We start from the raw sequence: 288358 nt of genomic DNA, 5'->3' as shown, positions 1-288358 counted from the left end.
TCAGTGGCCAGTCATGGCTGTGAAGACAAAAGATATGTGATAACAAGCCCAGCAAGCCAGAAGCAAGCTGCTCTATTCCTCCTAAGCTCCATGCTCACTGCTGAGCTGAAGAAACAATCAGTGGATTGCTTTAGCTTGAAGAGGCTGAAACAGAGCATCATTGGGATTAGAAGGGCTTAGGGATATTAGGATAATTGGTGGTGCTAATATCCTATGTTGTAGATTTCCAGCTGAGCAAAGATATTACCAGTTGCTGCTCACTGCAGAGAGAGATGCACTTCAGAAAAAAAGGAGAGGTAGCAGGTTGATACTCAGGAGAAATAAAGAGTTGCAGGAGAAAGAGAGGCAGCATAAAAGGATCCTGGTGCAATAAGATCTGTAGCTTTGGTGTTTTGTAAAAAAAATAACCTAGAAAATGCCACATACAAAGTTTGGTGGAAAGTGACAGTCCATGGTGGAGGGCAGAGAGGAGTAAGGGACAGAAGACATCATTGATAATTTGGAGTTGGGCAGGAAAAGAGCAGATACCATAAAGTTTTCTTGATGATCAGGAAAGAGAAATAAAAAAAGAAATAAAACTTGGCGCTGTTCTGTCTGTGAGGATGCTCTGTAACCCACCTAGACTGATATCCCATTTGCTCCTTGATCTCAGCCATAGCCTGAGAACAGGATACACAGGTACCTGCCCATCTGTACTGGGGCCATTAATCATCAGACCTAGCACAAAGCCAGGATTGTGATGGGAAGGCATGTTTGGGGGCTGGGAAGAAAGAGTAAGGATGAAATGGTTGAGGGAAAGGGATTCTGCTGTCCAAGGACAGGATGCATCTGTAAGCTTCACTATAAGATTGAAGGAGTAAGCTGTTAGCTGTGAAAAACAAAGGAGGATGCAAAGGTCTTTTTAGGGATGGCTAGTTACCTGAATTGTTGAGACAGGACAAATATGTGGGACTGGGACAACATATTAATTGGGACCTACAAGTTCTTTCCCACTTCTGGTGGGCTACTGATTCTCTAAGTGGTATCAGAGACTTTCTCGGATGCCTGCTTGGTCAATCTTGCCCATGTACTGAGGAGAATGCTCAGAATCTGGTCAGGTTGGTAGTGGTAGTGCTTGTTTTCTTTTGTAGTATGAAGCATGGTCCATCTAGGACCATCATGGCATTTTCAACTCAACAAAAATCACTGCTATGGCCTACCTTAGGATTTTTAACCATCCCATCATTCCTCTTGCTCTCTTCGTGTGGTGCACTGTGGTTTGTGGTCTTTTTCAGAAAAAGCCTTACATTGGCTTATCAACAGTGTCCTGTGGTGGGTGGAGCAGATTCTTATAGGACCCTCCCGGGCCAGCTGCACAAAGCCTGCTATTGAGTGGCCAGAAATTTCTTAGCTTTCTGGTCCTTCCAGCCCTTCGAGTGTGGTTTTCCTTTCAGTACTAAGGAGACTGGAAGCTTCTTTTGTCACTTAGTCTCCAGTAACATTCCTATGAGCTCCTCATATTTATTGCCTGAAGGGCTGAGCAAGTAGCTGGTTAAACCCTGTGGAGGCAGGGAAGATCGTCTGTAATAAGAATCATGAACTCCAAGCTGAAACTTTTGTGAGCAAGACATTTCCTGTTCCATCTTCAGGGAAGAGAGAAGTGATAGCATATGATTAACTTATGAAGTGCTCGCTGAGGCAACGTCATTTGTTCAAACAGGCCTTTGTGAAAATGGGAACTGCCAGAAGATGAATTTTTAATGTCTGGGCTGCATTAGGATCTAAACGTGATGGAGACTAAACTTAGAGCCTGAACTCAGAGAGTGGTGCTGCTATTTGCGGCAGTAGCCAGAGATGGGTTTAGGGGGAAGGTACTGGAGTATTTGCAGGAGGTCCTTCTGTCGATGGAGCCCCACCAGATTCGGACAAGTGGCAGCACAAATTAGATCAGCGTTTAGGGAATGGGCACACCTCTGTCTCTGCTCGGGGTCTCCACAGAGTTAATTCTGTCTCTGCCTTTAAATGACTCCTTTCCAACCCTGCTTGCATTCACCTTCACCCTTGATGGCCTGTCCTTGCCCACTCTCACGCAATCTTTCCTCCTCCTAGCCCACCTCTTTCCATCCTATGCTGACTGCTGTTCCCTCTGCTTCATTGCTTTGCATATAGCACTCCCTCCTGGTCATCTCCAGTAGGAAAGCTCCTCTGCTTTAAAGCCAGGAACTGACAGTGGAGGGAAACAGCACTGTGCAACTCCAGTGATGTGGGAGATGGCCAGCCAAGAGGCTGCCATGGCACCAGCTGGATTCCCCCCCCCCCCCCCGAGAATATAGAAAAAAGACAGAGAAAGGATAACAGCAAGGGGGATCAAATGAACTCCCTTCCCCAACAAAACTGCCTAGGCTTTTCATGTGTTTTCCCAGTAAAATTCCCTGGCATCCTTATTGCTTGTACATGGTATCAAAGAGGGGTTTGGTTTGGTTTCTCCTTGCTGGGGAAGACCTTGCTCTGCACTTCTTATCCGATGATCTCTGAGCTGAGTGAGAGAACTGTGGTTGAAGAAGGGGTCAGGAGATGGTTAGGTGGGTTTGGACCTGGTGTTGTTGTTCCATGCAAAAAAGGGGCACTTGGGAAGATCTGGCTTTTATGATTTTGTGTGTGTGTGTGTGTGTGTGTGTGTGTGTGTGTGTGTGTGTAGCGATGTCTCCAAGAGGCAGCTCAGTGGTGCTACCTCTTCTGTGACAAACCCAGAGGAATGGCAAGCCCATCTCTTGGTCACAAGGTCTTTTACAGCAGTCGTCGGCATCCTGCATGTGCATGCAGACACATGCACATCTACTTGGCATCAGGTGATGCAGAGAGCTGTCTACTCACTGAGGCACACAGTCTGCTGCATGGGGACTCCAGTAACTCATTATCCCAAGCTCCAGCACATAACTTTTAGATGTTTGGGTGGATTCAGTTATCACCTCTCTGCCCATAGGTTCTTTCACCTTTCCCTGAAGAGACTGATTATGGTCGCTGTCAGAGATGGGATACCAGCCCAAAAGGACCTTCACATGGGTCAGTCTGGGCTTTGAGAGCTGGAGGACCACAGTGCCAGCCCCACAGCCCTGCTGCGTAGCACCAGCAAGGTGTGGAAGTCTGGGATGGACACAGATTTGCTCCGCTCCTTGCTGCTGATCATGACTAGGAGATGTTTTCATTTTTCCACAAGAGATGCTAATGGGGCTGAGTCCTTTCGTTGAGAGAGAGGGATTTGGCAGTTGGTAGTGTCCAGTCTGAGAAGCAAAAAGTAATAGACACACATGTACACAGGGTGATGCAGTTACTGTGGAGCAAGGAAGCCAAATTTCGGCTATATCTTTAGGATGTCAGGGCGCTGAGCTCCAAAAGCTTTGCTTTGTTTCCCGCTGTTTTTCTCCCCTCCCTCCTTCCACCGCCAACAATTAACTTTGCAATTAGACTTAATTATATTCAGTAGCTATTGAATGTGTCCTCTGCCCTGGTTGCTGCTGATGGAGAAATGCAGCAGTTGGGGCGAAAGATGTGCAGTCAGCTCAACAGACCATTCAGCAGTGATTCACACCTCCTCTGCAAGGGTGAGAACAGGGAGCTCTCCTAAATACTCAGTCTTCTGATTTACTCCTCTCTCTCTCCCCCAGAATTTCACCTTTCCATCCCATTTTAGTAATCAAACAAATGCTGTAATGTCAGGACGACTTGGAAGGATCCCTTTGAGGGATGTTTTTCTTTTTTTTCATCAGAGCTGGCAAGACTCAGGACAGTATTGTGCAACCAGAAAGCTGGTGTTCGAATGACTCATACAACCAAGGTACAGGCTTCATTAGTATAACATCTGCTTCCAGGGACAGGAGCACACAAGAGACCTCCTACAAAGCTAGTAGACCTCAGGGCCAGGTTTGTAAAGGTCTGTGAGTACTTAGCATCTTTTGGTGTTACTTGACACCAAAATGGCCAGTAATTCAATACCCAATATTTCTCTCTGTGTATGTCAGCACCACTGCCCTTCCTTTGCTCTGGATTAAGGGCAACATGTAATGAGTGCGTGTATGCGTGCGTGTGCGTGCTGGCTTTTGTACAAAGTACAGTTTTATGTAATGTATTGGTAGTTGAGATATCAGGTACTTCAGCAGTCTCTGAACAACTTATGCATTAATACAACATGTGAATGTCACGTTAGTCTCATTGCCATGTCAGGAATCATGTGGCAGATTTTATTTAGGGGGGATGGAGTGAGAAGTAAATTTCAAACCTGTTGTGCAAGCTGGGAATTGCTTCACCTCTTGCGACCCAAGCATTTCGGTCCAACACAACCTGTGTGAAGGGAAGATGGTTTGTGAAATCTGGGTACAGAAAACCTTAAAGAAAGGGTTTCAAGGTCTCACATGGAAACTGTCTCTGGTTGATAAGGAAAAAAAAGCATTTTTTTCTTGTTGGAGAGCTACAGGGAGAAACACATTCGGGTGGTTCTTGACCTTAGACTCTCCAAAATGGTGTTGATGATTGGACAGGAGGAAGTAGGTTTCGCTGTGGGCACCAGTCTGCTTCAGACCAGGTGTGCAAGCTGTTTTGGTTTGAATATAAGTGTGACCTACTGATTTTTAAGGGGAGTAATGTTGGGTATATATTTATGTTTTACTGGATCAGAGACTTTGCTACTTGGTGGACTGATACTTTTACACCCAGAAGGCAGGAATCGGTATCCCTTTTTGGTACTCCTTGCAGGAAGTCAAAGACCACGTTTTCTCCCAGTAAATAGCTAAAGGCAAGAGTGGAAGGTGGAGCAACAGTGAACTGCAGCAGCAGCTCTCTCTCAGTGCCTAGCTGAACTTTTTCTGTGAATAAACAGAGGAATTCATTATTCCGGACTGCCAATCTAAATTAATTTTAAATGCACAGAAAATTCCCCCACTTTTGCTAGATGGATCTTAACTAAACAATGCATCCCTCGAGATAAACAGGCTTAAATCCCAGCCGTTGGGTCAATTTACCGAGAGCAGAGACATCAGTCAGATGTAGAACATTGGCCAAGCACTTCCTTGGGCGCCTCATTCGGGGAACCTTCGGGGGGGAAGTTGAAATCCTCCATCTGTTTGTGAGAAATCATGCCCAGAAAGCTGAGGAACCTGGTTCTTCTCACAAAAGCAATCCCTCCTCTCTCCTAGTTAAGCCATGCATATACTGCATTGTCAGACATGTCATTGATGGAGAATGTGGAGATTCACATCCCATTACTCCCTCTCTCCACTGTGAGGGACAACCTGATTCTTGCTGAAAACTTCTGTTTTTTTCTTTTCCTGAAGCTTATTCAGGTTTTGGATTTTTTTTTTTCCTGTGCACTGTAGTTAAAACGTTGTGACTGGCCAAAAAAAAAGAAAAAAAAAACCCAAACCTAAACACCCCACATTACCAGGGGAAAAGAAAAGCTGGATGATGCAGAAATAACACAGTGGCTCATGAATAATTCAAATCAGAATATACTTGTTATTGTAAGGAGTTATCGCAGCTAATTATAGTCTATTACTATCGTTCTCGCTGAAGCTCTGGCATTGATCACTACAGGACATGCCAAATGTTTCATTAAAACAAAATATTGCACTCGATACTTCCCTGTTGATAAGCAGGTCTTTCTCTAAGATGGAGCCCTGTTCTCTGGAGCTTTTTGTCCCTTAGACCATGGCTGGTTAGAAATGGCAAAGACTTTTCTCTTAATTGACTTGTTCATCCCTAGTAGCCCGATTGTTCCCTGCAGAATATTATCCCCTGCCCAACCTTGATCTAACTGCCTTGGCACAGAAAGGGCTCCGACTTCCACAATTCCAAGATAATAGGGGATATCCTTTTTTTTTTTTTTTTTTTTTAATGCTCTGAATTATTTTTTTGTCCCGCCTGTTTCCTTTTAGAAAAGGATTGCATCCTGGGATGGGAGAAAGATTTACACACATTATGGATTACAACACAGCGGGACATGTGGCTTCCCTGTTGGGTCTCCTCTCAGATTTTCCAGTGAGTTGCAAGATTGCTGGGTGTGTATAAGACTTTATGTGTTGTACACTATTGGCAAGTGGCAGATGTTGAGGAGACATGAGCTTAGAACCAGAGAAGATTAAGGAAAAAGCTCCAGAAAAAACAGACTACTCCAAAGAACTGTCTGAAAAGGGATTTTAATGAGAATATTAATCATGAAATACAGCAAAGAAAGTAAAATAGTGTGATAGAAACATTCCATGAGAAAAATACAAAGGCAGGATTATTTCTATAAAATTGACAGACTGGAAGGAAAATTACTGAGATCTTTAGAAATCTGAAGAAGCTGAGGAAAGCTAACAGATGGTCAGCCTGGTAGGGACAAATCTTGCCCAAGCTTCAAATATTAAGTTGCAAGGCAGTGAGGGTGTTATTTTACCTGCAAGTGGGAACCTTAGCATGAATGTGAGTCCAGTGCCAGCAAAACATTGCTGGAGGGCAGAAACCTCCTATTGTCCAGTCTCTGTTATAAGAATTACAGTATGTTTTATCATTACAAATAGTTATTATTTGACCTTGGTTAGACTAAATCGAACTTTCAGTCTATTTTTAAATATGAAATCAATCTGATATTGGTGCATGACAGAGGTGATAGGTTTTTTTTCCTTCTATATTCACTTACATCTTTGATTCCTTTTCCCTTGACATCTCTTTTTTTCAGCCCGTCTTTGGCTAAAAGCCTGAATCTATAAGGCATAACATTCATATTCTTAAAGCCTGCTGAAAAGTATGCAAAAAATCTATTATTATTACTGTCTCCCATCTAACATTCTCCTACACATTTCCTACAGGATCTTTCGATTAGGTGCAGACTTCTTGCATGATTGTACAGCACATAATAGTAGTTCACTCCTTGACTTGGATAGATAACCCTAGATAACCCTAAAAGGCCTACTAATCAGCAGAGAGTCTGTACATCTGCTCCAGACTCCTCCAAGTGAACGCAGAACTCTGGCCCTGCCTACGCTGCTCTGCTGCCCTTTGGACCAGGGCTAATCATGGTGTGCTCCACATCTCACCTCTTCCACCCATCCGACTGCCCCCTGGGCACTCTCTGGACACCTGATGTGAGACTCCCAGGTCTTGCTGCTCTTCTTGATGCACCCAGCATTACTTAAAAGATGTTTTTGGCTGCACTTGTGAGCTTCCAAGACAGCAGGTAGGCAGGTGTAGTCCTGAGGGCTAGTAGGGGCTATCCTTATGTGAGAGTGCAGAAATGTCCTGCTTGGCTTCCCTGCTTAATTCATCAAGCCCTAAATTGCATTAGGGGTGTGTGTGCGTGGGAGGGGAAGGATATATGAGATAAATGCAGCACATTAGATTCCTTCCAGACTTTAAGTCAAATTATTTCAGAATAAGAACGCCAAATTCTTTAGATCTATAGCTAGTCTTGTTGCTGGGAAGGGAAAGGAAATATCCTCCAAAAGGTGATGAATGTTTCCCAGCCTATTACAAACAGGATATTCTGAACAGCGACCAGCTTTTTTGGGTAGATAGAAATCACTTTATTGCAAAGAGAGGAAGAAAACTGTGCATGCATTTTACATGAAGAGGTTATTTGAGAACAAGACAGCTATAATGAGAGAGAGATCATCTTGCTTATGGCTGTACAGAGTGGAGGTCAGACAGCTCTGAATTAGCAGAATCATTAATATTCTACTACAACATAAGGCTGGAAGGAACCTTCTAGGTCATCAAGCCAACCATGTCGTATAATCCCATTTGAGAAGAGCTGGTGACATTGGAGGCTAAGCAGTGGAGAAAATGCTTGTGGAGATATAAAGCATCAGTCACTGACTGAGTGGTTAGCAGAGACTAAGGCTGGGGGTTTTGTTAAGGGACTTGAGGGAATTAGGCAACTAATTCAGATATCATGGAAGTTTCCAGTATTTCTAAAGCAACTTCTTCTGTGGTTCTTGCTGTGCTTGAGGAGCAGAGGCTTGATTCTCCATTAAGCACCTTGTATTACTATGCTTTCCCTGTGCAGCGTGGCAGGAAATGCTACGTCCCTGCATTGCACCAGTGCAAACTGCTAGATGCAGAGCAGAGAAGGACTGATCCTGCCTGCTCTTCAGTGCCCTCTGCTCATCCTGAAGCTGACAGTGCTGAGCAATGCAGAGATCACTCCCTTTGGGGATGTCCCGGAGCTGTGAAGGACACAACTCAGAGACAGGCAGGAGACAGTGTTACGGAGCAGTGAGAGCAGGGAATCGAGGTGCCAGGTTTTCTTCCTGGGAATCCCACTTGATTCATGTCTTAGCTTTGCCTGAGTGGAATGTTAATTTCTCTCTCCCTTTGTTCTCACGCATGTAACGTGCTAAGATAATTACATTTTTATGTCTCACAGGGATGTTGTGAGGTTTCTTTAACATTTATCAAGTGTTTGAAGAAGATCTTATGAAGGTAGAGTGTAAGTACCAGAAATTGCTAACAGTCCAGATGAAGCTCCTTCCTTCGAACAACCTAGACAAATTCAGGCTGGAACTATGGCAAACATTTCTTAACAGCAAAATTAATTAACTGCTACGGCAGCTTCCCAAGGGAAGTGGTAGGTTTTCCATTGCTCAAAATCTTTAAGTCAAAGCTGCCAGTCTTTCTGAAAGGAAGGCTTTAGCTTAACTACAGGTTATTTAGTTTGATGCAGAAATCACTGAATGATGCAGGCAGCAGATGTGATGATCCTGTAGAGCTGCAAATGCACATCCCATCTCCGAATGTTTTCGTCTGGGAATTGGGGAAACCCCAGCAGACTTTTCTGCCAGTGACTTCTTCACCAGGCCTCCCCTGCCAGTGCATGGTCCTTGTTTCTTCAACTAAGTTTCTATTGAGCTTGTGACACCAGCTCCTAAGCACTGACATCTTATTTGGGGGTCACGATCGTTATTCTGGGCGCCATGGTGCTGCCAGTTTCTCAGATGGCAGTCAACATTCACCACCAGGTTTTCACCTCTACCTCTGTTTTAGACAGGGACTGTGTTTTGACCCGAAAGTTGTGTTATATCAGAGACCAGCCACGTGACCCCATGGAGAACATGTCAGTGCCAGAAATAAAAGCAGAGCCCAAGCATCTGAAGTACCAGTGAAGGGTTTTTGTCACTATATTTGCCTTCAACCTCCTTTTCCCTCCTTCCAGCTATTATGCTAACAATACACAATTTTATTTTCTAGTTATGCAGAGATCCAAGACAACAGCTAAAAGAGCATTTGGGGAAATGGGGTTCTCCGATTCCCTCTCATCTCTGCCTGGGTGCATTGTCATTCGCATGTTTATAAATCTGGAAATGATACAGTCAAAATTGTTTTGCTTTCGCTTTCCATTTTCTTTCAGCCTAGCTGCAATGCTTTTGTGGGATTTTGGATAGATTTCTAACTCAGGGTTGTGACTTTGTGGCCAGTAGGCTGGATCTAGCTTTGGGGGAAGATTGTATTTGGCAATGGATGGTAGTCAGCAGCCAAATGTGCCTGAACGTGGCCAGGTGCTTTAGTTGTGTTTAGCTGCAATATCCGTCTGGAGGACGACAGTGGACCTGGTGACAAGAGTTGCTTGGTCCCATAAATCACACTTGCCACATCCCCTGGATTCACAAGAAGGGTGCTAAAACCCACATCCACTCTGTCTTCTTCTCTGTTAAAGAGGTTAGACCATCTTCACGTGTCCCCAAAGCAAAAAATGTCCTTTTTTTCTAAAGCACCCAACAATGGTCCTCAAAGACCCAACATGATTTGCTGCTTATGCCAAGTTTACAAAGATGAGCGACTCCTACAAAACTCTGTACTCAAGAGCAGCAATAAACTAACGATGATTGTTTACTAACACGATGGACGAAGTTAACTTTTAGAAGGGGAAAGAGGACATTGTGTAAGCAACAACTAGGTTACTATTACTACTATTTTAAAGAAAATTATAACGTGGAATATAATGAAACAGACGTGAAAGATGACCTTTGTGCTAGAGAGTGGGTGAAGAAAAGCTTTTCATTGAAAAGACCACATTTCAAAAATTCATTTGATAGTGATGATACAGTAACTGCTACTGTAAACACAGTTTTCTCTACTTTAAAAGAGCCATTTGGTTTCCAGACACACAATTCAGCACCGCACTAACTGGCAGCTTTGGTGTCTAAAAATGGTTTGTGTTGATACAAGGTAATACCAAGAGGTAAATGTGCTGTTAGGAAAGAGCTGTACAGGTTTATATTAAAGTCATAAAAGGGCTTTGTGTCTGTCAGGAAGCAGAATAAGGGCAATCTTAGATCTTGCCAACATGTTCATTTGGAGTTTGCAAGTCATCTCCTGTCATACAACTACATGGATGAACTTTCAAAAATTTTGGAGCTTGAAGGATAGACTTTAATATCCACATTTCTGTTATGTTCAGGGAGGTCTTGGGTCACCTAGCATTCAAGCGGTTGGGCTAGTTTTAGACTGGGATAATTTTTACCTGGAGGTTGCCTTACATAGACCAAGTAAAGGTCCATCAACACAAAATGATTCCTCATTTTAGGAACTCACTTTTTCTTATGTTGGGCCAGATCTATACATGACTTTAAATGTTCAGGTGCTCCTTAGGCACCCAAATAGGAGGTAGATACTTCTGTGATGTATCGAACTCCGCTGTTTCAAAAAACTGAAGCCAAATTCCCTCCTTTTAAGTATTGTTTAATTTTCCAAACACATCTAAGTGAAGGGAAATCCTTGCTGCCAGGCTATACAGAGAATAGAAGACCCCCTAGGCTTCACTGCACAAATGCATTTTAAAGCCAGAAGGGAACATTATTATCTGCCATCTGCATGGAGCAGGCCAGAGAACTTCATGCAGCAGTTTCTGAAACAGTCCCATAATCCAGGCTGAGCAAGAGATTTAGATCCAGTCCCAATTTAATGTTTTCCAGAGAGGGAGATGCTGCTGCCCCTCCTGTGATTAGATATCATACTTTTAAAACAAAACATCATAAAACGAAACACACATGTACACACACACACACACACACACAAAGACACTGATTTGGAACTGCAAAATCCTGTTTATGCTCCACGTTCTGCACTGAAGTCCGGTTTTATCCACGCAAGCACTGATGGAAGGGGCAGGTGAATGTTGAAGCTGGTAGATGCTGAGAGTGTGCCATCCTTCATGAATGATGATTAACAGGGAGGACACATAGGCAGGTCTTATGTCCACCTGCAAGACGGTTCAGTGCATGACTGCCTTCATATCATCACAGGATCCACAGATCACAACTGCCTGGTATGTCTCACCTCCAGGGATGCAATCCTCTGGTTGAATTGGTGAAAGCCTGTTTTTTGGGTTTTTTTTTTAGCTTCTGGGTTCAAACCCTACTGTGGACCAGAGCATCCATACAGCAGCCCATGCAGTGTTATAATTGGACCCAAGAAGAAAAGGCACCCTGGCATCCTGTACTAGCTCAGCTCACGTAACACATTTCTAATGAAGATTCAATCTTCCCACCCATATGGAGGGATGGAGCAATCGTCAGCCCCTGATTTGATGGGATTAAATGCTGTGCTACTATTTGTGCCAGGAAATCATCTGCCCTCAGTGCAGGGAGCTCGGGAAGCCAGCGATCAGTAGTTTCCTTCTGGTCAGTTTGATAAGGACAGTTGAAAGTAATCTGTTCCCTTGTATCACCTAAACAAATCCCACATATACCTTTCCTGAGCTACCAGCAGGGATGCTGGCAATATCCATGCTCTCTCTTCTTTGTCTATAGGCTCTTCTATTAGAGACAAAGGTGGCTTGATCCTTTCTCTCCTTGGGCTTCTTCCAACCACCTCCAGTTCCTCCCTGCACCACAGACCCCACTATTCCTCCTCTTGGGCAGTAAAAACTGTGAGTTTCATTCATTTTTGGTGTCATTTGCTGACTCCACAAACGAATGTCAGGGGAGGTACCACTTGCCTCGCCTTTGTAATAGCCAGGACGTGAGTGCTTGTGAACCTCTGTTGTGGCCTGTGAGGCTGTGGAGAAAAGATTCCAGGGATCTCTCTGGAGTAAAGGTGCGTTGCATAGTTGTCTGCAGTCCCTGCAGAATGGATACAGTGGTTTACGTGGTCTTCACCAGACCTTTGTCCCAGGCTCTGCCTCCATTTTCCCCTCTTTAAAGCAGCCTATCCACGCACTTAGTTCTAGGTTTGTTCATCTTGATCATCTCCTCAAAGTTTTTGTGACCAGTTTTTGTGACGTGACTAGCATGGACATACACCCGAAGCCTGTTTTCTTCCACCAGCTTCATCTTTTTCCCTTGGCCCCTAAAGAGGGAATGACCATCAGCTGCTAGATGTGCCTCCCTCTGTTCATTTTGCTTTGAGACCAGTCCCCAGTGCAATATGTCGTGACATATCTCTACCTGGCTTTGCTGTCAGGCAGGACAAAGGACATCTGATCTCCCTCCATTACAGCAAGGAGAAAAGTTTGTGCAGAACACAGGCTTGATGCTGGGAGACGGGAATCTTTTTAATTAAAATGTCGGTGACTCAAATCCCCTTAAGGTGAGAGAGCTGCCTTTTTTATTACCGTTGCTGATGATACAGTCAGTTTGTACTTTGTAGAGGCATAATGCATTTCATTTAGCCTGACAAGGCCTCCCCACTTTGCATGCTTTCTCTGTGCCTTATATCATGACTTCTCAAAAGAATAATGAAACATAGCTAGAGAGGGTGAGGAAAGGAAAAAAAAAAACAGTGTTTTTATTTTTCCATAAATTTTTCTTTATCACTCTCAAGATCTTGAACATGATGTTGGAAGGTGACATCAAGCACCTGAGTGGGGAGAAAGAGCCTAGAAAGAAATGGAGGTGGAGCCGAGCAGAAAGAGAGGTGAAGCTAGGAAAATGCTAAGATAATTCATCCAAAATGGGCTTTAAAAGGCTGACTTACATCTTTAGATATGACTTGGATGAACTGCTAAAAAAGCCCTCACTCTTTAATCATCTCTTGTATTATTGGAAGAATCTCCTTCTGAGCCCTGCTTCTACTCTATTAACTGTGATGATTGTAAACCTGCCCTTCTTCTTTTTATGGAGGATGGAGAAACCTTGAGCTGTAAGAGGAATTACTTAAAAAAATGTCATGGGAGGGCTTAAAAGCTGTAGGACTGCAACTCATTTCATCAGGCACTTTACAGGTACATAGGGCCTTTTCCATCATGTGTTTAGAGCACCAAGCTCTCACTGAAATCATAATGCTAATGAGAGATGAACCCTGACAACTTTATGTTGTTGTATTTTGCCTCTGCTTTGCAGAAGACAAGCAATGAACAACAAGACCACAGCTTCTGCAGTGTAGGAAGGACTCAGAGCTTTCTAATTACATCTTGGTGGCATAACCCGTAAGCATCATTTCTTTCGTAGTTAACCTAAGCGCCTCCAAGATCCCTCTGTAGGGGTAAGCACAAAAGTTGCAGTGGATACAGACTTTGCTTCAGGGTAAACAGGAGATACAAAGGCCTGAGATACAAAATGTTTCTCTCATGACAGAGTCTATGAGTCAGGCTTGAGCAATTCTGATTCCACCTAGGAATCCCAGGTTCCCACAAAGGCCAGCCAAATCATTAACAACGTATGACTAATTGCCTGCCGTAAGATGGGCAGAAAGCAACTTCCCTCTGAGACGGAGCTCATCTTCGACCCTGCAGCTAGTTCCTCGTCTTGATGCGCTTGACCGTAACGCTAGTCTTGGTCCAGCATGTAGCTGCTCTCATGAGGCTGTCATTCATGGCCATTCCGGTTGCAGAACGGACAAGAAGCTCCGCTTCAAAGTCTCATCTTTGCGCAACCTCTGCCCCTGGTGAGCAAGGTATGGCATGAGACCCGGGCACAGCAGACAGCGTGACAGGAGTGGAAACTGCCAGGGCAACCTTTGCACGTGCCTGCCGCTGCAAGTCTCCACGTGCAAGAATCCCATTAGCATCGATTCCCTGTTGCTAGGAGATCACATTGTCTTCAGCTGCGCCAAACCGTGACTCAGCGGGCCGTAGTAGCAGATTTTGTTGTTGTTATGAGAGAGAGAAGACATCGACTCCAAGCTACAGCGATGAGCCTGAGGAGAAGAGCAAACACTGCCCCGGGAAGGAAAGGTTGGGTGGCAGGAGGGTCCCTGGCGTTGTGCAGAGGTGCAAGAAGGAATTTTTGGGAGTCAAGGCTCTAAATTTCAAAAACACCTAAGAGTGTTTGTGCATTGGCAAAGCACAAAGCCATAAAAATACCCCATTGAGTTCTGTACAGATCAGCCCACACTTTGGGAGCATCTTGAATGGGTTATCAGAGATGACCCATGCTGACTATATGGCTAAGCTGTTTCTAGGATTAGCCAGCTTCCTGCTATGTGCTGTGCGCATGGACACCTCAGCGTGTACCAAACCACCAAAACTTGGTGGTTTTTTTTTTCTTCTTAAATAACTCTTTTTTTTTTTTTCCCAGGGTTTGGGGGAAGGAATCCTCCACTATTTAGTATATTTCCTACTGAATAGTTCTGTAACACTGTGACTTTGTCCCCCAAAGAATGAGAGAGAAGGTAATATTGTCAAAGCCCTCAAAATCCAAGACCTTGTGTGAAACGCAGATTTTTGAAAAACGCCAGAGATCTGATTATCCTCGTGTCTGCTGAGTTATTAACCCCTTGTGTGCTAGACATGCACAGTGCATAGTTGATTCACAGTTTCTGTTGACTGACCTAGGCGTCTAGAAACTACTGCAGTACAGATAAATAGTAATAAACACAGTGATTATTTCACTGGCAGGAAGAAGAGGCTCTGGAAGGGAGGAGAATTAACATGAACTGAATTTTGCTCTCCTACAAGAGTGTTTGTGACAGCAGGGCTCTCATACACTGCCCGACAAGGAGCAGAGGCAGCAATCTGTAACTGCTCTGACCGATATTCCTAACCAGCATGGCATCCCAAATAGCTCTTCTTCCTATTTGTAATGAATGTGGCATTAGAAAAAAAAAAAAAAAATCATTCACTAAGGAACAAATAATTGAATAAGTGAAAATAACTAATAAACGTCCTGAAATCCTAACCTCTCAGTAGGGAAAAATACAAATTGTATCGGGTCATTACCTGAAGTTGACTGTTCACTAACTCCCACCTTGGGACACACTTTTCGGTGTGGACAGGCAAAATACTGGAAAATGAACACTTGGGCAGTCTTCCCTGGCCTGGAATGGATAGCTAGAACAAGCTGTTGCTACAAAACTTGTCTTCTCAGTGTCCTCTGATTCTTACGCCTGCCTTGGCCTTACACGTAGGGCATCAACAGGAGACTCTTCAAAAAGGTTTGTCCAAAAACGCCTGGACTTGAGCTCTTTTTACTGATAGCAGAGAAAGCCTTGCTGTATTGGATGCAATACTACCAGGCATCCACTATTTGTGATAGAATGAGAGAACCTGTTTTCCTGGCTCTGCATCACAGCTTGCTATAGCACAGATGCATATTCACCTGCAGTAGCAGAAAAATCTCTGTAGAAAACCGCTGCCGTTTTTGGACTGGTGCCCCATCTCCCTGCTGGAGAGTTTCTCTCCTGCCCTTTTCAACTCTTCTTGTCTTCTCTCTTTCCCTCGCTTTGGATTAGTTTCTACTGGATATCACTGACATGTATATGGGATCTGGTTGTCCTGCAGAGCTGATGGAAGATATTTTTTAGGGTTTGAGTTACACGCAAAGTACTTTGCTCAGGAGGTTGTCAAATTAGGTATTAGCTATCGGGCAACTGACAGAATTACTTGCCATAATGATCCTGACAGCATTTCTCTGGGTTCACCACCTAGATGACTCCAGGACACATAGAGCAATCAGATCCCTTCTCTCCATGACAGCTATGAACGTGCTCAGCTGCGTCCCCTGCACCAGCAGGAGCAGATCAGAGCTTTCCAGGGCCTGGACTCTCTGAGCTGAACAGACATGAAGATGAGCTGGCTCCAAGATCTATCACCCCTAAGGAGGAATAACCGGTCAGAGCATCACAACAGCTCTGACTGACGAATAGCTAGTTTATACCTGATACTTTCCTTTTCTGCCCAAGACCTCCTTAAAGGGTGAAATGTCTTATTTGTCTATCGCCGGGCTTTGTTTAAGAAGAATCCTCCTCCCTCCCCAGCCTCGCCGAATGACTCAATAATTACTTTAACTGATTCAACACTCCCCCTCAACCTCCAACCACCCCCCTCTCCACCATTCAACTTTAACACAAGACCACACTGTTTCTCGGTTTCCAGTGCGCCCGAAGCTATTCAAGCCACTTGTTCCTCTCTGAATGGAACTGACAGAGCTTCTTTTGTACGGAGGCAATTTTGGATTTAATTGGAGGCCTACTGGGGGCAGGGCTGGGGTGGAGGGGGGAGGGATTGGGGTCACTGGGTCAGGGTTTTGGAAAGATCACCTCGGAGGAGAGACCAAGGAGAAAATGAACATGGGTCAGACATTTGGGAAGAGGCTGTATGTGCGTGTAAGGGCAATGCTCCCCATTTTCCAGAAACGATCGTGATACCTATTTGCCATCAGAAAATGAACCAGGCCAGGCCCAGGGCTGATCGCTTTAATTTTGAATTTATGATGATAGATCCCAGGGTTCTTTCTGCAAGGATGACAGGATAATTCAAGCTGTGGTAAAGGAGGTCTGATGTCGGAAAGGTCATTTGCTGCAGTCCATCCCCTCAGGTCAGTCATTCATCATGCACACTAGAGGAGCTTTGCTAAATTCCCTTCTCCAGTTCTGCATCCCTCCCTGGAGATAAGTTCAGCTTGAGCTCTGTCTGTACCACTTATGGCACACAGTTTTATAAGTGCTGTGAATGTACCACAAGAAGGGAAGATTTTTTTTTTCTAGTTAGACACGTGGTAAGTCACAGCAGGACATGCCACAAATTGACCTAGTGCAGTGTATCTGTGCAAGGGGAATACAGGTTATAATCTACATGAAAAATGGACATCAGTGTGCTAGCATAAAGGCAGTATGACTCTCCTACTTCACCGTTAAGCTTCTTTTTAAGCCTCTCCACTCTCTTTCCTGAGCAAAAAATATAAATTACACTGGGAAAGAATGCACTGATTGTGTTGCAGAAAAATAATATAATCCTGGTAGAGCTAGACTGCAGCCTAACAGAGACTCGAGGAAGCTATTTACACAAAGAGAAACTCTTTTTTTTTTGCCTCAAAAGCCAAATGCATATGGCTGAGGATACAGCAATTAAGACTGATTTGAATGTTGTAGAAAATTCCCTCTCCCCACCCCTGCCAACCCTCCTCTATCTATATCACCTGGAGGTTACCTCCCCTCAGCTGAGGGGTAACCAGTCGTGATCCCCACCTCTCCTTTGCCTGAAAGCCAAAGGAGGGTGGTGAATCTCAGGAGCAATTTGCACTCACCTAGTTGACTTCACTTTTAAGGTGACTAGAAGCGCCCAGAGAGCTGGTTACCCTCTCTCAGCAGTGGGGCCATCTCCTCTGAAGCTGCTCCTGGTGGACGACAAGTGTGGAGCTGGCAACGACCTTGTACAGCTCCGAGACAGACACATGCTGCATGGGTGTGCTGGCAGGGGGTGGGGGGTGTGTGTGCATAATTTAAAAGCAAAGCAGCTATTGTGCTGTTATCCTGACGATGCATTTTTTAAATCTGACCTGTCCTGCCAGTTGCTCCGGGGAGGAGCAGCCTGAGACTGATCAGGTGGGATTCCTGTTTTTTGGGCGAGTGGGCTCAGCTGAGTGAGCAAAACCAGGGAGAAAAGCTCTTTAAACAAGGTCACAACACCCCTGAGAGTGACAGTGACAGCCAACATCACGTCCTTCTTCTGCTTCTTTCACTCCAGCCTGCCCCTCCCTCCGTGATTCCTCCCTGCAGGCACCAGATCCCAGGAGGCTTTGACTCTGGCTCGGTTTCCTCTGGGGAAGCAGGGCGACGTGTTTAAGGATGTTGGAGACCTGTTCAATTACACTTTGATCCGCAGTCCGCCAGAGCCAGCTCTGGCAGCGTTAGTCAAATTGAAGTAACGTGGAGCACAAGCAGCCTTTGCTCTTTTCCCCCTACCTGTTTGAAAGCAGACAAGGCTGACATTTATAAGGCATTATCAAAGCCTGGATTTAGCATTAAATCTGCTGTCAGACCTGTATAGGCTGTTGTGTTCCTCTTCCCACAGGCTACTCAAAACTCAGTGCTCAAACTGCTTGTTTCTGGGATGGGAGCAGGCAGGGATCAGTGACCTTCCCATGTAAGTAGCAAAGTCTGTTGGGAACAGGCAGAAAACATCTTCTGACCCCCATCATCTTGAGGGAAAATGCTTGGGGTGGTCTCTTCTTGGTACATTTCTGTTCCCAGGGAATTTAAAGTTATTTTCCATGCTGAGGACGCTGCAGGGTTTTAAGAATCACTCTGTGATGTGAGTTGCCAGAAAACAGGGGTGACTTGTGCCAGGCAATGTTATCACGTTGTGGTTACTGAAGTGCCCCATGGAGCAAGCTGTTCTGGGCTCTGATTGCATACAGAGCTGGGAGGAGGAAGGACTTGCTAGACCAGGGGTGTGAGTATGGCTGGAAACTCCTGTTAACCCATCATCTGGCAAGGACAGCATGACCTCCACATGCTACTTCGGGCTGTTGGCGGCAATAGTTAAAAGCCAGATACCAGCCACATCGCAGGTAATGAGCTGAAGAATTAAACATGCCTGTTCAAGGCTAGATGCACCAGGGGAGACCACAGAGGTCTGCTCATCTCCATCCCTCATATTCCCATTGGCTTTGGATGGGGAGCAAGGGAAGAAAGACAGGTTGTCATTTTCCTCCAGACACCTCACCCAGGACTGTCTCCTTAAACAGATAAGAGTTTTCTAGGTATCTACAGGGCAGCTGAGAGAAACAGTGCTGATCCAAAGCCTTGTTAGATAGTGAACATCCTGAAATGGTTATGTTTAAAGAGAAACCATTCTGCCATTAATAAATCCCTGTAACACACGGATTTTCAAAGCTAGGATATATCATCAGTGTGTATATCTCCAAGACAATAGAATGTCACAGAAAGTCTAATTAATGTTCATCTAGTGCTTTGAAGGTGTTTGATGCTCTATATATACCTTTTAAATATGATCCCTAGTATACCAAAGCATGACCCCAGAGTCTCAGCTAATATTCTCTTACTCAGATGCCAAGATCTAATGTCCAGGCATAAGTGTGAACAATCACCGCAGCCACAATTGCTGTTTCTCAGCACTGCTCCATCAGTATTTAATTTGCTGCTTTATAGATCACCGTAGGGGATCCCCAGAAAGGAAAGCAGCTGCAGCCAAGTTCTGCTCCAGAAAGTATTTTCAATGGAGATGCCTATTAATCCAAGCAATAGGCATTAAATGACGTAACAGTGAAGCTGGAGGGCTGATATGCCCTTCTACCCAGGGCAGGTAAAATCTCTTTTTTTATGCCTGGGATAGTTCCTGTAAATGAGGTCCCTACAGGAATCTGAGTAATGTGTTTTAGATAATTTTTTCCTATTGAAGTGGCAGCTGTTGGCCTTTTTTTTTTTTTCTTAAGCAAGATAATGTATTTAATTTATTTGGTTGTTGCAGTAATTGGTTAGGTAACCACAAATGACAGCTGGCTGAGTGTATTTTCAGTGTAAAAAGAGCCTGGAGATGGGTGCCTGTGTTCCAAAACATTTTCCTTCAGGCAGTTTCTTTCTCTAAGCTTGCAAAGAGAGATGCATCTCCAAGGTGGGGTTGAAGGCATCTACTAAGAAAAGGGTTAGCTTAGACTCCAGGAAACAACAATTCACTTTTAGGATCCCTGAGTGACCTTGGAAAACTTGCTCCATATATCTATGCCTGAAGCCCTCGTCCATAACATGGAAGAAATAGTCCCCTCTTGCTTCATGGAGTGGTGGCAAATACTCATTTTGACTTGCAAGAGCTCAGTCAGAGCTGAGATTGACAGGTAAGAGGTATTCAGTCTTCCCCTGAGGAACAGTAGTAGCCAGCGAATCTTGGCTTTCCCTTCAAAGATCAGAGAGAGGAAAGTCTGCTTGGTCACCTTGATTCCGTCTCATAGGGCTGATCTCTTCATGAGTATAGTCCAATGCAATGGAGATTAGACAAGGTTAGTGTGACTCCAGCCAGAAGAGAAGGAGAAAACAAGACCTAATTCTCCTCTGAGCAATTCCCCATCATTTTCTAAGCTACATCACCAAGCCTCAGAATATCCCTGCATGTTGGATTTTTCTTCCAGCACCTCAGCAAAATCTGAGATGAAACATTTGGTATCTCCCATAATGACATCTAGAACCCCAACAGCTGTGTAATGCCCTGTTTTTTTCATGCTCTCCTCTCCTCCTGCGCTCAAAGATGAAGTGAAGAGGCTGAGTAGGTGGATTGGGATGATATCAGCATTTAGGGGGTAACATCAGGATACTATTCCCACCTTCCCATGTTGGCACGGTGTATACTGTGATAACATAACCTGCTCACCCATCTTGATAAGAGGCAGCACTGAGCCATGCTATTAGACCTTAATCTTTGGAAAGACTGGGTTTCTGACCCCCTTCCCTTCTAGCATCCCACCCACTGAATGCTCTGACGCTGTTCCGGCCAGATTAACACATTCAAATGATTACTTTTGGGCAACAGCAGCACCAGATGAGAAATATTTGCTCCTGCTACAATCCAGATCATATCTGACTTGGAAAGTTATATTCGACTCTGTATAACAGATGCTTTGCACAGGGGATGGTTTCTGTACTTTTGTAAAATAAGGAGAAAAATAGACAGCAATAAATTGCCAGAAAGCTGAAGTAATAAAGAATCTTATTGGACTATCTGGTTCGCAACTTCATCTTTTGTTTTTTTTGTTTTTCTTTTGTGTGATTTTTTCACTCTCAGAAAGGAAATATGCAGTCTTTTCTCCACTACTTCAACTCTACACTCCCTTTACTTTTCTCTTGGACATGTTGATTCTTCTGTCTTCAGAAAGAAATTGTTGTTCCTGGAATTTGTTTGTATTTTGTGGTGGCATCACCTGACAATCTCCTTTCATTATCTGCCACCTTCTCTTATAAACTTATTCTTTAATCACTGCTCCAACTTCCAATCAGCTTTTGCATAAAGACTGCTTGGCTCCCAGTGCATCTGAAACCCACTGGCTTTAGTAACAACAAACAAAGCATGATGGGAATATTATTTATAATGGTGTTTCTGATCCCATGTTATAAATGAGTGTAACACAAAGAGGCATGTTCATTCCCTGCTCTGTTGTGGGAATTAAAATTACAACTGTTCCGGAGAGACATTGTGTTCATGTTCACATCTCTCAGCACACATCTCTGGACCATGAACTAGCAGACCTCACTGGTATAAAGGATGTAAGTCTTACAGATTTATTCCTCTTAACAGGCATCCATCTGTGGGCGTCTATTCCTTCCACTTTTGGCTGTATTAGAATAACCTCTCTTTAATCTAAGTCAGGTCTTCCACCTCCGCACTTATTTTGTCTCTTTGAGTTTTTGCTGACTGAGGAATAAACTCTGATTAACAGAGCTCTAGGTGAAGCTTCACAAACTTTGTCCAACCTACTGATATTTCAGAAATGCATGTTGCTTACATTCCCTCTCTAACATGCCAGCCAGTAACCTTCTGCACTGCTCAGATATCCAGCGTAAATGCAGATCTTAGGAGATGTTTGAGATAATGGGAGTGGGTTTCTTGTCTGGCTAGCTTCCAGCAAAATCCCATTTGAAATCCCATTATTGTTTCCTTTTAAACTTATTTTACATCTCAAATGTTCAGAAATCTGCTGTTTTTTCAAGGCAGTTATGACTGCGACCCATCTAATACCTGTAGAGTCAATGGAGAGGTGTCTGTATTTGGTCAGATGAATCATGTCCTACTCTTCATTGACTTTGTTGTCTAGATTACCACTGACTGTAAGGGGAGACTTACTTTTATGGAGGCACTTACCCTGAAAACAGATAAAGTTAGGGAATAGGGTGACTACTATATGTATCTGTTAATCTCAGACCCTGATATTGGGAATTGGGGGCTGAGGAATTTCTGTAGCTCACATAAATTCCCAGCCTCCCGTACAATCAAACTCTTAAAATGATCAGTTTTCTAAGATATTAGGGTACATACCATTGTGCAGTATCACTGGTTGTGAGATGAAGAGCAGAAATAAAATTTCTGGTTGTTAGCCCAGCGTTAGTCACAGCTTTAGTATACACGTACTTAGAAGGAATTGAGCTGGTGACTATCTGGTCATCTTGGTCCATCCAGGTCCAATGTACCTAGACAACCAAGAGATTGGGTCTGAAACTCCTCCTCAAAACACCCCAGGGGTGGTCTGAGGTAGCTCCTCGGAGTAGGGTGGTGGGATAACTGTCAATGGAGAAATTGAAAACAGGGCTGGATGCATAGTTCACTTACGGTGTTGGCTCATCATGTGCCAACACTGGATGCCAGCATTGCACTGTGCCTTACTGGTGTAAGAATATTTTGGTGTTTTGGGAGTCATACAGCTCATGTGATACCATGAAAACAACAGATTTATGAAGAAGCACTTCGGCATTTATTAATCAACTCTTCCCAGGGCCAGTCTTGCTTCAGTTTTGTGCCATGCATGCCAATTAGGTTCTTGGCATGTTTTCCAACTCTTTCCTCCTATAGCCGGTATTCTCTCCTCCAGGGCCATGCAGATTGCTGCAGATCACAGCTGCTGTGTTGAATGAAATCTTAATGGTAGTAACCCTTGACCTGGGAGATGAGGCAAGATAACTGCATTTCAAGTGCCTCATTGCTTTCTTTGAGCATTTTTTCTACCCAGGCTCTCCTGTCAGGGCACTGCTTTCAGCTGTGTGGCATGCAAAAGAGTACCTGTCCTGACTTCTGTGTTCTGGACCAAAATTTAACATGCAGCTTTTTAATCTATTTTTCTATTTTCGGGATCTGAATTATCTTTCTGAGTCTTGACCTTTGCTGTCCTGGGATAAACTGTGTGCTTATGACTGGTTAGTTAGTTGAAGTCAAGATAGAGTTAAACTACTGCACCTTTTATTGGCAAGAGATGCAGAGGTACTGTTGCAGATTTAATGGTCATCTCTAGCACTTTTTTGCTGTTTTGAAAGGATCCTCTGATTTTATAAGAGTAGTTAGGTATCCATCTCTATATATGGGGATGTTTTAGACTAGGAAAGAGCCCAAGAAGTTATCCAGTCTAGTCCCATCACAGAGGGAACCTCAGTAACACTGCAAATAAACTGTAATGCAGGGATGTGGTCTGATGCTTGAATCATAAAACTGGTCATCAAGGCTCCATGATTTTCCTTCTACCTCTGCTACTGACTAAGCAGTACAAGCCATAAGCAAATCTCTTTGTTCCCTATGTATTGTTTAATGTAAGATAGGGTTAATAGTACTCTCTCCTGGGCGTGTTGTGAGAATCAATGAGGGAACAAGCTTAACTGTATGTAATGACTATTAGTTAAACGAGGCAGATTCAATCAGGAAATGTGGTGCCAATTTTTTAGACAAATAATAACTGTCCACTGGGACAGCTTCACAAGAAATGAACAAACAGTGTGTCCTATGAAGGCTTTCATACTGTGGTAATACTACACACACAGTGTGTAAGGCACATCTTTAGAAAAAAAACGCTTCTGGAAAGAAATCCCTAATTTATGGGTGAGGAAGCTGAGGCACAGAACAAAGCGAGATTTGAACTCAAACACCATGCAAAAAACTTTCTGAGCCATGAGAAAAAGCCATTCCTGGGGCTTGGGCAGTGCTCTAACAAGCTCTCCAACTCTTCGTTTAATTTGTGTTATTGCTAAAACATGCACTGTAACATAGCCAAACGTTTTGGGACTCAGTGAGTGTAACCTCCAGAGGCCATCACCATGCAGGAGGTAAGAGAGAGAAGGGTTCACCTAGCCTTAAAATCCAGTACTCTGCAAGTGGCTGATGCTTGTGAGTTACTTAAGAATAATGTGACCTGCAGGAATAGCTCAGATAGATAGAGACACACCAGCAAGCCATAGAGCACCTTACGGACGATAAAGTAAAATAATTCAAGGCTCATTATGAAAGGAACCTGTACGAAAATAATCTTCAGTTAAAAGCAGAATAAAAGAACAAAGGAATCAGCCAGTACCCAGAAGGGTCATGTAGGGCACCCTCCATTGATATGATTAAACAGATGAATAAGTGAATAAGTAATAATCTAATCATAGAGGGGGGCAGGCAAACTCGTCATTAAACTACTAGAGTAGGCAAGTTTTTCATTTGTGACCAAATGACCTCATATTTTTTCCATCTGCTTCTATTAAGCAGAGTCTTTTCTTCCATCAGTGTGGTGGTGAAAAATTTCTTTAACTGTTCCAGAGAAAAAGGAGTAAATGGTTTCTTCTGCAGGGGGATAGCAAGAAATTAATGCTCTGGCATGTTCTTTCCTAAAAGCAGGAAGAATTTTGCCATTAATTTCAGGGAGCTGTTGGGGGGAGACTGGGTCCTGAACTGAACAGGCCTGATCTTGTATTACTGAAAGCAATAGTCACTTTGCTAGTGAGTCACAAGGAACAGTATCAGAAACTGAGATTTTGGAATAGCTCCCATCTCTGAAGAACAGGTAGATCCTTGACCATATTCTCAAGAAGACGATCTGTGTCCCAGTGAACCTTGATTCCTCTGGAGTCTGGGTCAGTAGCAAATTCACGTTGGCTTCCCTCTACTTCCACGCTCTCATCTACACAATGCTTTGCATGACTACCTGCCTGTGTGGAGTGTTACGGTATGCAGTAATTAGCATTGGAGACCTTCAGGTACGTTAGTTATGTGGTAGAGCAGGAGAGCAATGAACCTTTGTTATTGAGAGGACAGATAACAGAAAAAGGGAAAGTCAGACTTAGACTGGTCCAGCACTTACTCATATCTGCATGAAGCTAGCATGATTCTCCCACTAACAGCTGCTCCCTCCTGCAGAGCTTTTCATGTGAGACTTTAAAGCATTGCATGAAACACTGTAAAAAAGACTCAGTGTCCCACAGTCTATTTTGCAATAGACAGAGCAGCCAAGAATCCAACCTAGGCGGTTTACCTGAGAGCACCCAGGATGTCACACAGCTGGGAGTGAAGAATATACTCTGATCTCCTGCCTTTCAACTCAGTTTCCAATCTGTCAGCTTGTTTTGAGGGGAAGTGTCCATCCCAATCATGTATCTTTGGCCAAACTATGTTTCTGTTGGTGCGGATGAGGCCAGATTTTGGCCCACTCAGTCCACGTGGGTTGAGAATATGAAGTCTGATCACCACCCATCCCAACTGTGATGGCACAGCACTTCTGCAGGCCTACTCCAAAAGCTATGGTGTTTGAAGGGCGCATATGAAAGTAGGAAGCTCTGTTGTGTTTTATTGAACTTCATGAAGCTCAGGAGACTAGAGACAGTCCCGATCCTGCTCCCTTCTACTCAAAGCATCCAAAATGGGTTGTTCTTAAGCAACAACAACAAAATTCCTCCCAGGGCACAAGTTTCTTTCTTGCAGAGTATCTGTTGCAAAGACTGAATTGGTAGTTTAGTACTGTGCTGCTTGGCAGGAGGAAAGCAGTACACAGGGACAACTTAGCTATTCATTTATTTACAGAATAATGAAGATTATTAACAAGTTAATTCATAAAGATTAGATGGAGTGGTGGGGGAGGGGAACCTGACTTAAAAAAAAAGTTTGGCAGCAATAGTAGCTACTGTATTATAAAGATTTGTAAATCAATGGAAAAAGAACAGGAAATTATGTCAAATTGATTATCACAGAACAAAGAAGTAAGACAAGCAGGGACAGTCTTAGCAGGACAGCTCTGTGTTTAATAGAGGAAACAAGACAATATTGGCTTCATTCAGCTGGTGAACAGGACTGCCATCTCACCTTGCAAGTTGGAGGTGGAATGTAAATTGGGCTTCCTACCTCCAGGACTAATTCTGGACAAGCAGATGCTCAACTGAGTTGAGAAATTAAGTCAGCATGAACTGATCGACAGTATCTGAAGGACAGACTATTCAGGATATTCGTAATAGCTTGACTTTCCTCTGTTAGAGTCCTTTCTGCCACAGGATCACAAAGCATTACATAAATCACAGTTCACTAAGTTTTTTGATGAAGGTTTTCCTTTCGTATTTTAAAGAGTGAGTAAAGGTTATTGGCATGTTCCAATGATGAGTAAACCAAGGCACAGAGAAGTCATTACCTCGACCCATTGAAAGCATTCCCTGACTGCTGAGAGCCATGCAACGAATTCTGGGAGACCTGCCAAGACAGTCAAGAGCCAGGATCAGTGACTCACATTGTCATGAGGGGATGAGAGGTGATTTACACCAGTGCAGTTCAAGCAGTCAGAGTCAGGTTGGGCCAGTGCTGTCAATGCAGAATGCACCAATGGACTGTCAACTGCTGCCCCAAAAGATGGATGCTGGTGGCAAAACCAGGCATGAAATCAAACCCAGACCTTGAAACTACTGTCTCCTATCTCCTGTTGGCATTGCTGAAAATAGTATTTGGCTGGAAGGACCTTTTCTGGTAGGGCATTTCTCGTGACTTCTTATGAGTTGGTGAATTCAAAGATTAGACCGCGACACCACTGATGATGAAGACAGGGTAAAAGAATAGGAATTTTCCATCTACAGAAAAGCAGAATAAAGGGAGACATGAGAATGGCTTGCCAGGTGAGAGGCAGGAGGGAACTGGCAAAGGCAAGGGGAGTAAATTAGTTCTCTAAATTTACAGGACAAGTCATTGGTTTGCATTGCAGTGGAGGAGATCTAAGTTAGATTTGGAGAGTTTTTACTAATGGGATGGATAATGGCACACTGGGCTGTCAAGGGGGGGGAGGTCTCTAGAAACAAATTGGACAGTCATTGCTCTGGATGCTTTCTCTAGCATGAAACCTCTGTAGAGGTAGGAGGATGGTGTAGGTCTCTCCCTATGCTGTTGTCTGTGATTTGGTGGTGTTCTTCAAACCGTGGGTTGTTTAAGGGGCTGGGATGTTTGGTGTGAACTCTCTAGTTCCTAAATTGGACTCTCCTTTGTTATATGCATCTTTCATAACAGCCTTTTTGCTGTCTCAGCAAAGACACTCGCTTTGATCGCTAAGCCAGTATCATATCTCAGTAAACAGGCTGCCATTTACATGTGCTTTTCTCCAGCACTGTAGTTTTTTTGGCAAGAGTTCTAAACAGAAAGAAAATGAAAATATCCATTGAATAAGGCACTGAACAGCTGAATCTAAGCAAAATCACATTATCGCTTGGTTTCATTTATTTTCTAGGTAAAATGTTTCTTACAGGGCTTGTTTTCTGGCATATGCATTTTACAGAGTAAATTCCAGGTGTTGATTGGTTATTGATTTCCAGGGAATGACTGATTTGTTGAAATAGTCCCTTGCTTGCCCTGGACCCTAAAGAGAGAAGAAAAGGTTAATAAAAGTTATACTTTGGTGAGAACTGTTGATTACGGATTGTAATGGGTTTTCATCACCAGTTTATCGACTGGTTTGTTAGATTGTTAATTGCCCTTAGCTTTGATCTGGGCCATTAACTAACGCACTTGTCATTAGCTGTTGGTAAAAGACCAGCTCTTGCAATGAGCAATCAGCTCTGCTAAAACCCAGAAGGTGTGAGGCAGGACTCTCCAGACTACCACTTGTTTGGTTTATTGGTGTGGTATGAGTGTCATACCAAGCTGTTTCCTTTGCAGGGGTCAGCAACTATCTAGGGTACCAGGGCATGGTTTTTGTTCCTTCCTTGACCTGCTGAAGAGAGGTACCTTTGCACTTTTAGGAGGCAAAATCTCCTCTCTCTCTCTCTCTCTCTCTCTCTGGTTCTTTGTTAAAAAAGAATGGGCTAGTTTAAAATGATGTTTCTTGGTCGATATGTTAGAGCTCCCCTGGTTTACATCAGCAGAAGATCTTTGCTTGGAAGTTTATTTTCATGCTTTCAAAAGATGTGGGACTGAAAGCTGTGGAGATTAAAATCCACAGTACAAGCAGAAGGAGACTGGACTCCACCCATCCTTCGTCACTAGTGTCTCTCAGGCCAGATCTCAGATGGCAGAGGAGAAGTCTCTCAGTTTCATTAATGAGTATCAGCAGTAGGGTCAGTAGTACTTTTTGCCTGTGAGTTTCTGAGGTGCAAGCACCAACCTGATCAGAAATTGAGAAAGGACCACAAAATCCAGGAGGGAGCCAGAGAATGGAAACTTCCTTTTTTATTTTTTCCCATCACTAATTCAAACGGAAAACAAGCCAATCCTCTAGAAGTGAAACTCCCCATTTTTCATTCCAAATTCCCCTGAGCCAACTTCCCACCATGGCATTTCTCCAGGACACAGAACTTGAGCTGTTCTATCTCTGCTTTCCCAGGAAAGCAGATCTTTCTGTAAATAGGTTCCCCCAGAGGAAAAACCTTCATCTTTCCAGCACTGCAAAAGCAATTCCTGTCATTTTTGGTGAAGCTGGGTTCTCAGAAAGAAACTAATCAAGAGACAAAAATAAACAGAATTCATGCAAGCTCCAAATATTAAACAAAAGTGCCAGCACTGTTTTATTTTACAAATGCTATTGATGGCAAATTCTGTTCCAGCTCAAAACCCGGGGAATTCAATTCCACATTCGCATTGGATCTGCTGCCCACTTCCCCTCCCTTCTTTCCTCCCCTGGAATTCAATCATGTCAAAGTCCTACTGCTGGCAAGGGAGACACGGAAAGGAAGAATGCATCATTTTTAGAGTTTGTGTCTCCCAGACAAATTGTGACCCTCCAAGTCATATTATTATGAAAAGCATAATAGCAATAATAACACAGCTAAGAAGAGAGGGAGGGCTTATGTCTGCATGCAGCAGATTCTGCAGCACAATTCCTTTCTGCGGAGCATCATTTGCGCTAATGTATCCCAGAGAAGCTTCGTATCTTATTATGGGCCATGCAGAGAAATGCAAGGAAGCTCCCTTGAAGATAACTGCTTGGAGCTGCAATCTTTCAGAGTTCATCAGCTAGGCAATGAGTCGGGACTGATCTGTAGTTCAATGGGGAGTCCTCTGAGGGAAGAAGAAGGTGGGGCTGATGTCTGGGCAGGTGGTGTTCTTTTCCTCCAAGTTAATATTCACCCTTACCCTCCCTTTCCCTCATTTCCTAGCCTATCTTGATAGGACATTGCAGATATAACATTAAAATGCATGGGTCCTGACAGCTGTGGTTGCTAAAGACATACTGGGCTCTTCAGAAACCTTAGGATGGGGTGAGCAATGAGTAAACTGCACGATGGATGTTGTTGCCAATTGCAGCATCCTCGAGATCTCAGGGGGAGTTTTTCTCTTATTTCTTGCCCCAGTTCCAGGGTGACATTTGGATCCCTTTAAATGTGGAAGAGGTTATCTGACAAATCCCTCAGCGGAGCACTTTTAACACCACCAGGGATCCAGGGCTGTGTCAATACCAGAAGGCTCAGCTCAGGCTGTTGGCTGCTGGGGCCTGGCTGTCAGGAGGAGCTGAGTCCTCTTTCCTGGGACCAGCTCTGCTCTAGCTCCTGGACCTGGCTACCCACACGGAAAACCTCACTCCTGCAGAGCACCACGTGGCAGAGTTTCCAGGGCCTTCAGGAAGACACATGGCTTCGGGTCCTTAGTGTTAACTGTGTGCAGAGAGGGAAGAAGAGAGTTTCTTAGTGGGCCTGTTCTCCATCTACCGTATTCTTCAAGTCCTTCTCCAAATGGATTAACCTTATGACCTTTCCCTCCCACAGATGAAAGTTGCCTCCTGATTTTTTTTCTAGTTTCTATCTGCATTCCTGCCAAATCTCCTTCCTCCCACCAGCTGAACTATCTTTGAATTCCTCTTTTCAAGGTTGTTGCCGGCATATACAATGACCTAACAGCATGAATGAATCCCAGGCAGCCACAGCAAGGATCTTCCCATAGACGGACTTAGTGTTAGGGGTGTTGACAAGTAGGATCTGCAAGACACACGACCAAGGATTTGGTTCTCCTTCTACCCCTTCTTTATGTACCATGTCCCTAAAAGGTGGTTTTCTTCATCTCTGAAGGGGGGTCAATAAGGACCAGTTTTAACCTTAAAGTGTGGTCATTCCTTATTACCCAGAGAATCCTCTGACAGTAGCATGCCATATATCTGTTTAACTGCGTTTAGCTGTATACACACAGGTTTGTGCAAACACAAGTCCCCAGAGTATTAAAAGATCCAGACTCTTTTTAGCTGATAATTTATTGAAGCAGCATCTTAGCATAACACCATGCCTCGCAGAGTTATTGGTTCTGGCAGGGTTCTTTTTGTAATAGCTTGATCTGCTTTCTATTGAACAAGAGTGGAATTGACTGTAGGACAGTAGCGTATTTTCTGAGAGCACAGGCTCATACTCTGAGTATCCCAGAGCACTCTATAAAGTAATGAGTTAGACTGGCAGCACAGTGACTACGGGAAGAAAACAAAACAGCCAGCTCAGCTAGGCTTACGCTTTATACGTTTTGGATTTATTTTTGCATTCGCCAGCACAAGGCTTCTCTCTGTGCCTTTTTGCGGTGAGGTGCCGTGAGAGTGCAGTCCTCTCTGACCAGGATGCCCATCAGAGATAGGCAGAAGGCTCCTGCCTGTGCTATTTGCTCTGCAGGGTGCATTTCGGCTTTCCTCCCTCCCCACTTTCCCTAGTGCTGCAATGCAGTGTCAGCATTGGTTGCAAGCCCAAGCCCTAGCACAGAATCCGACTCTGCCACAGTCTCCTGGCTCTGGGGAGGAGCAGGAAAACACTTGGCCCCTCTCGCAGACCTGCTGCAGTCCACCTGCGTGCTTTGGGAGAGAAGGCAGAACGGGGGCTGCAGGGCAGCGTAAGGAGTCGTTCACTTACACTTCTGCTGGGCCAGGAGAGAAAGAGCAAAAATCAGCAGAGCCGGTGTTACACGGGGCTCCCTGTTGATGCCTCTGTGCAGTTTGCTGGCTAAGAGGCAGCTCCTTCTGTTTCTGGGCTTACTCCTTGCAGATGAGTGGGATGCTGTGGTTTCCTGGGGGATCTGGGTTAAGCTGGTTCCCGAGGAGCATGGCTTTGCGAACCTTGAACTTTCGCTTTGAATCTCAGCCTGAAATACGCTCGTTTTTGAAAAAGAAAATCAAGGAAAAACCCCAGGCTTGAATACCTCTGCAGTGCCAGGCATTGGGCCATCGCTCTGAGCACAGTGTTTGTCTGTACTACCGTGCTTGCCTCGGGTTTCCCCAAAATTCAATGAAAATCCACAAACCGCTCCAGGCTCTGGAGACGCAGATCAGGTTGGCAGTGAGACTGGCAACCAGGAGGCTCTCTGGAGTGGGCAGCTGTACTGAATTAAGTGGGATTTTGGGAAGGGAATGCAGCATTAGATAGAATAATATTCCTTTCCACTCCAAATGCTCACAGCATTTTCAAATAGAGAGGAAGGAGTGCTCCTTAAAACCTGGCAGAAGGTGCTAAACTGAGGGTAAGGACCCATCTTCCAGTATCACATCTTTCCATTCAGTATTCATTTCAGACTTTTTTGAGTGTCAGCAAGCTGGACATGACAGAGACATGAAGGGTTCAGGAGGTCTACTCAGCAAGGTTGTTTTCTGTAGCGAATTTTCCAACACTTATCCAAGTTTTTGTTGAAATGAATTGATCAGTGGCAAATCCTCCTAGTCTCTTGGGAGACTGTGCAATATTACATACCGATATAATCTTTTAAAACTGAGAACTGTGTCTCACTAATCTGATTGTTATTGGACAAGCTAAATAATAGAAGAAAATGTAATTACAGTGGAATTACATTGCAATTAAAATGTAGTTACACTGTGGTTTTGCTGCTCAATCAATAATTATTTTTGTTGTTATAATAAGAACATTAGCTGCATGAGTGAATGGTTTATGTTAGCTCTCTGGTATCCCTATGCTACCTAAATGGAATATACACCACTGCAATGACTTTTTACAGTGTTTATTCTCAGCCACACCGTGAGCCCTCCAGTCATACATTATTTTGTGGGACGTGAGGGTGTGTGTGCATGCATATCTGTAGACATATATAAAATACTAATATATTTAATATGTTTTATAATTACCAAGTGTTTTATTACATTATCATAAAATTATATTGAAATAATAATATATATTGCAATGCAATATAATTATATTACATTTATATTTGTGGTTCTAAAGTGTGTTAGAAAGCATGCTTATCATAATTACCCTGCAATTGCTCTTTAACAATAGTGGAATTACAGTCACCATATTATAAAATATGACAGTGTTATCCTTATACATTATTTGTATTCAAGTACAGCTTAGAGGGCCTTCTAATTGGTCTCTGCTTAGAAGATAGAAATCTTCCATTGGTACCAGGCTTCGAGTGAGCTCTAGTAAGGGACTCCGGCTCAACAACAATTTTTTTGGCACGCAGCCCTGATGTGGGGGTCTGGATCCCTGTCTTGGGGTTCAGTTACTGTCTTCCCATGAACAGTGTATTCATTAAGCAGTGCTGTCAATTAATCTGTCTCCGGAAACTTAGACCTCCTCCTGGGACACTGGGATAGCATCTGTTCACAAATGTGTCCATGGAAGCTTGACTGTTGGTGCAGAACAAACCAAGACATTTAAGATGTTCAGATCACCGTGGCTTCTCTGAAATCCTTCCCTGCTGCAGATGCTTATTTCTCTCTGTGGACAGCTCAAGGAACCTAGATAGTCCATCTCAGATTTGCACCTCTGTCTTTCAGTCATCAAATGTTAGTTCAAGGTAATCCCTTCTCCGTGTCTTTCAGGTTGTCCTGCCTACATCTTAGACATCAACACATAGTGGTTAGAGCATTACGTTACTTCAATTTCCTTTTCAGCCAGGGTTAAAATCCACATTTTTTCATGTCTTGGGGCAACTTGTGCACTTTTCCTTAAATAGGCTTCAGATAAAATGCAGAGATTTTAGAGCATCTCTTTCTGTACTCAGGTTCAACCCACAGGTTACAGTAGTATAATTTGCCTTATCTTCTCTTTCTGGCCTCTGGGGTCTTTCTGCATCCTTCCCTGGGTCATTTCTCAGCCTGATAAAGCTGGCGTGTGGGAGAGGTGATGGTGCAGAGTGGGGAAGTGGGGATGCAAGCACACCTCTGCTCCACCACCCCAGCCACAGGGATGGTGATCCCTGCCAGGACAAGGTCATGCTGTGCTGTGGGTGCATCTCCCAGTGTGCGAGCCAAACTCCTCTGCCTTTTATCCAATCTGGCCACCAGTTTTTCATCTCAGGCAGTGGAGGCAAAGCTGGAGATCCTGCTGTCCCAACAAGGTTAGATGTCCAAGCTCTGGTGGCTGCCCAACGGAGCTGATACTCTGTGGTCTGCATAACTCATCAGCTGCCTCACCAAACCAATGTCAAAGAGGCTGAGATTGAAGCAGTCTGCCCTAACTATGTTAACAGACAAGTTTGCAGATGTGTGGGCTTTGCTTAGACCCCCATGTAGGGGTCTTCTAGTGAACAGCCATTGCCATTGTAATTTATTCTCTGAATTAAAATCTAAGTTTATTGAGGAATATACGTATTCTTAAGGTTTGATCTGCCAAAGGCAAGAACAAACATCCTGAACGAACATTTACTTTCTTATTTATGATTCACCAAAACAATTGCTCTTGGCAATTTGTGAAGCAGGAACTTCATTTAAGTAAAAATTAGTTGGACAAATACACTGTGATGTAAGTTTGGACAAGAATGTGGCTGAGCGTGTGGGCTCCTTACAGGATATTCAAGGAGCTCCAAGCAGAGGAGGATGAATCAGGATGAATGAGCGAGAGAAAAATCAAGAAAATGCATAAAGGAGATTTCTACAGCTGCATGAAAACAATATATAGGCATTGAAGTCAGGAATAAAGAGATGGATTCCTGGCCCCACTGACGTCAGTGAGGCTTCTTGGATTCAGTGAATAACTTTGGATCTTTAATCAAAGACTGCTGGTAGTTATTTCTTAAGGAAATAACTAAAAACTATGCAAGCAGCTTCCTGCACTGCTTGAGTTCAAGCTCTAACTCCATCACTTACCAGAGGCCTCCTGAGAAATAAGTCAATGGACTCATGACATTAACTCTGCAGTAGCTGGCATCTTTATATCCTCTTTCCTCTTTTTGGTCCCAGCATATATAGTTTTCCTAGTTACAAATCTTTATAAGTTGTTAAGCCTTTTTTTTTTCATCTCCTATTTTCTTTTTCCTTTTTTTTTTTAAGAAGCTTTTTGAGATTTTAGATTCATACAGAAAATCATCATTACTTGAATCGCTTGGACAATATATAAAATGTTGCAAATCCTTTTGAAGTAGATCAGCAGTTCCCATGGTCATGGAAAGATGGAGAAGATACCCAAAGGAGCCTTCTTCCAGGGGTAGGCTGAGTGTCTGAGGTGGGATCTCAATCCTGTCCTAAATATTCCGAGCAGTTCAGAGGTGCAGAGCATGTTCAGGGTGATGCATAGCTAGACTCAGACTGTGAAAGCAGAGTAGAGATAGGAGTTTCCTATGATGAGTAGGACATCTAAAGTTGTGTTTCAAGAACAGCTGATCTTTGCCTTCTAAAAGTCCCGCTTTCTGTTCATCCTTCTCCCCTGTCATCATGTTATCCACCTTTACTTAGCACTTACTGAGGAACTTTTCCCATTTCTTTCTCTGGCCTCTCATTTCCAGCTCCTTACTGAGCCTGCGAAGTGAGGCAGTGTTTGTACTTGGTAGGTTTTTAATTGGTATTAGTTTCTAATCAGCCAAGACTTCTCAATTCAATCTCAAGAGATGCTGATGCTATTTATATTTTCCCAGTAACTCAGTAAGGAAGATAAAGGTTTGACTTACAGAGTGGTCATGAGTAGAGTTGACCAGTCATTCCAGTTTCCACTAGGCAGCAAATGATTTTGTGTCATTTTGGTGAGAATGAAACTAACACTCACTATTATTTAAAAAAAAAAAAGAAAAAGAAAAATCCAGACCCTGTGATGACAGTGTCAATCATATTCCTGCCTTTCATTTCTGGTTAGCTGTAGAAATTGCTATTGCTCAACATTTTCAGCAGGTTTCCAGGGTCTATGGTTGGACCTCCAAGGTCTGCGGTCTTTCTTTTGAGCTGGGTGTTGTAGGAAAGGTTCTCATAAAGTTGGTTTCAAAGTTTGCTAGACCAGAGACACTTCCAATAAGGTGCACAGGGTTCACATAACCATATTTTCTAGCTGTAACTTTGTTCTCCTGTAAAATTTCCTGCTGACTTGTACCTTTATTACCTGAGTTATATAATATGCTTTGAGATTCCCCTGAATGGCAAGGAGCATAGAAGTGCAATGTAGCAATATTAGCTGTTTGCCACAGCTTGCATCCAGGATTGCTCTGCTTTCCTTGCAGCAGGCAAAATGGCAAGAAAACGAATAAGAATTTACCTAGTGCCATTAGAAGTAAGTGGGTGGACAGAACCACTTTCACCAGGGTCCTTCTGACTAGCATGGACCTGAAACAGCACCGTTTCTGCTCAAAATAGCACGCCACAGGCAGAGACATTTTGTTTTTGCTAAAAGCAAACAGAGTTGCTAAGAAACGAATATTGCAGATACGGAAATCCACAAAAGGTTTGACGGTTGCTGAACGGTGCATGCTGGAATGAGTGGTTTGGCAAACATGACCACACAGATAGCGGAGAGGAGCCAGCTGATTCCCTAGCTAAGCATGGTCCTTCCAGGAAGAAGCCCATCAGTTGTTCATTACATCCTTTTCTCCAGCATGCATATAGCTGATGGGGAATAACAACCCTGGGGGTGTAAGAGGGGCAAGGCACATAGAGAACAGAGGATTTGGCAAACTGGGAAGACTCAGTAGATAGAAGGCTTTAAAGGACATAACGCTCCAGCATTCCTGTGTCTCAGAGCTGGGAGCAGCAAAGGTTAGTGAGTGCTTACAATCCTTCTAGTATTTGCTCCTGAAGGTCCAGTCTTGGCAGCCTTTGTTTAGTATGTGGTTTCTTGGACACCCAAGGACAAGTCATGAGGTTGGGTTTGTGTCTCAGTCTATCCTTCAGACTGGATTAAGCCAATGCCCCACCATGATGAGGGTCAGTGACCCTGTTGGTAGCAGTTCTCCCTCGGTTTGTGAACACCACCCTATGTTTAGGTCCCTTTGGGGCTTCTGGGGATGGTGGGTCATTTGTGGCTACACAGGAGTCAGGTTATTACCCCCAGTATATCCCACAGCAGTCAGATTTTAGCTACTGCAATTCCCTGTGCTGGGAAAAGAAATCTTATGTAACTTTCTTACCAACTGATAAATGCACTGTGCCCAAAAAGTGGCTGCATTTCAGCATGTATGTGTGTGCATGGGGATTCTCCTTAAATTATGCTTGGAGAGCAGTATGGATGAAAAAGGCTACTGAAATGTGAGACATTGAAGGGACGGCTGTCCACTACAGTGGCACAATACTTGGTTTAAAGCTTGAGAATCTTGTCCAGGAATGACCACCACCTGGAACAGCTCAGGAGCCATCTCTTCTCCGGTGCATTGCTGTTATTGTTAGGTACATTCTCCAGGAGGGTGGGCTGGGGAAAAAATGACATATTAAAATAGAAGATAAAAGCAAAGCAAACTAAAACCGAGCCAATCTGATTAATAAAGAATGCCAGGAGTTGGTGTTAATTTGTGTCTGATTTAAAGTGCCTGGTGGGTGGAGAGAGAACAGCCCACAAGAAGCAGCTGGGCTCCTTTTCCATCCCCCAGCCCTGCTGTTGGTGCGGCGTGATGGAGGAAAGAGGAGCACACAATCAGGCGATTCATCCCCACGCTGTTGCACTTTGCAAAGGCAAAGGAGAAGAAGGGAAGAGGGGAGCAGGAGGGAGAAAAAGGCAGCAATCCACATCTCGTGAAAAAGCATTAGCAGCAAACATTATGCTTCTGCTAGCCTAACCAGGGTCAACCCATCCTATCAGCCTTTCGTGTGATGTTGGTAGGCAGCCCTGACAAAAAGAAGGAGCTGAATTGATGCTTTTTCTTGCCTGGTTGCTGGGGTCAGGGATGCTGGGTGATGAGGGGAGTGCTCGAATCAGCCACAGTGGGGCTGGAAGGGTTCACAGCCACCTGTCGAGGCCAGAGGTCCTGGTTAATTTGCAGAGCAGGGTAGGACAGAGATAAGCTTCCCCATTCACTGCTGCTTGCTGATGAGGACCAAGGGAGAAAGGGTTGCTGAGGTCATTTGCATTGCAGTGTCTCCCCCTGCATCCCTTGGGCTAAGTAATCCCTGAGTGCCTAACGAAGGATTTCTCAAAACATCTACTGTGAGATGGGTATAAATCTCCAGGTGTGACCTTGTCCTGATTTACTGCCCTTTAACAACAACAAACAAAAATCCCATCTCCAGTAGAAGATAGCCCTGGACAACAATGTCTCGTGTTTTCTTTGGAAAAGACCTGATGAAGGGTGGGAATTGCCCTCTCATGGTTTCTGACATGAAGGGTAATCCAGGAAAGACCTGACTGACTTGCCTGGGAGCCAACTGGAGATGTAGGGACGCCATCCAAACCACAGGTCAAGGTGGGAACTTTAGCCAGCTGGCTTACCCTCAGGGCTGGTCTCTGTAACAGAGGTCCACCTGAACAGGCAAAGGCAGTACTTGGATTTGCTCTGGTTGTTCCAGAACAAGGCTTTCCCCATGAGAACTCTTCCAGGGAAACCCAAGAGGACAAGCCCCTTGCTGTTCATGTCCATTTAGTCTCTGGCCTCTGAGGCTATATCTATCCTAACAAATAAATGAGGGATTAAATGCAGGCATAAGTGTTGTCCCACAATCATCCAGACTGCTTAATTGCTTGCGTGCTCCCTGGTGCAGTTTTGGCCCAAGACAATGCCAGGACACAGTTTTGTAGATGGCTGAGCCAAGGGACTTTTTCCCGCAGGTCTGTGGGATGAGGCCAGACCATTTTGAAGGGGAAGAGAGCTGAGGTGTGTGGATTCATGCTGTGCCATGCTTGGCCCCAGAGCCAGAGAACAGCCCCTGCTCTGTTTTGTTCAGTAGTATAGACATAGCCTGTGGAGACAGACAGCAAAAGGGCAAATTAGCATTTAGTTGGCATGTGAATTTCTGTTCTTCAGGAACAAAAGGAGGGCCATCTGCTCATTGTGTCTCGCACGAGGCGGGGGCTTTCTCTCACAACCAACCTGCGCTGGATTACAGCCAGCCACCGAATGTGAAGATGCAGCAAGCCCTCTTAGCAGTGCCCTGGGAGATCAAGGCCATCCACCTTGCCCCTTTCTGTGATGGGTCAACCTACCCTCTGGGCAAAAAAGGCAACAGTCCTCATCTCCTGGTGTTTTCCTGGAAGGATTGCTCATCTATTCTGCATTTGCTGCCTTGCTGAGGCTGATTCTTGGTCCTCACACGTGGATTGCTGGATTACAGCCAGTCACCGGATGTGAAGATGCAGCAAGCCCTCTTAGCAGTGCCCTGGGAGATCAAGGCCATCCACCTTGCCCCTTTCTGTGATGGGTCAACCTACCCTCTGGGCAAAAAAGGCAACAGTCCTCATCTCCTGGTGCTTTCCTAGAAGGATTGCTCATCTATTCTGCATTTGCTGTCTGACTGAGGCTGATTCTTGGGCCTCACATATGGGTTTGTTATTGCAGGGCTGCTTGGGAACACCTGCATCTATGCATGTTGCTATGTTTTTGTGAGGTTTCTCTAAATTAGTGCTGAGGTAGAAGCAGGAAGAATAGCCTAAAAATCTTTCTTTGGAGGAAATGGGAAGCGTAAGAATTGCCTTCACATGGTTTTATAGCTGAAGTCCCTTTTAACAATGTCTTGGGCAGTAGCTTAAATCTAAGCCCTACCTGATGTCTACAAACACAATAAACCCCCAACTCCCCTCCTCACTCCAATCCTGTCTGCTCATCTCCACCACCAAAAGAGAAAGCCCATACAAATGAAGGAGCATCTGAAAATCACAGGCTCTGCTGTCATCCCCAAGATGAAGTATCACCCGAACCATTCTCAGAATAAATATAAACCATCCTCCTTCAATCCTTCATCTTCATCAAGGCTGCACGCAGGCAGCTAACTAACCCCAGCCCCAAACCAGCACACTCCTAATGCTACACAGATCACTCTGTAATGTCCTCTAGCATCTCCTGTGATTAAACAAAGCCCAGGGAAGAGAAAAGAGGAAGCCTTTGCCTCCTGTTAACCCCCATGCTTGCCCCTCAAATATTCTCTTCCCCCCCACCCCCATATGCATGCTAATCAAGGGTGCCTGGAGAGAAAGACTGAAAAGGAAAGAGGAAATGCATGCATCTGGCTCATTTATGCAAATCTTGAACTGCTTGTTGTGGAGCTGATCAATGAGACCCGAGGAATAATCCAGCTCGTTAGTGCCTCTGCTGCGATTGCGTCCCCCTGTCCAGCTGTCTGCATGTGAGGTTCTTAGGATTTGTTATGGGTGAGCCTAGAAGTCAATCTCTGCCCTGAGGAGTCTGCAGTGAAAAGAGGGGTCTCCAGGGAGTGGGGCAGCTGGGCACCTGTTGCTCTGCAATGTGGTTAGCTCAGACATGGCACTGCATGAACACGGGTAGAAGACTTCAGAAGGGTTTGGACTGAGACGGATCACCATCCCAACCACCTCTTTTCCAGGTAGCTCACTGGCACAGTGCAGGGCATAGCATGGGGTCAGGGACTGTGGAAGGCAACGTGTATGAAGCCACCTTGTTTTGGTGGGGGAGAGACGTTAGCCAAGTGGATGCAGATTGTACCACTCCATTTGGTTTCAGGATCAGAGAACGGGCCCTGGCCCTGGTTCTTTTAGTAGTATGGGTATGTTTTATGACTTTGGGGAGGCTACTAATATCCCTGCACATCTCTATAATAAGCACAAGAATGGTTGTTTGGGGAAGGGGCAAAGGTCCATCCACATCCGTTTGGATGCACAGGGAAATCAAGGAAGGCTCTTCCCCTGTCTGTACCTTCTCAGCTTCTAGGAAGGAGAGAAGTAGACACTTCTGGGACTGGCAGTTGCATCCAGACCATCATCTTTAATAGCAACTGATGGACTTGTCCTCCACAAATTCTCTAATCCATTTTGGCACTTGTTTATACCTTTAGCCTCCACAGCATCCTGTGGCAATGAGTTCCCCAATTGAATTATGAGCTTTGTGAAAAAGTACTTCCTTTTGTTTGTGTTCAGCCTATGGGGTCAATAAGGATGGCTTTTTGTGTCATGAGGCTTAATTCACTCCTGCTCCCCATGTCCCTTGAGGACCCTGGAGAGAAGGTGCTGTAGAAATACACATATTTATCATCCTTTTGTTTTGTAAGTACAGGTTGCAAACTCCTGCTGCTTCAAGGTCATGGCTGGATCCAAAACCATCTAGACTTGGGGCTTTGAAGGAGCAGCAGATACGTTTCTGATTCTTTCCACCTTCAGGGCCTGCATTCAGCTTGGCAAAAAGATCCCTCTGCTCCACACTCATTTGCTTGGACATTTCTATTCTTTCCATACCATGGAGAAAGTCCTGTTCACCCACCATGGCATGGTATCAGAAGACTCCAGAGCTCCTCATTTCAGACCATGTAGAAGAAGCTAGAGTCAGTCCTGTATCTAGGGTGTTCCTTTAGCTCAAGTCCTCTTGTGCTCCCCACTCTATGGTGGTGGAAAGTGAGGCAAGGGATGGTTAAGGTGCTGGTTTGCTAAAAGTACCTGTAGTTTAGATGCCTCTATTTCTAGGTGTGCCCTTTGGACTACAGCCTAGATCTCCACCTTCCTGGTGAGAGGTGCCATTTGCCCCCCAGTCAGGAGATATAAGTCTCAATCAAATCTAAGCAATATCATTTTATGGTCTCTCTGCGTGGAGCTTAAATAAACAGACATCCTCATTGGGCATTGGAAACTGGGTGCCTAAAATTACAAGCTGCTTTCAAAAATAAGTCCTTCTCAGGAAGCTGAAGTCCTGGTGTCAGGAGGGAAAATATTCTCAGACTGGCTTTAACTATGATGAGACCGTATCATTCAAAACCTGAGCGTGCTGCATCCTTGGGGCTGCTTTAGAAAATTGGATCCTAATGTAGTCTTTCCTTCTCCCCAGCTGCTGTCTGAGAAGTCTAGCCTCATCCTTGGGGTAGTGTCAACACTGCTTGTCAGATGGGGAAACTGAGGCACAGACACTGAGAGAGAGCACAAAGCCATGGAAGGAGTCAGTGGAAGAGCTCACATTAAATCTCCTGTACCACCAGGGCTGGCAGCTGACTGTGATTGTCCTCCATTGCCCAGCACTGTAAGGAGCTGGAAGACACCAAAGTAGAAATCCACCTGCCTGGTGCTGGGATAAGCACCAGAACTTGTGCCAATGCAGATCCTAGGTTGGAGCTGGTTGCCAAAGCAGCTGCTTGGGTTTTTGTCCTCCATTCTCTTTGTCCAGCCCAGCTTCAGGCCACCATGGGGGAGGTGAGAGGCAGCCTCCAGGAGGTGTTCTGTACCGTAGAGTCTGGACATACTGGGCAGAGCCGGAGGTGCCCCGGCCCTGGGAGCCATCTCTTCCTTTACACTCCGTGGACCCTTTGGCCACCTCACCCCCACTACAGAGGGCCAGGATATGGCCTGAGGAACCGGCCCATGACTGCACATCTCAAGACACTCCCTGGCATGGTTTTGGCCCCTGCCAACAAGCGCCATCCTAGACAGCGCCTGGGCACAGCTCATGAGATAGCATTAGACACTGAGATTAAGGCCGCTCTTCTTTGGGGGACGGACAGGCATACAGACATGAGCTTTGCAAAAGCTCTTGGCCCCAGGGGTGAGAAAACAGGCCCTGACCCATTTGCTTTACGTGGGATGTGTAAGTAAGCCAGTGCGTGCATTGAGCGCTGGCCTGCGCCCATCCGACTGGGTGAATTGCAAAGCCCAGTTTGGTGCTTTGTCAGCTAATGCCGGGCAGCTGGGAAGGGTGCAAGCCCGAGCCTCGGCATGCACCCAGACCTCCTCAAGTTGTCCCGCTCCCTGGGGACTACCACTCAGCTCCTGGGGCTTTTAACCTCACGCTGACTTTCCAATCAATCGCATCCCTGCCCCTAGCGCGAATGAGCAGTGAGGGAAGCGGTCTGACCCATGCCTGCTTTCTGCCATTTATGAGGGTGACCTTGTCATCAGAGGGCCTCTTTTGTAGCTATCATAACGAGAAGCGGGGTGGGAGCAGAGGGGAAGGATTTCCAGGGGCAAACACAGAGCCCCTCCTTGCCCTGGGAAACACACCCGAGGATTGCCCACAGAGCACTGACAGACAGAAATAAGCAGCAGGAGGTTTCTAGGGTTTGCTGGGGAGAATCCAGAGAGTTTCTGGCCATGTGCATTGCTCCTCGTGAGGACATCTACCTTTTAACTGGGGCTTATGTTTGCTTTGCTCATGGGAAACTGAGGCAGAGAAAGATGTTGATGTTAGGATAAGCTACATCAGGTGGCTTCTGCCAGGAATCCTGTAGGCTCCTCAGCTTTGCTTTGCATGGGCCTGTGACCCAGCCCTGTGCCATACACCATCCTTGAGAAACTCCTGGTGTGTTTGCAGCCGGCCACACCAATAAGATTGATTGCACTTGGGTGGAGCAAAGCTGCGGGCAAATATAGCTGCAGTTCTGGCTGAAGGGATATTTAAAAGACACAAAGTACATACAACATCTGTCTGAGGCTGTGTTAGACCAAGAATAGTATGCTGTGGAGCCCTGAGCTTGGTTCCCTTGCACAGCCACATATGCAGCCAGATGGAGCACATCTGGTCCTCCTTGTCTGCTGGGCTTTCTTCTGGTCCATCCTGCCGGCCAGTTCTGAGGGGGATCAGAGATGGGATAGTTTAATCATCAAGGGGTTAACCTTGATTAACCAGGGGTTAACTAGGGGTTTCTGCGTTTCCTCGTTGCTGTTAAAAGCCTCTTGGGGCCTCCCAATATGATCCATTTCTAGACTTCACCTCTCAGCTCTTCCTTTCCCCAAATCCTCTCCTTCTGCCATTGAAAGTTGAAATGAGGCTGTGCACCAGCAGCTGAAAGCCAGATCTGTCAACTCCAATCGACTCTGGGGGCTCAGATTAACTTGGAAGCATCTTTCTAGCCTTGGGGAAATGAAGCGTGAGGGACAGAGCCTAGGATTGTGCCTTGGGCTTGTTTATTCAGCTCCTGAGATAACGAAACCCAGCCTGCTCCCCGCGGACACTTGTGTGCTTGCTCTGGGAGGAATGTCCCACCACTCTCCCATGCTGCCACAAGCACTTCCCCATCCAAACGCTGGTTTTCCCCAGGGCTACTTCGCTGGATGCTCTCAGGTCCAACACATATCGCTCACGTTGCAAAACAACCCTCCTGCCATGATGCTCTGCAGCTCTCCATGTTCATCCTTGGGGGATGGGTAACCAGCCCACAGCCTTGCGTGCCATTGGTCCCATGGGACCAAATATTTTCCATCATTTTTGTGCTATTCCTGCAGGCCGTTACAGGACTGCTGGAAGCCACCCCCAAAGTGGGTACCTTTCCAGGTTGGATTTGAAAACCTTTTGACATGAAAGATGCTAGTGTGTATAGATATCATTTTTTAGTGTGGCAGACAGGTGAGAATCAGATTTTCTTGGCACTCAGGAAACTGAGATGGATAGATGCTGTAGGCAGTACATTAGTCTCTATAGTGGCAGAGCAAGCGTGCCAGGCCGTGAGGGTACATGCTGTTTCGCTGTGTTTGGACAGTGAAACAGCAGGATGGGAATGGACCTGGACGCTTGTGTCTCTGGCTGTTGTCTGCTTCCCTTTGCTTTCCAATGCGGCTTTGTTGGAGTCCAGCTCTCAGGATTTTCATCCAAAGGCTCGTGCAGTGCCTGCGTAGTTTGGGAATATGCACAGCTCTGACCATTGCTGGGCCAGATCCTGCTCCAGCGAGCTGGGACAGGGCTGCTGAAGTCAACTGGGTTGTGCTGGTTTAGCATCCTTCTCGTGGTGTGGTCCATGGTGCTGAGAAGCCTCTCTGGAGGGTGCATGTCCATGTAAGTCAGAGAGAGCCCTAAAGAGTTTCCCAGTCCTGTAATACCCATCAACCCGTCCTCTTGTCCTTTTGGGTCCTAATTTTCACTGGATTCTGATGTGCCAGAAAATAAGCACAAATCTTTATAGATAAACTGTTGCTGGGAAAGGCCAGAGTGAAGCCACCTTCCCCAGAAGGAAATCCTGATGGAAGACAGAAGAGAAGGAAAATTGGCAGGTCCTTAAAAAATAAAAATAAGTAAAAAAGTAGGTAAAAACCTAACCACTCTTTTGATGGAAGAGGCACTGCTCCAGGATGGGTCCAAGCCCCATCCCTGTCTAGGTGCCAGGCAGGCTAACTCCCAGCCTCACAACCTGGCGTAGACCACTGCAGCCAAATGCCAGCCTCGTCCGGTCCCTTCTCGGGGTGCCCGTGAGCTGTCGGGTGACAGATGCTGCGTTGTTTCTCCTGGCATTTCCAGAGCTCTTTGCTCGCTTGCCTCGGGAGCAAGAAGAAAATTTTCAGGCGGTTCCAGCTTTTGCTGCTAGCAGTTCCTTGTGAATAAGGGCAGAGCAAATTCCTTCCCACATTTTCTCAGAGTGACAAGAGACTGAGCTTTCCAGAGCTGTGCAGTTTTTGGCCTCTGTCAGAAGGGATATTTTGTTTGATATCCAGGGATTTCTTACAGGGAAATGGGAAACCCCAGGAAAGGAGGATTAGCTTGATCAGAGCTGTTTTCATTCTGCTAGGATGTCAGCCATGTGCCAACAGCAGGAGAAGGAAAACCAGAGGGAAATATATCCTGGAAAACAGCATGTCTGAGCCAGCAGGCAGGGAAAGGGGAGCTGGGCACATCTGAGCTAGTGAGGACAGATCAAGGCAAGAATGTTTTGAGAGGTCCTATGGAAAGCAGTGTGGAAGGATGCCTTTTTTGCAGTCTTTTTTTCTTTTTTTTTTTGGTCTGTGGGGGTGTGCGTTTGTGTGTGTGCATGCACGTGAAAGAGTGCCCTCCCTTGGCCAGATCCAGCCTGCTGCACCCAAAGTCCCATGTCACCAGCACGACCAAGTGGTCCCCCTGATCCGGGGCAGATGGATGGTCTGCAAGGCACCTGCCAAGCACAAAACACAGCGGGGATCCCCGGGATGGATGTGGGGCATGCTTGAGGCACACAGATACACTCCCGTGCAGAAAGCAAGCAGGGACATGAGGGTGGTGAAAATCTCCGGTCTCGTGCCAGTATGGCCTTGGTTCAGCGCTCAGCATTACTGCAGGGGAATTTAGGGCTCAAACTTGGCTCTCCAAGGCTTTGAGGCTCCAGAATTTGCTGGAACTAGTGCAGACTAGGTGCCTACACACCTTTGGCAGTCCAGGCTCCAGCTGCACCATGCGACTTGGTTCCTGCCTGGGTTTGTCTAGACTGGGAAGACCTGTCTTGTGCTGCGTTTCTGAACCGTGCCCGGCACAGTGGGTTTCTGAGCTCCCAGTGGGCTGGGAAATGCTGCAGCGTGACAAACGCTCAGCAAAAGGAGGTGAAAAACGACTGCCGTGGCTCTGGGCAGTCGTGAGAGGGTGTGCGGGTCATGCAGGCTGTTGGCGCATCTTCATAACCCTCTGCTTCATCATCTCTAACATCTGCACAATTAAACCAGGGCTGGGGAGGATATTTTGGGGCCAAACTTAGCCTCTTTCTCTGGGATGCTCGGAATGAAAACCTGCCTTCTGGCAGTGGCACACACCAAGAAGATAACCTTTTTGTCCTTCCTTTTGTCCTTGAGAAATGCAGACAAGGCACAGCCCAAGGTACTTCACCTGCTGTCCTCAGGCTTTTCCCCCGCAAAGACTTCTCTGCCAGAGCAGTCTCCCAGGTGTGGGGTTGGAAGAGAAAGGCAGGAGAGGTAACGTGTTCTCCAAGCTGGAGCCGAGGGATAGGATCAGGCAGGGATGTCTCCCAGGCACAGCAAGGCTACCAAGACTCTTGATGTGGCTGCTACCCTGGGGACTTGGGCAAATTAGCCCATGTGTACATAGGTACATGGCACCCAGCACTGGAGCATTCCTGTGCATTTAAACATCACCTCCCCATCTCCACGTTGCAATCTCTTGTGTACGTACCTGTCTTGGGATTTTGCTGGATTAAAGCATAGAGGAGCTGCTTCTTTGCTGAAACACAGCTGCCCCTTGCGTCTTCCCTCACCACTGGGTCTGACACGTGTTGAGCCAAAGATGCAGGTGTTGAGGGGTGCTTGTCTATTTACTTCTTCTGCTTAAAAAAAAAAAAAAAAAAAAAAAAAGATTCCCACTTCAGCAAGGATCAGTTGAAGGAGAAAAAATATGTTTATGTTCCTTATGGTAAAACCTTCCAGATGGGACTGCATTCAGGGGAAATCAATTCTGAGACCTAACAACCGTAACACAGCGTCCCATTAACAGGTCTGTTTAGTTAAAGTTTGCTGGCTTTTACGGTGCTTTTCCCGGAGAGGGGTTGGCGAGGGGAGGAGGGGGGGAGGAGGGATGCATTTTGTGCCTGCTGCATCCTTATTCAGTAGCAGGGTTGCGCCCAGCGTGAGAAAATCAGGTTCGCAGAGGGCAGGAGACTTGGGCTGAATCCCACGCGCTGAAGTCACCGTGAGGGACTGGATCTCAGCACAGCCCGTCGCAACCCCGTCTCCTAATCATCTCGTTGCTATGGAGCCGCGGCTGGCTCTTGCTTCCAAGGGGGAGAGGGATGTTACTTGGCAGACCGGACCAGAGGTTAAGATTATCCTGGCTGGCTCGTCACTGTGAAGGTCTGGTAGACATTGGCGTTGCAAACGCTGTGACCACTTCCAAACGGCGTGAGCTGCTTACCAGGGACTGACTGAAAGCGAAAGAGAGGCGAACTGGCTGTCCCCTCATCTCCATTCCCTTCCCGAGACCCAGCTAAGCAGGGATCCTTCACTCTCTGAGCTGATATTTAAAGCATTTACAGTCATTTTGAGGCAACCCCTACTGCTAATCAGGATGACCTCTCTGGAAATGTATGGGATGCCTGTGATTTTTCATTGCTACTAAGCATTGTTTTGCATCTGCTAAGCAGACGGCTTTCCTGAAATCCAGTCCTCGAGACATCCAGGAATCTGGCATGGTGCAATTTGCACTGCAGAGTTTTGCAGGCTGCAAACCAGTGTCAGGCCTGGGAATAGGGCTTCTGAAAAATTTGAGTTCAAATGCATTTGGACTCCATGCTGATTAGTGTCAGGTTTAACAGACACTTAGGAATCTGCTAGCAAAGACTGCAGTGATTTGAAGCTCCACTGAAATCCCATTTGCAAATAATGAATCTGACTTTTTAATTTCCTAACTCTTTCCTCCCCAGAAAAAGCTTTTTGCAGGAGAGGGGGGATGCAGAGACAATACTTTGAACTATAGAGAGGAGAGAAACCAAAGGAGCATGAGGAGCTGCTGTATGTGGATTCTTATCTCTTCTCATATGCGCAGGATGGTCAAGGGGCTTCATCTCTAGTTTTTAAGTCTCTCCTGGGAGGCAGGAGAGGGTTTATCTGCCTGAATTCTAGATTTGCTGAGAATTTGTCTGGCCACTGTAAAAGCTTCCTCTGTTTGAAATCTGGGAAGGGAGAACCCAGCAGCGGGGTGGGAGGGGGCAGGAGGGGAGGTGAGTAGCATGGATAGATTGTGGCCTGGGCACGGTTTTGACCCTAATTCCTTTCTGGCAGCATCAGCCTGGTCCCTGATCTTCAAGAAACATGTCCCAGTTGATCGGAGCTATTTCTGGGTTGCAGGGCAGGACAATATTAGCGGCTCAGAAGTTTGGCTGCTTGCACCTAGGTCTTCAATGCAGAGACCCTGAGCCCTGGCTGTAGACCATAGAGGTCCCTTGAAATCAATGCGGTAGTTTATACTTGGTAGGTGAAACCTTGGTAGGGCAGATCTGACCCAAAGGGTCAGATTTGTGCTTCTGAAATCAGGCAGCAGCCCTGATTTGGAGACAGCAGGCTAGGGCAACCCTCACCCAGGGGGAAACTCCTGAATTTCTCTCCCTTGGGAAGGCCAAAAGGGTAGCAAAGGAACAACCAGGAAACTGACTGGAAAGGTGAGAAGGAAAAGGAGCGGTGGCTGGATGGCCAGCAGTGAGAGAAGCCCTGCATCTAGCATCTGTCTCTCCTCCCTCTCAACCCCAATATCTAGTAACAGGCCACCTCCCCTAAAATGGACCTCTGAGGGAAGGGAATATAAACCACATGTGGGGTGTGAAGAGGGTGTTGAGGCTGCTTGTGCTTCTTCTTCTGTCTCCTCTCCTGGAAAGAGGGCAGAAGGAGGGGAGAGAGAGTGCAGGAGGGTCTCTGTCGTGGGTAAGAAAGAGACTTCAAAGAGTGCAGAGGGCACAAGGGTCTCCCAGGCATGGAGAGCGGGATGGGGGATCTGAGCACCGGGGCTGAAAGGGGATCTGGGCTATGAGGGACTGCAAAGATGGGCTCACGGAGGGCAGTACAGGAGGACCGTCACTTCTGTGGAAGAGGCTTGGGGGCCTGGGGGTGGCGGGGAACACTCTGACCCCGCAGAGCTGCTGCCTGGTACCTCTGCCAAAGAGCCCAGAGCAGCACTGCAGGCTTTGGGATGTCCTGCATGCAGAGGTGCAAGGCAGGGTGACACTCCTCATGTGGGAAGACACAGAGCAGCACCCTCCCCTCCCCATTTTGTTCCCTGTGCTGGTTGCAAGGCTCCCTCCAGCCCTGCCTTCCCTATTTGGGCTCAAGAGTTAGCCCGGGGTTAGGGGCTCTGTGCAACAACTCTGCTTCCCTGTGCTGGTTTGGTGGAAAAGAAGGAGGGAGGAGAGTGAAAGAGAGAGAGAGAGGAGGAAAAACAGGCTGGCAGGAGAAAGAGAGGAGGCAGAGCTCAGCTGCCCACGGCTGCCTCCAGCCCAGCCTTCCCCAAATGCAGCCTGGAGCAGCGTCACCTGTGTTGAACCAGCATCCCTGGTCAGTAAGGATGGTGGGGGGAGAGGAGGGATTCTCCCTAAAACAGAGATCGATGGGGTTGTCTTTGGGGAGAGGGCTGGAAATCACTGCAAATTCTCTGCCCAGCTAAGCAGAGGTACACTTTGTGGGCAGAGGGCACCACCGAGGGGGGGTCACACTTGTGCTGTCCCCCGTTCCTGGTCGCAGCTAGGACCCTCTCAGCATGTAGACACATGGGGCTGGGACAGCCCAGGGATGGGGATACCCCCACACCTAGCATGGGGATGGAAATGTGGGGCTGTATCCTCTCCTGGGCAGATGAGCTGGGAAAAGGGGTGCTGTGCTGATTCTCTGCCTTGCAAAGGGTTAATCTAAAAAAAAAGAAAAAAAATCCTCAAATCTCTTCTCTTTCTCTCCCCTCCTCACTCCCTTCCCTTTTTCCAGGTATTGTTTATGGCCACAGGAGGGAGCTCAAATCCAGACATGGGAGGATTGGCTTGATTTCGGATCCAGAACGTCTTAAACTCTCACTTTTCCGCTAAGCTGGTCCCTGTTATGTCCAGGATCTGGCACCTGCTTGACATTTACTTTGAGTTCCAGAGGACCAGAGACCTAGGATGAGGAGCATTGGATCTGCCCTGAACCTGCTTTTGGTATCGCCACTCTACTTTGTGTGGACCGTGGTCGCTCTGGACCTGGCACAAGCTCCCTGCACCACTTTGGTCCAGGGGAAATTCTTTGGGTATTTCTCCTCCTTCGCTGTCTTCCCGTTGAACTCCTCTCTCTGCTCTTGGATTATCCAGAACCCTGACCCTCGGAGGTACACCTTGTACATGAAGATCCTGAAACCTACCAGCGTATGTGACCACCAGCACATCCGCACCTACCAGTTCGACTCCTTCCTGGAGTCCACCCGCACCTACCTGGGCATGGAGAGCTTTGACGATGTGTTGAAGCTCTGTGATGGGTCCACCCGGTATGCCTTCCTCCAGTCCAACAAGCAGTTCCTCCAGATGAAACAGACCACGCCGCCAGGGGTGGAGAGCGGGCCTGTGCGATGGAAGCCCACGAAGGCTCAGGAGAGGGACTTCTCGGTGGAGTACCTCGTGGTGGGCAACAGGAACCCTAGCAAAGCTGCTTGCCAGATGCTCTGCAAGTGGCTGGACGCGTGCTTGGCCATCAGCAGCAGCTCCCACCCGTGTGGCATTATGCAGACTCCATGTTCTTGCTCAGGAGGTGAGGTCCTAGATCAGGCCAGCGAGATCCTGGGGCTCACGAAGAAGAAAGAAGATTGCTATAAGGATGGGATTTACTTGGAGAACTGCATGAGCAGCCCAAAGGACAGCAGCGGAGTGGAGTCCCTGGGTAAGTGGAGTGCGGCTACCTGCCTGGAGGCGTTTGGGAGGAAGGGCTAGTTGGTGTGTCTCTCCCGGGTCCCACAGTCCCGGTCGTCGTTGTATCTGAGTCTATGGATGCCTGTTATGAAAACCTTTTTTTCTAATTGATAAGCAGGTCTGGTAACCCCCGGTGGCTCTTTATTAGCGTGTAACTAGAATGCAGAGCACCTTCCCCTGAACGTGTCCCAGATTGTTTCATTAGTTCCCAGAGCTGGTGCCTCATTTGTTTTACTTATCCTGCAGCCTCAGAGCTGCTGAGAGTCTTAACCTGAAGGCGAGCAGCTTTCCTACATAAAGATGTCCTAGAAGAGCCAGGATCCAAGTTACCTCCCGAGGCAGGTTGCACTCGGTAGCCCTATCACCCATTTTAATTCATGGGAAACACTTAACTCCCAGGCCCAGTTTAAGCGAATGCCAACAGCAAGCGTGTTCATTTTGTCTTGGCCTTGTTTTCCTTCTGGACACTTTCAAAAAAACCCAGGAAGCAAACAACCACCCCCTCCGCACACACACACGCGAACCAAATGCTGCTTGCACGGGGTTACTAGGTGCCTTCTTTGTGGCTCATTCCTCAGGTGTTTCATCAGCTCCTGTGTTTCATTTTCCTTATGATCTTCAGTGACTGAGGCATAGGCTGTGCCTGCTGGGAGGCAATGGAAGGACCCAGGGAGGCAGAGGGGGCATGACAGAAAGGGCGAAGAATAAGGACGAGATGCTCCTAAGATCTGATCTCTGCGTGTGTCACAGCTGCTTAACCTTTCGGTGGCGTTCTGGGGAGCGAAACGTCTGGGGAGCAGGCTCCGTCGGCGGTACGGCGTCGTGCAAAGTAGAAGGGAACTGGAGGGTCAAAAGCGGAGCCTCTATTTTAGTGCCTGTGTCAGATCCGCTCTGATATATTTATTCTCGGTTCCCGTCCCACCTGCCAGCAGGCAGGTTATGTAAAACGGAGGTGTGATACTAAATAGGAATATGGGCAGGTGCGGGGGGGAGCCTCCGATTTTGCAAAGTTCAGACCCACTCCTGAATTGCACCCCAGGGTGCTGTCTCCTTGAAATGTCAGATTCAGATGTCCTCTGCCGTCAGAAGAAAGTTTGTATCTGGCGGGTTCTGGACTTGGTGTTTTCTGCCTGGCTTTACCAGACACCCCCACTCAGAAGAGAACTTCTGTACGTTTCTGTGGGTGGAAAGAGGCCAGATTCACTCGCAATAGGAAGGAGGTTATCAGGCACAGGTCCAGGCTGTGCAGTGTGATTTTCTTGCAGACCTCAGTTTGGAGTTAGCTGAGCGATTAGTATACGATCAGGTATTAGTGCTTCCGTCAGTGTATTTTGGGGGAGATTTTGTTTCTCACTGATCTGTGAATCAATATGTGAAGACACACAGCCGAGCCGTAAATCCTGCAAATTAGGACTTCAGCAGAGCCTCTTTCCCTGGTTATGAGCACACTGCAATATTTGCTCCTCAGATCTCAGATTTCTTTGCAGTGCCCTTTCCTCCTCCGTGAACAGTTTGTGCAGAGCACCGTGTGGCTGTCTCCTCGGAGTGATATGAGCTTCCTAAGTCATGTGCCATGCTTTGTATTTGCTGATTGGATGATTTATGCATTCAACCCAAGTAGCACGACCTTTTTCATTGCGACCAAAGGTGAAATTTTAAATAAGATTTTCAGCAAATCCTGGAGCATTCAAGCTTAATATTGGCTTTTGTAAAGATCTCTCCCAGTTCAGCTTGAGTGCTTGAATGTTCCCAGAAAATAAATATGAAAGAAGCTCAGAGGTGGCTGAACCAAAATTCTTTTTTGGGTGTCAAATATTTGTAGAGAGTGCAGATAATTTTTTTGCTGGCTGCTCACATCTGCCCGATATTGAAGATGTAGAATTAGCATCTTCACTGGTGGAACGCCATCTACATGGAAACAACGCTCGCAGCCCGGCCTCTCCATGTGCTGCTCTGTCTGTCACTCTGTCTATTTTGATTTTTGCAAAGGCTTGATCAGGAAGATGGAGGCGAGATCCAATTTGGACCCAGAACCAGTGATCTTTTAACAGTATTTTGTGGGTGGAACATTTTGATAGGGTTCCCAAATTCCTAGCGCTGCTAGTGGTGGTTATTGCTGTTATTGTTGTTCTGATTGTGTTTGTAACAGTTTTTGTTTTTTCCTACAAGCTTTTTTTTTTTTTTTTGCTGCTGCTTCCTGAGTCATTTGTTGCTTCTGAGCCTGTCTCCTGACACTTTCATCTTCAAACATGTGTATGTGTGTGTTGTACTAATCTAGTCTGATGAATTTTGAGGCAAGTAAAAAAACTGCCAGATACCCAGGTACCATCCCTAAATGTGGAGCCTGACTTTTCCTGATGTCTCTCTTCTACACCTGAGACGTTTCCAAAGCAAGTGGGTGGGTGTAAACTTACTAAAGCTACGACGAGGCACTGCTTTGGAAGGAGACGTGCTGTTTCTCTGGGAGCCGCTGTGGCTCATAAAATACGTGATATCCCTTTGAAAAGGTGCAGTCCCCATGTTGGGTCAGTGGTATCCCGAAGGATGGAGAATGAATCCAGGCTGCCGGCTGGATTAGATGGTTTCCTCTCCCTGCTCTCTGAAGTCACTCAAGAGCAGTCCAAGAGTAGATCTGGTAGGCTGGACGTTGGCTTTCGTGGCCAAAGAACAGACCAGAAGATGCAAGTTCTGCTACCGACCGAGCCGTCGCTCAGTCTCAAAGACAGATCTCCCCACCAGGGCTGAGAAGTGGGTGCACCGACCTTGTCACTCCAGAGCTGCTGGGACACTCACGTCAAGGAAATTCGTGGCAGAAGGGTTAACCACTGCTGCAGGCTGAGGCACCCCGCTGAAAGGACAGCTAGAGCAAACACAGCGGTGGGAAGGTGTCAGCACTGTCCTTCTCTGACCATGTCCTCTGCTCTGCCCTATGCCTTTTTTTTAAATTTATTTTTTTATTTTTAAACGGCAGGCCTCTCTGCAGAAGGAAAATTGCATGCCTGTGGGAGCACAGGGTTGGAGCCTGCTTGTATAATCCCTTTTACCAATGACCAAGCTCTGTCTCAACACATTGTTTTGTTGTTGTTGTTGTTGTTGTTTGTTTTTTCCACTGGATTTGCTCATTTGCTATCACTGCTGTGACACAAAGAAACCTAACCGCCAGTCTGATTTCACCCATGGCCAATGAATTTACACCTGGTGCAGGCACATAGGGACGTTTGTGGACATTCAGAGTGATACTTAACAAAGCGACTCTGCCTTCATCCCAAAAGAGACTCCCTGCCTGAGATCTGTCGGGACAAAATTATTTATTTAATTAATCCTAAAGTTTTTGGTTTTTTTTTTTTCCCCCTACATTTAGTGAGACACCCCCTTTGCACTCGCTCTCCCACGCAGACGTTGCAGAGGTTACAGCAGGCGGTGGTGGGGGCGGGAAGAATCTGTCAGGGTGCAGAGGCGGCAGAAGATATTTCGGTGTCTTGCTGCACACGGAGCTTGTCCTGATGATCTGCAGGATACACTTGGAAACGTACAGGCAGCTGCAACCCACCCGCCATTTTTCCTGTCCTTGTTGCAGTTATCTCAAGGTGCTGCACCACGAAGGCTTTGAACAGGGGGAATTTCTCTAGGGGAAGACTATTAAAGGGGAAAGATTTGGGGCAGCGTCAGCCCTCCCTCTGCTGGCGCAAGCAAGGTAGGAAGAAGGCAGAAACCAGCTGTAAGTTCTGATGTTTAGAGGTGAATCCTCCTTTGGGAATGCAAGTTGGCATTCCTGGGATAGGCTGTCTTGCAGGCAAGCGATAGGGGCCCTGAAAGGCTGCAGTTTGGAGAGCTTGCAGAAACAAGGGGCCCTGTGACATTCAGGAGGATTGAAGGTCTGAAAATCCTGGTGGACCTCCGAAACGAGAGCCAGCTTCCCTGTAAACAGAGCTGGGGCTTTAAAAAGGATTCTGATGTGACACTGTAATGGAAGAAGGTTAAGTGTGTGCTTAAGTGCTGTGCTGAGTTAGGCGCTTAATGAATGACTAATTTGTCCTGTCTCGACATAATCTGCTCCTGGAAGGCCATTATAGTACTCTTGCATTGGTGGCCCAAAAAGATAACCAGCATGCGCTAGTCCTTCCAGTCTTCACAACCCCTCCCCAGGGGATCCAAGATGCTGATTGCAAAACAAGGTTAATTGTGTGCCCCTGAAATTTATTGCTTGCTCACTGGTAAAGTAGATGAAGAGTCACTTGCTTCAGGGCTGGAGGGACTTTTACGATGAACAAGTCTGACCAGTTACATATCTCTGCCAGAGAACTTCACCTGTTCATTCAAGAAAATAACTAAAAATTGTGATGGAAATAGAGCTTTCTAGTTTTCAGAAAGCATTCGGTCAGGATATTGCTAGTCCTGAGTGCTGGGGAATTCCCTGTCTTTCTTGGTAAGCTTTCCCGTTGCCCAGTTAAGCCCATCGCTCTGAACAAACACAGTCCTTCCTCCCTGACTCGCAGTCCCTCACTTCACTTCTGCGTTTTAGTGGTGTTTCACCTTCCAACCCTGAGGTGTTTTTATGCCTTTGTCTGCTAGATTAAGAAGTCATCCAGCATCCATTCTCTACTATCTGGAGTGGTATTTATAGACCCATGAACAAGTTGCTTCTTAACCTTGGTTGCGTTAAGTAGACTGAACTCCATAAATCTCTCGCTGCAGGACACGTTCTCCAGATCTCAGGTTGCTCTTGGGAGCGTTGCTTCATGCCTGGCCTCTTCAGCTAGGCAGAACGTGATGTTTCCTCAGCAGGTCCAAGCTTCTGCCTGGACTAGAGTCTGAGTGACTTCTCAGGGGAGTCCCTGGTGTGGAAGAGGAGCCAGAGGCATAGGGTCAGATGAACCAACTAGATTCCTCCTTGATGCAGAAATCACATTTTGTGGCACGATTTTACTTCCCTTGAATCCCTACCACCACCAGAGCAGAAACCATTTGTTAAGTGATTCCCTGTGCTTGTGGTGAGCTTTAGTAACCACGAAAGTTCAGGGACTGACAAAGAGCTGTGAGTAATTGCCCAGGGGCAGGCTAGCAAGCCTCTCCGTTGACCTCTTCAGCTCCTCCTTAGGACACGTGGCTCTATCCCTCCCTCCAGGAATACCCCAGGCCCTTAAGGACAGCTGGGCTTGTGAAAAAGGGAGCCTAGCTTAAGCCTCATTTTTGGATTTGGCAACCAAAGGGCAAAGGGAGTTGAATGGATTCAGTTTCTTTGCCTCTCCTTCCTCCTGATATAGACTCACTGTGTGTACTTGGGGGAGGTGTGCTGTTTTCCAGCTCCTTGCTGTCCTGTCTGTATTTGCCCAGCTGTCTAGTCTGTACATCCATCAGAGCAGGGCTATGATACAATGAGAGATCACCAGCAAAATGTGGGGCAAGGAGGAGCTGATTTCTGCTCTCAGGATGAGATGTTCCCATGCTGCCCTGCTAAAAGCATTGGGGATTTTAGCTGGCATGGTCCCAGCTTGAGTCTAAGCCAGAGCAGCACTAAGCAAGAACTGACACCATTTCCAAGCTCCTGGAGGAGGGTGTGGACCAGAACCTGCCACCTGCACCTTGCAAAGGGGGCACCTTCCTCTCCTTGTCTCCTGCAGTGAATCCGCACTGGCTCCATATGGGCAACTCCTGAGGGGAAAGTCCCTTACGTGTGTGGTCACTGGGTGTTTTATGCGGTAGGGAAGTGTGGGTAACTGGGAGCTGAGGTGAGGGATCCTGAGGTGGTTTAAACACTCAGAGCTCTGAGCTGCACAAGCCCTGCCTCTCCCATTGCTTTGCTCTGGGATCATTAAAGACATTGCTCTTCGGCGTGGACAGAAGTTGTGCAGGGTCTGGGGTCTTTCCAGTGGCTAAGCAGAGATTTCATGTGCCCATGCTGTTGTTTCTGCACTAAATCCACTTGTACATGCATCTGTATGGAGATGTCCTGTTTGAGAGATAGATAGTGGGGGGAAAATGAGAAAAAATAAAACGATCAGTTCCATTGTGAACTCAACAGCTTGTGGACATGTTCACAATGCAGAAACATCAGCAATTACCGTCAAAATGCACTATTGTTATGGCAGGGAGACTAAAGGTGGCATTTACATCCAGTTGCTGAGGGAGTTTTACAGGCAACTACTCCCGTTATTGCTATGAGGGGACTTTTATGTGTAATGTAATGAGTGGCAGCCTGGTGAAAGGCTCAGCCTTTCGGTTACGCATTCTTTACTTTTATTTTTAGTTCGTCATTGTTTAGCCTCCTTTCATATTCGGGACCTATAGCAAATTCCCCGAAGTGTGTCGTGTGAGAACAGGAGGTCAAATTTAGATGCAGGGAGACCCAGAAACCAGATGCGAAATCATCACATCTGCAGCACAGCTTTGCAACTGTAACTCCTGTCATGTCAGAATGAAGATGTTACTCTCTCCAAAGGAAGGATGCACAGAGCCATTTCTAACCCTTTTCACCACCAACCGTAAACATCTGACGTATTGAGATGATCATAGCAGGCTGCAAAACAAAAAAACAATATCTTTCCAAGGGGAAAAGGGATCCATGGAGCTTTTCAGGTACCTGAATACCCTTTGAGGTGCCTGACCTCTATGGATCTCTTCGGCACTGAGCTGTCTGTCTTGGTGGACCATGTCTTTTTTGATGAATCTAGCTCTTATGTTTCCCCTAGTTTTCCTTGAAAAGGGGAGTTTCCCTTTTTACAGTGCTTGTTTTCTTTATGTTGATGCAGCTCCCAAAGACTTCAGATGAAGTCAGGACTATACAGAGCCCAGCTGCCTTAGAGATCCAGCAGACAGTAGGTTGAGGAGGGGAGAAGGGCTGTGATCTTTGCCCAGCAGGCTGGGAATGGAGGCTCAGCAAGGTTGAGAGCTTGTCTGTGACCACTCCAAGACACAGAACCAAAAGTGGATCTGCATGCTCCAGGTGACAGTGATCTTTTTCAATGCTGGACAGAGCAGTAGTTTTTCCTGCTTCTTCCAGAGCATCATTGTCATCTCTGCAACTTATCCTTTCTCCCTTATTTTCCTGTCTCTGCTGTGATAGTCAATGTAATCTTGCAACATCTACTGGTGCTGGTCCTGGCTCCTATGAGCCCGTCATCCCCCAAGTCAGCACTGAAGCAAGCCTGGGCTAAATAGGTTGGAAAACTGTTTTTGGATTCTCAGCAGGTATCACTTAGTGTGCCTCTGTGATACATTAACCCGGGGAGGAGTCAGCATCTGTGTGTCCCTGGGGTGGCTCTACCAAAGTCACCTCCAGTTGTTGCCTCTCTGCGTGGTACACTGTCTCCTCGCACTTGCTGCAACCAGCAATCTGATACCGTACGGCCGATATAAATATCCTGCTTGTCAGCCTTCTGGCGGGGCAAGACAGGCAGGCTAGGAAGGGACGTCCTTTAGCACATCATCAGAATTGCAGATCTGTTCGGTTTAAATAAATTTCTTTTTGTTCTCTGGCTCCAGTTTTGATAGCGCAATAATTGCCACACACCTCATTAAGCTGAATGCTCTCGGTGGGCCTTGAGTTGTCCGTGCAGTCAAATGAACAGCTACAGGCTTGGGATATTCCCAGTGCTAGGAAGCAATAAGGAAGAGAAGGGACCCGGAGTGGTGAGAGCTGCAGCTCCTGGCTCCTGACCCAACCGCACTGCCATGGTGGGGCAGCCGCTCTGTCCCGTCGTCGCTGGAGTACTTTGAGCTGTGCTCACTCCGCAATATGTGGGCTGTGATCCGTACAAACACCAGCAACAACGGGGGAGAGAGACACAGAGAGAGCCTGGTGCTGATTCCTCAAGCCAAAATGCTGTAACAGCTTGTGTGCATGGAGACGACAAGGCAGCGGACACGTGCGTGTAAAAAGCGTGGTAGTGTCCCAAAAATGCAGGGCTGAAATGATTGTCAAACGAAGGGCAGTCTCCCCCCCTCCCTGTGTCCTATGGCAGGACAATAATTACCAGTGTCAGTCCTTGGCTTTGTAATCTTTCCTGGGCTGAAGAAAAAGATGCCCTGGTCTCTGCTAGGTTGGGTGTTTATCTTTTTACTGGATGGAAGTTGGCACTTTCCTTCTTGTTAGTTTTTGTTTGTTTTTGACTATCGTTGTGTTGAAGATGCCCAGACCAGAAGATGGTGAGGTTCTGCAAATGGTACTGAAAGCAGGAGAAACAGCTAAGAGCATGAGAACTTTTCTCCATTTGATTTCACTGGTCCCACTCCTGAGTCCAAAGGCTGGTTCTTCTGAAGGGCAGGGATGCGGGTTACTGGTCCCTAGGCTCTTGTTGAGACCCTGGGACTGATGCAAAGAGGACCTACACAGAGTCTCTGCTTCGGGATTTGCTCAGCCCACTGGAGCCTGGGACAGGACATGGGATGCAATGATTCCCCCATGTCTCCCTGTGCCTCCTGCTGCCCCAGACTAAACCCAGTCCCATGAGGAGCGCGACTCAGTGATCTCTGCATGCTTAAACTTTGTATATAGGCCTGTAGACTGCCATACATGCCTGCTGGGTGAAGTCAAGGTTTAGTTTTGGTGTCTCCTTCCCACAACTTGAGTCTACTGGCCATTTTCAACCGGACTTGCTGGTGTGACCAAGATCATGAACAGAATCCCATTTCTGCTGGTTCAGTGGGGAAAGACAGTGGTGTCGAGGAGAGAAAACATCTTGCATGTGCTGTGGGAAAGGCTTCAGTACAAGTTCAGCTTGGCCATCAGAGACCTCCATGAGGGCTCATTCTAGAGCCATATGGGGAAGGAAGCTGCTTTATTAGCTCTGTTGTTGCTCATGCAGCTTCTTGGCTTTAAAGTTAGTGCCATGAGGGGCAGGCAGGTTAAAATATGTGGATGCTGTGCATGGGTACCTATCTACAGGAAAAATATGACATTAGCCCTAGTGTAGGGAGATGCCAGGAGAAAGAGAGTCCAATCCGCATGACCTATTCTTGTCTATGAGGACTTCACCAGCACTGGCAGCACTGGTACCATTTTTGTCCAAGGTGCCTATTAACCCAAGACTGGGACTAAGTTCCCTAAAGACACTGGGTTAGGTGATTTCTGCAGAACTGGACCAAGAAAATATCTGCACTAGATTTCCAGTTGTGGACATCTGCTTGATGAGACATCACTGCCATGCCCAGCCAGCAAAGCATTAGTGCCAGATATGCTGTTTACAGCTGGGCTCGCCTGGCGTTTGGCTTCTGTCTTGTTTGCATGGAGTCAGTCAAAGGAACTTCAGTAAAAGTGACCGAAGACAAACAGTTAATTTCTGATCATAAAAATCCTTTCTTCTTCATACCCCTTCCTCCTCCATTGTTTAGTTTGTTCTTTTTTTGTTGTTGTTTTCATGTCCTGAATTAGAAAGCTTCCTGTAATGTTGGGCATGAACACTTTTTGCTAAGCACTGCTCTTATCAGGGCCATGGCGGCTTCTGACAGGAACAGAACCTGTTTTGGGGAGCTCTGCTGGGTTTGGAGTAACTCTTTATCTTGGGAGCAGCCCCATGAGGCTCAGTGTACAGCCACATATTATATCTGTGGATGCTGAAACCAAATTGTGGAGAGTCAGATCCAGCAGCAGCATAACATAGGGGTGATTCAGCCTGGAGAGTAGGTGTTTGTAATGTTTTCATCATGACCAGCAGTACGGCATCTAAACCCTGCTGACCACCTTCCTCGGCAGAGATGAGCTGTTCAGCCTTGTTAATCTCCCCAGACTCTCCTCCCTCACGTTCAGATGTTAAATTCTGGGGACAGCTCCTTCTTTAATTGACCTGAAATTTCAGCCAGAAAGCTAGAGGGGTCACCCCCCAGCTACCCCGCGTTAAGGTCAGCCAAGATTAGCTGATGATGATGTGACTCAAGAGTTATGCAATGTTAGTAACAGGAATGAAGACAGCAAGCAGCAGAACAGTTGCTCAGAAAGACGTCTGGCTTGCTGTGGGGGATAACTCACTGAAGAAGAAAAGAAGCAGGGAAGGGGATGGTCCCTAGGTAACTGTAGAGGAGTATTTAAGGAGATTGCATTTCATGGTTCTGTGCTTCTGGGACATGGAGGAGTTTGGACGGCTCCTTCGGGGACCTCAACCACCTGCCCCCGCGGACGCACCGCAGCTGAAGAACCATCAAGGAGAACGAAGCTCCTCCAGGGAGAGCAGCAATGGATCCCCTCAAGCTGTCAGCACAGAGATGACTTCTTACTCCAGAAGCTCAGCAGCTCTTCCCTGCCTAGTTCTGCTCTGCGCACAGTCCCTTCCCTCCTGTCTGCCCCAGTGGCTCTGCCCCATGCAGTACCATGCTCTGAGCCTACTCCTGAACCTGATGTGTTGTCCCCAAACTTGCTATTAGGGAGACTAAGGTGGCATGCTGTCCCTTCTACTCTTAAAAATACCACACTGTGAATAGCGGGAATGATAAAGCCTGATTTCCTATCAGATGAAGTCCTGTATTCTCCCACTGTGACAATCCCAGATCCCCTCTGCAGCATTGCTACTCGTACAAAAATCCCTCGTGACCTCTGTTTTCCACCAGTTCCTCAAGGTTTGTCCTGCAGCTAGCACCCTCTTGGCTCCCCTAATCACTTGTTGAACAGGGGGCAACACATCTGGAGCACACACGTTGCTGGCCCAGCTGACGTGGCAGATAAGCTAGATAACTGCTGTACTTGCTTTGCAGCTGGTTTTTTTTTTCAGTGGATGTGATCACCTAGGTCTCTTTTTCACCTAACTGACTTCACTCTCACAGAAAACCAGCCTGGGATGAGCATCTTTGGGGTGAGATTGGCCTCAAACTTTAATGGGTGAAGGGATATCAACCAGGCAGACAGACGCGCTCACATCTTTCCTTTGGGGAGCTGACCTGGAAAGGAAGCATGGGCCAACATTTCAGCTGGTGCATTGGGACCTCTGTCACGTGGGTTCTGCTGCAGCCATTGGGTTAGTCTGGTTTTGGGTTGCACTTTCTCGCCTGGTGTTGACGATGTTCCTGCACTGGGTGCTGGAGGCAAAGGGCCGTACAGCAGGTGGGCACTAGCCCAAGAGCAAAGGATTGAGAGAGCTGCCACATGTGCTGAGTTGTAGACAGAGCATTGACCTATGGTGCTGGAGTCTCTCTGGAGAAGAGCAGTGGTTTCTTGCTTGCGCAGAGACACACATCAGTACCCCAGTGTCATTTTTTGAAGACTTAGTAGCCCCTGATTCTATGCACATGTTATTAACATGGGGGATTTTCACCCAGAGACCCTGGCTCACACCAAGGAGCAAGTGACATGTCTATTTATTCCTGTCTCCAGAGATCAACTGTTCGCACTCCTTTACCTGCTCCAGTAAAATTTCCCTCATGTTTCATTTAGCTTTTACTGCCAGCTGAATGTGCTAGCATCTGAAGGGGGACATGTAGAAGAAGACAGAAACCTTCTGTCCAGACCTGCCACCTGTTCTTCCTTCCAAGGTGGGGGCTCCATGTCAGGATGCCTGATGGGATATTTGATAGCTAAGTGTTGTGGTGTGTGGCTCTGAGAGGGGAACATTTCTGAGTTGAAGCCCGTTGAATGCTGGGGAAGCAAATGCTGGGGAAGAGCAGGCACTGTGCACTCCAATAAATGTTTTTTAATACTTCAGTAGGAAAATGCAAGAAAAGAAAAGGTGATGGGGAGAGCCAGAGGCCACAGTGAGGAAATATAAATGGTGTAGCTGGGTTTCCCTTGCTTTTCCGAGAGCATGTGTTGCCTGGGGAGAGGAGGGAGCTGAGAAGGCAGCAGCAGACAAGCCTGTATCCCTCTTTCAAGACACATCCGTAAGCCTGCGGCATGCCCAGACCTGAGAGCCTGTCCCCACTATGATCCAGCTGTGTCCTGCTGACCTGATGTGGGAGACGTGGCCGCAGTCCTTGTCACTGGAAATGCAATATCTTCTCCCACCTCCTGTTGTCTCCCGCACCTTTACTCTTAGGAGCCGGACTGCACACATCTATCTATGCGTGCACAGATGCAGCACCGCTAGAACAAGGGGCTGACTCACACTTAAACCTCTCCGTGCCAGCAGGCAGCGGTAGAGGGCGGGGGAATGCAAGGAGGACAATATGGGACTTGTGTTTCGCCTCTTGGTTTGCTGAAAGCCCCCTGAGGACTAATCGACTCATTTTCCGGATAGGTCTCATGGTGCATTTCAGATGTTGGTTGTTTATACTTGTGGGATCCTTCTCAGGAAAAAGCACAACTTTTATTAGCACCCAGAGAGCCAGAGCAAACTAATGGGTCGGTCTACCATACCTTGCTGGTTTGGTGGGAGAGGGTGACCTGCATAGCCTTGTGCTTGTATGGGACAGCAGGTGCTGCTCAGGGGTTGTTAGACATGGAGAGAGATACAGGTGGGAGAAATCTGGTGGCCATGCCCCTTCTTTGCAGGAGTCTGATGAAATCTGCGGACAAAGGGCTTGCTTCAACACTGCTGCCTTGTCGCCAGAGCCGTCCCCGAGCCCGCTGCTGCGTTCTTCCCTCTGCTCTGGTCTCGTACAGACCTTGAGGCAGCAAAGCATGGACATGCATGTGTCAGTCTTCTCTCACCCAGCAAAACACTCCTGGTCTGCTGAAAGTCCACTACATTTTTGAGTGGTGGGTTAAATTGGGGCTCTCCTAGGGACCATCAGCTCTCCCTCTGTTGGCACAAAAGCTCTTTCCTTGCAATTCCTGCTGTCTGTCTGCAACAACCCAAGGCAGATGCTCTTCTGTTTTTATCAGGCTCCATCTGACCCAAGACAGTTTGACAGCCCTTCTTGGCACATAGATGCAAATCCTTTCCATTGGAACCCTGATGATGGGCCCAAACTTGGAGCAGTGAGCTAAACCAACACACACATACAGGCCACAATCCCTTCCTCCACCTGGGGGGATCTGAGAGAGAGGAAACAGCTTTTGGGGGGTAGAAAGAGTTCTGGCAAGGGACAGTCTTTTGGGGCTCATTTGCATGTCTCCAGTTGCACACTGGTTTGTACGTGTCCCTGTCACAAACACACATGGACAGAGGCCTCCAAATCCCATGTCCATGCAACACTTTTCCAGGCACATGCAAGGGGAAAGAGGCATGTACGGCTGCACAGATGGCTGCGTACCAGCATGTACGTGCAAGTGCACCTGCGCATACAGGTACACATACTTGTTCCTTGCCCCTGCCACGCAAAGCCCTCTCTTTCCTTCTCTCCTGGGGACTGTTCTTCATTAAAGCAAGACCCTCTGACATGCTTTTCTGGAGTAAAGTCACTGTAAAGCAGGTGTTGGGAAGCTGATTCTCGGTGATCCTTTTGCAATGTCAGAACGGCCCCAAAGCAGCTGGCAATTGTGGCTGTTCTGCTTTCACAGGCCCATTGCATTGAGAAAGTCCCAATTTCGAAATGCAACGTTGCCAAAAATGACAGCTTAGCCTTCATCACATTTTAATTAAAACTCTACCCATTCCCTTTCGCCCCTGCTCCTTTCCTCCATACCTTTCTCCACCCCGTCCCTTTTGCCACAAAAGAACATCTAACATCAGCTGGGGAAAATGTACTCATTCAGCAATTAAATAATTGAATGTTCTGTTGGCAAAATGAACTATTGCCTGCTTTTCCTGTGTTTTTTTCCTCCTCCTTTTCCCCTCTTCTTTCTTCTTCCCTCTGGTGAGATAAGGCTGCCATTCTTGAAAGCCGTTTTAAATATTCATGTTTTAATTAACGGACTTTATTGCATGAACTCTATGTAAGATAATAAAAAGACTGCCTAAGGCACAACACATTTTTTTTTTTGTTTGTTCTGAAAGGGGACTTGGAAGTAAAAAGCCTAATACATTTCCTCAACAAACATTTGAAAGATACACAGAAACGACAACTGTGGGTTGCTTAACCAGCGCGTCTTCCCGTAACCCATGAGCTCCTGCCTATATCTTTGAGACCTGTCTCTATCGGTATGGAGCACAGCATAAATCCACAAGGCCTTTGGAGTGGTTCCTCTGGACGTACACCAGGCTCTGCACTGGGCAGAGCAGGGCAGGAGTCTGCATCCAGGGGATGCTCGGGTTGAGTTGGGGACAGAGCTGCAGCAAGAAGGGACACTTTGGGGCAGTGAATGTTTGGGACTGAATGAACTCTTTTGCTTAACCGGGAAAATGAATGTTTTGCTTTGTGTTTGGATGATTTTTCAAAACAAAATAAAAGGAATGCCTGAAGCAACCCCCCTCCCCAATAGTTCTGGGTTGAAAAACCCAAATATTGACCGTACATTTCTGTAATGGATTTTGCTTTTATTTAAGACAAACAAGTTGACAGGACGCATGAATTTGTGAAACAGCTGATATTGCCAGTTATGTATTTTTTTGCCAAAAAAGAAGAAAAATAATGTTAGATGAAGCTTACTTCTATGTGGGTGTTTTCTTATGGTGCAGCAACCGAAATTAATTTTATATTCTGAGTGTGTCATCTGTGTATCTTGATATGGGGCCCTGCACCCAGCTTAGCTGTGGACTTGTGCCAGTGGGGTGGCCCCATGGATGCTGCACGGGAGCATCAAAGGGAGGCCTCTGCCATGTTCCTGCATCTGCTCGTGACCTTGAAGAAGTCATTTTGTGCACTTATGCTGATTTTTACTCTCCCTTTTTTTTTTTTTTTTTTTTTTTGCTTATTTAGACTCAGATCTTGAGAGAAATTGATAGTTTCTTAAGGAAACACATGTACAGCACCTAGCATCAGAATGCCCTGATGTCTGGTGATAGCTTAGTGAGACTGGATATAAATAGTCATACTACAGCAGCCTACAACCAAGTCTGGTTGTAGGACTACTTCTCTTTCAAGAAAAGGATAATCTCTTACAGGTGCAGAGAAAACATATTTAATCACTTCATGCAGGTATTCAGTGCTTTAATGGTAAACTATATTGTTCCCTGAGGACATCACTGTCTATCATACAGCTTATTCTGTTTGCTTCCTACCTAATACTGAATTTTTTCATCCTAAGTGCTGAGCCGAGGAAGGACCAGAGTTCAGCAGCAGCAGAGGGGCAAAGATGGGTCGCTCTGCCGTGTTAGATGGAGCATCTCTGGATTTACACCAGGGTGAACAAGCACATGGGCAGACCAGTCTTAATAATATCTCATCCAGCAGAGAAGTCTTTATTCTCTCTTGTGAAGGTTCTGTCAACTCTGCAATGCTCTGTGCATGGAGGTGAAAATACTGGGCTGTTCTTGCTCATATGCCACCCAATTCCAGATGGGACATCTGCTACTTCTCTTGGGGCAATCCAGCAGATTTCTGGGATCAGTGGTTTATCATCACTTCAGATACCCTGGTATGATTTCCTCAAAGCTCCTAGTAACTGTGAGGTACCTCAGTATGAGCTGCGGATGAGCACGTCAAGGTTTTTATCTGATACAGGATCCCTACTCCTCTCTCGTGTGTCAGCAGAGCTGAAGGTGGTTTAACAAAGTCTAAGGGACATCAAGCAGTTGGAGGGCCCAGAAAGAGGAATGGGTCCAAAGTGAAAATTCTTGTTCAATTCTTGAAAAACTTTACTGAGAGTAGCATGAGAGGAAGGAAACCCCGAATTGGGTCTAATCATGGAATGACAGGAATTCATTTACCAGCACATATGTCTTAGGGTGTGCTGTTGCATCACAGATCTCAAAGCACAGTATGACCATTATGTCTAGGACACCAAAATCAGTAGATGGTTTGGTGACCTCCTGAAACCACAAGCCCTGGCTCTCAGATCTGTTTGAAATTATCTGTCTGAGTGAGGGACAAGTGGCTGATATACAGGGCTGTGGAAAGTCTCACAGCAGAGGATCTCAGCTTTTGTTGTCCTGTGTGTTGTGGTGACTAACTCTGGCTGTCCCCAGTGAAGACATCCACATCTCAGCCAGTCACCCTGAGCTCCCTACGTAGTCGACAAAAAGCTGCTTAGGGGAGTTTAGGGCAGGGTGCATCTCATCCCAAACAAGACAACAGAGAGAAGGAGTCAGGGTCTTCAGCAAAGGGACTGGACAGCTGATTTGGAGGAAGACTAATGGATATGGGTGAACAAGGTAGCATCTCAGCTCGAGTGCAGCCTTCCAACTGGCCATAACTAAAGTGGTTGTCTTTGGACTGAAATGAGGTGCTGCACTCAGTCCTGATCTGAGCCCACCCTGAGCAAAAGCCACCTGTCCTCACTGGCTGAACTCCTCTCCATCCTCTCACCAGGAGAGGTGTTTCTGCAGGATCTGTCTCGAAGGGCTGGAGCACAGGGGTATTGCAGGGAGGACATTAGCAAAGCCTGTGCATCCCGGAGTAGTCCTCCTGCTGTAACTGTCCCTCTCCCCATCATGAAAGGAAATCAAGAAATCACTCAGAGGAATTAAAGTAAATAAAGAAGCTCACAGGAAATCTAAACTGCAGCTCAAGCTCTTTGGGAAGTTTCCCACTCCCTGGTCACTGAGTTTTGCTCTTACACCATCCTCAGAAAGTCTTCAAATTGTCCTTCTGTCTGCCCCATCTTCACAATTACACCTATTCCCTGCCCAGAGACTGCCTTCCCCACCCTCTGATTATTCCCTTCTTTTCTAGCATGACCATATGCCCTTATTAAAAGGATGCCAAGAGAAGTGGTCCTTGACCTTCCCCACCCCCTCATATGCCCATCTTCATTTGAAGCTGAACATGAAATCTGGATGATGAGACATCACGGCCTTCAACCCCTTCACCCACTTTGCCCTGGGAGAGGTAGACACAACCCTTTGGTGCTTGTGTTTTGCAGGAGTCTGGAGCTCGGGCTGGGCAGCCGAGCGTGGTGCGAGCATCACACTCCTGATGGCAGTGTGGCCTGCACCCTCGGCTGAGGGGCTGCCCTGAGACCAAGGCTGAAGGTGGCCAGGTTGCAGTCTGCGTGCCGGGGTCTCTTAGGCTGTGCTAAGAGTACGCTCATGGTGCCGTATCCTTCGGTGTGCTTCTGAGATCTGCGTGAGCCAACCTAACCACAGGCTGCCCCAAGCGGGGTCCTCTGCCCTCTTCTCCTCTCCTGGAGCACGTTCCTGCCCTCTCCCCCATGTCAGCACCAGAGTTATTGCAACCGGTGGCGAGTGGCTCTGCTCGCTGAGCCAGCTGAAACACATTTTTAAGAAAAAAAAACAGGGATGAGTTTTCAGACGGATCCACGAGGAGGCCCAACTCCCTGTGCCACTGCCCCAGCTGTCACAAAAGGGTGGCAGGGACATGTGGTGCTGCGCCTTTCAGCCACAGCCTGCCTTTAGATCCTACTAAACTGCTTGCGAAATCCACCCCTTGGCTTTACCCTGGCGTCTGAGTCACCAGCTATCCCTTTTGTTTGCATTTAGTGTAGATCTTGTTAATTGGCTCTTTCATTCCTCTAATTAAATGTAAATGAAGAGTGGATCATTAAACAGGGATACAGGAGCCAGTGCTAGTTTCTCTCTGAACAAAGCGGTTTCAGCAGGAGGAGGAAAGTTAAGATTACCAGGTTCTCCTGCTCCACTCTTACACCAGGTCTCTCCCTTCTCTGATATATATGGTTTCAGTCTCAAAGGAGCTTCGCCACACTTTTCCTGCTGAAGGCCTCATTCTGCAGGTGTGCGAGGGACTTCCTGGTGACAAGGCGATGGAGTCAGGCCAGAAGCAGTGGATCAAACCTGACTGTCCTCCTTTTGCTTTGTAAGCGTGGATGTGCCCTAATCCTTCTGCCTGAATCCTGCAGATCGCTCCTCTTTGATACAAAATACTTGGGGAGGATGCAAACAACTTGGTTAGAAGCCTCCTTGCAGCCCACTGCCCTGTGTTGCAGGGTTTCAGGGTGTCCTGCTTTCTGGTTTTAGATGGTTAGGGCCCTGGCAGAGGCATCCTGCCCAGGATAGAGGGGGGAGTAAACATAGCCTTGCTGGAGCCTGTCGCTAATGCAACAGGCTTGGCAGTGTGGTGACGTGGCCGGATCTGTGGGTGACAGGAACAGATGGCATATGCTCTGCTGAAGGCAAAGCTCTCCTGTCGCTCACAGTGTAAGCAACGTTTTTCTTTCCTGCAGGCCTTAAATCTGTCCCTGGCGCACCGCTCTTGGCCACCTTAGGACATTTAAGGGCAGGTTCTTCTCGAGTGTGTTGATCACTGCTGTGAAATGGGGGCTGTGGGGGAGTGGCTGAAGGGTTTCTCGGGGATGCTTTTCCAGGGCTGAGTGGATATTTTGCATGAGCATGAGTGACCTGGCTCCAAACGTCCTCCGACATCAAGGAGCTAAACTTGGAAGCTTGGCCACTCAGTCTGTGACAGGCTGCAAGGTCTCAACCTCCTGGTGGCCAAGGAGTAGTCAGGGTTTGGAGGCCATTAGAGATGTACCCTTGACTTTTTATCATTGTGAGGGCTCTAGAGGATGCATGCAGGTCCCAAAAGTGTGAAGACATGGAGAAAGGGCAGGCAACACATGTGAAAGCCCTGCAGAAGCAGCCCGTGCTCGGCAGAGCACGGTGGTGTGCAGGTGGTGCATAGAGCCAGGAAGCAGAAAAGGGGCTGGGGTGCTGGACCAGTGGGTAAGAGCCAGGTCTGAAGCTGTGTGTTCATTTTGGGGGTCATCCTGCAAAGGCTGGGGACAACCAGAAGGGACCAAACCTCTTCCATGACCAGCTTAAGTCAGTTTGATTGTGGGGTCTCACTGAGAGGAACAGCTCCAGCCTCCTGAATGCCACATCTCAACCTAGGACAGAAGATGCCATTTGGTTAAAGGCCTCCTGGCTGGGAAAGGAGTATTTGCCACATTGAGTCATCAAGGTAGGAAAAAAATCCCAGATTCCTGAAATTGCATTCTCCTAGATCATGTTCTCAGCATCCTGAGACACCACAAGTCCTCCCTGCTGCAAGCCTGCTCCTTTGCTGCAACCCATAGGGTTTCCTGGCTTGGAGGGTGAACTCAGGTCATGGGGAAGGGACTGGCTGGTTAGATTTCTTTTTCTCCAGGAGATATGTTGAATGGGAGCATGGGCTTGTTTCCCCTTGTCTTTCTTGTGCTACACGCGGGCCTGAAGGGGTCCCTGCCTTTGTGTCCTCATGTGGCCTTGTGGAGTATTTATCAGTGGAAAGGATGAGCCCAGGGAAGCTCTGCAGTGCCAGGGAGAGCTCTCCCTGCTTCCATCCTGGAGGGAACGGAGGAGAAGCAATTGACCTTTTTTTCTCCTCTCAGCTGTGCTGCGCTCATCAAAGCAGATGCTGCTCTCAGTCTGGGAGACACAGGCGACCAGTAGCTGGGTGTCGGAGTCACGGGGCTGCAAAGGCAGCCTCTTCAGGGCCTCCGCTGGTGGAGCCTGGCATTGTCCCCCTGCAAAGGTCCACCTGGATTTCGTCCCCCGCAGTGCCTCTTCCCAGCCCTGCTCTGCTTACAACAGGGACTCGGGGGAAGGAGCTCTCCAGGTCTCCGCTCTGCTCTGTCACTGATGCTCTGTGACTCTTTGGGCAAGAAATTTAACTGTTTGCTGCCTCAGTTTCTCCCTTGAATAGTAGAGCTCAACACGCTCAAGACTTTCAGGTGGAGGTTAATGGGAAAAAGCAGTTCTTTCTTTTGTTCTTTCTTTCATTCTTTCTTTCATCCTTTCATTCCTTCTTTCACCCTTTCTTTCCTCTGCCTACCCTTCCTCCTCTCCTTTTTTTTTTTCCATTTTCCTCTATGACACCCATTTATTTATCCATGTGTACTCTACTGCCTGGGCCTTGTGAAAGTGTCCTCCGAAGACGCAGAGGAAAAGAGGACCAGAGAAGCAGTCAGCTGCACAAAAGCATAGGGGAGCCAGGGGGATGCCATGTGCTGGGCTTTTTACCAAGCCTTTCCTCATACACCAAAAATCCAAGTGCACAGGCATAACTTCTTTTCTTTCCTGAGTCTTAGATGGTTCACGCAGGAAACTTTCTTTACCTTTTGAAGCTTCCATCTCTTCCTAATTGTTCTGGGAAGACATTTTCACATACCTGCAACATTTTGTCTAAAATTTCCTGACTTTTTGTTTTTATAAAACCATTAAAAAAAAAGCCCCTCCAAACTCCTTCAGCAGTGAAACACACAGTTCTAGTTTTTCTGCTCCCCTGAAAATGTGTCTAGTGGGAATGTTCCACATACAACATCACATATAAGATTTCCATTTTTCACTGGAAAATGGTAGCAAAGCACAAATGTTTCCATGGAAAACATATCTTTGGGTCAGAAACCGATTTATTTATTTCAGTGAAACACACTTTAGGGAACCCTCACCATCATAGGCCCTGATGAAATATCTTTGCCCTGCTCTCTGCTGAAATCTTGACTTTGCTGGTCATTAGATGGCACTGTTATTTTCTTTTTACACTCTTGAACACTCTCCCAGCACAGCAGGAGCAAAGAGGTGAAGGAAAAACATCTTCAAACTGGAGATCCTGATTGCACGGTGTCTGAAAGATATGGGCCAATTACTGCCGGAGTGCGAGTTTCCCCACACTACTGTGCAGTTGGCAGCTCGTGTGTCAGAATTACATCGGAATCAGCTGCATTTTGGTGCTGGGTAGAATAAGCTTTGCAGGCCTCCCTTCAGCACAGCTATGCTGTGTGGCTGACCTGGTGTTTACTGGCTCCTCTCAGAGCCATGGATAGATGAAGTTTAGCAAAGCACAATCTTCGTCATTTCTGATGAAACTCTTGTTCACATCATAGAGTCTTGGTATTTCTCCCATGTGCATATTTTTAATCCTACCCTGATATTTTGTTTCAGGATAGCTGAGGATCTGGGAAATAGTTTACAATTCCTACCTGGAAACCATAGTCCACGTGGGGCTTGGAGTCCTCTGGGTGGGGACTGTGGATGTTTCAGGCTGTGTGAGTTGGAGGGCCTGCTGGCCAGGGAATGATTTTTGGCCCCAATTACCCCCAAAGCTACACGATGTTCCTGTGAACATGTTCCTGCACATATGAATAACATCAATAACTGCTGAAAATGCACACCATTACTGCAAACTGCTTTTATGCCAGCCATGTCTAGTTTCCATGTTCTCCCTCTCCAAAATCAGCTCCTGTGGTCCCCCAGTAGATCCATTAGCTAGTGCTCTGTGAGGCTTGAACTCCACATCTCTCAAGCAATGAACCCAGCCGGGGGATGAGATAGAGTCTGGTGGATAAAGAAGAGAAAACTGAGACTCCTTGCCACAGAACAGATTCGGATATGAATCCTGAGAAGGGCTGAGTATTTGGGAAAGCTGTTGGCTTCAAAGGGTTGAACATTTAGAAGAACTGGGACAAAAGGCAATGTGAATCTCCTCTGACCCCTATATTCCCTGTCCTAGTCCCATACCTTCTGCATCTCTGGATGAAGAGGTTATGGCAAGGCTGGATGGCCCCGACTGTTTGAGCAGTTGGTCTCTAGCCAGTGAAAGCCAAGGGAGTTGCTGGCATGAAATGATCCCTCTTCAGTCCCTTGCAAGGGATCCATTTGTCACCTCCAAATCTCATTAATTCCTAAGATGTCAAAAGCTTCTCATCAGGACACAAGCAATGGGCAGATTATTCTATTGCTCCTCTCCTTTGACTCTGGGGATTTTTCTCCTTGCCCAAAGTATGAGTTTCCTCATGAAGCACAGGGAGAGGGAAGCTTTATGCTGCCTTCATGAAGTGGAGATAAAACCTGATCTTAAGGAATTGACTTTCCTGATAATTTCTGAGGCAATGATCTGACTGAACAAACTGAGATGAAGACCAATCTGAAATTTGCTGTAGCATCAGGACCAAACTTTTCAGCACTGTGCTGGATTTGAGGTATCACAATGACTTTTGCTGCCATTCAGAGAGACCTGGACAGGCTGGAGAGGTGGGCGGAGAGGAACCTCATGAAGTTCAACAAAGGCCAGTGCAGGGTCCTGCACCTAGGGAGGAATAACCCCATGCACCAGTACAGGTTGGGGGCTGACCTGCTGGAAAGCAGCTCTGCGGAGAAGGATCTGGGAGCGCTGGTGGACACCAAGTTAAGCATGAGCCAGCAATGTGGCCTTGTGGCCAAGAAGGCCAATGGTCTGCTGGGTGCATCAGGAAGAGTGTTGCCAGCAGGTGGAGGGAGGTGATTCTCCCCCTCTACTCAGCCCTGGTGAGGCCACATCTGGAGTAGTGTGTCCAGTTCTGGGCTCCCCAGTACAAGAGAGACATGAAGCTACCGGAGTGAGTCCAGCGAAGGGCTACAAAGATGATTAGGGGACTGGAGCACCTCTGCTATGAGGAAAGACTGAGAGAGCTGGGTCTGTTTAGCCTAGAGAAGAGAAGGCTGAGAGGAGATCTTATCAACGTGTACAAGTATCTTAAGGGAGGGTGTCAAGAGGATGGGACCAGACTCTTTTCAGTGGTGCCCAGCAACAGGACACGAGGCAACGGGCACAAACTGAAACACAGGAATTTCTGTCTGAACATGAGGAAATACTTCTTTCCTGTGAGGGTGACAGAGCACTGGAAGAGGTTGCCCAGAGAGGTGGTGGAGTCTCCTTCTCTGGAGATATTCAAAACCCGCCTGGACGCGATCCTGTGCAATGTGCTCTAGGTGACCCTGCTTGAGCAGGGGGGTTGGACTAGATGATCTCCAGAGGTCCCTTCCAACCTCAACCATTCTGTGATTCTGTGACTCAAGAACCAGTGCCATAACCGATCTTGGGATTGTCTAGTCCATTTGTAATGCGGGATCTACTCAACCAGACCATCCCTAATAAGCTAGTCCTCAAATCTAGGACCCACCTCATCCTTCCCAGGCCATTTATTCACATGTTCTGTAGGTATTTGGGATTAACGAATAAAGGATCCAAAATCCATCTATACACCGATCTGACAATTGTTGCTGCACTGCTCAGTGCTACAGCATCAGCACTCTGAGGGCTCACATCTCCTTTTGAAGCCTGTTGGAAACAGGTATTCAGATTCACAGGGACATTGGCTTCTCCTGGCCTGTCAATAGCTGTGTCATCCTACGGTGGCCCCTTTCCTTCCCTGACTTCCACTACGCCCATCAGGTAAAGAGCAGGAAGAGGGAACAGCCAAGGCTTGGGCGACCCTGGGTGCATGCTGTGGGGTCACTACATCTCAAGTGTGTCATTTTTTATAGCCTCCTTTGTGTTGAGTGCTTCTGAAAGGTGACACAAGAGGAACGTATTTTCTGTTCCATTAAATCATTGCTGGAGACTGTCACTGCTCCGGCATATTAGCTGCAGAACTTAAAAGGAGCAAAGAAGTTATTTGCAAAATACATGTTGGAAGGAGATTAAACCTGACATTTCAGCTACGGAGCCTTCCCCAGGCGAGGAGAATATATAGAACTGAAATATGTTTTCTCTCTTCCCTGGCTGCTGGAGGAAGGGCCTAGCCATGAGTTATCGTTTTTTAATCCACTTCTGCAGACGCTTACTAAACAATCTCTCTTGCTAGTTAACAAGGTCCCTCAGCACTCATCTTTCAAGGTCATAATTTGATCATCAGGTGGGGATTAGAAAGAAATGCCCTGTCTGCCAGCATCTGTCTGTCAGAGGGAGCCTCTCTGACTTGCAATGTTACGGCAGCAAAGGAGAGAGCAGGATTCTGCTGGCTCAGTGCTTTCCCGCGCTTCTCAGCGAGTCATTGCTAAAGACAAGTCAGGAATAACAAGATCTGCAGTGCTTTAGTCAACGTTTTTTTTTATCCTCAATAAGCCATGTGTTTGGAGATTTGACTCTTTTGACCTTCAATGCAATGAAGCCTCCCCTTCCTTTTGGGCATATCTATTCAGCCAAGTTTTGGCAAATGTTTGGGCAGGGTGATGGTTGCTTAGGGCATGGAGGGTAAGAAAATATGCAGACCAGAGCACTTGCAGTATGCTGTCAAACCTTTCTACCCCATTTAAAATATTAGCTCTGATTTAAAGATATTTTTTGCTTCAAGGTCTTGCTCATCTACCGCTTTTCACATGGAAGTGCTTTACTAAGTTTGCAGGCACCATGATACTCATTTCACCAATGGGTTAACTGAGCCACGGAGTGATGAAGTGACTTTATGCAAGTTCTTATCTCCAGAGTGCCACATGGATGCCCTACGTAGCCTTGTTCAGAGGATGCTGAGGGTCCAGTTGTCAGGTGTAGGTCCTTGAGGGAGGAAGGATGGAGCAGAGGGCAGATGGGTGGCAGGGGTGAAATAGGCCCTGGCACCTCAGCCATTCTGCCACAACCATATGTCTGCTATCCCAGACCATTGTCTCCTTTGCTTGAGCCATCAGATCTGACCTCCAACACTTTGTAGGCCACTGGAACAAGCAAACAAAGGATTTCTACCCTTACTAAATTGCATTTCCCAGAGGACACTATAGCCAACTGATGCTAAGGAGAGACTGACTCTTCCTCGTCCCAAAGATGGATTTCTTCTGAAATATTACTTTGGAGGCCCTCTGGACTGCCTGGGACACCTCATGTGGGCCAGGCCAGATGCTTCTCTGCTCCTGAGCTCTGTGCCTGGGGTCATCCTCCATCCCTGAGTGGTCTTCATTGATTTTCCTCTCGTATATGCCACAAAGGTTCCCCCTTACAGATTGTTGACTCTGTGGTAACTGAGCCACATCAGATAAAAACAGACCAAAGCCCATCAGCTTGCAGAGCCCAAACAATGAAATGGGAGGGAGGGGGAGATGTGGGAAGCTCTTGGTCAGGCTGTCAGAGGTGCATCGTGCAGATGGGTGTATAGCCTCCTTTGCCCTGTGCTTTGTCCTGCTCCAGGGTCTGCTACAGCTCCCATGTAAGATGAGCACATCCATCCCCTTCCCAACACTCTCTGTTTGTGGAAAGCTGCGGTACCTCCACGCACTTTCTCTGCCCAATCTGGTCCTGGGGAAGCCCAAAGATCTGGGGAAAGGACAGGCCCTGGCTCCAAGAGCTTTGATCCCCACTTCTTTGGGCATAGTGATCGGATATTTGAGTTATTTTCCTCTTTGCCCAACTCTGGTCTCCTTCCAGCATTGCTGGGTTCTTCACCTTCACAAGCATCTCTGGAAAGGCTGCCTAATTTTGGATTTAAATCAGAATCAGTATTTGAACAGAGAAAAATGGCACAAAACAGTTACCTGTGATGATCCCCAGGCAAAATTAACTGCCTTGCTCCAGGCATCATTTCCCTTTCCCACTCATCCCTGATCTCTTTCCTTCTCACCCAGCTCCTGAGTCTGAACCTCCTTCTTCCTTTTGCCTTCCTGACAGACAACTCCTTACCCTTCCTACACAAGTGGGCCCTATCTGAGCATTCACCTTGCTGTCACTGTGTCACCCAGACATTTAACATCTGGAACATCTGTCCCAAGACAGAAGAAAAGGCCCCAAACATCATGAACTGGAGAGGGTGAGCAGTGGCAGAGTCTCCTCTATCTTTGGACACGCTGGGCAGAGGAAGGGGAATCTGACCCAAAGACTCTGCTTTGCTTTGAGTTCAGCCTGTTTACATATACATATATACATGTGTAAATACATAGATAGATATAGATAGATATAGACAGATATACATATATAAATATAATTTTTTTTCCTGCAAAGATAGGATGGAGGTGCGACTTTAGACGTGGAGAGGAAGGAATTGGAAGACGCAGTTAGGAGTGCAATGAAGCAAAGTCTTGACCCCTTCTGATACAATCCCTTTAAAAAACAGCACCAGTTGTACTTTTGGAAGGATATCACTAGACAAGTATTTTCCCTCCAGTCCCTGGCAAAAAGTTGGTATTTGCATTTAAATAGTGCTTTTGGTACAAAATAGAGGCATGTTGCAGAATAGCTGCACAAAGAAAAAGATTGCTTTAAGGGGGGTAGGGGGACCTAACTGAAAGCCCAGCCCCGTCCCCCCATGTGCTGTCAGTAGAGGAGATGTTATTTATGCGTTCCAGAGTGTGCCCACTGAGATATAATCTAGTGCTCTCAAGAGCCTCTGCTTGCTGGAAGTAGAATTATAAGAATTAAAAATTACAAGTGTAAAACAAGGCCAGTCTAAAATGAAATATTACCCAGCGGGTATAAATAATTCATGGGCAAAATAACCCCCAGGGTTCCCCATCGATCCATCTCACTCCACAGATGCAAAGAGGAACAAGCTGTTGAAAGGGTGTTTGATAGCCTCGGGGGTGCTGAGTGGAGTGGTCTCCATGCTTTAATGGGCCTGGGGTGGTTTCCAAGCTTCTGTGGTTCATGTGGGCAGTAAGTGGCTCTGTGGTTTGTGCCCCGTGTGGGCAGTGTGAGTGGTCTCTTGCTGGGGAGAAGGGCGTTGTTGGAGAGGTGGCGGGGGAAAAGGTAAGAACCAAGCAGAGGGAAGTTTTGCAGGAGACAGGCAGGAATTCTGCCTGGATCGTGACATGGCAGTGTTGGGAAAAGATGAGTGATGACATCAGAGTTTCCTCTGATGGTGAATCCTTTCCCAAGGTTGACCAGGGGAGAAGAGAACATTGTTTGGCAAAAAAGCACGTGTTTCTCCTGTTCTTCCAAGCAGAGCATACTAGTAATCTAGCTTGTATGTGCAGAGATTTCCCACAGGGCCCAGCAAGACCATCTTTGGGAAATGTTTACCCTTCAGCACAATCAGGTCCATTCCCAAATGCAGCGACTGGCTCTTTTGAAAGGCTTCTGCTAAGCCTACCATGTACAACCTGGGCATGTCTCAGGGGAGAGGAGCTCATGTGGCTCCCTCCTTCGTGGCAGAGTGGGTGGGAAAGACCTGCAATCCCCATACGAGCAGAGTTTGGGACCAAAACAGAAAAGACAGGATGGGGCTCTCCATGCTGCAGCCAGAGTTTGCTTCTTAAGAGGCTACTGTCTGAACTGTGCTGTACTCCTGTACTGTACTGAACTGTACTGTACTACTGTCTGAAACTACAACCTCTCTTCTGCAGCAAGTCCATGCCCCAGAGACAACGGTCCTGAAAGACTGGAATGAGGCAATTTTATCTGAGAGGGTTTGGTTCTGTATGGGGAAGAAAGTGAAGGAGGAAGAAGGGCATCTTCACACCATTAATGGTATTCTCCTGACGTACACATGGATGTGTACAGATATCTATATATATGCAAGAGCATCTTTAGAGGCTGTAGAGAGTAAATTACAGTTTTAGAAAGCTAACAGAGCCTGCATGGGTCCTTTGTGGCTCTCTGTGTAATAGGACCTGTTCACAGACAGTGGTTACCCCTGCGCACCCAGAAACATCCAGTCATGCAGAGCTTCTATGGCTGCTGCCTCTCTGCCCCAGCAGACCTAGCACACGCTGGTGCTGGCTCCACAGTGGCAGCAGAAATGGATGCAATTAAAACAGTCTTTGTAAAAGATTTGCCTTTGAAATCTGACATCAATCCAGCTATATGTCAAGTAGACGGCTTAGTGTAGTGCTGAGCTGGTATGTTCTGCATCTCAGCAGGGTTTTTTGAACTTCTAGGCAAGCCCAACATGCCAAGGTGGTGCATAATTAAGTTGTGGAACTCCTTGATGCAGGACAGAGTCAGCACTAACATGTCCGTGGGTCCAGAAATTGATTCAGCAAATTCAGAGAGGAAAAATCCATCAATGATCTTCTACCCAAATGGACCCGGTGTCCCATCCTGTCTGGGCTTACCAGCTACTGGGCTTTCCCTGGTGCATCCTTGTTACCTATCAATACTTCATGTATTTCTGAGGCTGGCTGGGGGTATTCTTCCACTTTTCTTGGCAGTCAGTGACAGGTGGAGAGAGGCTGTTCTCACCTGCAGGTGTAATTTGTCTGGTATTGTTGTGATATTGCTGCAATATGGCCCTCTTCTTTGCCTGTCTCTGCAAAGGTGATGAGCTGGTAAGAAAGCAGTTTCCTGGAAGCCACGGCCTAAATTTTGAGACAAGAAAAGGTCAGTAAATTTAGGAGGAAGGGAAAAGCCACAGGAAATACTCTTTGGATGTCTTAAGACGTTTAAAGAGAATGGAGAAAAAGAAAAGAAATAGAAAAGATGGGATTGGAGGAAAAGGAGAAATGGAATAAGGCAGTGTTTGAAAGGAGGGGACATGGCTCTGGTTACTGGGATTACTAATTCTCGTAGGAGACATATAGAGATAAACAAGGAAAATGCCACGCAGAGATCACACACTGTTTTTAAGGACAGGCCCCTAGACATGATCCCTGCTGGCTGAGCTGTAACCCAGCTCCAATCAATCTCTCCTCCCTGAAATGTCACTAACCTGCACTTAAGTGCAATAAGACTTTCCAGACTAATTGAAATTCTGAGCCAGAGTCAGGAGACATTTGCTTCAAGTAGTGTTTTAATTGTCTGTTCCCTAGGCTGGTAACAGAATATTTTGCTCCTTGCATTATTCAAGGAGACACAAGAGCCCAACCTTTCCCTTTAGGTTAGTGCCTCTCCTGTCTTGAGTTTATGTTCTGTTCTTTATTTGGCCTCTGCTCACACATTATCTGCACGTATCCTCATGTGCCTGCTCAGCCAAGGATCAGAAAATCTCAACCGTCCCATTGGTTTATATGCAGCATTTTGATTCAACCTATTAGATAGAAACCAGGGCCAGCTGGGAGCTGAATTTAGACCCCAGTGCTTCTGCAGCTCAGAATAATCTTTTCTGTTAGACATAAGGATACTCCATCTTCCTATGCATGAGGAGCTGCTTGCCCTTAAAGCCTCCCTTGTGCCATTTGCTGCAACCAGGAGCTTGCGGTCTGGTGAAGAGGGAAGGGAGACCCAAGGTGTCTGTGACTTTCCCTTCCCTTCCAAGAGCTGGGTGAGACATTTCCCTGTGACAACCTGCCTGTCCTCCCCATGAGGTGCTGTGAGCCTAAAATGGACCAATGAGGACTCATCTGTGCCATCACCTATGGACCAGAATCAAGCAGGAGATGAACCTTGCTTTCTGTCTTACCTGTTTATGTTGACAGGTATCATGCCTGTCCAAAGAAATCAACTTGGTTATGGTGTTTTCCTGGCTGAAGCTTGGGACAGAGGGATCTGATGGGGCTTGTGTTGTACTAGGCTGAGTAAAATATACACAGGGTTGCTTTCAAGCCAACCTGGTTGCAAGGAGAGGCTACCTGTGTCCACAGATCATGGTCACAATGAGCAAAATCTGCCTTGCCTCTCCCAGTCTCAACACCCTCATATGTCGTCATATTCCCCACTGTGATCAGAGACCCTTGCTATGTTAAGGAACAGAGACAGGGAGACGACTCTTCTGAAATCATGCATGAGCCTTCTAGCAGGACTGACCAGATATCTTGATCTATTGGCTTACAGTCCTATGATGCAGCTGTCTCCTACTACTTCAAAGAACACGGCTCCCTGCAGACCTCAGAGCTCCTGGTTTCAAAATTCTCTGCAAGGAACATCTGGACACAATGTCCTGAAAGGATATTTTGCCAAACGGACAGCTGGTTGTGGCTGCAGGTCTGCAGGCAAGACACCTATACAGAGCAACTTCACCCCCTGCCTTCAGCAGACAGGCTTATTTTTCCTCTCTGGTTGCTACACAGTTTTGGTTTGCACACTCTGTTCATTTTAAACACTTCTGCTTCTCTGCCATCTCCCCCAGCCCTCAGGAACTCAGATTCTGAGAGCACGATTCCTCTGACCAAATGGCATTGTCCATGTCTAAGATGGTCATCTGGCCTCTTTCTCCAGGGGAGATGTGGGCATTTCTGCAGTGACCCTCATCTCACCCTAGAGCAGAGTGGTGAAATAGATGGCCTACACTCTAAAAGTGCTTATTTCACTCCATTAACTATGGAGGGAATTTCTGGCGACTTGCTCAGATGGACACATCTGTACCGCAGATGTCTAAAACTAGGTGAGGTGCTGACCACTCTGGCAGTGTTTTGGGGGATTGCAAGTGATCTTGTAGTGAGTTCAGAATAGATAGATCAAGCTGCTTAGTTCTTTCTTCCCTTTAAATCTTGCTGTGCAGGGAAAAGTGGCTCTCCTGAGGATAGGAAATTGTATTTTATGTGTAATTGATTCAGAGCTCCTTAGAGCTCTGTCCACCCATCAATGCCCAAATGGCTCTGTCCTCCAGGCTGCAGAGGATAGAGGCATAAGTTATGCCTGTTACTAATGAGTTTTACACTCAGTCAGCCTAATAAGATGAACTCACAGTCTTTTCTACTTCCAGTTTTAGGTGTGGCTTCACTGATTTCTCTCTCTCATCTGCACACACTCCCACACTCTCACACCCTCACTGCCTTCCCATTGAGCACCAGAGTCTAGATTTCCTAAACTTCATTTCTTCTCTCAAATCCCTGTCCTAATCCCTCTTCTCCCAGTGCAGCCTGCATAACAACATACCACATGATGACTTCTTCCACCTAGTAATTGTGTCTTCTCGTGGCCCTGGAGCAAGGACTCCAGGTGCAAGATGACCCCACTTTGACGGAGTACCTCCTATCACAGTCACTGAATTCTCATGCGAGAAATGCAGTTTAGGGCTGGTCTATCAATTCTTGATCTGTCCCATTTTTGCAGTGGGGACATAACGACCCTTTCCAGGCAGCTGGGGAGCATTGATGCAGGAGAAATGGGCAGACAGAGGCAAATCTGCCTGGAAAACTTTGGCTAACTTTTCTTTAAAGGGTGCCTCAGATTTTACCAAATTGATTCTTCCTACAAAATGGGACTTGTATAGATATGCCTGTGGGGGATTGTCTGAATGTGCCTTTTTTATGAGCTGAGGGCTGGTTGTTTTGGAATTAGTTTATGGTTTTGTTTCTTTTTTGTTGGCTGTAATTCAGGGCATGGCTGCTGGAGCAAAGAAATGCCTTTTGAGAAGGATTGTGAAGAGAGAGGGCAAGGGTGAGGTAGAAGCAAGGAGCTGCTAACAGTGATGAATTTAACACGTCTAGACAGCATGTTTCAGAGGGTGAAGCTCAGCCCCTTCCACCTGTCTTCTCCCATGCTCCACCTTTGCAGTCATCATTTGTTATGCTAAGTCCCCACCTTGAAACACAAACGCACATGCCGTTACTTCTTGCCCCCACACCAGCACGCACACCGGCAGGCCCAGACTCCGTTTTCGACACTTTAATTTAGATGTCTAAAGTTAGACCACTTGAATATCCCCACTGGAAGTTTCTAGAAGCTTTGGTGGAATAGATGGACCACTGCTCACCCTCAGGCTGCTTAAACCCGGACACAGTTTACTGACAGTGCAAGGAGCACTATCATGTGAAGACATGGGGATACAGATGCAGATAATGACTCACTGCCAGGATGCACTACCCAGGACACAATGGGCTTGAACTGCAAATTTCACATTGAGTACAGAGCTGAGCTAGCTCCATGGTGTGCGGAGCTGAGGTATGTGGTTTGCAGACAACTTCCACACATGGGAAGCGCTGGTGCTAACCCATATGCTTGGGTGTTAACTAAAAATATCTCACAGATGTGTTGTGGTCTGTAAAGTTCATTGGTACTGTTAGAGCTACACATGGTCTTACTAAATATCTCAGCCAGTAGATGCTGCTCATGGCTCATGCTGATGCACTCAAAGAAGATGTACCCGGGCTGAGACACTTGAGGACCCTACAAATTCAAGAAGTGTGGATTTGTCCTTCACTCAGCATTCTCCTTTTGGCCATCACAGACCATCCTGGCCGACAACAAAGAAAAAAACATACAAAACGACTCCTCAAACAAGAATCACTTGTAATTAATAGATAAAATTAGTAGTTGTTGTTTGCTTTGTGCTAAGTGAGAATTGCTGCTCATGCAGTTAATATTTCTAGGGGAGTCGTTGCACTGTACTTATCAGAAATGAGGCCTGAACAGCTGCAGAGAGAGAAATGATTGGACTAAACCTTTCTGAGCAGTCCCAGAGTCAAACAGGTATCAGCCTGGGCATTGCAAGAGCTGCAGCTATCTCTTGGAGTTGCCTACCATGTCTCTTTTGTACTCCTGGGAACAGGTTTATGGGGGCTTCAGATACCAGTCCTGGAGAGGAGTGGGGAGCAGGGCTGATCTCTGTCCCTGTGGTTGTGTTCATATGGTTATCCAAGAGGATTTAACCACTTTTACTGTGTCATGGAGTCCTGGAGAAAAATTCTTTGCATAGTGTATTGGTACTCCATCGTGCGTAGTCCTTGTCCATGTCAATCAAAAATAACTCAACCACTCTTGAGTCCTCTGGGCACCGATGGTGAGAAAGAGAAAAGGATGCAGAGAAATCTTCCTGTTGGTCTCCAACACCTAATCTCCTATGAATTAATTTCCATGCATTTTCTAGACAAGTGCTGGTAAGGAAGCTGCATCCGTGTTCTAGTCACTGGAATCCATCCATTTGTGTGGACGGTCTGTAGCTCAAGGATGTTCATCTGCATTTTCTCACAGGAAAATAGCTAAGGCACATGATGATTAGCATTTAGGCAAGGTCAATAACTTGTAAAATAGTCTGAATCTCTGCATATCTGTCAGCATATCCACTCTTCTCCTCTTCACTCTCTGTACACGTTCATTTTTCTCGTGCTGTATTACCAATCACTACAGCCTTTAGGCACTGCCTAATGCAAGCTCTTAGCATCAAGGACTGTCTGTGACCGCTTTGTCCATAGAGTGTCAGTCCCAGAATGGCTCTCATCTTACTCAAGGCCTCTTAACACTGCTGGAATATAAATGGCAAATATGAGTAACAGAAAAATCATTTACAAATGTCTGGGTAAATGCTGAGCCTCCCTAGCATCTTCTCAGCATCTGTGTTGATATAATTAGTACCCTGACTGACAATATTGTCACTCTCTCTCGACACTGTGCCTTTCTTTTCTTGAGCAGGGCCTCTCCCAGGCCAAGGGGGTTTCATGTCAGATTTGTCTGCAGGAAAGAACAATTTTAGACAGGACAAACACTGATCTCCATTGGCTGCAGACGATGGGTATCAGGGGTCCATCTCCGTACACCCTGGGATAAGAAAATGCTCAAGAAGACACTTCAAACGTTCACTAGAGAAAGGGCTTGTCTTTAGCTGTTGTAACAGGAGAAATCAGAAGGAAAGCTCACCTGTAGCAAGGTAACATGGCCACAGGGACCATCCTGCATCACAGTTTTGTGAAGAACAAGAGGTCAACTCCTCTTTAGTTATGAGGACAAAAACACAGGATGAGACCACACGCCCAGTGTGTCTGTAGGACCACATAGAGTTGCATTACCTTATGTCACCCTGGGACTTTGAAGGGACATTTTAGGAGTGTGCAAGTAGTCACTTTCACCATTGATACAGCAAGTGGTGGCTCTGAGAATAGTTGTTTATGAATCAGGCTGACAGTTGCTTTAATCATTTTAATCCAGTGTCTCTAAAGGATCTGTAAGTATATTGCTTGGCCTGCAGTCTGTTTTATAGGGCTTCAACTTCAGAACACCAGCAATGGTGCTGAAGACTCATATATCTAGCATGCCTTAATACCAATGGCAAAATATCAATATTAATCTCTTAATTATAATATTGATCAAGATTAATAATACTGATTTTTTTCTCTTGATGTTAAGGCTTGCTAGATACCACATGGTAATTATTATCATATGTACAGAACTGCTGCTGCTGGCCCCTTCCGCTATCACGAAACAAGGTAGTGGAAGTTTTTCATTTGAATATGTCCAATGGTTTCAACATCTATCTGCCTTCTCTTTGGACTGTACGTGTTGGTCCCAGTTGTCCACAGGGCACACTGATAAAACCATTGGCACTGACAACATTTGTAACATAAATTAATCTTCTTTACTCATTGGAAGCCAAAATTCCCAAAGTGGATATGCTGGTACCCCAGATTCAAAAATCCGCGCTTCTCCATTCCCCAAATAATTTAATTAATTAAAGCATCCAAAAGCACTAAGTTAATGGACAGAAGAGCACCAACTGACAACAGCCAGAATGGAAAGACTGACTGCTCATCATCAGATGGAGCAGGGAGACCCTGAGACGACCAGAGAATGAAAGATTTCCTGGGTAACCTCAAGATTTTTGATGCCAAGGACCTGACCTCCTACCATTGCAATGGGTATCCCAGGGAAGACGGAGACTTTTTGTAGGAAGTGACTAGCAGTGGGGTGTTTCAGAGGTTCATAACAAAGCTCAGTAGCCTAGTATGGCCTTCAGGGATCTGTGAAGAGGTGAAAACTTGCATTTCTCTTCAAGTCATGCTTGCATACAGAGAAAAAATTGGCACTGTTAGAGGCTACACAGTGCCTCTAACCTGTGATAACATCCTTTATTGCTGCCAATACTTAACTAGCCATGTACAAACACAGGGCAACCTCTGTGCAGCCCAAGGCTGCATCCAGTAGAAACTTCACAGCTTCATTTGAATCTAATTGCTTCCATCCTATGGAGTCTGAACGTCTTCAAAGGTTTCAGCACATCCAGGAGGGAAATCCATTCCCACCAAGGTGCCAGCAGTGGCAGTTTTTGGAGTGGAAAGTTTCTTCCCCCCCCCCTGCAGAGTACGTTCACAAATGCCTAATGCTGCACATGAGAACGTACTGGGAAAACGCCCATCCAGACTGGCCTGATTACAGGTGATGCCATGTTTGCAATACGGTGCTGTACAGAGATCCCAGGCAATATAATCAGGGACCCCACCGTCCTGACAAAAAGAGGAGTAGAATAAAGGAGGGAGAGGCCGCATTTCACTGCCTATTTTGTTCTGTTTTTCTGTTGTTCTGGCAAAGCAGGGTGAAAGACAGACCCGTTCCTCAGATTCATGGCCTCTCCTGGTATGTTGGTCCCATCACTCACCCTGGATGCTGCAAGTATAGACATGGCTCAGTGTTGCTTTCTCCAGTCATTTTGTCAAAGATGGGACTGGATCCTGCCGCTCTCAGGCCGGTCCCAGACATTAATTTATAATGCTGCTGCTGACTGCAGTGGAAGCGTCTGGGCAATATAACACACCGCAATTTTAGTTTTGACCAACCTCTTAGCCCAGCCATCTTACCCCAAGCCATCCAACTGTAGGTTTTTAAAGCTGACCGGTCCGATACAACACTAGGGACCCAATGAAGGGCTCGGATGCTCACTGGTACAGTGCAATTTCTGGTCCCAAGCACTTCACTTTGAACACTGTCTCTCCAGAAGGCTGTATTAGTTACTGGGTATCTCTTCTCAGCAACGTGGCTTCCTGAGTTGCCTTGGTCTGAAGTCATTATTGGCCCTCAACTTTGGCTTCCAGACAGGCTCTTCTCTGCTCTACCTCCTAACTGCTTGGACACACATCTGGATTTAACCATACTTCTGGCTCATCCAGAGTTTTGCTCTCACCTTGCCAAAGTCATGACTTAACGGTTCTGCCCATCCCTCTGTTAACACGGGGACTTAATAAGAGTAAAAAAATACACACAGAGCGAAGCCCAGAGCCTGCTCCCTCCTTCAAAAGAAAACCCACTAACGATGTGTCAAAGGACGAGCTGGTGGAGGCAGCCTCTGCCCAGCAAGGCGGCTGGAATTAGCATCTTCCCACTGCAGGATGAATGTAAGCGACAGCTCCACGAGGGAGAGGACACCGAAGGGAGAAATGCCTGCTGACAGCTTGCTTGTTCGCCAGCCTTCCTCAGAGGTGCACACACACCGAGCGCTTTCATGTGGTTTTTCAGCTGCCCTCGTTCCCCTTCCAGGCAAAACCCTTATTACTGACATCTTTGTGTGAAGAGGGTTTGACTGCATGCATCAAAACGTCATTAAATATTTGGTTTAATAACTGCCAAGGCAGCTGCCTCAGCTTTGCACCGGAGTTAATGGTTGTGGCTCAGTCTTGGAAGCTGTCAGTGGAGCCGGGCATGCTGCGAGCTACAAATAGTGCCCGCAAAGCTGTGTCTCCTTGGCAAAACTTCCCTGAGCAGGAGATACCTGGACTCCTGGGTTCTCCTCCTGGCTGGTTTGTTCTGTGTCCTCCTGTAAGATGTTTAACTCAAGAAGTTAAGAAAATTTAACTCCCATCTGTGCTGTATAACACACTCCCCGTGAGGCTACAGCCAAGTCTTTTTGCTTTTCTAGTCTGCCCTGCACTCATCCTTGCAGTGGCATTAGTAGCACAGCCCTGTCTTGCCAGGCTCTTGTGAGCAGAAATATGTTGGAGCTCTTGGAGGATTGAAATACTGCAGTTTTGGGGACCATAGAAATCCTTCAGCTAGAAATAATATTCAGGAGACGAGCTGAAATTGCATGGGGCTTTCAAAGCTCTGAGTGTTATAACATGTCATTGCATTTCTGGTTTTATTCAGGGTTCTGAAAGTGCTTTATACAGACGGATAAAAACAACTTTGGGGAAACTAAGGCATGTCAGGCCAGGGCAGATGGAAAATGAAAGAAAATTTCACAAGTGTTTTTCTTTGATTTCCTTTTTGACCAAATTTTAATGACAATAATAGTGACATCCATATCAGGAAAGGTTTCCAGCAACTTGGGCTACACAGTTATATTTTAATGTGTTTATGTATTTATCACCGTACGGAGGCATGTGTGTGTCTATGTTAATAGGTCCCCTCTGCGCAAAGTCCGCAATAACTTGAAGAAGCAAATTGTGTGTGAAATCAGCTCAGATGTGATTTATACAGTATCAGAGAGGTTCAGGGTGGGAAAGCATTTCAGCCCTCCCCAGTGGTGCCTGGTGGATTTTTCTTTACAAGCTTCTTCTCTGATGTTTTGTCTGCTCTGCTTTGAAAGAAGTTAAGTGATGAGGCCTCTACGGCTTTCTTAGGGGAAGATTCTGCCACAGTCTTATTTGATCTCCTGCTCCAGACTAAATATTCCCTTTCTCATTTCCCCACCCACCTCCCCCATTATTTCCACAGCCTCACATATAATCCCTCTTTATCCCTGGCATTTCATTTGCAGGGATTCATGCAGTAAGCATAGCTTTATGCTGGGTTTCCTTGAAAGCTAAGCAACGTGACCTCGTTTCCATCCTTCTTAAGTGATTTGCAGAGCAGGGGTAGACTCAAGTTGGTCCCAAGTGTTTCTCTGAACTGGGCCTTGCTACCTTCATTTGCAGAGACAGTGAGCATTTGCGAATATTACGGAAATCGGTGGCAGCTTTGGCCACTCAGCAGCTTTGAAAATCACACCACTTTTTTGTGTACCCAAAAATGATCTGAGCATCTTCTTGAATGGTGGTTGGAAATACTGGTCTGACCTTGAGCTGTCTGTGCTCTGAGCATACATCCATGAAAGGCGGTCATAGTGATAAAATTAGGGCAGGAAAAGGTAGACCAACTGGGAGAACACCCAAAATGATCCTGCTGGCCAGATCAGGGGTCTCTTGGCTCAATATCCTCTTAATGGTGGTAGCTGCCTAGGGAAGATATCAGAACAGGACAACCGTAAGGTGACAATTGCCCACAGAATCCTTCCAGCCTTCAGCAATTTTCAGCCCAGCAACTTTCTGAGCAAGAGTTGCTGTTTGGAAGCACTTGGTGGGTTTCTCTTTTATGCATTTCCCCAGCTGTTTTTTGTATTCATATAAATTTTGACACTTTTTACATGCTGTGGCAAATCATCATGCAGCTCAACAGTGCTCTGTGTGGAGAATTACGTCCTTTATTGGTTTTGCACCTGCCTCCCGCTTATTTCATTTGATGCCCCTCAATTCCTATATTGGATAAGACAGTGAACAGTTGTTGCTTGGTTGCCTTTTCTGGGCCACTAATTAACTTATATCACATCTTTATCATTCTCCCTCCACTGCTCCATCTGCTTTCCATGGAGGAGAGTCTTAATTCATGCACTTGTTCCTTGCACTGAAGCTGTTACATACTTTTGATCATCTTTCTTGCCTTTTTTGTAGTTCACGGTTATAACTTGCCACATTCAACAACTGGCTGCATCTACACAGCAAAAGCAGCACAGTTGTGTGCTCTGGGTGCAACCTGGGCCCTTTCCCTTAAGCTGCAGGAAAAACTGTTGTTAACATAGTGTTTGTTAGACGTAAACACACACACACAGCATGAACAGCCTGATCCTGGCTGCACATACATTAAAAGGAATGAGAATGAATCACTGGAACAACTCACTTGTGCTGCTATAGGCTCTTTACCACATGGGGCACCAGGAAGTGAAATCTTCCTGAAAGACTTTTGCTTGCTTCCACAGAAGAAATAAACTAAATGTGTGGATCTCTGGGGAAAGATCATTGCTTTGTGTAAGACAAGGCTGATTTTGTAATACTCCCTTTTGGCCTTGCTCTTTTTCAGCACAGGAAGAAAGGAGGTGCTACCTCTGGAACATCTCTCTCTTTACCCATGGGATAACAAGTTTAAATAAGACATGTACATTTTGGATGATGTAAGACAATCTCACGCTTAATCTCCCCTTAGCATCCTTCCTCCCTGTTTGCTTAAGAAATGATAGCATTTTTTTTTGTGCAGCTGAGAACCGCTGATGATTCTGAAGTGATAGGTCCACTATAAATATTTCCTGACGTAGCGTACAGAACTGTGATGGCTTTATGTCATCTCAGCATGTTTTTTTCAAACACAAGATGTCCCAGCCTACTGAGTTTGAGAGAGAGCTTCCAACCAGAAGTGTCTGCAGCTGGGGTCAGTGGGAGGCTAAATCCAAAAAACAAAATCGGAGATGGGATGTAGTGTGTCAGCAAAGACCCTTTTGCTGTAGTCTATTGATTGTTTTGTGTTGATTCTTTAGTTTTTTTGCTGTTGTCACTAGCATCTAATTTAAGGCATTGCTGTTAAATTAAAAGGCATGACTGACTGACTGGCATCTGAGACACATTGCAGCTGTCAGCTGCAAAGATAAACTCCGGATCGGGATGCAAATCTTCCCAAAGATCAAGGGTGTTTGGATGAGGAGCTTAAGTGGAGCTCTCTCTTTTAATTTGTAGTAGGAAAGACCTGTTCTTTTTGCATCTCCACTTAAGATTCTGAACAAGAAATGCCAAATATGAGCTTGAAAGTTGAGTCTGACCATCTTGAAAGTTTCTCCATTTAATCGTGTAGAATTAGAATGCATTGGGTCAGCCTAGCATGAAAAGTAATTTGTTTTAGTACGTGATCATGATAAGAACCGACTGAGAACGATCAAAAAGCTCTTTAGAAACTGGATTAAAGGCCTCCCTGAATGACAGCCTCCACAGCACTGAGAAAAGTCCCATGAGCAGCAGCTTTGCTTGAAATAGTTGGCTTCACAAAACTCACGCGAGGGGCTAGGACTGCTCTCAAATATAAAAGCCAAACCCTGCTACATTATTGAGGTGATAACTGCTGGTTGTGATGGGAACTTCCAGAGCCAGAGGCACGAGCCACAGCTACTCAAGTTAAAGGAAATAAAGAGCAAAAAGGTCTGTAAGGCTGCAGCTGAGCCAAACTTTGCTAAGTGGGAATAGGTGAGGTATGTGACTTTCACCTTTGAAAAGTAAAATCCTTCATAAAACAGTTGTAGGAGACTCATCACATCTGGATTAAGGAAAGATGACAACTCAACCCTCATCAATCAGTGGGGCGCAGCTGTTGGTTGAGAGCTGATGAAAGGCGCAAAGGTGACTATCTGCAAAGGGTCCCATTGATTTCAGGGGGATTCTGCACTGCTTTTCACCTTTGTTACTCACTTCCCAGCATCAGGGACCTCTTCCAAGCACATGTCTGAAATAAATGAACACCACAAAGCGGTGAAGTTGTGGGGCAACCAGGTGGGGATGCACATTTCCTGGAAGACGTGGAGTCGTGAGGCTCCGTCCACCCGGCTGCAGCCCTATTAGTCACCACCGCTGAGCTGAGCAATGGGGCATGTCTCCAGCCACCGCAGTGACAAAATCCCACCCTTGTCTCCTCTGTGGCATCTACAGTGGGCTAAAAGCATTTGTGTAGCCCGTTAGCGCAGCTCAGCTGCTCCACAGCCACGTCAGCTCTTTCACTTGCAGTTATCTGGTTATACCTTTCCAGCAGCCAGATGCTTCTGTGGAATGGGCAGAAAAGCTGAGTGTATAACTCATGGCACAGCCTTCCCCCCCCCCCCCTTCAAAGGTGGGATGGGTATAACTTTATATAATAGGCCTTTAAACAATTGTTTACAGCACCACTAAAAAAGACAAATCATTTGAAACACCAAATGACTAGACCCAGGAAAAGGAGGGAAATTTCTAAAGGTTTATCTGAAGGCCAATAAAGAGGATAAATAACATGCGATATTTCATTTGTCAGGACCATGAGACAACCTGATAATAAAAAAGGACTATGCCATAAAGTGGGGAATTCCTTTGTCTTGACTATAAATGCCTGTGCTGATTTAATAAGTGTTCTGGTACTTCCACTCGAGCTTCTCTTTAACACTCACAAATGGGATGGAAGCTGAGGAATAAGGAGAGGAAGGAAGTTATCTGTCCTCAACTCATAAAGAAATCTGACTCTGGTTAAGGGTTTGAGATCGCGTGTTTTTTATCTCATATTGACTGTTTCTCCTTTAGCTGGTGATGAACAAAGTATGGAGAAGTCAAAGACTGGAACCTACACTATCCCCCCATCAGTTCCTGGGGTGAGCCTGGGGAATGTCTATTAATTAATTAGAGTAAGCAGGAACATTGAGCCCAGCCTTTCTTTCTTTCTATGTATTCTTATGGTTGTAAAGTTATCATAATAGATTACATCATGAAATGCACACCTGTTTGAATAACCATCCTTAAACTGACGACCCCATGATAGGCTGTCAGTTTGGATAACTATTTTGCTTAACAATAGTATATAACATTACCTTTTAATACACCGGAGCAATTATGCTTTTTGCTTTAAGAGTGAAAAAGAAAAGCATCCCAGACATATTAGTCACAAGCCTAGCCACAGTTTGTGCAGAGCTACCTTCTGCATTCCCCAAGCTCACTCCTAATCAACAAGGGACCAAAAGAGAGGAAGTAAAGAAAGTCATCGTTAAAAGCACAAAGAGTGTGTTAGCTTTTAAATGTATCTGGTTACAGATATTCTATTGATCAGCTCAAGCAAGACATCAGGATACCTGCCCTTGTGCCAGTGCCCTTTCTTGTGACTGAAACACAACCCGTCTCCCATCAGGGGACAGGAGAGACAAACCTAAATGTTTCTGCATGCCGTTTAGAAAAGGAATCAGCGGATAAAGTGACTTTCAAGGGAAGGACTGCTCTTCAAGGTCAAACATTTATTCTGTGCCTATAACAGCCCCATCCACCCCGTCACTGCCAGGATCTCAGACCACCTTGCTGTGATGTTTGCCAACACATGTTTCCACCTTGCTCTCTCTTGTTTCCCAGGTTATTCTCGTTATTAAGTATCTAAGCACCTTCCACTGCATTCAGTAGCGTGCCTGATTCTGAACGTATGTTTATTCTCACTCTGTCTCTGTCTTGAGAGTGAAAGCTCGGAGCACAGCTAGGCTGGCAATAGTGCAGGGTCCCTGTTTGCATGTGGCAGGAGGAAGTCTTTTAAAGTCCACCCAAGTCAGTGGAAAGATGCTCCTGGACTCCATGGAGCTGCGGAGCAAACCATGAAATGAAACAATTCATGATAAAAGTCAAAGCGGAGATGTAAGGATCTGATGAGGACAACTCATCCTTCTCTGTAGGAATAGCACAATATGGGGGAGTTCACTGAAACTGAGGAGAGAGTGAGCCTGCTCCAGTCTAGACTGGAGGGCCTGGTCTACGCGTGCTATGGATGTAGTGGGAGCATGTGTGATGCCATGACTGGAGAAGTGGGAGCAGAATCTCACGGTGCAAAGATGAGGAGGATGAAATATTCTCACTCACATACTCACCCATGTGTGAGTAACGGTTTATGAGGAACACATCAGTCCCTGCATGGGCTTGAGAAGAGTAAAAAAGGGTGTAGAAGGATGTCATTGCACAAGGCAGGGGGAAAGCACTGAACATGTGAAACTGGGAGAAAGAAAACCTGGTATGACCATCACTGAGGTCTACTAGACCAGGGACCAAGTGAGCCCTTCCCCGAGGGCTGCCCAAAGCACAGACAAAGTGGGAAGGGGAATTATTTCAGGCTTCAGGATTGAGGCAGTGAATCAGTTCTCGGCCCCACATGGTCTTACACTGGGGCACTGAGTGAGCCCATTCCTGTGCAAGGGGGTCCTGGCAAACACCCATGTTCTGATCTGGTGCATAGTTGAGCTATTGAGGATTCACTTTTTTCCCAGAAACGCTGGTCTCCCGTCTCAGGTGTGCAGAGAGCAGAGGATCCTGCAGTTCAGAGGGGAGCTATGATCTCCATTGCCCCATAAATAGCAATAAAAGGAGGCTGGGCCAGCTGAAATGAAGGCATGTGCACCTCTGATGCCTCTGGCTCTGGGCTAGAAAATGAAGAGGGTTTTATTTTATTTTATTTTATTTTATTTTAAAAAGCAGCATATGACTTTCTCCCAATGTTTCCTCTTCTAAAAAAAAAAAAAAGTGTCATTAACTCATTGTCTTTATTTGTGCCTGACCATGGCACACCGCTGCATCTCTTGCATATTGCAAGATATGCATACCTGAAGCATATTCAAGGGTATTTTTGGGCAACTGGGGAAGGAAGAGCAGGTAAGACAGCCATCTGAGAGCAGCCACCTCTGGGATGAAGGGCCACTCCTGCTCCTTTCCTTGCAGTGGGCAAGCGATGGAGTAGAAGCAGTTACCAGCTGTTAGAGGCAGGCGTGTTTGATACAGCAGATTTTGGCTTGCTGAATATGGCAGAGGAGGAGTGAACTGATCAGTGAGGGATGTGAGAGATTATCCATCACTTGAAGGGCCTGGATGATCCCCTGCCATCCTTTTAAAACACAAAACCCAGCCTGTAGGTGCCCTGCTGCAAGGCTTTGGCCCATGTTAGGCAGGTCATGTTCAGATGATCTTAGCAGTCGATTCTGCCTTCGACTTTTATGGATGTCCCACAGAGGCCAGTGGTTCTTGGCAGAAGCCTGGCAGGGTGGCAGGTGGAAAAGGCTGCTGAGGCTCAACATTTCCCTTCTGCAAGTGGTAGGACTATCCCAGGAGCAAGGAGCCTGCTGGCTCCACCAGCTTGCAGTGTCATAGCCGGTGGCACGAGGGGAAAAGCTGTGTGTCACTGACAGCAGCACTGAGTACACCCAGAAAAAGGAGTCAGAAAGGAATTTATGAACCTGTTGCTCCTAGATTAGAGCCTTGTGGGTGTTTGAAGGGGATATTGACTCCCTCCTTCACCAAAGTTGTCCAGGGGAGCAGTGACTCTCCGTGGCTGGTGGCATTGGAGTACGTGCAATATGGGGAAAAGGAGGGCCATTTTGGGGTCAAGAGGGGAGTGGGTGGTAAGACCCCAACCACTTCCCAGCTCCCCTGTGTTGTCTGCAAACGGGCACATTCGATTACCTGGGGGGAGAGGGAGGAGACACAACCTTGCTGATCCTGAATGCGTGTCTTTTCTTGAGGTGGTTTTTGCAAGTGTATTCTGTGGGTTAGGGGCCAACAGGCCACAAAACAGGGAGAGGGTCTTCTTCGAGGAGGGAAACTCCCTGACACAGCAAGTAAGCAAGACTTGGATGAGTTAGTAATGGGGCAGGGTTTTCAGGAAGGCAGAGTGGAAGTGCTAGACACTGGAATTGTTGAGGAGAAGTCAATGAAAAGGCAACGCTGTTCCTTCTCCTCCCATATCTCGACCCTCCAGGCTCACCTGTGATGTTTAACCCTACTACATTCAAAGGTATCCCATTTTTGGGGCATGGCAGCGGGTGTATCACAAGGTCTGTAGGACCGGCGTTGCCTCTGCTTCCTGTGTGGGGGTCCCTCTCCTCTCCCGTGACACCGCGGCTGACGGGGCTTTTCTGGATTTTGCTCAGGTGGCTGGAAACCTTGGTCGGCTTGGGGCGACTGCACCAAGGACTGCGGGGGAGGCCTGCAGACCCGCATGCGCACCTGCAAGCCCCTTCCCAACGAAGGCCTTGCCTGCGAGGGAGTCCTGGAGGAAGGAAGACTGTGCAATAGGAAAGCGTGCAATAGTAAGTGGAGGCATGTTCTCTTGCACGTGCGCGAGCAGTTTGACCTCGGGCAGAGCCCGCCTCTGCAGCCGCGGCACCGTAAATAACGAAGGGGGCTTCAGAGGCACAGCTAAGCTGCCGAAAGGCTGTGTCTGAGGGGCAGCCTGCGGTCGTGAGCCCCGGGGAGCGTGCGACACCGGTTGTGTGTGGTCCATCCCTGCCTGTCTTGCGGTCTCGCACACACACACACATGCTGACACACGCGTTGCAACACGCACGTATGCAGATTCAGAGCTTTCCTCCACAGACGGGGGGTTCATTTACAGCAATGCCTACATCAGGTATTCAAACTCTGCTGCAAAACCTATCACCAATGGCAAAATATATCCCTTAAAGGCATTTCTTTAACTGCTGACCTCTCGAGCCTCTTCCTGATAAATAAAGCATGCAGTTAGGAGAGATGCTACTCTTGATGCTTATGTCTCTTTCTGGCTTAGTTCACCTTCCCAGTCAAGTGCAATGTTGCTTCCCCTTCTTCTACAAAACTGCAGCCTACAGCAGTAAGATGTGCAGCCAGATCTGGCTGTTAAACAGCTCCGGACAAAACACAGGGCCTCGGAGAGGCAAAGTCTTTGGCAGAGGCTTTGCTCTCCTCCTGAAATACAGCCTCTTTCCAGGTCCTCTTCTCCAGAGGGCAGGGGACAGATTGTCAATGCCAGTCAGCAGGGAGATATTAATGCGTCAAGCTTATGACCCGCAGCACTTCCATTTCCAACACTTTTTTCACGGTAGCCAAGTAGAGCGGGGGATGGAGAAAAACAACAGCAGAAGAATCCCAGCCCAGCAAACGCAGGCGAATGGCTGATTATAATTATGCTCTTCTTTTTACTTCAAATTTGCAGTGAAGGATGTTTGAATAATTCCTCCAACTAGGCAAATAACTGGGGAAAGTTCAACTGTCTTCAAAGGCAGGGAAGTGTCTCCTGATAAAAGGGGAAGTTCAAATAGAGGGACGCAAATGAATTCTTCTAATAAGGGCTAAAATGATTTCATGCATTTTTTACCACTTCCATAAATTTAAATCTTGTTGCAATTAGGCGTTTTTTAAATTAAACTTTCTAGTATATTGAATTTCATCTTCTTGACTCACAGTTGCTAATTTCCTACCGAGGTTCGCCCACACTACGGAAATTTAACTGGTATCTCCCACACTTGCTGGTAACTTTGGAGCCTCAGCGCAGCTGTGGCTTGGGACCATGAGTGTATGAGTGCATCCATGTGTGGGCAGGGACCTGGAAGTCTCTTGATCTGAAAGGAGGGTCCAGCCGTAGGACATGAAGGCACCTGCATGGAGCTGTCTCCTAGAGAACAGTCCATACCGGTCTTCATGGGCACTTCTGTGGATGTGATCTGCAGGGAGAAGAAGGTGGAGACAGCACTGGTGGCAAGCAGAGGGGACTGTGCAGCTGTTCTTGGGACATGGGAGCATATGGGACAACAGGCAGAAAACCTCCTTAGAGTTCCCTGCTCCCTCCCATGCTGGATAAATGAGGTGGTGGGACACAGCAAACTCCAGACTCTCTTCCCAGGACATCTGTCCCAGGGCTTGACCATCTTCATAACCCTCCATGGGACCTGCTTCAATTCCTTCACATCCCTCTTGAGCTGAGGTGCCCGAGGTTGGACAGGGTTTTCCAGGTACAGCCTCACCAGCACTGAACAAGAGGCACAGTACCTTGCCTTGATCTTCTGGTTATGCTCCTCTCAACATGTTCCTGTATGCAGCTTGTTTGGTTTGCAGTGAGAGTGCCTTCTTGGGTTGTATTCAGCCTGGCATCCTCTTCATCATCCCAGTCCTCTCCAGTGGGGCTGCCACCCAGCCTGCACCGACCCATGGGGTTACTCTCTCTGGGGGAAAAACTTTGCACATCTTCATGCCAGCTCTCCTGAGGTTTCTGTTGCAAGGATGGGTGAGGAAGGACTATGTTTATCTAGGGAGGCTGGAAGTCTGGGTTGTGCTTCCAGCTCCGTTCATTGCACGGAGCAAAGCAGTGACAGACGAATTGCTATTTACTCACTTTTCTTTTCTGGAGTGCAACACTCAGAAAAGCTGACCCTGAGTGCGGAAAAGTCTGGTTGTGCCCCAGGGACTGTGATTCAATAAACAATTTCACTTGTGTTCCTGTCTTCCTTCTATTACACAGACAACCGCTGCTCCAAATTAAAGTGGGGTTAGTCTGGCTGAGCTTACTGGGGGAGAAAGGATCTTGAGCTCATTGGAAGACCCTAGTTTGGAAAGAGAGTACATTCACAGTGAGGCAGCACAAATTGATTTATCCCTTTAAAATACATAAAATAAGTTAATTCTGATTAATTTTCTCAAATGCCTCTTTTTAGACAAACCCCTAAGGCCCACTGTGATGCTTTAATGCTGGCAAGCTGGAAAGCATTCGAGGGAAGATGTGAGCAGTTACTTGCCTATTGCACAGCTTGAGGTCTGAGTTGCTGGCCAAGCAAGTTAGGTTAGAATAAGACAGAAATCACCACCGTCACCTTCAAAACAAGGGCAAAGACATCTCTTTACTTTAGCTTCTCCTTGCTAGCTTCTGCCTGAGTGTCTCAAACTGATGGCTGATTAGGCAGGGTGTTTTATCTCTTTATTCAGATCTCCTGAGACAGGGAGAAGGCTTAGTCTCATATGGGATGGGTTCTCAGTGGGAACAAACTGGGATGTTCCCACTCAACTCCCTGGAGCTACTCAGATGGATGCTTGCAGAGAATATGTGAAAGTTTCATTTGGTTGTTTTATTTGGCCCAGCCATGGAAAACGATGCTAGAGGGATCTAACCTTTCTTGTCCTCCTGCTGCCATCCTTCCTCTTCCAGAGCTGCTCCAGGTGGACCTTTAGCATGTCCTGCCACGTAGCAGTGGGCATGGTGGGTTTTGGCCTTTCCAGGAGATGTGACTGCTTGTAGCAAGGTCACAAATACACATGTAGCCACACGTGGCTGCCAAGGCTGAGTCTGAACGTGCTGCAACGGGGTCTCCTGCTTGATGACCATCCTCTATGCCTCTCAGCTAAATTTCCCCAGGGATGCCCACCCAAGCCCAAGGACGCACGAGCCAGGGAAACTATTTCCGTAGGAAAAACCTGAAGCCTTAAAACACAAAAGAAAACTGGAACGAAGGCTCATCCCAAACTGGAAATGGAACTTTGTCTGGGAACAACAGCCCTGCTTGAGCAGAGGAGTCATTTTTCATGGCAGGCATTCGGCTCAAGAGAGCTAATCTGAAAGACAACATTCAGTGTTTGTTATAACTCTGATTATTCCTTGCTAGAGGCAGAGAACCCAGTGATATCTTCCTCTCCGGTACAGACAGGGGAGATTTCCTCCATCTGTTGGATTTGGCCAGAAGCTGCTATTGTATAGAGAGAAGAAAAAAAATAGGGAAAAGAAAAAAAAAAAAGCCAACCTAAGCATGATGAAAAGTGCTTGCAGAGCAGCTATCTGGGCCCACCCCCTTTGGCTCGAAGGGGCAACCGCAGTGCTCCAGTGGCCCCGCTTGGCTGTGCGGTGCTAAAAGCTGTGATTGCTGACAAACTGGCACGCGGAGGGCCCTGGAGGGGAAGCTGGATGGGCGACACGGCAGGACAATGTCCAAGTCAGAGCGGGGATGTCACGGGTCTGACCCCAATGCTGGAATTCAGCAGTGCCGAAGAGATGCAAGAACAATCAGAGATGTAGGCAGCCTGCATTGATTCCTGGGGAATGAAATCAGCAGAGGAGCCAGCTGAAATCCTGCCATCCCATCTGGCAAAGGCAATGCAAAACCATCTCTGACATTTATGAATATGCAGATCAGGCAAACACATCTCCCCTCATCTGGGAGATGGAAGGCCACATCCTGCCTTCAGGTGTTGCAGTGTGAAACCAGTGTGGTCCCATCAACCCTGCCGGATTTCCAGCATGGGAATGGGATCAGGATCCGGCCTTTCAGCTGAATAAACATTAGTAGTGTGAAGAAATGCATGTTCCACATGACACTGAAAAGGCTGCAACTTAGTGTTGTTTTCTGCTGCCCCTGAACTGTATTAAAAATAGCCCTTTTGCTGCAACCACAAACAGAGCTGAAATATCCTGGGTGTGCGTGTGTCTGTGTGTGAGAGCATCTTCATTCCCCGAAGGCAAGGCTAGATACTGTTGCAAGCTGGAACAGCATCTTGTCCTATATGTAACTGTCTGCTGCTGCTCGGAGTGACGTCACCATGTTCCCCCCTTTTAATGCTACTTTGGACATTTCTTATCTGGGAGTCCCGGGTCTCACATTGACATTTTCACAAGTCTCCAATGTTCAAACTGAAAGTCTCTGGGCCATTTCCTTAGTTGGTGCAGTTGCCATGTACCCGGTGGTTTCCAGGATGACCCCTTCTATACTGGCAGTAGAGCACGTCCTGAATACACGGTTGTTAGGAGGTGTTAGTGATTCTGCCCTTCCCAGTTTTACACAATTAGCAGTTGCTAGATGCCCCAGAAACTCCATAGCCCACAGCTTCTCCTTTGGTTTTACTGCACTGGAGATATATTTACCCCCCCCATTTTTTTTTTTTTAGTAATGTCTTTTCACTCTTTGCTCTGCTCCATCCCTTCTTCCTCTCTGAGGTCCCTTGAATAATTTTCACGGTCTGGCTCAGACTGCTGTTTTCTTTGTCCCTCCTGTTTGGGGGATCAATATAGAGGGAAGAGTGTGTGGCTTTGGGAGACATGCTTGAACATTAGAGACTTAGCCCAGAACATCACAAAATCTCTGCATTAGATGTTTTTCCCTTGGCTGTGCTGGAAGGGGCTGTCTGATGAGTTACATGCTCTCATCAGAAGCGTTGGTCACCAGCTTCCTCTTCCCAATAATATCAGCATTGCATGATTATCCTTCCCATCTTTGTCTTAGGTGTGTTTTTTCTAAAATCCCAATTGCTTGCCTCCTGCTTGTGATTGAAACTTCTCTGGGTTCCCTCCAGGAGCATTATTTCTCTAGCTCTCCTGCTAGCTTCTCTTAAGTGTTGGGTATTTCTCCCATGTGCCATCCCAGGTTATTTATACGGCTGGGTTGCAAATCATGCCTAGGTCTTCCTTTGATGCTGGCATTGCTCCTCTCTGCTGACCCCACTGTGGGAAGCGAGCTGCTGAAATCCAGCCAGTTCCCTACTGCCTTCATCATGCAGCGCGCATCCCATAAAGTCCTGGGGCATAAACCCACTACAGAGCTTTGCTTGCACTGATTTCGTCTCATGCATAAGCGATGTGGTTTCTCCCTGCTTCATTCATTCAGGGATGATTTTCACATATTTATTCTTATTAACTATTCAAATTAAATCTGTGCCAGGCTCCGTGTTAAATGGGGCCTGACCTGCTTCTCCGCAACACCTTTTTCAAGGGCTGGAAACCGTGCCTACTGCAGCAGAGCAACACTGGCACGGGCCTGGAGCCAGTCCCTGCTGGGGAAGGCTTGGGGCAAGGCAACAGGGTGAGGCGTTCAGCTGCTAGACCTGATCGCCTTTAATTAGGATGAGCAATAACAGCGCGGGCCTGTCACATCTGCCGGGGAGCGAGGGAAATGATGCAGCACATCCGAGACCAGGATCAGCTATTAGGAGACACCGAGTACAACTAAGTGGCAGGAGGAGGGCCGGGGTGGTTTCATCCTGAGGTGGCACAAGGGGCCGTGTCGGGGGATTTGCCTCATAGCGCTGGCTGGGCAACGCGATTGAGCAGCGCAAAAACGCTCCCTTGTGAGGAGCAAACCGACCGCGACAGAGGGAAAGGCTTTGGGGTGCCAACGTGGGTGCTAAGCCACCCTGGCAATACCCCCTGCTCCGGTGGCAGCGGCCACTTGTCTCCTGTGCAGGCACAGAACGGACGTGCCGCGGGAGCTGTTTCTGCAAGCCACTAACACCGTTTCTTTGGAAAATCCCCCAGCGGGCAGTTAAATGCTGCTCCTTGTGTCCTGCACTGTGGTGGCTTTCAGCTGCAGAGCTCCCGGGTGACCGGGAAGCGCTCGAGAGTGGCAGCCCTTCAGACCAGGGAAATGTCTTTAGGTGCTTCCAGAAAAATTGGAGATGAGGGAAACTGACTGCATTTAAAATTTTTACTTCGATCCTTTCTCTTTTCTATCTTCTCTCCTTCCTTCTGTCCTGCCTCCTGCCTCTCTGTCCAACCATCCACCCATTGATGCTCACCAGGTGCTGCTGATATATTCAGTCCCAGGTTTTCCTATCACCTTCCCTGCTCCGAGCAGCCGACAAATCCATTCAAATGCCACATCTGCACCTTCCTGCCTGCCCCATTTCTCCTCCCGGATAATATGAGTCTCTGGGGAGCCTTTGGGATTTACAGCAGCCTGGAATTTTTTTTTTTGTGGGTTTTCAGGGATTTGACCCTTTTAACAAAAGGACTGAAATCAGAGCAGATCAAAATATGGGCTATTTCCAGCAATGGCTGGAGGGATGGTGGGAACGGATCAGGGTTTGAGATGCATCTAGTACCTCAGAGTGTGGATCTAATTAAAGCTGTCCCCTAAGTGAACTCTGTACACAGGATATTGGAAAAATACTTGGAGGTTGCTTTTTCATAAACTAAATCTCACATAGGAAGGTTCCAGGGCTTTGCAGGTATTAAAAACTTAAGATTTGGCTGTTTCTATTTCAGTAAAGAACCTGGGGGGAAAAAAAAACATAGAACATAGATGTATGCAAGTATTAGGATATTTGTAGTCCTGATGTCCAGACAAATGGAAACCTGCCCTCGATGAGGGCAGGCAGGTGACTGTCCCACGCCGTGTCCTCCAGCCAGCAGCCTGCAACCAGTCTGTGCTGCGAAGGTTTGGAGCCGTCAGCATGACCAGCCCCTAGGCCCTGTTTTGGGACTAAGGTAATGGGGAATTTGCTTCACAGTTTCACAGCCTAGATGGGCCTCGTCCACGAACCAAGCTGCAGAATGTAAAGTCTGGCTCCTGGCAGGGACTCTCTGAATCATTCCTCTCCCTCCTCTGCTTTCCCTTTTTGGATGGCAATAAGGACTCCTGCCACCACATTGAAGCTTCATTAACCTTTACTAATTTTCCCAAGGTTCCAAGATCGAATTTGTCACCATTTCATCTCTTTGCAGTTTGTACTTCTTGAAAAGATGTCTGACTGTTTTACCTCCTCGGGGAAAAAAGATCCTCTGTCTGGTACCTGCTGTTTGGAAACAAACCGGTTGCCAGATCGCAGATTACTAGAGCTCAGCTCTGCTCTCTGCTATGCTGCACGACTCTGATGGAGTCAGCTGCGCTCTCCTGACGTGCAGAGGGCAGCCCTCGTGAGTGGGATTCAGCTGCTAATGCTTGGTTGCTTGTCTGTTTACTACTGGTTTCGAAGGAACAGGGATGCGTGCTGTCCATCGGGAGTTAAATTTTCTCACTTTGCAGTGGTCTCGACACCATGGTCTTCAGCAGGAGAGTTTCACTGATCGCTGGACACTAGGATCAGGAGCTTTGCTTGTTCACCAGAGTTGCAAAGGTGTTCAGTCTTAGCTCTGTTGGCCCAGCAGTCACTTTGCTGATACCAAGCCTTCATCCCTCCTCTTTCCTGGTGGTAGGGTAGGGTTTGGGAAGGAGACAATCTTTTCAGCCATCCCTTTCCTTTTCCAATCATGTCCCCTCACATGCCTGCTTCACTCAGCATTTTCTGGATGCTCTGCAGAGCATTGCTAAGTAGATACACTTTGCAAGGCAGAGTTTTACACACAAAAAAACAACGCCACTCTTCACCACAGATCTCAAAACACTGCCAGGGATGGTGGGATTCACTGTCAGCGTACCTGAAAAGGCTAAACCCTCCACAAGTTCCTAAGGCTGCCCAATCTCACCGGAGGCTTCCTAGCAAAGGGTATGGACACACTGGAAATTCATTGCATCTGACTAAATCAGGCATAGGGATCCGATTCTGCATGGTCCCATGTCTCACTGAAACCAAGGGTTGAACCGCCAGCCAGACCGAGTCTTGCAGGCTGGCTCGGTGCGAAAGCCCCAGGGAAGGCTGGTGGTCAGGGGTGTTGGGCTGGAAGGCAGGTGGTCGTGTGAACCAAACGTCGCAGGTTGCTGTTGTTTATACAAATGTAACCTTTGTAGTGAAAGATCTTGCAGAGTGAACCAAGGTGTATTTACATGACCCATTACCTTGCCATAGCCAATGGACGCTATAATTCCAGAAGCCAATCGCTGAGGTCCACAGATAACAGAAAGCGAGAGGACACTGACGAACTGCAGCACTACGGGTACCCTGCACCTCAAATAGGTAAGCTCTGACCTACCACAACAGCCTCTGGAGCTGGCACTCTACCTGGTAACTGAGTGTCCCGGCTGTGCTGGGCTGACTGCATTGACTTGCTTTGCTGTTTCAATGACACAGCTAACCAACTCTTTTCCTCCCAGGTTAGCATGGGCATACCCTGCCAGTAAGTCAGACAATGAGCAAATGGTCATCCCCCAGTTCGATCCCATCCCATTGCACTGATAAGGGTTTTGTGTTGTTGCCGTTAGCCAGAGAAGGCAAAAAGAGATAGACACTATGCCCTAACCAGACCACGCTTCTCGCAGATTGCTTCTCATCACCCTGCCTACTTCTAAGTCACTGCTTTGTCTGAACTATCTAAACAGCCATGGTTCATTAAGCCAAAGCTGACTTGACTGTGATATAGCCTTTTTTTTCTGATGTTCATGTCATACCTTTCCATTGACCACAGAAGGAGATGTGCAGGGTGTGATGGGAAGAGAGCAGGACATTTTCCTCTGTCACTGGATCTTCAGTGCTGTGCAGGGATTCGTGTCTGACAGGCTCTGCAGCAGGACCCTCCTGCAACAGGAGGGGAATAAGATTTAGTAGTATTAGAGAGTGTGATCTGGGAAGACAGCAATGAACTGGACCTGGACATACGCCCAGACCAATCTGGAGAGGTTTTGTGCTTTTTTTTTTTTACTGCTGCCTTTCATGGCAGGAGCTCAACACATCATGCTCCTAGGTAAAGCAAGCTGCAGGTTAAAACAGTTGTCTAGCAGCTTTACAAACAGTCTGTGCTCTAGAAAGGCTTCAGAAGGGTGATTAAAAGAGCCAGAGCTGCAGCACAGATTATAAGGGAGAGGGGTTCATATTCTGGTGTAAATCAGCTGTGCTCCATCAGAACCAGCAGGACTCTGCCAGTTTGCAGCAGCGACCAGCGTTACAAGACAGCACTGTAGCACAGGGCTCTGGGAGGGATCCATCAATGGATGGGGTTGCGGCTTTCACCAGGCAGCAGGGCATCATCTGAATTTCCTCCCTACCTTTCACTGACTCTGGCCAAGGAGAGAATGAACAGGCCAGAGCTGCGGGTGCAGGGAGGGGCAGAGCTCTTGTTCATGAGCCCTCGGGAGCCTTGTCTTGCGGAGATGGACACGGACCTCGGGTGGGAGCAGCGCTGCTGCCTGTGCCAGCACTGACCGCTGGCAAAGAGCTCCGGTGGAGGGCTGGTTGTTGCACTGTTGCAACCTGGTGAAGCTTGGCTCACTCTCTAAGAGTCTGTGTGTCCAAAGGAGTGGAAGAAAAGGAAGGTCTCATGACGTTCCCCAGTGTTGTTGCTCTGCCTGGTCTCAGGTGCTTTCCTAGTGCTCCAGCCTGTAGCCCAGCCATCAGGTTTATGGCTTGGTATTTCCTCCTGCCATGCAGCTGGATTCTGCATCTGTGCTCAGCGACATCTCTATTAAATCTCTGCTGTCATAGTCCCTGCTGTACAGTAGCTGCCTTGGGTCATGATGTCCCTGAGTGCAGTGGGGACTGTGAGACACCCCTGGGAAGAAGCGCATTGTCCTGCCACGAGCTTGCCACGCTTCTGTCGCTATCCCAGGAGCAGCAACTGCAGCCAGATCGTTAAGGAAAGCAGGACAGAGGAGATGTAAAGTTAAGACCAGGCAGAGGGTACAGCCCAGAGATGGATTTGGAGGGAGTCTCTAGCTGGGCAGACCGATACAAAACCCAAGCCTTGCCATGGAACAAATCAACACAGCTCGTAGGGTCTATGCCATTTCACATCCTCTCAGTACCTGGAAAAATATGAAAAATGCCAGCTACGGGGACCAGGGTGAGGGGATGGCCCTGCCCAGCTGAAGGCCAGTGTTTACTCTTGCCAGCCCTTTTTAGCCCTGGTGTCCAGGTCCTGTTGGCCTGTGGGCTCTGGCACAGTTGTGCTCTCAGCTGTGATGCTGCTGGCTGGCAGTGTGTCCCCCCTCCCCAGCAATAGCACAAGAGTGAGATCCAACCCAGCAGGTCCCTGGCACTGGTGCTCCCAGCTCAGCCCACACACTGCTTCCAGGAGGCCTTTGCCAAAGGCAGGATGTGAACGAAGAAGAGGCAGCACGTGGCGAAATGTCGGATTGACAAGAGGTGCCAGAAAAAGGGGCTTCTGGCGGAGGAATGACAGCAATGTGTCGCTCCATTAATGCTGAGAGAGGAAGTGTCACAGAGAAGCTGCAGGCACTGACAGGGACTCTGCAGCCGGCTGAGTTTTCTGTAAGGCCAGATCAGTTACTGTCAGGGCTGGCCAGGTGCTGGAAAGGATCCTGGATTGCACTGCTACTTCCCAGTGGAGTGATGCCCAGCGTGTCTCCTCCCGAGGCACCTGCCATGCCCGCTGTAGCTGCAGAAGTGTCCCTGGGCTCCAGAAGAGGTGCTACAGCTGGCCCTGTGGGAGCAGGAGACTTGGCCGTGCAGCTCTGCAAAGGGCCACCTTCCCACGCAAAGCGAGGGGGCCTTCTCCCTGCTAACTCCTTCCAGGCGCTAGTTGGCACCTTGCTGATCTCCACGCTAGCCTGGAGCACCACAGGACACATCAAAGGGTGGTGCTTCAGAGATAAGTCTCAGGCAACAGTTATGATGGAGGACAGTGCAAGGCCCCTCATGTCCCCTCGGGGATGAAGCCCATATGGTGGTTTTGCATTTCTTCCAGGTCTGGTTGTATGGCAAGGGCCTGCGTGCTGAGCCATACTAGAGGGCTGTCAGGATGGATGAGCATGGCAGATTCTTGCCCTTATATTGATAAGCAAAGCTGAGATCCATTCCTGGGATAAATCATCAGAAGGCATTGCAACCAGTGATTCACATCAACTGTGTCTGGCTCACAGGCATGCAGAAATTCTGCTCATGAACACTTTTGGAAAGGGGTGATATTCTACTTTTTTTGGGTGGGGAACAAAGCAGCTTGTAGGCCTGATGCCAAGAGGTTCTGACAGCCCCTCAGGACTAGGTCTGGCATGGTTTGAAACTTAGTTGTATTTCTTCTGCAAGCGTTGAGACTTGACTGGACATAGTACCCCAGCTGACTGAGATAAACTGCTTAGTTTGAAACTATACCAAACCAAAAGAAATAACCAGTACTTGATAAATAAATTACACTCTGGATTTAAAAACTGGAGACTGGTGCAATGATAATTGAGGAGATTTGCCTTTATTGATACTGTGAAACGGCAAAGGCCAAAAAATAAAGAAGGGGAAAGAGACAGAAGAGGTGGAATTTGGGTCAAAGTGACCATTCATTCATCTAATGACACAGTAATTCTTGTCTGGAGAAGGATCTTGCAAAACCGCAGTCAAGCCTGAGTGGGGAGGTGGTGGGATGGCAGGTTTTCCAAGCCATGAGTCACTGATGGGAGAAACCACTACATCTCTGCAGGCTTCCTCTGTCCCCTCTCCGGTCTATCAGAAATACTTCTGGGTACAGACTGGCAGCCTTTAACTAGGCACCGAAGAGGAAAAAGCAGGATGACATGTGAGACGATGAAACCAGGACAGTGCTGCCACAGCGGGACTGGAGACCAGCTGAAAAATGCCAGCCCTCTGCCACTGAGGGATGTGGTGCTGCTGGGTGGAGCAGTGGGGAGGTTGCTGCAAGGTTGATGGAGGAGTTTGGGCATGGTTCTCTAAGCAGTGCAAAGTCATCATCTGTGTGGGGTCTAGGCAGGGTAGGCAGCTGGGAAGGTTGGGCTCTGTGGGCCAAAGAGGGATCTTCTGGAGTCTGGGCCATCCTAGATGGCACCTGCTGAAATGGTGGTACCAAAAAGGTAGCTTGCCAGTAGTGAACTCCTAGTGTCACAGGACTGCCTATCTAACAGAGCCAGCTGAGTACCAGCATTTATTGGAAAGGGAGTCTAATTACCGTGGAAATCTAGATCTCTATATACCAGGAAATCCAGTACTTGGGAAAGAGGATATGGGAGAGATGCTTCCTTGAAGCCTCAAGGCCTCAAAACATGCGCTGTCTCCTACGGATCCCAGAGAAAGACCAGTGTTCAATAACGTTTGCCTAACTGGAGCCAGTCGGGTAGATTAATCTGACATGGAATGAAGCAGTATTGAACAACTTTGGCTTAATGAACACAATCAGTTATGTCCAATGTCCATCCCCCTAAAGAGGCAGTGAGGGAGGCAGGCAGCGTGCAGACTGCAAGGGGAATGCATTTCGCTTGACTCCTGATCTTGTTAGAGTGAAGCCATACGGCGAAAAGAGGAGCTCACGATAACGTTTGCAACAGCATAGGTGAGATGGGGAAAGACTCATCCTTACCTCCATCTCTTACTGGGTCCAGCCATATTCTGTCAGTTGGAACAGCAGCCAGGTAAAAGGTAGATGAAAGAATTAAAGCCTGATCTGCCTTACACCAAGGACAGGTCTTCCTCTAAGCTTTCCCGCTTTAACAGGCCTGTACATATTGTCTGCTTTGATATGTAGTTCCACCTGCCTCCTACTAGCAGGATTATTTTTAACTATCAACTCTCTGAATGGCTGGAACCATCCAAAGCAGATTTTCTGAAAACCACAACGCATATTGAATAATGTAGGTATCAGCACCCAAAATCCCAATGAGCAGATAAATGAACTGGAGCTTTTAAATTGTTGCTTTGCCATGAACACTTGAAATCTGGAATAAACTTTTATTGCAAGCTGACAAATCTCATTGAGATGCTAGTAAATAAATACACCACCTTTAGAAGGAAGTCAGATGTGCACAGTTTTAGGTCACCTTAGGTGGTATCACAGCTGATACCTTCAGTATTACTGTGCATTTTGGTGGTCCCTGGCGCTTACAGTCCCCATGATGACTCCTGTATTGACACTGATTTTCATGCAGTCGGTTTCTAGTGCTTGCTGCCCTACAAGCAGGCTGAGATCTCAAGCAGCAGCAGCCCAGAACTAGGGTCTCTCTCACACTCCATGTTGCAGCTGGTCAGTCCAATGCGGGATCCACTGTCCAGCTTTGTCTGGGGAATTTGGTCATGGGGCAGGACACAAGTCAACATGTTGGGTGCAGCTCAGTCTGTGCCACATTGTAGGGCCCTTTAAGTCATGCTCACCAACTCCACCCAGTGCTGCAGTCCTTCTTGTTTGGCCATCCACCATGGTCTACCAGACGCATCTTGTTATGATGCAACATGGTGCTGTCTGATGCTTTGAAGAACTTGCTACTAGAGGGACATGCCCCTATATTATGCAACCTCAAAGATGTGTTTTTGGTGTTTATTGTTGCCATATGCCTGTGTACTATACATACCAAATGTTATGTTCTAGGTTTATCATGTGTAATTATTAGTAATACATTGAAAAACTAAAAACCCAAACAATACAGAGCTTAATTAAATGAAACAGAGCAGGCTTTTGTTTTCATACAGGGAGAGAAAGACATTTTCTCAGGGGTAGACTACTGCCTATGTAAACTCATGGAAAACTCTGCCCTTTCCCTGCCCATACCACATTTTTGGTGACTTTTTTTGAGGCTATGGCCTGGGTGAAGCACCACTGTCAGGACTGTGTGCTTGCAGGGATATTAATGACAGAGGAAATATGTCTCTTTCTCTCCTTTCCAACCCCACCTCATGGTTGATGGGATGCTTTTATTGTCCTTTCCAATACTGCCCCATCAGGTAAGTAGTTGAGAGGGAACGTACCATATCTGGGGACAGTCAACCTTGTTCCGTATGTATTGTGTTATCAAGCAGCTGTTCTCCACAAGGATAAGATGATAAGAGAAGCCTTGGTGGGATTACTCCAGCCAATGTCCTTCTCATGCACTGTCACCTTGTATTTTGTGTCCTCTTCTGCTGCCAATCTGCACTGGGGAGATAGGAGTTGAATCTCTATCAATTCTCCATTTATGGGCATGTTTACTATCCTTATCTAATCACTGTTACCATCCCAGAGTGGGGTATATATATCCCAGCTCACGTGGTGCTACAGCGGTTAAACCATCATCAATGGTGGAACCTGCCCTGACCAGTGTCCTGATGCTTCTACAGTCTCTTTCCCCCTTTTTTGTGTTACAACTCTAAGAAACATTTCCTAAAAAAACCTTTTGGACCATTGACAACCTTTAAATTTTTTCACAAATCCCTTTGCACCCTTGCTGTCACACCAGATGTAGGACACATTGCAAAGCTTCATGGATTGCCAGTGGTTGGTGGAATACAGTTTGGAAATCACTGCCCCAGAGTTCAGGGACCAATGATGCCGTGTCCTCACCTTCTGCTCCAACCCCAACAGGTGATCCCGCAGCAGAGGAGTGGTCCCCATGGAGCGTGTGTTCGACTACCTGCGGGGAGGGCTGGCAGACCAGGACAAGGTTCTGCGTATCGTCTTCCTACAGCACTCAGTGCAGCGGCCCTCTCCGGGAGCAGAGACAGTGCAACAACTCTGCCGTGTGCCCAGGTGGGCTGAGTGCTCCATCCATGAATGAGCAGAAGGGGAAGGGAGGCAGAGTGCATGGAGTATTGACTGCCCATGATATCTTCTCACACCTACAGTAAAGGCTGGAACGCAACAGATCAGGTTTTCAGCCCTGGTAATGAGTTCAGTGCACTCTGTAGCCTAATGCCTTCCTAATTCCTTGACCTAAATCACAAGCACCCACAGGCAGAAAGGGGGAAGATGAGATGAGGGTTTGTTGTTTGTTCACCAGGTTGTGAACCTGGTTCACAAAGAGTTAGCTTGACAACTAACTTATTCTCTTTGTGCTCTAAAGGCCTGCAAGTGCATAGCAGGTGATTGGAGACAGACTCCCCCCCCCTTCTCTTTTTACCATAAAGCCTCATAAGCCCTTGACAGATCAAATCCCAGTGGGTGGCCTGTGGTTCTGCATGCTTTTGATAATTCCATGTTTTTTAAATGAAATGGACACATGTGAATCTGAAAGGATTATGCCCTTGTGGGGAGTTTCCAAGCACGGGACAGATTGGGAAAGAGAAACAGCAGATGACACCTTGGACCTTCAGTTGCTCAAAGCCCAACACTCTGCATACCATTGCAAAGTCCACATGAAAAACTTATTCTGCTGGTTTGTTTAAGAAGTGAGCCAACCCTCCTCACTGCTTTCATATTCCTTCTTCCACAGTTCTGATGAACAAACATGGTCTGGGGGACCTGGGCATTATTTTGAAGAGTTGTGATATTAAACTAGGCGTGTTATTGACAACTCCAGACCATCGACATCGTTGTTCAAAACCAATGGTGAAAACACTAAGCTGGTTCTCCTCTTCTTCTCTGCATTTTTCCCTCTAATTACCTCTTGTCATGTCAGGTGCCTGGTGATAGTTATAAAATGATAGATTTGAACTCCATTTCCTCAGGTCAGTGGATCAGCCACTGTTAGAAACAGATGACTTCTTTGTCCATCTGGGATGTGTACCAGGTACTTCCAACTCAGGATTCTTAGAAAGGTAGAGCCTTCCTAAGGACTAGGAAGTTCCCATCTCTTTTTTTTATTGTTATTATTTTCTGAAGCATGACTGATTTTGTGTTCACTTCTCCAGCTAAAGCTGGAAGTGATGAAGTCCCTTAAGAGACATCAGTACATTCTGGTAACATTTGGCCTCTAGAGATTATGGTCACTAACCTTTCATAAATAACTTGGCCAGATTGGATTAGATTAGATTGGATAAAATTAGATTAATATAGATTAGAAGTCTTTGGATGTCTAATTCTTGGAATTACCAGTGATGACCAGAACAGTGTGGTGCATGTTGCATGCCCACTTTTTTCTTTTGAGTCTCCCCAGGTTTGCCCCTATGATGTCACTGCTGTATGACAGTAATTAGGAGACACATTACACCTTTTCTGAGAGCTTGAAAAGCTGTAGCCTTTGAAGATTCAATGGTAAAAAATGATGAGATAGGGGAATAAAGACAAGAAGCGACAAAATGATGGTGACGCTATTCTCCAAAGGGCTTTTTTGCTCCTCTCTAGCTAATTACACCTTTTGTTCAAAAAATGCCCTCTCCCTGGGCTCAAAAATCAGAAGAAATAGGGTCAATTTAAAGTACATTAAGATTTATTTCACGTAGGCTGGAAAGTGAGAGACACTTGGTGCCAATACCAAATCATAAAAATTACACGATGTTCCTGTTGCACATTTCAGGCTGGTTTGTTCTTGGCCTTCCTACACTAGTTTCTCACATACTGCTTATTCTGGGTGGGAAGATGCTGCGCTCTGTGGGCTCACTCACTGGGTCTCCAGACCTGCTCTGGAAAGGAGACTTATTTCTTCTTCTTTGATTTCAGTGCATGGCACCTGGGATGAGTGGTCTCCATGGAGCCTGTGCTCTTCCACATGCGGGAGAGGATACAGGGATCGGACCCGCACATGCAAGCCTCCTCAGTTTGGTGGGAACCCCTGCGAGGGCCCAGAAAAACAAACAAAGTTCTGCAACATTGCACTTTGCCCAGGTAAGGCAGTTCGAGATACGGAGTGTTCCCTCCAGCAGGTCTCCCGAACCCCGAGAAGGCCATTGTGTTTGTCACTGAGCAGGTGTCCAGATGTCCATCTGTGCTGAATGAGCACACAGATTGCACTGTCCCAAAAAGGATCCTCCACTGCAGGAAGGAACACATTGAAGGAGCAATCTAGAGGAATCTTCTGGGTGTATTCATTTCGGCATTGTGTGAGGTTCAGATTTCCCCTCTACAGTAATTTCCTGAGGACATGCTACATGGGATAGACCTGGGCTGGCTCAGCTGTCACTACTTTTTGCAAGACCATCTTACACTTCTTATTTATGATGCTCAGTGGATGGTTTGAAGCTGTTTTGCCCAACTGGGCTTGTTTTTCTGGAATTAATAATTTTGATTGCTAGTATTATATATGCCTGGATTTCACTATATATGCAAGCTCTCTGTGTACTTGATCCTGCCTTGGGCAGTGACATAGACGGAGGGGTTTCTGAGAGCCTTCCCTGACATATTTTTGATACTTTGAGGAACTTCTTTCCTACCCCTAGATTTCACTTCCAAACATCCCTCCCCAAGTTTTACTTTGAAACGTCAGAAAGGAACCTCAGAGGAAATGGCTTTTACCAATTGGAAATCCATTTGCACTTCTGTAGCTTCTTCCTCCAAAACAGATGGGCCTTGAGTTTATCACAGAGCCCCCTTATTTTCACTCAGAGATCAAAGTGTCCTGGTGAACATGATCTGAGCATGAGGGATATCCCCAACACTCCTCCCTTCTCCCAGGATAATGTTAACTGACATTTTTCAAGTTTCATGAGAACCATTATGAAAAATTATTATGACTCCAGAGGAGGAGAGAGACTATGGGAGTGATGAAGAACTTTGTGAAAATATTTGTGAAAAGACTCCTGGCATTATTCTGCCTAGTTTTCACCCCAAATAACTATCCTGGGATTTCTGTCCACAGTCCAAAAGACTCTGCTCAGAATAAGAACATCCCAGACACCAAATTGGCTCTGTCATAAAACGACAAATTGAAAAAGTCAGAGCTAGCATTGCTTGGGCAATAAAGCATATCCAGAGTTAACACTGATCCATAATTAATTTAAATACAGATAAATATGTGGATGCACTGTAGCAAATGAAACAGTGGTGGAAAAGACAGGCAGCCCAACTGAAAGACTTCAGCTCTAATTAATGCCACAAAAGCAATGAGTGGCTTCGCTGTGCCAAATGAGTGCGGCACTGGGGGACTCATTGAAGCACAACAACGGGCGCTGCTCAGTGCTTGATGCTCTAGACAGTCATATCGCCTATTACTGCCCTGCTCTGAGGATTTATTAACACAACTGATAAAAATGCTCTGCTACAGGGACAATAGAGCTCTTGTTCCTCCGGAGCAGTAGATATCACAGACCGAGCCCAAGTCCTTCAGAGAGAGGGAGAAAGGGAAGACAATGCCAGTGTCTGAGCAGACCGCACAAGCCAGCCTGCAATGAACTTTTTGATAGACCCACGCTCCAGCGTGACAACGGCACTGAGCAGTTTTGACTGCTGCTGCTGTGATGGAGAGCTCCTGGCATCTCGTCCATGAGACCGCGTTAGTCAGCGCCTATGGCTGGAGATGCAACTTGGTCATCTCTGTTTCTCCATTTTTCTAAACGTCTTTGAAATTATAGCCCATGAATATGCAAGCTTTGATCTTGAAAGAAATCACCCGTTCCCTCTTCCCTAGTGAATGGGCAATTTATGGATTTGGCTCCCGTTTATTTTCCCAGCTCCAAAAGCTCATAATTGTGATAGGCTTCTAACTCACCACTGCCACTGCAGCAGGTAGGACTTTGGTGAATGTGGCCATTATGATAAATGCAACATTTACCTTGGTAAATGCCACTCCACCTTTCTAATGTACGCAAACACACTTGAGGAGCAGGCACTTTCAGATCATGGGAACTAGTGGTGCCTCCTTCAGTCAAAAAAGCCACACTAATTTATACCTGATAAGATCTACTCTGTGGGCTTTTGGATCAGCTCCAGAGAAGAATTACCTCTGCTCAGTCACCACTTCTTGCAGTTTGTCTCCTTGGGACTGATATGCATTGATGTGACATCTTGAATTTACACATGATGAATGCATCAAGCTTGGATTGTTAAAAACAGGCACCTTTCGGAAGTACCTTTATGCTTGCCTTATTTTTCAGACCTTCTGAGCTCATGTGCACCCTCTGAGTTAACAGTTGCTCATTTGGGTATTTTGGCATTTCTTACATGCTTAAAAACAAAAAAGCCACTCAACTGCATTGGGGATTATTTGGGACTGTTTGAGGCCTTGCAAATTACACAAGGGATCAGGCTGCATATATTTTTCCTGAACTGGTAAACAAAGTCAAAGGAAATAATCTGGAATTTACAAAAATATAATTTAAGCTAGGATTCAGACTTTTTAGGGATTCAGTTGTTTTTGTTTGTTTGTCTGTTTTTGAGCAAGAACTAATAGTTAGTGAAAGCTAGACAGAGCATGATGACCACTGCTAATGAGAAAAAGTGTTCCAGGAGCAGTGGACTGGCTGAGCTGTCTGTTGATCAGGGTCCAATTAGGGTGTAACAGCCACCCTTGGGAATGCTTTACACTATATCATGCTAATAAGATGTATTCATGTTTCTTCCTGTCCTTATAACAATTTCTCTTTTCCCTTCCTCCCCTATTTAATTATCTGAGCTGTTTCTGCGTCGAGACATATCAAGCCTGTCAGTGTTAATTCAGCCGTGAGAGGAGTACACTGACCACACACGCGCACTCTGCTCACGGTCTCGCGTCACATCACAACGATGCTCCGAGTATTTCCTGGCTGCTGGCTTTAATTCCATTGAATACCTTTGTGATTCCAGTTTGTGTGTGTGCTTTAATGATTGCCTCTGAAAAAACAGAATTTGGGGTTTGAGAAAGTTACCTTCCTTCCAGGCTCATCCACTACTTTGGACGAGTCATGAAGAAAAATGTTCCCTCACAAAGTGCCGATTGCCCAAAAGAGAAATGTTATGGGAATGTATGGATTCCTTCAAAATTGTCAGTGAAAACATGCTCCATGCTCTCTGTTTTGATGTTATAGCTACAATATTAATAGTTTTGACTTTTATGTTGGAATGTATAATATTAATAATTTCAGCTTTATGGTACTATGTAGAGTTTGAACATAAAAAAATATTTTGGCACTTGCATCCTGCCAGGCCATAAAATATGAGTCAGAGTTTGCTGCAGGTCCTGAGAAATTGCCATTGCCACACTCGTCTGAACTTTTCCCTGACGCTCCTCTCCCTCCCTCCCGCTCTGCGACTTCAGCTTGTCCCCACCTTTTGGCCCCCTGTTTGCACAGGCTGGAGACTCTTGCACGTGCCTCCTTCCAGTGAGAGCGATTTTCACATTCCGTTTTGTTTTCTCTCTTTGGGCCACTCAGTGGACGGCAACTGGAACGAGTGGTCGAGCTGGAGCTCGTGCTCTGCCTCCTGCTCCAACGGCACCCAGCAGCGGACGAGGGAGTGCAACGGACCCTCCTACGGTGGAGCAGAGTGCCAGGGACACTGGGTGGAGACCAGGGACTGTTTCCTGCGGCAATGTCCAGGTCAGTGGCCAATGCCTTAATCTTTTTCTCGGGTCATCCTTTGCTGCAGTTCCAGGTAGGTTTTGTAAAATCCCCATCTATTTTCTTTGGGGAAGGGTGGGACAGTTTTCACCACTAATTCAGTAATAAGGAGGTTGTGGATCATACCAATGGACCATGTAAGCCACAATCCATAGTGGTCAAATGGCCCAGGAGACCCTGGAGAGATGAGTGATTGTTTCCAGGGAAAGTCTCTTTCTAACCTCAGTTACCAGTTTTCAGCATGTGCTTAAAAAAACAAGCAAGCAAACAAAAACCTTTCCATGACTTTGCAATGTTTCTACTTTCCTCCTTTTTTTGTTGTTTCTCTTCTCTTCTCTACCAGTTGACCACTCCTAGTTATAACTGAAGCAAACGGGGCAGCCACTACTGTTTTATCATGGCTTTGAACCTTGTTCATGACAAGGCCTAGCACAGGGTAGCCTTGATTCATGACTAAGACTTGTTAGTAACTTTACTCATTTGGTCATGTCTCAGAAAAAAGAAAAACCTTCTGCCCAGTCCTCCTGCCCAAGGTATTGCATCCAGTGCCTCATATTAAAAATATTCATTTTATCTTTGTATAAGTGACCGTGGGCTCCAGGAGAGCCATTTCAGGCAGGAAAAGAGACAAAAACAGGAGCAGATGTCTCAGCACACCTAACACCAGAAGTCTGCATTTCTCAGGCTGATGCCACCACTGCAGAGTTGGAGGTGCAATTTGCCTCTTTCTCTCTCGGGGAGGGCCATTGCAAAGGGATTGAGTGGGTCTGCTGGTGTGGAAAATATTCCCACCTGAAAACAAGGCTTGAACCTCCAGAAGCCTTCAAGCTTGACCAGTGACTAATTCTTCTTGCCATGCTTCTCCTTGCCCTTTCCTTGGCTCTCTCCAGGTGCTCCATTGCTACTAGCCCATGTAGGACTAAGTGTGCCCCTGAGATGGGCAGGACCTTTCTCCCCTTTCTGAGAGAGCAGGGTTGCCCAGAAATACTTCAGCTCCTCCAGGCACTGCACACACCTCAGTCAGGTGAGCAAGTACTATCACCTGTCCACTCTGCATACAAAGAAGCTGGTAGTTCTTCAGACTGGCATACCTCTTTCATCAGTATTTCTATCCCCCTGGTTGCAACACCATCTGCAACATCTGCAACATCTGCAACAACCATGCAACACCATCCTTCTAGCAGCAGAGTAGGGCTAACATAAAGCAGTGTTTAACACGGGTATTGGACTTTCCTACATGGACTCTAGTAGGTTCTGTTACCTACATCCCACTCCGTCTTTGCAATTTATGAAGATTTTCAGAGACACAAAGGGCCTAACTCTCTTTTAGGCATCCTCCTCCCACTGATTTCAGAGTTAGATGCTGAAGTAACGTTGGACATAGCTTACACTCCATATGGTGCCACCTTAGAAAGCACCAGAGGTTGGACATCTCCCTTTTCTTTGATAACAATTTTCTTCCATTGCTTGGAGAAGAAGAGGGGGATCCCCCACTCTCTCAGTAGGAGTTATTAGACCCAGGATGACCTGTTAACTCCTAATTAAAACCCAAATAGGAGTCAGGAGGCTTAGGTCCATGCTCTAGTTCTGTCACTGAGTTGCTGTTTTTCATCTGTGATGCAGGAGAGGAGAATGCTTCCCTACCTTGCAGGCTTGTTTTGAGGACTAATTAACATTTTTACAGTGTTTTGATAAATGCTATTGTTAATATAAAAGAAGTATTTCCACTGAATCTGCAGAGATGCTTGGAAAAGATACAATGGAATGAGACAACCTCTAAGCCCAGGGCTCTCGCAAACCTCCATCCAAGGCATGTGAAGCAATGGAAACAGATGGAGGGATGTTTATTTGATGTTTCTTCATGGTTTCTCCCCTGAGGGCTCTCCTGGTCCCTTTAGACCTCTGGGCCTGAAGTATGACTCTGGGAAGGTCTATTTTCATGCATTCTTTGGGCATCCTAACCAAACTCAAGCTATGGACTTTGCCTGGTAGATGTGGCTGCCAGGCAGTTTGAAGCCCTGCCAACCCTGAAAGTGTTCATGGGCAAAGCCCCAAACATGGGAGGCTTCCCCAAGCCCTCCAGATTGTCCTTGGCTTCCTCAAGGAAAGAGATGGGGTTGTTTGTGTGGGGGAAAGGATACTGAGGAGAAACACAAGAATAGTCTTCAACTGTTAAAGGGCTGCTACAAAGGGAAAGAGGACACACTGATTCATGTCTGTTGAGGATCAGACAAGGAACCAAGGCAGGAAACCTCCCTTCACACCAAGCCATGCTCTACTAACCATATATTCCAGGGTTTACCTTGGGAACTTGCTTCCCTCTGCTGCGGATGATGATGGGATGTGACAGGCTGTTTCTCTCCTCTTTTTCATTTCCAGTGGATGGGAAATGGCAGGCCTGGGGAGTGTGGGGAAGCTGCACCACCACGTGTGGAGGTGGGACTCAGAGACGTGACCGCGTGTGCTATGGGCCCTTCTTTGGTGGAGAGACTTGCCAGGGGCCCAAGGAAGAGTATAAACAGTGTAATGACAGGAGGTGTCCTGGTAAGTGCCCCACGCCTCTCGTAATGTTGCACTGGGGAGACAGGGATTTTTGGAAAGGGCTGCTGAGTACGTGTGTCAGAGAGCTTCATGAATGCAATACAGAGTGGCTGCAATCTAGTTTGACCTTGCCCATAACACAGGCACAAGACACATCAAGGCTCTTATCTAATTTTTGCCAAAGACGGTGTAAGGATCCTGCTGATTTCACTGAATGTTTGATAAATCCCATGGGTGTAAATATGGCACTTTTAATTGCTGCAGAGTCATAAGAGGAAAAGAAACAGAGATATGCTATTTGATAGAGGCAAAAAATATCACAGTCCCCAGTCCATGAAGCATTTGAGTACTGAGGATGGTGTAGTGGTTGCCCACACTTTACCTAGCCTCTGGGAAGCCTGCATGCTACTGGCAGTATTAAACAAGACAGACACATCTATATCTGTCAGATCCTTACCCTTCCTCCCCCGATACAGCAATGGTAGCAGCATCCATCTCAGGAAAAAGGGTGCAAAAGTCTGAATGGAGGACAAGGGCTGGGGGCAGGACAGAGGAAATCTTGGGTTTTAATGTGAAAAATAAGCAGAAGGAAATAGTTACAAGTGAGAACGCTTCTGGCTGTCTCTTACCCAGTGTTAAGAGGCCAGAAAAAAAGGCCTGCGCACCATTTTTATTTTCTTTCTCAGACACATTTAAAACGCCTTCTGGTGAAATTGCTGGTGGGAAATCAATGGCCTGTGTGATGTTGGCAGTCAGACTGCATCGATCGTAACGGGCCCTGATTTTTGACCGGGAGGTTAATTAATTGTCAGAAGAGCTCACTGAGCGATGGCAGAGATTCTCGTGGAGACATCCTGGCGGTTCTAGCGAAGAGTGGGTGTCTCCTTAAAAGACGTGCTTAGCTCGACATAGAGTTGGTGGGTTTGGAGCCGACGTTTCTGGGGGAGGCTCTGCAGCGCTCAGGATAGCTCAGAGTCCCTTACGAACTGCTGAATACGAAGATAAAAGACCAAATGCTTCAGCACGGAAGTTTCACCCAGTTTAACTAGAAGAGAAACCTGACAAAGAGGCTGTGAGAAAGCGTATTCACTTTTTCCAGCTATGTTCTCATAAAAGACATCACCTCCTCTTACAAGCTGTGCCTCTCAATTAGTAGTGGCGTGTGAGAGTCTCTTCTAACTCAGTCACAAAGCTTTCCTTTGCCATAGAAAATCTTAGCACCAGGTCATCTGGTGGTGTCTACGGAGTGATGCAGATTTAGTTCAGCTTCAGTTTGTGCCAGCTGGGGCCCTGGCAGAACAAGTCCAACCTTTTCTTCTGTTTCTGTAGGGGCTTATGTCTGCACAGCGCTCAAAAGGAAAAGGCATGTGTCAGGGACTGAGCCGTGCTAGGGTTCAAAACCAGAGGGGTCTCACTACAGTCGTTAATTTGCAGAGGGGGGAAAAGGTGGAGAGTCGTCAGAGGCTAAAAATAAACCGATTCAATTTGTTCTCGAAAAAGTATCAAATGCTGGCATGATTTGATTTGAGCAGAAGAACTGAGCTTAATTGGGTTAGTTATTAAAATCTCCCAGTGCAAATAGGTCACTCTTGCAAAAAGGATTTTGCTATGAAGCAACATTTAAAAAAAAAAAAGAAGAAGAAGAAGAAGAAGAAGAAGTGGGTGGGGGTGAAATGACTCTCTCCTGGCCTGGGAATTACTTCTGCTCTCACTGGCAAGACAATGACAGACAATCAGTGCATTTCTAAAGAGCATCTCTAACCCACAGCATCCCTCAGCGGTCCCCAGGGAGACTGCAGGGGCAGAGAAACAGGGAAGGTTTGATGGGTCAGAGAAGGAAGAAGAGGAGCAGGTCAGATGGGAACAAACTCCCTCTCCCTCTCTGCTTTTTGATGTGCGGCGTCTGCTCCACTGCTTTGTAACTGAGGGTGTTAGAAGCTCCCTACCCCGTGCCCCAGACCCTCCTGTGAACCACAATTTGTTCTAGAGAACGTGTGACGGTGTCCAAAGCACTGGACCAGGAATCAGGAGTTTTACATTCAGCTCTCTGCCACAGGCTTTCTAGGTGGCCACAGGCCGGTCACAACTGGACAACTTAATCTCTGTCCTGCAGCTCCTTGCCAAAAGCTTGGAAATGAAACTGTCACTTTTCTGCCCATATTCTGCCTTATCTACAGAACTCACAAGCTGTTGGCATCAGGACTATTTCTGCATGTGTGCAGAATACAGAAGGGATCCTCGAGGATTTCACAGCTTGCCCTCGAGGATTTCATTACGATAGTGATTACTTAAAAGGGAATTTTAAAATGGGGGAGGGAGCATCTGTTTCCAAGCAGACACCAGAACTTGTTCATTATTGGTGTCTCCTGGATAGGCCAGGGAGGAATCTGTCTTTGAAATACAGCTGGGGCAGGATTCACACAGGCCTGGAGCTGGACCCAGGGAGGTGCAGGCAGCTTGTTGGGTCCTGTAGGAGTCCTTCAAAGCAGCAGGACTTGCCATCCACAGGAACTTGGGTTTGAGCCTTCCACAAAGCCATGTCGGTGCTCTGGGTAGCTCCAGAGCAGCAGCGGGATACTTCCTTCCGTGGAGATTTGCTCGTGATGCAGGTCCTGAGCTGGTCGCTGTCTTTCTGTCAACACATGCATTACACGTTCCCCTGTGAACCTTCACTCTCACCTTCAGGGTCATTGCTGCCCAGCAGCTCCCTTGGGGGAAGTACGAAAACCCAAGGCCCCCATCCTACCTTTGCAGCATATGTACATTTTCTCTACAACCTTGGCATATCTGTAGTGGCACCACTGGACCGTGGCATGGGCAGCGCTGGCCTTCATGGAAAGGAAGCTCAACAAGCAGCTGCCCAGCCCCGCGGCTGGTTGGCTTTGACTTTGCAGCTGCCGTTCCTGGCCAGTCGCAGGCATGTACTCAGCTTCCTGTTTATTGGTAGCTTTACACTCACAATAAATAAAAGCTGTAATTGAAAACCATTAAATATAATTTTTCTCCTCCCCACCCTCAGGAGTGATGAATAGCTTTAATACCCTACTCATGGTCCCCTCCGTTTTATGGGATGCAAGTAATGAGTTTCTCAGCAGAACCCCCTTCTTCTCTGGTGGATGCCCTCCTTCCACAGGTCGAAGCAGCTGAAAGCCGTCTCCTTCCAAAGGGCTTTTTTTGTAACATCTGTGAACACTTTTTGCACATTTCCGCAGTCTGCTGGGCTCCGCAGTAGCATTTAGAAATGAGCTGCAGATGCAAATCCAGCCTGCTGGTACTCAGATCTTCTTCTTGTGTCCTCACATAAGATGGCAACAGGCAGAGGGCCTGGAGGAACTCCACCTGAGAGATGCATTCGTCTTGTTTTTTCCTCCACTTGCTGCTCTTTCCTTCATTTTTACTCCAACCTATTTATGCAGAGCCACATTTTAGAAATATCCAACCCCAAATCTGTGTGGTGACCCTGAGGGATAGACCAGGAGTAGGGTCTGCAGCCATAGTGTTCACCCCCCAAAAGGTGGCCATTTTCCCCTTAAGCAAAAAAAAGAAAACTCTTCAGCAATAACAGTTTTCTTCCAAAGAGCTGCCACAAGGTAAGGCAGGCATATTAGCACTTTCCCAGGTTGTTACGTGTGTATGAGCTAGCTAATCCTTGGCACAGCCTGCGGCCCAGTTCTCAGATAGCGGAGTAAACTCCAGAGAGGTTAATGGGCTTTGTCAGGGGCCAGACGCCAAGGCAGCTGTGGGTCTGGGAATTCACCTCCAGACATCCTGGCTTGCTTCACAGTGCTCTTTCCTCTGGATCATCCTCCTCTGTTTTCCCCGCGGGTTTCTCTTTTCTCCTCTTTCCTTTTCCCTCCCCATGCTCTGAGGAGGAGCTTTTACTAACGGAGTTTTTCCTTCCCTGCAGAGCCCCATGAAATCTGTGATGATGAAAACTTTGCCTCCGTGGCGTGGAAAGAGACGCCTGCTGGGGATGCTGCGGCTGTCCGATGTCCTCGCAATGCCACGGGTAAGGACAACTGCATGTCCCAGCCCAGGAGCTGGCCATCCCTCATCCCTGGCCATTCCTTGTCCAACACCTCCTAGATGGAGGGAACCTGGTTGTGGGATGAGAGGATGAGCGATGGGACTTCCCTCCCTGGGCTCAGGGCTGAATGAAATCTCTCTGGGTTTCCATGGTCCCTCACGGTTTAACCACAACTTCTTGCTCCATACTGGAGAATCTGAGGTGGTTTCTCATCCAGCTACTGCCTAGTCCTGGGACAGCTTCAATTTAAGGGCTGCTGTGGTATGTCCACCCTGTTATCTACAAATATCTCTGCAGAAGCAGGTAGGGATCTATCATGACTGCTTATTAGAGTCCCCTGGACTCAGGTGTTGTGTTTTTCTCCATAAAAGAAGGCAACATCTGAAAGTGGGAAATCCGAACCGCATTGTTTGATCACACATAGATGTTTCTCCTTCCTTCTTAGAAACCATAGTAGCTTCCTAAACTTTTCTTTAGGTGCTCAAATAGACACTCTGACCATGGCGGTGTGAAGTGATAGTATCTGGGCAAGTAGGTGTTATCCATGGTGGCTGCAGCTGTGTGATCCCTAAGGAGTTGAAAGCACTGCAAGGGAGAAGGCTCCAGAAGATGTGCTGGTGGTGAATCCTGTCCTTAACTGGATGTTCTTCACTCCCAGGCAGGAAATGAAATGGGGGCAGCAGTTCCTGTAATGAACATAAACGATTTATTGTGTTTGAGTGAGACTGCGGATACAGGCAAACCCTGACGCTCTCTGACTCACACAGTCTGGTCCAGTCAGTGTCATCCTAAGTGCTAGCCTAGAGGAAGGGCTGTATCCATAGCAAGGTCACCAAATCATTTAGCTGTAGCAATGGGATTGCGGACCCAGCAAAGTCTGCTCCTCAGAGACTCTCTGAATGGCAGCATAATTGCTCGGACAAGGTGATCCCTATCCCCTTCCTCCTGCTGATATGTCTCTTCCTCTGCGTCACAAAGACTCATGATTACCACTGCAAAACTCACTGTAGACTGAAGCTCAGAAAGAGCCTGGGGGAGGGCTGCAGGCAGCTTTCAGAGTTTTTCAGCTGATGCAAAGATGGTGCTGTTGGATATTTATTCTTGTTGGATTTGTGTAGGTAGCATAAACCACTGTGGCTGGTTTAGTTGCAAGTACTGGACCATGTCACCTCGGGAAGCTTGTGGGACTTTCTGAGCCTGTTGTATACAACTTTGCCTTGATTAACCAGGTCCAAGTTGCTAGGCTTTTGTATCCCTTCTCATTCCCTTTCATGGTCCTGCCCCTCACTGAGAAAATGCTGGAGAAGGAACTAAAAATAACCTGTCCTACATGCCAGTGCATGTGGTTCATGCATTAGCAGATGCCCCTGCTGCTCTTCGCGCTGGTTGGTGAGCTTGTGTGGCAGCACTGGCCAGTTCTGGGTGGCCTCCATGAAGATGCTTGGCTTTTCATCCAACTGTCCCCACTCCCATGCTCTTTTCTTTCTTCTTTTAGGGCTGATCCTTCGAAGATGCACTTTAGATGAAGAAGGGATAGCTTACTGGGAGCCTCCAACATACATCAAGTGTGTTTCTATTGATTACAGGAACATACAGATGATGGTAAGGAAGACTGATCTCTCAGCTAAACAATATCTTTCAAAATTGCTTGTTATGTTGCTGTAGTTGAAAAAAAAAAGAAGGAAAGTAGCAGTTCCATGTGAAAAGGAGATGGTAGCTCTGCCCTGCTTTTGTCTTACTCTCTCTGCTAAGCTTGTGATGTGTGGGCATCCATGGGCAAGGGATAGTTCCTCACTGAGTATTTTAATGTGATTGTAACACTTTTACTGATAATAATAACATTAAATAAGCCACTTATTTTTCATTAGTCTCAAAAATTTCACGTTGTGATGAATTCTCCCATTTTGCTAGTCTCCTGAGCCTTGCCTTAAAATGCTATTGCCTTTGTTAGAACTGTCCTTTCCTGTTCAGGACTAGCTACAGTCCCTCCTAAGATAGTTCCAACTCAGTTAAAAGACAGCCAGTTTGGGGGCAAAAATCTGTTATCTGGCCTTGGGTTACCAGCAGAATAGCCTCTGTGTAGTAGAATAACTTCTGAATCTACACACAACCTTTTCTTTGTGCGCATACCAAAAATTTGACTTCTGCTCTGCTACCATTTTATAAATATCACAGGCTCTCAGGCCAGCTGAGATTGTCAAATTCATCTAATCTGTGCTCTGAATTATGTGGAAGGTCTTAAACCTTCCCCCAGCAATTCCTTCACTGAGCTCATTAACTTGAGTTTTGACTGTCACTAACATTTGTCATGTTTCTTTCTGTTTCTCAGACCAGGGAACATCTTTCCAAAGCTCAGCGTGGGTTTATGGGAGATGGGCTGTCAGACGTGCTCCAAAACCTTGTGGAAATCTCCCAGGATGGGACCAGCTACAGTGGGGACTTGCTGTCCACCATCGACGTACTCAGGAATATGACAGAGATCTTCCGTAGGGCTTATTACAGCCCGACATCCGGGGATGTGCAGGTGAGCTGAGATGCACTCTGGTGGACAAGTCTAGGTTACAGATGTGTGTGCGTGCACAGAGCTCAGGGTTTGATTCTGTCCTTTGGAGTCAATTCAATGATGATGAGAACCAAGAGAAATTTCTGCCTGAGTGAAGTGCCTCTGTGTGCTAACAAACTCCCCCTTCAAGGCCGTTTTCCTTGGCTTGTAAAGTAAGAACTTGAAAACCAAAGTGACTCTGAAGTGTTTCAACCTGATAGCACTTATTCAACCTAATAGCACTTACTGTGGAGTCTAATTGACATGAGAGCATTGTTTGGAAAGGATTGCAGTCTGATGACTAGAGGTAAGATGATCCTGTGGTATTAGTTACCTGGATGTTGATGTGGGAAAATGTCTCGATGGATTGTCACTCTAGGATTTTACTTTCAGCAGTTGCATGCAGAGTGGCTACAAGATATACCCCTGAGATAGGTCATCACCGCATGACTTGAAACATTAAACTAATCCTACAGGATCTGCAATGGGTGGCAGAATTGGAGAAAAAAAATCAATGGTTTTGAAATCACTTGTCTCCTTCTTTCTTGTTGTGTGCTGCATAGTCACACAAAGATACCACTATGCACAGCCTCCCCTTGCTCCATCACTGCTTCTCTTTCCCAGTCACAGAGGAAAGAGGACCATAAGGAGATTTCCCTGGAAATAATTAAAACATTAGAGAATGGGGTAGGAAGGGACTTATACAAGGCTAGATTGCCTGTTCTTAACCAATTTTTGGCAGCTGTGTATTTAACTGGTTCTTAAAAATCTTCAGTAGTGGAGACAACACATATTCTCCGTCCAGTGCCTTAGAAGCTATAGCAGTCACAGTGAAAGCCTTGGATATAAGTCTTATTTTAACCTGTTTCGCTCACCACCTCCTTCTTTTTTTTTTTTTTTTTCTTTCTCTCTCTTTGTCTTTCTTCTCCAGAACTTCGTCCAGATCATCAGCAACCTGTTATCAGAGGAAAACCGGGACAAATGGGAGGAAGCTCAGCTGGTATGAACACTCAGCAGTTCTCTGAAACAGGACAGGCTTTCAGAGTAGGCTTAAGCTTTAAGCTAGACCTCCTAGCTCTTCTTGCTCATGATGTATTGTGGGCAGCATGCGTTGATGTCAGCCACAGACCAAAGAATACCTCCATCCACAATTGCTGTTCCCCTTGGATAACTCCTTATGATGAAAGAGACAGACGACTTGGGCATGGTCAGCTGTGGTCAGCTTCAGAGTCAGCTGCCTCTGAAGGGGTTACTGCCAATCAGCTGATCCATGCAACGAGTTGTGCATGTAAGCCTAGTGCCAGGCTACCGTGAGTCATATTTATGGAGTAACTCACGGAGCCACAGGATCTTAGCTACACACCAGGGAAAACTGGTGGTGAATACCAATTCTGGACAGAGAATCTCAGAGATCAGGCTGAGTTTGGAATCAGTGACCCTCCTGGCTTGGAATAATTCCCCTCTTCTCCTCTTGTCAAGATAAAGCAGGAGGATTACATGAGTTTTCACTCCTGGTTGAAAAGATGCAGGGCAGGCAGGATTTTCATGGGTCAGACCTGTGCTCTGCTCACCTGAGCTTCTAGTTCTGCTCAGGACAAGCTGAACATGGGCTCAGTTATATTTTACTTTCTCTCCTCACAAGGTTTGAGATTCTGCTGAGAAATTCTTTAGCTAACGCCTAGTGTACCAGGAAGAGATGTTGTTTACTGTTCTGTCCACGTTTTCCTTGCCCTCTGGCTCTTCTGTCCCAGTTGCAGTCTCTGCTTGGGCTTGTGTGAGACTTATTCCTTGTCCTTTTCTCGTTGTTTCTGCAACCTCCTGAGCCACTTGAAGCCTTTGCCTCATGGCAGCCTTCAGGAGTCCCATCAGCGTGAAATGATTCTGCCTCAGACCAGCAGCTCTGGTGGATGGGTCCATGGTAGTACTAGCTCCTTGTCCGTTCCTTGTCCCTGCACCTTGGAAGATAGACCCCACCTTGCCTTGGTCTCAGCACACAATATAACCAGGACAAGGCACATAGCTCGGTTTCTGAGAGACTTTGATCCCATGGAAGGTCCCTGTAGGTGTGGGTCTGAACATGGCAGCTCTTTTTTAGCCAGCCTTTGCTGTTGTACAATTCCTCAGAAAGGTTAGAAAATACCAAATAAGCAAGAAAGAATTGCCTGGTGCGAACAGCAACCCCAGAAGCTAGTTTCAGTGGCATCAACCGTGAAAGTCCTCTGGAAAGAAGTCTTGACACCAGATGCCGGCATACTCGTCGGCAGTCCGCTACTTGAGAAAGAGGCTTGCATAATCCGGTGTGTTACAGCTCCTTCATGACACAGGATCTCCACCGAGAGCTGAGCGGCCTCGTGAACCTGCACTTCCTCTCTTTTTCTCCCTGAGGCCTGGCAGTGACCCATTGCATTTGGAAGTGGATGGCACGGTCTGCCTCCAGGCGAGATAAAGGACCAAATGCTCAGTCCCAAGAGCACAGGTGTGTGTATGTATTTCAGAGAAGCACAGAGGAGATTGTTGAGTTGTTATGACAACAAGGAAACCCTGTTGATCCCCATAAAAACAGCTGCAGCTTACGTTTTGCGGCAATTCGTTCCCACTGGCTTTCCCTGTACAATCTGCTCTTTGCACCTATAGATAGATACAGCCCAGCCTGCTGCCAGCGCTACAGCATCCTGCATGAGAAGTGGGACCAAGATGGTCTAAACTGCTACAGGGAATTCTTGCCTGACTCCTTTTAGTGGGAATTGAGATCACAGCCCAACACTGTGGCTTTAGGACAGAGCCTGTCCTCAGAAATCTTACAGACACAGGATAACAACAGAGGCTTGAGCAGCACCTGTCCTTCTCCCTCAAAGCTACTGGAGAAAATTCAAGACCCACATTTGGCTAGATTAACTTATTCTTTTTTAAAAAGGGCTTTGGCTCCCAATTTGCACATTAAAAATATACCCAGCTCAATTGCACTCCATTACACTGCCCTGTGGCCTCTGGGTAGAGGTGTTGTTCGAGAAAAGAAAAAAAAATCAGAAATGCATTCAAACAGAGAAGGGCTACAAGGTCATTTGGGACATAGTGTTGGCCATGATAAGATAGAAGCCTGAAAGAAGATGACTAACATGGCCTTGGTTTAATTTGGGCTTGCAATTTCAATCAACAGTAGAATATATGAATATACTCTTAAAAATAACTTCCCCTCTTACTTCTACTCCTTATGAGTGGACCTGCAGTACTAGCAGGATTTTTTTGATTTGATCCTAATACAATTTTAGCTCACCAAGCTTCTTTTGGACAGACAGACAGACAAACATGCATGACCAGCTCTGCACTTCTTTGCCCATAGACTTGCCAGCTTAACCTTCCTTCTACGTCAGTCCATCCTGCTGCCCTGCCCAGTCCCCAGCTTTCTCTTCAGCTCTGCTCAGCCCCCTCAGGAAGTCTGAATTATGGTGAGAGTCTGAAAGTGCTGTGAAAACAGTGGAAAAGTAAAGAAGAGATGTAAGGAGCTGATTTGCTCTTCTTTGGTCTCTCGTGGTACCAGCTAAGTTCCCTTAGGGGAATGTGCCTTGAGGAAAAGATAGGTAGTCAGCATAGCTCATTTCAGGGGGATTATCTATTGTGAAATCAATTGCTGGGAAACTAGCTATCGCTTAACAGCCTTGTGTTAGCCTAGCAAAATTCAGGTGGAAAAGGATTATTGCCAATATTTCTATCACGGAAAAAACACCATGAGAGAAACACAAGAGAAAAGAGGCAGATAAACTCTAAGACAGCCTAGGCCCAAGAAGAAGCAACTTGGTTATTTGGAGAGTGAGATCCTACCAACAGGACAAGAAAGCACATTTAGCCTTAAGACAGACTGTGCTACTTGTCTGGATAGGATTATGTGATCTAGTGCCTGGGATTCAATATCAGATCCTGGAGGTCCTCACTAATAATATGTTTGTTGGAGAGCTTTTCCTCCCAAGGCAACCTTTTGCATTGCTGGGATATACTTTCCCTTCCAGGCTGTTCCCAACCAAGGTCAACGACTGGGTGATGTGCCTGGGTCAGAGATCTGGTTCAGTGAAATGCTATTGAAGTACCCCGTGGGATTATGATGGGCTGTATTAAATATACAGGCAAACAACCCCCAGGCCACATTACTCGCTCTTTCTTTCTTCACAGGCAGGTGTGAGTTTAAGCCTGCCGGTGTTGTAGGTGTTGAGTTTAGTCAGAGTAGTTTAGAGACTTTTTTTCAGGGTTGTTGTGCCCTGTGTCACTAAACAAGCCTGACTCATCTCTGGAAAAGAAATTGCTGAGAGGCTGGATTCCTGCCTTTGAGAATGCTCTTCCCTCCCTCCATAGGAATTTAATTCAGGATTGCCTTGAAGGGCACTGTGGGCTTCCTGCAGTCTTTGATCTAGAAAAGGCTCAGAGCAAAGAACAGTACTTGGAAATTCAACGGGGAACAGGACAAGAAGACAGCAAAGACCTCTCCACTCTTTTCTAGTGTGGGCATTAAACTGAGACACCCAAAAGTCCTTGAGGTGCTCAAAGGTGGGAGGGAAAGCAGTGATCCCTCACCTAAGCTTTTTCCCTGCTTCCTACTTGAGATCCTGTTGCACTTCTGTGTTGTCCATGTGTGAAAACAGTCTCCAAACATCCCAAATGGCTGCAAGCCTGAAATACTGACAACCAGCCTGGTTCAAACCTGTCTTTGTGCATGTCAGTAGTGTAGGCTGGAGTTCTTGGCTTGGTGTGGCTCCTTGCAGTGGAGCGATGGCAAAATTAACTGTCCTGGTGGGGGTAAAGCTTTGTGGGCTCCCTCTCAGTATGCAACATATATAGTCAGAAGATGGCAGAACACGTTTCTCAGGCTAAATATTGAAGCACCTGAGGGTCAGAGAATTCTAAGGCTTGAGAAAGGATCTCAAAATTTGACGCAGGGCAGAGCTTCAACACTGAACACCTCTTTGACACAATGCCTCTAGATGTGCAATTGCAAATGCCACTGGCTTGTTGGCAGCCATGCTGGGCCAGATACTCCAGCCAATGGACCTGGAAAGACAGTGGAGCTATATTAAATCATGGCTGCTAAGGGTCTGTCCTATTGTGTTTCTCTTGTTGCATTAATGGTAGGAATGGGACAGTAATGAACATCAGCAGTAGCTTGTCTGCTCTGGACAGGGTGATTGTTAATAGAGGTAGACAGGTCATCTTCTACTACAAAGAGTTCCTCTGGAGATTTGCTGAGAGATATTGCCCTCTGCCCTCAGTTTTCTCAATCCGAATCTCATATTATTATTTCCTACCTTTTGCTTTTTATTTTTCTAGACCTCTTTTTAGGATTTCTCAGTCCTTATTCTTCACAGCTCCATAATACCCTGTTATATCCAGCATATGCTTCCAATACGTGTGTGAGGATGGAAACCTTTGCCCTCAGAGAAACTCATGCTGTGCTCTTTAGTATCTGTGCTACTAAGTATTCTCCCTCTCTCTGCAGACAGGGCCAAATGCCAAGGAGTTGTTCAGGCTCGTGGAGGATTTCATTGATGTCATTGGCTTTCGCATGAAAGATTTCCGGGATTCCTACCAAGTGACGGACAATCTGGGTGAGCTGATTTGCACTCCTCATGTTGGGCAGAGACTCCAGAAATCTGTAATTACTGTGTAATATGTATGACCTGGGCTGTGGGGAGGGAAAGAGGGGAGGCAGCAGGTGGCAGAACATTAAAAGATCTGGGGAAGGACAATGAGGATGATCATAAATATGGGGTGGCTTTCCTCCAAAAAAGCTAGGACTTCAGTTTGAAGGAAAGATTTCCGAGGAGAGATTTGAGAGGCGTCTGTAGAACCATGAACAGAGAAGAGATGATGGACTGGAAAAAATTAGTTGCTTCCTTTTATTTATTTATTTATTTATATATACAAGAGCTACACAGCAGCCAATGAAGTGATCAGGCAGCAAGTAAACAGCAGGCAGTATTTGATTTATGCTGTATGCACAATCACAGCGTGGAACTTGTTGCCAGAGGACATTGCAGAAGCCAGAAAGTACAGATGGGTTCATGATGGGATTAGGAAAATGCACAAAGGAGAGGTCCACTGGTGTCTATTAAAGTTGATGGTCTGGATGCAACCACTAGCTGGGGAAGTCCCACTGATTGCTGGAAGCTGGGAGGACAGATCAAGAGAAATCTTGCACTGTCCTCTTACACTCCCTCTCTAAGCAGATGCTACAAGCCATTCCTGGAGACAGCACACTGGAGTAGACAGACCTCTCTTCTGCCAGGTTTAGTGAAGGCAGGTCATTTTCGATGAACAAAACCACAGCCCTAACAGTTAGTGTCACCTTCCTTCATGCCTGGGCATTACCTGAAGATAGCATCACTCTTATAGCTACAGAGATCCTACCTCACTGGCTGCTGTCTAATTTCCCACTGTCTTCAGTGGGTTTTTCAGTATGTGAATGTACCGAGACTGGTCTTATTTATTGGTTTTATTTTTTGCTTCCTTCTAGTTCTCAGCATTCACAAACTGCCTGCTCACGCAGCAACCGACATCACCTTCCCCATGAAAGGCTGGAGGGGCATGGTGGACTGGGCCAAGAACTCGGAGGACAAAGTCACGGTATCCAGGAGCATCCTCTCTTCGGGGCTGACAGGTAGGCAGCACAGCTAGAACATTCCAGAAGAAGATTTCTTTTTCACTTTCTAAGACGGTTTCCTTCCGTTTGGCTGGCATCCAAATTTTCCTTCCAGCTGAGCGGAATTTGCTCACAAAAGCTTTGTTGCCAACAGCATTACTGAGTGAAACTAAAGCTTTTAGATATGGGCTGACCAAGAGCCAAATCTGAAGTCTCTCCAAAAACTCAGGGGCAGGCTCAGTTTCTACATCTGGATATAGGTCTTCTCCTAAAGCAGCAGCATATTTAGAAAAGAGCAGGAGTCAGCACAAAAGCTCAGAACAACACTGCATTGATGACTGCTTCTTCCAAGGCTTCTGAACTTGGGAAGAAGTGAAAACACCCCAGTGTATGCTGGGCCACTCTGTTTTTGGTGCATGTGGGTACTGGGCTGAGTCTAAAATCCTCTGCAGGGCATACTGGGTGCTGAAGTGTCTCTCTCGTGCCTTCCTGAAGATGCTGGATTTCCATTAGGGTGAGAGAAGGGTAGTTGTCTTTGCTGGTGCCTTGTAGACATGGTTAATCAGCACAAGGAAAGTATGTGCAAACAGACAGGGGTGGAACAGGGGAATGATTTGGCCTCCTGTTGTCATGCCCATGCGGACAAACAACGTTGTATAGTTCCTTGAGGACTGGATCCAGCTCTGGAAGGACCATCTATGGTTGAGCAGCTGGGGGTTAGCATGTCAGGCTGAGCAACTGATGTGCTGGGGACTCCTGGATGGGCAGGCTCTGCTAGAGTGTGTTTTTATGCCTGTTGTGTGCAATTTTCTGCCCTCAGGCACAAAGCACACATGGGGAGCATTTATCACTCAGGTCGCTGGCACCACCGCAGGGCGTAGCTGGGCACAAGCCATGTGTGTGGTGTGGAAGTGGGAGTGTCGGGCCCCTCAGCCAAGCTGTCCTGAGTGCCAGGTCTGAGAAGAAACCTGCAGGGCTCTGGGCTGCTCTCCTGGAGCACCCAGGAAAGGATGGTCCCTGCTGCTGTGCCTGCCAGGCACTTGGTGTAGTGGTCGTTCTGGAAGGGGCGCCCACCCGAGCCAGGACCTTGTGGTGCTAAGCATTTTCCCAGATGCCAGCAGCAGGAACCAACACACTCAGGGTGCTCATCTTCTGGCAGGAAACCTCAGCATTTGGCAGGATTGAGCCCAGGGTTTTCAAAAGTGGAACTCTAAGCTGGGCTTATCAGTCGGAAATAGCAGCAGGCTGTTCTTGCACATGTACCGGTGCTGTGCGTGGCACTAAAATGGCTTTGAGAGAGCAGGCTGCTGGCTCTTGCTGTGTCAGACTGCGCTGTCCTTGGCTGGCACCGAGGCAGGAGACCATGAGTTGCTGCTGTTGGAAGTTCTTTGGCCTCTTCTTGTCATACCAGGACCTCTTGTCACAGATTTCCCTGCTGGGAAGGGAAACAACACCACAGTCATCATTTCTACTTGGGGAATCCGCGGCCAACAACAGTTAAGTGACTCCCCCAAGGGCGAACAGTGAGTCACTGGCAGAGCAGGGATGAGTCCAGCACTGTGTTTTGTTGCACCTTGAGGACAGCAAGAAGTTAGGGCATGTAGGGAGGGTTATTACGGATTACTTGGGGAGGCTGTGGAGCATTCACCTTTGAAGGCCTTTAATGAACTGTAGGACAAACTTATGGCATCACACACAGGCAGTGTGGATCCTGCTCTGGGGCTGTGTGCTGCCCTAGGAGGTCTCATCTACCTCCCCGCAGGGCTATTTTCCAGATTTCTATTACAAGTATCATTACACAGAGCTGCCATAAGGCCCCAGAGTGGTAGGCACTGTGCAAACAAAAGGTGACATCTGCTCTGAAGAACTAACTTCTCATCAGTCTTCACCTCTCCTTGGCATCCTGTTAACCCAGAGCTGTATTGCCTCTGACTTGTTCAGCGTCCTGTGCTGGTGGTCTTTCTTGATGGATTGCTCCCTTGAATATTAGCACCTCAATTGTTTTTTTTTATCCTCACCTTTCCTTGGCTGCAGGGAATAGGGTCAGTTATCCTAAGCAGAGTGCTGGGGACAGGCAGCTTGGCGAGACTGAGGACAGACCCCTCACTGCCGGGCGTTAACTTTGCGCAGATGATTTCAGCAGGCCAGCAGTGCTTTGTATAGTCGGCTGGCCCCTGGGCTGCAGGCTGCACAAATGCTGCTGGTGAGTGAACATCGCTGGGGAGATACTACATGATCAAAATGCAACGCTGTTCCAGCTGGGTAACACAACAGAGGAGTTCACTATAGTATGCCAGGACTGAAGGGCAGCTACATTATTAAAAATCTGTCCCAGACCAAAAGAAACTAACCTCCAGCTCTATCACAGGCAGGATCCTTCTTTGGGAAGTGCTGCGATAAGGCTGTGGAGCTTAGGGATTTGGTTGCTCATGAGCTCATAGGAGCACACAAAGCTTTTGTCAATGCACGACTGTATTTTCTCAGCGCAAAGGAGGAAAACTGCCTTTGAAGGCAGCAGGATCCCTGTTTGCATAGGGATTCACGAGAAAGGCCAACAGACTGCGCAGGCTTCCCTGAGAAAGCAAGGCTTATGCAATTGCTCTGCAAGCCTAAGTGTCTGTCAGTGTCTCCCAGGAACGTTCTGCCCTGCCATCTCACTTTAGCCCAATTTGACAAGGAGGTGAGAGGTCTCAAAAATGGAAGAAGGGCATGCCGATTTGTGTCTGCCCTGTACTGAGAGGTCAGACGCACTCTAAGTTCAACCTCAGTATTAGACATCTGAGAGCCCCACAGCAAGACGCTTCCCCAGACATCCTCGGCTCCACTCTGCACGATGTGACTCATTTTTTATCCCCCTGAAAGGGGGGGATATTTGGCTGAAGGGCTGCCTCTGTTGCCTCTGTGGGCTTTTTTTTCCCAGGAAAGTTCTTTCTTTTTGCAGCTGGGTTGTGTGAGGCAGAAGAGGAGGTCAAGCGACTTGCCCAGAGGTCGCGCAAATGATTCAGAGGCTCATCTGGGACCGCGGCGCCCACGGCCCTCCAGCTGTTGTGCTCCAAACACGCAGTGTCACATAGCATTAGGGTCTGCCAGGGCCGTGTCAGGGAGCCCTGGTGGGGACCGCGGCCCCGCCGCATAGCCCTCGCGCCCGGTGGTGCCGAGAGCGGGCCACCGCGGTGAGGGCAGCGCGTGGAGTCGCGGGTCAGCCACGGCGCCGGGGGAAACCTCCCTTCCTCGGCTGCCCTTGTCGGCCCGAGCGCAGCTCTTTGCTCTGACGGCTCGATAGCTGCAGACGGGTCTGGACGCCTTCGGTTGGGTGCAAGAGACCTTCCCACCCTGTAGATTTGCTCTGTCAGATGGATTAGCTGGATTTCCAAAGAGGAGAGCGCCAGGCGGGTCAATGGGGATGCGCAAGTCTTGCACGAGGGCAGACACACGGGTGCTGGGTCACCCCAAAGGTGCTGAGCCCTCCCCGGGGACAGGCACTGAGAGCAGCGCAGTCACCACAGCCTGGGACCGAAGGAGACCCAACGGGGTGGCAGCAGGCAGCGCGTCCTGTCGCGGTGACACCAGCATTGCCCATGCCCCAATATGGACCCCCATGCTAGGTCTAATCCCTCATCTTGGTGCCACGGAGGAAATGTTTCTCTCTGGCACAGAGCAAGGGGAGCAGGAAAAAGAGGTCTGAAACCAGCTGTGGCCAGAATCGCCCCTTCCAGACCCGTCCTTTCTATGCTACGCTCTGTGCGCTCTCCCGGTGCACGTTTTAGGGGGAGGAAGGGGTCATTTGGGGACAGCAGCCAGTGCAAACATCCTCACTGTCTCAGCGCTGTTGTCTTCTTCCCTTTCCTCTGGTGCCTTGCAGCGACCGACGATTCCTCCGTCTTCGTGGTGGGGACTGTACTGTACCGCAACGTGGGCAGCATCCTCTCCCTCCAGAGGTAAGAGGGGCCAGCTGTGGAGGGGAGCAACTGGGGGAAATCACCAGCCTTTCCTACCTGAGATCCCTCTGGTTGCAGAGCCCTGGTCCTCCATGGGAAAGAGCTACGGTCACTGGGCCCCTTCCCCATGCGACGAGTCAGGGTTTGAGTCAGCGTGGCAAATGCTTTGCCCCAAGATGTTCACGCCTTCATGTGGGGCCAGGTTCACGTGCTGTAGACATCGCCGGCTGGAGGGCCATGAAGGTCTTCTCCATCCCATGGGCAGCACCGTGCACCCAGCCCCGGGCGCCGCTGCCACGCGTCCCTCCGCGCCAGCTGCCCTGCTCTCCGCCGCCCCTCGCCCTCGGGGAACAGGTCCTCAAGCTCCCCCCGCCACAAGGGGTTCGGGGGGCTCGACGGACGGGAGCTGCCACCGCGTCGAGGCGCTGGGAGAGCAGCACTGCAGACGACGGGCTCGGGGAGCGGACGGGCTGGGGCGGCACGCTCGGCTGCACACGTCTGCCGCGGCCCAGGCCACTGCAAACAGCCGTGGGCGCCCAAGCTTTTGTGTTCAGCACTCCCTTTTCTTCCCTTCTCTCCATTTTTTCACTCTCTTGCTCTTTTTTTTTTCTTTTCCCCTCCCCCGGGACTGGTACTGAGGCAGTAAATTAAGCATCCTAAGGCACCTTCTAAATCTGTTCTGCACTGATTAGCCTGAGCCCATTTACCATAAACACCGGGGCATCTCTCCTCACTGATAATCATTTAAATGCCTACAGATTTAGCACTGGCAATGGCAAAAGAGCTCCAAGTAAGTGCAAAGAGGAATTAGCAAGCCAGCCAACTGTATTCTGTAATATCTTCCATTACAGCGCTGGGAATTAGATCAGAAGGGCAATAAACATCATTGGCTCAAATGATCCAACGGTATTTCAGCTTTCTCCGGCCAAGCGCTGAATGAGCTCCGATAACCAGCAGCTGCGGCAGCCGCAGCCGCCGAACAGCGCTCCCACGGGAGATCTGATTTAAGACGTTCCTTAATTAAAGGACAGTCCCTCTTTAAAAAATCCACAGCCCTGAATCACCTGTGGCTGTAAGGGGGGTGGGGGGAGAAAAGAAAAAAAAGGTAAAAGCAGCAGCAGCAGCAGAGCAGTATCTCTTAATTCACAGCTGTCCGAATGGACTTAGCAAAAAAAAAAGCGGAATGTCTTTAAATAGCCGTGCAGTTGCATAGCACCTTCCTAGGGGGTAAAAGTCTTTCTGTCCTCAGAGGGGAGCAGCTATTCTTGGGTATGCACGAGCAATAAGGACCAGATCCTGGTTTAACCACATCGGTTACAGCACGGAGTGATTTTGCTTAAGAAACCAGAGTCACTGCAGATTTAACTCAGAAAACAGCACCGGCTGAGCTGCTCCGAATTGCCCCAATCTACCTCCCTGAGCAGCAGTTCCTTATCTCAGCCACACACTGCCCGTGTTCCTCCGGATCCAGCGAGCCCCGTGGCTCTCAGCAGCTGTGCCAGGAGAGATGGAGCATATAAGACGCCTGATTTTTCAAGCCTGAGAGGCGAGTGGTGCTTGGCCCCGGCCAGGCACTGCTGCAGTGGATGGGAGGATGCGTGCAGCGGCAGCCGGAGAGCTGATGACCTGATGGCTCCGTGTAGAAACCAGCATGTTTACAGCTGTTTGCATCCTCCTTAAGGCCGCACAGGAGCACTCTGAGCTCAGCTGCCCTCCTGTCCGCTCCAGCCAGAGCTTGGTGGGTTTCGTTTCCTTTGCAGAAGCTGGATTGCAGCATGCCTGTAGGAAAGATAACTCATCATCTTCCTAAAAGATTCCCCATGATGCTCAGTCCCTCACCTCCCCCGGCAAGCTGCTCAGATGCTTAATTACCTTCTCTGCTAGGAGACTGTGTCTTATTTTAAGGCTGAATTTGTCTGACTTTCACTTCCAGGCACTGGGCCTTTGTGTGGGCGACTGAAAAATCCCCCGCTATCGGATGCCTTCTCTGCATGCAAGGAACTGTCAGACATGCCTTTCAACAGACATCTTATGGCTGGTTTTCCAGCACCTGGATCAATTCTGTGTCTCTCCTTTGAACTCTCTCTGCTATTTCCCCACCTCAAAGTAGAACTGAAGCCAGTATTGCAGGGGCAGCCTTACAAGGAGGGGTACGGAGAGAAGATAACCGCTTCATCTCATTATTTCCACATAGCCCGTATCGCTTCTGTCCTTTCTGTCAGAGTGCTTCGTGCCGGAATCATTCTCTTTGGGTACATTTTGGGTCATTGCTTCCCAGAGCACAGCCTGTAGTCCTGCATGCAGACCTTCCATTTGTCATTCTCGGATGCATTTCTCAGCTCTCGGATGCACCGGGATACCTTCTGGTCTGCAGCGGAGCAACTTCTGTGCGTTAGAATTGTCACGCTGAAAAAACAAGTGCTGCTTCTGCTTTTATACACCGCACCAATCCTCGCGGGGTCCGCAGCCTTTAAAGGGAATTTTTCTGTGTCATCTAGGTTGTTCACACAAAATACTGCAGAGCGCTGAACCAAGAACTGACCCTTAAAAAGACCCAGCTACTAATGAAACCGTGCACTGGTGTTTACCTACCAACAGCTGCCTTTGGAGATCTGTCAGGAAACCAACTGTCTATCTACAGTTGCCTACGTTTGAAAGCTTAGAGCTGATGTTTACTCCCATTGACTTCCCCTTTTACTCCTTCTTTGTAGATTGATTTTTGTGCTTCACTGCTTCTTTCCCACTTCTTTTTTTTTTAACCAAATGTGTTCTGGGTGTTCTTTACCCTGCTAAAACAGTGTTGTTGTTCCCTCCGCTCTTGGTGGAATCATGGCTTTCTGAGCACTCACTTAGGCATCCACAGGCAATTGCAAAGTTTTTCTAACCCTTTTGTTATTAAGCAAGCGCAAATCTTTTCCAGGTAATCCTTTTGCAAAAGGAAGGTAAGACCCATAAAGAAAAGCAAAAGGTGTTGCCAGTGCCTGTAGACCTGGTGAGGATTTGGATGGGGAGAGGTTTCCCTTACGCCCCAGTGCAGGAAGGGCTGGGAAGATCCCTTTGCTGAGTTCCCACTCTGCTATCGATTCCTTAATGGTAACCTTTGAAGGGTAGCATTTTCAACCACTGGTCATAGGGATTTTTTGGATATTTAGTCACCCAAGCCTTTGCCTGCTGCATGAATATCAGCATCTCCTGTGAATGTAGATGCCCAGTATCCAGTGAAGTGCCTAGAAAGAGTTTGGCTTTTCAGGGAGCAAAAAGCACAGATCTGGGAGATATTCCCTCCCTTATTGCTCTTCCAGACAGTCAAGCCTCTTAGGGCTGCCAGCAATATTAGAGTATTTGTCTGTGCACTGATGCTTAGACAACCACACATGAGTGGTTTGGCCTCTTGGCAGAGGATGAGGTCCATCAGCAGCACGTGTCTTTGATAATGCTTTAAAGTAATGGGACCAACTCTTCTGCAATGTGTACGCTAAGCCTTGTACCCCAGTGATTAATCCAGTGGGATTTTCCGCTCTGCAAAGCTCCCTCAATCCCCTTTAAAGCTTCTCTTTCCTCTCTTCTTCATAGGAACAGCACTGTTCTCAACTCCAAAGTCATCTCCGTGACTGTGAAGCCATTTCCCCGGTCTCTCCTCACCCCCTTGGAAATCGAATTCTCCCATCTGTACAATGTAAGTCCATCCTGGAAACCGCACCACCCCATAGCCGTGTTTGCTTCTGCATGAAAGGAGTGAGTTGGTGCAAGGAAGGATGCAGTTTTGCCAGGCTCCTGAGCTGTCTGCGTCACTGCAGGACCTTTCAATCTCCCTTAACCCAGGATGGTGAGGCACTGACCTGCCTGCCTGGGCTTGGTCTGCTGTTGGTGTCCTGTTGTTGCTCACTGCCCAGGATGCAGGGTGCAGGTCGTCCTTGCAAACCTGCCTGCTCTGTGCCTCTTCCTCAGGGGCATTGCCAAAGCAGGGCTGGGGGAGGTGGAAGGTGGGCAATCGCTCTGCCTGCACAGGGAACATGGACCTTCTTGTCCCAGATTCACACCTTTTCACTGTGGGACATGACTGGGGGCAAAGAACAGTGTCTTAATCGTTCACTCATTAGAAAATGGGCTATAACAATGATCTTCTTCCTGGATAAGGGAAAGAGGGCTGGGAAAGGTTGTTTCCATTAATGTTTGCAATGTTCTTTGTAGTCCTCTGATACTATAGGAGACAAGAATGATATTATTGTTGTGGTCAGTGCTTTAAAAAGCAGCTGAAGATCTCCAAGAGTCCCTGCTCGTTCCTAAGCAGATATATATGATGGACATATACATACTCCAGCGCCAGTTTTTGTTGTGGAGTTCACATGTCCTCCTGAGGCTCTGGAACACGCATATTAAACCCATCATGTCTTTGCTTTGGACTTTCTGGGAAGGCTTTTCCAAAGTCCTCTGGCTAAGACAGCTCCAGCTGGAGTCAACAGTAAACCTCCTTCAGGGAGCTTTAAATACACCTGAACACACTCTGCAGGCTTGTGGCTTTTCTGAGAACTGTGTACCACAGAAGCATGCACTGTATTTAATCCACTTTCCAGAAGGGAGCAGCAAAAGGATTTTGTGTGAGAGAAGAGGAAGAACATCAGCAGGTAGAGACAGGACAGATGGGGAGTCAGATCCTTGCATAGTTCTTGTGCTGATGGAGAAGAAAGCAAGGCCCATTTTATTCTTGCCTTCCAAGACACGAGTGAAAGAAGCTATTCCAAGGGCCAAGATCTGTGACTGTCTATCTAGGGTAGTGGAAGCAGCTCTACAGGACCTACATATTTCATTCTAGTTGCTTCAAATATCCCATCAAGAGCATAGCACTGATTTGCTTCATTTTTCCCTTTCTTTTTTCCTGACAGGGAACCACCAACCAGACCTGCATCCTGTGGGGTGAAGCTGACAGGTGAGTTGTGTGGGTTTTTCTTTACTCTCAAGTAAGCACGTTTGTTTCAGGCTGTTTCTGGTGAAGCTGTCACAAGTTTAACAGCAATCTGTCAGTCTATCACAGCCGTTTACTCTCTCCGCCTCTTTTTTTTTTTTTTTTTGCATCCACCTTCATTGCTGGCAAAGCCCTTCACCCTGGTGGGGATTGATCCTTCCTTCACCAGCATGGATGCATCTCTTCTTACTTTGCTGTCCTCTGGTGCCAGTTAAATTGGGTCTTATATTTAAAGATCTGCAACCAGATGTTCTCAGGGTGGTCCCTGAAGGGCCCTGTGTGCTGGGACCATCATATAACTGTACACGGGAATTATCTCTCAGTGTCCTAGCAGGGATGTTTATGTGTGCTTCCGTTCACAAGGATGGATATTTGCATTTTCCTTTGATGCTTTAGACCCTGGCCCACTTTATGGAAAAGTGGCCTCTCATTTTGACTCCTCCATCTCTTTTGGCTTTCCAGCATGAGAAATACTTGAACAGAGGCCCAAGAACTTTGGAGCCACTTGCTGGTGTCCCTGAATTAAGCTTGAAGTAGGGGTGCTTGGGTCCCTTCAACGCTCATCCCACATTGTGCACCATAAGGAGAATAATGCAAAATCGGAGGCCACTGTTGCAAGTATGGCCTGCAGTGGTGAAGTAAAAGTTGTGCTGCTGTGAGGTAGTAGAATGATTTCCATGAGGATTCCTGCTATTGTTGACTGTTTGTGAGGCTTTTAGAGTGATGTAACTGTGGCCAGCAGGCAAAAAAAGAAATCCAAAATTACTATAAAGAATCAGGGTCAAAAATCCCATACAGAAAGTAACTGTCAGATAGTCTTCATCTTAAAAAAAAACAAAGTACACTCTAAAAGTGTAGTCTTAAATCCTGAGTGAACTTGACAAGGATCTGAAATGTTTGATTTAATGGTGTTTTCACTTCGCTGACTTTTGCATCTCCGTTTGAGGACCAACCTGATTCCTTTTCTGCTTACAGTCAATTTCTCTCCATAAGACCTCATGCTTTTGGCACATACCTCTGCATTTATTATCATTATTTATTATTATTATCTGCAGCATCTGAGAAATGATTCTATTCTTCTCCTTTTATGCTCCATTAAGTAGTATAAGCACACATAGGTGGGCAACATATTTGTAGTCAGCTTACTGCTTTTGTTGGGTTGTGATGAATTTGGCATGTATGAGAAGATTCAGACCAAAGCTGAAGAACCCAGGGGGACTCTCTGTTTGTGCAATCACACTCATATTGTACCCAGTGGCAGAACTGGTCCCTCTGGGTCATGCTGAAAATTGCTCCAGAGTTAGAAGATGGTTGGGATGGAGCAGCAGTGTCTGCCACTTGTGTGCAATGCTGACCTCGCACAACAGGACTCAGGTGAACCTTTATGAAATCAGTGCAGCACCATCACCCCTGACTTGTCCTGGAGGTCCAGCTGCTCCACACATTTGCTCCCAAGGTTTGGCAGCTTGTTCTACGGCCTGTTGTCTCTCAGGGAATGAGGGATTTTAGGAACGCTTTCACTCTTTAATCCTTGCCACTCCGTGGCATCAAAGGATAGGCTCATAGCTAAGAGTTAAGCAGGAAATTTCTTGGCACTGACATTGCGGTTTGGTTGTCAAGGATGGTTTCCAAAACTCCAGCAGATTGGTTGCACAAATGTTGCTGCTAAGACTCTGCTCTGTGTGTGTGTCTCTGTGTGTCAGGGTGTGTGTGCATGCACGCACGTGCTTTCAACCAGCAACATTTGCAATCTAAACCAGTTCTAACCTCCAAAATGACGGTGTCAGCAGATTTTGCTAGGGGATGTTCCAAAGCTAGATCTGATTCCGTGACCTCTGGCAACAGGAGCTGCAAAGTTGTTTGCACAACAGTTTAAAGCTGATTTGCTACCATTGCCGCCTCCTAGGAAACTCTAGTGAAAGGCTAGCTATGCAAACCCTGTTCTCAAGGCCTGAATGCCCATCCCAGACTCGAACTGAACCCTGGAACTATCCAAGGTTTTGGATCACAGTTTTGGAAAATCATTTTCTGTTTGGAGCACGGATTTTTAGGTTACATGCCTGGTTTCTGATAACTGTAGTTTCAGAGTTACATGCTTGCAAATAAGAAGGTGAGTGTCCTGTACCAAAATCAGCCTCATCTTTCTCCTCTGGTCTTAAGAATTTAGTGGCATTTCCAATCAAGCACAAGAATTGTGTCAAAGGAAGAGGAAATTCCAAAATCAGATGTGGTGCTGAAGCTCACTCAGCTGTGACCATTTGCCGTAGTTTGCTGTGCACGAGCTTGTCTCTGCAGGCAGCAGATATTTGTGCGTTGCTGTCTCTTGGAGACCAAATCGCATCCACTGATAAGTAGATGGGAGTCTGAGTGTGATCGGGGGCCTGTTGCCTAGTACATGGTAGAAATCATGACTGCTGACTCTGAGCCAGGAAATCCCAAGTTTCAGTCCCACTTTGGGGGGGTTTTCTTCTCTGCGCTTATCTTTTCCCTCTTTCTGCCACCCTTTTTAAATCACGGATTATCCCACTGATCAGTCTCACAAGAAGGTTATGCAAGTGGATGAAACCGAAGACATCCCACTTCCCAGCTCTGCTATAGGTTCCTTGTGTGACCAGTTTAATTGCTCTGTGGCTTCGCCTCCCTGCCTGTTACTCATCTTGCTTTATTCCCCGCACAGCCCAGGCCAGTCTGCCATGGTGTTGTTTGCTCAGAAGACACCGCTTCTCTTAAGCTTGCTCTTTTGCAGGTTCTCCATGCTCTGGCTCCAAGGCCAGCTGGCCAGGAGGACCTTCCCTGTGTCCCCAGCTGTCCATCTAGGGCTGTGGATCTTAGGGATCCAAACTAGATCTGAGGCCAGGTGCTCCACATTTGCACCTAGATGCCTTCACTTTTCTGCATCAGATGTTTATCACATCTTAGTGAGAGCTCTCAGGACCGAAGCAGAACTTGGGCCACCCTTCACCTTGATGCGTTTCTGGCTTCTCTTGGGCATTATCCTTCATTTCTCTAAGGACCTAAATTGGGAAGGGACAACCCAAACCTGTTTAAGACTGGAGCCAGGCTTTTCGCTTATACCTTCCCTAATGCTTCAGCACCCAGCTAAAGGGGTGGGGGGCCCGTTGTATCAGCCACAGTTCTCCTTTCCTTGGGCAGGATAGCTGCCCTTTTCCATCTAGATTTCTCCCCGAGCAGTGGGGACTCTTCTCCCACTGTTGTCCATTCCTCAGCCTCTCTTTGTCTTCCTCGGCACCCTGGTTATTTTGGCAACTTGTAAACACCATCTTCCTCCCTTGTTGGCTCTCACCTTCCTTCCAAAATGCCTTGATACAGCCGTGAGGTTCCCAGACCAACCTCCCTATCGGGATGTCAGCTCTGCTAATATGTAGACTGAGTGACAGATGGGGCCTGAAGTAGGACAGGTATCCAGGTGAGTGCAGAGGGACCCTGTAAGTCTTCCCTGGGATGTGCATTATTCATACGGAGGGTCCCAGGTCCCACCAGCAGGGGGACTAAGATGTCTTGGAAAACGGCTGGGAAGTATTTTGTGGGGTGAGGAGAAGGGAGATGCAGCTGCGAGGAGGTACAGTTCTGCACCCTGCCTTCAAGCACGTCAGAGTGACAGTGGATTACTAGGAGTCCTCAGATGGGAGCAGGCTTAGGTCTCAAGTAAGTCTGCTTTATCAGTCCCAGTCTGCTTTAGCTGATCCTGTAAGAGATGGAGAGGGAAGACCTGATGTGCCGCAGTGTTGGATAGGAGCTGTCAGTGTTGGACATGTGTCGTCAAAGGTAGATAGAGACTCATCCTGTTCTGGCAGGGATTAGTCTCATGGCTTTGCCTGGGATTTGGTAAAATTCCTCTCTTTTCCCCTTCACTCCTGGCGAAGCATCTGGATTTATCCCCCTTACCTTCTGCGCGACTGAACACGTACAAAAGCAGGGAACTCGAAACAATCTTCAGACGAGAGCTCCTGCCTGTCACGGCCGCCACCTGAGCTTTCAATCCCATCCAAAACACGTCACGGCCCTTTTAAAGGCCACTTAAAATCCATGGGCCATGAAGGGTTGAACTGTAAAATTGCAATTAGAGCTGACAATTATCATGTGGGCATGTGCTTCCTCCAAGATGGAGTTGTTAAACGGCGCACTTAAAAAAAAAAAAGGAAAAAAGAAAAGGGGGAGGAGAAGAAATCCCTGGTGTTCATTCATTTGCATTTAGATAGATATTTAAGCTTGCACTATTAATAATAGATTTTTGATTTATTAATCCCAGCCTGTTTGAGTGACTGCTAGATTTGTGGGTGGCACCCCTCCATCACTTTTCTCTTCCTGCCCTCTCTTGCCCCCAACCCCTCACGACATCAAATAAGAGGGGAGAAGATCAGGGATTAATTTCTGTTGTGTTTGGTGCTGCAAGTATGATTAATGAGCTTTGCACCGGCTGGGTAAATTGAAAGTTGAAGTCAAAGAATGATTTGGGATTCTCTGGCTCTCCTCCAAGGGTATTCATCTGGAGTAATTATGAGCTGCTTAGCAGCCCTGTAGAAGTTAAAATCTAGGTGAGATCTGGTCTCCTGCTCCACCTTTCTCCTTCTGGGACAGGATGGAGGGAGTTGAGTGGATGCAGTCATCTGACCTGCATTCATGTTTGCGTATTACCAGATACATATTTCTCACCTGCCTTGCTCCGGTGCAGAACGGTGACACCACCTGGCAAGTGGATGGGGGACATTCAACCCGTGGCTTCCCGGGGGCCAAAGTAAGTTAGTGGTGGCAGCGTGTCTTCATGGTTGCAGCAGAAGATGTGACAGCAGTCTGGAGCCCCATCGGAGACCCAGCCAGCCAGCTGGGTCTGGTATTTTGGCTTGTGGTGCATGAGAGAGTACCGTATTATGCAGATGTGAAACACAGTCCTGAACCTGAAGAGAGTTGGATTCGGCAGGTCTGTGTTCCCCAGTGACCTCTCATCCCACAGGGAATGAGGGGCTGCCTGCTCCACGAGGAGCTGGCAAACTCCAGCCATCCACTTTTCTTTGCTTCTCTTTCTCCAAGATGGGAATAGTCATAGCTAGGCATTATAATAACTGCTCTTCAGAGGCCTTCCAAGGCTTCACAAATATTTGCATAAAGGGCTTTCTGCTCTTCGAAGAGAAAGTGCCTCAGGAGTGTATGATTTTAATTCAAGGACACTCTTACCTTCCCTTGGGAAAGATCATCTGTCCCAGTAATTAAAGCCTTTAACCCGTCTAACTTTGGAAATGCAGATCTCTCTGTTTGCGAAGGTGCAGCAAGGTTAGACGTGGAGAAGACGAAGAGCGCCGCAGCTAGCAGGGCAAGGCTAAGTCACCTCCCCATGGATCTGGGCTGGATGTGATCTACAGCTGAGGTCAGGAATAAATCTCCCCTAGGGGTTCGCGATTGCACAGCCGGGTGTTTTACAATGCTGCCAAACAAAAAGTAGATTATCAATCTGTTCCCATCTGGAAACATATATGATCCTAAAATATAGCTCACAGACACTGAGTACTGGCCCATTTGTGGGCTCTTTTCAGAAAGGAACCACCTGAGGTGTAGGCTGTGTTCTGGTCCTTGCAGAGGATGGTTGACAGAGCCGGGCAGGGGTGCAGAAAAATCGCTGCAGGACTGAAGGTGACCATGCAGAATTGCAATGCACCGGGAGAGCTCTGCAGCGTCGTAGTAAGGTTTTTTTTTCTGGAATAAGTGAGAAGAGCCCCCAAAGCTCCTGTCGGGTACCAGCATTTTCCCTTAGGGTAACTGGACTTTTGGGAGCAATTTAGGTTCCAGCAGTTCCCTGAGATCTGCAGGTGCAAGTGCTTTGTCTGAAATTCCTATTTTTGGGGTGGAACATGCAATCTACACAGTCCCAAGCTGTCCAGATTCCTGTCTCCATGTCTTATGTGATTAAGGGAAAGTCATGCACTGATGCATGTGGCAAGGCAGCTTGAGGACAAGGACACCACATAAGCTGCAGGATCTTCACCTTACTTGTAGAAAACCTGATGTTTTGGGGAAAGGGAGGAATTTTTCTCCTCTGTGCTTTCTAGGGCTTTAATGCAGTCCCAGTCCTGGTGGTTACTGTGTCATGGAGAAGGGGAGTCATATCTATAGCATCCCATAAAGTTTTTCTGCTCATCACATCAGTCTGATTCATCTGGCAACGTTCTTCTTTGGAAAGAAATTTTTTCTGAAGTTAGGAAACTGCTTCCCTTTGCTTTTGTACATCAATTAGTGCATTGCTGTCGTCGCCAGAGCTGTAGATCAAGAGGTAACAGAGTCTGGCTATTCTGACGAGAAGGGACAAGTTCCCCTGATAGAGGTGGAAAGGGGGGTTGTTGTTTGATACAGCACTGAGGCCCTGTGAGAAATCAGTGCACTCCTCTCGTCCTTGGACCTATGCAGAGCAGTTTATATACAGGCGGTGTGAGCTCAGTGACAGCCTCTTTTTCCACTGCAGCACTCCAGCTGGCTGCAGGGGAGCAGCATTCCCGGGGGCATGTCCTTAGTGTGATCCCATGTCTGCACCGGGGTTTGCTAGGATCCCTATTCCAGCTCCACTGCCCGTAACGCACCACGTTCATTTTTTTAGCTCCAGCCACAAATGCTGCCTCTCCTGGATGCTCCTGCGGATGGGCTGCAGGGATGGCTGACAACGGAGGCAGCACCGTGCTTGCCAAGCCTGTCTGCACAGGGGCATGCAGGGAGATTAATCCGAATTGATGCCCGCGCGAATTACTGCCGCTGCATTAAGCCTAGCTGAAAGTACCCCTAATTCAGTCTAGCTAACTTCACTTCCAAGGTGCACCCAGGCAGACCAAATTCCAGCCCTGGAGCCCTCCTTTAACCCCGAATGAGCGTAACCACAGTGGGGTTAATGCAGCGAAACCAGGTCACACCCCTGGTTCCTGAGGTTTTAGCTTCCCTGCGTGTTTTGGGGTAGGTGAGCTCACACTGAGCTCGTCCCTGGGGCTGCTGCAAGCACCAAACCGACTGTTCCATGGGGCTATTTTATCAGGCTGTTTTACCTTATCCCGAAAGCACGTTGTGTTGGAAACACCTTGGCACCTGGGCTGCCAGGTGCTGCGGGAGGGGACGCGGTTCACGTCCCGGTTAGCGCGGAGCAGCCCGCACGCAGCGTGGCCGGCCTGCGAGGCTGCGCTCAGCCCCAGCTGAGAGGAGCCACGCGGCTCTTTGGCCCTCGCTTAGCTCCTGCCCCGCAGTCAGCATTGCATGAGGGTCTGGGAACGGCCGAAAAGCAGAAGCTGGCTTGTTCTCCACTGCCTTTCACAGCACAGGATGTAGGAGAGGCCGAGCAGCGTGATACAGGGCTTCTGCTGCCGGCCAACGGAGCGTGGCTTAATGGCTCTCGACAGAAGGGAAGGGGGAGAGGAGAGAGGTTCCAAAAGCTCCGAATCGAACGCTTCCCTGCTTCTCCCTTGTTTCCCTCCAAATCGCTGGAGGAAGGCATCTCCCCCTCCTCCTCGTTCCCAGTCCTGCTGACCCCTCCGAGACGCCTTCCTCGGCTGTCCGCTGCCGTCGCCAGTGGAGCACGGTGGGGCTGAGCTCGCCGCTCTCCATCCCCAGCGCTATCGCGAGGCACCGGGAAGGGATGGGGCGTTGAGGTCGGATCCTGCCCTTCTTTCCCTGTTGTGCCTGTCCTGCTCAGAGCGGGGATGGGAGAAAAGGCATTTTTTCTGAGGAGCAGGGAAAGCCTCCAGCATACAAGCCTCTCCTCTCCAGTTGAATCAACGGGGCTCGCTAAGTTTTGCTGTGCTTACAGGTCATGTGGCTGTGAGCTGCACTGACCGGCTAGCAAGAGGGTCAGGAACAGAGATGGAATGGATTAATTAATTTTAGAACTGGCAGAAGCTGGGCCGTTGAGGCCTGGAGGATGCTCCCCTGACGGGAAGGGTTTGGGGTTCAGCAGGGCAATTCCTGACCTTGATCCAGCATGTGGTATGTGCCATAAGCTGGAGTGCCATGGCATTCAGGATGGCTTGTAGGTACACACATATGTGTGCTTGCGTATTTTTATGGCGGTATGGGTGCAAAATGCATGCAAGGATATATAATGGTTGTGTGACCGTATGGGAGCAAGTGAGGGCTGATGCATATATGTGAATGCGGACACGTGCAAGTGTGTTTTTGTGTGCAAATGTGCATGTATGCAGGTATCTGCAAATTCAAGGCAGTATTTGTATATATGTGTTTGCGTGTGGACAATACAAATACATATGTGCGTGCATGTGTGCACACATGCATAAATACACAGAGAAGGATGTTAACACCAGCCAGTGCTCACTTGTGCAGACGTGCCTCTAGGTATAAGAGTACGCATGCAAGCACCACGTGCACGATGCGTGTCTAAATGCACGTGAGAGCAGGAGCGTGTGTGTCTGTGTGTGTGCGTGTGAACACGGAGGTGGGTACGCACACAAGTCTCTGCATAGCAGGCTGTGCGTGCCAGACCGGGATTGCATGCTTTGCCCGCGTCCCTGCACGCTCCCCTCCTTTACAGCTGCTTGCTCCGAGGCCACGATGCCCTTTGCTTGTGTTCCCTTTGCGGAGGGGAGGGTACAAGCGCAGCAGCCACGTGCCCTTCCGTGGCCACCTGCCACGGACGTGCCAGGCCCGCTGAGGGTGTTTAGTGGCACATGGCAGCAGTCCAGCTGCAACTTGCCTTTGTGGGTTGTGCGGAGCGGGGAGAGGGGGGCCCCCCAGCCTGTTCCCTGGTGCCTTGCTGCTGCGTTTCGGTCGGTGCCTGTCTGCGTGGTACCTTGTATGTGCTGGGAATGTAATAACACAGTGCAGGCAGCTGCCTGTGTTGGCGGAGAGCTCTGATTCACTGCTCCAGGCTTTTCAGCATGGAAGGAAAGGGCACTGGGGAAGCTTGAAGCCCATCCCTGGTGTGGTCTAACTCCGATGACTCAGTAGCCAGGAGGGTGCAGCTTTGATGCATCTTTGAGGCAGGCTCCGGTGTACGGAGGAGAGAGAAACCGCTGCGGTATCAGGGGAGCCTGATACCTACCTTGTGTAAACCTTCCTTGTGTAAAACTCAGAGCAAAGCAGCGGTATCTCCATGCACTTCTTTGCTTGATTGATTTTCTTCTCCCTTTATGAGCGCAAAGAAGCCCATCTGGATCCAGAGCAGGACTTCCCAAATGGTGCTGTCTCTCAGCCTGAAGATCCTAGCACCATCACGAGAAGGTTGGGTCTGTAGCCTTCGCAGCACAGTTTGGCTTTGCTGAAAGCTGAAGGCTGCAGAACAGTCAGTGTATGACATGGGGCAGGTGTGACATGACCACAAGTGTCTCAGGACCAGCGTGGTCAGAAGCGCAGACCCCCTCTGCCCTTCAGCACTAGGTGATGCTCAGACAAGTCACATCCTCCACGTCTCAGATGAGAACATAGGACAGTTTCCCCACCAGGCTTTTTTGCTCAGCTTCCTTGTGAGACCGAGACAAGTTTGGATGAACTTCTCAAAATGGCTCATTGTCCACTGAATCTGTGAACTGCACAGGGACATAAGCCAGAAACACAATAATAAGCATCACAATCGTAATAATTGTAGACTGCTTAAATACGGAGGGCTCAGTTTCTCTTAAAACCTTATGACAGCCAAGTTAGGGGTTGCTCTTTATCTTCACTGGCTGGGCTAAAGGAAACCATCCTGAATTGGTATTTCTAGTGGGTCTCTTATCTGCTTTGTAATCAGCCACAAAAAGGGCAACACCACATATTCCAGAGGGCAGGCAATAGATTACCCTGCGGTTAGGGATCTTAACGGGGGGCAATATTTCCCCTGCTGTTCCCATCTGCCCTGCAGAGCTCTCACTTCAGTGATGGCCACAGGAAATGGTCAGGGTGCAGAGGCAGGTTTGCGTGTCCATCTCATTGTGCAAGGGTGGGTAGGACTGACCGACACAGGGGGAAAACGCTGAGGAGAACTGGCACACTGTAAACAAAGATGGGTAAAGCTTGCAGATGTTTCTAAAGAGGAAAAAAGAGGCTTGTTTTCATTTTCACGCAGCTTGTGCACCACATTAGGAGCATGAGTTAAAATGTTCTGCTAAAATATAACAGGGAAAAAAGGAGACTCTGCCTGGGATACAGCCTCCACCTAATGACAAACTCACCGTCTGGGCAAATCAGTGCAACCCTTGTGCCTCAGTTTTCCCCAAATCTACCACGGTAGCAATAAGGTCAGACAACTCTTTCAAATACATTGAAATCTCGGAATGAGGAGCTCCATTTAAGCGATAATAAATAACACAACTAAGTATTATTACTTATTTCTGCCAATTGATTTTCTAAAAGTGTGAGCTTTGTGATCGAATTTGTCATCCACATGAGATAAGCTCGCACCCCGTCAGCTCTGCCCGTCGTGTCCCGGCTGTTGCATGAGAGATTTTTAAGTGCCACGATGTGAATTCAAGGCTTTGCAATGGGCACCAGCACTGCGTGGGCTCAGGGCGACCGCTGCAAACCGCTGCCAGGGCAGGAGCTGCAGGGGCACCTAGACCCACAGGGCAGGTGGAGCTGGACTCTCCTGGAAGCCTGTAGGTAAAGCTGCCCTCCCCGAGACACGGAGGATGAATGCTCAGCGGCAAAAGGGCAGATCGTCTTCGCCCTGACCGGTGGATTTATTGGAATTCACTTTAACCCTCCGTCAGAAGCTGCAGAAAGAGAAATAACTGACACAGCAAGGCTGGAAGGCTCCATTAAGGGCGCTGGGAGGTAGCACGGCATGTAATGATTTTCAAACTTGTCAAGGCCCTTTCCAGTGCTTTGCAAATACTTTGATTCAATTACAATAATGACCCTTTGGAAGATGCGTATTAATCTTCCTGAGCTGCCCTCTGCTTTAGGCCAGAGCTGACTCTCAAGGTGGCTTAATGTACATGCACAATATTGGTGTGACAGTAAATCTGGCAGGAGAGTTGTTGCTTGTCTCTGATGGAGAGCCAGGGGCAAAATTCACTCTCCACTGGAGCCTGGTGCCTTCCAGGGAGGACCTAAGCCTGACCCAGTAAGAGTCTAGATCTTTCTAAGGTGAATTATGCAGGTTTGAATATAGTCTTTCTTGGTGATGCGGATGGAAGTGCAGGCAGCAAAGCGGGTAGGAACATCGGTTCTCTGGTTTCTGACCGACGTGTCCAATCTACCAACCAACCAGCCAAGAGGGCAGTAACGATGCTAAGGGAAAGGCTCACAATTACAGTAATGAATTATTGCCTGTTCTCAGAAATGACGGTTGTCATTTACAGATGAAAAAGGAGAAAACAAGGGAGTGAATTATCCACTGTCACCAGCAAGAAGCAGAGCTGAGGCAGAGCTCAGATCTTCTGGTTTAATGATGTCCTCTCTTACAGCTGTGCTGCTTCCTGGTTGCTTTGAATGAAAGTCAGCTGAGGCGTATGTGACTTCCATCCTCCATATGGGCCCAAATGAAAGGCCCAGTGATATATCAGGGGCTATGGACCGTGGGAAGTTTGTTGTGTTCAGGCAGACCCTTTCAGTCCATGTATCTCCCGCGAAGGCAGCGTGGATCTGCACATGCATCAGGGGCCAAGGTCCACAGCTCCTGAGCATCCCCTGGGCCGCTCATAGTTTGTTTCTTTGGCTCGCAAGGTGGCAGGATGGCTTACTGATGGCAGTGTGATGAAAGAGGGTCTGTGCTACTCATTTACGGTCACCTAAAGGGTCACTTTTAAACCAGAGATCCCTTCAAGTAGATTATTGGATAGCTGGTGCCCAGCGCTTCAGACACTGCCCTTCTTGTGCTTTAGTTACTGGCAGTGTTGAGGCTCAGAGCAGGAGCCACGAAGAGTGCTGCAATGTGAATGCCTAAAATCCAGGCTGCCTCGAGAGAAAAGTGTCCCTCGGAGCTACAGCACACGTGGCAATGCATGGAGCGCAGACAAGCTCGCTGTGTCTAACGTTACTGGAGGATCTGGGTCCTAGCTGGGAAAATCAGCTTGCAGCTGCAAAGTTATCTGGAGGGAAGGGATTTTTGATACCTAAGGTTACACGTGCCAGCACATGGTTTGATTAATTCATTCCTTTTAGCCCCAAACTGTGCATGACTTGAGCACACTGGTGTACACCCAGAGTGACCGCCTTGCTCTCAGCAGAGAGCAGTGTGGGACGATAGTTGCTTTTCTTTACCCTCGGAAGATGCTGCATTTCTCTCTGCTTAGGCATTGGAGCCTCAGAAGTACTTTTTGAAAATTGTGGTGTTGGGCATTTCTCCTCCCTACTTGTTCCCCAGTCCATTTCCATTTAATTCATTCGGTTTACATGCGCAAAAGATGCTTTTGCTAATTGCTATCTCTGTCAGCTCCTCCTGGGATCTGGAAAGGAGCTGAGATTGTCCTGGTTGTTACATCTTCAGCAGTGCTAAAGAGCCATTGCCGCAGCCCGTGAAACAGGACTTACACGAGCCTCATCACTGTAGTACCTACGTACTTCACAGCCTTCAATGTGTTGTTATTGCAACTAGAGCTGAGCAAAGAACCCCTTTTCTAGGTCACTTACAGTTCTGACGTTTCTTTAAAATTTATGTTTACCCAGATTAATGTTTTAGGAGAGGTCTGGTGAATCTAACAGGCAGGAAAAAAGCGTTGTCAGTCAAATGAGAAACATAATTTTGTCTTCAAGCCTTTCATGGTTAACACGGTTTAAAAATACATCCAAACTGACAGTAATTCTTGGAACATTTCTACTACTCTGAGTCTGGAGCCTCACAGGGACCTGCTCTCAGGTCTCCTGAACACAGACTTGCAAGGAGAACGTTTGTTCTCCTGGCCTGCCCGTCAAGGAAAACTAGCAGAAGATGTGGCCAGGGAGCTCTCAACTTATGAGCGGTATTTCTTCAGTCTGACATCGCTTGTCCTCTCAGAAAAGAAAGAAAGATCAAAGAGAAGACAAAGTATGAAATGTCACATCCACTGTACATTTCCTGCTCAATTCTGTTACCCTCGGGCAGGAGAAGGCTGGGACCAGTGGCTTCATCACTTTGGTCCTAATCCACTTGTCCACTCTCTGTTCAATGTGTGTGGAAGACCTTGACCAACTAACCAGCAATGTTGGTGGTGGCATTTGGGTGGGGAGAATTCAGCATTCCTCTACCAGTAGACACCTTAGTGCTGTGGTCCCCAATCCTCTTTCCAGGCAGGAATCCCTGAGTGTTAAACTAAGTGATCTGATCACCTAAATCCCCTCTACACACACGCACACACGCTTGGATGGCCTTTGATCTCCAGACCCTCTCTCCCCAGCTGGTTCTCCTTCTCCTGTAGGTCCAGAAAATTCCTTCTCTGCAAAATCTAAGCTGTTCTTTCCTTAGAGAAAAGCTGAGCAATTCCTACTGCTATTGCTGAAGGGCATTTGCTTCTCTCCTCTGGACGCTCCCTTCTCCCCACTTTCCTAGTTAGAGCGGCGAGAGCTGCAACAGCAGGAATCCCCCTTCTTCCTCCTTTGCAAGCCCTGGCTGATCTCCTGCTACTGAGATTTCTGGTTTCAGGTGCAGGCTTTGCTGTTGGAGACACCACTCTGGCAGCGTGCAGTTCTGCTGAGCAGAGCATAAAAGCTTCCTGCTCGGATTCTGCATTTTGTCCAGGATGGCGATATTAGCTAGTTTTGTCCCATGTTCCTCGCCTCCCATAAGCCTTAGAAAAGTGGGTACCAGGCTTAGTACCTGAGTTCTCAATGGGAATCATGGTAGGAAAAAGTCATATGCTGCTTCTAAGTCTCCCAGTTTGGGAAGTACTGAGCCTAATCCTGCTCCCTCTTGGCTCTGTGGAAGGCTGAGTCTCACAAATCAGTGCCTTTGACTAGCAGGAGTCGGTTTGCACCCTGCAAGGACGTTGCAGAGTGGAAACTGAGCCCAGGGTATCTGCACAGGTCTGCAGGAGCAGAAGCAAGGCTTTAATACTCAGTCTGCCAAGGGAAAAGGATCAGGGAAGGAGGTGATGGGTTTGGCACGGGCGTAGGTGCATATTAGGAATGTATGGCTGGGCAGTTTGGGGTGGATAGATTGACAGGCAAAAAGGACACTTTACACCTGGGACTGTGCCTTCTGCTGTGACTGGCAATTTCTGCAATAAAGGCCTTTCTCAAGGCTGCAGACTAACAACAGGACAGCACAGACATTTCTTCATTATAAATTGCTTTAACCAGCAGAGTCATCGTTTGTGCTGCCTTATAATTGGCACATACTTAATTAGCTGAGGAGCATTTCCGCGTCCTTGTACTAAGTGGGAAGTAGGAAACTCCCTGTCGGGTGAATCCTCTGCGAGTTCCTCCAAAGCCTGTCAGTGCAACACAGCTTAGCATCAGCGCATGAAATACAGCTGATAGTTCAGTGCAAGTTTGCACAGATGCTGCGACATCTGTCCGATTTGGACGGGCCGGCTGGCTGGGGATAGGGGTGTTGCTGGAGGTGTGAGATAAAATCTGCTCTCTGGGTTTCCTGGACAGCACTTTGTCCTTTATGTTACCCAGGTGTGCAGAGATAAGGCGGGATGGGGAGGTGGGAGCGAGAGCTTAATAGAGAAATGTTGCCGGGAAGAGAGAAGTTTCCAGCAGCCTGCATCTCCGAAAGCCACTTTCATTAGCAGAAAGTGGGTTTAAACGGCTTTGATAGCAATCCCTCTTTGCGTGAGTTCCAGGAGCTGGCAGAGTGTCCAGTGACCAGCGTGGCTTTGGTTAAATACATTTTCAGCTGCAAAGCTGGGAAATGACTGCCCTTCCTCCCCCGTGACCTGCTTTCCTGAGAAAAGCACAAGCAGATCCGTGCTGCTCCGCTCGGCACCTGCTCCTTTTCCTGGTCTTTGCAAATGTCGGGGTGCTCCGTTTGCCGCTCAGGCAGGGCTTTTCTCCCAACAGGATCTGTTGGCGAAGAGGCATCAGAGCAGATCTGAGGAAGGTCATGCTGACTATGTAAAACAGACCCAGTGGGCTTGCATGGTTGGGGGGGAAATCTTTCCATAGGAAAGCCTCTGTTTGCCAGCTTTGCAGGTCTGGAGCCCGAACTGTGCTTTGACCTCCTGTCTGTCCAGCTAGGCTTTTAGCCCACTGGAGAAGGGAAGTTTGCTCCACTGCTCCGTAGTTCAGATACGATCCCGAGTTTCGCTGTTTGCGGCTTTCTGCATCCCTGCAACCTCACGCTGCTGTCACGCGTGCTAAATTGCAGCAACGTCCCACTCCTAGGAGCATGGCGTAGAGCTGGAGGGAGTCAATGAATCCAGCTGTCTCTCCGCTCGCCACCGCGTTCCCAGCTGAGCAGCGCTGCGGGATCTCGCCCCCCTCTCGCTGATTGATCCGGGTCCTGCCCACCGGGGAGCTCTTTACATCGACCCCCGGTGCGAAACCATCTGATCAGCACCCGGGAGAGCTGGAAACAGGTTGCTCAAGGAGAGGGGGCAGCGCGATCCTAAAGATCAGCGTTTATTTATTAGCATTTATTTAGCCACTAGTGTGCCAGCCCCCTCACTGCATTAGCATCATCTATATTTCCCAGAGGTTTCCTCCCTCTTCTGTCAGTGTAAATCCAAAGCAAATCCCCTGGTAGATTCTTTCATACACCCACCTAAGTCAAGTCAGAGATCACACCAGGGCTGCAAGGGTGGGCTTTTGTGTTTTGCCTTGCATTTTCTTGACCCCCATCCCCTCCAAAACCTGTAACAACATAGCATAATGTGACAGGACATCTATAGCGGCTATATACACAGAATAACGATGAGAAAGAGTGGTGAGCAGCAATGCAGCTTTCCTGAACTGGGATCCAAATGACCTTCAGGAACCGGTAGGTGCTGCTTTCCTGAAATCTGGATTGGGAACAAGGGCGACACTCCACACATCCAAGGGCCTGTCAGCGCTGCTTCTCTCGGTTGTTCGGCTTCCGCGAGGAGCTCATTTTGCAGAGCGCAGAGGGAAAGGAGGCCAAAGAGAAAGAAAAGAGCCCTTGTAGCAAAGAAATGCACTGGCAAGAGCTGAGAAAAAGAGCAGCTAGCTGAACTCACGCTGGCTTCACCTCCCGGTCTGCAGAGCAGCTTCTGCACGTGCAGGAGGGTGCGCACGCCTCTTGCTATCACTCGGCTCTTTGAACTCCTAATCGCTCTTTGGGCCTGATTCAGAGCTCGCTGAAGTACAGCTGTAGGCTTGAAGAGTGTCTGGACAAAGGTTTCGGATTTCCCGGAGGTTTTGATCATGGGATGGCTATGTCAGTAATAAACTCAGCACTCTGTCTGTCCAAGGAGCAGGGTTGGATGGTAACAGACAGGCTAACACTGCTAGAAGTAACCTGCTCTTACGGTGGTCTATACGGTCATTAACAGCCCTGTACTGCCTTATTAGCATGTTTGAAAGACCAGAAAGAGCGCTTCAGGGTTTTAAAGATGTTAACCCCATCACCCTCTCCAGTTCTTCCAGCCCCATCCTTACTCTCACGGGAACAAGCTCTTAGATGCCCCGCTGCAAAACATGAGTTATTTGTGTGAAAAGGAGGTGGCAAAGCTAAGTGACCTTTCTCCTGGCAACCCCAGAGAAGCGATGGGAAATGGTGCAAACGCTTAATGTGCCGCGCTGGGGCAAGCATCCCCCATGCCCTAGGGCCGAGCTGAAGGAAGGTCCACTTTACCTGCTCACGGTTTGACGGGGACGTTTGACCCTGCTGAGCTCTCTTGCCTTCAGCTGCAAAGACGCACATGCAAAATGTGCACTTCCGCTTCGAGCTCGTCCTGACTTGTTTTTTTTTTCAGTCTGGTCTTGAATAGTAGCTGTGATATATAGAGAGGAGCATTGAGACTGTTGAGTAGGAGTGGATTTGAGGGGCCCTTCTTGTCACCCCCAGTTCCTGGCCCTTAGATTTATTTGGGAAGGGATGGGAAATGCTCGGTAAACAGACAGCCCCAAAAGGCTTAGCAGCACCTCTAGATCCCGAATTATTTCAAGATACCACCAGCATTAGCTTATACAGTGCTAAGCCCTTCTCAGAGACAACCCCTACCCTTGAGGCTCTGCCAGCACAGGACTTTCCCTTATTTAGGGTGATCGCCTTTGCTCTGTTTTTAATTCTCCTCCTCAAAAACATTGAGAAACATCCTCCTCAGTTGGAAACATCCTGTGTCCAGCTGTATCTGTAACTGTGGTCCAGTTGCATCTGTGACAACTTTATTCTTGGGAGATTTGTGCAGGTTTTGCTAAACGCATTGAAGTAATTTCTACCTTTAAAGGACTGCATCTTCTTCTTGGTTACGGTTAATCTTTAATCCAGCATCTTCATCTTTTCCTGTAGCACCTTAATTTGGCTTCTTGATTTAATTTCTTTACCCGTCTGCTACCTCCTCCTATTCCCAGCCCCTCTGTCATCTCCCTGATTTATTTTTCTTTGTCTCTTTATCCTCTAGCCCTGCACTCATCCATTAAAATTTTCTGATTTAGGTTTCTGGGAAGCAGCATACCCTGAAGCTAGTGTTTTTGCGGCGAGAGAGCCAGCGTTCGTCCTGACCTGGCTCTGGGGCTTCTCGTACTCTTCAAGCTGGGGCAGGGATCTCAGCAGCAGTGTTGGCCAGCCTGCGAGGTGCTGCCTATAGATAGACGAGAGACAGTGGTGTTTCCATTGCTGTCTGTGCCATGAAAACCTGGGGAGAGGGGCAAGATTGTTAGGGCCATTTCAGAGAGGGGCAGGCTGCAAACAGAGCCTGCAAGGAACAGGGCGTCTGTACCAGAGCCGGGATGTGCAGACTCTTTGTTCAGAGCTAATAACACACTTTCATCTTCCTCTTTCTGCTTTCACCAAAGCATTCGCCAAAGCAATATTCAAAATCGCCAGCTGGACAAGCAGCTGTTTAAAGAGGCAAGCCCTGTGATTTCCAGGGTTTGGTGGGAACAGGCATGTGACGATGGTTGCGTCTGTCTCCCCGTGCCAGCTAACCATCCTTCTGCTCCCCGAGCTCTGGCGTGAGGGCTGGGGGAGAGCTGAGTCCTTTTAGGCTCTGTTGCGGTCATCAGAGAAAGTGCTGAGACTGTGAACAGGACATAAATGCTGGCATTTCTGAGGCAGCCAGACCATACACCGAGGAGGATGCGAGATACCTCTCGCCAGGTGTTTGTATTGCTCTCGCTGCCTTTAACTGAGTGTATTTGTACATCCGTGGCTAGCCAAAGGGAGCGTTTCCAGCTTGTTACTTGCTGGCTGCCATGTCTTGAGTTTATTTTGGCATCTGGTACTCTCAGTAAAGGCAATTACTGCCTCCTTTCCCCATTCTTTCCAAGCCTCCTTTCCAATGAAACTTGAGCAGGAGCCATGATGTCCAGGCATAGAAAAATGATGTATTATGGTAATGCACTCAGTTCCTCCTAGGATTTTCTCCAAAATGTTTTCAATACTTATGGCAAGGCTGTTATTTATCACTAAGGTGCACTGAGTATCGGCTCTTGTGTAAGAAGAAACTCTCCCAGTGCTGGAGAACTGGGAAATGACCCTGGGATGACTGACTGTTGCAGATGGCAGAGAAAGAGGATTGCCTTGCTCATATACAGGTTAATGCCTGCTGCAGAGCCATATAATTTTTTTAACAGAAGGGTAGAGTCCCACCTTCAGACTGTGATTCAGTCTGATTCTTCCTAGCATTAGAAAGACTGACTGCATAACCAGCCACAAGTCTTTAACGAGTCAGTCATCTCACCGTAACGCAGAAATTATAACTAGAAAGCCCTTCTGTGAAAGCCGAGAGGGCAAGTTGAACATTTTTGTGGCCAGCTGGAACATACACGCTTTCTCCTGTTTCACTTTTTCTCTAAGATGACCCTGATACCCAGCGAACCATTGCTCTGATATTCTGGTGTAATAGGAAAGCTCCAATGGGGCAAAGTTGACCTCAGAATAAGATTAGAAAGTATGGCCAGGGCTTTTTGCATATGAGTGATCCCAGAAATGTCATAGTGGTGCTTTTAGCTCTGGATAGCAATAGCCAATTTAAGAGCAGATGCTAAAAACTTGGTGGGATGAAACGTTGATCCATTATGGAAAGTAGTCCAAGGTCATCTGCAGTACTGACAGGTGAGCAGACCTGATGATACCAGTGCATGCAGTGTAGCTAAATCTGAGATTTTTCTTTTTCTTAAAGCCATGAAGTCATGGGATTATAGGGGCTTTTCTGTTTCTAATCACACGGTTCTGTGGAGCACTCTGAAAGTGTCATTCTTTTAAAGGGGAAAATCCACGAGACAAAAAGACTTCAAATATACCACGAGAAAAAACAAACAAACAAAAAAACCAAAAACATGATGCTTTAAGCCAATTTCCTGATGTTGTGTGTAAGTTAGGCGGTGATACTGTGGAAGAGATCAGATCTGCTTTATTAAGCAATCACCAGAAACGGGGTCAAGAAAGAATATCTTCCCAAGTCTGATCAGCAGGAGCTGTTGGACTGTTTTCCTCTGCAATATGGAATATTGTGACACCTTGCAGAGATTTTCACATTTGTTTCTGTTTTAAAGACCAAGGTCACCAGCAGTGCTTTCTGTTTCTCCACTCCTTTTCTGCGTCCCACTGCAGTCCATGGTTTGGGGTCTTCTGTAGTAAAGCTTTGGCGTTTGTGGCATGTGTCAAGGATAGTTCAGTGGTTTACCAAGTAGGACACACAGGGCAGAGCAGTCATCCTGGTGGTCCAGCCAGATGAAATATCTTTTCTGTGGATGCCTTTGGCAAGGAAATGCAAGGAAATTGGGATGACAGGGTATGGACCCACGGGCCAAACACTGCTGTCCCATCCACCCTTCCATGAGTACTAAGGCAGATCTTAGCAGACCAAAACTTCGTGCAAATTCCAGCTGTGAGAGTTGATGTCCATGTTTCAGGCCTTCTTATGGAGCTGTGCAGCAGGGATGTAAAGAGAGAAAGTGCTCATTAATAATCAGCCACATGCTCTGGATTTTAAACCGCAGTCTAAAGCCTAAGAGGCTGCCGACGTTTGGAAGTGCTGAGTTTCCTCTCCAGTGAGATGGTGTGGCCTTCTGATGAGAGTCATTACGGCTCAGCCTCAGCTGTATTTATGGTGTCTGAAAAGATTATCTCCAGATAATCTTACGGGTATTTAGCCAGCCATATGCTTTATTTCAATGGTAATATGTATTTCTTTGTGCATTTTAACATTGTTTATGTTAATTAAGGCTTCAGACTGGAAGCTGCATATGGGCTATTTCATTTTTTCTACGGCTAATTTGCAGATAGTAAGTAACCTTGTCCCCTGCAAAATGCTCCGATTTCAGTTAGCCGTGATTACAAATTCACAGCTGGGAGAAGGCCTTGCTTTTAACCTTTTCACAACTTTCTCTTCCTGTCCCTCCCTCCCACACACACAAGAAGAAAAGAACCTGGAGAAAATCCCAAGTGTCCCTCATCTCTGATAGTTCCTTAATTTATTCTTAAATCACCCCTGTCTTCGTTTTGCTTGTGTCAATTTTGAAGCAAATCAGCCAAAACTACATGGAATTAGGGGCCTTTGAAAAAATTAATATCCCTGCTCTGGTTTAATTTTCCTTGCACCAACCAACTGAATCAATAGTAGGCTTTCTTTTTTTTTTTCTCTCTTTCCTTTTTAAAGAGCTAATTTAATAACAGTCGCTAATCTGATTATTGATTCTTTCCTACCAGTAGAGAATTGTTTTGTTCAGTGCCAGGTCTGTACTATCAGGGTAGAGGTGAGAAAAAGGGCACCAGCGCCAAAGAAAACTCATAAGGACCTGAAGCCAGAGGGATCTCAGCAGTTGAGCACAAATTTAATGCTGTGGTCTATTCCTCAGTGGTCATATAGTCTCCATCTGGTGGGGCTCATTTCCAAAAAGAGGAAGAACCTCTGAGTTCACTGAAAGCATTTGATTTTGGGCCACGTTCAGAGCAGTTACCAGGCATCTAACATAGAGACCATCACATCTTCTCTCCCTTCAGTGGACAGGACCATGGCAGGAAGCAGTCTGCCGTCATGCTCTCAAATGGGACGTCAAACTTTTCATGGTGTTTAAGTTAGGTTCCTACAGAGAGAGGGAAAAAAAAAAAAGGCCTTAAAAAATAGCTCTTGGTTTTGTCTGCTGGGGCACTTCCACGCTGGAGGGGAAGTGAGTGATCCTGTAAAAGCCTGGACCTCTGCTGGTGCCCTCTTACATGGCTGCATCCATTCACACCTCCTCCGTGTGCCTCCGTTTCCTTATCAGTTAAATGAGGTTGATGAGACTTGATTTCTTGGAAATGAGAGTTTGCTGGTCAAACAGGTATTGAGTTGGAGCTTCAGTTTTCAGTCAGATTGCTGCTTTAGCCTCAGCAGGGTTACATGGATGTTACCAAACTGGTGCAACCCTTTAAATTCAGAGACGCAGAAAAGCATGATTTTTCTAAGATAGGTTTTGCTCCAGTAAACCTAGACTGACTTCTTGGATGTGTGTGATGTCTTGCTGGATTTTTCACTAGCGTAACTGAGAACTCAACCCGGCTTTGAGTCAGTGCATTGATCAAAAAAAGGCAAAATTATCTCTCAGATAATAGGAGGACCCTTATGAAACGGTTTTGCAGTTTTGATCCAATTTTTAGGAAAACCTAAACTAACCAAAGCTCTGGCAGTGCAAAACTTTCTGAGTGTCTGGAGTGTTAAAGATTGATTTTAGCCCATGTTTAGCTTAATGTTTAATTTGTTTCAGACTTTACCTATGTGGTATGAGACCGTTTGTAGCTGTTTTAGCAACCAACCAAAGATTTTTTTTTTTTAATCTGATTTTTTTCAGAAAGGTACAAACCTTTTCATGTCACTTTCCCCAGGAAACCATCCACCTTTTAATCTAATCTCGAGGTCCAGCAGAAACTGTGATTACGACACACTCACTGCAGCATAATGATTGCACATTTGTGTCCCTGGCTATTGTGCAGAGCCAGAGTGTTTGAAAGACGCTCTGGGGCAGCCTGTGGCTGGAAATGAAAATTGCTTTTGGGAATCCCACAAAAAGGATTAACTTTGACTTCATCTCTGGTCCTCCAAATTAATAATCAATCTGCTAGCTGGACCCAAGCCAAGCACTCGTATGACCTGCCTGGCTAGCAAGGGGGGAACGGCCCATGTGAAGCTGGAAGTATCACAGAATCACAGATTCATTGAGGTTGGAAGAAAATTCTGGAGATTGTCTATTTTATTTAAGTCTTATATATATACTCCATTTTTAAAACCTCTTTCTAATCCATGCCTGTTCCCATAACAAAGGCTCTTCATTTGTGAAAACCCCTATTCAGAAAAGCATTCCTATGTAGGAAAGTCCTTAAGCATGGGCTTAGCTCCTGTTTAAATCTACAAGACAGTGCTTAATTGCTTTTTTTCCATCGAGTGCTCAAATAATGTTCATAGCCATTTTGTAAACATATGGCAAAACATTTTCTTGTGGAACATCACCGGAATTACACTGGAGATAAATTTGACCATAGACATTAGAGACAGAACGAACTTGCCAGGCTTCCTGCTAACCCTGCCAGTACGTTTTCAACACCAGTCTGGTTTGGGGATTTCTACAATTCCTCTTTGACTGGCTCGTAATCAGTCTGACTACATTGTTCTCTAATATTCTGCCCACGTTTTCCCTTCAGTACACTTCCTCTTTCTTCCCTCCCCTCTTGAGAATGCCTGAAAATAATTCTGCTTCCTTATTAGTGTACCTGGATTCAATATTTGCGAATAACTCAAATCCTGCTCCTTCTCTTTGACACTGAGCTTTGAGCATGGGTTTTCTATTGCAAACCAGGTGCACTTTCCTGCAGAATCAAAGGTTTCGCTGAGAAGATAAGGGGTCAGTACTGATCCACAGATGAAACCTGTATACACAGGCGCACACACACACACACACCTCCCTTAAAGGACCTGTTTATTAAAATGCCTTTTTCTTCTGCAGGTTTTAATCAGGTCCATGATGAAGGCATTTTACATACAGTTGCAATATCTTCTTGAACAGATCACAGTGAAACAATCTTTATATTACAAAATTCAGTGATGAAACCATCTAAGATTTTAAGTCTGCTCCTGAACTATGGGGCATTTGCTGATACTTGTTGGCCGGTCGTACAGACCTTGTTTGGGCAGTACTCTGTCTGCATCCAACAAGGCTAAGACTCCCTCAGCTGTGATCCTCTGGACCAGGGTCCCACTAGATCTCTCTCTCTGGTATTAAATGTGTCACATGCAGCAGATATTGCTGGACAGGCTCGAGTATCCAGCAGCCATGAGTCCAGCTCCACACTGGGAGTAAGGCAACAGCGGCACCTCACCTGGATGCCGTGGAGTTAATTAATGGTGAAATCCCTCCTCAGGTTCAAGAGGAAGAACCACTCACATCCCGCTTTGGAGTCCTGCGGGACTGAAACAGCGAGCAGGGTTAGGTATCATTTAGTCCCTGTGCCCAAGAAGCTGTTTGCTCAGCTCTCTGAAGACTGAGCATCACCTGCCTCTTGTCACGCAGTAACAGGTACCCAGTAAAAAGAGGCTGGTTATTCTCCTGGCATGTCCTCCTACCAGCAAAAACGTTCCCCTGGCCCGGCTCCAAACCCCATCTCAGATGGGCATGGAAGTGTAGCTATCAGAAGGATTGCAGTGCGGAGAGAATAGATAATTAAGGAGATTCACTAAGAGGAAGAGAAGGATAAAAGAGCTATTCTTCTGAAGAGCTTAAAACCAGGGGGCTGGACATCATACTTTCTTTGGAGCACCCAGCACTTTGAATATTCTGAGCAGCTTAACAGTCACTTAATAATCATTGGTAATAATGAGGGCTGCATTCTCTTTTTCTATCAAATGGCATTGTTGGACTTATTCTGAGGTGATTTACACCGGGTAAGTTTCTGACTCAGCACATCCCCCAGCATCCATCCTTTCTGTGACTTAGAGCAGTTTTTAATGTAAAAAACGGTATGGCTTTGATCCAATTGATTTCTTTGAATCCAAGAGGATAAATAAACAGGCATCAGACCAGGTCTTACAAGAGCAAAGGGTGGTTATTATAAAATGGTTTTCTTACCTAGATATCACTCTGTGCTCTCTCTGTATGAACATCTTAGGAATGGGGATCATACTGTGCCAAGTGCAGTTTTGGCCCTGGACAGACTTTAATCTTCTCTAATACTGCATTTACCACTGTACTGTCAGCTTATCTGCCGTGAGGGTTTGAGACCAGGAATAGCATCCAGGGAGTGTTGCTTATTTTCTGATACCTTCCCTGGGGTTTCCTGTTTTCGTAGGCCTTCTGGGTTTTTTTTTTGCTTTTTTGTTTCTGGATAAGGTTACTTCTGCTGATGCATGGCCCAGATCTGTCCTAGTCTACTCTGAAGCTGGTAAATGAGTAAAGCTGGGCTTCAGGATTGAAAGTGATGTGAAGGCAATTGTATCCACACATTTGAAGAGATTTCAAATTGCTTGGAAGTAAGGGTCTGTATGTGTGCGCCAATGTACCCATATCTGATGCTTTAAGAATGCTGGTTTTAAGCTTTATCCATTGGGAAAGGCTGTTTAAACAGAAAAAGTGAACGATAATTAGGAGTGTTTTGAAGAGTGTTTTTCCAGATATCCGCAAAACCATAAATGAAAAAGATGACCACAGCGCTAAAATAAATAAATAAATAAATAAATAAATAAAACAACCCCCCAAGCAAAGACAAATAAGCCAATAACTACAAAAAACCCAACAGTTTTTTAGAGGGAAAGTAAAAGCTGTTATAGAGATACGGACTAAGGATAAATTGATAGCAAGCAATATAAATTAAAAGCTTGAAATAGATAAGGAAAAAAAAAGATATACAAAGTTTATTGTCTAGGATTGTTAAAGTGAGTAAAAAGCAAAATTTAGAGTATACTAAAAACAAAACGTATCCTAATGATATTGGTTTGTTACTAGATAGAAATGACAGATTTATTTATAATAATGCAGAAATTTCAATAAATGACTGTATTCTGTAATTGGAAGAGAGCCCGGTTACTTAATCCACATTCCATGATAATGAAATACTTTTAATTACACAAGCGGCTAGAAAACACGCTATACATCATCTAATAAAGTAAGACATTTTTAAGATAAACAAGTCAGGGTAATTTTGCAAGCAAGAGTTCTAAAGAGAAGGCTAAGGCTAACTGCGGATCATTGCTCTTCAGTAAGAAGAGAGTGGAAATGTTCCCAAAGTCTGGAAAGATGCTAGTGCTCCTGCAAGCAGAGCAGCCCAGCTCTGGAGCTGTCAGCCTCACATCTGTCTTAGGCACAATAACAGACCATCCGACACGGGATCCAGAAATTAAGGGATTGTGGGCAATATTATGGTTATAATTGAATAATAGCATACTAATTAAAATAGAGGAATTAATAGCAATCAGCTTCTGGAAAACAGATCTTGTCGAGCTAAATTAATACTTTTTATGAGAATACATAACCGGTTGACGGAGCCTGAGCATTTGTTAATATTTATAGGCATCATAAATAAGGCATCTGCCTTGGTCACAGCGAATAAACAGAACCGGCTAATGCGGTTCTTGGAAATATAAATGGGACCGATAGGGGAGAATGGAGTTATATCGCCTCCGCAGTCGGCCCCGGATCACGACATCCTTTCCAGGAAGGATGTTGGCGTGTTGGGGAAGGTTCGTAGAAGAGACTAGAGAACGATGCCAGGTGCCGAGGGACTCGAAGAGACGGTTTGACTTAGCTCAGCAAAAAAAATCACACCAAGAGCTGAACGTCCGGGGAAGAAGGACTTTAACGTCCCGTCAGCCGGACGGACATGCGGGAGGGTCTGGCAGGAGCGGCCGCGCGAACGTTTGGAAGCTCCGGACGGGCTCCAGAGCGAGCGCAAAGGATTCTGCTTTGCTGGCTTCTACAGCAAAAGCGGTTATCCTTTCTCGCTCGACGCGCGTTAGTCCAAACGAGGGGTAATTCGGGAAGGCTCAGCGGTGCGTGTCACGCTTGACGCGAGTGTGTAGCTGTAAGGGAACCGGGAGCGCGTGGTGATTCTCCGTCACGCTGTTAGCGCCAGTGGCGGCTCAGGGCCCGCATGGAAGCGAATCCCGCCGCAGCCCCCGGCAGGTTTGCTGGAGCCGGCGGGACGCGGGAGAAGCCCCGGCCACCCGCCACGCTCCCCGGCTCCCCCCGGAGCTGCCCTCGGCTTGCTGCCGCCGGCCCTGCCTCGGCCCCCTTCCCCTGAGGGGCGGACGCAGGGCGCGAAGGGGCCCCCGCCGCCCTGTCACGGCTCGGCTCGGCCGCGGAGCCGCCCGCCCAAACTCTCCCGCCGCCGCCGCCGACCCGGCCCCGGCCGCGGCCCCTTCCCCTCCCTCCGCCGCCGCCGCCGCCTGCGCCGGAGCAGCCGCCTCCGCGCCAAAGGCGATTAGCGCGGCGAGCTGACACCCGCCGCCCGGTGCGCTACCGGCGAGGGGGGAGGGGGGGGTCTGCGGGGCCGAGGGGGGAGGGGAGGCCGCGGGCACCGGCGGCAGTTGGGGGGGGGGAGATGTGTGGGGGCGGGGCCGGGGGGGGCGCTGCCCCGCTGCGAGAGTGTGGCGGGGGGGCGGGGGGCGCATAGGGGCCGGGGGGAGGGGAGGGTACAGGGGGCGGGGGGGGGATAGGGGCTGTGGGATGGGGTGTATAGAGGGTGTGGGGAGGGGGCTGTGGGGGGTGGGGATGTATAGGGGGCGTGGGGACAGCGCTGTGGGGTGGGAGGTGTATAGGGGTGTGGGAACAGGGCTGTGGGAAGGGGGTGTATAGGGGGTGTGGGGACAGGGGTGCCTAGGGGGTGTATAGGGGGTGTGGGGACAGGGCTGTGGGGGATGGGAGGTGTCCGGGGGGGTGTGGGGGAGGGGGTGTGGAGATGGGGGTCTATAGGGGGTGTGGGGATGGGAGGTAGAGGGGTTGTGAGGACAGGGCTTTGGGGTGGGAGGAGTATAGGGGGTGTGGGGGAGGGGGTGTCTGGGGGCATAGGGGCAGGGTTGTGGGGATGGGGCTGTATAGGGGGTGTGGGGACAGGGGTGCCTAGGGGGTATATAGGGGGTGTGGGGATGGGGCTGTACAGGGGGTGTGGGGACAGGGGTACCTAGGGGGTGTATGGGGGTGTGGGGATAGGGCTGTATAGGTGGTGTGGGGATGGGGGTGCCTAGGGGGTGTATGGGGGTGTGGGGATAGGGCTGTATAGGGGGTGTGAGGACAGGGGTGCCTAGGGGGTGTATAGGGGGTGTGGGGACTGGGGTGCCTAGGGGGTGTATAGGGGGTGTGGGGATGGGGGTATATAGGGGGTGTGGGGACAGGGGTGCCTAGGGGGTGTATAGGGGGTGTGGGGACGGGGCTGTATAGGGGGTGTGGGGATGGGGGTATATAGGGGGTGTGGGGACGGGGGTGCCTAGGCAGGCACCCGTGGGGCAGGGAGCGCGTGGGGCAGGGCGCGGGGCCGGGAGGCAGGCAGGCAGGCAGGCAGGCAGGGAGGCAGGAGGCCGCGTGGCGGCGGCGGCGGCTGGGGTGGGGGGGAGGCAGGCGATGCTCCGAGTGGGCTGGGGCCCTCCCGCGCGGGCGATGAATTTCCTTCTTCTCGCTGCCTTCGCTCACTCTCCCGCTCTCCCCCTTCTCTCTCTCTCTCTCTCTCTCTCTCTCTCTCTCTCTTCTCTGCGCTTTGCCACCCCTTCCCTTTAACAGATCCTCCGCCTCCTCCTCCCAGCTTGGTGCCTGGTCCTGGCGCGGCTGCCGAACGGTCCCAGTCGACTCCTTCCGAACTAAATGCCTCTGTGACAGACTCTCCACCTTCGCCATCTTAGCCCAGCTCAGTTCAGACATGGTAAGTCCTGCCAATAACGTGCAGAAGAGAACGCCAAGAAAGGAGGTATCGGGAGATAAAAAAAAAAGAAAGGAAAAAAAAAGAGAGAAAAAAGAAAAAAGAGCGAGAGAAAGGAAGGAACCGGAACGGAGCAGCTTTGCAGCGTGTGACATTTCGATGACAACCAGCTTGCCAGTAGCCAGCTGGTCGGTGCGCGCGCGCGGGGCGGTGGGCATCGCCGCGGGTCCGCGCGTGTGCCCCCCTTTTGCGCGCGTGGAGCGGGTTTAGCGGCCTGGAAACGCCGGTGCACAGCGCAGCGGCGTGCAGGGGGTGCTCCGGAAACGCCGTGACCTAAAAAACAAACCCAGGCGAGGAACCCTGCTGCATTGAAATGTCACCGGGACCGTAACGATCTGGATCCCTTCCCGGCAGGCGTTCGGACCCCCCTTGCACGCCTTTTTCGGTCCCCGACAGACCTCGGACCCCCCCCACTCGCTGCCGCCCTTCCTCTCCCCTTTCCCCCCTCCCGTGCTCAGTTGCAGCTCGAGGTGGAGCGGGGACTGTGGGATACGTTGGGATTGCTGTTGCTGCTGCATTGATTCTCTCGTTGGCTTCGCGCACACCCCCCTTCCTCCCATTGCTCCTTCCCTGCGCTGTGGATTTGAATAAGAATGCCGGTAAAAAGCGGTGGTGCTGGTGGTGCTGGTGGTGGTGCTGGTGGTGGTGCTGGTGGTGGTGGACTAACACAGCCCGGCGTGTTAACTGTTGTGGGTACCCGCACTGAATCTTTGCACGTGTCTTATTCGTGCAAATCCACTTCCCGACTCGCTGGGCCGCCGCGGTTCTGCAGCTCCGTCTTTTCCCCTTTCTCAGGTGGTTCTCGGTGGCTGGCGGGCTCGGAAGCACCCAACGCTTTGGCTGGCGTTGGAAATGCGGGGGATAGAGGCAGGGAAGAGTCGGAGGGGCGCCCGTGAAGTTTCTGCCGCTTTGTGCAAAAAAAAAAAAAAAAAAAAGGGAAGTAGGTGCCGTTTCTCGGACAGAACTGGTGGAAAAGTGAGAGATTCCTAGAAATTATCACCGCGGAGCTACACCCTGGCTCAGAGCGCGGAGTGGGTGCCAGGGCACCAAAGTTGATGCCAGGGCAGTTGAAGGGGGCTTCATAGGCTCCTCTTTTGTATCTTTCTGTTTGATTTGGATTTTTTTTTAAATAGTTCATCCCTTTCTGGACAGTTCCCAAGTTCGTATAGCGGATGCCCCCCCCCTCCGCTTCTCTCCATGTAATGTTTCTCCATCTGCTTGGGCACTGGGAGTTACTGGGCCCATCCAATTATTTACTAATTATGCCTTGCTTGTTAAACGCTGGCTTAATTCAGCAAAAGGGGAGGGGAAAGGAAGAAAGGAGGGTGATGGTGGTAAAGGGGGGGGGGGGAATCACATTTTCCAAGATGAAGGTTTGGTTTATTATTAGAAACACTAATGTATTTGGTCCACTAGTTACCATGGAAACAACATCTGCACTGAAGTGGTTTTAAAGATACAGCGTTGGTTGTGTTTGCCTAGGCCCCGTACAGGCCCAGCCGCTAAACCCCCTTCGAAACAGGCTCTCAAGTGGCAGCGAGCGCCTGATAGAACAGCTCTCGGGGTCCTCTTGAGAGAGGCACCAGGCTTGCGGTCTCGGCAGACGTGCGATGGCTGAAGGAAGCTTGAGAGTAGGATGGGGAGCAGGTGCCCCCTTGGAAGGGGCCCAGGGGGAGATGGTTAAATTGGCAGGCACGTCCCTGCCCCACCTTTTCTTCCAGGCTTCGTTGTTCCCCCGTGTTCCCACCAGGCTGACTGGGATCTGCGTGAAACCCAGTCGGTTTGAAGACACCCTGCTGGGCCAGCGTTTTACCGGAGGGGTTCCCAGCCTTCTCGGGGTGACTGCGGTGATGTGCGAGGCTCAGCTCACCTCTGCCAGCCGTGGCCCATCGTCTGCCTCTCTATAGCGTGCACGTAACCCGCTGCTCAGTGTGTGCACCACGAGCCTGCAGAAGATGCAGGGCAGCTTCAGCCGCCAGCAGCGAGCCTTAGCCCGTTAGCCCAAACTGTACCAACTTAGGCTTTTAGCTCCAGAAGTTGTGATGACCCGAAAGCATGATTGATGAGCGAACGTTGTCCCGTGCCGGGGTGCTCTGTGCTTTACACGTATCGTGGCAAGTGACCCAGTCCCACTGTCGTTGAGGGGGGTTTCAGGGCCGGCAAAAACAAATTCTGAATTCTGCTGCAGAAATACTTCCAAGGGAAAGCCTGAAATGAGCTATCCCAGGTGCGCGGTTGAGGTGTTGGTGAAGACCCACTGCTGATTTTCTTCTGAAGGTGGACAGAGGGCCAGGCGCTGTGGGAAGAGAGAAGGGAGTCTTTGGCATGACTAAAGCAGAAGTTTCTGTAAAGGGAGCCTAAATCTTTATGTTCATGCAGTTCTTGGTGTTATTTAACTAAGCAGCTAGAAAAAAAATGGTTAATTTAATGTGGCCACATGCTACTACTCCCTCAGCTTTAGGTGTCTAAAGTCTTATCTGGGTCAAACTATGTTGCTGTAAGCTTTTTATGATCAGTGCAAGTATTTTCGCGTTTGAGAGTGGACTTGGCTGCAGGAGGATGCAGCTTATATCCCCCAGGCATGTTTTATTATATCTGCAACCAACCTCTCAGCTGGTCCTTTGGGCTTAGGCCTAAAATCACTTCCTCCGTTCTTCTTTCCGACTCCGCTGATTGCTGTTAGGGTTGCGATTTCAGAACTCATTCTTCCCCGGCTAGAGCCTACTCACGAACATAAGAGCAAGTCCTCCGGCCAAGGTGGGAGGAAAGGTGGGACCTGGCTGCTTCCTGAGTTCGCCCCTAAGTAAAGCCAAGGGTTTGTGGTGCTGAGGAGCATTTCTCACCCAGGTCCTTCTGGTTCCAGCCTCGGTTTTCCTGACCGAGCGTCACTGTGAGGAAGCCCGTGCTGCCTGCCTTCCCCAGAGGTGGCTTCTCATCAGCGTTGGTGTCTGCGGTGGTGACATTTATAATGTAGTTTTTCATGTGCCTTTGGAGCTCTCAGGACAGGAAGCTCTGTCTGCTTGTGTCATTAATGTTATTTATTGCTAGAAATCTCTCTTCTGGAGTCTTTGGCCCCGACAGTTTGAAATATATGTGATCCTGGTATCGGCACAGCTTCTTTGCAGTGAAATGGGCCTGAAAAGGCTTGTGGGAGCTGTGTGGGTCGTTGCTGCCCAGCCGGCTGATTCGTACTTGCCAAGGACTTTACATCTGTGCATAGGACAGAGTTTCCCAGGCTGGGCCCTTGATGTTGCTCCTGTGGAAGCAAAGGGAACAGGTTTCCATTGCCTTCAGAGGAACTAGAGGCTGCCACTCATGAAAGCGCTATGCTTGGAATCAGTTTTGGAAACAGGCGTTCCCTAAGCAATGGTGGAGCTGTTCAGATCCAGCATGAAATCTGGAGTTTGGGCTTGGCCCTGCTCTTTCTTCGTGTCTAAATTTGCTTAGATGTTGCCATTTCTGCTGGACAGAGTCAGCGATTCTTAGCCTCTCGCCGAGCTTCAGCAGGAGTGGTGTTTGACTATCATTAAAGACCAAAGACCCTTTAATGAAGGAAGACGATAAGGTTTTGGGGGCAGGGGCTCTCTTTTTATTCTGGTGTTATACAGTACCTAGCATACTACACCTGCATAATAGTAGTACTAGTGGTAAGGGGAGAGGAGAGGATAAGGACAAAAGGAAATTGCGCAGCCGTGCATTTGGACTGTAACTTTTCAAACTGTGGTTAGTCTGATTAAGTGTCTCGTGATGGTATTTTTAAAATATTTCTTGGCAGTCCTGGCGATTTGTTAGAGATGCTTAGGAAAGATCGCTGGAGCCTGAGGATTTGCGGGGGAGCCTTTCACTGTTTGGTTGTCTTGTTTGAGTTTGGCTCATGTTGTCTCTTCTGCCTACTAGCTCATGACTGGCCTCTATAAAGTCTACTAAGCTTTAAAGCTTAATTTGTATTGCACTGAGGATCATAGTAAGACTGTACACACAGGGACTTTCTGCCCTCTCCTCCTCTCCTTTCTAGCCTCATTCACAGAGGAAAAGCTGGTCACACAAGGGAGTCTGAGCTCTGCTCTTATTTCTAGTGCTAGGGAAGGTTGAAAGGTCTTGGTGGCAAAAACTTGCATGGCTGCTGAGTTTGCTCTGTCCATGCTGAATTTTTGGAATATCTTCCCTGCAGGACTGCATTTACCAACATGCAAACAATTTGCTGAAACGGCTTTGCAGCACCTGTGTGTTTTTGTGGGGTGTATTGTTCACAAGCAGCAGACCAAACTACAGAAGCATGCTGACGACGTAGATGAGTGTAAGGATTGAGCTGCCCGTACCCTAAGGTATTCCAGGTTGTTGCAATGCAAAAAGAAGGGGCTTTGTCCATCGTTAGCGCCATGTTTTCATGAATATAAGACATCTGTACTGATGTGCTTCCTACCTAAAGGGACAGCATGTTCTGAGCTCCTTTCTCAACTCACAACATTCACTTTTCTTCATGAAAACATCCAAACATTGTCTGTGCATCAGAGAAGAAAAAATCCTTTTTACCCTGGGGAAATAACACAGCATGAATAGTAGACTTTCAGTTTACATCTTGACTAGTTTGGAATGGCTGCTCTATATAGGCTGCAGGAAGGGGATCGACGTGCAGGCTTGATGTGATCTTGCTGTATCTTGGAGAGCTTCCTTATATAAAGGCTGTCCTGTGTTATGGGAGCTCTGTGTACTTCAGGGAAAGCACACAGATGCAAGACAGGCTATTTTAAGGTCCCAGAATCCGTTTGTAGTGCTTCGCTCACAGATTGAGTGGATCCAAGTTTTTCAGCAGAATGCTTTTCTGCTGGAAAATGTTGATTTTATTGAATCAAAATGTTTTGTAAGAATTTAGCAGTTCTGACAACATTTCTGACGGAAAATGATAGCAGTGATTCACTTAGATAAGACTGAAGCACTTCATCTGGAGATTAGTGTTTAGCTTTTATATTCTGCGATCATTTATCACCTAAGATTTGGAGTTTGGGTAAGAATGAAGCGTTTTGCATACCTGGACAACAGTCAGTTCTCAAGTTTACAGTTGTTTGCAGGTTTCATTAATAAAAATTCAGTGTCTCCTGAAACTTTAACTCTTTGAGTCAAAGTTGGACTTTTCTGCTGAAGGGAAGTTCTCAGTTTTTACTGGCTCTAATACTTAAGGCCTCAAAGCACTGCCAATTTCCACAGAGGCTCTAATGAACAATTTATTAGACCAGTGCATCTGGGTGTGTTGGCTAAACCACAGGGCTGAGAGCTGTTCCTGTGCCTGTGAATTAAACTCTGTTTGACCTTGGGCTAATCACTTCATTGCTTTCTGCTTCCGTTTCCCCAGCTGCAGCACCCTTCCAGGTGACATCCCAGGCTGTGTTCATCTGCACGCTGCCCTGAGTCTGAAGAGTTCTACAGACGGGGCCAAGTGCTGTCATTTCCCGAACAGAGCATTAGGCACCTCCGCTTGTTCAGTTAGCAAGAGCCATGCCAGGGTGAACATTGCTGAGCTGCAAACATTTGGAATTTGGAGTTGCAAATTTTGTGCAAGCCTCTTGCATTTGTGTGTTTGGCACCTCTTCCTGCAATCACCCTATTCTCTCAGGGATGCTGCTGCTGCGTGCAGAGTATCTGTCACGAAGTGATTGTGTCTCCTGCAGCAGAGTCCTAGAACTGGAAATCTCCTAAAATTTCCTGGGGATTCATACCGCTACTGCTGGACCCCCTGATATGGAAAGACTAAAATGGGAATGACAAAGGGAGAATCCAGCTGGACTTCTCTTCTCAAGAGAGCTCTGTGCTGAGGCTCGGGAGGGTTATGGTGCGAGTGTTGCCTGAGATTTCTGGGGTTTGCCCATCTCCTGCTCCATAGCAGGAGCAGCTGCCATGTTTGCTCAGGCATGCGTTTCCCCTGGATCAGTGGCAGCCCTTAGGAGCAGGCTGTGATTCTGCAAATCACAAGCTGCCTGCTGGTCTTTCCCTTGCTCGGTGGGGATGCTCCTTTTGCTAAAGCCTGTGTAGTCTCCCTGTGTCTTGGTAAGCACTGTTAGCATGGAGTGGGTAGAGTAAGAACCCAGCTGGGCAGATAGTTTTCCCTTCCTGCTCTCACCCATGACATGACTAGGAGGAAGAGAGGGACAGCTGATGCCTTTGGATGGCCAAATGGGCCAACCCACAATCTACCTTCTTCTTAGAAGAACTGGATTGCTTTTAAGAATTGCATTGCTTTTCAAATTTGGCCTCTTAACGGAGGGGCTGAATTGTGATCTTACAGTGTCGCTTCACTGGAAATCACCTGCTCTGTTAAATGTTTGCTTTGTCGTTGCTGACTTGAAGTCTGTCAGTATGTATTGACTTGATATTTGCTAGTTCAAAGTGATTTGAGCATTTGGTTGAGAGAAGCACAGATTTACTTTATGTTGTTGATTTTTGCTGGAATGTGCTCACTCACTGCTCTGATAGTTTCTTCCTTTTTTTCCCCCCCCTTTTCTTTTTAAATCTACATGGAAGTTTGAATCCCAAGTAGGGGATATACTTCTGATGGTTTTGGATTTCAGGCCAGGTTTGAGAGATGGTTAGTAGCAATGAGCTGGGGCTAGTGCTGAGTGTATCTGGGCTAAACCTGGTCTGAGTTTCAAGAGAACTTGGAGTCAGTTTACAGGTGATTTATATGGAGTTTACAGAAGAAGAGGGCTACTAAGAGACCTCGCACTACAGGAGCGGAGCAATGCTGGATTTGTTGTTAAGGTGAGAGATGTGAATGAAGATTGGCATTCCACCATGCTGTACGCTGTGCGCAGTTAACTAAGAGAGAATCCCATCAGCAAAGGAACTGATTGGTGTGCGAACAAATGTAGGTAAGGAATCGGAGAATGGAGCGATAGGAAGCCTCTTTGAGTGCTGCGCTTCTAGGAGAGACAGCAGTTGAATACATCAAAAGAAGACAGGTAGCGCACAAGGTAATAATAGAAGGTTTTAGCTCAGCATAATAAGCAGTCAGCGCAGCGTCCCACTTCCTTAGCGGCTGTCTGCAGATCCAGCTGTCTGTAGATCCAGCAGGTATCTTGGTAGACGTTCACAGCTGAGAGCTTTCTCTGCTGAGTTTCCGCTGTAATGCTGTGGAGTCATTCAGGTCTTTAACTCATGGTGAACTTCAGGAGGTGCGAATTGCCACGCCGCAGGTCTGCGACTCTCCCCTGCGAGCCAAAGCCAGAGCGCTCTGCACAGCACTGGCAGTGACTCTTCTGCAGGCAAATGCTGCATCACTCTGTATCTCTTTGTCTGAAGGGAACGTGGGAGAGGAACATGATCAAGTGCTGGGAGCCTAAAACATTGTGGGATTCACTGCTTCGGCATGAGTAATATTGAGCCAAACTCACCCTTCGGTGCAAGGGCAAAAACAGCACTAACATTAACCAAGTGGCCCCAGGAATGATACCAGGGCTGAGGTTAGACTCTGGTCTTCAGCCTGTGTGCTGAAATTAAAGACTCACTATGTGCAACTGGGAAGCTGTGTCCCCAGCGGTTCCTAAGGGTTTTGATGCTTATTTTGAGTTTGCAGTGTTTAGTGCCTTGTTGCCATGAAGGCAGCTCAGCAAGCGTGACAGCTGCCCTATTACCCAGTCATGGCTTACTGCTCCGTTAAAGGAGGTGTGGATTTAAGCCAGGGCACCAGGGTCTTCCCCATTCCCCTTTCCAGTTTGCTAAGTGCTTGGAAAACAGCTGCCAGACTTGGACAGAATATGCGGATTTGAGGCGTGCTCAAGAGCATCCAGGGCCAGAAATGTGAAAGAAGGGGGTCGGCGGTGCCTCTCTGAGAGGCTCTTTGCTGTGTTAAAGCAGGATGGCTGGTACAACGCAGGCACAGGCTGACGTGAGCGTGGAAGTGTGTGTGTGTGTTCATGTGTGCGGGAGGGGATTGTGTGTCATAGCCGTTTGGCATGGTATCTCCACACTAATCGAGAATGGAGGTGAACTCTGCAAGAGGGCTGGAGTTGCTTCTCAAGGAGAAAAGGCCGAGGGGAAGGAGGATAATAGTCTTCAAATGGGTACAAGGCAGCTGAGGAAAGGAAGGGAGCAATCTGCTTTCTGTGTCTGCTGGGGATTGGACTTAAATTGCAGTGAGAGAGATTTAATTTAGACACAAGGGAAAACATTCCAGCTGCAGGGATAGTTAAGCACTGAGAGCCTCCATCAGTGGAGGCTTTGTAGAGCAGGCTAGGAATGGTTTATATAACTTCGAGGCAGGCGAATGGGCGAGATGAGCTCTTCATATCTCTTCCCACCCTGTAGTCTGTAATTCTGTATTCCAGATCACCTCTGTGTCTGCTTCTTGCTATGTAAAGGAGATCAGTATGGCAGAGGTTTGGCATAAACACATTATTGAGGAGTAGAGCAGGATGAAGGCTGATAGGGAAGCCTTTATGGATTAGGACATGTATTTGAAAATATCACAGGAATTCTCAGACTAGGAGGCCAGGACCAACAAATGGATAGTCCAGCTTGCCTGCTTACAGTATCCAGCTATAACTGTTGGTCTGCTATTATTTTATTTTTATGATATGTTACTTGGACCACCGTGTCATCTGGGAGTCTTAGCTATGGAGCACGACTTCCTCAGTCTACTCCGTGCTGATCGGGCCAGAAAACCAGCTCAGCCCAGCCCAAAATAGCTTCCAGTTGAAGTACCTGAGAAAAGATAATGCGTGGATCTAGGCAGGTGTGGGAGCACATGTAAACAACGTGAGGGCATTAGTCACCACAATCTGAAGTAAGTCAGGGCACATCTGCTATTGTCAGGATTTTTTTGTAGGCACTGCGACAAGCAGAGTTTTAAAGAGGAGGTTTAAAGAAAGAACATGAGATAGCTTTCTAGATGTTTTGGGGGAACTTCTCCCAAGGCAGAGGACAGCGTGGGAGACATCACAAAGGTGCTCATTTGAAAATGGTAACAAGTGGGTGATGGAGGCTGGTTTCATGGGCTCATCAAGGGTGGGAGTTAACGTGTCAGTGCTAAATGAGATTATTTGCCTTTTCAAAATATTTCAGGGACTAGCCAAGTTGTATTCAAAGCCCTAGAGAAGAGGGAACCAGGTGATCTGTCGAGTGTTCTGCCTAGCTTTCTAGTATCATTCTGCTCTCATCTCTCTCGATAGTACTTAAGCCTGGAAAAGCCTTTTTAGGTAATTTTGGCAGGCCACTTTACCGCTGAGTCCTGTTGTACCCTGCCTAAAGGCTTAGGTTGCCCTTGAATTGCCATGCAATGAGACATGGAAATTAAGTCATTATGATTTTTTAGCAACAAATGTCTGCTCATTTAAAACAAAATTGAATTAGTTTCTGAAAGACTTGTGCTCTTAACACTTTTGCTCTCTGTGAATAACTGAGTGGACAAATTTATGGGCAAGATTTTGGCAGTAATGGCATTTATAAGCAAAAATGGGCAATGCACGTGGAAAACAAGTGTCAGATTTGTAATTATGAGTATTTGAGCCCCAAACTTCCCTCTAAAAGTTTGGGCTGTCTAAGCAGGAAGCTGACATGATATTGTGCATGCTAGTATTCAGTCAAAACTAACTCTGCTTGTGAAGTTGACTGCTCACAAGCTAGCCCTACTAACCGGAAGGATATACAGAATATATTCAGTAAATCCATGAAAGCAAAATGACTGCTCATCTCCCATAAGCAAGGAAATGCTCTCATTTTTCTTGACAAATTGTTCTTTTTCCTTCTTTAAATATGACAATCATGTCTGTCATCCTCCAGATAGGGAATATCTTACTACTGGGGCCAATTTTAATCTTGTTTATGTCAATGTGGTACTCTTGTAAATCTGGGGACTGTTACAGTTTTACTTCGCGGTCTCTCAGCCGTGAATGAGATGAGCATCAGGGCCAGAATCTTATTCCTTTAATGCCACTTTGAGATCACTGTCCCCTGTAGAGAAAAATAGGACCAAGGCTCCCCGGTAATCAGCTGTGCCTGTACAATTCTGTGTGCTGTGCTGGGTGGGCAGAAACGTGCCTGATCACATGGGCACTTCAGATCGCAGCTAGAATAAAGCTGTCATTATCATCATAACAGCATACAGCATCTGTGGGACGCCCACTAATCAGATCATGTGTTAAATGGCTGAAATCCCTAGGCCTCTTTTTCAGAGGCGAACTCTAGCCAATGAGGCCCTGAAAGCCTTGGAGGACAGATAATGAGCTGGAGACATTTACATTAAGGCTTTTGGTTCAAATCTAGTTTGGGTCAGAAGCCATGACCAGTGCAGAGGTCTTCAGTGTTTGAACCGTGAAAGAGGAGAAGCTCCTCCAGGGTCCTAGAGGAGGGCAATCATAGCTATATGCAATAATTAAAGGAATGAACTAAGGCAGAATTTAAGAGCTGTTTTAGGGATGACTTGTGCAGGCTTGGTGCAAGTGTTCATTGCTCATGCTTTGGATGGAGCTTTTTCTTAAGGGCTAGTCTTCAGCGGGCAGGGGTGCTGGTAGGGGAAAGTGAAGGCAGGCATTTGTTGCCCATGGTACTAGGCAGTAGGATGATATGAGCATCTTCGGCAGAAATCTTCCTCCAGACACCATGCTTCTGCATGGTCTCAGATGTTCTCCCACTCCTCGGTCTGGTCTCTCCCAAGGGCAGGATGCACAGATAGAGGGAAAGCAAGCGTTGCCCGTTCTGTAGGGAGAGCTGTTGGTCTGGCATTGCTCACCAACACAACACTTACAGAGTAAAACAAACAGCGGGCTGTTTTGGAATAATTTGGTGAAATGCTGTCGCCTGGCATGGAACCAAGACGCTGCTTAAATCAGGATAAACACAGTCTGGATTCCCCCCTCATTTTCCATTTCTAGTCTTCCATGGCCTTATTTTTTTTTAACTTTGTAGAAGTCTTACCACATTTTGCTGTAAAGTGCTGAGCGCTGCTGCTATAAAGTTAGTAAAGCTGAGGGCACATGTTGTGAAACCAGGCCAAGATGGCTAATGCAAGCACTGGCATGCCAGTTAATTACCTGCTTTGACTTGGTCATCCTCTGTGTAGTAGGGAGAAGGGACAGTCCCAAGTACTAAGGAATGCTAAAGGAAGCTCATTTTTAGTGTAGTTAGACTCAGAGCACGTCTATAGTGTTTAAACAAAAAAAAAAAGGCCTAGAGCAAAGACTCAGGCACTGTCCTGCATATCCTGTGGTTGTCCACACTGTTTAGTTTTTGTGATGCTCTGGCTCTGTCTGAACTTGTGCCAGCTAGCAAAGCCCAGGTACGATCCAGGGGATGGCACGATCCATGGATGTTCCACTAGGCGGTATGGACAAGACCACTTTGTGCTGAACTGTGAATCTGTATGAACATTAGCTATATCGCATCACTTCATCTCAGGGCCACAAAATGGGTTCTGAACAGTTTTATTTTCTAGGATAGGCGTAGCAAGATAGAGCTTTGCCACTAATCCCAGGGCATGTAACAGTGCTTTTGCAAGCAGTCTGATTAAGGTGCACTTTAGCCTCAGCCATCTCTGAAGGAAAGAGAGCATACCCTTAGAGGGATAGGACATTTTGATTATTATCGGCTTTATTTTGGAAAATGATTCTGTTTTCTCTTCTAAAATGTAAGATATGCTTTAACGGGAAAGACTGGAACAGAAAATTTTACAGTATGCGTAAAAAGCAAGGATGTAAAAAATAGGTACTCCGTCTGGCCAGCTAACAAACAGTTAAGCCAAAAGCTCTCCCCTCTCTGTCCTCCATACCTCCACATTTTAATATTGCACAACAGAGAATGCGATACTAGTGCTTGATTGTCCTGATGTAGCCCTAGGAATCCCCTAAGGCATTTACAAACGTCGAGAGATCTAAGCTGAATTAAGCTCTGCAAGAGAGAGGAAAAAGTGGTATTATTCTATTCCATTTCCAGGGGGTCAGAGTAGGCCCCCGAGAAGTTAAGGCCAGTGTTTTCAATTTAAAGTACATGGCTTGAGTGGGCTTTGAAAAGATTGGCCTAAATGACAGAGCCACGCAGGTACAGTTGACCTGCGGACAAGCTGGGAATAGACCCCAGCGTTCCTCACTTGCAATCCCCGTGTTCAGCGGTTCTCAAACCGTGCTTTACACAGGGATGCAAAGTGACTCGCAGCCATTCGGCAGACCCATATTGAACAGTGATTTCAATAGTTCTGCCGGGCAAAGTGCCATGGGAAAAGGGGGGAAGGGTGCTAACACATAGTGTATTTTAGGCAATGACAGTGGGCTGTTTATTGAAAATGTTTGGGAACAGATAGCTGGGTAGGAAAAGAATGGTCCTAGGAATTAATATGGGCCCAATCCAGCTTTCCTTGATGTCAGGACTACAAGCGGAGACCCTAAGAGTACAGTCCGGTAGTTCGGAGACAAGTAGGGAGCTGATCATCGTGTTGGCACCTGACAGGTAGAGAACGCACACCCTGTTCCTCCTTTCGACTCCTGTAATGTTCAGCTAGACTGGAGGAAGTCCTCCCGACGATTCTTGTTAACGAACAGCTACGTGACCGCTCCTCAGCCCTGAGAGCGTTATCAAAGCTGTTTACTGAACACAGATTGCCATGTTTTTGTCTTGAGAGCAGACTCAATACAGAGTGAAGAGTTAGCAATTGTTAATAAATAGTGGCACATTAAGACGTCTCTCTGGGTGATTTCTGTGTGCTGTAATTATAAGGAATTGCCTGTTTGACTGGCCAAATTATATAAAAGGGGCCCTCAGCTCCACAAGTGCATTTCCAATAATGGGTGGCTATTAGCTGTGACACGAGGAGCCTATAGTTATGGTGCAAAGGAAACATGAGGAGGTAATAGTCCTTTGAACCTGTCTTGAAATGACATGGGTTGAGCTGAGGAGGATGTCGCTTGCCCCAGAAGGAGGTTGCAAAGAGATTATTTATTAATGACACTGCTAAGGAATTTTCATCCGAAGATCTCGAAGGACTCCTCAGAGGATGGAAGCATCCTGGTGCTTCCTCACTTCCCCCGCTTTAAGTTGAGTGGACACAGCAGTGCCTCTGCAGGTTCCAGCCTAAACAGCCCTTTCAGCTACAGCCTGATCCTGCCTTCACTAAGTCTCTGCCTCTGCCAGTATTATGGGGTCCCCCCCTTGCTGGTGTCCTGCTTTTCCTCTCTCCCCTTCCCCCATGGGATTGATATTGGTGCATGTCTGTGGATTCTCTCCTCTGGTAGCGTAGGTTGAAATGTCTGTGGGGCTGCAGCAGATCTGTGGTAATTAGGGAGTGCAAGGAATGCCTCTTCTGGGAGTGAAAACTGAGCTTCCCCTTTAGATGCTCCATCTGTATCTAGAATTTCACTGTGGGCCTTAGCAACTGGCATGCCGCAGTGTGCCAGGATGGCTGGATGTCAGTCCTAATTTCATTGATTACTGAGTGATGTTCAGAAGAGTGACGGGGTGAAAACAGCACCTGCTTATTCAACAGATCCGCTCTCTGCATGTGCGCTCGCCTCACATCTGCTCGTTCCGCTGGCAAATCCAAGGCTTTGCTCCTATTAGCTCCGCAGAGTCCTCAGAGGTGGACACACACATCGGCAGCAATGTTGTTAGCTAAGGTGTGTCATAAAGAGCCTGGTTCTCACTCAGATGAAGGTTTCGTAGCATTGTTCAGGCGTTACCAAAGGTCCTGGGAGATACTGTATATGGCCCTAGAAGAAAAACCTGGATTGTGTCCCCTTTGGGGCAGCTGCTATCCTTTTTGTTCAGTAGTTGTACTCAGGTGGAGTTCGTGACTGGTGCTTTACCACACTGCTGCAATATGTATATATAAATATACATATATATGTAGTGTGATGGCAATTGTTCAGAAATAGAGCCTTAAAGTGAGAATGAATTAAGGCTCAGATACAAAAGGAATAGATTAGAAGAGAGCCTAAAACAGTTACTATCCAACAGCTGAGCTTCTTCAGCTGACCATGTGAAACTTGTAGACTGCACCAACTGTGGTATAGCAGATATCAATTAAAACAGAGTGAATTCAAGTTTCCTTTTGACTTGCAGCTGGTGTGAGCTGGAAGCGTGTGTATGAACAATGCTCAGCTGATGGGCTGTAGCTGGAAAAAGTACTATAAATGCATTGCACTGAAATCTTGCACTTAGATTTGCACCTGCTTTTTGTTGCCTTTACACTGCCAGGATATTTCAAAGGGCCTGAGCCTGAATGAGAAATACAGAATCTAACCAAATGGGGATAAAAAGTGTTCAGGAGATTTTTGGCAGATGAGAAGAGCACATCCACTTCATAGTCATTCAGTGCTTCTGGGCCATTTTCTTACAAAACGGACATATACTCCTTTGTTCACAAAGTGTTTACTTTTTTGAGTACTGGTGTAAGCATTATTTTCCAGCAATTTTAACATTTCTTTACTGTCTTTCTGCTTTGAAAAGAGTTGTCCAACCATGAACAAAATCAATACAACATGGCTTAAGAAACTGTTCAAGAACTGTGAATAGCCTTTAGTCCAATGGCACAGTAAAACCAGATGTTTCTGAGCAATTTTTGAAGTAAAATACATCCACCTGATCTGACTCTTTTTCAGAATAGTAGTATAAGTCTCACTGGTTTGAACTCATGATCTGTGAGGAGAGGTGAAGGGAGCTGGGCATATGTAATCTCACGGAGAAGAGGTTAAGGGGCAATCTAATCACAGCCTACAAGTACCTGAAGGACAGCTACAAAGATAATAGAACTAAACTCCTTGCTAGTACGAGATGATATAACAAGGGACAAGGGCCGCAAGCTGTAGCTTTCAAGGTTCCTGTGGGACATTAAGAAAAACTTTTTTTTCACCAGATGAATGGTGCGGCACTGGAACAGTCACCAGGGAGATGGGGGTGTCTGTTTTGGGGGGGTTTCAAGAGTCATCCAGTCAAAGCCATGGCTGACCTCGTCTAGTGTACATGATAGTTCTGCTCCAAGCAATAAGCTGAATTAGAGACCTCCAGATGTCCCTTCCAACCAACACTTCTGTAATTCTGTGATTTCATGAGTCTTTTCGTTTCAAATATGCAGGAAGTCAGGCTCAAGGCAACCATTTTGAATAACAAACACATTTGGGAAAACAAACAAAGCCAAGCACCCCAAATTCCAAACCTGTGCCTCTGTATTTAATTTGGGAGCAAAAAAAAAAATAGTTTAATTTTTCAGTGGCTTTATTAGTATGATGTTGTACCTATAAAGAGTTTGTTCAGCCTTTCTCAGTATCGAGGATGGAAAAAGCAGAAAGAGCAGCTTGATTGTAAGGTCTCAGGCAAACTGTGTGGCATTAAGAAATACCAGTTTTTGACTTCGTTCTAATTGGAGCTTGTTTGACCCTAGAGCCAGAGCAGGGTAATGGAACAAGCATGACTCAAATGAAGTCAATTTTCACAGTGCTGTATGGAAACTAAGAAAAGGAAAGAGAGAAATACAGAGCATGTGAAGGGAGAAGAGCTGGAGAGGCATTAAGAGCAAGAATAAAAAGGCAAAATATGTCATGAATAGTGGCTAGAGAAAGGAAGACAAAAGAGAAAATAGAGAAGGGAAGAGAGGGGAAATAGAAGCCAAGAATAAGACGAAAGCAAAGGGCAATAAAAAAGAGGAGTGTCCTTCTGCCCTGCTAGGCAGAGAGATGGTGTGGTAGGACAGCAAGCAGCCCCAGGCAGTAGCACTCATTATTTCCATCCCAGCTGATGTCATTGATTGCTTCCCTCCTCCCTTGTCACGCTCGGTGACAGAATTGCAGGACTTGCGACTCAGAAAGACCCGTTCTGCTTTTGCGTTGCCCGAGCAAAGGTCTTCTTTCCAGTGTCGCGGGCACATAGCTGCATCCTCATTTCAGGGTGCTTCCAGATGGCACCATTAGCAGTCACTGGGAGGTGATGAGAGACGGGGCAGAGTCTGGGCCATTTGGGACCATCTCCACCAGGGTGGAGACCCTTTTCCTAGCCTGTCCTTTGGCAACAGCCAGTTTGCTCCTCAGCAGTGGTGCTGGGAAACTCCCATAGGACTGCTCTCTCTTGTATCGTGATAGAATACCTTGCTGTCCAAATCAATCTTTCTTCTTCCTCTCTTTCTTCTCCAAGGAAATTTTCCTTGCAAGGTGCAAATCCTACAGCATCCAACCACCTTCTGTCAGGGCGTTTAATTAGTCAGCAGAAATAAAACAAATGATGCTTCTTTTGCCAAAGAGAAAAAGTGGAGGAGGGTTATGGGAAGAAGGGAAGGACAAAGAAACTTCATAACAAAGAAAGAAAACAGAATCCTAACCTTTGTGGGCCTAATCCTTTAGGACATCCTATTCCCAAAGCAATGATCTCATGCTCTTGTTGCAGCCAGTGGTTCTTATAGTTATCCACCGTTGTGATGCCAACAGAAACCCCATCAGGACTGGACAAACCATTCCTTCTCTCTAGGGAGAAGTGGTGAGTTTCATTGTGTTTCCTCAGATACTGGCCACTGGTTTTGTGAAAGTTTGGCTGAAGGATGAAGGCGGGAGGTGCAGATCTGGGTCTTTTCTGAAGAAGGGGCTGCAGATAGGTATTAGCTACTACCTGCTGGTCTGGCTTGCCAGTTGGTGGATTGGCATTTTGTGTATGGCCTGGCTAGCCAGCAGTTGACCCAGGAACAGTCCAGTGCATCCAACCTCTGGCTTAACTGATGGAGGATTTAGGAGAGGGTTGTGGCTAATGTAGAAAAGGGGATAGGGAAGAGGGTGAAAGAATTTGAGGTGGTGTTGGAGGTGGGAGGGAGGTTAGAGAGGATATGGAGGGGAGGGAAGCTAGTGTTACTGTGTTGGGAATATAGGGATGCAGCTTACTCATCTACTGAAATCCAAACTCTGTTTCTTCGGTTGCTCTCAGATGGTTTAGAACTGAGTTACATTTTGGGTTTTTTGCTTTAATGGAGCTCCTCCCCCACTTTTATCCAGTTACCCTTGAAGAGTCATGAAACGAGACCTGCTTAAATCAAATGTCACAATCGATGCTCATCCCAGGCCACCATTTTTCTGTGTGTGATGTGAACTCATATTGCCCAACAGAGGGATCAGCGAGAGAAAAAGGGCTGGAGTGAGTTTGGAGCGAGCGAGCAGGGAGCAATCCCTGTCTGAGGAGCTTGTGCTTCCCAATGCGTTTATCAGAAACGTACATGTCTGAAGTGGGACTTGCGTTCTGCAGGGGGGAAACAAAGCACAGGGAGCAAGGGAGAAATCTGGCTTTGTGTAGGAGACTGCATCCATTTCTGCCATTTTCCACACTAGTGTCTGACTAAACTAGAGACTTCTGTTCCCAGAAGAAGGACTCATCCTCATTTCATTTTGTAAGCAGAAGAATGCAACATTTCAGTGCTCAGAGCATCTGGAATGTGTCCAACTTCAGTTTTTTGATGGAAGATGTACTGAAATGTTGATATTTTCTTTGATTTTTTTTTTCTTTGTGTTTACCTCGTTCCTGAAAAACTGCTTCTGATCTTCCACAAATATTTGGCAGAAGTAAATGATCTGGGCAGGAATGGAATTTCATGAGTTGATGTTAAAAATTGCAGTGATCCAAGTCTCCATAGAAGTTGAGAGTAAGAGTCAATGTGCGAGCTTAAACATTTTCCCAGAACACTTCAGGAAGCTGTAGGTGGGGGGAGATGCAGGTCCCGGCTGGATTGGTGAGGCTCATTGCTGTTCTTCTGTTGTTGTTCTTGGTCTTCTGCACAAATGCTGGAAGTTAAAAGAATTAAGATACTGCCTGAAATCGAGTCTCATAATTTCAGCAAGTTGATTTAGGCTCAGAATCCAGACCTTTGGTACATATCTCTGGTGGTGGGGTCAGCCAGTTTCAAGCTTCCTATTTCACAGAGCCAGCTCAAGGAAGTTGTATAGGTGTGTTTGGATAATGATGTGTTAGAGCTAATATGGTCAGTAGTGAGGGGACATTGCAGAGGGAGACCACCACACCAAAACAGTGCTTGGCTTCCAGCCTGCAGCTGATTTGTAACCAGTCAGCTCAGAGTGAAGAACCCTGAATCTGCCTATGCTCCTCTGGGTTTATATCCCCAGTTGTGCATTCATGCCTTTGAATGCATCACTAAATTTTGTCTCAGATCCTTTAAGCTCTTGGGCCAACCTTCCCAGTAGCTCTTGTGGGGTTCACTGCAGCAATATTGTGAAAGTTGTGTTCATCATTAATTTCCCCAATGAGATTCAAAATGTGAGAGGTGCCCTTGGTCAAAATATGGAAGTAAGGAAGATGCTCCCAAGCCTTTTCAAACTTCAGGGACAGTTCAGCTCAAATCCCGTGATATCAGGATTGCTGTCTTTCGTTCATGGTGGGCACTATGGAGTAAACCTGTACTGATGGTGGGCCTTGAGTATCAAATACTTTGCAATGGACACATACTTGCTTTGCCCATGTGTTGAGCTGGCCAGATGCCATATAAGCATAGCGCTGAGCCTTGCCAAATATTTTGCTTCGCAGAAGGCTTAGTAGCCTGGAACAGGGCTGCAGTAGCCTCAGATTCATGGCTTCCTGATGACTGGAGGTTCAGGTTGAACAACCTCATCTCTGCCAACAAAATGGTGTGGACAAGTCCTTAGAGGACTGCCTGTTCCATTCCCAAATTCATGCATAATTGCATTTTTTTCTCTATGCCAAGCCCTTGCTATGTCAGAAACTGTCTCATCTCCATAGCTCTAGCAATAGGTGTTGATACTGCGCCAATCTAATAACAACCTTGACTGTGCTCCCACACCTCTGCACACTGCATAATCACTCTAAATAGAAGGTTCTCTTATGTCTCCTGCACTGTGGGTCTCTGCTTCTCTGTGTTCATGCCAGCAGACATCATTGACATGGAAGTGAGAAACATGCTGGATACAAAGCCTGCAGCAGAGAAAACCAGTTGGGCCCTGGATACTCACGCTAAACTAAGAGAAGGGGGAGTTTAGCCTTCAGTGATGAAGAGACCTAGATTAGGAGGAGAGTGGTTATTCTTGACATTGCAAAAGCTGATGACCAGCAAATTCTTTGTTTTCAGACAGCAAAAGAGAACCGTTCCACAACTGCAATTCCTCTCAGGGCCCTGCGTCTGAATAAATGCTCTATGCAGTAGTGAAAGAATGATGAAGTGATGGAGTGAGAGTGGTGAAGTAATGGATGTTATGACTGAATGCTGGGTTCCTGAGGAGGATGTTTATATATTTTTTTCTTTGCTTGCTTCATCTCCTCCCTTACCAGATGGATGTTTGTAGTCAGTGGAAGATTTTCACCTTCTTTTCATCCTCCAAGCTTCAGCAACAGCCGTTCCCAGAAGAGCTCATTTGTAATTGTTCTAGTGTGGGCACTGCCTTCTCCTATTGCCTCATTAATTATCTCAGAAGTTTCACACTGAATATGAAGGCCCATGCTACCTGCACTTTTTACACACCTGTCTTGCCATGAATATCACAGTTGTTACCTCGGACTTAACGCTGATGTGTACCAGAGCAGAATCAGGACCAAAGAAAGGCTGGGTCAACCAGAAATACATTCTGGTCTTATATTTTCTTTATTTGTATGTTCAGTGTGATGTGAAGGTCAGGTGAGTTGACACACAATTAGGAGGAAAGTCATTGCCCTAAAATTGAGCTGGTAGCATTTGCTGAGCATCTTTTTTTTAATGTCTTATTTTCTCTCTTTCAGAACATGGAAAAGGTGCTGGTCCCTTCTGTCACGTTAATTGTAGGCTGTGGAGTATCTTCGCTGACACTTTTGCTGTTGATTATCATTTATGTCTCTGTTTGGAGGTATGACATTCATTCTTCTCTCTTCTTGTTGGGAAAAGCAACTGTCTCTTGATCTAGCTGGATCCTGCAGGTTTTGTTCTCCTCTTTTAGGTGCTTGGTGCATGAGGACAGACTGTTTTGTAATGAATGGGTACTGCAGAAAATCATTATGGTGGCTTAGTTGGCATTATCCTTTCCTTTTAGTGCCAGAGAAATTAGTACAGTGAAATTAGTGCCTTGACCCCTTGTAGTCACATTGTTCCATTTTCAAAAGCTGCATGCTGTTTTAGATGCCTTCATATACCCCAGGAAACCTTGTTCTCGGAGAGGTGGACATTCATTGCCTTCTGACAGGCAGGTTGCCTTAAGGTATTCCATGTTGGATCTCTGATAAAATCAAAGGGTCCAGGATTCTTTATGAAAACATCTGGCCTGAAGAACTGACAACACTTTTCAGGAGCTTAAGGTTGTTAAACCTCATGGTTTAACTAACTCTCAAATCACTTAGCTACATTCTGCCTTTAGCTTCAAATGCGTATGGGATTCTTCACTACTTCCCGTTGCAGAGAGCTCCTGTACACCTGCAAGCAGCTGTCAGCTGCAACCTTGGAAAGAGCTGCAAAATTTGTGGAGGCAGAAGTGATTTATTAGCAAAGTTTGTTTGAACCAGAGTCCACATCAGCCCAGGCCCTTTTTGGTGGACTGTACAAGCACCGAGAATCGCAGGTATTCATGGGATTCTCCCTCTGTACTGCTTTAAACAAGGCTCGAGTTTGCACTACAGAGACCTGTGCCTTTCCTAAACCCATGACAAATATACTGAGAGCTTCATGACACCAAGCTAAACAAAACAAGGAAAATCAGAACTATGTGAACTACTGTGAAACTGAAATGCAATGGCTACAGAAAATATACTCTTAGGAACCTGTTGGTGACCCTTTTGTGCGATCAGTCTGAGACTCTTATTTTGTCAGGTTTTTCGTCTTTGTAGGGAGGAAAGAGTAAGTTCAGTTCTGAGTTGTGAATCAAGATCACTTTTCCTTCCATTTGATGGAGACAGAAAAAGAGAAAAGAGACAAGACAGTAAAAATGAGCAAAAATGTGTCTTTTTGTTGATACTCTGACACTGCATAGTGACTAGTTAATTATAGCAAGTGCTCTGAGCTGAGGACTAGTCATAACATTAGCTAGAACTCAAGTTTTTCTGCAGCTGTGGTGTCATTGGGTCTGCTCAAGTCCTTTTCCTCTCCTGGTTTTCTTCAGGCTGGGTAGGCACTTGTTTCTGTTGGGATGGTGACTTAGAGTTCCACTGGCATCAGGATCAAGTGGAAACTTTGGAGAAAGGAGTGAAAAGCAAGATAGTCTGCTGGTCATTTGTTATAGCCTTATACTCACTTTCTTATCAGAAACATGTTCAGGATCAGAAAACTAAGTTCAGACATTAGGTTGAATCAGATATCTGCTTTCTGTTTGGAACACGTTGGAGTAGTTTAGAATAACATGATGTATTACATTTATTTCAGGATTGTGCTCCTCAATATTTATTGTTTTTTTATCTTAGGCATAGCTGCTGGACATGAGTGTGCTGTCCTGTTAATGATCTCGGGAGCATCATATTGAAGTTAATGTTATCTCCTGGCTCCCACTTGATTTTGCCCTATATGTTATACAGTCTATCCATTCTTGTAGCTACAGACAGAAATCTGGAGGAATTCCCAGGAGTAGGATCAGCTGTATTATTCTGGCTGTTGTTGCTAAAGTGCAGGAATTCTGTCAAAGTGGTCTTTTTTCACTGCACAGGAGAGAAACTTCTTGTCAGAACAGTGTCCTATCCGCGTGGTCTTCTGTGGGGAGCACCCACTGAAACTTAGCTGTTTTGAGGAGCTTTGGCTGTGAAATTTCCCATTCAGACCTTTGGACAAAGGCATCTGGAGCATGTATACATAGGCTCAGCTTGAATATGAACCTGTTCTAATGAATGGATTCACTGAGGCTGACAATTTGGAAATTTTCCCAGAGTTTTGCCCAGCTAGAGTTTGTTTATACATGGGAAGCAGAAAAAGAAGGAGAAAAAAAAGAAAAAAAAGAGAGAGGGAAAGGAACATGTTAAATAAAAGGGGGCAAAGTAAGAGGGAGGTGATCCCAACTTTGGGCTGGATATCAGAGAGGAAATGAATTTACCCTCTGCTTCTCATTCAAAACCCCAATAATGATTGCTTATTAGTGGCGTCTTCTCAGCCATCAGTATAACCGGTATGAGCTTTTTGATGCAAGCAATCCCTTCAGATGCAGCCAGCTTGGCAGAATCTTATTTTAAACTGGATGTTGTGGCTGTTTGGTGGTTGTTGGTGGCCTGCTGGTGGACTCGCTCCAGTTTCCAGTAGACAGATGGTTGCAAAAGCACTGCTACGGATGGTGCATCCCTGCCTTTATTAGCAATCTTGACAGAGAGGTCAGTGACCCAGTGGGCTGTAGAAATGGACTGACCTTGTTACCTCTGGGCAGTGACTCTCCTAGGTCACAGTTGGAGAGACAATCTGTGTGGGGGCCATGTGCTCCACCACTCGTGTGGAAAGGAGGGCAAATTCAGAGAAAGATCTATCCACTTGAACACTCACTTGAAAATGAAAAGCAGGGAGAAAAGGAATTGCTGATAGGTCAGAACATGTGAAGTGGCTTAGTACCATACCTACCCTAGCTCTGGTCTGTACAGGAGGTCCTTGCAAGCAACTCTTGACATGGTAGCTTTTCATGAGTATCCCCGTGTGTTTTCCTTCCCTGAACTCAACACAGTTCAACAGCCTCCAGAGGCGGAGGGACCTTTCCATAGCCTGGAGATGAATGCTCGCTATTGAATAGCTCTTCCACCACTTCTCTCATCAGCCAGTCAGCATGTGGGGCAACTGCAGACCTTTCTCACTGGTAGTAGATGAAGGAATGCCATATTGCTGAAAGATATCAGTGTGAGCTTTTCCCACTCCCTGCCCATCAAGGCTGAGGACTGATTTAGTGGTTGTCAGTGAGCTCTCAAGGGACTTTTGTTCCTGTCTTTGCTTTAAATTCCAGTAGCTCTGCTTTTACTTGAAGATGCTGAGACACTCTGTGGTCCTGTTGAGAGATAGCTAAAATGAGTAAGGAGAGAAAAGTGTGTATATGCACAGACTGAGAGAGAGAGTGAGTCAGTGCTTGTGGAGAGGAAGGGAGTGTAATGGGGATGGAGAGCCAGACTGCAGGGTTTTCCCACATTCTCCATCTGTCTCAGTTTGCACAGGGCTTCCCCACGTCCCACAAGACCCAGGCCAGAGCAGAAGTTCTCTAAATTTTGAGTGAGAGTCTTCCCCAGCTTTGGCAGCTGAGCACAGCATTATTTGACAAGTAAGAAGAGTGTCCTTGTAGCAGCAAAGGAGTGGTGACACAGCACTCTAGAGCATCTCTGCCTTTGCTGCAGATCTTCCTCTGATACAACCTATAAATGCCTGTGTATTTTCTCTACCTACTGTGTCTTTTTTGGCCAGGTGGTCTGGATAGTAATGGTGATTTCTTTGGATAGTAATGGTGATTTCTTTCGGTGGAGCATCTCTGTGATGGAGAAGAGGAGATGCAAGGAAGAAAGCAAGCATGTCAGGAGGCCATATTCCCTTAACAGGGAACTTCTGACTGAGCTGAAACATGAGAATGAAATGTCTGGGAGATGGAAGCCAGGTCAGGCTACTGAGGAGGAGTGTGGGAGAATTGCCCAGGAATGCAGAATTGAATTAGGAAGATCAAACCTCAGCTGGAATTGAAACTGTCCAGAGATGTGAAAGGCAACAAGAAGGGTTTCTATAGGTACATTGGCAGCAAAAGGATGAGCCAGGAAAATTTTGGCTCAGTGTTGAATGGGGAAGGTAGCCTAAGGGACAAGGGCATAGAAAGGTACTCAGCGCCTTTTTTACCTTGGTCTACTGGCATGGTTTGCTCCCAGGCAAGGGACCCAAGTCCCTGTACCTAGTGGCAGAGTCTGGGAAAGAAAAGTGCAGCAGAGGAAGAGAGAGCTGAGAACCATTAAGTAAGTTGGACATTTACAAGTCTATGGCACCGAACTGGATGCATAAAGGGTGTTGAGGTAGCTGGCTGGTGTTACTGTGAAGACACTCTCTGTCATTGGGGGAGGTTTGTGATGACCTGAAGAAGGCAAATGTTACACCTGTCTTTAACAGGGACAAGGAGGATGATCCAGAGAACGACTGGTTGGTCAGCCTACCCTCAGCCCGTGGGAAGATTAAGGAGCAAATAGTTATGGAGGCCATTTCCAGACAAAATGATGGACAGGAAAGTGATTGGGAATAGGCAGCACAGATTTATTGAGGGCAAATTGTGCCTGACCACACACTGTGCCTGCCTTTTGTGAGGACATGACTGGTTGCATGGACAGGAGAGAGCAGCGGGTGTTGTATATTTTGACTTTGCCAAGGTCTTTTACACAGTCTCCCATAGCATCCTAGTGTCCACACTGGGGAACTGTTGACTGGATTGGGGGACTCCAAGGCAGGTTAAAAGCTGGGTGGAATATCAGGCTCAAAGGGTGATGGTCAAAGGTTTGAAGCCTAACCAGCAGCTAATTGCCAATGGCATCTCTCAGGGGTTGATACTAGGGCCAAAACTGTTTAATCTCTTCATTAATGACCTGGACAGTGGGTCAAAATGCAGCCTCGGCAGGGTTTTGAATGACACCAAATTGAGGGGAGTGGCTGATCCGCTGGAGAGCAACACTGTCATTCAAAAGGGCCTCAACAAACTGGAGATACGGGCTGGAGAAATGGTACAACAAAGACAAGTGAAGAGCCCTGCATCTGGGACAGACTAACCACATGAAATAGGACAGACTGGGGACTGGCTGGCTTGGCAATACCTCTACCGAGGAGTCTGTCGGGTCCTAGTGGACAATGGGTTGAACATGAGTCAGCAATAGACCCTTGCAGCAAAGAAGGCCAACCTTATATTGGGCTGCATTAGCAAGAATGTGGCCAGCAGGTCAAGAGAATTGATTGTTCCCGCTACTTGATGTTTGAGGCCACATCTGGAATACCATGTCCAGTTTTGGAGCCCTCCATACAAGAGAGCGATCAACAAATTGGAGCAGGTCCAGTGGATGCTTAGAGAGAGAGAAAACATGATGTACAAGGAGAGACTGAGGGAACAAGACTTGTTTAGCTGGAGAAGAGGAAGCTATTACAGAGGAGTCAAACTATAGATAGATTCATGGCTCGGTACCCTCCAGCTACAAATGGGACAGGATTCAAGTGATCCACAACATTATATTGAGCCCAGTATAGCAGGGTAATTTGGGGTCAGATTGGCTCCCAAAGGAACCAAAGGATAGTTTTGCATGCAGCCAACCCAGTTGCTAGCTGAGCTGGAAGCCTGAGTTTTGGAGTGAATTATGGGGTTGGGGTGAGTTTCAGGCAAAACTACCTGTTAAGTTTCCAAGAGACCCAGGACAAGTTCAGGCTACTTCCAGCTTCCAGCATTGCATCAATGACTCTTTTTCTCCAGAAAAGCATATCTTCAAAGTTCAGGTTTATCTGAAGGTAAAACTCAGAGGGAGGTTAAAATCAAAGTTTTACAATCTCCAGTAGGTCTGAAGCACAGATTTACCCTCGGCCCGACAGACATCAGGAATGCTGAATGCAGTTAACTCATCCTGCCCACTGAGCAAGAAATGCAAAACTCGGCAGCCAAAGCATGGCAGATTCACTCTTGCTAAAATTGGTTGATGAAATTAAATTCCTAATATAAGTAGCTGATATGCCAGGATATATACTGTAAGAAAATAATCCTACATTAGCCTCCAGCGATGAGCTGGTTGGTTAATAGATCTGTCTCTAATTTCTATAGGCATAAGAGTCTACTCTTTATTCAGCTCATATTCAGGCAGAGCATTTACCAAATCACCGAAATTATTCACCTGTGTAAGTGCTGGTGTGGTCAGGGCCTTCCCTTTAATTTTTTCAGGTACATAAAAGTGCGTTCAAATAAATTTTCCCCCGTTAACCAGTGGTTTGAATTAATTGTCATGCACGTACTTCAGGAGCAAGTTGTTGCTGCGCGGCACACTGCAAATCAGAAATGACAAGTGGCTTGCTCCTGCAAGGTGCTGAAGGCAATAGCTTCCTAACTTGGATTCCTAATGTCCCAGACCCATGACTGCAATTATATATTTGGCCTAGTTTTGAGGAGTGTTAAACTTCTCCACAGGGCAAATTGTTAAATGTCTCCCTTTGGAAAGTAAGCCACAAATACTTTCTTATTTCTGGGATGGGTTTTTAGGTTAAACAAAGTGGAATGCTGAATCACAAACACTTTGTTGTGAAGGTGCATGCATTTTAATCTGCTTTCATAGCCAGCATGCCTGTGGCTCTTCTTTTTGGGAATCTTTCCATGTGCACAGATATGTTTTCTTTTAAGCTGCTTTTCAAGTCCCTGTTCAAGTAAGCAGAGCTGAAGACGACTTACAGCACTCAGTATGTTTTAGAAGTGTTTCAGGCGTATATGAATCAGGATAGCATCTGTTTTTGCAGTGACTGGGATTAAAAAGTGCAAGGGCCCTCAGTCATTGCATTTCAGGATACAAGATGATCACCAGCTGATCAAGAAGAATGCTGCTCTCGAGTTGGTTAGTATTATACAGTGAAGGCCTTCAAGCATCCAGGTCTGCCTGTTGTGGAGACAAGGTGCTGGACCAGGCCGGCCCCTAGTTTATTGACTCAGGTGCATAAGTCTAGCATCGATGGGAAGGAATGAGAGATTAGTTGACTGAGCACTACACTTAGGCTCTCCTCCTCCCTTCTCCCCTTGCTCTTGTCTGTTCAGTGTACAAAGTCTGCAGGAAGTGGGGTATCTCTTAGTGGTCTTGTAGATGACCTGGCCTAGTGCAACCTGCATATGGTTGATACCTTTCAAAGTAACTTAATGCAAGTTGTGACAGGACGATTCTCCCTCCCCCTTTTCTTTTTTTGCAGGTATATTCGCTCAGAGCGCTCTGTCATTCTTATCAACTTCTGCCTGTCCATCATTTCCTCCAATGCTCTCATTCTGATTGGACAAACCCAGACCCGGAATAAGGTAGGAGATTAGTTGGACTTTGTTTGTTTGTTTGCTTTTCCCCGGATTTAGCACTGAAATGATCTATTCAGGCAGCCCTTCCTCTTTTTTTCCTCCATCTGTTAATTAGCTACATGTCAAAGACACGACTAAATGGCAGATTTCAATTTTCTCTCTCGCTCTCTCTTTGATAATTTGTCAGCATCCTCAGGGCTTTGATTAAAACCAATGTGATATTTTTGAATATCTGCCTAGAATTAGCTGGCACATGGCACAGTGAAGAAACATGGTTATTTGCGAGTCTTTAACCATTTTATTTTCCAAAAATTAAAAAGGAAGAGAGCAACTTTCATTATCCAAGCTGCAAGCACTTGTCAGTTGTTAATAAATATAGCTCCAAAGACCACCCTTTTTGGAGCAGGAAGTGTCACCAGACCCACCATACACATTGCAGAGCTGAGACACGGAGAACGTGAGGGACTCGCTGCAGATCACTGTGTGACTCAAGTGGTAAAGGCACGAAGAGAACCTGGATTTTCAAGCCATGTGTATTAATTGCAGAGTACATTCCTTTCCACATTACAGAGCAGGATGGAGAAGAGTGTGTTGCCTGTATGACTTTTCTCCAGCTAAAGCACTTTCAATTTCCCTATTGGCATCTCGAATAACAAATCACTGAATATCATTAGAATTTTTGTGTTGTACATTTTCTGTCTCTTCAAGCGCTCAAACTGTCCAAACTCTGCTAAGCAGAAAACTGAGACAAGAAGTGACTTTCAGCTACGCTTAGTGCTGAAGTCACAATCAGAAGTCAAATTAATTTTAACTTCAATAGTGACCAGTGACTGGCCTGTTCTTTTGAGTCTACCTTGGCGGCCAGAGCATGCTGTCACTTTTAGAAGTGTTTCTGCAGAGAAGCCCCAGGATTTAATGAATCAGAGAGGCTCATTATCCTTTGGTTTCTACAGAGGGCCCTTCAGGTCAGGGCTAGGTTATGTTTTAGAGACAGCTTCACAGCTGCTTGAGTCATATGTGTGTAGAGAAGTGGGGAGAGATGCAGCCAGCCAGCCTTGTACCTATTAAGCAAGTGCCATTCAGAAACTAACTTCACAAAGCAGTGCCGTCTGTCTTTCATGGACAGCATAGTTTCCTTGGGGGAAGAGGTGGAGAAAAGATGAGAAAAGCTCTGCGCTTGCTTTCTCTGGGTGCATTGTCTGAAATCCAAAGAAGTGTGTGTACATAAGTACATGAGGGCTAGCAGCAACCTTTCATAGAAAGAAACGCGATGGGATACTGCACGTGGCAAACCATGGCTGAATCTCCTCTTTGATTCTTTTTCTTCATCCCAGGGAAGGAGGAGGGTGTCTTCACCCTCTCCCACTCCCTTTAGAGTACAGTTATGTGCCTTGGTTTTCCCTTGTGCTTTTTCTCACATTACTCTGGCTGTTCATCAGCAGAGCTGTTAGTGGGGATTCAAAGCTCCCGGCTGCAATTGCATGAGGCAGATTAGCTCTTTGCATATAAATATGCATGAAACACCATAAATAGAAAGGTTTTTCTTGGATTTCCGCTCAGCCATCTAGTAAACAGTCTCTGGCAGGGAACAGAGAGAGAAGAGTATACAGAGAAGAGACCAAGGCTTTCATGGAGTGTAAATTAGGAATTTATTCATATTCAATTATTGATAATGGAGCTTCTTAAAATGTTGGTGATTGATTTATAATTGCAGCTACTCTGGGAGAATTTCTACGGTATTAGTTTCCCTGGAAATGACAAATTCTCCCTTCATTTCCGTCCATGTAACCTCAAAGGCAAGACTCCATGCCTGGATTTGCTAAGCTTTTTGAAGATGAAAGGCCTGAGAAAAGGCTAAATATTACAGTCAGCAATAACATGATACAAAAGAAATCAATGCTTCATGAGCTGGCCATATCTCAAAGGCATGGTTATGTGCTGGAAGGAAACAAATTTCTTCTCTTAGAGAAAAACAAGGGCTAATGGCCTTGACAGACTGACAAGCTCTGCTAGATCTTCCTGCAACAGTTTAAGACATCATATCCCTCTGCTCAGCCCTTTCTGGAGATTACTTTTTTTTCCTTGCTGCAGCAAAGGTAGCAGAAGCAAATATATGCCTGCTCACCAGCTGGCTGAGCTCACAGCCCAATCTCAGGAGTTTAAGTTGAGGCAATGGGCTTTTGAGAAGCTTGAAAGCCAAAGGCTGTGCCCTGAGAGGTGTAGGACCACTGCTCAGTGAATTGCTTTTGTCACCTGCCACCTGTAGGTTGCTTTTCTGGTCCAGTCATGAAATATAGATGTGCTTACTTTTTGCTGTGTTCTCCTTCTCTCTTCTCCTCCCCTTTCCCTCAAAACTACCTCATTAATATCTGCTTAAGTAAAAATGCCTGGAAAATGTAATGTATGTCCCTGGTGGAAAATTGGAAAGCCAAGACTTTCTCTCTCCTTTACAAATTGCTGGTAAAGAGGGCAGAATTTTGTCGGTGGAGAATCAACAAAATAAAATCATCAATATGATTTCTAATATTGGCCAAATTTTTTTTTTCTAAAATTAAAATCTCTTGAATAATATTCCTGAAAGCATCCTGTGTTTGTAACTATTTTACTTAGGCCTACAAACTGATGAATAACACCTTTTTAAATGTGCAAATTATTTTAAATTATCATATTGAGAGGTATTATTTGTACTGAAGTGTCATCCAGAATCTGTTTATAGGCAGAATACCAAGGTTTCTGGTGTCAAATATGAATATGGAACAAAACAGTAGTTCCTGCCTCAAAGATAATACAGTCTTCCTTTTATTCACAACCTCTGATAACATCAGTTTTTCCCAGTGTGTGACCTGAAAGCAAAAAAACACATACACAAAAAAAAGTGTGTGATAGCTCTGTGTTGAAAGATGCTGGTGGATGAAAAAAGAGGAAGGTTCTTTGGCCATAAACCCAAAGTCCACGTTTACTGCTATAACTCAGAGCAGAGAAATTCTGTATTATAACCACTCCCCCGCCATCTGCCCTGAGTACCTTAAGCGATTTTTTCATCCAGAGTCACTTGTAAAATCTGTTTGCTCTCACTTCTCCTTGGCAGCCGTTGGAATTCATTTCCATCATTTTGTTCTTGAATATATTGATTCACGGGGTCAGACTCTCTGATGGTGAAAACTAAGCGCAGGTCTGGTAGAGTTAACAGAGCAGCACCAATTTGCACCAGCAGAAGATCTGGCCTTGCTGAATTAAAAACAAAGAAGAGCTTGTCAGCTTTCCAGTCCATCTCCCTGGCACTACAGGATTGTTCTTCATAGTACATTTGCTAGTACTTTCCCCAGTTTAATTTTAAATGGCTTAAGCTTCCTGCATTTCCCTTGGGAGATTGCTCAGTGGAGTAGTAGAACTCACCATTATGAAATTCCTTCTAACATTTTTTTTATTTTTCCCCCCCTTACTGCTAGTTACACTCTCATGGACGACTCTGCCCCTTTTGTTTTTACAGTCCTTACCAGCCGCTAGCAGTGATGGTTTCACCCAGCTCTCACAGCTTAATTCTTTTACTCTGCAAAGAACAATCCTTTTCTGGCAGGGACACAGTCTAAATTACCTTCCTCTGATTTCATTTCTATAGTTCTGTTGCCAATAACACGGTGCTTACAAACCTTTTGAGCTGAGATTAGTATAAGGTTTAATAACTGATCTGTCCTCTCTGAAAGGATTGTGACATTGTTTTTGATAGTTTGGAAAATGAGTGTGTCTCGCGGAGGTCAAGAAAACAACGCTTTTGATTTGGATAGGGCATGGGTTCAAGCATCAGTTCAGCAAAATTGTTAACCATGGGCTTATCTTTAAGCTTATGCTAAAATGCGGTTGATTTCCATGAAGTACTTACGTTTAAAGCAAATGCTTTAGTCCTTTGCCAGGTCAAAGCTTGCAGGGGAGAATGTCTCCTCCTGGAATGTCTTTTCGTTTTCTGATTCCTGTGATCTTTCCTTCCAGAACCTGACTTGGAAGCAGCTCCCTTTGCCTGCTGCTGTCCTCTGAGTTGCTCTCTCCGCCTGCTGCTCTTCTCACGTGTCCTCCTTTCCTCCTATCTCCAGGTGATATGCACGCTGGTGGCAGCTTTCTTGCACTTCTTCTTCCTCTCCTCTTTCTGCTGGGTGCTGACAGAGGCCTGGCAGTCCTACATGGCAGTGACGGGCAGGTTACGGAACCGCATCATCCGCAAGCGTTTCTTGTGTCTCGGATGGGGTGAGGATCGTGGGTCTGGGAATTCGCCCCCCTGGGGAAACCGCTTTCCCCCTCTAATGTGTCTTTTTGCCAGAGCTGGGGAGGCAGGGAGAGTCCATGCCGGAAGAGGGACTGATACGCTGTGAAAGAATTTGTAGAGCATGATATCTCAAGAGGCGGTTACAGCCCTTTTGGGGGAATCGAGAAGGGCTAAAATGGTTAAAAATGCCTTGAGCAAAGCTCAGTCTTAAGGAGTTCTACCTCTGTCCAGTCCATCCCAAGGTCACAGAGAACAGATGAGGCAAAAGGGGGTTGAATTTTCAAAAAGTTTGAGTGTGCGCTAGGAGGTTTCCTTGCTTTTGCTCTCTTTCTTGCTTTCTCTTTTTCTCTCTCTCTGTCTCCTTCAATGTGAAACCTGGAGCGAAGCAAGCTCTGAAATTCTGTCTCCATGGCAGCAGGGGCTCTGATAGACAAATAAACTATTAGACTGGTGCAGATGTTTGTAACTCATTTTTCTCCCTCTGCCTCTTCCATATGTTTAATTTATCAGCCTTAAATGGTGCATTCTGTAGTAGAAAACAAATACAAACCCATAACCTAGACTTTCAAAGCAATAAAAGCTTGAATTTGAAAAGAGCAACTGAACAAAAAGTTGCTCAAAAGCAAGTAGGCAAAAAACAGAAAGAAAGAGAGAGAGAGAAAGCACTGTGCTTCTAAGCTGTATTAGTGACTCATTTTACTACTGAAGTCAAGCATTTTACCCCAGGCAAGATATTTCTGATGCTTTATGAAGGGCCTTGATGTGATTAGTCCTGACACATCAAGAACCATCCTCGTTCCAGCACCTGCACTCTAGGGTAAAGCAGTTTCTGTGTCCTCCTGATCATTTCGCAGCCTACTTCATTCTACCTGTCCTGAGTAACCCGACCTGATTAACCCATTAGTGCTTGGTGCTAAACGGATTTATTGCTTTCTAGTGACTGCACTGTGACGAGAAAACGCTCCACAGCCTAAGGAGGGTAAGATAGGCCTGCTAAAATCAGCACAGTAACAGCCCAAGTAGGCCATTTCGGGCCAGATTCTGCTGTGAGACGCATTCTTGCGACACCCATTGTTCGGGAATGGAAAATACACATGCGTAATCAAAGTCATATCATTTAGCGCTAAGTAGCCATGCAAATATGCCTCTCTTTCCCTGCTGATTCTGCTATAATAGAACAGTTAAATAGTTCCCCTCACTTTACAGGCAGAAGGGATTTGTTTTCCTGAAAAACTGAAGAATGCGTCGTCTTTGGATTTATGGCACAGTATCTGTGCTTCAGAATGAATTCTCACTCATATTTTTTCTTCAACTTATAACTGAAAACAAAATAAATCACAGTATTGAAATATGATGTTTGTGTATAGCACAAGAACCTGACCACTTACACGCAAAGCACGGGCAGCATAGTCTGCGTGTGCGTGTGTGTGCTTGTGCAAATGTTTATACACAAACACTGTGTTACTCAAGTAACTTCAGGGATATGGAATACAATAGACTAATAGCTCTTCTAGGTGAAAAAAAGGGGGGGTTTCATTCTGACTTGTAAATGCTGGGACAAATAGCCATATTAGCCAAGAGAATTTTGGACAGACAACATTTACAGCTGTAATCTGTAGAGATTAAAATATATATATATATATATGTATATATATATATGTAGAAGCATAATTTCATCTGCTACTAAAATGTACTAATCTCTGAGCTAGGATATGCTGGTTGATAAATGATGCATAATAACAACTTAGAATAGAATAGGACAAGAAGTGAAGAAGAACACTCCAGCCTATTAAGGCAGCACGGGAATTTCAGATATTCAGCGCACTCTTAGACTTTAACAGTAGACTGGAATTAATGACCCCCTCTAAGAGAAAAGAAGCAGAAAATATGTGTTAGGGAGCATAATCTCAAATAATTAGCACAATTCACTTTGTAATGAATTGATTCTTCCCCTTCTCCTCCTTTATGCATTAAACATTCTTCTAAGCCCTTGTTCTAGATTTCTTTGCCAAATTCTCAGCTGCTGTCAGTTGTCGTTTCAATGAAGCTACAATGGTTTCTATTAGCAATGAGTTTTATCCCCTGTTTTCTGTTCTCTTGGGTTTGCAGCTTTGCCTCTCCAGAAAAAGGATTGTAGAGTTTGTAGTAATTAAAAATATTTTAAATTATTTACAACAGAAGGATGAACTATTCCCTAGAAACAATTCAATCATCACATTAGTCCATGGAAAGAAGAAATCATTTTGTCATTCTTTATTTGACCATGTCATGGTTTCTACTATTGGATTTTTTACGCTGCCATAGCTCAGGCTCTGAGTGGGTCTTCAGTTTTTTGTAACAGTTATGGGTCTTAGCGGTTGTTATTAGTGAGTAACCTTTTTTAATGGAACCTGATGAGCACATGATCTGATTCTCCTGCTGGACTGGAATAACAAAACTCTTAGAGTCAGGTTTCTGACACATTTATTTGGAATTGTGAATGTAAAATTCACTTTTTGCAAAAAACGCTCAAACTTTGTCAGTGATTATGTGGTTGTGTGGCATGACTCACTGGCTAGAAGGCTGGTCTAAAACACCTACAGTATATTAAATAAATCAATTAGAAACAACTTTTTTTCAAATAATTGAAAAATAGGTTAAAAGTTTTGTGGAAATGTTTGGAATTTTTTTTTTTTTTGATAGGATGGTGGAAACTAAAGAAAACCCCCATAAGAATCGTCATTGAAATTTCGTATCTGAAGAAGTATTAGTTTCTGACAGCTGTATAAAAATTCAAGCAGCTGTTTGCCAATATACTTTTCCAGTGTACTCATCCAACTGTGATTAGACACTGAGGTTACAGCTCTCTGCCAGGCAGACTAGCACAGTACCCCTCATTGCCGTGCTCGTTGGCTTGACTACCGTGGTGTAGCTAGCACCTTTGGTAAATGGAGCTTGTACAGCTCCTTTCTCTGTACAGGCTGGGACTCCTACCCAGACTCCATGCAAGCCAACCCCGGAGAGCTGACAAGATCACAGCCTGAGTATGTGTTTCTGCATAATTATCACATCTAAGAGAAGTGCTTTGCGAAGAACGAATTACTGATTTTGGCAGAGTCCTACACAACTTTTATCTTTCACAGGACCTCTTGCATCACACTATACTCTTGAAAAAGCCCTTTCACATATGGCTTCTCAGTGTGCTTGCCAGAGGCAGCAATGAGATGCCGTATTGATGGTATTGCACTGAACACCATGCAGGTGATATGTCCAGGATGCCCAGAATACATCCAGCTGGGGTGTGGGGGAGGCTCACCCAGAGAGGCAATAGTAAATTAAGAGAAAACATAAGAGACATCTTTTAAAACCATTGCCTGTGGATTGTGAGCTGATCGAAAGTGAGCTGTGCTTGGGGATCTTCTTTGGGAGGAGAAACACTTTCCTTTACGATGATGATCAAATGCTTTCTATTCCAGCCAATTTGGCGCTATACCTTCAGGCTGGCTGCTGGTCCTCGCTGTTGTTCAGTCCTATGACGATTTGTATTGCCAAGTGACCGCTGTGTTTAAGCTACCAGCAGGGTTATTGACTGGATGTTCTTTCTGTACTTCCCTCCAAACTACAATACTTTTGCAGCCACCTGATATGACCTCTGCAGCACAAGAATTAGGGTCTTGTCAAGCAATGCTAATCCTAGCTGGCTACTGATCCTGCTAATCCTTAATGAGCCATCTTTAGCATTGAGATGGCTTACTTCATGCTGTCACGAGGAGGAAGTCTATAAAAAGCCACATGGAGACCTCTGTAGCTGAAGAACCAGATGTTACTATCCGATACTCAGGCAATTCTTTATGGAAAGGGGAGAGCAGGGATGGGGACAGTGAACCAGAAAAGCACCCAGTCTCCTTTGTAGATCCTTGAGCAGTTTATCATTGCAGGGATAGGAAGGATGAAAAGATTATCAGCAGGACACAGCATCTTTTGCCTCTAGGCTGCTAGTCCAGATTGTGCCTAGGCATTTAACGGCCCACCCTTTTCAGTACCTTTTATGAAGTTGCTCTGAGTTTCAGGCCTGCACTTCGCAATAGCCAGCAGATTTTCTTCTGCACTCTTCCCTCACTTTTATGGGAGCTCCTAGCGTTAAGATCAAGGACCTAGCTTTGCTCCGTATGCACCTGAAATGCCACTTCACGCTGGCACTGTTAGCTTATGACACCCTCAAAATAAATTGTCTGTGCCTTGTGCACCATGGGCTTAAAAGGGGACTAATATGCCCATTATTTTCAACAGTCATAATGAAATGTGTCCTCTTAAGGGCTGCTGACTTCTCTTGATCTATTCCCCTTTGGGACACAAGAAGGGAACAGGTCTCTTTTTACAGCTGGCAACAAAATAAGTATTCTGGTTTGCAGGAAGACCTGCCGTTCTGATGCTCTTTTTCATTGTGCTGCAGAGGGACCTTCTCTGTTATAGATCGTGGCCAAGTACTTAGGAGACCTGTTTATGATAGGGGAAACTCAGGTTCTGATTCCAGCTCTATCTCATCTGGGGTGACATTTGAAACTGGGTTGTTCGTATATTATGTTAAAAGCAAACATAGTCCTTAATCTTTGGCTTCCTAGCTCTTTGGGTTGGGCTGTGACTGGACATTCCACCTTTCAGTAGACACTCTGATATTCTTGACCAGCCCATGTCCCTAAGAATAAAATGAACATATTTTATGCATCCACACGCATTGTCAGTCCCCACAGAACTGGTGAGTCCACAGCAGAATATGAGCTTATTACAGCTGCAGGCTGATGATTTACTCCTTTAGCTGAGGTAACAAGGGTTCATACTTTTGGCTCTAAAGGTCCTGAATTCAATCTCTGCCAAAGACCCAGGCTGGGACAGATGGTGCTAGAATAACACTGGGCGGAATGGAATATATCAAGTGACTGAGTGGGAGCAGACCTACACATATGCTGAAATGACCAATTTTCTTTTGTTTCATTTTCATAGGGCTCCCTGCCTTGGTGGTTGCCATTTCCGTGGGATTTACTAAAGCCAAGGGGTACGGCACCGTGAACTAGTGAGTAAAGGGACTCTTCTTTTTTATTCTTCCTATCTCACCCACTCACAGGAACAAACATAGGAAGCTAAGTTCTCAGCATGCTGTCCATGGTAAAGGGAGGCAAGAAGGATGGGAAGGGAAGGAGCCATCCTGCCTCCTCAAACCATCAGCTGCCAGTTCAGATCTGGAAGCTCTACACGTTCTTTCTTTTTGTCTGAATGCTTGGGTGAAACTTGAGGAGAGCAAAGTCCACAGAGCCAGGGCTTATTATTGGAATGGGAGCAGCCTGTTAGCTCAGTTCAGCTGAACAAGGAGGAGATTTTCACATGGAGATATGAGCACAATAGTCAGTAGCATGGTTTGGATTTATCTGTATTTGCTTCTGAAGCACACCTCCTGAAATACCATCAGGGACAAGATGCTGGCTGAAGTTGGATTACTACTCTGTTTATTCCCTTAAAGATAATTTCTAAGGGACTGGTTAATTTAACTGTTGTGAGTATGAAACCAGTTGGAAGAAAATCTTTTAGGGGAAAATGTGGAAGATTTAAAGTTTAGGGTGTTTAAAAATGAAAAATGTCTTTTGTGCTTATCTGTTAAATGATCTGGTTGATTGGACCCAGGTTTTCAAAAAAGCTCAGCTCAGGTTTAAGCACCAGAATGAAGATGAATTTTTCAAACCAAGTTTTTAAAAACAGTCTGAATTTGCCTGTTTGCCAAATCTCACATTGGAAGCAGCTCAGGATCTGCCTTTAAGAACTTCTTTTATCTAATGGGGGAAGAAAGGCAGAGTGGAAAAAGCAGAATAAGACTGTGGAGAGGGAAAAAAGGCATTAAGGCAAGGCTGGAATCACTCAGATCTGAGCATTACTGCAACTTAAAAGTAAAGGAAAGTGTTATTCAATGTGTTGTGAAAAAGATAGATTAACAATTTTATGCACAGTGGCAGCCAAAGGATAGCATTATGTAGCAATAAAACAGGCTCTTCCTTACCCAAAACCATCCTTCTCCAGAGCCTCACTAGTTCGGTGACCTGTATAACACATGAACAGCCTCCAAGAGAAATGCTGGAGATACTGCCAGCAACAGATGAGGGTTAGATAGGCCCGCTGAAAAAATGTCATGTGGAATCCCTCATTCTAAATTTCTAACCAAAGAGAGGCAAAGTCTGGCCTTTCCTACCGTATTCTGCCCACCCACCACCAGATTGTCCAGGGTTTGCACTTTGAGTGCAATAGAGTGTTAAAACAGCACAGCAGCATTCTCCGTTGGCTTTGTATAAGTATAAATTACTGTACAATACACAGGGCTTAGAAAGTTGGGCCTGTTAAATACAAATTCATAGGCTACAATTCCCGAAGCCTGTGTCAGCCTCAGGATGCCTTGGTTGTACCTGTCCTGACTCAGTTGCCTTAGCTCAGGTGACTTGGCTTCAGTGTGTCCTGGCAAAGAGGGATCCGGTGCTTGTTGAATGACTGAGAAGGGGATACAGAGCCTGGCTTTCAAGAGTTTTAATGAGATCTCGAATGCCCTTTAGCCTTTCTGCAGGTCTGATACCTTTGTGGCTTTCCCCAGTGCAAATCCACCGGAGCATTTCATAATGAGCAGGCGTTGGGGGAATAGGAGGAGGCCCTCTATATTTCTACTCCCTTTCGTGTTCATGCTTAGGCACCAGGACTGGTGTGAATTGGTGCGAAAAGCTCGGTAGTTCCCTCCCTTTTATGCTTAAGGACCAGATTTTTACGGTCAATGTTGACCACACAAAGGAGCCTCAGGGGGAAGAGGGAAAACATGCAGAATAGCATTCTCTGCCTCACTGCCCTGGACCACTCCGTGCCAATATCTCTCTGCCCTGGAGCAAAGCCCTCCCAGACTGCAGCAAAAAGGGTGTCAACACATAACAAAACCTGCCTGACTCCCACTTTGCTCTCGGAGTGGCACACCGGCGAGGTAGCCAACAGGCTGCGCTGACTTTCCGTCATTCCCAGGGGCCACTTAACCAGACCGGCTCTCCTCCCTTTGCTGCTAATCCCCTGACTCCTTTCAGCCCTTTAGTCTCTGTCGCTCCTTGCATCCTGGGGCTGGATGCTGCCTGCCTCGCTGCCCAGCGGGTTGACTGGCTGCCTGCCACCGCTTGAGCTGGCTGCTTGGGGGATGGCAGGGGCTCCTTTGCTCCCAGCGGGAGCAGCAGCCTGAACGACACTATTTCCTAGCTCTGTTGTCAGGGTGCTTGTCACAGAAGTAGCAGGGGGCCTTCCCGGCGATTTCGGTTCAGTCCTTCTTTGGTTCACTTTAATGCTGTAGCCCTGTGTGTGGTAAAGCTGGAGAGTCCCAGCTAAGTCGTCAGAGGAGCAACAGTTCATCTGCAAGCACGGAGAGCCCGTCTTGGTGCCAGTGGTGTTAACTGGGCTATGCTGTTATTTTCTGACTTGAAAAGAGCATGGTCAGACTCAAAAGCAGCAGAGGACTGAAAGTGCTGAACTTTTTCCCTGCAGATTCCTGCCAGCGTGCCAAGGGACACGCACTCGCACACGCGCTCTCTCCGTGCGTGCACCCGCACACGTTCCGGGCGCTCAACGCACGCGCATCCTTTGCCAGCCCTCGTGCACACCCCTCCGCAGAGGTGCTTTCCCTGCTCACCCAAGGGCACGCTCGTTCTGTCGTGCTCCGGTGCTGCCCGTCCCTTTCCCTAGCCAGCCTGTCTATCCCCCTGTCCCTGCAGGCCTGGATGGTTCATCAGACTTGTCTGCAGCAGGTGTTTGCCGGCTGAACAAGATACTTAGTGAATTCACACCCGTGCTCTCAGTCTTCTTCCGATGGAAAAAAATCCCCCTGAGGTGTGCTGTGTCATTTACGCCACAGTTTGCAGAGCACATGCCCTGACCGCGCAAGAAGTAGCCTCCGGTCAGACATTCATAATGCTGCCATCTTGTTGCGATTCCCGCTGTTTGGTTTACTGAGAGCTAGAGCTAATTAACACCAGCCCAGCACTGCAGAGCTGCATAAATATAGCTAACTTACTTACAGTCACGGACTCGAGCCGGCGTTTCTGCCCAGCACTGCCCCGAGCAGGAAGGATGTCCCAGCAGGTGCTTGTTAAGCTGTCCCTAACCCAACTGCATGCTGCGAGGGGAAAGCACGCTCACGCTGCTCTGCGAGGCCAATGGTGTGGCTGCCTCGTGAGCAGACCGACACCTGCCGATCGCTGCGCTCTCCCGAGCAGCTCCCTGAACTCCTAACAGGGGTTTTGGCAAGCCTCTCGGGAGAACGTGCCAAGACACCTTGGCAGGAGCCGGTTGCCAGTAAACATCTGCTCAGGCTCGGAGAGAAGAGGGAAAGGAGCACGAGCGTATCTCATGACTCGCTCTGCGGAGTCAGAGTCTTTACCACCTTCAACCACACGCTCGCAACGATGTCCACACCTGCGGCCACCGGTTGCTGTGGCATGTCACAGACGCATGCTCTGATCCTGGTGCCACAGGAGCCACTGTCTGTGCTTCAGTCCTTTGATAAAATAGTGCTAAGCATCACTGTAAAGAGAGCTAAATATTGCTGCATTTTAAAATGTGAAACAAAGAATAATAATGTGCAGCAGTATAGGCAGGTGCCCAAACAGGCTGCAGTGCAGGGACAACATTCAGGCTTATCCCTCCCTGCTTTCCTCTTCAAGAGGCATAAAAACCCTCTTAAATTTATGTGTGAGGAGGCCCTGGGTTTCACCTCTCCTCTGTAGCAGCAGCTGTGACAGAGCAATAAGTTCAGAGCTAAACTCCAAAACTTGAGTGCGTTAGACAGAGAGGCTAGACTTAATACTGTCTAGTGTTAAAACAAATGAACACAAAACAGACCTGGGTCTAAGCTAGTCCCAGGGTGTTGATTTCTGACGATTGAAGGAGTCTGTGAGTTTGTTGCAGGGCTTGCTGGAGCCCAGAACCCGCTTAAACTTTGTGTCTAGTTAGTATAGCACAGCGCATTTCAAATGGCCAGGGGCAGACTTTCAAGGTATGAAGTTTCCATCTTGCAAAAGGAAAGAAAAGACATTAGCAACAACACATCCCTGCCTGTGAAATGGTGTCCTTCTCTTAGAGTCGCGTGGTTTCTGATAACTCATCCAGCATTTAGTTTTATTCCAGGCAATTTCCTGTCCATACATCACCTCCTTTATTTTTTCCCCTAAGTGTTAGGGTAGAATGTATAGCTGTAGCAAGGGACAAGAGCTGACGTGATAAACCACAAGGGACTTAACAGTGTCTTTCAAAACTTCTTCCAGCCCCGTAATTTCAGGATCCTAACAGTAGTGTATTAGCACCAGCTGGTTTTCTCCCAGCAGCAGGCATTAGGACAAAGCAAGGTTGTATGTGTAGTTGAGCATGGGACCTGGCACTCAGCATCAGCTTTTTTCTCACTCCACTCTCAGTGACATGAAAAGCATGACATCCATCTATGGGGCATAGACACTGGAGCGTTTTGGGGATGGCTGCAGCTGTTGAAGACATTGCCGCACTTTTCTTGGAGGCGCAAGCTCTAAGAGCAGAGGTGGTGAAAGGGATAGTGTGTGAAATGCATGCTGTGTCTTGGTGTCATATTGACTGAAACTGTCATCTGCAGTGAAAGTCAAGCTGGCAAACTGCAGTGAAGCAGCTTAAGGGAGGGACCTCCAACAGGGAAAGAAGGTTGCAAGCAGTTCAATGTAGGAGCAGCTTCAGCTTTGACAGGTGGCCTTCCTGGACACCTTTGTCTTGTCTTCTGTTTGTACAAAGCTTCATGGGACAAAGCTATTCTATGCTGGTGAAACACAGCTGAACTGCAATGTGGAGGCCTGTCCCAGTAAGACATGGAAGCAGTCTAAGAGCTGGCCGGGTCTCAGAAGTCAGAGACTGCCCCAAGCATGCCAAGACTGGATATAGCTGAGCAGGGCCACCAAGTCCTAAGATGACATGGGAGAAAGAGATTCAAATTAAAAATTAAATATGTACTTCAGGGTTTGGACTGTATCCCCTTTCTTTTCTGCATAGCAGTTCCCCAGCAGCCATTTAGGCAGAGGCTTTTACTGCTCAGGATGCTTCTGGAGTGCTTCAAACTATCCATGTACAGTGAGTGGAGGAGGACAGGAAGGATTTTTCCTTTTTCATACCTGAACAGCATTTGAAAAGAGATTTTGCAGTTGTTTGGAGAGCTGCTAGGGGAAGGTACAGGCTGTCCTTCCAGTCTCAAAGAGAGTCTTTAAAAGTAGCAGAGATCTACAGGACCAGCCACTGCTCACATCCTTGTGTTAGACTGAACGCCTGAATAGTGAGTGTCCTAGCGAGTACTCCGGGGACTGGACCTCTAAAGCTTGACAAATTGCCTCCTAAAGCTTGAAGTAAACAATTGAGGTTGTGTTACTGGTAGCTGGGAATTCATAACCTTCCCCATGAGAGAGCTTGTAAGAAGAGTTGTCTTAGAGCAATGCCAGGACACAGCAAATTCCCTATGGATATCCCTGTAGTCTCTTTAGCCTGCTGATGTTTCTCAGTGCTTAGAGGGGACAGAGGTCACTGTCTTACTTTGTGTCATTGAGTCAGGGCTTCTGTCACTCACAGGTATCTCAGCAGCTGTTACGTTAATCTGTGAATTAATCCTGGTGAGACAGCTCTGAATCCCAGCTGTAGACTTTGTCATAGGAGTATGTTGACTATTGCACTGGGGCTGTTTAATTTTGCACACAACTGCGGCGAGAGCTGTTGCCAGCTACCTAGCAGAGCTGTACTGTGTGGGGTAAGCAAGAAGGTCTTGGTGGAAGACAGCTTTTTGCAAGACCAAGACCAAAAGGCCTCCATCTCACATCAGGGCCATGGGAGATCCAGAAAAGGATCAGACCTTGTAAAGAGGTCTTTGGTGTTGAATGAAGAGCTGCTGTCAAGCTGTTTGGAGATGATAGTCTAGAACTGCCGAGCATTGTTAAACAACTCACTTCCCTTCCAGTGGTAGCTCCATTTAAGAGATCTATAAAGAGAACCCTTTGCAAGTACTGGGGAATCTTTTATTAAAATGCAAATATTTCCATGCCTTGTAGGGATGAGGTTAAAAGCATCTACACTATACTAATATAATATGATATACTAATATATCGCTGGAGTTTGCTGTCGCTTCCTCTTTTCAGATATCACTTCACACTTTCTCTTTCCCTGCTGTCAGCCACCACCTCTGACAGCTTTGTAAGGAAATGCTTCGATTAAGCTCTGTAATACAGAGGTCAGGCAGTCAGAAAGGATGAAGGCCAGTGCTTGGTGATGTGTGAATTTCCCTTCGGAAAGCCTGACGCTCCAAGGGGGAGAGGGGCTGCCGGGGATCTAACGGGAACGAAAGCCCTTGTCATTCTGAATCCTCATTGCTAATTGAGTACAGGACGCAAAGCTGTCAGCTCCATCATTCAAAGATATTCCTCGTTCTGTGCTGCAGCAGTGAGTGGTTAAACAGATCGCTGCACTCCCCTCACTCTCAGAGTTGTTCTTCAATTCAACTTGTCATTTTGCTCAGTGGTTGAAAGAGACCCTGGGAAAACTGGTCTCAAAATGAGGGTTGAGTGTAGGACTAAAAAGTTTGGGGAAGGATTGGAATTTGAGAACTTATCTTATTCCCCCTGCTCTTTCCTTGCATTCAGGGAGACTCTCAATCGTTGCAGCCCTCCAAAGCATCATTCTTATTCCCTTCCTCCCCCAACTGCTTATTTGTTTTATTATTACAGTTGCTCAAATAGTTTCTGATGGAGCAACTTGCTATCAAAAGGAAATCAGAACAGATTAAATTAACACGTTACAGCTTTAATTTAGAAATAAACAAGATGAAGGCCATGGATAAAAACAGAATGTCCTGTTTTCAATTTTCAGTTTCAGATACTTTTTTTTCTCCCCAAATGTTCTGTATTTTAGGGTGAAAAGTAACATTTTTTACAAGTCAGAATTGATACAAAAGCATTTGAGGCTGATCAACAAAACTGAAATGTTTCCAAGAAGGTTTTGTTTCCTGGGAGACTCTGAAAGGCAGTACTTGGTTTCAGAAGGAAAACATATTGCTGAGAGTACAGGCGCATAAATGAATTACTGCAGGGTTAGCAGGGTTAAGGACTTTGAGAAGGTCCTCGTTCCATTGTGGTTGCCTACTCTTACCCTGTGGTAAATACATGGTAGTTTACTGTTGAAACAGGATTACTCCATCTCACATTTTCTCCAGGGTACTGCGATGTCAAAGCATGTGCACTGGAACTTTCTGTGGAGTTGCCAACATGGTGTGAATTCACATCCTCACTTGCCCTGAAGTATCTAATTTATGGGCCCATGCTCTGAGCTGCTGAATTCTTCGTGAAATGGAAATTTCAAGTCCAGCACTGCTGTAACTCTTCATGGTTGTCCTTATGGTCAAACCTAAAAATCCCAATTGACTATTCAGACAGCCCCTGGTACTTAGCTCTAAGGATGGGTGCTGGATGACGTTTCCCCTACTTTTCTCTGCTTGTTTTTTTTTTTACACCAGGCTTGTCTGTATAGAGATGTTAGTGTGCAGTAAGTTTGCATGTGAATGGACAGTGCAGTAGGAACTCCAGGGAGACACCTGGAGGTTATTCATACCATTTACATGAGAAGTGGGATTCATCTCCCCTGTGATGTCTCCATCTGGGCTGGGTGGCCAGACTACTTGAATAGTGAAGATTTGGTCAAAGCAATCAACGGAGTTCAGGGTTTGATTCATCTCACTGAATGTAGATGCCTCGTCCTGGACTCCCTTGACTGGGTCTCCACTGACTAGAAATGTCACCTAGGGTGACTGGTTCAGTGAGAGGCACTGGTAGACACCAATGTTTAGTGAGAAGAGTCCCACCTCAGGCTGTGTAGGCACATATCTAAACTGTAATTCAAACTTTCAGAGTTAAGGAGGCAAAGTTTCTCACATAGTTAATGGAGAAAAGAGAAGACCTGTTCAGGTTGCATGTTGTGAAGGAGAAGCAATAAGCCGATTGCAGGAGAAATACCACACGCGTCACGTTCAGCTCATTCGTTAAGAACATCCGCTTTGTGAATTCCCACTTCGCTGTTGTGTTGCATTTCCCCACATCAGCAAGCCCATAGGGAGTAGCCAGAGACAGAGAGCAAAAATACACTTCAGTCCTGGACCTAAGGCCCGGGCAGGGTAACTGATTAGCAAGTGAACAAGGGAGAATTTCCACTGTTTTTGCTCTGAGTGAACAGGACAAGAGCACGGTCTTGCCTTCAAACTAACGTAACTATTTCCAGGACCTGGTCTGAAGCAGAGCATCGTCATGAATTTTGCATGTATTCATTCCCCTGTAAACAACCAAACACTGCTCTGCAGACACACCCCCAGGCAACTAAGTCTGTGTGTAATTTCTGGAGGAACAGGGAGCAAAATTTGCTTGCTGTAAGGTGTCAGACTCTTCTTTGCTGTGGGGTATCTCCTCCAGAGATGAACTCTACAAAAAGAAGAAACAAAACATGTGCCTGTTTGTCAGTGATGCTAGCCACTGGGTAACTTTCTTTTCCCTCTTCATTTTCCAGCTGCTGGCTGTCATTAGAGGGAGGTCTTCTCTACGCCTTCGTGGGACCTGCGGCTGCTGTTGTTTTGGTATTTGAGCTTGGCTGAAAGCATTTTTTTTCTTTTTATTGTATAGGACTTGCCTCGTTCGTTCAATCCAAGAATGTCCCTCTCTATTTCCATTCATTCTTTTAATAACCTTCCCCTTCAGGAGAAAAGAGCAAAGTGTTAGAAACCAGCAAGGTACTCCTTTGGGATGGGTTTGATTCTGAAATATAATATGCCTCAGCTCTCAGCCTTCTGCCTCTGTGCTCTCTGGAGTCCCCTAGACATCTAGTTAATGCTTTACCTTGTTTTTGCTCTATCTGGATGGAAATGCACGATGATGGTGGAAAACTCTGACATTAACTCCTTCAAAAACTGCTGTTCCTGGTTGATCTCAGACCAAGCTGTACCTCCACAGCCAGCATTTATTCCTGGTCTGTCCCAGATGGCGAGTGCATGTGAGAAGCTTTCTGTTTTGCAGGTGAAATGAAGCTCTTCAAATCAGTGCTGAAGGGGTCTTGTGTGGCTCTAAACAAATCACATTTACTTCTAGCTCAAAGAGACAGCACGGTTAAAGCGGACATTCCCAAACTCTGTCTCACCACTTCATGGACTGGGTGATGGGAGTCCATTCTCCTGTCCCCTCTGCCTTGGCTGCAACACAGCACCAAAGCCTGTCTCTACCAGTTATTACCTGAGTTGGAGGTGTCCCTGAAGTGATGACATACCTTTCATGAAGCTTCCTTGCTGTTGAAGCTTCACTGACCATGAGAAATCTTGACAGTCAGACAGGGTTCAAGGAATTTGAGAACTGCTGATCCTCTAGGAAATCCCTCCTTCAGCGATTTCAGACAAGTTTAACGCTGTGTTCTAGCCCCCATATGTAAGTGACAGCCTGCACTTACTTTCCAGCCCAGTGCTTTGCCCAGCGAAGGAGCGATATGTCCTGTAAGGCTCAGGTGCCCTGGAGAGTCTCACGTGGAGGGGGTTGTTGACACTTGAATTCTTTTTTTTTTTTTTCTTTCCAGATCAAACTTTTGTTTCATGCAGTGCCTGGGGGGGATAACTGCCCTGCAGCAGTAGCAGTAGCAGATGTAGAAGAGAGTAACTACACTAACGCTCTTGCTACCTGTATTCTCACTGCTGTCACAGCACATCAAGCTGTCTTGGTGCCATCATTTCATCATGATGGCAAAGAGAGAAGCCAGCCCTTACCCCTCCTCTGTAATAAAGCAAGCTTGTATCGGTTGGGGTCTTTCTTTAGCATAGGGCTACAACACATGGTTGAGTCTTTGGGTAGTACTCAGCGAAGGGTAGGGATAAGCAGACATTCATGCCACCCAGTCATTAGGTCTTTGAAGGCACATGATAGCTGAATTTCTCTCAGTAATGTTGCTGATGGTGTCAGACTCTTTTTTTATAGCCAGAATAGTTGGCATCAGCATTACATGGCTTAGTGCATTCAGCTCAACCAGCTCTTCACCCCAATAGCATTGTAACTGATAGCTGTGGCTCAGTGGCTTGAATGTTCAATAGACAGCAGTGATTAGGAGGAAGTGAACTTTGGTAGTGCCCAAAGAAAGGGAAATCAGTCTCCCACCTCAAGCCATTTTGCTTTTGTTGGGCTGACAACAAAAAGGAAGTAATCTTTCAGCTTTTCTCAGTTCTTTAAAATATGATAAAGAAACATGAGCTTTCTTCCGTTTGGCTCTGTTTTTATTCAGCATCTAAGCTGAAAATGGTGATGTCCTTCCAGAGAGATCAACACCTTCAAATGGTGGTTCATCCAGCTGATCTTAGGAAGGAGCGAGTCATCTCTGGAGGTCTCTTCACTGCCTAGAGAGAGCCAACGTATCTAGTTTAGACTGCCTGATTCATGGGTGGCTGAAGTGAGAAGAGAATGATGCCCAAGAGATGGTAGGAGGCGGTGTATACTCTGAGGAGCTTGGAGAAGGGGAGAAAGAAGCAGCTTTGAACACGTTTTTATAAATGGAAACCCAGGAAACAGATAAGCTCAGTAAATTGCCCAAGTTCACACAGTGACTTTGCAGCAGAGCCAGGAGTTGAACACATGATTCTCAAGCATGCACTGTCCACAGGGTCAGTTCTGTGCATGTTTTATCCTGACTTCAGCTTGACCGTGACAGTGATGGAGAGACAGCCCATCTGGCTCAACATGAGGACAGTGAGGCTCTTGCAGGGCTGTACTGAGTGAATGCTAAAGTACTGAAGTGACTTTACACAGAGCTGGCTTGGTTCCAGCCAGGCTTACTACCTCTGCCTTAACCCTGGCAGTCTAGGCTTGTACTGACTCCTCCTAAGCCATTCAAGCATCCCTGTACTGCAGTTCTCCTGTGAACATGCTTTTTCCATTTCCTGAAGTAACCTTCTCCTTTCATGCCCTCCATCATTATTCTCAGCATCGGAGAAAGGTCCTTGGTTGGAGGAGTATCTTTGCTCAAACTGATATTCTTAAGATAGTTCCCCTGCAAATCCACCAGCATCCGCAGCTCGCACTCACTCCAGTGACACTGAATGACTGCACAGATCTGACCTTTAGCCTTAAAAATCCTGCCAAACTGCAGTGCTGAGTTGTTGCAAGCAGTTTTATTCGCCTAACTCTGGTGAAGCAGCCTGCTGATTTCTCGTTGAGCTGAGGCTGAAGGCAATGGGTTTCTGCAGGGAGAGGCATGGTTAAGTCAGGACAGAGTCGTCAGTCATAACGCACTAGTTATCTCAAGGGCTGGATCTCAGACTTGTGCCTTTACTTCTGGATGGCATCCCAGAGATAAGGAAGTAAAGCTACACTGCATGCTATTAAAAGTGTCTGTGTTTAGCTATGTTTAGAAGCATGTCCCTGCTATATCCCTGTCCTCATTTGTAAAGAAACAGAGCCAGTATCACAGCAGGATACTGATCACGATAATCAATGCATTGGATGAAATAGCTTTTATTTATTGAAACAGTTGCAGAGCTGCAATTGATTGCATGGGCATTTTTGAAGATGAATAATTAGAAATGATTGCCAAGAACTTATTAGCTTCTAGTCCCTGCTAAAATGTCCTTGACTGGCTAAGTGCAAAAAAGGACCAGACAGAGTTCCTCTGGTCCTCTCTCTGTCACAGATATTCAATATACTCAAGAAGAATTTAAGTGATAAACAGTCCTGAGACAGTGAAGTAGCAAGGGAAAGAAGCTTGGGGGTGCGAATTTTCTTGCTCTCTTGGGGTGAAAAATAAGAAAGATTCAAAACAATCTACCACAGCTTCTTGCTGCTCATTGCCATGACAGCAGAGGCCAAGTTGTATTTGTACCAAACTGATGTGCGTGTTTGTAACTGCTAGCTAGGAACTGCAACAAGCCCTTCCTCAAGCCCCTCTGTCCTCCTTACACTTCATCCTAGAAGGGTCTTGGAGGACCTCACCATTCATCATCTCCCCTCCTGTAAATGAACAAGGATACAGCCTGTTGTGCCAGGCCTCGGGAGTGATCCAACCTACCACACTTCAGCCCCATCTTTGCTACTGTCTTGCTGCACCTTAAAGAAAGGTATCCCTTGCACTCACCAGCCTCCCAGCATGGTGAAGAAGAGTCAATGAATTCAAGCACACTCTGTCTCCAAGCACACAGCCAGTGTTGATTTCCTGCTGATACTCGACTGTATTACTGTGACCAACTTGCCAGCGTTGTTTCTATAAAACAATAACATGGTATGCTCTAGAACTGAATTTGCAGCTATGGAAAGTGGTCCAGTGACCCAGCAGCTGATGCAAAAGAAAATAACTGCTATTTGGGAGGTCTTCCATTTCTTCCCAGCTAGTGGACTCTCCATCAGTGAGTTGAGTCGTGTCCTGCCGAAACCAGCAGGGCAAATTCAGAAAGGCTTCTCAGTCTTGCAGAGGATATAGCCAGTTAGATGGAGGCTTAGTGTGAGCAGACATCTCCCTGCCCTGGAAATGTGTGTTATGCTAGTTCTCTCTTAGGAATACCTTTAAGGGTCTATTAAACTCCCTAAGGCTCTCAGCCAACATGTAATGTTGTGCATCTCTGAATTTGGCCTTACACATTTCCTTGCAAGCCCCACATGCAGAACAACATCTAGTACCTCATTCTACCAACACCAGGTGTTTCATTGACAACAAAACCGGGAGAGTGTCACTTTTTTCCACCATCGGTGCTGTGCCCCTGTGAATGGAGTGATGCTCTTGTATCGCAAGTGTGTTCATGTTTACAGCTTGCTGAGGCTTGGATGGGGTTTGTAAAACAGATGCAGCTGGTGACAGCGACCCAAAGGATGCATTCAAGAAAAAACAGTGAGGAGCTTAGCTTCTCTTTGTGAGACCTCAGCTCTGCACAGCCTGCATTTCCCTGTGAATATTTATACCTTATCGATACACATATCGGTGCTCTCACCATAACAAATCAGGCCAAAGGATTGTATTGCCCTGTCCACTAATTTCTTGAAAGTGGCTAGATGGCTGATCCCTGTCCTGTGCCATCCGTGATATCTTTCAAGACATTACAGCACAGCAGTTGATGTTTCTGTTCGCTCTAACACCCCTCCGCCTCTGGTTTTGTGAGCAGTGATGGTTGTTCACTGGCCAGGAAAGATGGCAAGCAGACAGTACTGCACAGCCCCATCCTGTTACTGCTGCTGCTTCATCACTGCAGATCTCAAGAGGCACTTTAAAACTAGCTCTTGTTACCCCACTGCTCTCCCCCATATTGGCCACCTTCTGTTTGTGTTCCTGAAGATCATCCTGAAAAAATGTTCTTGAGCCTTGAGTTTGCCTTGCTAGAACTCAAGCATGCCTTGGGCAAAAGCAATCAGGCCTCAAAAGGTCCTGCAACAATCTGAGCAGTTTGCAGGCTCGTCCTGGCTCCCAGAGACCTCTCCAATCTGCTGTCAGCTGCATTCTGTTTTCCTGAACTCACTGACACGTGGTCAGGGGATGTGGGACAGGGTGGAAGGGGGATAGAAGGGTGGTGGCCTGCTGAGGTGTGGCCTTGCTTCTGGAGAAACCGAAGGGTGCAACTTGCCAAAATGTTTTGGTTTGTTTTTTTTCTTCTGTGCTACTGAGTTTGACCTAAACCACTTGAGAACAAAACTGTGTGTTGTTTCTCTTTCAACAGGTGAACATGGTTATTGGCATTCTGGTTTTTAACAAACTTGTATCCAAAGATGGAATAACAGATAAGAAACTGAAGGAACGGGCAGGGTATGCCATATCAATACATCTAAGTAAAGAATGAAAACGAACAAACAAAAAAGGTTGTGATCAATAACCAGGCAAGGAATCCAAAGAAAGATTGGAGACAAACTAAAAAGCGGATTTAAACTAAACAAAGCAAAACAAAACAAAACAAAAAAGGACCACTTGGTGTCATCTCTGTGTTCTGTTATTCAGTGCAGCAGAGACAAAAGCCCCAAGAAGCAGCACTGTGTTATTATGAAGAAGGGTTAGAAGTTCAGCTCTTTGTTAAAATGGCTTCAGACCAGGCTGATACATCCTCATAAAGATTAGGGGGAGCAAAGTGACTCTTCACACCAACTCCTAGAGACAACAGCTGGATCAGAGAGGAACATGCCGTTGCAGAGTGTGGCATGTGGCGTGGGCTGTGTGACAGGGAAGTCGCGTCTAAAGGCTGGCAGGTTGCTGAGAGGGACAACAAAGGTATGAAATGCCTTGCAGGAAAAGGTGTTTGAAGGTCTGAGAGTGAACAGATTAGTAGATGGATGGATGAGTAAAAAGAAAGACTGGTAGGTAGAGAAAGATATGTGTTCTGCTAGAAAAATTTCTGATGTTCTTTATCTTTTCTGCAACCACCGCCCCAGCCACCACCCCCAAAGTCCCGGGTGTGTGAACTGTTTATCTTTGTAGTATAAATTGAAGAAAATATTCCACAGCCGTTATAAGTGTGATTTCACTGGGGGAGCCAGCAGGCAGGGCCTCAACTACCGCACAGAGCTATCTGTTGGCTTAGCACCAAACTCTGCTGACAAGGGCTATTTTGTCGCTAGCTCCAGCAGGATGAGAATTCCCTTCGTCTTTGTTTCTCTAAACGAGGCTGCAGCCTGCTCAGACTTTATCCCTGGGCTATGCCATGCTTCAAGCAAAGACAGAAATGGCACACTGACGCTTTAATTCAAATCAGAGCATGGAAACTGTACAGATCAGCCCGGCTGCTGATGCTAATACATTACATTCCACTGTCTTACCTGGGTTGCTGTTGCAGTCAGAGAAGCTAACTCCTTACCTGCAGTTAAGAAAGACTGCTTGTTTAGTTGATGGTGTTTGTCTTGCTTGGGTTGCTTGTCAGTTGATAGTGTTTGGTTTATCACTGCGAAAAATGATTGTACTTTTGAAGCAAAATGTTGTTTGCAAAGAGAGAACAAGGAGAGCAAGAAGTATTCTGGTGCCTCCATGTATGGCTACAAGCGCAGCCTAAAACTTTAAGAGGAAGAGCAGCCTGTTTTTGAAGAAAATGTGTCTGTGTAAGTGGAGGAAGCATAGATACCTGCTGTATTGTGTACTGCACTCCAGGGCTTCATAGAGAGAACAAGCAACTTAATCGACTGTGGTCCTGCAGGAGTCTTTGGCCCTAAGATGTCTCAGAGGGTTGTAGTAAAAAGTACAGTGAAGGTTAAATGTTCCTTTCGTTGCGCTGCTGAGTAGCTGTAGTGAAAGTAATTCTTCACAGAGTGACGGCAGCGTAACTGAGGGCAGAAGCTAGCTCCCACCTAGCGAGGGAAGAAAGGGAGGAACCTGCGGAGGCTCATGCTTTGAGCAGCAGTGTTGAGGTGTCCATGTGGTGTAGTTCCTCAGGGCAACAAAGTGAGGAGTCTCGGTAGGAGCAGCCTTCCCAGCTCCACAGCCTACAGCCACACATTTTCACAAGACACTTTTTTATTTCTTGTTTTTTTTACTGAGAGTAAAGGCGTTGCTTTGCCGCAGATGCTGAAGCTTGGCCACTCACCGCAAGTGCTGGAGGATCCTTCTTTAGGGCTAGCGGGTTCAGGTGCCTTTACCCTGCAAGGCTGGTGTTAGAGCAGCCACAGCTTGTCCTTCTCTTACACCAAGACAAAACCAGAAGTCCGAGTGGTGCCGTGGTAGTGATAAGAGGAGACTTGGGCTGGTTTCGATGAGCAGAGAAGTCTGTTGCTGCTGAGTTGGAAAGGCACATGAAGTGACCTTGGCACATTGCTTTAAACAGCTCCTAATGACAGGGTGCTTTATTCTGGATGATGCCTTCTTTGCAAAGAGAGAACTCAAGTAAATAATACCCTAACCCCAGGCAGAGTCAGTAGCGAGATAATTATATTTGAAAGCAAACATTGAAATAAATCATTTATTGGATTAGCAAAGCAGTGAGCTACTGTCTCTCAGTCTCCCTCTTTCTCTCTCTAAGCTAAACTGCACACAGAATACCCTTATTTAATACATGTCAGCTGGTTATTGATCATATTCATAGTTATACTTTGAAAGCAAAACCTACAAAACAAAAAAAGATCCTTTTTCTGATGTTCTTTGTTTTTTCTTTCTTTTCTCTTTTTTCCCCCCTCTTTCGTGTCCGTGTGTGTGTGTGCAGTACTTTTAAGCCTTCTCTGTGCTTAAGTGATTTTGCCGATTTTGTTCTCCTTTCGAAGAGCACCCACCGAGAATGCTGAAGTGCTTTTGAGAGCTCTGGTACCCCCCTCCCTTTAGCTAGCCGCTTCTGGCCTGGGCTTGGGAACCGTGTTGGAGGGTAGATCTGAAGATAATCGGAATGAGTAACTGCCTCGGAGATATTTGGATCTGAGGAGATGGTATAAAGAAACATTGTGTTTCCTTTAGCAGAGGCAAGAAGTATGGTTCAGTGTTGCAAAAACGAAAAGAAAAGAAAAAAAAAAGAAGAGAAAAGAGCTGTTTAACACAAAGAGAAGCCCAGCACACATATTGTAGCGTAGATCGGTTGACACAAACAAATCAGTGCTAACCAACAGTTATGGCAAAATAATACCTGAATCACAGTAGGTCTTGCCCTATACTTAACAGGGAAAATAGCTATGATTATTGTGTCATATCTGTCAGAAAATGTTGACTTTCTAATGGCAATGACTTTATACATGTTCCACAAAACCAGGCCTTAGAAAGATGGGTATGGTTATACTGACAACTGGATCAACACACAAAACTGCCCTGAATCCTGTCTGGGAACAAATTGTGTACTAAAGCTAGGGAGAAAATCGTGCAACTGGCTTCCAGCAGATACTTGCTTGGAATTGTTAATCAGTTCCCCATGGCTAATCTGCCTCCTTTTGCGGTCAGCTGCACAGAGAGCATTCGAGCTTTATTGACGTGCGTGCTACTAAAAGCAAATGTTTTAATGTCGTATGCAGGAGCCTTTAAAATGAATTTTAAATTTATTCAGCCGGCATTTATTCCAGAAGCATTTGTGTGCTCACGCAGCCAGGGAACAAAAATGAGACTATAGGGTATATTCACAAAGGCTAATTTTAGCCTGCTGAGTTTAATCTCCCTGGGCTTCCTCTGTAGCCACTGGAGAGAGACAAGAGCCTAGTTTAGTTGTTCCAAGTTGCTCCTTAGAGCAACTTTACTTTTTTCCTCTCTCCATTGATTACAGAGAGGACTTGAGAAAGTTAGCCCCAATATCTTGTGTGAAATACTCTCTACTTGACTGTCCTGGTGGGGTGTAACAGAGCTGGATTGTCAGTGCCTAGAGAAAAAAGTAATTGGAAAGGTAATGACTACATTAAAGTAGGGACAGATTCGTATTGCCTTTCATCTGAGAGTGTTTCATGTTGGAAGCAGTGTTCCTGCTCTCTGGGCCGTGCATGGTATAACGCACTATTCAATAAAGGGTAGCAAAATCCAGGCTCCAGTGAACACTCCAGATGAGTCCATGAGCTGCTTGTGGATATTTAGGAAAAAAAAGCTAATTAAATGAATGCATTATTCACTGTGATTATTTCATTAGCTACCATTTCATACATACATGCACCAATATAAACCTTCTACAGGAATTTAGTGTATTAACAACCCCTTGCCCCCAACAAGAAGACATTAGAATATAAATGCATTCATATTTGTACTTACTGCTTACAGCTTTCCGCATAAATACACCCAACAGCAGTTACAGTTGTGTGTTATAGTGGTCTTTTGACCAGTTTTTTTGTGATTCAGTGTCATTCATGTTTTTTCTGGTATAGTTTTCCATCAAATTCCTTGAATCAATCTACTTTCTTTTTGCTGCCTATCTCTGCCTCTCTCTGTCTCTCTGCTTATCTGTTCTTTGTGGCTCATAGGTCTGGGGATAGACCATCTTTTTTAATGGTCTTGCACTTAATGCCTCTCAAGACCCTCTTTATCTTTGGTTCAGCCATTGTTCACGCTGGATTTACACCATTCTTCCTTGAAGATATGTATCTATTGACACAGGAGCTAATTTTCGCTGTGTCTCAAGGCTGCAAGTTGCTGTGGGATGCCTTAGCTACAAGTCATTATTCTGGAAGGAAGTAATGGCTTATGTCACTGTAACTGATTAAAAGACCAATCGATAGCCACTTAACAGTAAGCTCACATGACCACCAATAATGCTGTGTTGGTGTGCATAGGGATGTCCTTTTTTCAGTTTAGACTGAACACAGCCATAAAAGTTAGGAAACAATCAGTCAAGTTTTCTAGTCTCTCTCCCAGGCAGGGTAGGGCTGTAAAAGCCCTACGTTTGGTACTTGCAAACATCATCTCTCACCAGCTGCACTACCATTACCTAGGAATAACAGACCTGCTGTCCCTTGCCAATGATGTTAATGTCATCTCTGATATTAGGCTGTTTGTGTAGGTCTGTAGGATGTTCTGCTGACTCCTACCCATTTCCTAGACCAGGTCTGATGTGGAAGCTATGTATCTGCACTTACTAGGCAGTGCATGCAAATTAATAAATTTGGGGAAGAAGCATGGTCAAGCTAATGTGGCCTCTAGGCTCCTGAGATAGAGCTGACTTATCAGCTGGATGGGTTCCTACTCACCAGTACATGTCAGCTTCCAAAGAATCAGATGGGCATGCCCTTTACTGGTCCCCAAAGACCCAACCCACAATGGCCTGTGATTTATCCCATACTGAAAAAAAGAGAGAGAGACACCTATGTGAGCAAGTCTCAGGGTTAATCCCAAAGATGTTATCAGCTCCAAAACAAGGTTCTCCACAGACCTGGGAGAAGAAATCACTCAGACATATTCAGCCCATTCACCTCCCTTCAGGACAGTCCGACAAAACACCTGAGCTCATGCTTAACTTCAAGGACATAGTCCCATTTGCATGTGCTTCATCATAGATTAAGTCACCAAAGAGTGGCCCATTTCCTGTTGTTGTCAGCTGCCACATAGGTGTCCCCACCAGGGTGAGGGTTAGCACGTAAAGGCCAATGGATAAAGTGCCATCTATCCCTTGCATTGCTTTAGGAAACAAACTAAGCAGACACAGTCCCCACAGCCCTACTTCTTGCCTTCTACTGTACAACCCTGCCACCTTTCTTTTTTCCGAGCCAAAAGGCCGGAAGGGAAAAGAGCAATTTCTCAAAACAAGCCAAAAGAAGGCAGTGGAGATTGGGAGAGCAGTACTGGCTTCTCTTCCATGGGTGCCAGAGAGAGACACCCTAAATCTGGCAAAACCCTCACCAGCACAGTTCCACCCACTCCAGCGGCACCAACACATCTCTGAATCGCACATTTTCCCATTTCCTGCATCTGGAATGATACAGATGAGAGAGTTTTATTCCTTCCTGTCTTTCATTTCTCTTTTAAAACTGGGTATGGTTGGTTGGTTCCCTTTCTTTGTTCTTTCTTCCTTTCTTTCGTTCTCCTTCTTTTGGCTTCTCTTTCCCTTTCCTTTCTACGTTTGTGTTCATGAGCAAAGTGTTTTGTTTTGTTTCAGTCTTTTGATTTTAATTGCAGTCAGATGGCAGTGCCCCTTTACGGCATGACGCTCAAATGTTCCAAGTGTGGAGTAGTTTCTTCTGCAGAAGTTTCGGCCACAGCCACCAGTAACGCCATGTTAGTTCCTCTAATTTCAACTTCTTTTCTTTCTTTCTTTCTCACTTTCTTTTTTTGATTTCCCTCTTTCATTCCCCTCCTTTGCCAACCCCTGTTTGTTTTCTCTCCCCATGTCCCTGCCCACGTCCCCACATCCCCACCTCTCCCTGACCTCATTCTGTGGGCCGTGAGTAGTGTAGGGTTCCTGAAACATCCCTGGAACAAAAGTTGATGGGCTGGATCCTGCAAAGCACTTTAGAACATGTCTTTGTTTAAGCATGTGAGCAGCCCATGGAAGACAATGGGACTGTTCATTTGCTTAAATTTGGGTATACGCTTAACGCCCTGATGCAGTTTGGTTCTTGGAGTTACAGACTTACAGGTGTGGTTCCCATTGATTTTGATGGTAGAATATTAGGGCCTCAAACTCCAGTTTAGCCGAACACTTAAGCGTGTGTTTGAGTCTTTGACTCCAATGAGACTACAGAGGACTGAGTACGGTTTTAGTGAGCTGGTGACTCACCCCTACCTGTTTTCTTCTTAGGCAGGGCTAGAGTTAGGTTTAATACCTCATAGGGCTGTCAACACTCCTGCGGTCCTCTGAAAGCACTTGCAGTGAGATCTCAAAATCTTAAAGCATTTCATAGCTCTGAGTTTCGAAAGTCAAATGCTGTTAGATCTCTTCTTAGATGCAACTGGAGTTAGTAAAAAAAAAAATTAAATTGTGAAAATGTCAGAGCTTCGTTCTCCTGCAGTAATTGTTGCTATTTATATTGTTGGCTTTTTTCCCAAAGGTTAAGGTAGGAGGGGTAGCAGGGAAGGGAAGGTTTATCTTTCTTCCTTCCCCTTGTGAAATTTTATTATTTACATCATTTCTGGGTAATTCTATAATTTGTTTTAAATGTCTAAAGTAATATACAATATATAAAATGTGTGAAAGAAACAGTCTCAGAGTTAAACATTTGCAGTTTGTAAAACTCCTACCTTTGATCAATCTAACCAAAAATGAACAGTTGAGAGCCAAAATTCAGAATGTAGAAATATAAAAGAAAATCAAAACACAAGTTTTTTCATGATTTTTTTTTTAAACTGGACCATATCTAGAAAATGTGTTAGGAAGAATGTATATTTCTGAAAAATGACCAATTGTCATTAGCAAAAGAGAATACTTGATCACCTATATTAAGAGTTAAGATTTTCTATGAGATGCAAAAGCTAAACAAAATCTCATTTATTTTTCACTGCTGAACGTTTTGTTTACCTTTTGCGATAGTGCCCAGCTGAGATGGTGAAATGGAGTTAATCCAGATCACATACCACAAGTCTGGAATTAACAAGTCACTGCACTTTGGTTTTCCATGTCTCCAGAGGAATGTTTAAACCAGCAGAAGCCTTACTATTAATAAACCAGACTGTTAAAAGCATTCAGTTCATAGTAAATTCCTTTAAAAAGTAAGACAATGTCAAACCCTTCTCCTATATTGTTTGACATTGGCCTGTCATAAATCACATACTCTGATTCATCTTCAAATCTGGAAAAAAGGGATTTGAAATACCAATCTCTTGCTGTTTTAATTTAATTGGTTCAATAGAGATTGGAGGTGTCTTGTAAAAGCTTATGCCCTTTTTTTTCCCAGAAGATAGATACTTTAAATGATTAATGCCAGTGCTGGTTTTGTTGTATATCCTGAAGTTTATTGTGGTCTTGTCCTTGCAAAAAGGCAGCTGAGTAATAGATAAATTAGTTCACCCAGCCCTGATCTGACCCTTGTCATCCGCTTCATTCTGCAGTTGAACTGTTGTTTTTTTTTCTTCCTCCAAATCTATTGTAAATGAGATTGTCAATAAGGCAAAACTTTGACTATGCTGCATGTCGCTACTACCATTCCACTGGCATTGATCCCAGACTTTGGGCCAGCTTTGCCATTTAGTTTTGAAGTTTTCTAGTGGAAATTAGATGCCGTAAGGATTCCTGACTCTTTCCTGACATGGAGTTAGCCATAGCTGCTTGGTAGAGAGCACATCAAGCATGTTACTGTGTTGTTCCTGCTGGAATTATTCAAGCCCCCTCCAGCTCTCCTCCTGTAAGAGCCGTAGGTTTCAGAGGCTCATCTCTGGGATAGCATGGCATGAAAAGATACATATGACTTCTTTTTGTCAATTTTTTTGGCTTTTGGAAATCATAGCAGTTTTGAGCAGCACATTATGGTAATCTCTGTGTCTAAGGGAGAAGGGTCCAGAGAAGGGTATTTGAAACCTTTGGATCTCTCTGACCTGTTAAATGTAAGCCAGGCTTGACAGCTGTGTGTTAAAAAAAAAACCCTCTCTCCCTGTGGTCTGGTCTGGAGTAGATCCTGGGCACATTTTGCCTTTGAAAAGACCTCTTTTCCCACATTTCCTTCCTTTTAATTGCTGCATGTACAGTAGCCTTAGCCTGTGAAGTGGTACCTTGTAATTCATTTGTCTTTGCCACCTGTGAAAAATTTTGATCTGAGACTGGAATAGCTAAAAAATGTCTCAAGGACATGCCATTTCTTTATATTTGCTGTGAAAGAGGCAGTCCACTGCAGAAACCAGGAACTGCTGATGGATGGAAGGAAAGAAGGAAGGAAGGAGGAAGAAAGGAAGGGATTCATGTCAGGCAGTGCATTGCAAAGATGGAAACTCAAGTTCTGACCATAGGGAAGAGACTAGGTGTACTCCAAGACTAAGGCTCTGGCACAATTTACTCAACTTGAATCTGTCTTGGAGGCAACCCAGGCAAGGGTCTGTCAATGTCAGGGAGTCCTTATTGCCCTTCTTATGCATCGTCCATCTTGCATCATCAGAGGCTTTTGCATCAAATCCTCCATGTAAGGGGTTTGCTCTTATTAGGGGTGAATAACCAATTAGCCTGCCCATAGCTACTTCGTTACCTGCCTGTCTAGCTCAGAGGTATTTGATCTCCTGTTCTTCTAGTCATATGGTTCAGATTCCAGCAACTGGGAGAAGAATTACCTTCGAGAGAAAAAAGAGAATAATGTCTTGTGTTTCTGTGCTCCTCATGCATGGAAACAGCATGCACAGCAGTCCTTCTTTGCTAGTTATGGGTTTCCTTTCTTGGTAATATGGAAACAACATTAAAGGGAGTTTCTCTAAAACTGTCCCTAAAATTCCGGCAACGCTCATGTTCTTGCTTTTAGGAAGAATAGAAGTAAGAGAAGGAATAAACTGCAAGAGAAGGAATAAATTAAATCCTTGTACAGTGCTTTTCCTGTGCCAGAAATGCTGTGAAATAGGAGTAGCAAGGTCATTAGAATGGCTCTCCAGAATGGGAGCTGTCCCCTCTGAGCAGCATGTGAGGAGCAACCCCTTCATCTTGTGTTTTAAGTCTCCCTGCCACCTCCCTTTCCACAGCTCTTCTCCGGGAGCTGCTTTCCGAGTTGTAAAGATATTCTTCCTTCTGCTGTTTCTTTAGCTTGTGGTACTGGCTGTCCTGTCAGCCTTGAGTAATGAGAAGAATTGATCGCTTACCTCTTTATAATGGCTCTTTACGTCTTTGTTGACATGTACTGTGTGTCCTTCTCCTGCTTGCCCTTTGTCAGGGCCCAGGCCTCTTAATCTTTCTTCACGTAGATCTTTGTTTACGGAAACCTTTTTCTCTTTCCATCACTATCCTCCACATTCCATCAGTTTATCCTGTTTCTTTTGCAAAGATGAAGAGTCCTAAAGCCACCAGCTAGTTAAAGAACAAAACCACAATTAGCCTTTGACGTTCTGACCAAAGACCATGATTTGTTTGCTTCCAGAGCTGGGTCTCTTAAGTGCTCTCGTCCTCAGATTAAGTTTTTGTCACACTAGATAAAGCTTTGGGCAATATTACCGTGTTTCCATGTTGTCACATGGCATTGTAACAATACATGGTTGTGTTGTGATGTGGCATTGCCATATCTCAAGGTAACGCCATTTCTCTGTGAAGCGGCAGGAACATGGGGTGGTGGGGAGGAGCAGCATGACATGACAACTGTACTGCTGAGTAACATTATTATGCCATGGTCATCACACAATAAACTAGCATCATGCTTCAACAGTGCAGCATAATGATCTTCCCTTTATAACATTACTGTTATTCATAATGAGTGCTGTGATCTATGGAACAAATAAGAGGAAAAATGCCTACTTCATCTGCCAGCTAAAGGGGTTAGTCCTTTGTCTCAAGCAATAGAAATCCTCGGTTCATTGATCACAGACAATCCATAATGAAGAATTATTAAGTAATCACAATGTCATCAGATAACAAATCATCATTTCATGTTGCATAGCACCATAACACTATGATGTTCCTTAGGTCCTGAAAGCTATTCTGCAACCTTTTAAGGATGCAAAGTACCTCTTGAAAAAGGGACAGACCAAAAGGTGGCAGAAGTACAAGGTCTGCTATGAATTCAACTCACTGCAGGTGGAATTAAGGGCAATGTCACAGGAAATCCACTTATCTTCCCCTGAGTTTTCTTCTGAAATTTCAGGCTTGATATGATTTTTTTTTTAATGGAACTTTTTTGCATTTAATATTTCAAAAGCTAAGCAGAGCTGTGAAAGTGAAATTAGAGTAAGTTATAGTCCTATGACCCATTGCCATCTGCCGCCTGAGAATAAAGATTATGCATTAAATGTCAGCCAGCATTTCCATAGCATTTGTAAGGGATGAATACTGTTGAGTTTTCAGCACCTATAAGATGAATCACAAAGAGATCAGAAAGTCAGGCCATACTCATAGCTGGTGTAAGTCAGCACATCTCAGTTGGGAAAATTCTGATTTACACCACCCAAATATCTGGCATAATGCTATTTTCATCATCTGAGGTGGGAGTGTGGTGAAAAGAGTACTGCTATTAAGGTTGCTAATTATGGGGTCTGCAGTGAAGTTGACTAAGATGTCTTGTTTCAGAGGAAAGTTAAACAGTTTGTCTGTATGGAGACACATAGAACATGGGGCTAGAAAGGACTCACTGAGTCCAGGATAAGGACTGCAGAAGCTCTGAAGGGATTCCAGTGTAGTTAGGGATAATTGCATCTGCATTGTGGAGAACAAATTCAGACTCAGCCAGTTCCTCGTTAAAGCATAATTTGCTGGAGCAGGTTTTGAAGCCAGTGCGTTGAATTCTAGCTTCTTGCTAGAATGAACCAACCCCAAATCCACATCTAAATCTTGGATCTAAATCAAAATGATGATTGTCAATTTGATGTTGCAGTTTTGGTTCAAAAATGGAAAACCCAGTGCAAACTATAGATCATTAGTCCAGACCCTTACTTATGGGTCAAATCCATTCTCAGATGTGATTTTCAGATTTCATGTTTTCATGTTGGTGGTGGTAATGCACATATCTGTATTTGTTAAGAGTATTCTGGGAGACCAGATAATTCCAGGAAACAGAGTTGTCTGATAGGAGCTGCTCTAGCAGCCTCTGTTTATTCTCCCTGTTTCCAGTGGGCAATACTGCAGGTTGCTCCTGGAATGACTTCCTTTACCAAGCCATAGACCAGGCATGTTGTGTTTGCTGATCCTTGCATGAAAGACACGCCTAGAATGGCATGTTGTGGAGGAAACCTCATCTTTCCATTTGGCTTTTCTGCCTCTCTGATTTTGTTTTCTCTACACTTACTCCTCGGCCAGTTTTATTAATGCACCACCGCAAATGATAGCAATGTGAGATTTCACTTATTTCAGTATGATGAGACAGATTTTGGGGGGCTGGGGTGGAAGTGGAACACAAAGATTTGTTTAGGGGTTGGTTGTTTGGTTGAGGGTTGTCTTTGGCTGCTTCTTTTCTTTCTTTCTTTTTTTTTTTTTGGTAAGCAGTACTTTAAAATTATACTTCCTATTCGACATAAAAGAACTTTCATTATGTCATCCTATATGAAAATACCAGATATATAGATTATGTCATGGCCTTTACCTTACATGGAAAGCTCATAATACTTGATTTAGTTGAAGAAAAGTAAATGTCATTTGCCTGTTCCTTTAGGTAAATTACATTGCTTAAGTATACCACTGAGGAACACATCTGAGTCTGGACTGCTTGCAGAAATATTTGCAGTAAAAGTATCATTATGACTACACAAATAACCCATCACTTCAGAATATGGTCATTACAGCACAACCGATGCAGCAATCCTTGAAAATCTCTGAACTGAAGTCAGGGTGTTAAGTCCTGATGTCCATACCTGTTCTTTAATCCAGCTTTGTTCAGGTAGATCTCTCACTGAGGTCTGTGAGGGTGGTACCTGGATAACCGGCAAGTAATCATTATTAAAAACTTGATCGTATAGCATGCAATGGTAATCAAGTCAGATGTGAGTACTGCAAAATGTCATGTGTGTCATGATATCCGTCCTGTAATTTACTGTGTTGCTTATATGTGTTCTTTGGTATATAGGTCAAGGTTTTCTATGCAGAAAATCTTGAAGCTCAGCTTGTTATTCGGTCTGGGCATGAGTCTACTCTTATTTGTTAGACATATCCACACAGAGAAATTCCCCAGTATTCTTAGTGTGCCAGAGCACCCAGATATATAGGACAACTGACAGCAGAAGTTAGGTCATCTTCCTAAAATGTCCATAGCATGCAGTTAAAATCGCTTGGGACCATTTCAGAGTGCTGAATGACTGAATTGTCCAGGGAAATAGAACTGCTTTCTCATTTCTAGAGTCATTATGCATAGAAAAAACTTAGGGGTTCATGTGGTGGTACTTGCATTGCAGAAGACTGTTTTGTCCAGTTTTCTACATCGTGGATTAAGAAGTGGTTTCAACCCAGCATGTCCCCTCAAGAATAAATTAATTTACAGTGATATTGCCAAAGGTGAAAAAAAAAAAAACCTGCAAGTTTTCAAAGCATTCAGCCAGGAAGATCACAGGAGAAAGCAGAAATTTTCTTCTCACAGATAATTTGTGTCAGGTATCAGCTCTCTTGATGCTCATTGATGTGGTCTTGTAGGAAGCATCTGCTGTAAAGGGAGCTATTTTGCAACAGCAAGAGGAGATCAATCTCCACATCGGCTCTGTGCTCATCTGTTTTAGTTATTTGGAACCGTGAAACATGTTCCCACCTGATAGTGTCTTCCATGTGCTGTAGAAGTCCTAGTGTCTGTAACCTGTGTACGGACAACCGTCATGACAAACCAGCCTCTGCTGCAGCTGTTCCGCTTCCCTCTGGCAACCTGCAGTGTTTGTATTTTGTCTCCCCCTCCTTGGGAAATACCACAGTTGTGAAACAGGGGCACAGAGTGGGAAGGGCATGAAGGGGAAAGTGAGGTATCTGCCTCCTTCCTCCCCACCTCAAGTTTTATCCATGATTGTACCACTGGCTAGTAGTCCCTCCCTTAGAAATGTGTCACCTGCTTCAGTAGTGTGAGTGTGCAAAGTATTCTCCTGCTTCCCTGTGAGAGGGGCTCAGAAGACATCTAGCACAAGCGTATGTTTGCTGAGGAGAGGTCTTCTGAAGCCCCATGGGATCAGGAGGCTGAATTAGCATCCCACATGGAAGTGGGTGAGGTTAAAGTAGAGCTGAATTCTCTTTTCCTCTCCCTTAACAGGGCATCCCTTTGGAGCTCATGCGTGGTCCTGCCTCTCCTGGCTCTGACTTGGATGTCTGCAGTTCTGGCAATCACAGATCGGCGGTCAGCACTCTTCCAGATCCTTTTTGCTGTCTTTGACTCACTGGAGGGCTTCGTCATCGTGATGGTCCATTGCATCCTAAGGCGGGAGGTGGGCAACATGAGTGGTTCTTTTATGTATAACCAACATCCTACAGCAAGCACCTGAAAAATGTGCAGTCAGCCTGTTAGCTTCTCTAATCCTGTGAGCTATGAGCTTTCACCTTCACATAGACAGTGACCACAGAAATGACCATGACATTATCAGCCAGAGAAGGGAGGAAGGGATGGATGGATGGAGGGATGGATGACTCAACGGTTGTCATGCTATGTGTACTATAGAGTAGAATTTTGGGAACAATTTTGGTTCAGCTTGTCTTCTAGCTAACATATTATGTATTGCTTGTTTAGCCCAAAAATTAATATTTCCAGAAGTGTTCCATCCCATTGAAAATGAAATATTAGCCAAAGCAAGTTTGTTATTTGATTTTGAGAGGGACAACGTGTACCGCAAAAGTTTACAAAATGGTAGTATTTTGGCACCGGTACCTAGATATTAGAACTAGAAAGTAAAGCTAGCTATAATCCTGCCAGGAAATTGAGCAAATTCTCTCCAGCCTCCCTGTGGATATTTAAAGTGGTAAATTATATCAGGGAAGAAAATGAAGAATATTTTATGTTTCTTTTATTCTTTTCATCTTAATGAGTGGATAGGCTATTAATAACAAAGACAGGAAGCTTTTTTTTCTTTTTTTCCAATACCCATTTTATCTTCCTACAGCTCCTTTAAATTAAGTAAGACAGATTAATTGCTTATGTCAGACCAATGAAATCAATGGAATTACAACACTGGCTTGGCTGAGACTCCTTTAACTAATTGCATTATGAATTTGGGGCTGCATTTAACTCCCATTGCATTCACTCAGATTTTTGCATTGGTTTCAGTGAGTTTTGGATCAGGTATATAATAAAGTCAATATAGCATTGTAATCACACATACTAGGCCCCAATATAAAGATTTATGCAATAGCATGCATCATAAAAGTATTGCAAGCTGCAGAATAGAAGATATTTTCTTTCTTGACCATATGAATCAAACAACCAGAAGTGACCAACAGTGTGACACAGGGCACCTGTAAAACCTTAGAGTTGCTCTGTTAGCGTGTGAGATATGTAACTTCTGAACCATGTGAACTGAATACCAGAGTGCTACTGAAGTAGGAACCATGTTGTTCTAAGCTACCAAGGACTATAAGGTTTTCTCCTCAGCAGAATTTCACATGGTTTGGCTTTACATAGTGCTTCTTTCTGACTCTCTCTTTTGCAAATCCATTTACTTCCGCAGGTCCAGGATGCTGTAAAGTGCCGAGTAGTGGATCGTCAAGAAGAGGGCAATGGAGACTCTGGGGGGTCATTTCAGAATGGACATGCTCAGCTAATGGTAGGGAAAACTGCCATTTAGTCTGCTATTAAGGGACCTGGGGCATTTTTAACCAATAACAGATAAACAAAGGGCTCTGTCTGTCCTACATTTTGCAATCATCACTCCTTTTTCCTTTAAAACTATGCTTGAACAAATGTGGCGCTTGGCTTAGGCTCTTTCATTCATCCGCAAATCCTCTTTCTTTTTATTATAGCCTTCAGGAACTCAAACTCATGCATTGGGTTTTGCAAACATCTTTATGTTAAGCCTGGTTAGATCCTTTCTTTCCCAGAAAAAAATAAAGCCAAAATATACCTGCTTTCTCTCACTATCTATTTCCCAGACCTTTTCATCCCAGCATGCTTCCTTGTCCTATCTGGAGCTAGGAGGCAGTAGTTTAATAATGATTTAATCACTGTGTGTCGGGTCATGGTCATTATTACAAAGATATTCTTTCAAAGAGACTTTTAACTTGATGTTGCTTCACTGGGAATATAGTTTAAGTACTATAAACTTGGTCCTGTTTTGTAAGTCCTTTACAAACAGACTAGGTAAGGCAGTTGAAGAATAAGCTATGGGGAACAGTCTTGCATCTGCTCCAGTGTCATGCTGGAGATGGTATAACAATCATTTGAATTCTGAGGTTGTGGTAGGGACTTCAGACAAGATCTGGACAAGTTTCAAAGCAGACCAGTTAGGATTTTCCTCTGCCCTTTTGCCCAGTGCTCTTTGCCAGGTTCAGAGATGTGACAGACTTATTTAAATTGATATATTCATAGAGTTTAATGCCAGAAGACATTATTAGTTCATCTACTTAGACTCCACCTACATTGCAACCCAATGCATTTCTTCTAGTCACTCCTGTGCTAAGCTAAGTAGCTTGCGCTTGGGTGAAAGTTCTCATATCAAAAAGCACAGTCTTTAAGTCAAGACATCAGGGGATATGCAGTTCTTCCACATCTCATAGGTGTTTGTTAAAAACAGGTGCATCATTTCTAATTTAAATGTGTAGGCTTCTCATTTTCATACTTCAGTTCTTGCTATGCCTTTTTATGTTTGATTAGAAAGCCCCCTGTGTGCCTAGTACTTTTGCTCTTTCAGTAATAGACACCATAATCATATCCGGTCTCAGTCGTCCTTTCAGTAAGGTAACACACTGGGCTGTTTTATTCTCTCTCTGTAAGACATTATTTCTATAACTCTTTCCCATATGCCCTTCAGTTTCTCAGCATCCCTTAAAAATATGGATGCTGCATTTGTCATTCTTTTGTCACCATCCCGAGCACTACATTCTGAAGTCTCAGATTTTTGTCCCTCTGTGTACAAGTCTGTATTTTCATTCTTTATTTACCACTTTGAAAAACTCTGTCGACTACAAGTTTTTAGCTATGAGATTACATTTACTTTTGGAAGTTGATGGAAGTGTTGAAAAACAGACAGCTTACAGTCAGTTTCTTCCCATCCAAGCAAAAAAAACCCAACCAAACAAACAAAAAAAAAACCACAACCCAAACACAAATGATGGCTCCTCACTGATATTTTTGGAGAGATACAGTGTTATATTATAGTGATTGTGTCATACTGTAACCAAAGAAATCAAAGGCTTTGCAGGACTGCATTTTTGCCTGTACCTTTTTCAGTAATCTCACAATCTTCTCAGTGATTGGAAAGAAGTTTAGCTGGGTAAAACTGTTTTCCTCCCGATCTTGTTGACTAGTATTAAATATACACCTGGTATTAAATATACACTTGTCCTTAATTTATTTGTCAGTAGGAGCAGTACAAGCTGTTCTGTTATATTATTCTGGAACTCCTATCAGGAAAGTGTAATTATATTTTTCTGTCTTATCCCACCTGCCCTTTTTAGCATAAGCCCAGTATTACTTCTCTTCTGTTATTTTCAAATTTTCCTGATATTCCAAAATTTACTAAGAAATTAATAAGAGCAAGGTTGATAGAATTCCTCAGCCAGCTTTCCTAAGACTGTTGGATCTCAGCCTGCTGATTTTGAACAGCTTATTGCAGTGGGATGTTTTTTTAACACACTCTGCTTAGCTAGTATGGCACTGGAATGTATTTCATCATGTTAATACAGTTATATTAAGTGCCTTCATTCCCAAATGATACCAGAAATAATCAGTGAACTCTTCTACTTTTTGTTAGCCTGTGGCCTTTCCATCACTCCATGAAAACTCATGACCCGTTGTGATTCCTTATATCCAGCTCTTTGAAATGTTATCTGCTGAGAGCTTTAGGAAAAGCATTAGCTTACGCTGGGAGAAGGGAAGAGTTTCATTTGGCTACACAGACAATTTGAAAAAGTTATGCAGCATTTGTTCCTACAGGGACTATTGTTTTTATATGCTAAGAGTTTCAAAAGCAGACATGTTTGCACTTCAAGTGACTTGGTAATTGATGACAAGAAAACACAGTAGGTACAGAGGGCTTTCAGAGGCCTCCTCAGATCTTTTTAGCTGATGGAGAATTCACTTAGATTAAGTATGGGGAGATAAATCCAAGGCAGAACAGGCCAAGAATCTGTCCCCTATGTTCTAGGAATGTGCATAAGCATATGGCAGCCCTGGAATTAGTTTATGGATGAGCAGATGAATCCAGCTGCAAAGCAGTGTTACAGCTTTACCACTGCCTGAGGTTCAAGAGCCATAGTTGGGGAAAAAAAAAAAAAAGTATGTTTGCCATGTTTCAAAGCCCAATGCAAATTTCTCTGCTCCACTCTTTGGTAGATTGTTTCTGGCTAGTGAGTTAAAGAATTTTTGCATTCCAGGTGGCTTTTTTTTCCCTGTCAGCTCCTTTTGACCATGTCCTCTGTGTTCTCTGTCTTTCAGACCGATTTTGAGAAGGATGTGGATATGGCTTGTAGATCAGGTGAGCACATCACAGGTGAGAATCAACAAGTGACCTGGTTTGGGGATTGAACTAGGCCATTTTTTTCCTTTCTGTTTTATTTGTGTGTGTCTTAGTGGCTTGCATGTACTTGCTGCCCTAACTCTCAGCCTTGCCTAAAAGAAAGCAACCCTCCTAATTCTGCCCTGTGCTTTGCTTATTATTTTTCCCCACAGCTTTCTTGGCTTTTCAGCTAAGATGAAGCCTCGCCTCCAAGGTATTATTTCTTATTTGTGGCCCGTGTCACGTGGTGGCAGAGAAGAGTATCCAGGAATAAGAGATCTGTTTCATCTCTTCCTACTGAGATCCTTCTTTGCTTTAGCAGCCCCTTTCCAAGGCAACCTCAGATAGCTCTGTGCTTGAGAGAGGTGTCTTGGAGAAGGTCTGGAATCTGGAGGACCTTCCTCCCGTTCCAGAAAGGACAATTGTCCTCCTGACCCCATAGATACATCTGGTACAGTTGTAAACTGTCTGTATTTACGGAGATGGCTCAGGTCTCTCTTTGCCTGTACCTTTCTCCTGTGTGTTGTATCACACACATCTTTCCTTTTGATCCTTTAGATCTGCATGGGCTGACAGTCCCTTTCTCCAAGAACTGTCTTTTCTTCCATATCCTTGGGGGTGTCTCTGCTGTCTAGAGTCCGCTTTGCTGCCTGTTCATCTTTGCAGGTTTCATCCTCTCCTGGTCCTGGCACGCCTGACCACTTGGCTGATATTAGTCTTATCCTTTGTAGATGCAGGCTTTCGTTTACCCACCCAGACTTCTCTCCTCTCCCAAGCAAGAGTAATTCCAGCTTGCTTGGCACTTACATATAATTCACATCTTCCAAACCAGGATCTCCCCTAACCAAGGACAGTACATATTTTGGGTGTGGTTAGTATGATATGAAAGCTTTTTTTCTCTGTCTTTTCCTCTTCCTCCTTCTTCCGTCCTTCCTTTCTCTCTTTTTCTAGTTTTTTTTCTTTCTCCCTCTCTTTCTCTCTTTCTCTCTTTTTCTCTCCCTCCCTCTCTTTGTCTGTTTTTATATATATCTACCTGTACCTTTCATTTATCTTTTTCTTCATCTAATCTATCATTTATTTATCTAATATATTTATCTATAATTTATCTGTTTCTCCCTATCTAGCAATCACTTATTTATCTCTGTCCTCAGCCATCTGTCGTGCTGTACCTGTTATTTATGTATTTCTATCTCTGTCAACATTTATCTCTGTCACTGTGTTTCTGTGTATTGTCCATCACTGTCACTATCATTTATCTATCTAATATCTATCTATATCTTATTTATCGTTTTCTGTCTTTTTCTTTGCCTCACTCCCTCTCTCTATGCCTATCACAGTCACAGTATATTTATCTCACTTATCCATGTGATATCTTATTTCATGGTCTCTTTCTGTCCATTTATCTCTTTTGAGGGTCTCTCCATTTTTTTTCTCTCTGTTTCTCTGTCTCACACTCTCTAATTGTATTTCTAGCTGTTTTCCTCTTCTCGTTTGTCTTTCTCCTTCCTTTTTGACACTGAGGACCTCAGTTCCAAAAAATCGTGCATGAAAGACATGCACATGAGACCAGGTCTGACTTGAACACATGCTCAGCAAACATGCATCCAGGCTGGTTATTGGGGAACAAAACCAGCTGCACAGACAGCAGTCCAGTTTGTGGTACTGGTGAGCACAAGCCCTGAAAACCAAGGCAGACATCAGGCTCCTGCAATGCAGGAACCTTTCTGGATCTGCTACTGAGTTTCTTGCTCCTGAATCAAGCTTCCCAGAGGAAAGGAAGGAGCTGACTGATTTCACATGACCGCAGGGCAGAAGACCCTGGATCAGCACCTTGCTAAAAACCTAGACCTCACTTCCTTTTCCAGCACAACTATACAATTTATTTGTTTTTTGATGTCTGCCTGAAGAGATAAACCACCTTTGATAAAGTGCTGTCACTCTGTGCCACTATCTCAAGCCAGGTTATTAATAGTCAACACTATTTTGGAGACCATTCTATATGGTGCAGCAAGGGAATTCCTATACATTTTGCTTCTTTGTTTAATAAAAAATATAATTCCGTCTATTGGTTTCTGGCCATGATTTCTCCTGGAAACACCAGCTCTCATCTTATGACAGATTGGAGATGTGCCTGATACCACTCATAACCTTTTCAGTTGGATTCCCTGGTAGAATTTGGTCCATGGCACAGTGTTGAAAGCATGTCTACAATTTGGTGGAAGCTCACTCTGCTCCATGTTTGGAGATTACTAGGATTGCTACATCTCCAAACTTACTTCATGCAGCTGACGTGAACATGGAGAAGAGCCTGAATCAATAAACCTTACTGACAATACCAGGCTAAGGGTTAGAGTTCACTAACATCTCCCTGCAGTATATGGTAGGAAGAGACGGTAATGCTCTGATTTATCTTGACATGTCCTCTAGCAATGTCAAGATAACTGTGGCTGCCATAGTTGCACCCAGCATGTTTAGCTTTCAGAGCTTTTTTAAAGATCTTTTATTTCATTTGGTCTCCCTATAATTTTGCCTTGCCTTCTCTGTAGTCTTTGATGGGACCTTTGTTCTTCCACCACCCATCCCTCCTGCTAGGAATTGTCAGGAAAGCAGCAGTGCCCTCAGTCCAATGGGATACCTGTGCCATGTGCTGCCTCTGTCACAGGTGGAGCAGCTGAATAATGTCAGGTTATCCTCATGCTCCACTGGGAAAAAATAAGTAAAAAGAACCTGATTTTTCTTTTTTTTCTGAGGAGGGAGAAAGGGGAAGATGCATTTATTTCTCCTATGCTGAAATGCTGGGTAAGTAGCATTTGGTCCCATATCACTTTCCCCCTGCCCCAAAATCTGTTCTGGGATTTCTCTTCCCTGGAGACATCAAGGCTGATGTCATTAGTCCTGGAAGGTCTTTGTTGCAGCCAGAAATCAACTGAACAATAGATTCTTACACCTAGAAAGGGAACGGATGTTTTGTTATGGACAGTATTGTGTGGGAATGAGTGTCTATGCGTCTTGTATGTACCTCCTAGTTGGCATGTTCACCCCATCCTCAGATTAAGGTTTTCTTCTGCTATTAAGGAATGTTCATGGAACTCCTTTTTTGTCCTCAAGGCAAATTGAGAAACAGTAAATAATTAACTCTCACAAAAGCTTGGCGTGATTACTGGAACATAAGCTTTCAGGAGAGCTAGTTAGAAACTTTTAACAAAATATGCTTTTGTCTTGAAATACTACTTCATTGACCCTGAAACTCTTCCTGGGAAAAGATCAACCTGAAGCAGTTCAGCAAATTAAAAAAAAAAAAATAAAAAAGCATTGGCATTTTGTAATTGTTGTTAATGCTGCATTTCTGAACCAAAATCATTTTTGACATGAGAGCAACCTTTTTATTTAAAAGTCCTGCTCATCATTTCTAGGCCAATAATATATATATATATACACACTATATATGCTAAATATATATATACATACATATATTTGTATTTGCTTTTCAAGATCCTATATCAGTGTGATGATATCTGTTGGCCAAGTTTGGAGTTTTAGTGTTTTAGTCATGATTTGGGATGGGAAATCTGAAGCACTAAGAATTCTCTCAAAATGGGAAAGTAGTTACCTCCCTAGCTTTAGCTTTCCCTTCAGCAGCCTGGATTAAAAATCCAAGATAAGATACTGTTCTGCCACGATTGCCTCTGTCTGAGAGGGCCAAGGGAACATGCTAGCATGGTGTGGCTGTGGTGGGTCTACTGATGTGTTAATAAAAGCTTAGGCAAGGTGCTAAGGATGCTTGTCTGTCCCCCTAGTGCTGAATAAAGACATCACCACCTGCAGGACCTCAACCATCACAGGAACACTGAAGCGCCCATCACTGCAGGATGAAGAGAAATTGAAACTCAATCACCAGAAGGGGTCATCAAACTTTAACAGTCTTCCAGCCAATGTCTCCAAGATGCATCTTCAAGGCTCACCTCACTACCTGGGGGCCATCAACCTGAATGAATTCAGCAATCACACACTGACCTTGAAGAAGGACAAGAACCAGCCACCCAAGTCTATCTACATCTGTGATGGGGACATCTTCAAGAAGCTGGACTCAGAACTCTCCCGGGCACAAGAGCAAACACTGGACACCAGCTACGTAATTCTGCCTACCAACACATCTACTTTACGGGCCAAACCACCCAAGGATGAGAGCAAATATAGCATCAATATTGATCAGATGCCCCAGACACGGCTCATCCACCTCAGTATGGCAACTGACCCGGGCTTTGTTGTCAAGAGTCCCCCACGGGAGCCTGTAACCATGACATGTAGTGAGGTGCAAGCTTCCCCCATGATACAACAGCAGCAGCAGCTGCCTCCACAGAATATCTCCAATGAGGCACAGATTCCCAACAGCCTGTGTGACACAGGCGACTCAGGGAACTCAGGTGTGGTGTCCAAGAGTGAGACCGTCTCCACCCTCTCCATGAGCTCCTTGGAGGTGAGCATGTGAATTACTGCCTTCTTCTCAGCCCTGGATGATGTCCTGCCCTCAGCATGGGCCACACCAGATATGAGAAGAACCTTAGGCTAAATGCAGGCTACTGGGCAATGCCAATATTATAATATCATGAGGGGACCCTGGCAGGTGATTTGAATTTGTAATTTAATGGTTAAAATATGTCATGGCTTCCACAGCCATATTCCATTGCATGGTGAACTCTCTTTAGCCCTACAGTCAATGCAAAGTTAAACCAAAATTTTAGCTTGTCAAACACCTATCAATTTTAATGCATGGCTTGCATTACCTTCTCTCCTTCCATCCTCTGCCTCTGTTTCCCATTTTGATGATTTCAGTCGTGATACAAATGAGAAAATCTTAGTGATCACAGGTCTAAAATGTCCATAAGGCACGCCCCACTACTCTCTTAGCATCAGAGATATCAGATGTTTTGCATAAATACGGTCCTCTTCTTCTGACTTTTGATAACTTATTACATATATTAGCAATTCTCTCAAGTCTGTAGATCTTACACTGATGTCCATATTAGTTTTTGCACTTTCTCAGAATCTGGCCTTTTTTTTTTTGCCTTTTGTCAGAAAGCAGTTCTCAGCCACTGCTGTTCAATCATTGCTGCTTGGTGCTCAAACGTTTCAGCAGAACAGCTGACAGAGCCACTCTGTGTTGCTGCTTTTTGCTTCCCATTCTGTGAATCACCTGCAAACTCATCACTAAGGCAGGGGCTTGAATCAGACTAATTCCCGTGCTGACATGCGCCCATGTCCAGCCCTCCCTGAGGCTCAGTGTTTTTCATCAGTAATAGCCATTTCCGCTTCACCCAGTGGGTAATACCTGAGATCCCTCTAATTGGCTGGTCCTTTCCATCATGAAGAGCCAGAGAAACACATTAAAGGTTCAGGAAGAAGGAACGGGAGTGACACCCTTCCTGTTCTATATCTACTGTGTGGTTCAGTCTGTGCACAGCCACCAGCATCACTAATATTCAGCCATCTCTCTTTTTGTTTTGAATCCCCAGAGGCGGAAATCCCGGTATGCAGAGCTAGATTTTGAGGTGAGTACTTCTTTTTTTGAATGTGTTTATTGGGGGGCAGGGTGAGAAAGAGAAATGCTCCTTTCTTTTCTCTCTAACAGCTTTGCAGGAATGCTGCCTTTGCCAAAGAGCTACTTCAAGGGTATGAAATGGTGGGTGGAAAGAGTTGTGCTGGCTGCCTAGTAAGGCTTACCCTGTGTGGCTAAATAAATGGGTGATTTACATTGGTTCGTGCTTAATTGATTGAGCAGTAGCTGCTCTGTAAACATTTGGCCTAAACAGGTTTGCACAAGGCCTGTAAACAGTCTCCTCTGTCAGCAAAATGCTTATGAGCTGATAGAGTACTACAGCTAGCTAGACCACATTCCTGCCTGGGAAGCACAGTACGTCATTTGCTTGGTGGGCTAAAATGCCATATCTTTTGTGCCCAAGCTCTTTTGCTTAAAAAAAAAGGCTGCTAATATGTCCCCACCATCACAACTCATTATCAACCCTAGTGCCTCACACCCAGTAATGAACCTCACAGAATCTGCTCAAGAGAAAGAAGTATCTGTCTACCTTGTGCACATGGAGAAATGTCTGTCCTCATAGCTGAGGTACAGAGTGCAAAGTTTCGAAAGAGAAATGCCAATCCCACACAGAGGGTCCATGGGGCTACTGGCAGCTAGCGCAGATCTCCTGAATCTAATAGCATCCTTTACTGCTTTTTCCTTCAAAGCTGCTGTCTTCCTCCAAAACAAGGTGTCATATTAAAGCCCACAAGGAGTTGCCTTAATGCTAGGGTCACTAGGCTAGCTTCAGAGCTCAGGGTTGTGAGCTTGATCTGAAACTGAGGCACTCTGGGTACATCTAAGCTGATATTTTGTGTTGGTCCCAGAACATCAGAGCCACCTTCTCCAGTTATATAGCACTTGGTAGAGTACAAGAAAACCATCTTCATCATGTTCTTACATGCAAAGGGAAGTCCCTACAAAAATTGGTCCTGCCTCTCCTTCTGGGCAGTAGAGGGTAGAAGTGAAATATAGAAGGGCCAAAATACAAGAAAAGGAAATTGTGAGATAGTTTGTGGGATAGTTTCTAATGGAACTTCTTGTCCCCAAATTCTGCATGCCCAGGCGAGCTCTGAACACATTTGCAAGGGAGGCAATCTGCAAAGAGAGTGAGCATGGGGTCAAGTATCATTTAGGGAAAGTCAGCAAAGCTTCCAAGGTCAACTTGATAGACCATTGCAAGTCAAGCACAAATATTACAGTTCACAAGTGCAGGTGTAGGAGAACTGTAAGGTCAAAAGTCAGACTTGTCCCACTTTCTCCCTCCGTCTCATCCTGAAACTCAAGGAAGTGTTACGCTGGGTCCTCAGTGACCTTTGGAGCTGGTTTAGGTAGGCTGTGCATGCAGGGAGACAGAATTAGGTTGTAAGAAAATAAGTATTTTGTTTTGAGGAGGAGATGTTGATTCCATGTAGTTGGAAAGGGGTTGCTGACCTATGGCCCTTGTGTTTGCTTCAGAAAATCATGCACACAAGAAAACGTCACCAAGACATGTTCCAAGATCTGAACAGAAAACTGCAGCACGCAGAGAAGGAGAAGGAGTCTCCAGCAACTGACAGCAAGGTTAGTCACACACCTCCAGAACCACCACCTCCTAGAGCCATCTAGTGCCAGTAGGATCACAAGGACTGAGAAGCAGGAAGGCTTAGAAGCCGTCACCAAACTCCTTGAGTTTTTGTCCATGCATGTTGCAACAAGCACATGTGCACCACACAGGACATGGAGAGTCACAGAGGTACCAGTAGCTCATCTACAGAGTGGCTAGCAGCCCAGAGGGAGAATATCTGTCCTCATGTCATTTCATGGTGAACAGAGTCCGCTTTCTCTTTGTCTGTGTCTGTTCCTCATGTCAAAGTCTATTCTTTACATCCCTGTTCAGGTCTCTTCTGAGTGCTGAGTCCATCCATTCTTAGCTAGGAACTGGAAATCAGAACAACCTTGAAGAAATCTAGGTGAAATGAAAGAGGGCGGAGGGTGAGGATAACAAGCACTTCCTATCCCATCTGCAAGAGCTGAGTTAGAGACCAAGGTGGCAATGAGAGGCATTAGCTATTTAGGAAAGTCACAGCAATGGGATTTAAGGTGTGGTGGTGGCAGCACTTCCTGAGGACTGAATGCTAGTTAAAGGGAGATGACAGTGTTTGTGGCAGCTGCTCACTATGTGACTTTACTGGGCAGGAGAAGTTTTCCAGGGCAGTAAGAGATTTTGAGGGCAGCAAACCAAGGGAAAGATCTTGCAGCCTTTCAGAGGGGCAGAGATTTGGTACTAGACACAGATGCCAAGAACCTGTGGAGTTAGTGATGTGGATAACACAAATAAGGAACGGCAGACTGATGGCACCTTTGTGATGTCTCAGCCTGTTATGCTTGCTGAGCAGGTGCCAAAAGCTTGCAAGGAGTTGCGTCTACTCCAGCGGAAGGGAAAAATCAAGCAACAGAGTCAGGATGGCAGGATGAAATGAAACTTGGACTGTGCCTGCCCTCACTGAGAAGAACAGGGTGCTGCTATTTTTAACACTCTCAGTTTATCTGCCAGCGAAGTTGGATCCAGTTCTGAGTCTCCTGCAGCATGGCCAAAGAGGCACTTCCAGGGCTTATTTTGATAGGATTCCCTTAGAGACAAGACCAGAGTTTGGAGGGTTATTGAGTAAGGGGTTTAACTGGGTTCTCAGTGGAAGGAGGGCCCTAGTGGAGCCTTTGGTCTCCATTTAGATCTCACAGCATAGTTGTGCTGAGCCCTAGGGCTGTGGTCTGAGCAGACTTTACTTTTACTGTGCATAGCAAGGTGTTTTTGTGGGCTGACCAGTGTTGTAGAATGAAAGGAAAAGCAAATCTAGCAAAGTAGTTCAGACCAAAGAAGTATATGTTGATCCAGAAACCCCATATGTTTCACTGAGTTTCATCTCTCTTCTTTTTTTTCTATTATTTAGGTATGACATAGGTGTAAAATCAGAAGTGCCTAAATACCATGTAAATGCTAATCTGTGGTGTGTTTCCAGGAGGGTTTTATAGGTTGAGATGTCTTGGGCATTTCAGAGTAGGATCCAAATCTATCTAGAATTAAAGTTGCTAGTGTCATCATCAAAGAGCTTTGAATTGCTGGAAGGAAGCTGTGAAGGTGGCCTTTCAATATTCACTGATTCTTTTTCAAGTTGTGATCTTTTCTTGGATGTAATCCAGGAAGGGGAGCTTGCAAAGATCAGTATTGGGAGGTCATTAGTGGGTGTTGGTTTAGCAGCATTCAAGGCAGTAAAAAAAGTAAAAAAAAAAAAGTCTTTTTTCTCTCTTTTTGTTGCCATTTGCCATGAAAGACCTGGCTGGAAGTCATGTCCTACCTTCAGTTTTCCCTGAGAGAGCAAACTGGAGATATTAGATATTAAAGTAACAACAAAAGAAGTGTTTCTCTTTTGTGCATGTTTAGGTTATAAAACGATGGAGTGTTTCTTCTGGTGGAAGTGATAAAACTAACGTTAGCGTAAGTCTGACTTATATTTTGCATTGAAGAACACTGTAGACCAGTCCCAAACCTTTCCATGACGCATGACTCCAAACACATTGTTTCACCAGTAGGAAATTCCTGGCCTTGTGGGCATGAACAAGGTCATAAGGATCCTGGAACCCTTGAACCTTTCACACATACTATCATAAAGCAGAAGGGATCTCTACTGGGTCTAGTCCATCTGCCTGCCATGCTGTATCTTTGATTTCATTTTCAAATAAGCAACCCCTGACTGATAGCCACAAAGTCAAGCTATCAAGACTGTCTCCAGCCCTGGCAGTTTCCCAGCCTCTCCAGGCAGCATGTCCCATTGTCCTACATTCTTTCCAAGTTATGATGTTTTTCCTAATCTTCTTGCAATTCCTCTATCCTCTGTCAACTCTAAGGTCAGAAAGCTGCTGCTGAGACTTAGACCAAATGTCGGCTAAGGAGAGGATTCCTTTGGGAATTTCTAGGAATGCTGCTGGCTATATTTAGGGTTGATTTGTTTTTTGTTTTTGTTGTAAATGCTAGTCCTCTCTGTACTCATGTGCACTGTCCAAAACTGATTATCTCATCATGCTGGATGTGCAGTTCCTGTCAGATGAACTACTGCACTGTCAGATTTGCAGAAAGCACCAAGAGAGTACCAACTACGTCATATGTGGTTACTGGCTAGAACTTCTTCAGCTTCAGTGGTAAAACACCATTTTTAGGGAAACTCCAGAAAAGATCTGAAGGTTTATACCATCAATTCTTTGTAGATATTCCTCCCCTCCAAGTATCCTGACACATTTAAACTTCAGGTAAGTATTACTGCTGTGTACACTTTAAAGATAAAGACTGCCCTTCGCTCACCATCCCAGAATAATTATTGGCAGAGTTGAAAGCGGAACTAGGGACTCCTGTGTGCTTCAGCCATTCTGCCTCCCTCACCTGAAAGGTATTATCACTGTAAGAAGGACCCCTGCAAAGGCAGCCAAAAGCCGTGAGTGCCTTGAGTGTGCTGCTCCCAAAGCCCAGCTGGGGAAACAGCTTGTTGCTTGAAGAAAGGAGCATCTGGTGCTCTGCAGTGAGCTCCTGTAGTGCCAAGTGTTGGGAAGCGTTCATAGTGAGCCACCAGCCTGCAGTTGTGCAAGTGTGTGAAAGCACTCTTGTCACCCCCTTGTCTCTGCTCCTACAGATATGGAGCAGGTCTTTAGAAGAATTTTGCTTTCCCCTCACCCAGAGGCCAGGGAATCCTTCCCTGGGACCTCTCTCCTCCCTTGCCCCTGAGAGGCAATCAATTCATCAAACTACTGAAGCAAACATATGATCCATATGATTCTGCAGACTGGCTGCAGAACCCACACTGCTTCTGGCAGATGCACGTAGGCCCTTAAAGAGTCTGCGGTAGAGACCAGGAGCCTAATCCAGATCCCGCCGAGATTTGTGTGTCCCCACTGCCATCAACTGGCCTGTCATCAACTTACTAATGAGCAATGTTGCCAAGACAGTAGTTGGAGGTAGGTAATTAGGAGAACGGGACTACCTGAAATGCAGACTGAGTCTGAAACTTGACCGTATTTAAAGCAATCCTAAGAAACATTTTGGCGTCAGTGTTTGCTGCTGTTATTTTGATACATGAATGGGTCTCACGCACTTCTGCCTGTAGGAACTAATCAGGGATGTAGGTACTGTCACCCAAAGCTAACTTTTCAGTGCTAGGGAATGGTTAATATTAGCAGATTGAAATACAGCAAGTTCTGATGACTACAAGTGGAAGATGTCAGGCTGGAAATAAGATGCAGATTTTTAATGCAGCAACAGACCTCTGGAAGACCTTACCATGGCCTACAGTAAATTTCCCATCTCTTGCTGTCTTCAAGTTCAGATGAGGCAAGGAAGAAGGGGATGATGTTTGAAAAATGTGCCAATAACTCAAAGAGAAGTTACAAGGTTGTAGGCAAGATTCCTTTGCAAGGAAGGACAACAAGATTCCTTTGCTTCTGTTAAACCAGACTATTCCCCCTGCAGGGACATTGAATCTAAAAAGAGTAGTCTCAGGAACAGCTGGGTGCACTTTGCTCCTTTTCCTCTCAGCTGCCTTGCAGCCAGCCTGCAGCCAGCCCATGTATGGAAATAGCACACTGTGGGTCTTTCAGTTTATCCCAGACCAAACTGGGAACCTGAGCAGAAAACTGAGTTGTCATTTCTGAAGCTTCTGATAAATCTGAATGTTTATTCCCTGGACGGTTTTTTTGAGCTGGGAAGCATGGAGGGGACCAAAGGCTTGGAGACAATCACAGCAGGATTTGCATAAAAAAAGAAAAACTGCCACCGCACATCCTAAGTGATTAAAATAGTTAAAAGCTCTCTTTGCATCTGGGATCCACCAAGCCTTCACTTTTAAGATTCAAGTAAGAAGGAGTGAATGGTTTCCCCCAGCCTGTTCCAATAACTGGGCCCTTCGCTCCCCCCTCAGTCTAGGCTGAGACTCAACCAGTTTGAATTCATCAAAGCCATCAGGATCTTCATGTATCTCTTTATAGCAGCTTTATGGCACATTTCCCTGCCCAAATGGCCACATGGTGAAGTGTCAGGTTGGTAGTGACTTCCTTCTCAGGCACTCCCATCATTTTGAGTTGTTCTTTAGTCACCTGCATCCTGATTACTAGAAAAATCCATTAACTGGCAACCTTGCTGCAAGTTTGTTTCTCCATTCAAAAGTCTGCTTTTTGTCTTACCGTCTATAGACTCAAATATGCATTTTCCCCCGCTTCCCCCTAAATACATACCCTTCCCAAGTTCTTTACCCTTTCAGCTGAGAGCTGTCCACATTAAAGCAGGATGGTGGAGAGCTGTTTTCAGGCTACTTTGTACCACACAGGGTGAATTCTCCTGCACAGATCTGTATTGTCAGCGTAGAGCATCTCCAGCATTGCTCCTCCCTGTAAGTTAATTGCTAATTAGATTCCCGTGCTTGCACCAGGCATCAGGAGGGGTCTCCATGCTTTGCAACAGCATGGCTTGAAAGTGGAGGCTTTGCAGCCTTTAAGGTAAGTGAGGGCTTTGTTTCTTCTATGCTTAGCGCCAGCTTTGAAAACAGTGAAAGTGACACTCCTGCCTTCTCTCTTGGTAGGAATCCTTTGATCCAGCTCCATTAGAGGAGTTTGAATCACATACATATTCCTCTCTCTTCCTCTCTTTGCTGGCGTCTAGCTTTGCATTTGTTTCAAACAGCAGCTCTTTACTTGTGCCAAGGTCAGCCAAAGCCATATGTAACAGAGCTCTGCAAATTTCTGTGGTTTGCCTATTCTTGCTGATTACTCTAGCGCATTTCGGCTCTCTGCAGCTTGAATGGATTTTGCTTTGGTTGGAGCCCTATACTGGAGCTCACCTACAGGCCTCTGGACTTGTTCTGTAGCTCAGCTCTAAGAGGGTTCTCAAATCCGGTGTCCTCTTTCTCTTAGTCCTGGCCGAGCACTTGCTCCAAAACCCAGTAGGAAAACATATTTCTCTGTCATTTTTAGCAGTTAGCATCTAAATTATAAATATATTCTATAACAAGGAGTACAGGATTACTGCCATTCCACAACTTCTCCCTATTTCCTTTTAGACAGTCTTTCTGGCTTAATGACTCCCTGTCCTCTTCTCAAGTCTTCAATTTTCTTAGCCTTCCTCTTCAGACACCAGGAGAATATACCCATTCCACCAAAACTTGCTTTGGCAGCTACCAGAGTAGCAAGAAAAAAGGAATATTGATCACATCCTAAAGAAGCCAAATAGAGTTGGAGCATGTGAATTCCATCATGGGGAAGGCTGAAAAGCCCCTACTTTGTAGCTCCTTGCCTTATGTTTTAGTTGTGGCTGCCAGCCCATTGCTTGCACCGTCAGAAAAGCAGTGTATTTGTGTCTGAAGCTCATCAAAGGTACTAAGAGAAACTCCTCTTTCTCCCCACTCTAAATTTAAATTCTCTATAGGTTTTTCAGATCTTCCCAAGGAATGGGCTACTGTAGCTAATTATTAGTTGGAGCTGTTTGTCTCCCTGGCGTATTCTGCTGTGTGACAGAACTAATCCATTTGTTTGCTGACTACCTGGCCTTTTGCTATCTGGCTCAGGAGCAGGCAGCCGTGCTCCAGGGTGGGAGAATTCCACTTTCATCCATGGAAACAGCCCTTGTTTGCATGAGCTGAGGCTGGGGGTGCGGGAGCTCAGAGGGCGGTTGTTGTGACAAATACAGGCCTGTTCCTCAGTGAGGAATTTGAAAATCAAGAGACTGTGTTCATATGACCATTGGCTGTGTGTCCTTCTGCAAAGGAAACTCCACTTACTGCTAGGGTCTCTCTTTTGTGCCATGCTTTTAATACTCTGCACTTTTTAAAAGCTTTGGTAATTGACAACTGTTAAAAGATGAATTAGAATATCTTTTATAGGGAATGCTACATAAAATGTAATAATTACTACAATAAATTCTGTTATGAAAATTCCGTGAAATATTAATTGATTCAGACATAAACCATCTGTTAGCTATCCAGTGTTCCATATACCATCAGTCAGCTGTTCAGCTCCTCCTGTAGATCGTCTGATACTCAGTGTCCCAAGTATCAGTCATCAGTTACTCAGTATTTCTCAGAGAGATCGTCTTATTCTCAGTATCCTCTGCGTTAGCAGTCAGTTCCTGCCTTGCCTTTTGATGTCAACCAGCAATCATCTACTCCATAAACCAGGCAGTGGCCACCAGCAGTTTGCAGCTCATTTTCCTACTTCTCAGACCCATGGTCGCAATTCTCGCCACTCAGTTATTAAGAGAATTTACCATGCCCACTTCCTGTTTTTAAGGTTCCAATTTCCAAGCATTTAAGGAGACTCACAAGAGATCTGGATGCATGAAACCATGGTAGATTTGCACAGCAGGATAACCAGGTTAGCAGGGATATAAAAGATTGTTCAGACTGGTTAACCAAAGGACTCTAGAAAAAATCACACGTTGGGTGCTCTCCGTCCCCTCATGGAGTCCCTGGTTGCCTCATGAGGGAGCCTTGAATACTTCTAGCAATTTGGGGAACACCCAGTTCTCCATGTCCACCAAGTGGAGTGGTCTCCTCACTAGTCCACAGTCATTGTCCAAAAAGGACAGTATGTTAATTAGCTGTATTAACCATGAGAATAGCCTGGAGAATAGCCTGTTCCTAATTCTGGGGGAACCGCTGGCTTTCTTTGCAAGCATCAGGCAAGGGACTGTTCCAGATTTTCAAAAATACCTTCTAACTAAGAAGGCAGTAAATATACCTACCTGTCTGGATTGGGCCCTCAGAGGACAGCACCTATCTCAACTCCACAGAAGCTGCCAGTTCCTAAATCTGGTTAAGAATAATCTTCTGTGACAGTAGAAGAAGAAATTCCCCAATTCAAGAGAACAAGGGCCTTGACCAGTGAGTGCTGTGGTCAAATGCTCTGTGAAAGGCAGTGAGAATAGAGAAGGTGCTAAGAACTGGTCCTTGTGTCCCAGAACAGCCAGGCTCTGCAGGTGGGTGAAGGAATGAGGAAAAAACTAAAAAAGAGGTTCCTGGATGTCAGAGTGCCTCCTAGTGCTGACATGCCTGAATTTGCTGACTGCTGTTCCTAGGATCCACTTTTTTCCTTTATGAAAGATCTTCTTACCTGTGCCTGATTCACTGCTTGTTCACTTTCATCTGTTCAGGGTCTCACAGGACTTTGGGTTGCAGCAATCCCTACAGCTTAGGCTACCTGATCTTCAGAGGATACAGAAGCAGAAGATATATTCTTTTTAATATTCTAGGGAGTGTATAATTCAAGTTTCCTAACAGATTTCCATCACTGCAAGTTGAAACCCCTGTGTTTTTGGGTTGTTTTTTTCCAAAATGAAAATCTGAGTAAAAAGTCAGTTGCTTCCTTTTATACTGCTTTTCTCTTAAATTAACAAAAATAATATCTTTAAAGTTCTGTAACATAAAATGAAGGAGCTACAGATACAACTTGTTACAAAGGAAGGGAAACTTCATTTTGTGGAGAAACAGGGCAACTTTCCTATTTCTAATCACTTTTTGTCAACATTGATCCAAAGATGAATTAGAACACATGAGCCACATTTATCTTTCAGATTCCCCAGTATAAAGTCTGAATAACTTCATTCAGGTCTTACAGTCATCAGTATCGTGGGGAGAGACCATTTGGGTCATGAAATATCCTTCAAGTTGACGCTAGAGGCAATGAAAACAGCGTGTGAGTACCTGGGTCTAGTGCTATCCCAGAGTGCTCTGTAAAAAGCACTGAATTCCTCCTGAGGTTGTTAAGAGTAACCATAAAATTTGGGTATTAAAAAAAAAAAAAAGAGGCAAAACAAGGAGATGCAGCTTAGCAGCTTTCACCTTTAATTGCTTTTGACCAAAGTGTGAAATGAAAGCACTGTCTTACAGTAGCCAATCAGTCTCCCATCCTATATTTGTGCAATACAGTGATGCAGCTCCTAAGCAAAAAAGAATCGCAGCAAGATCCTTGAGGGTTCTCTTCAGCCCTCAGTGGATGAAGCGAAGACCGGTGCCATAGCAAGACCCTCAGAGGCAGCCAATGTGTGGAGAGGTGCCTCGATGCACTGCTGCCTGTCACCTTTCCGTAGCCACTTTGCATTCAGCATGGGTGACTCGTTGAGGTCTCCCAGAACTATCTTTAGATGGAGGTGGCTGTGTAGATTGTCTCAGTCTTTTGCCTCTGTCTTGGTTAGGAATTTGGGGGGCTGCATTGACACGGCCTCTGAAATGCCTTTTATCCAAAAATCCTTTCTCTCACCTTGAAGATGTGCAGCCAAAATGCAAGCGGTGAACAAGAGAAACTCCAAGTGCCACAAGGATAATGAAGGTCTCCGGCTGGCCCTCACTGCAAGTGCACAGCAGGTTTTACCCCAGCCTTGGGCTTGGACATCCCCCCATCCTCTCACCCGTCCGATAAAGAAGTCTGTGCAGCCACCCTGGCACCAGGCAGGAACTGATAAACGTTCCCCCCCGCCTTGACGAGCCCAGGAATGTGTCGGCCCAGAGTAATGGTTCTGTCCCTTTGAATTATTGGCAGAGCAGCCTCCGCGGCTTTCAGCTCCTGTCTCAGCCTATTCCTGGCTGTCTCCGAGGCGCCAGGCCCCGGGCCAGCACCAGCGCCTTTTACAGTTGGATTACACAACCCTCTCTTCAGGTTTTTCTTCTTTTCTGTGCGTAGCTAAGCTTTTTCTCCTGCCCACAAGGACCGCTGAGACCCCACAGCAAGGCCAGAAGACAATGCCAGAGCTGAAGCATGAGCCTGGTGGCCATTTTCTATATGCTGTTCAAGTGGCCGAGACCCAATCCAAACCTTTTCCATATGGAGGGAAAGAAAAAGAGCACTGTTTCCTGGAACGAGCCACTGATTCCCAGGGTGCCCCTTGCCAAGAAGAAAAGATTTTCTTTTACCTCCCAACGTCCTTGCCAGAACTCAGTTCGGCTGATTACATTTAACCTACTCAGTCCTTCGCAGAGATCCGGCAGGGCTCTGAGTCCTTCTGTACAAGTGTGTAGTGTTCAGCTGTATGTGCACGGCTCTGTGAGCTGCCAGCATGTGTTGTGAGATAGCTGATGGGTAGGGTAGTTTCCCCACTCATAGCATCACTAGAAAAGTTAAATTGTTTTGTGTTAACTGGGAAACTAGAAGCAAGCCTCCCCTCTTCATTTGCTGATCTCCTGAGACTCCGTCTTCTACCCATATCACATCTTTGAAGTCACTAAACCCATCTCACAGAATCACAGAAGGGTTGAGGTTGGAAGGGACCTCTGGAGATCATCTAGTCCAACCCCCCTGCTCAGCAGGGTCACCTACAACAGGTTGCCAAGGACCGTGTCCAGATGGCTTTTGAATATCTCCAAGGATGGAGACTCCACATCTCTCTGGGCAACCTGTTCCGGTGCTGTTACTCTCACAGTAAAGAAGTTTTTCCTTATGCGCAGGTGGAACTGATAAATTGGCAACTGAGAAACAACCATACCAGGTCAAACCGAAGGCCATTCTAGCTCTGCCTCTTCTCCCTTGTGGAAACTAAAGTGGCTAGGGAAAATAAAAGAACAGGACAAGCATGTAGTGGTACATCCTCAAAAAGATCTTGCCCAATCAGTGATTTGTCCTCAGAGATGCCCTTAACAGAATGATGTCATTTTCTTTTGTAGTACTGAATGGACTTTTTCTTTTGTGAGCTTCTCCAGATACTTTCTGTAATTCTAGCAATTTTAAGCATCAACAGAGTGCTGTAGAAAGGTGTCGCGCAGTTCAGCTGAGCACTGTGTGCAGGACTGATCCCTTGGGTTCGTTCTGTGCTGGTGCTGCTTGTGTCTTGTCATGCCTTGTAGCTCTTGTGTTGGAAGAGACAATCCCTACCATCAGTAGTCAGTTCCTACCGTCAACAGGCCACTCTGGGTTTTATAGACCTTTATCAAATCCGTTCATGGTCTCTTTTCAAGGCTGGAAAGTCTTAGTGGATATAATCATTCCTCATACAGAATATGTGACGTAACTTGTTCATGGCTGTATACTTGCCACCTTTGTCTTTACCATTTCCACTATATCCTTTTTTGAGAGAGCAAGACCGAGGGTGGGGCTGCACATAATATGCAAGATGCAGGCTCAGAGTGGGGTTATACATTGGCATAATGATGTTTTTTGTTTTATTCTATTTTCCTTTCTTAACAATTCCTGATGTTTAATGTCCGTTTTATATCACTATAGAATAATTATTGCAACACTTAGGTCTTGTTCCTTAGTGACAGGTCTGATTAGAGGCCATTTTTGTAGATATGAACTCATAATTATTTTTTTTCCCCAATTTCCCTTCTCTACATGGAATTGCATCTGCTATCAATCAGTAGCTGAAAAGGAGCCCTTTGTAGGAATGATAATGAGGTTGCTAATCACATTCAGTGTACACGATCCCAGCTGGGTGCATCTTCACACCATGAAGGAGATACTGAAGGTCAGGGCTATGGTGGTATCAAGGGACTATTAAAAGAAAAATTGGTTGGAAATAGAATGATCTGATGCTGAAGGTGGCCGTAAATAATGTCATCAAAGAAGGACTTTCATTTGAGAGAAGAGATGGAATTATTTATGAACTTCACTCATATGATCATTTGTTCATCCTTCTGTTAAATAATATAGCCTTGGCCATTGCTAACTTTGAAAAATGTGGCTTGTGGTACCACAGCAATTGTGGGAGAAAACAAAATATTTGTCGTTGAAAGTGTCTGCTCTGACTGAGCTTCTTGTTTTTTTTCCTATTGGATGACTTTTAATTCCATTTCAGTTTTTGCTCTACTTGTGCTTTTGTCTTTATGTGTGCATTTTTGTTATATCATTTCACGACAGACAAATGGCCTGTAAAAGCACCATAAGTAAAGTTTCACTTTAGGAAGCCTCAACTTTGTTTCATTAAAACACATAGGTGTTAAAACCTGTGTGTTAAAACACATAGGAATGAAAAGGTTTCAGTTCTTAGTAACAGTGGTTCTTTAATAACATCTAAAATAGATAATGGAATAAGTCAACAGTTTTATTACCTTTTCCGTCCTATTATTAGTAATCAGCATTGTGCTACATCATGGAATAATGTAAGAATAATACCAACAGCATAAGAAAAGCTCCATGTTGTGGAGTTTAATGAATACTGCAGCTGCAGAATTCAAGTACCAAAGTGTTTTGCATTTTTCTGAACAATACTTTTCCAAAACTTGTTTTTTTTTAAACAATTCTCTTTCCTAGGCATTTTTAAAAGTTATTTTTCTCATTCTGAGTTAAAATGGAAATAATTTGAGAATGTTTACACTTCCTGTTGGAGAGAGGACCAGGTTTACCTGTTTCCTGCATTGGCTGCTATCTGGCCACCCAACCGCTTCACCCAGAGCCTTCTCCCTGTGGGCAGGTGCCAGATGGGGGAGTGTAGGGGCATCTTCAAGTTGTGGTTTTGGTGGTGTGCCAAAAGCCATCCCAGCAGAAACAATGCCTTTCCAATCAGCATTGCAGTGTGGAGACAGGATAAATCACAAACTTACCAAGTCTCTTTGTTAGGAAGGGGAAGGAGTATGACCCAAGGCAGGAGGATTAGCACGTGGCAGCTGGATATCTAGGCTTCTTAGATGGCTGCAGCTATCTCTGCAGCATCCTACAGTAAAAGCACAATTATGACACTGCAGTCCGGCGGGTGGCTCCATCTCCCCTTGGTCACTACCTTTGAGCACTAGCACGAAGCTGTGGAGCAACCTGGGCTGCATGTGACCTGCATGTGTGTCTCCTCACCTTCTCCTGAGAGGTTGTCTCTCCTCATCTTCCTCGGTGCAACCCACCATCCCTGCCTCCCCTCTCGGTTAGCCTTCACTTTTCCCTTGGCGGGTGGTTCAGGAGAACTTTGTGCTGCTGTCACGTTCAGGGAGCCTTTTCTCACTCAGAGTTTGAGCATTTTGTGGGGATAATTAACTGTGAAAAGCATCACACTTGGTGGCGGGGAGAAGCTTAGTGGAACAACTCATTTAAAATCTTTGCATGGAATCCCCTTCACATATGCACTTAAGGATACACTCGTTTTACAAGGTCCCAGCTCTCCCCTGTGTCTTATCTTGGTGCCTACTGGCAGAAACATTGAAAGGTGTTCTCTGACTTGATATCCGTGGCACTACGCTGGCGGCAGGCTAGGCTAACAGCAGTCGATAGAGCCTTGAAGGCTTGATTTGCAGTTGATGGAAATTCTTTCAATTTCAGAGTTGACGATCCAGCTCTTCAATTAGGATGGGTTTACCAGCAAATTAGTTACTGTCTTTTGCTGTAATTTCATAGCCTATAAATAGCTGTGTTACATGATGAATATATTTGCATCGATACAGTCAATGTACCTTTAAAAAGATCTCCTCATAATCTAGATTTCCTTGTGGGACTTTTCTGTAGAAATAGGAAAAAGAATTAAATTCTCATAGTCGTTTTCAATTTTTCAGGGGAAATGCAAGCAGCAAAACATCATCTGAAAGCTGAAATATCTAGGCATTGGGTGTTAGAGGCAGCAATGAAAAAAAAATTCTTTTTGTCCTGAAAATAGACAATTTACACACCAAATGCAATTTTCACTGAAACCCCTGTTTTTCTTGCACCAGGGGTTTCATGGGAAAATCTCCCTTTAATATAAAAGTAAAGAAGCCTGAGAGGTAAAAAAAAAAAAGTATTTGTTGCACAGGCACTAACCTCTTTCTCTCTTTCTTTCTCTCTTTCTCTTTCTCCCTTTTTACCCCTTCTTCTTCCTGCAGCAAGAGAAACAGCAGACACCAAACAAGAGACCCTGGGAAGGAATCAGGAAAGTCCAGTCTCCACCATCATGGGTTAAAAAGGACATGGAACCTGTGGCACAGTCTCCCTTAGAACTAAAAACTGTAGAGTGGGAGAAAACAGGGGCCACCATCCCTCTGGTGGGACAAGACATTATTGACCTTCAGACGGAGGTCTGAGTGGAAAAGAGAGAAAGGGACTTTTTTTTCCGGAAAACAAGCAAACAAACAAACACACACAAATTTAAAAAAAAAAAAATGATTAAATTAAATCGAAACCGAGTGAGAGAAGTGTTTGGTTTCTTTTGAAACCTTTGGTAAAACGCAGTAACTTTTGTATTGTTCTCAGCAGAGAGGGGGAATATTACTTTATAGAATATAGTAGCTGTAGGTTCAGACCAACACGATCTTTCCCAGGTAGGACTGGAGAGGGAGCGCGCCTGGAAAAGAGCGAGGAGGAGGCAGAGGGCGGGGAGGGCTGCCAGGAATCGCCCCGTGCGGAGGCCGTGGTGGCCCGCGACGGAGGGCGCTGGCACGAGGAGCCCTGCTCTGCAGCAGGGGAGGCACGGCGCAGCGGCCGGTGGGACCGTGTGGCACCAGGGCCACGAAGACAGGTTTTGGCTGCAAGGAGAAGACGGAGGTGAACCCAGCAGGAGCTTCACCGGGATGCTCTCCAGCCGTAGGTCCCGGGAGAAACGCATCCTTGCCCGATCCGGGATGTCCCTTGCACAGCACGGGCTCAAGAGCGCGCGAGCCGATCTTCACCCCCCCACCACCCCGCCGCAGCCGAGAAGACGGGAACGGGGACGGGCCCAGCCGCTGGGCACCACGGCCGAGAAGCATCCTCCGCGCCGCCCAACACGGGACGCGCCGGCACCACCGTGCGGGCCAGCTCGCGGGGCGCCCTGGGGACGTGACGGTGACAGACGCGACACCCGTAGCCCATCCGAGAGGTAAGGTGGGGCTTCTCCCCCTCGTCGCTCTGGGGCACACGCAGGAGGACAGGACGCCTCTCGCACCTGCTCGCCCCGTCTCCAGGGAGAGGGTCGAAGGCATCACAGGAAAAACAGACCAACAACAAGAATGTAGGTCACTTCATTGACTGTTAAATAGATAAACTCAGCACGGGCCTTGGCAAAGGTCCGTTTGGCCACATCCTTTTTTTTTTCTGTTATTTTTCCCTTGCTTTCGGACTCGAACTTATTCCAAGCTGCCCCTCCCTGGAAGCCAGAGAGAAAGAGGGAAAGACACATCCGCTTATGTACCTGGAGATATTTGGTATACAGAGAATATTGCCTTAGGACATTGAGACAAACTGACAACATGAATAACGTCAACTTGGAAACAAAACAAACAAAAAATAATCTATTTTTTTCCTTCTTCTTTTTCTTTTCTTCAATAAAAAGAGAACTTGAAACCCGAGACCTTTCTTTTCTTTGGCTCTTGTCGTTTTCGAATGCCTTCCCGTGCCGTAGGACGGTGCAGGCATGGGGTGAGGATGCCACCTGCTGCAGGTGGGATGCAAGTTGCTCCGTGGAAAGTATGGGATGGTGGGAACACCCGGCCCCTTTGCCCGTCGCTTGCAAGATTTTGCTTTGTTTTATTCAATCTGGGCTTCAGTCACTTTCCCCTCCCTGGTTCCTGCCCTCCCTCCCCGCTGCCCACAGCCAGCAGGCAGGTGTGTGGTCCTAGCAGAAGGAAAGGAAACAGGTCGAGCTGGTCAGGAAAGTGGGACATCCCTCATAAAAATCGCCTTTTTATTTTGCTGTGAAAAAAAAAAAATTTCACTAGACATTTCTCAAGGCTATCTCCAAAAAATAATGATTATCTACATTTCACCCCACAAAAAGCATTGTGCAATATTTTTATCATTAAAAACTGTATCATTGACATGCCATACCTAATTTCTCTCTCTTTTTTTTTTTTTTTTTTTTGTCATTCCCAAAAAAGTCTGTCTCGCGTTTGGAAGAATTCCCCCAACTTTGAAAATGTGCAGCGCCAAACTTCTAATTGTGCGTGGCCTGACTGTGCCAAACTACAGTAATTCTTGATCAGGGTCTGAGTTATAAAGGTGCGTGTGGGTTTCTTTTTTATACCATTTTTAGGAAAAAGCTCATAATGGATATAAAGAGGCAAAACAATCACTCGCCCCAAATGTGCTTCCACCACAGAAGGATGTTGCTCGGTAGGCAAACGTCTCTTCTTCAACTTTCCTTTGGGCCACCTCGGTTACTTACCTTTAATGATAATGGCATTTACCACGCCATTAACTGTATAATATGAAAGATTGAAAGAAACTTAAAAAAAAAACCAACAAATAGTTAAAAATTAAGGAAAACGATTACTTATAAAAACTGTGATATTATTGTCCAATTTTAGATTATTCTATGAAACAGGAAAGCACAAAGGCCTCCCTCAGATGCCGGGTTGTATGATATTGTAATTATTATAATTACACATAATGAATTTTAGCATACAGATATCTTTCTACTGTGTTTTAATTCTTTTTTTTTCCCCCCCTCCACCTTCCCTGCCCAACCGAGCCTGCCCTCTTCTTTCAGACCTTTCCCGTTCGCCCAGTCATTCCAGCCAACTTGCAGGACATTAACGGTGTTATGTAATTACGGAGATAAATGTTTGTTTGATAACTGTTGATATTCTACTTTTTTCTGCTCAGCTCCTCCAGTTAATTCTGTTTCCCCTCGCCCTGCCCTGCCCCGCTCCACGCTTTCCCCTCCCTTTTTCTCTCTTGTGTCCGTCAGGTTTTTTTTTTCCTTTTCCTGTACAGTTTTCAGAGCACAAATGAATGTGTCTTATTTCTAATAAAAGAGGTGTAAACGCTAGTCCCGTCTGCTTTTTAAAAGCGCCCCTCTCCCCGCGCCTCCCCGCGCCGCGGTCGGAGCAGCCGGTGCGTTGCAGAGGGGGGGTCCCGGGGAGGAACCGGGGTGACGGAGAGGAGCAAGGCTCCATCCGCGATGGGGTTAAGGTCCATCGCTTGCCAGGAAAGAAACTAAAACTGAGTTGAGCTGGGCAATATTTGCTTCCTAAAAGCTTATCCTTGAATAGCTGAAATCCTCCGGCAGGAAAGCACGTCCTTATCTCCCCAGCTCCGTTCCATCACCTGATCAACAGCTTTTAGGTTCGTAGACAGGGCGGTAGAAGGCTTAGGGCAATCGGCATCCAGCACCGCTCCTCTCCGGGGCCGTGGTTCAAACCCATCGCGGCCCAGCAGGACCCCACATGCAATGACTTCTCTTGGCCCGGCTGCAACGAGCCGGATCTCAGAGCAATTCCCTGTGCCGCGTTCCCACCGCGACTCCTGCAGGTAAATGCAGACGGCAGCCCATCACGCTTACCGTGACCCATCCCAGCAGCTGGTGCGCTCAGCAAAAGCGAGGAAGCTTTCACTGGCTGGACAGACTAAAACCCTCCCTGCAGCCCAGCAGCGAAGTACTTTCTTTCTAGATTGAAACTTCCCACCGATCCTGCAGTAATTCTCCAGGCAGAGGAGCTCGTCCTCACCACGGAGGTGGCCTTCAGCCACTTAGAGACCTGGCGGCCCACTGTGCTACACCCTGAAGGGTCTGCAATGATTGCAGAGGCTTGGGGCTGCCCAGAGGCTCTTAGCCCGATCCCCCCAGCCCCGACCTGTGATCCAATGCCATCCTTGCTCCACCAGCAGCACAGGACAGCAGGTCCCAGGGCTTCTCAGGAGGATCTTATCTACGTGTATAAGCATCTGAAGGGAGGGTGTAAAGAGGATGGGGCCAGACTCTTCTCAGTGGTGCCCAGTGACATGACAAGAGGCAAGGGGCGCAAACTGAAACACAGACAGTTCCATCTGAACATAAGGAAAAATTTTACTGTGAGGGTGACAGAGCACTGGAACAGGTTGCCCAGAGAGGTTGTGGAGTCTCCATGCTTGGAGATATTCAAAAGCCATCTGGACACGGTCCTTGGCAACCTGTTGTAGGTGACCCTGCTGAGCAGGGGGGTTGGACTAGATGATCTCCAGAGGTCCTTTCCAACCTCAACCAACCATTCTGTGATTCCCACCCTTCCTGCCAGGAGTGTTGTCACCCCCAAGTCTCCCAGACTGAGGTCCTACAGTGTTAGCAGGCAGGAGGGAGATGCCCACCCCCAGGCACACCACGAGGCAAGCAGCAGGGAGGGCAGGAGAGACCAGGCCTCCCATCATTAGGGACGAGATCAAGAGGTCCTGCTGGTCCTCAGCAAGTGAGGCTGGAGAGAGGGAGCAACTGAGCTCATGAGATCGTAAATGACAGCACTGCCCAGTGTGATCTGGGAGCTGCCCCTGCTCTGAGCAGGAGGGGACTAGAGACCTCAGGAGGCCAGTGTATGTAGAGGTGTTTTCGGTTTGTACTGTGGTCATAACATGGTATGGCTGCAAGGTAGGATCATAGCACAGGCTACTTTGAAGGTGATTTTTTTGTTTGTTTTAAAGTAATGTTCCCTAGGTGACCCTGCTTGAGCAGATGGATGGACTAGATAATCTCCAAAGGTCCCTTCCAACCTCAACCATTCTGCGATTCTGTGATAATTCAGGTTGAAAGGCACCTCTCAAGGTTTCCCCAAATTGTCCTACAATCTTGTGATCCTCCCTTGCAGCCATGCCAGGTTATAATCATGGGGCAAACTGAGAGCACCTGTGCCTACACTGCAGGCTCTTCAGGGGATTTTTCCTCAAGGGAATTGGGAAGCACAGTAATGCTGGGTGCTAGGGGTGGCTGGTGATAGATGTCTTCAAGGACATTGGGGATGGGGATGGGCTAGCAGAGCTATGGCTGCATGGGAAACCCTCTAGGTTTTACCGGCTAAAGAGAACCATGGCTTTGTTGGAAAATTGAGAGGAATCTGAAAACAGAAGAAAATCCAAAGCTTTTGTCGTGGGCTGCCTGCATAGGAAAGGGACCATCTGGAGAGAGAAACCTTTCCAGGGAGCTGCTGGTACCAGGGAGGAGGTTAACCTCTGCGAGTGAATTTTCTCTGAGTAGAGAAAGTGCTTGGGCTCACTAGACAGTTGACTGAGCGATATAAAACAAGGGAGGATGAATCTGGGCCCTGTAATCCAGGGCTGAATATCTGTCCCTGAGCTCTTGCTGTGACAAGAGCCAAACAGAGAAGAAAAGAAGAAAAAAGCAATTTTCTTCTTTCTTATTTTTCCCAACCTGCCCCTCCCAGGAAGAGGTCAGTGTCTCCCCAGGGAAGTCTGCCTTTCAACTTTAAAACAAACAAGAAAACACTTTCAAAGTAGCTTTCAGCAGCCTTCTGAGCAAGGAGTCCTCAGGGGCTCCATGCTGAGGACCTCTCCAGGTGCTCGCTTCCTCAGACCTGTTTTCATTCATTTCTTTCTAAAGAACTTTTCATGCATCCAAGGTTCAAAGCTTCATTATTTGGACAAGCCACTTCGATAGGTCAGATTTCATACCAAGCCATGGAGATAAAAGTACAGAAGACTAGCACAATTCTTAAGCTGGGTCCATGCACGATTTCATGTTGGAGGGTCAAAATCATTCCTCCCTTTCCTTAAATGCCTGTGAATCCTTTTAGGACATAAGGTTGTGTAGCATCAACAGAGGAACTTGCCACTGATTGTACGCTTGTCGTGTCTGAATAATGAACATCACACATTATGCCAGCTCATTGGCAAGTTGAGTAGCTGTTATGGCTGTTAAGTCAAGGAGGAGATCCCAGGGAATGAGGTAGTGAAGCTCAGGTCACTCTTCAGTCTCTTTGCTGATCATCTCAACAGAAGTCAACCATGCAGACTGAGCCTTCTTTCACCCAAAGGGTCTCTGTGGAGCCACTCCACATGGAGGCAAGGGCTGAGCCTTGCCTGCTGAACCCTAAGTTGCGCTGGACGACTCCACTTCTATACCGATACACTGGGGCTGGACCTCACCACCTCTTTCCATTGAATTTAAAGTTCTTCAGGTAAAATGCTGAATTTGAGGAAGAGAGAAGCCAGCACCATGGCAAAGCCAAATTTTTTGCCATGTAAATACCTGCAGCTCCATTTATAGGAGCAGCTGGGCGTGTTTTGAACATTTGCTCACTATAGGAGGTCAAAAGTGAAGGCTTCCAGGTCCAATGCAGGAAGCAGTAGATCACCAAGGAATTGCTTCAGTTAATTAGCCCAGATTTCTACAGGAATATAGTTACCTGTCTGATCATCAAAATCAGTGCAGGTTCAAACTCCTTTCTCAGTGTGTCCCAAGCAGAGTCAGTAGCAAGATGTATTTTCCTGATGGAGGCCTGGAGTGCTTTGTCTTTTCCTCTGCCCAAGAGCACTCCGGGTGTGTACATATCCCTGTGCTGAGATCCACTGATGTGGATAGTGTTCATGGAGCAAAACGACCACACATGGTGCAAGGCAGCAGTCTGACCCTCATTCTCTGCACGCGTGTATGCACCAGTCCATCCATATATACACATACCGCCACGCACATGTACATACTCAGTACTTCAAACACACCTGTAAACAACTATTAACATACAATACAACTGAAATGCACTGGGACAGGTTAAATATAGCACACATACGCTGTCAATCTGACTTTAAAAAAAAAGTACAGACAGCAGCTAAGTTTTATGTGCGAAATCTGCTTGGTGGATTCCAAAAAGAGAATGTGAATTAAGTAGGACACAGCTATTAATTAGCTGCAGAAGCACTTGTCAGAACTGCACATCTGCAACTTATTTTTTTCTTCTTCTTCTATTTAAGATGAGGAAACTGAGTTTTTTAACCAAGCAGATCGGTGTGTTGTCCAGCTTCAGCAACGGGACAATCCCACACCTGGCTTGCTCCACTTAGAAACACAAAGCAGAAGTGAGTTTCTCACCTGTTCCGATGGGACTGGCTCATTTTTGCCTCCTGCGGGTGACTAGAATCATGAATGAGCCTGATACATGTTTTCAAAAGGGATTTAATTCTAAACTCAGAACATTGCTGCTTTCCTACAGAGGTGATGACCATGATGGTAACTGTAGGGTTCAGGGCACAGAGGAAAGAAGCTGGGTGAAAAACGAGTTTGGGTTCCTGTCTGGGGTGACTTTGCAGGCAAGAGCATGAGTTCTACTATAGACTAGAGACTCTTGTGACAAGGATTCATTTTCTAGCTCTGTCACAGGCATTCCTGCATAACTTTGCACAAATGACTTAATCTCTCCCCATTTCAGTTTCCCAAATTTGTTGAGCACCAGTAATAGCACCCAGCGTGGACACTTTTCCCCACATCTCCATCAGTTTTTGCAGCCCTTGTGAAGCGACCTGCTGCTGTGGCAGGCACATAGATGCGCTTTATGTGGTGCACAGCAGGAAGGAGGCATTTTCTCTCTAATGGAAAATGTCAGCTTCAAAGCCATGGAAATTCAAAATTAAAATACAGCCCTTCACAGCAGCACTCTGACAAGTGACCTCTCCAGAGGAGGAACAATGACCAAAGAAAGGTATGCAAATGATGGGAGTGATTTAAAAGTAAGAGAAGTAGGAGAGAAAAAAGGAGGCAAATTCTACAGGAAGCAAGAGAAGTGTAGGGGAGTTTCTTTTCAGTGGAAATTATTGACTGAAAAGGCAAATTGTCATCTCCTGGTTTGTGTGGGCTGAGGCTTTTCAAGGAATGGACAACCAAAGGGTTGCTTAATGTGTATCAGGAGTTTCTCGGCTTTGATCAATTGTTGTCTGAAATAACTGGTAGCTTCTTGGCATTAGCTCATGTTTGGACCTAGTATTAATATTATAATTCAGGCTTTGAGGCCTTGGCTAACATAGGCTTCCATCGCTCTGAGGCTTTTTGCATTTGTGTGTGAAATAAAAGCCCATGTCATCTTCAAAGGACTTGCAACCTGTTTGAAATACAGGATCGGCAGAAGCAGTGATTTGAGCATGGAAAAGTCACCAACAGAAGGAAGGGCTAAGTGTGGACCACCTGGCTCCTGGGTGGGTTCCTGCAGGCCCCATCGTGGTACCATGCAAAGTGTGAAACCCTCCCACTTACTTTAGTGCTCCTTCTTCACCTTTTTTTGAAAGAAATGAAAGGATTAGAAGGAACTTCTGAGTCCTAGTCCCAGTTCTCTCTGCTGCAACATGAAATAGTCTCTTCTGGGACTTGACCAAGATGGTGAAGGGCTGACACTTCTGGGGTGAGACCTATTATTTGTTAATGAAAGGAAGAGGTTTAAAAGTCTTGGCGTCACTTATGGACTCTCAGTGCAGGCCAGGACAAAGCAAATCAGCTATGTTTAAAGAGGGCCACCCCCGTTCAGTCTCAGGCAGGGCTTTGTACCCTTATGAGAATCACCAAAGACAAACAGAAATGGAAAAGGGACTGAACTGCACAGAGAGTCCACCAAAGAGTGCTTGCACCATAGCAGTTTATTATCTTTCTTAAATAAAGCAGCTGATTTCCTAGAGCTTAGATCTTCAGTCAGAACCATTTATCTATTTGCTGGCAAAGTGTATTGCTCTCTCAGAGTATTGCTCTCTGGTGTTGACAGAGAAAGATGAGAATTCACATGAATGGTGGATAAGGAAGGGGCTAGGGGACAAAAGACTATGATGAAAGTAGGGCAGAAGGAGTCAATAATCATGTTCCTCAGGCTAAATTGCAGAATTTATCTTGCCTAACATGTTTGCTTGATAACTTGAAACAAAAAAAGTTAGGACATTGCCAAGAAAAGGTTTGGAGGCAAAAATTTAAGGGACATCATTGTCAATACAGGGAAGGATTGAGACATCATCCAAACAGAACTAGATGCCTGGTGAGTGCAGGGAGAGGGGTGAAGTAACATTTCACAGTACAAAGTGCACAGCCAAGCTAAACACAGAGCTTGTGCAGCAGCCTGGGTGGCTTGGCAGATGGGAACGACAAAGGAGGAGAGAGGCTTGGATGCATTCAGGACATTCATCAGTCAGAGAAAAATCAAATGCAAAGCCAGCGGGTATCAGGAAAGACCTTTCCAGTAGCAATAAAGAGGAGATGACATTTTGCAAGAACCTGGTGAGAGGAACCTCTGGAGTATCATGTACCTTCAGGCATAGAGGGATCCTGGGGGCTACCCACACTCACGAGCTCCCAGCACCTTCTTGATGTGCGAGACCAGTGCAACCAGTCATGTTCACAGAAGAAGAATTCAAAGAGAGAAGGACTTCTCAAAAGCTCACAGGAATGGAGACCACGTGGTCAGGCTAAGAGAGACCATCTCATTTAGTCTGTTTAAACAATGTCAAGAGGTTTATGACTGTTGCCAATGGCTACATCAAAGAGAGAGAGGAAACAGCAAATACCAGAGAATAAAAGTTCTTTAACCTAAAAGATGCTGATGGCATAAGTGCTTGCTAGCATTCACACACAGGCTCAGAATAGTGAGTGCACTAACAGAAAATCATTAGGAATAACATCTAATAATAAGACACTGCGGTGATCAGGCAGGTCTTGGCCAGACAAGTGCATGGACCTGCAGCTTGGGAGATGTGAATGTCACTGTGCAGCCTTCTTCAGGTTATTAAGCATCTGGTGCTTACTTTGATTTTTGCTACTTCAGGATTTTGTGCAGTCATTTTGTTCAGAAGAGGAAACTAGTCAGAATTCACCCAAAGGCTGTCTTTAAAATCTGCGGGTCTAGTCCAGAGACTCCACAGAGGGTTCCTGTTGTATGAGTAGCTCATACCAAGAAAACCTTTGGATGCTACAAAGCACAAAAACTGGCAGCAAGAATACATCCTAGGCAAAAATATGGTGAAGGAAGGGCTTCCCAAAAGAGGCAGAGCTGCCCCCGGAGGTAAAGGTGTGTGATTGCTCTGTAACTTTCTTCTCTTTTTTTATTGATTGCTAGAGATTTGGCTGGAAGTCTTGGAGTCTTCAGGCCTAGTATTGAATATTGCAGGTAGCAACCAACCCTTGCCGACCAAACTACCCTGTTTCCATTGACCTGTGCAATTCAGCTGTTGTGAAAGACAGACAGTGCCACCCAAAAAGAAGACAGATTTCCTATTCAAAATAACTAAGCAGGTGTTTCCCACTGCAGAATATGTTGGAGCAAGGAGCAGGAGAGCAAGACTCACGTCCCTTTCTGCTTAGTGTAACTCATACCCCAGTGAGTGGTTGGAGCAGTGCAGTGTGGTGAAATGGGATTCTCTCAGAGGGGCAGAAAGGGGTCAAAAGATCTCATTTTAACCTAGCAACAAATGGAGCAGAATCCTAACTTCTGTTAAGAAAACAGACTTCTTGTTTCACCAAAACTGTTACAGGGCATCTTTCCTTTGGCGACCCGGGTGCTTTTCTCTCTGTTCCCTTAGGAGTTCTCCGCCAGGGGACTGCAAATAATCCATTTCCCATCACCCATCCCAATCAGACTGGGACCTGAATATGCCCATTTGGTTTCTGACTGTTGCCTGGATATGGGAAGGCTCCTTCCCAGACTTGCCCAATTCAGGCACTCCTGAGCTGGTTCAAAAGCGGAAAAGGGATGTAGAAACAAGCGGTGCTGTTCTACTGTGGGAGGATAGAGAGGAAAAGAAGGAGGGATTTTTGTTTTGTTCCTTTCCTTTCACATGCTTGACTAATTATAAAAACCTTTAGAAAGGCTCCTGCCAAGCAGGTGAGGGGCTGAGATGAAACAGCAACTTAATCCACAGGGAGGAACACCATCAATGATCCAATTATTTCAGATTTGATGCCTTTTGTGTCTCCAAGTTGGCAATTCCCAGCCCTGTGTACAGAGATGGACTGCATTTCGCGCCACTGAATTTAGGCAGGGAGGCAGTGGAGAAGACTGCCTTGATTTACAAACGAAGGCGATTAGCATATAAATTGGTACTATAGGTTAGTGAGCAGCATAGCCTTGCCGAGTTGAATGAATCAGCAGGGCTGATTCTGTGGGAAGGAGGCAAATTAAAGTCTCTGCTCGTACGGCTCACTTCAGAGCACCTGCAAGAGAAAATGAACGTCATTTTTTTGTGTCGACTTTATTTATCTTTGATTATTTTTTTGCTTTCTGCTGCTTTAATTTCACCCTCCTTCTCTCTCTTTCTGTCCCCCTTCTCTCCCTTTCTCAATCACTAGCTCTCTGATGAGGTCCAGATCAGAGACCTGATTATTTCCCATGTAATGTTGACTAGCAAAATTGGCAGCTGACTTCCTTTTTCTTTTTCCTGGATGTTTCATCTTTTTGCCCGTCCCCCCTTATCACCTCCTTTTTCTTGATCTCACATCTTTTTTTTTTTCCTTTTTTCTATTATTTGTTTCCTTGCTGCATCTCTCACTCCCTCTTCCTCTTCCTTTTAATTCTTCTAGTGAAGTAACAACTAAAACTCCAGGTGTAAGCCAACAGTAATAGCTGAGGTGGATGCGTCCCCTGCATTAGTTCAGTTATATCCCCTCTCCGTGCTTGGGCATGCCTGTAATGATATACCTCCATCTTTGTGAGCTCTGGAGGATAAATGCTGTAGAAGGTAGCTGCTAGGAGAAGCTAGTCTGGTGGTGGGGAAGTGTGTTCCCTGGACAGAAAGACAGACAAGGTAACTATTCTGAATTCCAGGACACAGTGATGGTGAGTCATTGCTTTTCATATCTGCCTCCTCTTGCCCTTTGTGAATATGTCATAAGCCAACCCACCAGGTCATGGAGCTGTTGCAGTCAGGGAATCATTTTCTCTTGGTCCCTTACTTCTCTAGATTTTATGCCCTTTCATTCTTTCCTTCATTCCCCATTCTCCACTCACTTTCCCTCAAAATAAGCTGTCCTTGCAAAGGTGCCTTTCCCCGAGTCAGCAGAGGATGAGGAAAATCCTCCTTAGCAGAGAAGCTGGGCCACAAAACTGAGCAAAATAATCAGAATAAAGTGGAGAAAGCACTTCATTCTAGCTTTGGTTCTGGTTCGTATCTCTTGCTGCTTCCTGCAGGGATCTATCCCTCTGCCCAAGTGAACATCAGGGAGGCAGGTACATTCATACATTGCTAAGCATGGTCATGAGGGGTACCGGCCATATCACTTCTTCACGTTTAAAGCTGGCTGTGCACAGTGTCGTCTCTTATCTGCCTGAGTCACAAGCCCACAACAGCTTTAGTGTATTCAGTGCAGGAAGAGTGCAATCTTCCACAGTTCACCTGCCTTAAATTGTGTTACTGGCTACGAGCAATTTACTGTGTAGAACTGCAGAATCCTAAAAGCGTAGGTTGAAGGGGACCTCTGAAGGTCTCTCCTCTAACTTCCCTCTCAAAGCAGGACTATCAGCAACACTGGACCAGGTCAGCTGTGACTTTTCCTAGCAGAGTCTTGACAACCTCCAGGGACGAAGATTCCCCCACTTCTCTGGTGATCTCTCCCAGGGCTGCACCCTCCACCTGGGGAAAGTGTTGATCCTAATATGCAAACTGAACATCCCAAGCTGCAACTTGTGGCCATTGTCTCTTGTTATATCATCTGCCACTACCAAGAAAAGTTCTGCTCCTTAACTTTGTAATTGCCCTTTCAGTACTTTTAGGCAGCTGCCAGATCTCCCATAGCTTCCTGCTCACCAGGCTAAAAAAGCTCAGATACCTCAGTTTCTCTTCCTGTCAGACATGCCCCAGTCCCCCGACCACCCTGGTGGGCTGGTGGGATCATTCTGGTGATTCCTGAGGTTACTCAGCCCTCAGAACAGCGTCTTGCACTTCTCTTTCTTGAGCTTCATGAGGTTTCCAGCTGGCAAACTCCAGTGTTCACACCTATTAAGACATCTAAGGTGGAAGGTGTGATGAGAGATGCAGACTACCTGCTCTGCCAGATTTCCAGGCCTTGTCTAGCCAGTGGAGAGTCCCCCTTGCTGGACTCTGATCCTGATCCACAAGTTCTCAACCAGCACATTACCCATCCCCTGAAAGAGCCCCATACATCCCAGCTGCTCTTTTACCTGAAGGGCAACCCCTCTTCCTGTCTTCCCTGTCCATCTTTTTTAAAGAGCCCATATCCATCCATCTCAATACTCCAGTCATGTAGCTGTCCTGCCATGTCCCAGTTATTCCAAGGATGTGGCTCTGTGAGCACGCAGAAGAGCTCTGGCTCCTCTGTTTGGAGTAGAGTTTCTGACTTTCTTCATACTCCCTGCCACACAAACTGCCCTGCAGTAGCCCCAAGAAGCTGCAAGAGCAACTAGCTGTCTGGCTCACTACAGGGCACAGACAATGCAACTGCACCAGGGCTTGCTTATAACTCTATTCTGGCTAAAATACACTCAGTCAAATTTGCATTGTCCCCTGAAGGACATGGATAAAGTGGTTAATGCATTTAAGCCCCTGGCCATACTTGGGTTCTGCAAAGCTGTTTGGCTGTTGGGCTCCATGTGTTGCCCTAGAAGACCTGTCTTGCAAAAAATGTTCCAAGAGTTTTATTTTTATACATATGAATCAAGGATGAACTGAGCCGAAGAAACAAGCAACTCCTCTTGCTCTCATGTACATTTATATTCAGCCACCATGGGCAGCGGCAAAGAGCAGGGAGCATCTCTCCAGGCTGGAGTATGGGCCACAAGAGCATCTTCTTTCTCTCCTAGCCCTCTTCTGAGGAAGATGGTTTAAAAAGAAAAATTGGTTTAATAAAGAGAATTTCACTGTGTGATATGTCAGCCCTGGGATAACAGTACATTTATCTGAACACATTATGGGTTTAATTTGGTCCATGCAAAACCCAGAGAAAAGCAATTAAAAAAACCTTATTAAATAACTCCTCATCAAAAAATGGAATTCAGTCAAGCAGCTGGAGCCAGGGAAACATACAGAACTCCTGGGCTCCATTAGATGAGGGCAGAGGGAAGCTCTGTGGTTTATTCCCTGCACAGTTTTTCTTTGCCGTGCTGAGCACATACATACAATGGCGAGAACAATACTTATATGTGATGTGAGAATTGGTGAATCAATTAGAGAGGGCTGAATGGAAGGTGCTGCAGAAAAACAGGGAAAGAAACTGTCCATACAATGCTGAATTATGGCTGACCTTGATTAAGGCATTACTCTCACAACATGAGTGCAAGCCCTAAAAAAAACTTTTTTCCTTATCAGAGCAGGTGGGATTTTTTTCTACCTCCATGTGAAGATCAGACAAATGAATCAGTTTTGCCTTTCATTATTTTTTCATGTACAAAGTCCCTGGAATAATTACCCGTCCTGAAATACACCACCTCAGCCCCGATCAACTGAGTCATAAATATTGATGTGAAAGAAAAAACAGCAGAAATGTTTCCTCTGAGCATTCAAACACAACTGAGTTGTAAATACAAATGCAACCAGCTGGCATTTTCCAGAGCAATGGAAAGACTCGTGCTGGGATTTCAAGATGCGAATCCAGCTGTGGGGCAGGATCCTCAGCCAGCACAGCTGTCAGGGTAGCAGGACTTTTGGACAACTTGCCCTTTTGTAGCGGTTCTGCAACCTGAGCTTCAAGACTTTGGGTAAATCATTTGTTATAGGATTTAGCGTAGACACTGACACCTAAACTGACTACCCCAAACTCCTCCTGTAGTTTGTGAAGAGCTCGTCTAACTTAGCAATGGACTTTGATGCGGGATTCAGCTCATCCTGAAGCAAACATTCAAAATACATCAAACGAATCATTTGCCAAATGCACCCGCTTCTCTTCGTGCACTCTAAAAGGGAGTGACCCATTCACAGGGAGACAAACTGCAGGCCCTTAAAGACAGATGAAATTCATCCAACCTTACCTTCTGGTTTCTCCATGATCAACTTGACTGTGTGCTTTTCAATAACTATCTCCTGCCCCAGTTGGTTTAGAATGATTCAAGAAGAAGTAGGGTGCTTTCCCTAGAGAAAGGGATAGACTGGCCTGGAAATATCTGGATCTACTAGAAAATGGTCTGTTTAGAAATCACCAAAGACTTTTTTCTCCCGCAGTAAATATTTGCATGCCTATTAAGAAAAAGATTTATGTGATAATGCATGATGGTACTGATTCCTGCCATTGATCTGGATGTAGAATAATGTTACACAGATGGATTTTTTTCAAAGCAAAGGAAGAAAGGAAACAAACTTCCTATAGCAACTTATCTAGCTTGATTTTCAGGTGCAACCCAGGCTGGCTCTATACCTTGCATTATTTAGTCACTAGGTACTTGAAGATGGTGTGTCCAGAAAGAGTCACACTGGAGAACAATCCAGCCACAGGGTAGCTTTTATCCATTCCCCTGCTTTTCTCAATTAAAAATTTTACATTTGAACATATTTATCTCAATGTTTTGAATTTGGAGATTCAGGAAAATGCATCAGTCAGCTTACCGAAGCTGCTGTCTCTGGCTGTGCTTTTTAGCAAATTCATGATTTCTAGTGATGCTTTTCAGTGAAATGAAAATGCTTCAGCTTGCTCTGGTACATACAGAGGGATCTGTCAGGACCCTACTGTCATGCTTAAAACTGGTGCCATCAAGCAACATTCCCTGTAACTTGACAAGGTCATGGCATCCTTTCTGTAGCAAGATAACAGTATATGGTCTGTGTTTGGTTTACTCCCTTTTTGGTAAGTCCAAGCACAGGATCCTCAGCTGCGTAGTTCATCTGTTTCTGTAGCAGATGCATTGCTCCATATTGCTCCCGTGATGCATGTGGAAACTTAAGTGGGGATCTTGTTTTTCAGGTCACAGACAGTATGGGATGTGTTGCTTCTACTCAGAGGAGCTGCACGTTGCATTGAGTTGCGAGATAAATGCTCCCTTAAATCAGAGGAAACTGATTCTTCCAGCCCTTGCCCCTAGCTGGATCCTTAGTTCAAGGCACAAAGATGTGTGTTTTCAGCTCTGTTAGCTCAGGCAAGCAGAAGTTGTATGTTCATCCAGCAGGTCCCACTGCAGTGCATCATCTGCATGGTCATCAGCATACAATTTCTTTCTCAGCTGCACTTCGAAATCCTGCTGAACTCCATGAGGAATTACAATGAGTTAATGCCTCTTCTAGAGGAACAGAGATCTGCATACGCTCCAGCCTCCGGTGCAAACGGTGGGTAAAGAACAGGACACACTGTTTCCTTTCAACTACCTTTTTAGCAAAACACCCGTATAGCTTCCTTGCAGTTGATACTCCCTTTCCTATCCCCTTTTCCCAGCTGCCTATCCCCTTAAAAAAGAAATTACAGTAGCACATTAAGATTCAGAAAAAGCTGGCCTCATTTCCTTAATTCCAATCCTTAATAAAAAATAAAGGCAACTTTTTCTTTTTTTTTTTTGTAATTCCTCTTGTCTTATTTCGGAATGCATTAAGATTTACTGCCTCATTCTCTAGCTGTTTATTGCTGGGTTGCATTTGGGAGAAGACTGCTCCGTCAAGTGCTTACTAGTGAAGAGCTCTGCAGATGATGTGGCAAGAAACAGCATTAAAAGCAATTCCTTTAACTCCCAAGAAAGATTTAATGTACATGTAAATAAAAAAACAGTTGTATTAAAACCTTATATGGACTAGGGGGACGGTATATGATACAGCGAGCTGTTATGACTATCATAAATTGGATAACCTGGTTTTTACTGTCTGTCATTTCTAAGCTGTTAACTTCCTTTCTGGTAGTTGTAGTTCAAAGGAGTTTTGTCTGTTTAATCAGACCTGTCTGTCTTGTTAATCAGAGACACAATTTGGTTCTGTATAAAGCATCCATAAGAAAATGTTGCAGTGGACAAGCTTTGCGTGTAGATGACATTTAAAAGATGGCTGGTGAGTCTGCAGTATTCTTATTTAAGGTTATTCAGTTAGTCTGACCAGATGACTAGGCAAAGTCCTTGGAACAGAGCATTCAGAACAGCTTTTCAGTTAAACATTTTCTGGTTATGTCTGAATGGAAGTTGTCTGTCTGTCTGTCTGTCTCTCTTTCTCTCTCTCCTTTTTTTAATCCAAAAGTAAATTCAAGAAAAAAAAGGGCCTCCAAGGGGAACAATTTATTCCCCAAACTGAGTTGTATTAGGTCATTAATTTCAACCAATAAAGAAATAAAAGTTATGCCTTATGGGATATAAATTTGAAAATAAAACTTTTTGGAAATATCTACATGATTCTTGTGGAAGAAGAATGCTTTTACTGTTCCCTTCTAAAAGAAATTTGTTTTTTTTCTTTTTCAGTTGGCCCTTAGCTAGAAAGGCTTATTTGAAACCTTAAAGAACCTGAAAATGAAGCAAAACATTTAACTGCAAGCAAAGAAAACTTATAAAAGCAGCTTTTTGTTGTTGTTGCTTGTGAGCCAACAATAAAAAAAAAGAAATTCCAGACCCAACTAACCTAACTTTCAAATTTGTATCAATCCAGCTGAATCACACCCACTTTCTTTTTTGATTTGGACACTGAACTCTGACTCTGTATTAGCCTAAGTTCTTGTTTCCTGCAAAAGCTAGCACTGGGAGACACTGGATGCTTAGTACACTTGAATATTAAGACACCTCTCTTCATGCTCTGCATTTAGGGACTTGTATTGCAATAACCTTGAAGGATGTGCTCCACATCTCTCTAAGTGCTGTATCATCCAACAATACAGATGAGTCTTAAATAAAGATCTTAGGTTTGTACTGAAGAAAAAACTTGACCCATGCGCTTCTAAGAACAATTCTCAGAAAAACGGAGTCCTGGTTGTTGACTGCAGTATCTGGGCAGTATTTCATCAAAGAAGCAGCTGACTGTATCATAGCAAGCCTGAACATTTCAGCCTTCACTGGCTACCACCTATTTTCATTTCTACGTCTACCTCAGTAAACCCTAAGGCAACTGCCAGCTTTGTTTCTAAACAAGGAGTTCCTACCGTGATGAAGAAGCAGCAGAGATCCTGGAGTTATTTAGTAGGTGTTTTTGTCTTAAGTTTCAAATTCAGGAGTGTCCACAGAACGTACCATATCCAGCACCACAAAGATGGATAGGAGATCATAGTGTCTATACTTGATCATCAGATCACAGGATCATTCAGGTTGGAAGGGACCTCAGGAAGTGTCCAGCCCAACATCCTACTCAAATGAGGGTCAACTAGGAGATTAGACCAGGTTGCTCAGGGAATGATCCAATCAGGTTTTGAAAATCTCCAAGGATAAAGGTTTCACAGCCATCTTCGGGCAATCTTTTCCTTATAGAGAAAAAGTTTGTCCTAATGTCCAGAATCAATCTCTCGTGTTTCAGTGTGTGTCTGCTGTCTCGTCCTGCCATGCATCTCTGTGACGAGGCTGGCTCTGTCCCCTTCAAAACCTCCTCGCAGATTCTGGGGGGCTGCTGTTAGGTCCCCCTCCGGGCTGGACAAGCCCCATTCCCGCAGCCTCTCTTCACAGGGCAAGTACTCTGACTTTCTTGATGACCCTCTGCTGAACTCGCTTCAATTTATCAACCTTTTCTATCTCTCTTGTACATTCATTTTTTTTAACAAGTTTTCCCAAACCATAATCATCTTCTCTGAGAACGAGCATGATTTTCCTAGTTGGCTAAAGGTACAGAGGGTTTTTTTCAAGACAAGCTGTCCCATGCAAAGCCTGTTTGGATTGTTTTGACACTGTGAAAAGAGCAATCCCATGACTGACTGTAGAAACTCATAAATTAAACCATCTGGAAGAGCAAGTTCCAAAGAGTCTGAGCGGCTCTCATGGTATTTCTTGGACAAATGTTTGTCATTTAAACAGGTGGCTGATCACAGCCTTCTTTATTGCCTCTCGTCGCGAAACTCTGCCACCTTCATGATGGATCATCACAGCTGGTGGCCTCCGTTGCTGCTCAATCAAAGGAGACATGGGAAGGGTAACAAGGAGAAAAGAGCGCTGAAGTTTCACCTGAAGAATCAAAAACAAGACAAACAGGAAAAAATCATGCCCTAATTTGCAAAAGGACTAGTCAATGCACAGAGCAACAGCCTGCACTGGAGGAAAGGACAGTTGAAAGTCAAAAAGGCGATGAGGTCTCCCTTGCCTTTTCCCTCAGAGTCACCCTAGCAGTTGCCCAGCAATGTCTTGTGCTGTTTTAAGTGGATGAAGTAGAATGACTGGCTTGTATAATAATAAACAAAGAGCTGAATAATACCTTTTGGTATCAAATGTCAATATCTTATTTTCTTAGTGGGAAGAAGAACATTGTCTGCAGTGATGGGAACATGGGAAACATAGGACAAATGGGAAAAGTAGCCCTGTGTCTCAAGTTGCTTTGCATTGCTAAAACTTCAGTTTGAACTCTTAAAAAATTAGATATATCTTAATGAGGATCAAACAGATCCATTAGGAATCTTAATGCAAAGTCTGATCCTGCATTCAGTTCAGTGAATATAACAGTGCCATCAATAGGTTTTATAAACAGGTTTGAAGTAAGGAAAAATAAAGGCATAAATGAAACTGAGAAATAGGTTGAAGAAGTCCATTTTAGCCCCATCGGGACCTATAAACCTGTACTGGGTTTGAATAAAGCTGAATATCTCTTTCTTTGATTTGCTCATGTAAGTCTATTTTTTAAATCTACTTTTCAGTAGACCTTATAACACAACTGGCTCAGAAAGTCTAAAAAATGTTTCATGTATATCTAAATAGATCCTAGTGAGATGAGGCTGGCCTTTTCTCTTACATTACTGCAACTCAGATGAGACAGGTTGGCTGATAAAACAGCAATCTGTAACTATTGTAGTTCATATAAATTGGGCCTAAAATATTAAAGTATCTGTCCAGCTGAGCTGACTAGAAGAAACATGTATTGAAAAATGTTTGTACCAAAAGGGAAAATTAAGATGTATCTCAGGTATTGGCTTGACTTGTCTATTCTTATCCTACTTCCATTAATTACAACTTTATAGCATTTGCAGAAAATTCTGCTACGTTAGGATTCACGTCCCATAGCAAAGGCAGGTTTTCACCCCATCCTTTGTAAATCAGGCTTGCCTGGGCTCTGTGTGAAATGTATTATATATCATGCTCGTTAACAAAGCGTATGAACACATGGTTGAGAAGATAAGACACATCAAGAATCGGAGAAGAAACGCTGAGATGGCAGGCTGCCTTCTGTAGAAAGAAATGTCAGTAAAACTTCTACATAATGAGATTCTTCAATCATCTTCCCCAATAACCCATTCCACTTACTGGCTATCCCTCTGAGTCTCTCCCTCACCCTCTCTTGTGTATGGCATTTTGAAAAGCAACAGTGAATTATAAATTCACACTAAGGTTACTGAGCCATAGTGGAGTCCAGGAAGGCTTGATAATTTTCTTTCATGCACCTTGCATAAGTATAGGCTCTGCAAACATTGCCAATATGGATGATCCTCTGAATTCACCAGTCACAAGCTGGCGAACTATTGCATCCATTTTTAAACACACGATATCTGCATCTTCCATAAGTTTTCAGGTGCAGAAGAGGGAATGCTGGATTCCCTCATCGAATGCTGGCATTACTTCTGTGGGTTCAGAAATATGTTCCTGAAAAGCTGCGCTTTTCATTTCACTGAGTGATAAGATCTTTATCTCCTGCCAGGACATTTCAGGCACATACCAGAAGTTCTGGCTTTTAGAAGTTCTTGGGTGAGCACTCCTTTCATGTCATTCTGAGGTGATCGATTTTTTTCTGCCTATAATTTCCTGGTGTGTGTTGTGCTGCATCTTTATAATTAATATTTGTTGGTGAATGCTTGTTATCATTCAAAGCTAAGGAACGGGAGCAGAGTTTAATGTGCCACTTCTATCATTTTCAAAGTGCTATTATTTCGGTGTCTATCAGTGTCTTCGTACGAGGCAGCAATATTGAAAAGGCAGCAGTAGTTTGGAGTAGACAGCGCTGATGGTGAGGAGATGTGTGTTTCCACCCAGTGTTGGGCTGGGTAGCTTCCAAATTGTATTTACAAAAAGTTCTGTGTTGGACATTGTTTCCCCCGATGTTATTGGCAGCTGGGAATCATCCCTTGCATGACTTCAGCATACTGTTTTATCAAGCATGCAAATGTTCGTGTTACATTTCCTTGATGAGTTTGCTTCTTAAACTAGTGACAATTTCATGGGGTTTCTGAATCAGTAAAAAGCCTGAAGGATGCCTGAAAGGCAGAGCAGGAATGACTGAACAGTCAGGGTAATCATTTTCTCATTTTTCCAGTATGAAACAACCAGATATTTAGGATCTGAAACAGATTCTCACTTCCAAGTTTTCTTCAATTAAAAAAAAAAAAAAAAGCTTAATTGAAATATTTCCACAGTTCAAAGTATTGACTGACTTGAAACACTTCCTTTGGATTTGACAAAGTTTTTGGTTTCATGCCAAACAGCAACACAACTATTTTTCAAGAAGGTGCCAATGAAGCCACAATCAATCTTTTCATGCTGTGGTCTGACAGACACGCACACACTCTGCCTCCCCAGACATCTCCCTGCTGGGATAGTCAGCGCTCACTGGCAGCTCAGACCTGCAGACTTAAAATGCGTCTCAGTGCCAAAGGGCTTCACCTCTCACCGTTCTGGTGTCTCCAAACAGTACTTGTTACCTCGAGGAGTTAATTATTACACAGGAGAAGATGGTGAACATACTTAATGTTGCACAAAACGTCAAACTGTCTGAATTTTAGATATCTTGCACCCTCTAATGTCCATTCATGCTTTGGCAAAGGGGAAAAGTCCATTCAGTCAATCCCTTCTCAGAGCACAGATGTTTCATCCCTGCACGCCTGCCCAACTCTGTGAGCAAAGGAGTCTTTGGAAATCGCTCAGAAAGATGAATGGTTATTAACCGTCTACAAACTCGAAATAGCAAATACCACCGTAAGTAGCCTCTGTGACAGTCCTATCCCAACCTCAGCAGGGAATGGGGATGCATAGCTGAGCACAGGATTTGGAAATGCAAAGACAGGAGACTCATTTGAGTGGAAAGAACAGTGGTTTGGTTACGACGTTGAGGTAGTCTGAGTACTTTTGGTTAGATGAAAATCAGTAACATGATCCCATTATGGCAAGGCTGTCAGGCTTTCACCACTGGAGGCTACTCTTGGCTCTGGAAAAAAACCCTTTGGAATCATCTGGAGCGAAATGCAACATCTGTCTTCCATAAATTCTTCTCCACCTCTTTCTTTTTCCCTTGCTTTTGCAACTGGAAATGCCATTTCTCTCTTGCTGCCCCGACATGCATTGTAGGGGTGACATTATGCATGAATGACAAAACCCGTCCTTAAATGTCTTCACCCCTCTCTCTGAGGGATGTGCAAAGGGAACTAAGAGTGGAGATTAGCAAGCTATCTTACTGTCTTTGGCTGGAAGGTGCTGTGGATCTGCAAAGTATTGTTAAAAATATCTATTCCTTACACACCATATCATGATATGCATCATTTCTGGGAACATCAGTGACTGTGGAACAAATGGTTAGTTCAGATATAAACACACAAAAAGGGGACTATTTTATAAATAATGTCTCCTGTTCCTCAAACTGGTGAAGAAGATACTTAAATGTATAATTTTTTGAGGACTGATAGATAAAATATGGAATATGTGGAACTGCTTCATCCATCATTGACAGCGGGACCTGTATTTAGGTCACTTCAGCAAAGATTAAGCCTGCCTTTGTCAGTATGAGTTCCTGTATTTCAGCAGCTGCTCTTCAGGAGTATTAAGGAAGATTCACATGGAAGATGTAGATCCTGACTGCCTCTTTGGATGGCCAAGTGCATTCTTCAGGTGCAGCTGGTATCGCTATGCAATGGTAAATACAAAAAGAAAGGAAGAAAGGTTCACTTGGTCCTCCAGAATGAACTAGTGAATATTGTTTGCCTTGGCTGAAATCCCTGCTTTGAGTCAGGCAAAGACTTCTGCCTGCTTCTGCCATCTGTCCAGTGACTTCTCCACTCCCCAGGCAAAGAAAAGGAGTTTTTCCTCTTCTCTTGCTCAGGAATGCTGAAAGAACATGGGTTCATCCTGGAAAAGATGAAAACTTTTGGAGATATTTTATTAACATTTTTCACAGAATGAAAAAAAAACATTTTGCACTCAGTTATACTTGGGAGTCACTCTTAGATAACCGTCTGCTCTTCTTTATCTGTATGTTCTTACCCCTTGCTACAGCCATCTCTGAGCTAAAATTAACATTGCTATCCATACCTGTGGGAATGAAAAAGGACTTGTGAGATGCATGATAAATACAGCAAACTGTGGCCATGTGTGAGGAATATCTTGATCTTACATTATCATGAAAACACTGTGCCCAGCAAAAATGTTATTTTATCATGACTTGATAAAGGAAGAATGCTGCCTGCTAAATCTTGCTACAAAGCCCTTTGGGAGGAAATTTTGCATAGGAGGTTGATCATGAAAATATAAGATGCTTTACTGATGAACACGGAGCAGAGTTTGGTACCCCTGTTATGGCTACACTTTCAGAAGACAAGCTTTTCTGTTACTCTCGTCAAAACGTTTTCTCAACATTTCTCAAGTGCTCAAAAAATTGGACTTGGGTGTATTCCCGAGTGCTGGCTTTCACAGCCATAATGCTGAGACACAGTGAGAAAGCTGGGATAGAAATTAAAAGAAAGAAATGAGGGGACTGAAGAAAGAGAAAGAATCTCCAAAAGGGTATAAAAAAGTAAATAATGAATGTCATATAAAAGGACTCTTGCGCTTAGTCATTCATACAAAGAGAAGCTGGGTCATACAAGAAGCAGTTAGAATAATCCTCTGGGAAACGGTGAATTAAAAGCAATGGCCTTTGATGGGACAATGCATCACTTCAGCTGCTAGTATTTATGAGTTTCTGTTCCCAAGTCCCTCTATTCTTTTATTAGACACCTAAACAAGGTGAGAAGAGAACACCTTTAATAGCCATTTTACCCACAGGATGGTAGCATTTGAATGAGCAGCCGTTAACGGCAGGGAGAACATCATGGATGCAACTGGCCTCTTAATTGATGGCTTTCATAAAGCTAAAAGAAGAGACAGCATTTTCGAGTGGCAGCATGTCACATGGCAATGAGCCTGGAACAAGCACAGAAACAGCGTGGAAATACAGAGGATGATTTTGTTAGGAGCTCAGAACTGGGAGGAACATGAAATATTCTAGGTCAGAAAGCATCATGTCTGATGAAACACCTCCCTGGATGGATGCGCTAACCTGCAAGCCAAGGTTCAACAGGGGCATGTTCACATTCAGTTGAGCTACTTCATTCAAATCAGCCTGGGATCAGTTTTATCATGAGCCTCAAACCGCAAGCCACCTCCTGCGATGAACCTGTCACCAGCAGGAGTGCTGGACATTTAGAGGAAGGTTTTTTATCAGAAACCCCATTCACCACTGAAATGATGGCTATGCCATCTGAGATAAGGCAAATCAGAAACTGTAAGGTGAAGCATGTGTAAGGTGAATGCAAAGAGACCCTGTCTAGGAGGATCCCACACCGGTGCAAAACCACAAGATAAGCAGGCAAACACAGAATCTGGCCATCTGTACAAAGCTCTGAAAATTCTTCTTCAAGAAAGAAAAGATGGGCCTCCACCTGTCAACAACTCCTTTTGAACTCAAATATCTATAAAAATTTAAAAAACAAGCTCCCTACTGTACAGATAGTACTTATCCCTAGCAGGTGTATCTGTCAGCTGCTCCACAAAATCCCCCATGGTCTTTGGTACCCTTTTAGCTTTTACACAGAATTTTACACTGCAGGTTCCTTAACATGTTAAATCCCATTACATAGGCAAGGATAATTCACATTATCCCTACAACTGTACAGCATGCAGCAAAGTCAGGCCTTCTAAATCACAGAATTAGAGAAGCATTTAGCATAGGTCTCACAGACTAAGGCTTGAGTCAAAAATTTTCTCAGGCAGGACACTAATTTGAAGCTCCAAGGTAGCTGTTCCTAGTAACCTGGTTTATGTATTGCTATGGAAGCAGTATCCAGTGTTGGTGGAACCATCAGGGACTCTGCACTGTATAACTTCAGGGCATTTCTTCAGAAGGTTAAATAGTAGTCTGTTTTAGAAGTTGTGGCTCTAAGAGGTTAAGATAGCTGTTCTAATCAGGCTAATTAGTATATTTGCAAAACCACATTCTCCAATACTGATATTCAGTTCACAGCCAGGTTCAATAAGTTGATGTTCATAAAGAAAGTTAGTCGATCCATATCCATCCTGACAGAAGATACTCTGTATCTGTACATACCTTTGCCTGCCTCCAGAAAGACAAAAGAAAACCCGATCTGCCTCAAAATAAAAGGAAACGCCTTAAATGCCTCATTTTCTCCCTCTCAGAGGGGAGGGACATTGAGAATTTTGTTCCTCAGCTTTACTAGTCTTCAGTGATGTTGTCCGTTCTCCCCACGATAGCTCAAAGTTTACCTGAAGAAATTGGCAGATCTGATGAAAGACCATAGATCAGCATTGCAAAGATGTACCCCATGTCTATACTTCTTTGTCATTAAAGTAAATGAAAAAATACCCCTTCATCTGCCTTCCCCTAGCATTCCTAGAGCCTCACCAAGTATAGGATCTGTAAGAAGACCAGGCAAGACAGCAACCAAGCAACTCTGATGTGACACATTTAGAAGATAAAGGTACTTTCTGGAGAACTTGCATCTTGAGACATCCTTCTCCATCTCCATATGCAGTGAGGATGCTGGGTTTTGATGTGTCAGAATTGGTCTCTGTAGTACTTACAAGCACTCTGCTCCGTAGATGTCATTAAATAAATATGTTTAAGAAATTCCCTGGAATCATAAGAATATGTGTCACCTCTGAACCTCCGGTCCTACATCTGCTCAGTTCTGCATGAACCGGGTCTCCTGCAACGGGCTTAGTGCGCTCAGCAATTCCTCATTTAAAGAGCTCCAGGTTCTGCGTCTGCACCATTGGCTTCAGTGTTCATAATGTGGATAATAGACAGGTCCGGCTTTGAAAAAAGGCTTGGCTTATGACTATGACACTGTAATATCCAGGACTGGGTCTCTGCTCATTCCGCCTGTATTTTATCTTTACCCTCACAGACAGGGCAATGAAGGAGAAGAGGGCAATAATCCTGTTAGATGTGAATGCCGCTATGTGCTCTAGCAGTCACGTCTGGAACTTAAATACTACAGATTCTCCCTTAAATAAAAAAACAATATTCTGGCAAGTTAATTTCACTAAACTTTTGACCCTCAGCTATGGAAGAGAAGAGCTCTTTCATACAGGGAGGTGCAGGGATTGCATGATTGTCGTACTGCAGTTTTTCAAGGGAACAGTTAATCTTTTCCTCTGTAAGGAAACAGTGTGATTTAAACACACTAAGAGGGCAGGTTCAGCTTGTTTTCTTGACATGAGAGATGACAAGATTCTTGTGTCATTCTTTGGCCTCTAATGGTGCGTCTCACTATTGTTATTTGTTCCACATTTTAACCAGGCATAACAGATAACTTTATGCTGGTATTTTCTCTGGTATCTGCTTACCTGTAAAACAAGCGTTTCTCCATTACCATACTTCCCCCAAATATTTCCATCACACCTTCCAGAGAGCACCAGACTACAGCCAAAGACATTCATCCAACATCTCCATCATTCTCTTACTATAACTTGGTCTCTGGTGACATAATGAGATATATTTTAAACAGACTCTTAGGTCAAGAGCATGACTGAGACCTTCAGGAAAGATATTCAGCTTTTCCTCTTGGTTTCCAGGCTTGCTGCAGGATCCATGTTAGTTCTTTCACTTCCCGCCAGTATAATGAGGAATGCCAAATTATTTGTTCACAGTGAGAACTGAACTTGAAAGCTGGCCTAAGCCTGCTGCAGGCCATGACTACACGCTTTGGGTCCATGCAACCATCAGGTTGTAGCAGAGGCTAAAACAGCAATGACTGCTGATGGGTTGAACTATAATACATTAAACCAGCTGTACCTAAGGTACATACTGCATAAACAAGATCTTGATTCCTGCAGGGGAGTGTATTCAGTATATCCCATAACTCTAATTTAAAGATCCCAAGTACTGGGTCTCATATAATTCTTTTAAATGATTTTTGTGTAGATGGTAGACAGATCTGGATTTGAGAATAGACTCAGACACATGCTTAATGTGCACCTTCTTCATAAAACTCCTGCTGCTGTATTCCTGTGGTTATGAAATTTTGACACTCTGCCCTAGTAATGGATTGCTTATACGTCTTCAAGACGACCCTGATTATAGCTCTTTACAGATGCATGCAGCTATTGCCCTCCATTATTGTTTCCATGCACCTCATGGTGCTGAGGCATATCAATTTTCGTGTAGGTATAATTGTGCTAGGAACTCTTAAACACAGTAACATCCCTTGCTCTGGAGATCTCGCAACAGTGAGAGGCTGAAAAAGAACATTCTCTGTGAGCATCATGAGATAGTATTATTGTTTGTAGTTTTTAAAAGAAAAAAAAAAGTTGAGGGATTCACAGAAATTAGCTAAATGGGGAGATGAAGAGACACCAAAGTGAGTAGTCCTTTTATTTGATTGGTTACTCTCCTATCAGTATTAGTAAACTAAGCCTACAGAAGAGACTAGAGAATGTCACCGTAGTCATCAGGGAACGTTGCAGTACTGCGACGCTGCTCTTTGCATTTGTTCTTCCTTGCTCTAGTTCCCTATCTTACATATTTATTTCTGAGAATGCTAGTTATTTATTTCTTGGATGCTTGCATGTGTGAGTGCACATATGCACACACACACACACCCCTGCTTTATTTTATTTATTTGCTTATTCACCTGTTTGTTTATTCCAAATTATGCTTTATCGTGTTAATGTGCGTGATTATGCAAAAACCATAACATGACTGTATTTCCAAGATCTGTCCCTATGTTGACATCTGTTGGCAGACGAGTATCAGAAGGATTTGAAAAAAGGAAGGAAAGAAGCTGGAATAAGCACTCGGTTAACAGAATGGAGAACCAAACGGAGGCGGCAGTCTGCAAGGTAAACCTGTGTTTCATCCTATGCCACCTGAATCCTTCTGTACAACACATCTCTACGAGCTATGTGCTCCAGAAAAGTAGACGCTGAACCGACTCTCTGCTGCTGCTTTAAGCCTCATTCTTAATTTGAAACAGCCCTAGGACTAAGAGAAACCTCTTGCTTTTGCACTTCTCTACCAGTGAAGTTTTCCTGGATATTTTAGCCCTGGTTGTGCCCTGTAAGTCAAAGGTACTCTGTCTCTTTGGATGAGATCATGCAGAGTTTTACACCTGATTTGACTAATATTTGAACCTGGATCACTAGCAGCAATACCACTAATGCATTAACTGAAAGCTTTCATTCTGCTTTAAACAATCTTTCCAGGCTACCTGGAGCAGAATGAAGGCATCATAATTACATATCTTTGAAAAATAGACCCTTTGCATTACAACATCTGATCACCCTGTCTGCGGTGCTGGACTTCTGTGGTTGCAATACTTCTGGTCCCAGGACACGGGCAGGTGTTTCACAACTGAACCAACCAAAGCAGTCCATGCTGCAGCTCCTGCTCCTCTGATGAGGATTTGTGCATTGCAGCTGAACAGCTGCCTGCTGATAACAAAGCAACATATTCAGTGCGTGTTCCCAAGTTGTTATACTGTTGTTTCAATGGAGCTGCCGGAGGGTTAGTTAACCTAGATCCAATTAAGATCGGGGTCATTCTGCTTCGCCATGGCATCATAAACACCCTGCTGTGTTCACAGCACTGTCCCTGCAGGTTGTCAGGAGATACATTTCTGAGTGGACTTTGTTCTCATCTATCTGATATCCATTCGTCTGTCTCTAGACTTTGCCCTTAAATGGTTCTCTTTTGGGGCCTGGTCTCATTAGAAGAAACTAGTAAGGTTTGGGATGCAATGGAGAGCAGGTGCTTTAGCTGTCGGGAATGTCAGGTTTGTTTGGCCTCTGCTTCTGCCAGTCACTCAGCCACATTTCTTGAGATTGGGAGGCTGCAAGGGTTTCTGGTGAAGACCGACCACTTATGGCCCCATCTGAGGCTTTCCCTTTGCATTTGGTGGCAGCAGTGCCTCTGCCTCTCCAAAGAGCTTTTTGCATCCCTATTTGCCATCAGACAGCTGTCAGGGCACTGTAAAGAGGATTAAACTATTCTCTGGGTGTTTCTACAAGGTACATTGAGGGCAGATGTAAGGTCACCTTGCCTGGGCTCTGCAAACAGGACCTAATCCCAAAACTGTACAAACACATTAAGAAAGACATAAAATGTGAGCTTTACTACTTAGCAGAGCTGATCAGCTTGCACACAGCTTTGATCAGTCTGGCTTGAGTATGGGTCTCTCAACAGCAAGGAAAGTCCGTATGTCTCTATGAGGGAATACCAAGGGAAATAGCACTCTATAACCTTCCTAAGTGTGGTCTGACTGTCATCCCGGACAGGAAATATCACTGGACGCCCCTTTCGTCTGAGCCAGGATAGCCATCACTGTGGCATCAACTATAAGCACAAAACCTTTCTGGTTCCCAAGGGCTGCCCGGAGTCTGTGTCATCACGTTATTCCCCGATTCCCCTACAAGTACAGAGAAAATTCAATTTGGTCACAAACAAGCCACAAACCCCACATCTGCCTGGCAGAGTCTAGCCTGAATCAATACGTGATAGCCCAACTATTAAGGCTCCTCCAGCTGTACACTGGCAGTATTCCTCACATGCAAATACACTTGTTTGTCTTAAATGACAGTTTGGAACAGAGATCATCAGAGCCTCATTTTTAGCCAATTACCCAGCATTTGCTTTGCCCAATTTGCACGGAGAACAACCTATTATTGCTCTCAATCTGGGGGGAATTGTTTGCCTTTCGCAGCCTCACAAGCTGCAGATGGAGCCTAATTTTTTGTAAATATGTAAAACAATAAAGCGTGGAGGAAATAGTCTATCTGTGGATGTCAAGTAGGGAGAGAGCAGGGAGAACCTCACCACTGAAAGTGGTGACATTGATTCCTGCTCATTAACTGTCAAAAAGATTGTGCCAGTGTCATGAAATCTTCTGCAGCCTGGCATTGCAAAACCAGACTTCTAATGCACTACATCCAGCCCCTAGATTCAAAGGGATCTTGAAATGCCTGGGTTCTTAGTGGATTTGAAAGGATTCCATAAGCTGCTGTTAATTTTTTTTGTATCAACATCATGCATACTTTGAAATAATTTTTCCTCCTCTCCTCATTTAAACATCTATTTTCACTTTAATTAGGTGCATTAGATTTCAATCCCTATCTTGCACCAGAGATCCCCATTGAATACAGCTTCAGCATTGACATCCCAAACAGGACTAGCACTAGCATTTCCAAAGAAATGGTCAGTGATTTGGAGTGTCTTTATTGCTGAGGGCTCAGCTGGATAAACTTTAGAAAGAGCCTGTTTTCCACAATGTGGACAATCTTTTTTTTTTTTTTTAATAGTCTCAAATTATAGCCCATAATTATCTATATCTAGAGCCACAAAATTATTTAGGTGCCAAACTCACATTGACTTATTTCAATTGAACTACTTCAGTGGGTGTGGCCCCTCACTGCTTGCTTAGACTTTGGTCCCTTCCCTGTTTCTGGATGTGCTTTTGCTTGTATTAGCCAAGGAGTGATTTATCTTTGATTGGATTGCTAAAAGCTATAGCGGGGTTAGTATCAGAATGGTGATTTACTTACTCCTAAGTATTTTTGCCAGAAAGGCCCGAAGCCAGCCCTATATCAGGTGGATTTTATAAGCAAACCATATAATGATAGTGATTCAAACTGAATCCAGGATCCCATCACACTGGCCCAGGGAAGGTGAGGATGTATTAGGAGGGGGTTCCTTGGTGGAAATAAGTGTCAGAGCAGTGCTACAGGGCTCTGGTGAAGCTTCAGCAATCCGATCATCCACGACCAAGAAAAATTAATAGAAACTTGAGGAGGTGCAAAATGGGGTTCAAGGACTTTCAGGGGATGAAGAGCTCAGCTCTCAGAGAAGAGACAAAGGTCTGGCCTTGCTTATCCAAGTAAAGAGAAGTCTGGTTATCACATATAGAAACACCTAGAGCATTAAAGATAAAGGAAGGAGGAGAGCTATTTAATTGAAAAGTCAATATTAGCAGAGCAAGAAAAAAGTTAGAAATAGGCCAAAAAAAATTTTTGGCTGGAAATTAAAGGATGACTCCTGGCTGTGAGAGAAGAGAAATGCTGGAGCAGACTCCCAGCAGAAGCAAAACATTGAATACTTGAAAGGTGAAACCTGATCAGTTGAAAAAAAACAGCTTGTATGACACGATAGCAGAGACCCCAGGAGCCTGGAAATCATGACCCAGGCCGTCCCTTCCAATCTAATGCTCCTAAGCTGCAGTTCAGGACAGCAGCAGGAGAAGCAACAGCCCAGCAGAGAAACATATTTCACTGGAAGACGTCGGAAAACGCAGAGTCAGCCCTCCGGGTGCACGCGTACATTTGCTTTTCGGCGTTTCTCTGTGCATTTGTTCTGTACCTTGCAGGCCAAAGTGGGAATGCAAGGGGTAGATTTATGGCTTATCTTTTCTCTTCTCTCCCAGTAATAGTATGTGTGTTGGGGGGGAACTTCTGGCCCCTGAGAGAACTGGAACATAAAAGCAATGGACAGAGGGTATGAAACTCTTTTTCTGCTGACTCCAACACAGGTGCCACTTAATTTGTTGGTTAGCGGTTATGGGCAACCTGTGTTTAAACAGCACAAAAAACCTCTCCCTGCAGGTCTCATTACTGAGGAAAGTTCTTGCCACAGCTTCCTCTCTGCTTGGAAATCAGCCTGGCCTAAAGATTCAGCAGAAATCTCTTAATAGGTGGGCAGAAGGTAGACGCGGTACTGAGGTACCAGACCCAGGGATGAAATTCCCAACAGGGACCCAGGACATCTTGTATTTGTATCTAGATGTGTCCTGACAAACAATGTCATTTAGCTGGTTTGCCTCAATTCACAATACAGTTCTGCTAATTTAAATATCTATTGCAGCAGGGTGCAAAGAGCCTTCAGGATCCTTCAATACAATGTCACAAGTAAGTGAGGTTAATTAAAACCTTCTGTTTAGAAAGGAAATAACTCTACAGGCTTAAAGCTGTAAACCTAGCGATAACTGGCAAGTTGTGGGAAAAAAATGCACATTCTTTACAGGTGAATTAATTTAGAATTGCCCACAAGGGCTTTACTTTATGGCTTTCCTCTGCATGTATTATAAAGGAAAGGAGCAAAGGTTGACAACTCATAGAGAGTTTGCAGAAACAAGAACATTTCTGCATGACAATCACCACCTCGGTTGTGACTTTAAAGTTACGCGTCTGTCTCACGACCACCCTGTCAAGCGGCTCCTGCAGTCAGGAGTTATGGCAGACAATTCTCCATGGCTCAACTAATTCCCATGGAAAATCTGGAGTATGAAAAATGGATATTTTCTGACAAACAGCAATCCACCAGTAGAGTCCCAACATTATCTACTGACAGCCACCAGAGGCATATATCTGTCAGCCTCTCGATTAACAACCTCAAGAGTAAGAGCTTAAATCTGGCTCCACCACTGGAAGGAATTTTACAGAGGTAAAATAGGTAGACATCTAATTACTTTGACCTTCTTCTATGGACTTTCTAGAGAGAAAAGTGGTCTGGATTCATCCCACAGATTTATGCACCAAGTGATGTCAGGGAGATGTTTTATGTTCTCAGGGGCTAGCAGAACACCCTGAAAACAAATTGTCTAGACTCAGCTAGAGAACCTGTCTATTTGGAAACATCTGGAAAATTTCCACAGCTGTTTTAGAGCTGTATTTTGTCAAATCCATGAGTTGCATGTTGCCCTTTTGATTTGCAATACTGAACGTACTTTTCATCTGATAGTCCTTCCAATGATCTGGCCTACAAGATCATGCCAGCATTCCCCCTCCCATGACCTTGGAAGAAGTCCTCAGCAGTGTGCTGCAAAGAAATCCCTTGTTAAGGCTAATCCTAGAGACATCATGCACCATGGGCAAGGCACAGGGTTTTCTCATCTTCTTCCTTTTCTCTGTTCTTTGTAAAGTCTGCAGCAGACATGACATTTAGCCAGTTGACTCATCCTTTGTGGAGCTGAACTTGATGCACCAGC

At 45.9% G+C, this 288358-nt stretch overlaps 1 protein-coding gene across 1 annotated transcript; it reads left to right on the top strand.

Moving 5' to 3' along the window:
- Positions 1–49622: 49622 nt before the first annotated feature.
- Positions 49623–256124, top strand: ADGRB1 (adhesion G protein-coupled receptor B1). The gene is made up of 31 exons (XM_067290107.1): positions 49623–50370; positions 94159–94317; positions 102521–102628; positions 108897–109061; positions 110910–111072; positions 114522–114697; positions 117098–117262; positions 121167–121268; positions 122782–122888; positions 123616–123810; positions 124760–124828; positions 129311–129419; positions 130328–130471; positions 134316–134391; positions 137965–138067; positions 139275–139318; positions 167060–167198; positions 186942–187045; positions 194026–194128; positions 198211–198361; positions 203361–203430; positions 211965–212031; positions 217120–217205; positions 222942–223040; positions 230594–230765; positions 231999–232094; positions 234923–234977; positions 238781–239460; positions 240497–240532; positions 242020–242124; positions 255342–256124. Exons 1-31 carry the CDS (start codon positions 49623–49625, stop codon positions 255537–255539), a joined length of 4794 nt encoding a protein of 1597 aa, XP_067146208.1. The 3' UTR covers positions 255540–256124.
- The last annotated feature ends 32234 nt before the right edge of the window (positions 256125–288358 follow it).

This window comes from Apteryx mantelli, chromosome 2 (assembly GCF_036417845.1).
Source record: "Apteryx mantelli isolate bAptMan1 chromosome 2, bAptMan1.hap1, whole genome shotgun sequence".
In the NCBI taxonomy this organism is placed as follows: Eukaryota; Metazoa; Chordata; class Aves; order Apterygiformes; family Apterygidae; genus Apteryx; species Apteryx mantelli.
The sequence above is the reverse complement of the archived record's forward strand: the minus strand, read 5'-3'. Positions and strand labels throughout refer to the sequence as shown.

Bases quoted from the DNA above. Each gene is read 5' to 3' on its own strand.
- ADGRB1 (XM_067290107.1), top strand. From the start codon at position 49,623: ATGAGGAGCATTGGATCTGCCCTGAACCTGCTTTTGGTATCGCCACTC. The intron at 122,889-123,615 runs GTAAGGAAGACT...TCTGTTTCTCAG, and splicing joins ACAGGAACATACAGATGATG to ACCAGGGAACATCTTTCCAA. The intron at 239,461-240,496 runs GTGAGCATGTGA...TTGAATCCCCAG, and splicing joins TCTCCATGAGCTCCTTGGAG to AGGCGGAAATCCCGGTATGC.